This window comes from Leptosomus discolor, chromosome 8 (genome assembly GCF_034619465.1).
Source record: "Leptosomus discolor isolate bLepDis1 chromosome 8, bLepDis1.hap2, whole genome shotgun sequence".
NCBI classification, from domain to species: Eukaryota; Metazoa; Chordata; class Aves; order Leptosomiformes; family Leptosomidae; genus Leptosomus; species Leptosomus discolor.
This window is the reverse complement of record NC_141398.1, coordinates 37315982-37604339: the sequence shown is the minus strand read 5'-3', so window position 1 is coordinate 37604339 and position 288358 is coordinate 37315982. Positions and strand designations below refer to the sequence as shown.

Below are 288358 nucleotides of genomic sequence, written 5' to 3'. Positions count from 1 at the left end.
GCAGTGATAAGGCCTGGTGTTTATAGTTCGTACCAAGGAATGGTGTGCAGAGAGGCCCTTGCTTATAATTGTTCTTGTAGCGACCAAGGTCACTGCTAAACCTTGTACTCCATGTGGGGGTGCTGTCAGTGAAAAGGGTCACAAGCACGTAAAAGGTTGCACCTGCAGGGAGGAGCGAACTGGACAGGTGACCCAAACCTGACCAACAGAGTATTCCATCCCATATACGTCATATTCAGTATAAAGCTGAGAGATCACGAGGGTCTCTCTCTCCTCTTCGATGGCCGACATCTGAGGAGGACTCTCTGTTCTTCTGTCATTGATCCTGATCCGTGTATCCCTGAATCCAGTGCCTGAGTCCAGCTCTCGCATCCCGTCCCTGTCTGCTGCCGAGTCCAGCCTGGAACTCCCCCAGTGTCAGCCCTGCAGTGTCAGTGGTGACGTATCGTCATCAGGGTGGGGGGAATTGGGTTCGGTATTGGTTTTGTATCTCTTTGTATATATTTTTACATATTGTATATATTTCATTATTTCCTTATTATTATATTTTTTTATTGTTATTGTTTCATTAAAGCTGTTTTAGTTTTCTTTTCCAAACCATAAAGTCTCTTTCCCTTATTCTCTGTCCTTTTCCCTTTTGGGAAAGCGTCTGTCATTCGCTAGTGGCCGGCCTAGCCTCAACTCGTGACACACTTTATTATCATCAAAAAGAAAGGCAAAAAGAAGTACAATACACATGGCTGCAAAATAGGCTATCACAAAATACTGCCCCAGGACTATACCACACCAATCTAAGTCAGTCAACAGCAAAAAGAAAGTATGCCTTGGATGTTGATCTATCCTTTTCTAATTAATATAGAGGTGACCTCATTCTTGTTTCCACACGCTTATGAAATTATTCTAATTTCAGAATCAAGCAATGATCTCATAAGAGCCAAGAAATGATTGCTTAGGCTTGATATATCCAGGTCAATACACTTTAAAGCTACATGCTGTGTTACTACATTATTCATTTTTAAAAATATGTAACATTCCCTTCATTGATTTGTTACTATGTCAGCAATGTAATTGTGTGATAAGATTATCCAATACAGACATGTAGCTTTCTGATGGTCTTTTCTATTTTTTTAATAAGTTTTTCTTATTCTCTCTTCCCAACTTGATTTTGATGCACAAGCTTTGAAACCTTTGGACCAAGTTTCACCAAATACTCCCTTGCACCATTGGCTGTAGTGCAGCCTTGCCAGTTCATATCAGTAGCTCTGTCAATCCTCCCCTTCCCAGTGGGAAACTGAAAGCTAGTGAATTTTAGTACTTTTTAAAACCAGTTCGAGAGAGAATTTTGCCATTAAAAGTTATAAATTCTGCTCCTTTATAATGAAGATAGGCCTGCACAGTTTAAATCAGTATACAGTGAACTGGTCAGATAAGGTCTAAGTTATAGCAGCAGATTTGTCCTCCACTCTGAAAGAAGAGAAGGTTACACACTGACCCCTGAACTGGTACCACTGGTACACCACTGTTCTTCCTTGCCTTCCAGCTGAGAAACTAGAAGCCCATTATAGTCTTCAATCAAGTCTCCCAAGAGGCATGCAAAGCAGATGTACTATTGCTTCTATTTTACAACGGGATAACTGAGGAAAAATGTTTTTCCCAAAGTCCAAGAGGCCATAAGAGAGCTGGAAAAAAAAAAAACAATTGCCAGTCTTCAAACACAGAAACTATCTTCTGATACTGCTCAAGGAAAGGTAGGAAAACAGTGTGGAAAAGGCTCTCTTTGCTAGAAACAGGGACCTTTCTGTGGATTAAGAATTAGGAAAGAACATCAGCCCTTAGAAGCAATGTCCAGCTTGGAACTGTGTTTGTTTCAGTGAAGAACAGGCCAGGAATATCTTGTCCCCACTACTGATAATAAATCTGCATCATGGATTGCAAATGTTTGTTGACTTTTGCCCTAATAGTCGGGACTCCAATTTTCTCATTTCAGTTTGAATCAGCTATTATATGGCCAAGAAGGCAGAATCACATAGCTCTTACTTGCAGTAGGAAAAAAACAAAACCAAAAAACCCACAGAAATCCTTGCACAATGGAGGATTTTGGAATGCTATTTCCCATTGTCCCATTCAGCCTATTGCAGAGACAGCAGTATCAGAAAGATTTAGAGAGCTGAAGGAACAGGGAGAAGTAGGTGCTGCTTTTAAAGGCTTTTTCAAACACAGCGTTGTAATTGGAATCAACAGTATAGTCCAGAAATTCTGTCTCACTGATAAAAAACATGTGTGGAAATATCCTTCTCCAGGAGGTCCAGATGTCCAAGGCAGTCAAGGATTTGCTAGAAATTGCCCCCATCTGCCTCTGTATCTCAATTTGCCTAATCTATTAGGCAGCAGCCATTCTCCAGCATAGGTCTAGCACTCAGAGGAGACCTGCAGCAATTTTTAATAAAGACTCTTAATTAGCTGATGTGGACTCTGGAAGGAGCTTGTTTCTTTCTACATCTCCGTCCTTTTTTTTCCTCTATCACTAGGCTTATACAACAACTTCCTCAGGGGTCCTTAGGGGAAACAGTTTATTTTCCATACATTGGACCGCAACAAACTTAGTGTCGTTCATACTGATGAATTATGAGACAGAGTTAATCAATGGAGAGGACTATGATCTCACTGAGCTGTCCTTTTACAGATCTGGCCAGAGAGGTTTAAAACACTAGTACTCCCTGATTACTGACACCATCCCTATACTGACAATTGCCATCCACTCAGTCAAACAGCATGGATAAGCCAGCAGCTTATTGCAGTTATCCCAGACAGCTTTGTCAGCATGGTTTTTAACAGTGGGATTCAAATAAGAGCTTCAGGTAACATTTGCCACTCACTCCAATATCCCATCACTCTCCCTTTTCTACTTGGAGCCTTATTTATGCATGTTGGTGGTGGCATAACCCATGGATGGGACTTTTTCAGCTTGAAAATGAGATACTGTCATACGTGTCAGAGAAGATCAAATGAAGCTTTCCAATGTACTGCCCCAGAGGTATCAACTTAGAGTGGCTCTCCTTTTCCCACAGGATTGAAATAATCTGCCCAGAAAACACAAGCCTGGCAGTCAGCTCCAACTGTTTTAGCAGAAGACTGGGGGAGATCCTGGTATTATTTAATGACTGTAGCTTCTGGCAAGGGTTTAATATGCACGTTTAAGCACTGTATTTAGCTCCATTTGTCTGCATGCTAGATTGGATCTGTGGGGCACTGGAGTACAGCACAAAATGTGCTTACGTTTCGTCTGAGAAATTCTCACTCCCTCTGGGTCCAGCCTTAACTAAGAATCATAATTTTTCACCTGAGGCAGGTTCTCCTTTGCAAAGCTAACAGTTTTATAGTTGTAAATAAAGAAATACAAATAATCAGTAGTGCAAGTAACACAACAGCAACAGGCCCTTTAACAATCCAAACGTCATCTGAAGGCTGCTGTTTTCTCCACTTGTAGTTCCACAGGGCTATAATTTACTTCAGAAATTTGGTTACAACAGATGAGAGTGGAGGTTTCTTGAACCAAGCCAACTGAATAATTTTCAAATAGTAATCCTAGATATTATTCCACAGACCACATATGGCAAAGAGAACACTAACATGAGAGACAAAAAATCCAGTAACAAAAGATTTGCCTATATGAAGCAATTTCTCTCTACACTTAATGACTTTAGCTGTGATATAAGCTACAACTTGGAGTTCAATAGAGTGTAGTGTCATGAAGGAAATCTGTAATGCAGCTATTCCTGTGGTATGATTATCCAGTTTTTCACTGTGAGTCTTGTAACAAAAAGAAACACTACTACCTTCTTGCCCCCAAGAGAATTTTACATCACACCTACAACCTGGTTTAGAAATGCAAAGTAGTATGTTTCCTGCATAAACAGTGTATCACAAGTCTAGCAGCAAGAATAAACCTGATTCAGATGGTAACTGGAGTTGTCAGGAAACCTACCATTCCTCCACAAAAGGGCAGAAGATGACTAAAGTTGCCTCTCCCTCCTATGCCTGCTTCCCTTACACACACACACAAACATAGAAAAAGTGCTTATGAGAGCTGCTTCAGACAGCTATAATAAAACAGGAAAACCCACTAGTCCTTTCAGCACCACAGAGGCTGGTAAACAACTACTGATTGAGGAGTGTCATGGACAGTGTTCTGTGTACCAGGAACAACAATGCTGCGCCTATTTCTATATTGGTTAGTCAGTATGCTGTGTCATATATGTTGAATAATTCAAAATTCTTGAATTCACATGTTGCTCACATGTTAAATAAGGTAGACACATAGAATTCATTTTGATCTGTAGCAGAGCAGTGTTCATAGTCACCGCAAAATGGAGAATACATCAGTAGAAGATCTGGACTAAGAAGGTTTCTAAGAGCACAAGGAAAGACATCAGCAGCACCAGTTCCAGCTTCAGCCTGTATTCAAGAAATGGGCTTGCTATGTGCAGCCAGGTGAGGCACCCCTGCAATGCGTTCATTAGCATCTGCCTGGACAGGATGCCACAGCAAGCTGAGAGAGGGGCCTTGAGCCTCTTGCCTCTCTGAAGGCAACCAGAGAAAATCAAACACTGGTTTGGAGACCTCCAAACAAGAAAAAAACCCAAAACAACCAACAGCAACAATAAAAATTAAAAGAACAAATAAAGCTTCAACTAAGTTCCACACTCAGCTTTGTCTTCTTGGATATTAATGCTAATGAGGAACACTAGAATAAAGAAATGAGCTGGTTCACATGGAACATTTATTACAATAGATGCATCAATAAATACAGGGAAATAAATCTGTTGGAAAGAACTCTGGAGAAGTGTGTGGGTATTGATTAAAAAAGGAAGAAAAATGCTGATCTTTATGTCATTTATGTATGTGTTTCTTTAACAGCCTTCACACCTGAAAATGACACAAAAATGCATACTGAAAAAAATGTGCATCTGTACTAGCCACTTACAGGTATACTTAAAAATATTGTTAAGGCTCACCTCTTTATCTTCAGATTTTTAAACCAGCCTTAACTAAAAAGCATGCATTTTTAGAGAAAATTAATTTTATTTAGATAGTTAGTTCAAATGTGAAAGGGAACATTCACTCCTTTCTGCATGAACTGAAGACATCTGGATTATTTTATCCTCCTGTCATTGTCTGGCTGTGATATTGTTGAATACATGAGTGTGGGGAGTGCCAGAAATTAATTCAAATCTAGAACTCGCATTATACTAATAAAGCAAAAAAAAAAAAAAAAAAAGATAAAAAGGAACAAATCATTATTCCCTTCCCTTTCCCCACCACCTACTTTAACAAGCGAAATGTCAGGCTTCTTGTTCCTAATTCTATAGAGAGGTTTTAGCCTTTCTGGTTAGAAGAATTCCACTATAGCTTCGAGGTGTGGTTGTGCTCTGAGGTTGTCTGAAAAAAAAACGTGTTTTGAAAGGGTTACCTTGTGAACCACACTACAAAAGGCAGCAGTAAAAGCTGCAACTCTGTTCAAAAGGAGACTAACACTTAGAAGGGAGTAAAAAATAAATAAACCATTACAGAGTAGAAACACAAGCTTATAGAGGCCTTGAAATAAAACTGACTCCTCTCCGTCCCAGAATGCCAGTATGCTATTATAATTAAATTACACCTTTACTTTATTGTTCCTGTCTTAGTTTATTTCATTCAAAATATACACTTTATTGATTGATTAGCATCAGTCACAATACTCTCTGCTTCTCTTTGCAGTTTATACCTTCCGTGCGCTGATCCTCCAGCTTGATCAAAGTTTTTCTTCCATCAAAACAACAATGTTTATCCCTCAGCTAATCCAAAGCCAACTTTTAAAAGTTTAGCCCACAAGACTGATCCACAGCCATAAAATTATTTACATTGTTTGAACTGTAAAAAAAAATCCTAGGCAAACTAGGGTTTTTTTTTTTCTTTTCTGACACAGAAAGGTAACCAGATTTAACATATTCCTTGCTTGCAATTTTCATCTGATAGTTGCCAGGCAATTTTCCTGGCAATGAAGCTTTAAGAAAGTAAAACACAAATCTGCTCAAGGTCAGGTTTATGGTTAACCTTGTCCAGTCTAGTCACAATTGCAGTGACTTCACAGGGCTAGTGAAGCAGGAGGTAGCCAGAGTTACTGTTGAGGCAATCCCAAAATACAGACATTCTGACTTTATATCAGACAGCAGATTCGTATGGGCAAGACTCTTCTCAAGAAAGTATCAGTTTCCAGGGTTTGTGAAAATGTATGACAATTTGTGGATTGCTCTCCAGTTTTCCCCCTTTTCCATGGAAAAGAATACACAGTTGGGAATAGACTTTGAACAACAGCAGCATTTCTATGTAGGTATCCACGTGTCAGGGCAAATCAGGAATGTTTAAATATTAGGCACCGATAAATACCCCATATTCAGTACTTCATTTTGATTTAATAAAGAAATCACCAAACTGACATGATTTAGAAGTTTGCACATCAGAGATACAAGTTTAGGTGACCAAAGAAACCAGCCTGCCATGTGTAGAGTCAGTCCCTGCCCTCACTAGTCCCTGACTTTCCCCCTACGTGACGGGAATTGCCAGCTTCTTTCACCAACAGGCATCCACATAATTTCAATGAAAGTCAGCATAGTGAATGGCTTTAGAACCCCCCAAAATCCTGCTTCAGTGTTTTCCAGGTCCAACACAAACTGCCTATTTGACATCTTCCATTGTTCTTCCCACAATCTTTAATATAATCCCATCAGGTTCCTGCCATTGTTCCCTACCCACAATGGCTGTTGTTAGGTGCCCATTAAATTGTCTTATTTCCCTTAAAACTCAGTCTGACCCAGAAAGGAGCAAAGATAAGATTGTTCTCTTTCTCAGCAATTCTTTTTTTTGACCTGCAATATGTGAACTGAGAAAAAGAGTAAGGTGAAAGCTGAGACTTACAACTCAGATTTTCCAAGGTATTTGGGCACGTGAATTTTATGTCTATTAAAATGTGACTCTCAGAGATGCTCTCTCACTTTGTAATAGCCTCATTCCTGGTTTACTAAACATAAGGTTGGTTTAGGTACTTTTGTAAGTTACACACATACTAATCAGCAGTAAAGAGCCAAATAATAGAATTTCAAGTGACTCAGCCAAGGCTAGGCAGAGACTGTGTGTAATTCATTGCAAGTTAGAAACATCAGGAACTTAGGAAAAAAATCGAATGCAAGGAAATAACAGTATTCTAAAGACCAAAAGCTAGGTCACAACAATCGGAGAGGAAATACTGAAAAATCAGTCAGTAAAGAAAAATCTTTGGCTGAATTATTAAAATTCCAGAATTTGTAAGCACAGCAGAAATTATTTTCCTGGTGTATTCTGGGCAGGGAAAAATTAAAAGTCAGAGAATGAAAAAAGAGCAAGTGGAGACTATGATATGACCCTGTTGGGAACAAAAGGAGCCCCAGCATCCTTGAGTGATCAAAAGCTTTTCTTCACTGACAATCTTTTCAATCAAAAAGCAAAACAACATCTTTTAAGTTCTTGATCACTTTCAGACATTTGTCTTATTCGAAAACCAGACAAGAAGAGAACCCAGAGAAAGATTTTTGCTGATCAACAGAAAAAAAGTGTAAGTGCACATATGCCAGTGGCACTATGCTCCTAACAGTCTCGGCTTTGGATTTGCAGAGTATATGGGAAAGTGTTCTGTCCCAGAAAGTCCATGAAAGGCCAAGGATTCTCATATATAGTCTTTTATATTTTATCCTTACAATTCTAATATTTTTATCTTATCATTGTGAGGATCTCCAGAGCTGCAAGCATCTATTGCTAGGAATGAACAATCATATTCTGTTTATATAAAGGTAACTTGAAAGTTACCTCAATGATGGTCAAGCAGTTTTGAATTTCAGAAGATGCAGTTACTGCATGTCTGGTGGGGTTTTGATTTGCTTATTCAAACTTTTTGCTTGTTTATTGAAACATTTCTCTGTGACCTAAAACTAACATCCCAAAATTCTGCAAAAATTGCAATTATACACATATTTCTGATTCATGCATAGCCAAGAATTGCTAGAAATTTCACTAAAAATTTATTTTTCTCCCATCACACCCCACCTATTTTTTTCAATCAACTGTATGGAGAACATCCAACAGACAAAGCAATGGCCTGGAAATGCATAGTCACAAAAGATACATCGCTAGTTGTTTTTACAGCTTAGTTCTGCTCCCAGTTTTTAAAAGACACCAGTGTTTCCTTAACGGTTTGCTCTGGGCATTAACATAGAGTACAGGGACTCACAGGCATCTCACCCTGCATCTCTGTTGCTCATAAAGTACCAGTTTTTCATAGCGACTCATTCGTTACAAACCCTCCACAAACAAAGGTCACAGGTAAAAAAAGCAGGTTAACAGACACCAGTAACTGGTTATCATGGGGTATTTTGTTAGGTAGAGACATACTCTGTACATGCAAACAGATGTATTTCAGCAAAAGCTAGCATTATACACATAGACCCCAGTTCAAGAAGTCAGTGAGTAGTTAAAGCAAAATTGGCAGGATCTGCGTGTTGAAACCATGAATTTTTGTGCTACTCTGAAACAGTGTCCTCACAGTGTGAACGAGCTTACCTGATCTTTGTATTTGGATGCTGCTTTTGTTAATGGTGACTTATGTCAATTCTTCACATTTGGATCAAATACGGCTTCTTTCAAAGCAGGTCTGTGATTCTGGTCTTCATTTTAGCTAGAGCTGCAGTGAACCTTAGAGCTATGTGCCCTTCAGTTTTAACATCTAATCAAAAGCTGAAAAGGTATGACTGGCTGCAGGACTTGAATCCAGTCCACATGATTTCAATGTGTTCTGACTGAAGATTCTGGTTTTTGGTCTATTTTCCTCCTCCTTGTGCCAAAGTTTTGACACATTGACAAATATCAGGGACCCACTGAGGCTCCACATATGGATGTAAACCAGGGACAGATGGGAGAAGGAGTTCCAGTACAAATTGCTGAGCAAGAACTAATGCTTAATAAAATATAATGCATTTATCTATAATGATATTTAAAAAAAAAAATTCCTCTCGAATGAATATACATCACAAGATGCATTTTATAATTTTCTCTTCATTTACAGTTTTGTTTCTTTACATTGTTTAGCTAAATAAAAACTTAACATTGTTGGGTTTATTTTTTAAAAAAGACAGCCTTATTGTTGACCTAAGTCACTGATATATGCACCCATGAGATATAACGTCATAGTAGCTGAGTAAGATATATGAAGGGTGTGTGTATATCCAAACCATTTATATGAGCATATGGGTGCATGTGCACTTTGCATACAGAACAAAAAACCATCAAGATCTATGCCTTTCAGATTGGCCATTTACTTAAGGAGCTTGATTATAATGGAACAACTCCAAGGGATAAAGAGAGAGCAGGAAAAAAAGCCAACTGTGCTTTTCAGACTTTTTTCTACTTGTTTCCCTCTTTGGGCAGAGAACTGAGTTGAACATCTGAAATCACATTTCCTATCTTTCAGCTTCTAGAGTTTCTATCAAAGGAGGCAGATACTTCGTATTGTCCAAAAGAAGATTAATATCTACTCATATGGAAAAATTACTCTTGTGCTATTTCGCTCCATGTATAGAATTATCTAATTCACTATTTCCATGTTTGAGCAGTCCCTTTAATGTCATATCCAAGCAAATCAAAAAAGGACTGTAACAATCACTTTTTACTCCTTCCCAGCCTATAAGAGCCATAGCTTAATTCACTTGTAGCTTTTGTTTGCATGACATACTGTGTAGTGAGAAGAGAAAACTGAAATAAAGAGAGTGGATTTGGGTGAGAGAGCAGAGGGAGAAGTGGCTCATGGAAATTCAAAAACTCAAGTGCTATGACAGCTGCTCCTGGTTGCAAACACAGGATCGCCGTGAGGTTATTTAGTGCATCTGCACTGAATTTCCTGGGTTACTGTAACATATTACAAGGATGTGCTTTGATGTGTCCCACATAAATGTCCTCATCACCACACCCGCATCCTTTCCCTCCACTCCCCACCTACTCCTGGCCCTAGGACCCCACGGCCCACAGCAATGTCATGCTGCATGCCTTCCTGCTCACATGAGCAGCAGTTGTCAGAGAAATGAATCCAAAAGAAACAGACAATAGAAACAGAAACAGCTGTAACAATTTTACGTGGCATGGTTCTGATTTCTGGGTATATCCTCCACATACGTGCTTTCTTTTTCTCTTTTCTTCTACCTAACCCAAGTGTTAAGATTTTCTATGGCACTGTGGAAAAACAGCCATTTGAAAGGGGACAATGCAGCAGGGCAGTTCTGCTCACAGATTTTGTCATTTGGAAACTGGTGTTTCTTCAATTTTTTTTTGGTTTTTTTTTTAAGAAGTGACAAAAAAGGAAATAGATGGGTAGAGAGAAGAAGAAGAATCAATGAGCAAAATAAAAGGACACTACAGGGTTCTACAGGCAGGTGCAGGTTTTTGCAGCACAAGGTCTGACAGTGTTTTAAAACCCACTGTCTCCACATCCTCCATTCTGCCCCACTTACACACTTCAACAGAAGGGCAGGTTGTAGTTGTTGGCACCTGGACTTCATTTTTTTGTGTGAGAAGCATCTAAACAGACTTTACTGAGAGACTGTGCATCAGTGCTATGTCATTTACAGCAACACAAGGAGCCTCAAAATCACCCTACTTAGTTTTAGACAACGAACGATGGCACCTCAGCTAGGAGACATCCTCTGTAACCACTCTCAGATGGGCTCTTGAGATAACACTCTCCACTCAGTATGGAAACAGCCCAGAACATCTGGGCTTTTAACACAATGTCTTTGCTGAATTTAGGGAACAGAAAGAAATGGGGGAGATCCAGCTAGGGAATTTAATACATTTATTTAGTAAACACAAGACTCCTTAAGAAGGAAGTAAGTAGTAGGTTTGAAAGATACCAATGAAATACTTAGCAAATCTTGCAATTAACCTGATGCTTTTCAGCCTAGGAAGGCATCACCCTGTCATAGCAGATTACTGGATCTGTATCACAGGCAGGATAGGCTATTGGTGGCATGGATTTCAGTTCACAGCAGTCACTTCAGAAAGTAACCAGAATACCCGATCTTTTCTCTGATTGCACTGTAGACATATCATAAAACTTTATAACTGTCTTGAGTATTTATCTGATGTCGGACCGCATAGGAAAATCACAGGATTTACACAAGTTCAACCCCCTCCTTTATTCTACCCAGAAATCCATTTTAAGTATAAGAATGTAAAACAAGATAAAAAGATAAACCTAAAACATCACTACTATATTTTCAGGGTTCTAAGCAAAAGGGAAAAAATGTGATTGAAGGTGTCTAGCTGATTTGCTTAAAGGTTTTAGCTGATGGGAAAAAAAATAATATAGTGAGCAGACGGTATCATGACATGTACCTATTTTTTCTAAATGTTAAAATGTTCTCCAAAGAAATAGAGGATCTAAATTCAATACCTCACTCCTAAACCCACAATCTCCAACAGACCACCCTAAATACTGTGTCACGAGGCATTCTGAGAGTGCTCTTTAAAATAGCCATTAAAATACTAACCAGCAAGGGAATCACACCTTCCAGCTGAATGCCTACATTATATTGTCCTCTAATTTTTAACGTGGTAATACAGCCATATCTTTCAGCTTTACTATAAAGGCACTCTTACAGGTGAGTCTTTCTTCAAAGTCACATTCTCAACCAGTAGCAGAAAGGACCCGAACCCAGACTTTCACAATACAACTTGCTTTCTTAATCCCTGGACTTCAGAGGAGAAGAAATGAAAATGCCATCTCTTCTTTGATTAGGAAGCCTTTTACTGTTTTTAAAAATGCTTAGAAGCAAAATGAAAATCTGGACGTTTAGTAGTAATTTATATATATACACAAAAGTTTAGTTGAAAGGAATGAGATTAACACAGGAAGAATGAGCTAAAACTGAAAGATGGTAATATGCCCAAGGATCAACTAGTTCACTGTAGTGATTTCTCAGTGACTTTAAAAATCTGTGGAACACCAAACTGCACACAATGCAGTCTGAGCTTGAATAAGTGCTCCAAAAAGATGATCTAAACTTCTGTGGTCTGGAGGTGTCACAGACACAGCTTTTCTTTCAGGTCACATTACACCTTTTCCATTTCTTTTTCAGTTAGAAACTAGAGTGCTCAAGGGAACAAAAGATGAAGAACCAACTCTTTTCAACTCTTTCTGTTAGGGTCAATTTAAGCTTTAGACAAATATGGGTAATCTCACTTTACCCAGAATTCCAGCAGTATAATTGAGAACTGTGTCCTAGGCTGAAAAAAATAAGAGAAATAAGTAAGAGGCCAGATTCTGCCCATAGATAATTAACTAAGTCACATATGTTTGAATGAAAACAGAATTTGTATCAATATTTCCAAAACCTGCATTTCACATCAAGCATTTTTTTAAACCACAAGTGTCCCTGTTGTATTTCTTACTTCCAAGGTTTTTTCAGCTGTGTTGATGAAGCCAAATATGGTGTCTCTCAATAAATCAGCTGTTTTGCAGCCTCTTACAATTGCATTACATTACTTCACCTTTCCTTAAAAATAATACTAATGTGGGCTATTTTCTGTTCAAACCATTTGCATGTAACTAATGAGTTCAATATGTCTGCACTTTGCTGCTATACCCAAGGAGTTTAACAACACAATGTTCAGGGAGCACGAACATCTGAGATGCTAAAACTAACATCCCTTCTCAGGTACCTTGTGGCCAACGAGCTACCAGTTACAGATCCTGTGGTGTTTACAGAAAGAGTGAGGAATAATGCTGGCATTTCAGCCAAATACTTCCCTTCTCAGTACAACATGTCCCAGTGGCCAGGGTGTGTGAAAGCTTTGGCCAGGTGCTGAACCATGCTATGCTGACCTCTGTCTGTTGTGATCTGATGTAGTAAGTGATTTTATTGGATTATTCATCTATTAAGCAATAAAACAACATTTGCTAGAACTGAAGCAATTTAGGATAGGTAGTAGGAATTGCCTAAAATTAAGCTGGAATACAAACTCCTGGCTTAAATCCTTTTTTAATGTAACAATCAGGCACAACCTGCTCACTCATAAAGGTCAAAACAGAGAACTGATTACAATGTCCCTGGAGTTCCCTTGAATTGTGCTGTCATACTCAAGGCTGACCATGGCACACTCTGCATTGCCACCAGGAGCTCACGTCTGCCAGGTGCCAAAACAGAACAGACAATGCAGTTTCATGTCACTTGTGCTCTGATTTAAAACAACCTCAGAACTCCACAATACACTCACGTAATACAAGGACAGTGAGAAGATCTAGGCTGAAGGTTAGCTGTGAAACATAGGCAATGCATAAGCAATAAAGATGTGAAGACATGTCCTAAGAGGACAACCTAAGCTTGGACTGTGTTATCCTACATGTCTAGGCAAAACGAAGCACTTTCACAAGGTGGCTACAGCCTTCATTTATTTTTTTCACAATAGTTTCATGAGTTTGGCAGCATGAGACAGGGGACAAACGGTTAGAACAGGAATTGTCACAGATCCTACACTTACTAAGACCGAAGTGCTTTTTGGTCTGCACTCTTCACATAATAGTGCAGCTTCGTTGGCAGAATCTTTGTGGGGAAGCATCTCTGCAGCCAGTTGTAAATTCTAACATCCTGCGCTGGGGGCATCACTGAATGGTAACCCTCAGGGAGTCAGTACCTCAAACTTCTATTACTCAGAGTTTATTCCCAGCACACATTGATAAACACTGCCATATCACCTAGGCTGTCATTTGAAAGATATAAAACACATCTCTGGAGCAGGTGGCACTAGGTGCTCAAGAGGCTAACCTGGGGATCAGGGAAGCATTGCAGCTCTGGCAAGCCATCACCAATATGATTGTTTTACTTAGCATCTACTAAAATGGTGTGGCTTTTCTCTATACAGCACACAGGTCAGAGCCAAATAGTAAGAATAAATTCCCAGGTACATAAAATGAGTAGATGTCAGCCCAATAATGAACGCGTCCATGTTTTTTTCTTGCATGCCAACTTTGGAAGGTGCATGGTGGTACAGTCTGTGCTCACTCTCTGGGCCTGGTTTGATTTCTTCTAAAATTGACTGACTGGCTAAGAGCTAGTCATCCAGTTCAAGCTAGTTATCTAAGATACATCTGTATCAGAGGGAGGGAGGAAGCAAGAGAAATCTCCACAGAACTCAACCCACCAGGAGAGATGTCTGAGACAAGTAGGATGCATTATCCCCTGGGTGTGCCTTGTGAACACTACAGAAGATAATTAAAACTTCTTCAGATGAGATATCCAGTTCCAAAGTTGAAAAAATGAATATGTAGACAGCAAAATGAGTCTGTGACCACAAAATAGAAAAGCTTAAATTTGTGCAAGAATTACTCTGACTTGCTTGGCTAGCTCTAGCATTGAAGATGTGGCCTTTGTCAAGAGTTAGCAAACATATACACAGTTTTCCGGAGCTGTCATGCTTTGCCCATTTTGAAGCCTATAGTAGCACTCTGACTCCGCTACCACAGTAGCTAGTTCATGCTTGTCACATCCCCAGTGTGCAATCAACACCACTTCACTTTGTAGGCGTATGTTCAGGGATGCAGAGAGAAGTTTTTAGTGACTATGCATTTTTCCACAGCTTTCTTAAGCTTTATGGTCAAAACACAAGCAAGTATTTTTAACAAAACTGTTGTAGCCCCAATTGTGGGCAATTGAGTGGATTTTTGAGCACATGCAATTTCTTAGAGTGCTAATCAAAGATAAATACCTCACAGTAAAATATGTATGTTTAGGTAAAATGACATTCTGTAAATGGGTTCCTGAGGCCATCAAATAACAGAGCTTGGAAAAAGAACCTGATTGATCACGCATGTTTGGACAAAGATACTCTTTTCCCATAAGAATCTAATAAAATGTGAAAGGCAGCTTTGTGTGTATTCCTGCAAAAGTAACAGTGCCAGGAGGAAAGGAAGATGCTCATTCCTCTCAGGGAGGACCCCTGATCTTTAGACTGCTTTTGACCTTCAATGAAACCTGAGCAGATGAGATCACAGTTGCTACTCTACTGCAGATGGGAATCAGCTCAGCCTTGGACGACTGTGTCTTACAAGGGTGTCAAGTAGTGACAGTTTGGAAGCACAGTTCAAAGTACTTGAAAAAGATCTTAAAGGTCTCATTGAAATGCCCTGAGGAATAATCATTAGAGAGGGAGGATTTTAGGAAAGCCCAGAGATTGCTGTGAGAAAATCTCCTTTTCAGCTACATGGGACTTGTCACGTCTCAGCTCAGCTGCACTCCTACAACTTTCAGTGCCAAAGGTAATAAATAAATAATACACGTTCTGCCTAAAATGGTAGAGAAACCTAGTATTCAACAACTACATTTCCTTCAAAAACTGAGGAATAACCACACGGCAAGAAGTCTGTGAGCCTATTTCAAGTCATGCTCCTGTTCTTCAGGATTGCTTCGTGATCTTCTCCCTCTGACATTGAGAATGTCCTCTCTCCCTCATGGTCATTGAGAACTCCTGAAGTACTTTTACTACCTCCCCCAAGATTATCTACGGCTGTGCCCTAGCTCCTGACAGCATTCCCTCCATTACACATCACATTAGCCCCAATGTGTTTACCTTCAGGACAAGGTGTAAGGTTCATCTATTCATTCAGGTTTATGCCAGTGGAATGAATGCAAGGCCTTGACTATGGGTTTACTTATACAAGGAAAGTAGGGTGTGAATTTACAAGCTACAGTGTGAATTTACACCATGCTGGCTGCTCCCTGCATGTGTACTTTTACATGAAGTTGAGGAAGCCACTTCATACAAAGGAAGTCTTAGTGAGTGCTCTCAGTGTCCATAGGGGGTTTTAGCGCAGAACAGCTAATGCAATGTCATTCCACATCTTAGTTTACTGCTGGTAATTTGCCTATATAGACAAGCCTTTGCTTTGTGAATTTGCCTGATTTCCAGAAAACAATGGCCAACAGTTAAAACAGTCAAGTTTCTGTAGAACCTCAACAGGAATAAATGTTACCCAAAAAAAAAGTATTTCTTCCCTTAATCAAAAATTGTATTTTTGTTGTTATATGTGTACCTAGGTAGTCACTGTTAGAAATGAAGTTAATTTGCCATCTGAATCAGTTTTACTTAAGAATCAATTGTTCTGGTTTGCACACTTTAGGCGGTATAAAATCATCTGGAATTTCTCCTCACTTGTACAGCAGTATTTCTCTGCTTAAGGAAAGTGCACCTTGTAAGAATTAGCAAGCAAGCTGACACACAAGATCTCAAATTAATAGTCAGTCCTCTGTGAGCTCAGAACAATTAGCTTGTTGGCATATCTTAAAGCATGCAGGTGCCTGTATACCTCTATGGTCAGATGCCCACCTGATGTGACTTAACAGAGTTGCATCTGCTTCAACAGTCTGACAATTTAGGCAAGAGTACAGCCTTATTTATTTCCCAGAGGGCACAGTAAGGTAAGACACGCATGGTTTTCATGAAAACATTTTCTTGTTAGAGCCCTAGTTAAAAAGTCTGTTCTTTAAAACCTACTGCATCAGAAAGAAATCATCTCCCACTCCCAGTTGATTCATTCTAAAGTCTTAGTAGGTCAATATCCACTTCAGGGTCTTCCAAGTGCATGTTGTCTCATCTATGTTTGTCTTCGAAATTATAAACTCCTCAGGGTATGCTCTGTGCTTATCTGTGTCTTGTTCAGTGCTGATCACATCATCAGAGACTAGCAAGTATTTCCTGCTATTAACAATAATAAATAATATGTGGCAAGATGCTCTAACACTTGCTTTTTGCCTGCAAAGCATGGCACAAGAGAAGATGGCTTGGAATGACCTGGCAAGAAGCAGACTTTTGAGGATATTGAAAGGTCAGGTCCCCAGAGAAATGACACATCAACACCCAATCAACACGCTATGGGTAAGCAATTCTCATGTAAAGCTATTCAGTTTGGAAGAGTGATACTCTTTCCTTTCCCTGGACTTTTCTGTATGCTGGGCTTTCCCCTCTCTTCTCTGCATGTAGCAAGCCAGCTGGGGTAACTAGAGTGCAATGAAGTAAAATAAACAGATCTGCAAAGTGCTGAGTCCAGTCATTTTCCCCAGGAGAATCTGCACAGATCTGAGACCTTACTGGGGCTTGTAACTAACACCTGACTGAAGCATGTTTATAAACACAGTTAGGGAGGGAGAGAGAGAGATATGTTTCAGCCTTGGACTGAATGTTTCTGAATTGGCTTGACTTTATGGGATATTTCGGCAGTGGCCATGGTTGAGTATAACCCTGAAATGAAAAGGAGCTTGGGGCTTCTTTCCACCTCTGCCTCCCACCCTGATCTAGCTCCTAGTACAAAGCATGTGTTTCCATTTAATACCAGATAAGAGTAAATGATGACTGGATTCTAATTCAAATTGTTATTCTTCTGTGGAATTCTTAACATTCATTTTCAGTTAGGTGTAGCTTTCTTCTACCTCAGATAAACAAAATCCCTTCTTCACTTCTTGTGATCACATTGCACCCTCAGATTCTTGAGAATCATCTCTAATCATCTCCTAAATTTAGGCTGTACCCTATTTCTAATTCCCTCTCCTTGTTTATAGACAAAATCCTTCAAGTACTTCCAGAATTAAAAAGAAAAATCTCCCACTGGCATTAGCAATGAGTTTAACAATAAAAACTGAGAACATCATGGACTTAATCCTTCACCGATTTCCACTATTTTCATATGAGAATGGCTCCATGAGCACATCTACTGCATTCTCTCTGTCTTCCAGGGAGAGTTTATGTTTGTATTTTCCTCTTCGTTTTTGACTGACCTCAGCTCAGCTATGTAAACTCAGGTTACATCAGGATCTGCTTCTAGATTAGGTTTAGGACAGAATTTGAATTTTGCTTCAGGTCTCACCAAGATGAAGTTGGAGTTTAAACTTCAGAGCACCTGTATTTTACCACTATTCCTATAATATTTAAAATCACAGAAACCTGATATGATTAACAGATTGATTTCCACCATCTTCAATATCTTGCAAAACATGTCTGCTCCCTGTATATCATGCTTATAAGCAGTTCCAGCTATGAAATTCAGTTTGAGCTCCCTTGATATTCCGTACAATCTAGTCAAGTGTTCTGTAGTAAGATGACGTGTGCATTGTCTGTTCAAGCACAGCACATACCAATTACACAGCAAACACTGGCATCAATATTGCTGTGGGAGCAGTTAACTCCTGTAACTCCTAAAATCCTGGCTTTAAACCTGCAGTACACAGGGCTCACAGTTCTTTCTCTACATTACCAGGAAAAACAAAAACTTCAAAAGAAGCAGGATGCACTACTCAAGCAACAGCTGGGCCTATCTGGTTTTTGTTGACAGTTTGTCCCAAGTATACTGTGTAGTTTTGGTAGCATCCTGTTTGCTCCATAATGCATTGTTTTATTTCCTTTCCTGAAACTCCTTTGGCGAATGAGTTTTTGTGTCAAACATCCTAATTTATTCACCTGTTTTCCACAATTTTACTACAGTTTGGTGTTATTACTAAAGACAAAGTGTTTTCTAAAGAAAATATGCCAAAGGACAGTAAAAGCACACAAGTTCTCTGCCCTTCTTCTCAGTAATTTTTAATCGTAGTACATATGGCACAACTAAATGAGTCATAATGTCAAATGAATCAAAATTCTTATCTTCCTACAATAGAGACAGAGAGTGCAAAACACTATCTGCATATACAGCACTAACAAAAACTAAACCAATACGAAAATAAAAAGTCCTAATAATTTGATCAAACGACAATTTTGCTTAGCATTTCTCCAAGTCATTAAGATTTCCAGGCATTTGGTCAACTGACTGACAATATAATCCGAATGACGGTAAGCAGACTGCCTATTTTATAAATATCTCTTTGGGCAATCAGTCAAACTACAGAGTAATGCATTTTGTTTCAAAAAACTAAGATGAAATTCTTGTGGCATTTATCTGCCCATTAGCCACAGCACAGGTTTGAGATAGTTAGGGAACCATTTTCCTGGAGCCTGGTTAAAGGCTACAGATCTGCTTGCTATAATTAGTGAGAGCTTCAATCCGGGAAGCTTGGTATTGTAAATTTGGCAAAAGCACATTAGGAAAGTCCACTCTATCATAGCCACACACTATTAATCAACTCCTGCTGTCTCTTCTCTTTAGATGTGTGTTTCTTTCACCAGCAATACTGGGGCCAACACATACTAGAAGACCAGCTCTTTAGGAGTCTAGTAGCGCGTATTTAAAGGAGAATTTGCCATGATGAGCAAATCCACATGAAGCTCTCACACTTCCCGAGTCCTTAGAGGTCTCTTTGGGACTGCTTTTGACACTGGATTACATGAGAGGCAGACATGGGCATGATTCATTTGAAAAGTACAAAGCTAGGGATCCACAGCTGCATGGGTCTTCTCACCATACCACCCACTCAAACATCCATGAGAAGACTGAATCTGGTATGTGCATTGCTACCTTAGGTAATGGTCTACAGACCCAGAAGGCACCTGGAATCATTCCTCAGACCTGCAGGGGAGAGTGTCTTCCTTATTCCCCACCATACAGCTTCTCAGTATTCAGTCCAGTTTTCCAGTCTTCACTGCCAACATATTTAAACTTGTAATTCGAGTCATCAAAATCACTGCTGGAGTCAAAGTTAAACAGTCCATACACAGGTTGTGTGTCTGTGTTTGTGTGCGTGTGTGTGTGTGAATTTTGTCAGGCCTTAGTGACATGCTACCAGCAAGAAGACCGTATCCTTGATGCTTTGCATAAGGGGGTGGAGGGGTGGTTTTTGTGATTTGGTTTTGCTCCTTAGCATTCCTAGGAACAGAAAAGTTTTGTGAATGAATCCACTGCACTCTTCTTTTGCTATGTTCCATAAACACAACCAAAACCACAAATTACCTTAGTGCTGCTCCTTATAAAACTGACCATTCCTGGGAAAGATGAGAAATAGTAGGAAAATTATTCTTGTTCAAAAACTGTTTCCTAAATGTGTTGATCTTTTGACCTGTTCATGTGTTTCTGTTACAACATCCTCCAACAGTCATCACTTCGCCTGATTGTCTAGAACCTAAGCAGCACAGTGCATCCTCTGACTCTCTTAAGGGGAAGGTGACAATCCTAAGTGACAATTCTGTGCTTCACAGATGAAGACTTCATAACTTCTTTGCAAGTGACTCACAATTCTCCTTTTCTTTTTTTGGCAGAGTGACTCAAGCCTATTATGAGACCTACGGACTTAGGAATACAATGAGCACCTTCATGAGGAAATTTGGCTGTGTGGACTGAAATCTGCTTTCACCGATGTAACTTGTTAGAACCTTCAAAAGGACTCTCCTGTTTATGAAACCTACAGCGTTTTAAAAAAAGTAAATGAGAAACACTAGACAAAATTACCATTTTCTTATCCAGAGTTCATAGTCTGCCTTTAAGCCTACAGAAAGTGGCACAAAAAAGTAACTAAAAACCCATGACAGACTATTGAGTGTGGCTTAAGCCCTAGTTCTGCAGACTTATGTGATTAATTTTACACATACCAACTTTCTCATTGAAGTTTCTTCACCTAAGTTAAATCAAAGCAGCTATTTGTGGTCTTAAGTTTAAGCACTTGACTATTTACAGGACCAAATATGAGCCTACTACTGCCACTTTACCTTTCCAGTTTCTCCCTTCCTCACTCCAGGTCTCTGTTGTCAACCTCTGTGGAATTTGGAGCAACCTTCTCTGATGCTGGAGCAGAGCCTTTATTTGTTTATTGGATGGTAGATAATAGACAACAACAGTAGTGGAAATGCCATCAAGTAACCGCACTTGTATTTTTAATTAAATTAAATTAATTTTTTTTACTAAGCAGGGTGCAGAAAATAGAGTCAATACTTGATAGACCTTTTGGGTCAAATCCAATGGATACCCTCTAGATTTATGAAAAGGCAATGAAAATAAAGTTGCATTTGTCCATCTCCCTACCTCACAATTTTTTTTTTTCTGCCTTTTTTTTTTTTTTTTTACTACTGGTTACTTCACCAGTAGGAAAATACAGGAAAGGCAGAGGAAGAGGTGGGCGTGTAGCTCTCTGCTTCACATACCAGTAAGCAAAATCAACCAGGCAGGCAGGAAATAGTCAGCTGCATTTCACAGCCAGAGCTCCCACTCATCAGCCTGAGTCACTGCAGAGCTCCCTTGAGTGCTGTGCGTCTGCCCCACAACTCAGCCAAGATGTAAGACTTCATCTGCTCAGCCCTGCCACTGGCACGGGAGAAGAGAAAGGAGCAGAGAAACAGCCCTTATGTTGGCCCTTCACCAGCCATTGCACACTACAGTCATGAAGCAGACCCGAACGTGCCCTGTCTGGGTACAACTTCGTCGCTTAAAAACTAAAACACTTGCCACAGTAAACAATGGTATTGTCTCCTTGACATCCATACACAGTTCAAGATCATTAAAACTACTCCAGTCTCCTCATCTGTTCCCTTCTAGGAACATAAACAAATGAGGTTTACATTAGATTATGTCTGAGGAGCTCAGTTGCCAAAAGTTTGGAGACTACAAGTGCCCAGTAAAGCTCAAGTATATTATGATACTACATAGAGAAGGAAAGCTTTCTCAAGGTCTCTACTGCCTCTTTCCACTGACCTCACACTTACCTTAAATATAATGTGAGCTGATGGAACTCTGCACCTCCCACAAGGCACTCAATGTGGGAAAGGATGACACCCACAGACAGTCAGCACGTAAACCACACATGAGTTTACAGATCAAAATCAATGCTTTATGCCCCAAAGCAACTCTGTAAGCCCGGGCAGGCTTTGGAAAATGAGAATAATATATTGCCTGTGACTAGCTCCACTAAAAAAGAAAGCAGCTGCATTTGTACAACTGGCTCTAAGACTTTCAGGTTTTGAGGCAGACACCATTTTCTAACATCTGGAAGGGAAATGTGAATTCCACGCTTGCTGTATATAGGGTCCCAATCAGATCTAAGATTTAACAGCAATACTTGATTTGGGTCCAATTTATTTCGGGGTTGGGGTTTGTTATTTTGAAAAGGACACAACTGAGTATCAGAGAACAGCACTACAAGATGAATAGAAATTTATATATAGATTCGCATTGAAAGGAAAGAAGTTTTCCTATGAGACCTTGTGGGGGAAATAAAGCTACTTAGCGTGTATTTACAAAAGGAAAAATGGGACAGAAGAGTGGTATCTTTTGGCTAATTGCAGCATACATCTGGGAAATTGAAAAGAACTAAAAGATGTTCTGCGTCTTAAAAAAAAATAAAGCAATGTGTTTCCCAGTTTACTAGCCTATAAAACAAAAGGCGCAATAATGAACTTAGACATTACACTACTCCATGATGGTCTGCAATGGGTTGCAAGTGCTGGGTGGAACTTTAAAGCGTTAGAGAATGTAAAACATCAGGGAGAAGGGAAAAAGAGAGAGAGGAGTTACAAAAGGCTTCCCTGCACACCCACACTTCTCTCACCTAGACTAAGAGCTGCTTTCAGCTGATCCAGCCACCATCTTTCTTCCATCTCAGTTGTCACTGATGTGAGGCTTTTTGTCCACTGTCAGATGGCACATGCCATGTGTCAGACAATACTTTTTTTTTTCAGACTCAATTAAAACAAACTTGAGTCCACCCAAGAGGCATCCTGCCCCAGCTGCACTTCTGCTCTGATGTACACTCTGTTCCAACCCTACTGGAGATAATAAAAGAACTGAGGGTGTAAAGACACCCCCTTTTTTAATTAAAATAATTTGTACCATGTAAAGTACTCAGGACAGAAGCAGGAGGCTGAAATCAGCCTCATAGAGCAAGGGCCAATATTTGCATTTCTATTGCTTAACATTGTTTGGTTTGGGAATTACAGCAGTTTTCTGATTAAGTACCTGCAGGCATGCACCAGTTTGACCTTTTGCATGCTAAATTGCATGCACTAAATTACATTTTCCTCTCTCTCTTACTGAGATAAACAAGGCCAGTTACATGAGTCAGGCTGCCCTTTTCCTCCTGCCATTCCATACGCAAAGTCTATCCTAGCCAGTTAATCTTCTAATTTAAGAGCAGACTTCTGTATTTTTGTAAGTGATTAGAAGGATTTTGTTTCCGTTAAGCAGCTGTGGGTCAATAATTCATATTCTGAAATAGGTGGAAGTAGTGTCATAATAACATTAAGTTTCCTAATAACAGGTTTGTATGAGCACTTCAGAGGTAAGTGAATGAGCAATGTTCATTATTAACACTATAAATTTGATGAAACAGTATCATCAGCTACAATGGCTACTTAGCATACTTCTTCAGAGAACATAAGAGGATAAAAAAAGGGAGGGGGGGAGAAAAGACGACGTTCAGCAGGTGATCAGTTGTCTTTTTGTATAGATCATAGATTAGAAACTCTTACATCAACTCCAGCTATTCACAGTATTCAAATACTACTAACTAATTTGAGAAATATTTAAATTGCATCATTACTCAGACATTCTCATTATATTCTCAACTGAAATGATGCAAATCAGGGGCAACTTTCTTGCAATCAGACAAAGTTATTCTGAGCCCAACCACACAGACTCAGTAGTACTTATTCCCCAAAAAATCACGAGGAAACATAATAAATTTACAGACTACATTGTTGAATTTACACAGATGAGGATTACAGGGAAAGTAATCAAGTCAGGCTGTGAAAGAAAACAAAAACTTGTCCTTTTTTTTTTCAGTGGGAACTAGGAAAGATTTGTATCATTCTGAGATGTGTTATACTTTATTCCACGGTGAAATAAGAAAATTTGGTTGCTACACTAAGAGAAAGGGACTTGATGTTTTGTATCTTAGACTACATTACCTCAGAGAGGAAATACTCCTTGCTTGTCTGTGCAAAGGCAATTTCAGATCCTGGCTTCTTGGAATGAGTAGAATAGGAAGCAGTCACAATTTCCTGATGGAGCACATCACATCTACCCCACAAAGTTTACTGTTGCTGCTGTTGTGCAATGAAAGCTTATGTTCTGTTGCTGCACTGTGGCTTATAGAAAACGCCAGGTCCCCATTCGGTCCAGCCACAGCCAATTCAAATAGTACAGTCTTGGGAGCTCTAGTAGTGACTGGCTAAGCTTCAGTTAATTGCAGTGATGTACCACCAGTTCCCAAAGCCTTGTAGTCAGAACAAAGCTTTAGAGGAAAAACCATTCTAACAGAGACTCCGGGTTGCTCAAATTGATCAGCTCAGGACCTTTCAAAACTTTTAACAGAATGGATTCTTCTGGGAAAATGGTTTGCAAACACCATTCACTACCGCTCTGACAAACTCTTCCCACAAACTCATCTCTCCTCTCTTTTATAATAGCACATCAAACGGCAATATATTTGCAGTTTACAGCAGCTGCTTTCGCAGAGAAGTGTTGACTGGAAAGCATTTATGTGTTGTTGATGTTTTGATGAAGATTTTTTTTTTAATTTTGAGTTAAATATTTTGTCTTTTTTTCAAAGGATTGAGGCAGCCTAATTTTACTCTACACTTCATCCACCTCTTCCACACAGGTTCTTTCATGGAGAAACAGAAGAAGAACCAGCATGATGTGACTAAATATTTCTCCTTCAGCCGCAAATCACAGTTTGAAAATTTCAGCTCTGTTTACCTGATATAAACAAAAGCAGATGGCAAATCATATATTTACCATGACTGCATTAGGATTTATAGGACATAACTATTTGCTTATACCAGTCACTGCTAAATTTTACTGGCTCTTTTTATTAGTATGTATCTGTGGGGTAAAAAGACTCCTGAACTGCTCAAAAGAAACCAATTATCATGCAAGAGGATGTTTTTAACTGAAAGAGTAATTCCAATTTGTTACATGGATGCTCTGCATTTATTCAAGAACATAATATATGATCAGTTCCTTGTTGAATCAAGATGTACAGGCATAAATCTTCATGATCCCTTAAGTACCACCTATAAAGAGATACTGTTTTTCTCTGTAGAGTTTTGCAAAGACATTCCAAGTGTACCTGCTGGAAGAAAAGAAACTATTTTTCTTAATTTGGCAAATCTGAGAACAAAACCAAATGAAAGTGTCATATTCTTACCATATACTCCACAAAGGTCAGCTGCCTTGAATATGAGTTGCACTTGCTCATCCTAGAAAATGGTTTGGCCAAGAGTTTACTGCTTTGTTATTGCCAAGCCAGGTGTTGTAGAGACTGTGGAATCAGAGGTGAATGATTCTTCTCTCTGTTTAACAAAAGTTATTCTCAAAAGGAAAAAAAGTGATGATTTGATTTGTCTTTAGTTGTCCCACTACAGTACATGTTCATAAACATTCCTTTTTATTAACCAACATACAATAAAAGCCATGCTTCATTTATTGTATGTAAACATACAGAGAATTTGTATCAGCCATATGCAAAAATGACCATAGATACCATGATGCACAAAGAGCAACAAAAACTAAACCCAGAGACTGTGCACTGTGTTAAAAAACAGGCAGAGCAAATTTCTAAGGAATATCAGTACTGGAAATAGAAGTCACATTTCTCAAGGTCATATCACATGAGCTCAAGTTCAAAGATTCCATGAAACAGCCCCTGCTAGGTCACAGAAGCATTAGGTGAAGGCAACAGAAAGGAAAGGGCCTAGCTGAGCCTTAATGTAAAAAAATTTTAAAAGGCAAATAATTCAGTCAAACTGATTGTAATCAGCATAGCTGTGAGAAAGAGATAAGATTCAGTTGGGAAATTCTTCTAGATACCCATCATAAGTTGCTTAGTCCGTATTTAGGGTTTTTGGTATAGTTTCACATCATTCCCCTTCTCTATTATACCAAGAGACAATTAAATCTGTGTCTTGTAACTTATCATTTACAATTTTGTGTGATCTTTACTAGGTCCATATACTAGAATCATACTGAGCAGAGCTCCTTGACTTGTTTTCACACATATCTGTAGGTAAGTATATGTGTGCACAAAGTAAAGCAATACAGTTGTATAATCCATATTATTGTATCTATTGTGTACACACATATAGTGAATTAAACTTGAATTGTGTTGTCAAATGTTTCGCAATACCCTAACTTCATTTTGTAAACATTGAAGCAGTGCTTCCTTCTATAAAGCAAGGTATCAGAAACTATAGAGGTAATTAAATAAACAGTAGTATGAAAATATTTTCTTTTATATTCTGGTTGCATTACTCCTGTAATATGTTACAGCTATGCGGTACATATTTTTCTGTCTGTAGGGTATATCTAAACCACTTCTAGATCTCAAAGAGAATCCTGTCAGAGGCCTGGGCACATGGTTGTCCCAGGAACCATACAGGAGTAGCCTTTGAGGGAGTAACAGAAACACATAGATCTTAACATTGAGGCAGGATGCACACCTTTTTTCATTCCAGACCTCTCCTCCCACTGTTCTTCACATATGCTTGCACTTCTGACCTGAGCCTCCAGCAGCATGTGGGGAATTTGTACTGTATGCCACAATGCGACTGTGTTCCTCAACAAAGCTATTGCCTGGTATATGCCTTTTTTCTTTTATTTTCCTTTTTTTTTTTTTTTTTTTTTTTTTTTTTTTTCTGTTGGGGATGGAGCATCCTTTTGAAATTGAAATAAACTGTTACAGGTCTTGGGTTCTGTTTCACTTGGCATTGTTAATTAGCCACAGGTGGGGCAAGTATACCTTTCATACCTTGCAGGCCCCAGGTTGAAAGTCAAAAGAGCTTTAGCCTCTTGAGTAATATCTTGATTACTTGATCACTCTAGCAGCTAAGAAATTTGTTTCCACAGTTGGCTCCTGATAGCTGTACACAAGGAGATTGAAATGGAATAAACAGAGGATGATAGCTTGGGCATTTGAAACTGAATGACAAATCTCTCATTGACTCCAAAGAGCCAGCAATTTTAGTTTAGGCTTCCAGGACAGCACAGAAGGTGTAAGCAGTTCCTCCAACACCGATCAGTTTTTCCCTTTTCACTTTTCTCAGTTTACTTCTACTAAATTACTTAGCATTGGATAGAGCAGAGAAGTATTTCCTTCTGTGACACCAAGATTTATATATTAAAATATTACACTAAAAGGATTGTGGTGGTTTGGCCCTGGCCAGATGCCAGGTACCCACCAAAGCCACTCTATCACTCTCACCCCCTCAGCTGGACAGGGGAGAGAAAATATAACAACAGGCACGTGGGTCAGATAAAGACAATTTAATGAAGCAAATAGCTGCGCACAGAACCAAAGCAAAGCAAAAGATCTTATTCTCTACTTCCCATCAGCAGGCAATGTCCAGCCACTTTCTGGGGAGTAGGGCTCCAGTACGCGTAGTGGTTGCTCTGGACAACAAATGCAAAATGAATGTGTCCCCCTTCTTCCTGTTTTCCCCATCTTACATTGCTGAGCAGATGTCATGTGGTATGGAATATCCCTTTGGTCAGTCTGGGTCAGCTGTCCTGGCTATATCGCCTCCCAAGTTTTTACCCACGCCCAGCCTACTGGGGAAATGTTGGGGAAGCAGCCTTGGTGCTGTGTGAGCCCTGCTCAGCAGTAGTCAAAACACTGGTGTGTTACATAGCTACCACTGCACAGCACAGTGAGGGGTGCATCTCAGGCAGACTCATTACAAGAATCCACAAAATAATTCCAGTATTTCCAAGCACTGGCATATGCAATTCTGTCCTGGAAGTTACACCTGAAAAGGTAAAACCTTTGTCTCACAGGAAGTATATACCTATAGGGAATATGTACTTTTCTGAGAAGGGTAACTTTGTTCTTAAGCAAACAAGATGAGCAGGACTGGATCAAGGGATTAGCAGCATAAGCAAAATTAACTTCTACTGTCCCCATGATAAGGAACCAGACATTCTTAATAGAGGAAGGAAGGCATATAGGGCTATCCACCTGTAGTTAGATCTCCAAGATGAGTGCCCACTTTTTGTCTGTGCCTAAAGATGGCATGAGATGTAAGTAAAGCAAAGACCTAGAAGATGATACATCCAGATCTCTTTCTACCTTTTTACTTTCTTACTCCTAATGATCTCTTATTTTTCCTTATCCTCAACTTCCCCACCAGAAAAATGGGGATAATTCTGGCTACTTCCTAGGAATATTAAAAGCGTGACCCCCAAACAAGGTCATAAATTTTATATGCTAAGCACTACACCAGCATACAGTAGATGTGATTCTAAGATTAAATATTTTGCAGTTTTAATTAGCAATATAAAGGGTGACAGGGAAAAGCTCAGTTTCTCTGCAGATAGTGAACTGTAGCAGAAACTTATTAAGTAACCTGCATACAACCATAAAGTAGTTTGTGTAAGGGTCAGGAATTTAACTTAGATCTACAGCAAATCAGTTCAGTTCTTTCACCATGGAGCATGCTACTGTGGAGAAATAACTTTTATCTCTGTCGCAGACTTTTGGCATAAGACTGGACAAGCAGCAGAACTCCCATTTATTCTGAAAAAGGACAGAGCACATAATACTCTCTTTCAAAAGCTGTAAGCTGCCAAGTGAAGAGCAAAAATGCAGAATTAGCATATGAATTAATACTATCACTGTGCTAAAAAAAAAATTAATCCCATGCCATTTAAAGCTTTTTTTCACAGGCACATTTTTGTTTCTTATGTACGGATCTTGGCAATTAGAGACTGAGTTAGAAGTTCCAAACCAGTGAAAGTTATATGAGGTGAGGGCAGGAGTTAGCAAGCCGAAGGACAAGCTAACACTGCCAAGTGTGGCCTTTGACAGGAGGGTCAGAAGTCACAGGGCAAATCCAGAAACAGACTGGCTCTTTAAGCCTTCTCGCTGGACTACAGGAGTAAGCTCTACCTGCTTTATTAATTTCTGTCTGGAAAAGAAAAAAAATCTTCAGCTTTGCTTAAGCTGTAATGACTGCTTCATCTCCTGCCATAGACAGACATTAGGCCATGATAAGAAAGCTCTCATTTATGCTCCAAGGCTGGCCATGTCAAAAGAGAATTAACAGAAGACAAATAGATGCTATGTTTGGCCAGTTACAAAACTGCGACTTTCACTCATTCATACACATTCTTAAATTAGTCAGCTGTCCTTAAAAGCCAGCATCCTTCACTTTCTATAAATACTTTAGTGAAAGCTCGGGAAGACAGTAACTTGAAACTGAAATACCTGATTATGTGCAAATACTTCTGTAGTACATTTTCAAGTATACAATTAAGCCTTAATAACCTGAATTAAGTTTGATTTTGAGAGTCAAACACACAGTTCCAGAACAGCATTATTGCTAGTGAAATATTTGCATCACCCACAAGGGAACAGAGATAGCTTCACCTGACTCCCAAAGCTAGCCAGAGCAGTGGAAATTACAAATATTTTTCATGGAAATGACTGCAAATTAACTCAGAACAAGAATATTCACTCATGTAACTGATGACTAATTCTGAAATAATGAATGCATTTAAGAGTAACAGAGTTTTTAATTGCAAATTTATGAAGGGAAAAACAAGCAACATGCTGAATAAATTGTTCTTTCTGAATGATTCATCCAGTTTTAATAACTATCTGTCTCTACAAATATTGTCATAAGGCATAATCAGCTGGTATAACACCAGAAAGAAATGAGCTACAGAAAAATGAAGGACTATTATTGCAGTTTCAGTACCAAAAGACAGAATTCATAACTCTCTGGAAACCCTCCCTTAGCTGCAGATGCCCCTGCAAGAGCAGAGTTAAAACTGCGTTTTGTTGCCATGCGTCATGGCTGAGACACACAGAGCTCAATTATCTTTTGACCCTAAAGGCAGCTCTGAGTCGCTTATTCTCCCCTCCTGTCCTTTTTCCCTGTTCTCTTTTAGAAACCCAGAACCAGAGGCATGGGGGAAAGGCTCTGACTCAAATTGCTGCGCTGCCTGAACACCGCTGCTATATATGGGCTGGGGGAAAAGACGACAGGCCTGTCTCAAAACGGCCCCCAAGCATCACGTCTGAGAGCTACTCTCGGGTGTCCTCAGCCTAAATATTTTATGGAGTGGGGGTCAGAGGTCACCAACTGTCAAAACATAGCGCAAATCACACCGCGTGCCAACGAGGAAACTAAGCAGATGGCAAAGGCGGAGTTCAGGGGCTGCACTTCTTGCTGCACATGGCAAATGTTAAAGCCACCCTTAAAATGTAACAGACTTTTCCCTCTAAATCTTTCTGACTTTCACAAGTTGAGCTCAAAGTTAGGGGGGCGTGAGTTTTCAATGATCAGTGCAGATGTGGAATCAGACTATTCTAAATGTCTTTTTTTTTTTAAATGGAGGGAAACAACCTCCAAACTTTGAAGGACCAAATTTAACTAGCAGCAAACTCCAAAGCACCAGGTGGTTTCATAAACCCAAAGGTTCATAAATCTTTTCTTTAAAGTTTCCAGTTACAAAAAGGAGCGTGTTTTCTTTTCCATTTTTCAATTTTTCTCCCTCCACCCACTTTCTTTCCTGCCTTTGGGCAGATGACCTGCCAACCCCCGACAGCCTTTTAAGCTCGCCTTGCTGGCTCCTGATGACACTGCCAGAGACAGGCTGCCCGCTCACAGGGCAGTGGGCTGCAGGCATGACTTCATCTGCTGGGAGGATTTGCTGGGAAAGGGTCTGCACAGGGCAGCCGTGGTTTCTATTTTTAAACACTGCCTGTCGCATAGCTCAAAAGAGTGCGAAGAGTTCAAGCGTTCAGTGAATCTGTTCTCCCCACTGCTTAGGCCTTTACAATAGTAATAGTAATAATAATCAAGGCAGAATAGCCATCAGTCTCCTCAGTCTACAGCCTATGGGCCACATACAGTCCACCGGGGCAATTCACCTGTCCTGTGGGTTAACCTGGGAGACTGCCAGGCTCAGGCAGGGGGACCAGGGTTGGATACATCACTGGTGACATTTGTTTGACACAGGCCAAAGTGTCTTCAGGAACGATGGCAACTTCTGCTATAGCTAGTGCAAATCACCTGCCCTGCAGCTTTGCTTCTGCTGCACGTGATTGCCACTGAGAAGGGCAGCTGTCAGGTGTAGCTTGAGCTCTTCTTGCTGCTCGTAGCTGTTCTGTTTGCAAGAGCACATAAGGGTTTACCTGTGTGTGTATACATGGAGCACTTCAGCAGTACACTTCCAGGAAGCACCAAACCTTCTGTAGTTTCTGTGATGCAAGAAGAGCAGCACAACCACATACAATCCTCTTCTAAAATTAAAAGAAGTCATCCAAAAAAGCTGGATACTGCTCACTTCGATGCTACTCTCTAATCAAGACAAATGCATACACATGGTCCTCTAATCTTCTGAAGCTGTCAGAAAATAAAGCAGCAAGGATGGAAGAAATTATCATAGACTTGTTTCTCCTTTCTTTATTTCCTAATTACACCTCTAAAAACCATCTCACTTTCACACACACCTCAAATCATACAGTCACAAAATCATGCAGGTTGGAAGGGCCTCAGAGGTCACCTAGTCAAACCCCTGACAGCAGTCTGCTCCCTCTGCTCCACAAGTTCTTCTGCAGAAAGGCACCATAGAGAAAGGGTTGCTGAAACAGCTGTGGATCCACTAACTCACTTGCTTTACCTAAGTCAGACAGATGGGAATCTTCAGCCCATTACGTGCTTTAGAAACAGCACCTGACACTGGGACTTGCACCTGGCTTGGTAGAGACTAATCACACACAACTGTTCAACTATGTCACAGGTCTGGGTGAGGGTAGGCTATTAAATCCCCAGCCACTTGATGGGTGAGGGTGTTGTCCAGTGAGATGTTACATCTCCTTAAACATGACTTAGTTAATAATAACATTTCTATGAAGCCCTCAGATAAATATCATCCATTTTTACTGATAAAGCTAATGAGGCAAAACTGTTGTGGAACATGATCAAGGCCACATAGGAAGCCTAGATCAGTGTCAGAGCTGGGATTACACAGCACAGGCTTGGCCTAAGTGCTCTAGTTTCTTCTGTGGTTCAGATTATTCAACTGCCTACCTCTGTGCCCTGGGTCACACTGGCTGATGAAGTATGGCACTGGCCCAGATAGACAAAGCTGAGTGAAGCAGTGGTTTAGATACCAGAAAGAGTCACCCAAGCATTTGTTGCCAGTTCTTCAGCTGGGCAATGCTCTTTCCTCTGGAATAAGTGTTCCTCACTTTTTGTTGGAGCTTTCTTCTGCCCACTGTCATTTCTTTATCCACCTCACATATACAAATGTATACACACTTTGCCAGAAAATCAAATAAAATGATCACTTTGTTTTTAAAGGGAAATAAGAAGAGCTTTCATGTTTCTCATGTTTTACACTGTTGTAACTGCATTTGATATAGTCCCATGAACAGACCCTCCAACAGTAACAACTAAATCTTTTAAATTTTTTTTGTAGGCTATTTAAGAGCTATTTGGACCTGTAACCACAGTTATCCAGACAGCTCCCACTACATACATGTGGTATTATTTACTCAACCTCCTGATTCATTAAATGTATTTCTAGCTTCGAAGAGGTTTATTATTCCTCTGTGGCATCTTCATATTGATTATAATTTCAAAATTCTTTGCTGGAGATCAATGAGTATCCACTAAATTAGGTGACAGTTGATGGGTATAAAATTGAAACACTGCAACTATTTTCTGTCTACAGCTACCAAAGTAATAAAGAGATTCCATCTCTCCTCACTTACTCTCTAGAGCTAGATCTGATTTTGTGTTGAACTGCAGGAAAAGAAACAGGAAAGCAAACAATTGGTAGACAACAGGCCTAAAGCTAACTAGTTAGAAATGGCAAACGCAGCATATAAAATTTTCCAGCATAGTGGTCAGCATGACAAACACCTCTAGCCCAGGTTGCCCTTAAGACCATCTGAAACATATTCTTGGGTTCCAACAGCAGCAAGCCAGTTCCCAAGCTAGAGAGTCCTCTGGGCAGAACATCACGCCAATATTTTGTATCAACTATTTCTTTTAGCTATATGAAAATATCTAGTTCTTACCTTTTCTGTCTTAAATAGGCTTATCTAGTCATACATATATATGAGAAGAGCCCCTTCTCATTCCATCATATGCTGTGATAAAACATCTGAGCAGGACCTCAGACCTGACAGAATGCATGCTGGACCTTGGTGGGACTAGGATGTGGCACTTATTTTTTCCAGAGTCACCCAGCAACCTAGAGAGCTGACACCCTCAGGGAATGATGCATGCCTCTTCTTTTTTATGAAGCCTGTTCCAAAAAAATCAGAGAGGCTTGTAGCAAACAGCTTCAAGGGAATGTGACATGTAATTCTTATCCTGACAAGAAAATATACATATTATTAATAATAAAGATTTACTTGACCAATAGCATTTTTCAGAGTTATTAGCAGTGAGATAGAGAACTATTCTCAGTTTTGCTAGATCCCTATATTGATTTGCCAAGATTAATACAAGAGCATAAGGTAACATATACTTCCAATAGTTAAAACTCTGAATTAAAACCACACATTAAAATGAATTAAGAAGGCTTTGCCAGAGAAGCAAGTATATTTCAGGTTCTCAAACAGTGGATCGCAGTGACAGGGAAATGATTTCCCTATTACTTGCCATGTTCATGCAGGCAACACTCATTAGCACCAAGTTTATAAATGTGGCAAAAAATACTTGCCTCCATATAATTCTCTCTATCATTTCTTTGCCAAATTCTATCGGTGTTGTTCAAAACAGTGGGTTTCACTACCATTTCAAAGTAAGGGTCTGAAAGTTGGTTCTTTCCTAAATCTACAGACATATGCTTTAGAAGGGGAGAGGTACCAAGCTGCACCTCACAGATTCCACTAATTCAGTATCATATCAAGACTCTCCTAGCAAAGACCACAGCATTTTTCTAACACTGGCCGTAGGATCATGTATCCTAAGTGTGTCATGACCTGCTGAAAAACCTGGTCCAAGATCACTTGACAATGTGCTAAGATTAGCTGGTCTTCCATTATCACAAAATGCAGTATAAACAACAAGAGTCCAAGTGCTGGGGATAAGAGCAGCTAGATGACTCATTTCATTGCATAGAATGTTCATTGTTTGCATAGAACCTTACTCTGTCAAAAGCATTACAAATCAACATGGAGTGGCCCACAATTTTTCCTGTACCTTTAACTGAGCTTGACAGCCGTTATGTGGAGTAAGCCTCTGAATTGAGTTTGCATGCACACGTGCTTGTATGGGATGTTTCTAGGTATGCATATGGCTAGATGTTTCTGTGCAACAAATTTCTGGGCTGATCTAGACCACGTGTCCAGAAGCAAATGAGGTATGTGTGTGTGTTGCATGCAAGTACGTGCGTTGTTACACAGGTGGCAGACTAATGGATTGTGGGAGGGTAAACAATCTTTGACTTGGAGCAGAAAGTAGTATGCTTCTCATGTGATGTCACAGTACAGGAAGAACAGAAGGCATATAGAGTTGAGAAAGGAAAACCAAAGCCAGTACAAATGCAATAGGGCTGTATGATCTGTGTATGATTCTGCAGAACTTAAAATAGAGACGTAGAATGGAGTGTATGTTTTGCGTGCAGAGCTTATGCACTATACCTTTGGATACAGGAAAGTCACGCGTCATTAAGGTTACAGAAATAGTCCCATTTCCAAGCTATTAGAAGATACAACGTTAAAACTCTTCCTGCAGAAATAGCAACATATGCACTATTGATTTTATCCCAAACCTCTAGAACTAGTTCCACAATCACTTAATTTATCACAAAACAGAAACATTGGGGCCATCTCCCTACAGAAAACACAACAAACAGAAAGACTAGCAGTATATTTGTCTGAAGGGATGTATACAACTATGGACTCTTTTCTTCCACTGTCATTTTAAGGCATGTATGTGTAATGCAGTCCTGGGCAATGTGAGAGCAGTTGTATCTCCTTTTTAGAAGCTCTCAGGTTTTTAATGTCTCTTTCTTGTCTTGTAACAGTGGAGCAAAAAGGTAGGCTAGCAGGCCTTTCTGACCTGACGTTCTTAGGAAAAAACCTTCAGACTAATCATATGTCTCCACAAAATCTTCAGTGGAGAGCACTGAACACTATCATGGGCCTGTCAGATAAGTTAGCTGTATCTCTTGCTGATTGTTCTTTTTCCTATTCTTTTTTAAAAACCTGTAGATTTCATTTGAGAAGGCAAAAGGCAATTTGAAATTCTCTTCAGATGTCAAAGTTTTTTTATTGTCTTTTTTCCCCCTGCCAGATTCATGTTCTGAATAGAAGAATATAGAGGCAAAATTAAGACAGAAAGATTTTTATTTTTTTTAAAAAAAACACCCACCTTTAAAAGATAAGAGGGATCTAAATCAAAAACCCTTATGGAGTGAAGAGTGGCTGGAGGGAACGTTCAAGAATAGTCAGTTACTGGTGACATGTTTACAGGCTTTGAAGGATTTTCACATCTAGCTCAGTGAGAATGGTTAACAGCAGCTCTACCTTACACTAAGGTTTTATGGGATTAATGAAGTCTTTATTAAACCAAACACCTGTCAGTGTAGCTAAAAAACCTTCACACTTGTCCATACATGGCAGAGAGTAAAACTGGAGCACAGCAGAAATGACTGGCCACTTTGCCTTTCCATTCTTGTGATCATCATTATTTCTAGCAAGGAATCAGAAGTATTTCCACTGACACTGTTTAAAATGAAAGTTGTTTGTTTGTTTGTTTTTTACAACCATAGATTTCTGGCATGCATCCAGCCACATAGGAAATAAGATTTTGTGGAAGATAAACTGACTACCACAGGAAGGACTTCAGAGATTAGCTTACCTGACTTACCTAAAGATGGTTTCTCTCCAGAACAAGTCTGGCGTAAACTGAAAAAAACTTCTGCTACCGGTCATCCTACTTCAATCATTTAGCATCCCCATCTCACAGCCACCTGCAAATAATGGGTCCAGCTACAGGATCTGTCTACACATGAACTCAAAAGCCATAATGGTAAAATCTGCTGCAATGTGATACCACACTGTTTCTCTCACAAAATTTTGCAAGCAACGTGCAATACCTTTTTGCTCCACTGTTACAAGACAAGAAAGAGACATTAAAAACCTGAGAGCTTCTGTTCTACAATCATCTTTAATTGTAGCATGACTCTCTTTCTTCCACACACATATGAAATACTTTTCTATTATTAAAGAAATATTACAGATTAGAAGTCTTTAACATTATGATTGCATCCCTCAGAACAAATGTGAATGTAAAAATGTTTTACTTTTGATACAGATGTCTCCTCCACTTTTTAAAGATTGATTTAAAGATTCATAAGGTTAAAGAGATTGACAGGATACATGCTCAGAAAAGCAGAATTTTTGTAGAAAATTTGTGGAAGGTTGTTGGGTTTTTTTTAAAGGAAAGAATGTCATAATCTGAGTAAAACTTGAGTCCTTTAATAAGAATTACTTTTAATCTATAATGTTAAAAAAATTTAACTACCTCTATTTAGCATATTCATGTTTATGAAGGATACAAAAAGTAGTTAATTTTATTCATTATGAACAACTGATCTTTTCTGGTGTCTACAAGGTATTCATATGTTTCACAGGTATAAAGCCAAACACTCTTGAAATATGTTCCACAGGGAATATTAGCCCCAAGCTTTGAAACCAGAGCTAAAACAGAAAAGCTACAAGGAGGAAGTGATACAAAAATTGTACTGTCCTTCACTTCCTCCTATGGGTTTGTTGTCTTATTTTCGTTTTTGTTTTCCCGAGGACCATTGTAACAATATTGAAGCCTTCATCCGTTGGGAAGAGCTGTGTTTGAAGTAAATTACATAGATCACAAAGATAAAGACATCAGGGATGGTTATGTGTCAGCTGCCAAGTAGTGTAGTGTCTCCCATGTCTTCAAGTTTAATGAACAGACTGCACTGAATGGTGCTAATGAAAGGTCTGGAGAAAACCAAGCAACCATTCCTTTACCTCTTCCTGTCTGCACAGAGCCTATGGTTAAAGGAACAAGTCACACAGTATTTCTGATGTTACTGCTGTTGCTCAGTCACAAAGCTATACCACGTCATCCATTTATAATGACTAGGCACTTCCGATAAGTGACAATGTCATGACATGTCCGTAATGACTTTGGCCTCAGCTTTGTAAATCCCACATGATCAGGTTACAGATTGAGGACTTAGGAAATGAGTAAGAAAGCTCTAAAGGAGAAAAGCTGTGATTACATGCAAATTTATTCATTAGAGAAGAGATTGAACAGAAATGCACATTCAGTATTTTTTTTATGAATTTTTAAACCTACAAATGTGCTGCAGGTGTGCAATTTCATGTATTTGACCTTTTAAGCAGCGGTTAGCAATGTTTGCTACCAAAAACTTTTCTTGACTATAGTTTTTTTCTATTTCTTTTTAAAAATGTTTACTTCAAACTCTTCAGCTGTTTTAATTTTTATTAACAATCACTTGTTTCTTCTTTGCTTAATAACTGGTTGTCCAATACAGCTACCCTTTGTAAGTATTTAAGGTATAAGAGAATCCTACCAGATACCCTGGTATAGCTGACAGTCTCTACACAGAAGATACCATGGGCCGTGCCTGCTGTATATATCTGTATGCATTTCCATGCATTTTTCACCTTGTAACATACATTTCTTTTTAATGGCACAGAATATATAGTCACAGAATAATTTCTGTCACATTTTTCCCCAAAGCAAATATTTAGCTTTAGGAAGGAGGTGAATGCATTTTACTAAAGCAATTCCACATGTCATCCAGAAATCTATGTCAATATTAATTTCTAGCCTGGATTTAATAAATATGACATGTTCAATTAAAATATCTACAAAATGTGGTAAATTGGAAAAATAGGTCTAATGAGATACTAAACAAGATTTGAGGTTCCAAATTTCCTATTGGTCAGGAGGTGCCCAAAATACATACATTTCATCCCTTCAGTACTTTTATTTATGTATTAGGTTCAGGGACAGCAACAAAAAAATTAAGGGAAGAAAATGCGTTAGGTTTTGGAATTGGTAAGAGAAACCCTTGACGCTGAATGCGTCCTTAAAGACAATTAAATAAAGGCCACATTGTTTCAGTATCACCTCTGTCCTACTATGAAATGGAGAGTTTTGAGCAGCAATATGCATTCCTCCTCTGATAAGTGCATAACTAAAAGTGAGATCCTCCCTAGGAAGCAAGAATGTCAGCAATGATCTCTGCCTGCTATTTAGCTTTCAGGTCTCCGTTCAGTCCTTATGTACATATCAGAAATTATATGACCAAAGAGTATTTCACATCAGGAGGAAAAAATGCACTTTTTCTAATGCACAGGACAAAATCTCCATTTGCCATTTTAGGATACTATCTGTTAGTAAAATCAAACACTGCATGCTAAAACAGAAACATATTTACCACAACCTTTGTTGTAATCTCTGTGCACACTTCAGTACTCTTTTCAGTGTATTTGTAATTTAAAAAAAAAAAAAATCCTTTTACTTTTCCAGACTCTAGTTCCACAAAGCACTTAAGGAAATATTTTTCCAGTGATGCATTTATCCATAGAATTAAAAATACGTAAATATTTAAACAAGGTTTCTATTTCTCCTTTTCCCCACTTGTTATCAGGAAAATTGCGGTCTTCTGATGGCAATTCTACTGTTTATTACCTTTTATTAAAAGTGTATTACACAAATACAATAATTAACACAATACCAATAATTACCCAGTCCACTACTAAGTTCCATTGTGGCATGTCTACTGTAAGTAAACTCTTGAAATTGATTCTACTTTATCCTGAAGAATGATCAGCTGAAATCAGGGTTTTATTGAGAATAACTTACTGATTATAGCAGGACATGGTCAGGGGAAATAATTCAGATATACTAGCAAATGTATGGGAAAATCAGCAAAAAACCATACAAAACATTTAAATCACTAGGTCTTCAGCCTTTGGAGTCATGATGTTCAATATGCCTCAGAATCAAGCATAACTTTTTCCTGTAATTAAGACAGAGCATTTTTAGAGTAGTGTCTTGGTTTGAAAAGACAGGTGTCTGTGGAGGAAGGCAGGAGCCTCCCTTGAAATGGAAAGTGCAACCCCCTTCCCTCCAAATTATTATAATTTTGAAATTAACGGGCCTTCAGGCAAAGATATGGGGAATAGGAATAACAGTTCTTTACTAACATATATATATAACACAAGGCAGGGAAAAACAAACAACCCACTGGTTTACACTGACAGAGTCAGAAATACAACCTGACACCCTGTTAGGGTGGCAGTAGCAGTCCGATAAGATGCTGGCTGCAGTCCTCCTGAAGTGATGGATGTAGTTCTGTTGAAGCAGCGATCAGGTAAAAGAGTCTGGTCTTCCTCCGAAGGTCCAGTGGTAGGTAGGTAGCTCTTGTCCTCTGGAACTCCAGTGGGGGGAAAAGCTCCTCTGGGAATCCAGTGGAAGAAAGGCTGCTAGGGTGTTCAAAATCTCCGTTTTTATTTGGCATGGACTGCTTGGCTCCTTCCCCCCCCTCCCCGGGCGGAGCATCTCACAATGGGATGGGGAGTCGTGAGGCAGTTCCTTGATGGGCCATTAACAGGAGATAGCCCAGGAGCGAGTCATCGATGGGTCAGGCGATAAGGCATTGTTGTGCCCAGTAACAGGAGATAGTCCAGAGAGGGGAGGCAGGGAGCACCACCCCACCTGGTCTCAACAGCTCCTGAAGATGGTAATAGAATATATTTTTTTTTTCTTTTGGCACATTTTACACTGTAACCCAGGACAAGTAGTAACTGTGTCTTATAGGTCAAAGTGTACAAATACTTCCATGCTTGTAATAAGTCTCCATTCAGACTGGACTGTAACTTACAGCTTTCCAAATCAGGCTGACTATGGCCTGGTGTGTAGTTTCACCATCCCACCAGTAGAATAAGACTCAAACTGGATAGACAGAAGAAGCTGTCACAACTGCTCAGATCCTCAATGCTCCCAGGAATCTATTCTAAACATTTTTTTGGAGGGTAGAGATTCCCCTTACTGGTCTTTACTTTTAAAATCACTAGTTTTCAAGCTCTGAAAAAGGAAAACTGGATTTAAGGTATAGGATGAATAATATTGCAGCTGCATGACATGAAATGCTGAACCACCACAGGCTAACTCTATCACTTCACATTTATACAAAAAGTTTTGAAGGATATCTTTGTCCTAGCAGATGTCAGGTCATTATCATCTGGTCTCCACCAGTCAGATAAATCTGGTATCAAGTATCAAGCCAGGCTAAGTACCATAACGTAGTCTCTCGATAATTCAGCTGAAGTGCGATCATGCAGTTATGTGTGATCCAGATCAAATTTATACTGCCAGATTATTTGATAATACACAGATACAGCATTAGTGAACACAGAGCCACAGGCTTCAAGCAACTTCAGGACAAATACATACCAGCTAGATTTTACTCCATTCTTTGAAAATTACCTGTGTTTTTTTGCTGTTGTTAGCTGGAATTCTACTTGAGATTAACACTTAATATTTCATGGTGCACTTGGGCATATGTCATTTTAGTGGAAATGTTGGCAAATGATTTTTGAAACACATTCTGCCATTTAATTTTTATGTCTGCTTCTGAAATTCTATGAAACCACACCGGTAGTTAAAATTAACTTAAAAGTTAACTGAAAATCTCCCAGAGATTTCCATCTTTTTTTTTTCTCCATATGGAATTATTTTCCCTTATGTTCTTATCTATTTTTTTACCAGCCTTCATGCAGAGATCAGACTAAGAAAGTACTCAATCCCTATTTTGCTGGTTTTGCTGAGACAAACATTTGGAGAGAATGCTTTTTAAATTCTCCCATTCCCTGTATGAAGAAGATGGAGAGGAAGAGCCCTTTTTTACAGAATCCTAGAAAATAACTTGAACTGTGCACAAAAGTTTCATGGACACTATAGGGAGTAATCAGAAAAGACAAAATATTTGTCATTTGAAATTATCTAGATTGAAAAAATATTCTGTTTATGTTTCTTCTCAAAAAGTATTTGCCACATATTTGAGAAGCTAAAGTGGTTTGAGGATTTGGTTTTGATCCAAATTAAATAGTTTTGTACCTTTCCAAAGACAAACATTAAATGAAGTTGACTGGATAACTTTGTAAACTATCCTATAAAAGGAAATCAAGAGCAACTACATTTTCGGTATTATGACTCCAACTTACATATGCAAAACAAAAACACATAAAATCTTTTGTTTCATTGTGTATCGGAAGAGTCAGACAATCACATCATGTATAGGAATATTTTTCTGCACATTCAGTTCTGCATGCTCAATCATCTGCATACATAACTTGGGGATCATTTTTTAAAAGCATAGCCAAAAATCTGGCATTTCAAACTTCTGCATTAACCAATCTGTTATTAAATACAGATACTTCCAGGTAAATAAAAGATGAAGTGATATTACCCAGTCTTCGATTCACTCACTTAAAATAAGTATTCTGCAAAGAAGTATTCTATTAGAAAGGATTTTTCATTCCTCTGTGGTAGCTATCAATCAGACACACACTTTCCCTATCTCAAAAACTTTAAAATAAAATGGAATAGGAATATTTAATCTTCCAGTACTGATCAATAGTTTTTAATCAAAATATGACAGCCTAACTCATGGTCTGCAACTTGATATGAGGTGGAAAGATAAGATTATTGAGGAACAAGCAATAAATGTTGTTATCTGTAATATCGGTATGTCCCATGCAATGTTTATGAAGCATGAGTAATGAGCTAAAAGCTATATAATAAAGTCTGCATATAGTAAGCCCTTCTTTTGGCATGTTGTTTACACTGGGTGGTAACAATTGACTAATTTTACTTCCAGAAAAGCTCTTGAAGATAAAATGAATGCAGCAATTTTAAAAAAAAATATTAATTCTGTTAAATTCCTAAGGCAAAAGGGAAAGACAAAAGGAGATGAAAACATACTGCTAATCACAGCTATGCTTTGTAGTTCCTCAAGTTGATCCAAGAGCTTTCCCCTCAGTACTGATGACTCTCTAGCTATTTACAGTGCTGTCTAAAGGTACTGTCAGAGTTAGCAGGCTACTAGGGGCTGGGATCAGCTTCCTTCTCCAAGGTTCAGGGAACAGTCAGAGAGGATGTGATGATGCCAAGTTCCATATCACTTCTTTGGAGGATATAAACCCAGGCCACTTTCAAATGGCAGAGGGGAGCATTTCCAGTTACTTTCAAGTTTTTTTCAACTTTTACATAGAACCCAATTCCTAATTTATAAAAGAAAATTAATATTTGGACCTATTTATTTCTAGTTATCATAACTTTTCCTCTCCTTTCTCTTCTTTCACCTTTGTTTGCTTTTTGGTACTAGTAAGAAACAATGGTCTTCAGTTACAGTGCAGGCTGGGAATCAGAATTTTTGGGGGTGTTTGCCAAAGGCTTCCTGTGCAGCCACAAATGAACATCTGAACCTCTACATCATTCTCAAACCTGATAGAAAAACTTTATATTTATCTGCTTTACAGAGAGTTTCTTCTCTCCTTCTGCCTATGATTCTTAATTGTTGACAATTTTAATCCATTCATGTTTGTAAAGTATTGGAGGATTTCAGGATGAAAGATGCAAGAGAAAAGCAAAGTATATAATTTTGTGGTAGAATGCTTCAATTAAATTATCACGCAATGGATTAAAATAAACCATTCTTTTTCTATGATCTGTGTTTAAGGTGCTTGTCTACCCTTATACAGCAAGAGACAGATTCTTCTCAAAGGTAAGTCATATGAGGATCCTGACTTTAGCTGATGCTGTCAGGCCTGAGAGGAGCTTCCCTCTCCAATAATGGTAAAGGGAGCCTAAGGAGTTTACCTGCTGCCTTTGTGAATATCTTCCTTTGTTATCTATTCTCGAATATTAATTAACTGTGTGTCTTATCTTGGCATCAGTACCTACCCTTCAGAATGCCAAGAAAAGCAGACTAGTAAATGAAAGAGCAAATGGTGGGATGAGAAGTGCTCATTCCTTTTATTCACAGGGCTCTTCTAATGTTATAAAATACCAGGATTTTTAAAGATTACCTGTAATCTTGTTGGGGAAGATTTTCAAATGGAGCCGAATTAAATCAAGATCATAAGCCGTGGTTTACAAGGCTGTGGTTTATAAGACAGCTGTTTTTTTCTACAACCCACTCTCAAGTTTTGGCTGTGGCCCTGTTGCAATTTTACTGCCTTCATCAGATATTGCTACTTTTCCCTGTTGCAGTCAACAACTGCTTCATTTACTCAGCAGGGCCTCAATTTCCAAACAAGATCCAGCCTTTATGCAGCACAAACTGTTCTACCAATCATCCTAGAACTTAGCAGATGTAGACCACTTGCTATCAGTTCTGATTTATTGCTGAAGCAGCTCTTTTTATTGCTTCCCAAGGGATGCCTTCCACAGTTTACCCCTAAACAGTCTACCTTTCTTCTCGCTTGTTTATCATTTCTTCAAGAATCATGTCCATAGTTATGAAATAACGAAGGATTCAGGGTTACATACATACCTGTTCCACAATTACGGAACAAGTTGTCTAAAGGCAAGAAAAATCATTAATACTGTATATTGTTTTCATTATAATAATCTATTTTGTAAAGTCTTTTACAAATAGACGAGAGATTATGCATTTGCTAACATATTCATACAGATGAGACTCACACAACAAGAAAACAGGGCTAACCTGCTGAGGCTAGTTTGTAGATTACCACAGACACGTCAGAGAGGGAAACAAATCCCACTGATTACGACAGCATATGTTTTGCATATGGTGGAAATGCACATCTTTTATGCAGAGAGTTTTCAAGTATAGAAAACAACCTCACGGTTTTGTAGAGGTTTGGTTTTTTTCTAAATAATGCTGACTTATTCATGAAACATTTGTGATTAAACAGTAAACATATAACTTCTTCCTCTTTGATTGTTGCACATCATTACTCTTCTAACATAAAAGCTGCCCCCATTTCATAGAATCATAAAACCACAGAACAGTTTGGGTTGGAAGGGACCTTAAAGACCACCTAGTACCAACCCCCCTGCCATGGGCAGGGACACCTCCCACTAGACCAGGTTGCTCCAAGCCCCATCCAGCCTGGCCTTGAACACTGCCAGGGAGGGGGCAGCCACAGTTTCTCTGGGCAACCTGTGCCAGTGTCTCACCACCCTCCCACTGAAGAATTTATTCCCAATATTTAATCTAAATTTGCCCTCCTTCAGTTTGAAAACATTACCCCCTGTCCTATCACTACACTCCCTGATCAAGAGTCCCTCCCCACCTTTCCTGTGTCCTCCTTTAAGTACTGGAAGGCCGCTAGAAGGTCTCCCCTGGGCCTTCTCTTCTCCAGGCTGAACAGCCCCAGCTCTCGCATGATGTTTGTGCTGTGTAATATTTTTTTTAACTGCATGGAGCTATATACCCAGAATGTAATATCTATAATTTTAGTGATAGTGACCTGCCTTTCCAGAAGCCTCCACTTCCTTTCTCTGGATAAATTTCAGTGCTATTTCTCTCACTGAGGACATTGTAAAATACTGTTTACTTCCCACAAATAGCCAGAATTTTAACATAAGCAAGCTTGAATGGCTGAAGAAACAAGGAAGGATGTGAAGACAGTTGTGGAGAGGGGGAACAGCAGGCTAGAAACATTGAGAATACCTGTCTCAGAATTGACAGCTGGAGCTTTCTAGGATCGATGGCATTTGCACTTCATTCAGGGCAAGAGTTTGGCACTCTCTTCATCCAACCATACTTAGAACCCCACAGCTGAACTTGTTAATGAAATTCCCTCTCACAGTTAAAAATAAAATTAAAAAAAATCAAAAAATACTGAATATGAATGTGGAAGAAAGGCAATTTGATGTTTGTAATTATGGAGGTAAACTCCACGACCTGCTGAATGTATGCAAAATGGACCCTGGATGGTGTATATAAATGTGTCATGTGCAGAGGATGAGAGCAAGTATTGAGACTTCTTTCTGATAAAGCAAGTCATCATACAGGATCCCTACCATGAGCAACAAGGGAGCTTCACTGAAAGGTAAGACTTTCGCCATTCACTTGCTCTTAACTTTTATATTTCTTTCAATTTAGATTGAATTTGGAAATGAAATGTAACAGCTCTAGAAGCTGAGGTCTTCCAGCCACCTACTCTTCCAGTAATGGTGAAACTTGCCTCCATCTCAAATGTTTAGCGTCCAAAGCTTGGAATTAGAAGGCAGCTTGATCCTTTTTTTAATAGTCATTTGTCTCTTAAGACTACTTTGCATTGTATAGTGCTACAGAAAATTGGTTAGAGGAATGTGACACCTGCACATGAAAGACTGGATCCAGACTGCTTTGGTACACCACTCAGAAGGCAACAACTAAAAGTCATTATCCTCAAGTATAGAGATGGTGCATTAATTTTGAAGTGAGTGTTTTCATAACCAGCTTTCTAAGTCAACAGGTCTCAGGTTTTCTTATTCATAGAATTATTCCCCAGAGTACTTTCCTAACTGCAGCATGCGGCGTGTACCTTGTTCATGGTGGAGGAGTAAGGCTTACTTCAATATTGTGTAAATGCACTTTTCTTGAATTTAGAGCTAGGAAGAAACTTATCACATGACAGTATTAGAGACAGCTCTGCTGATTTCTGGAGTACACTTTAATTTAGCATTTAAAATAGGTCTAGGGAACCAAAACAGGTAGCAGGCCAATTTCCAGAACTGAAGCTCCCCGAGAACAGAAAAGTGTTCTCTGAATAAGTAAGTTCATTTACCAAATATTTGCTTTTAATTTTTTCTGTTGTTTTTCTGTGCAAATTTTATTTCACTGAATAGAAAACTTGACTCTATTAAGTTAATATTAAAAGTTTTAAACAGATGAGGTTTTGTGTTTTAAACAATGAGAAGTCCTCTATATCCATTTCAGAAGCTCAGGAGAAAAAACAAAAGTTCTCTCTGATTTCTTAGCAGTAGGCAATTTAGGGTTAAACTCTGAACTGCAAAGCAGCACAGCTGCCTGAAATCTTCTGAAGGAACTCCCACGACAATCAAAACCTTAAGCAAGTGACCTAACCACCCTCCCACAAAATTAATTTAAACTCCAAATGTTTGCAAAGAAAAGGACCTGTGGGAGGAGGAGGAGAAAAAAAAAAAAAAAAAAAGACCAATCTATTTTCCAAACTTATATATCTGTGCAAATATAATTATGTATCTGTATTTACACTGTGAAGAAGTTTGGTTGTTTTTCTTCCGTTTATCGCTGTGTAATAAAGTCAGGAATACAGTGTACACTGCAACACGGGTTACCTTGTCTCCTCGAACTGTGTAGCAGGATCTGTTACACAGTCAGGATGACAGAGGTGAAAAAAGATAACAGAATTACAGTGCTCCCCCCTCCATAGATTTTCAGCAGCCAGTACAGAGTTTTGGCTGTGTGATGGCAGAGCCAAAATCACTCAGCATCTGGCTCTGACAGCTGCTTCTAAATGCACATACAAATCAACGTGATTTCATTTTGGTCTGTTTTAAACCTGAACAGGTTTGTTACTGGTGGCCCTTCTGGTGTCCAACATGCTCCTGACAAAGGAAGGAGTAACGTCCTTGCCGATCTGCCCCAATGGATCTGTAAATTGCCAAGTTTCTCTTGCAGAACTTTTTGACCGCGCAGTTAAACTTTCACACTACATCCACTTCCTCTCTTCAGAAATATTCAATGAATTCGTAAGTACTCTGCCTTTTCTTCAGAGCGAGAAAATACAAAAAATGCAACTTAACGCTCTTTAAACACAAACACACGTTATCATGTGAAGTCCTTCAATAAGTAAACAAGTATGGCTGCCACACAGTGATAGTCCCAATGGAGACCAAATCTGTGTATAGTGCTGACCACTGCTAAGATCCCCAACATTTCTATTAAAAGATACCATTTTCCCATCATTCTTTATCTGTGGGACAAGTTTGTGTTTGCTGGGTGCCAGTTTCTCTCTAAAGACTCACCATAAACTTCTGACCTTTACAGCATAAAAGCAGTGGAACAACAATTAGTTAATACAGCGGTTGAACTGAAGCTCTCCTTACTTGTTTCAATAATGCCTGTCCTTGCTGATCTGCAGGATGAACGCTATGCTCAGGGCCGGGGTTTTATTACAAAAGCTGTCAATGGCTGCCACACTTCCTCCTTAACCACTCCTGAAGATAAGGAGCAAGCTCAGCAGATTCATGTAAGTCCCATTTCTAATGTCATTCAGTATGGGAGGGGGGAAGAGGGAGGGTTAGGGAATAGAGAGGCAGCAGACAGAGAGGGGGAAATCAGCTCGATTGGAATAAAAAAGCCAGGAGGAGGAAAGCACGAAAAACACAAGAAAAGTTGAATTAACATTTGCTGATACTAAGTTATAGACTATACAGAATATATAAGTATCAGCAACTTTCAACTCCCTTTTGTTTTCCTGTATGTTACATTCAGTCATTGCAGTTTATTTCCAATTACAGTACAACCTCACGCAGCAATGCCAGTTACGAGGTTTGTATAGTACTGAGAACACTACAACCTTTGAACATTATCTTAAAACACCTTATAGACAATTATTACATTAACAAACATAAAAATACATTGGCTGTGTAGGCAGAGGTAAATAGTTTCCCAGTAACTGAAAACACCGACATTACTAAACAAATGTTAAATAGATATTCTTGCTGTTACCAGGAGGCAAAAGTGGTTACATCATCATCCAAGTACAAAGCCTCTAGTGCGAAATATTGCAAAATACGTGTAAAGAGAAACATGCTACATATGTCGATTTAGTAATTATAAACTTAAGGGAAGATGAAGATAGTCTTGTTCAGCCTGTGTTCACAGATATCATTTGAATTTGAACCCTGGAGAAAAAAACACAAGCATAGGTGTATGAATGGGGGTGTGCCAGGGAGAAATCTTTATCAGTTTCATGGTGGTGATATCCCTGCAATCCCAGTATTGCTATCTTCTCAGCATGTCCACTCAGAAATTCTACTTGGAACAATAGAATTCACAGCCCTGGGTACATAACAAGTCTGATTGTGTTCAGATCTAGGGCATCTAGCAAAGAAGAAATGGTTGAATACTACCATAACCATAAGCCTTATGAATTTTTATTGCTCACAAGAAAGGACAAATTTTAAAACCAGAGAGCTGGAAGCACCATTGTTCAAAGGCAATAAAAGCTGTTTACCATAATGTGCACCTTCCATTCACTACTAAACTTTAAAAAATAAATCATGGGATTTCAAAATGTTCATCAAAAAATCAGATAAGGAGTTCTGCTTTTTTCACAGAGATGAAACACAGTAGTGCTTGCTAGTTTTTAAGTGGAGAGGGCTTAATGGTCTTTTCCATTACAATACTGTGCTTGTGCTACTATGGTAAAATATGATGACAACAACGACAAACTTCAAAAATGGAATTGCACAGAGATACCTAAGACAGGGCTATAGGGCACATTTGGTGGTAGGTCCTGGAGTAAGTTCCCAAATCACTACATCCAAGGACATTGCTCTACGTGCCTCCTAATGCTGCCAGCACTTAACCTTCGTATTTTAACTGCCTTTTCTTACTGTGGGTGAGCAGCATGAAGACCTACTGAATTTAGTACTGGGAGTGCTGCGCTCCTGGAATGATCCCCTGATCCATCTGGCCTCTGAAGTACAAAGAATCAAGGAAGCTCCAGAAACTATCCTCTGGAAGGCTGTAGAGATTGAAGAACAAAACAAGCGGCTTCTAGAAGGAATGGAGAAAATAGTTGGGCGGGTAAGTATTAGGTCCTTAACACCCTTCCAGCCTGCTGCTGTAAAGAAAACACACAGTGGTAGGCCCTCCCTACCTGGAACAGGAAAGGGAACAGCAGATATGAAGGAAAAAAAGGGAGCCAAGATAGCTGAACCTGAGAACTTTTCAGCTTTCTTTTATTCTGATGTCTTGCAATTTCTAAAGAGACAACGTGATGCGACTGGCATAGCATAATCCAGCATACTCCCAGTCCTGCTTCAAGGGAAGGTGTAATCATCAGGACTGGTAATCGTCACTCTACCTTTGAGTATTTTGAATTTGCAATCCTGATTTTTGACGGATGCATTTGTGGTTTTTCACACGCACGTATTTATATGTGTGTTTTAGCATGTTTGTACACATCTGTATACATATAGGTATTGTGTATAGTTTTCAGAAACAGATAACATGTTTAAAACTGTTCTAGAAGTCTGTGTGGTTGCCAAGATGTAGCATACAGCAAAGTAATCATGGTATCTTTCATTTCTTTTTTCGGATCATAGTGGTTCCTCAGAACTCTGGCTCTGACTTGGTTCTCCCTATACTTGTAAGGTTAGACAAGGCTGTTGTCTGACAAAACATATACTTGAATAGCCCTTGTTATCAGTAATTGATTGAAAGCTTTCCTGAATAAAATCAGCTCTAGCTTGTTTATTTTTAAAGGGGCCTCTGTTAGTCCCTGAACATATCATTCTGTCAGTGAGCTACATGTTAACCAGAGGTTCTGACTACACTGGCTTTTGCTTAGGCTCTGAACAGTTGAACAGTGTTAAGAATGCCACCATCACTGTATCCACTACTTTTCACTGGATCTTTCCACATGGTCTCTCTCTCTTTCAGTTAGGTGTCTCTTTACTCAGAAACTTTAACCCATCCAGGCCACAAACACATTTATCAGTGTAATCAAATACATCTCTAGCCCATATCCACATGTAAAAAGGGTGCAGGCGAGGATCCAAGATAACAGTAGAAATCAAGTGCTGCTACAGTTACCCTGTCACCACCTTCTCATTCACCTTATTTACAGAAGGAGGTTGAAGACAGGACTGGCAAACTCATTAGGTCAAACGAAGTTTTGAGTGATAGCAGGCCTATCTTTTTTTTTGCCTGTTGCTTAAACTGATAGAGGCTCCACAGATGGTCTCCTATGTGCTTTTACAAGCACAACTGTTGGGAAATAAGGAAGATGCACAAGCACCAATAGGCACAGACTTCCTGTGATAAAAGAAAATTAATGATTGCCTCTTTCAAACAAGACCAATCTTCACCCCAGATACTAACTCACTACATGAGTTCCTACACGCAGCTTTCTAACGTTAGAGGTCACTGTATCACTCAGCATTTTTTTTTAATGGAATCTGAGGTACAGTACATCTGAAGATGTACTATTGAGAGTTTTGTATGGTAAGATTTTCTTAAAGCTGCCTGTATCAGAGAGATCACCTAAGAGATGGGCCAAGACAAAGCTGGAGAGACGCACAAAGAACTTCTAGGAACAAGTGCTAAAAAGATTTCAAGGTGGAAGAAACCAAAAAGAGATGTCACTGATGAGTCCATGCATGAAGGAAGGTTTGATTTCTCTGCAAAGTTGGATTCCACTGGACATTGGTTAACACACTAGTTCTCTTAAAACACTACTGACACAGTTAAGCTTTTTACATATTTTAGGGAAATAAACTGAAAAATCTGACAAATTCATTCAAAAGCTGAATGAAGATACAGAACTTTATACAGAATAGTGGGAACCATAACAGAAAATGCTTGACAAGCCATACACTAGCAACTAGCATTCCTCAAGGCCAGTATTTAAAATGCTCTGTTCTATATCCATTCAGATTCACTATCATTTACTACAGTTATCATTTTGTGTGTTTAGGTTCATCCTGGTGAGATCGGAAATGAAGTTTACTCTCAGTGGGAAGGCCTTCCATCCCTACAGCTTGCTGATGAGGACTCCAGACTCTTTGCTTTTTACAATCTGCTGCATTGCCTCCGCCGAGATTCTCACAAAATTGACAACTATCTCAAGCTTCTGAAGTGCCGCCTGATCCACGATAGCAATTGTTAAGTAGTCATGGGCCTAATCACTCACTGAAATCATTCATCATGGTGTGCTTGTTGCTTTGCCACTTTGCATTGCAAACTTCATGAAAAATCACACTGTACAGTATCAGGGTCATCAGTAACTTTCAGGCATGTTTGTGTGAATTCTGGCTGCAACTACTAGCACCATTTACATTGGTGTTTTAAAATGTTACAAACTACTTGTATGACAAGAATACATTTTTCTGTCTAATCTCACTTAGTAGCATTTCAGTGATAACCAGATCATGCAGATACAAATAAAAATGTTATTAAATCGAAACACACATAACATTGCTGTCTGTGAATGAAAAATAGCTGGTATGGTTTATACCTTTAGCAGTAGTTTCTCTTTTTGGACCTCAGTCTCCAGTTACTGATGACAGGATATCTTACATCCACTGCTCTTTAAATCCTCTCCAAAAAAAGGGGGGGGGGGGGGGGGGGGGGGGAAGGACATCAAAAAGCAGGTTAATCACCTATTACACTGAATTACCCTAAACTAAAAGTATTGTCTGAAATCCGGTTTACTTGGATTGATGCTTTTACTCCACACAAAAACTGTCAGAGTAGGGGAGAGAAAGGTAAGCAATCCACCCTGGCTAACATAGCCATTGATTCCCCATGCAGTCCATGGAGAGGGAAGACATATCCAGAAATTTAAGGACGGAGATCCAGGTATATCTACATCTCTATTGACTATTTGGAGAAGAGGCATTTCCAGAGGAAGGTTCATTACGTTTGAGGTGACTATCAGAGGTCAAAGGAACCAATAGGTTTCAGTAAGTCCCAGTAGGAAATGCTGGGAATCCGTATCATATCCACCTACCTGTCACATTCCTCACAAGTGATGCAGTGGTTGCAGTTGCTCAGAAAACTTTGAAGCTGTGAAATGGCACTGGCTGAGCTAAGATGTCTGCTGTCCTAAACCCAAAATGCCTCCATTCACTTTGGGTTTAGTCACCCTCAAAGTTTTTAGGGGCCTCATTTCAACATCAGAAAATCAGAGAGACTGAAACAATTGACTACTTTTGAAAAAATCTGGCTGACACTTATACAGCAAGTAAGAAGCCAGATAGCAGTTGGAGCCATTGACCATACTTATATACCATCTTTATAAGCCATAAACAAGGTCAGCCTTGGCTGCTTCACACAGCTTCAGCAAAGAGGAAGTTACATTCAAATCGGCTCCTCATAGGTTTGGCTTCCCACTAGACAACTTGCTGCATTGCTCCAGAGTTGAGCCAGCTTGGAGGAAGAGTGAACCACCAGAGAATATGGGTTTGAGGGCTTAAGCCTCTCATTACCATAACAGAATAAGCACAGCCATAATATGTATTTACAGAAGAGATTAGATAATACCAACTGCTAGAAGGGTCTCATTTTAGCAATCTCTGAAAGGATGTAATGATACTTGCATTTCTAAATATGTGTGTATATATATATATATATGTATATATAAAATTGCCTTTTAATCTCTTCACATTTTCAATTATTGATTGCCTTAGGCTTTATCTGGATAAGTATATATTAAGCCCATTTTTAATATATATAAAATCACCTCTACAGCAAACAAATTCCTTGTTGGACAGTCATAACTGACATCTTTCATAAGCTCTGAAATGCACAAAACTTGGGTCATATGCCACAGAGGTTTAACAACACACAGCTGCACAACAACACAGTCAGGGAGTAAGATCGGTAAAATTTGCCAGGCAAAATGCAAGTGCCTAGACTAGACTTTAATCTGATCATAATAATCTATTTTCTGTCATAATGCCAAGGGGAAAAAAAAGCATTTTAAAGGGGGAAAAAAAAAATACCCCTTGTAATTATCACAAGTGCTTAGAATTACAGTGTGTGAGTTTTTATTCAAAAGAAAACATGGATAATGGGACAACTCTGTATTGAGCTGGAAAAATTATTATGTCTCGCTGAGTAAACTCCTACCTCAGAATCTTTTTAGAATTCAAAAGCAACTTGATTAATAGAGCAGACATTCATAATTTTACACTTACATGACTAGATCTAAAACAATGACTTTCATTAACTGCTTAAAAATTACAGTGCTAAAACAATTGTTTAAAACTTGCATGCACTGGCTTTATTATAGCCTGTTTTAGTACAATGATGAGGTTTTAATTTCATAAAGGAAGAGAAAAGTGAATGACAAAAAAAGGTTCTAAAAGATTGTAAAGGAAAAGATTCCAAGTTATCTTTTCCTCCATTTTACCAGTTGAAGGAAAGAAAGCAACTAGAAATAGATGAATAATGCATATCAACTTACGGCTACGCAGCTGGTGCTGTTGTTGTGAGGGGTTTGGCTTTTAGGACAATGAGACATTTTTTGACCGTAATCTGATAGGGAGGGATGGAATTTACCTGTCTGGAAGAGGCAAGGGTATCTTCGGCAACAGGGTGGCCAACTTGGCGACGCAGGCTTTAGACTAAAGGACTCAGGGCGAGGTGGGGTCCAAAGTGCCAATGCTCATATAAATGCATCCAACTGGGGAATTAGCCAGGGTAACCAGAGCAGCAGCAAATGTTCCTTAGCTGCCTCCCAAGATGAGTACCAGAAGGTCAACCACCTCAATAGTGTGTATTGCCGTGGTGGATCTTCCTGCACCCCTCCAGGGAAACCTGCATGCTCAATTACCTCTCTGAAATGCCTGTACACCAATGCAAGCAGCATGGGGAATAAACAGGACGAACTAGAGATCTGTGTGTTGTTGCAGGGCCATGATCTCACTGCAGTCAACAAGACATGGTGGGATACGTCGCATGATTGGAATGCTGTCGTGGGCAGCTATGTACTCTGTAGGAAAGAAAGGCCAACTAGGCAAGGTGGGGGAGTTGCTCTTTATGTGAGAGAGCACCTGGAGTGTATTGAGCTTTGCCAGGGGGGGCGGGGGGGGGGGGGGGGGGGGGGGGAGGGGGGGAATGAGTAATGCATGAAGAGCTTATGGGCTTATGGGTAAGACTTAAGGGGCAGGCTAATATGGGTGACACTGTTGCAGGCATTTACTACAGGCCACCTGATCAGCAGGAGGAAGTTGATGAAGCTTTCTACAGACAGGTGAAAGCAGCCTCACAGTTACAAGCCCTGGTTCTCATGGGGGACTTCCACTACCCTGATATTTGCTGGAAAAGACACACAGCCAAGCAGCCAGTCCAAGAGGTTTCTGCAGAACATTGATGATAACTTTTTGATATAGGTGGTGAAAGAACCAGCAAGGAGAGGTGCGCTGAGAGACCTCATACTAACAAACAAGGAAGGACTGGTTGGTGATGTGAAGGTTTGGGTCAGCCTTGGCTGTAGTGACCATGACATGGTAGAGTTCAGGATCCTGCATGGAAAAAGCAGGACGATCAGTAGGATTGTAACCCTGGACTTCCGGAGAACTAAGTTTGACCTCTTCAAAGACCTACTTGGAGGGACCCCATGGGGAAGGGCTCTAGAAGGTAGGAAGGTCCAACGGAGCTGATTATTATTCAAGCACCACCTCCTCCAAACTCAAGATTCATGCATACCTATGAGGAAGAAATCAAGCAAAGGAGGCAGAAGGCCTGCTTGGATGAACAAGGAGCTTCTGGGAAAAACTCAAAGGAAGGAAAAAAGTTTACAGAATGTGGAAAAAGGGACTGACCACTTGGGAGGAATATAGGAATGCTGTCAGAGTATGCAGGGATGCAATGAGGAAGGCTAAGGCACACTTAGAATTAAATCTGGATAGGGATGTCAAAGACAAAAACTGATTCTTCAAATACATCATTAGCAAAAGGAAGATTAGGGAAAATGTGGACCTGCTGCTGAATGAGGTGGGTGCCCTGGTGATGAAGGATACAGAGTGGGTGGAGTTACTGAATACTACCTTTGCTTCAGTCTTCACTGATAAGGCCATCCCTCAGGAATCCCAGACCCTGGAGGTAAGGGAGGAAGTCTGAAGAAAGGAAGATTTTCCCTTAGTTGAGGAGGATCAGGTTAGGGATCTTTCAGACAAACCAGACACCCACAAATTCATGGGCCACAATGGGACGCACCCCTAAGTGCTGTGGGAGCCGGCAGATGCTATTGCTAGGCCGTTCTCCATTGTCTTTGAAAGGTTATGGCAAACAGGTGAGGTGCCTGAGGACTGGAGGAAAGCCAGTGTCACTCCAATCTTCAAAAAGGGCAACAAGGAGGATCCAGGAAACTACAGGCCAGTGCAACCTGCTCTAGGCAAACCTGCTTCCACAGGGGGGTTGGACTAGATGATCTCCAGAGGTCCCTCCCAACCCCTACCATTATGTGATTCTGTGTGACTCTAAACAAATTAAAAGCTGTCTGTTTTGCAACTGTTTAGCTAAAAGGGTATTTAAAAGTGATCTGGTCAATATTCTGGGTCATCACAGCTGTCACAGAGACAGAATGACATTGAACTCCATGAGCACATTCAAAGTACACCTTCATACTCAAATGCCCTGACACAAACAATGCCTTCAGACTCTGAATGTTCAAACTACAATGTAGGTCAATCAGCAGTTCTTTTTTTTTCAGTTGTTAATAGGAACAATACATTCTTATCTCACTAATATTTTGTTAATTACTGCATGTTCATAAGACCTTAGAAACTGTTGACTTCTGTCCAATAAAAATAGCTACATAGCCAATCTTGTATTTTATACAAAACTGAATTTAGAAATAAGCATGTTCTTTCTAAATGAAAGAAACTGATAACAGTAAGAGGTTTTTTTCCGAGTATATTAACTTCTAGCTACTTCAGGTTTCCAGCATTCGAAATGGCTAGTTTTCTAATTATTTATTCAATATCCAAACTGGCCATATCTAAATCTCCGATGGTTTCTTTCCTTCTGTTCATTTAAGATTGCTTAATGATAGGAATGGAAAGGAAATGTCCACATGGCTGAAATGTAGGCTCAGTTCTGTTCCCTTTGAAAATGATATTCAAGCTTCCATAGATGGCACTAAATTTAAGATAAGACATTGTGACACCATATCTAAATGGTATGAAGTTCAAACCAACTCATCACTGAGAGCTTTTGTCACTGGACACAACTGAGCAACAGAGATACGTAAAAAAAAAAAAAAATCTAACTTGCTATTCATAATTTATGTCTAGACTCCAGGACTACATTCTTGGAGCAAACAGAAATAATTTTGAGGATGATTTTAAAGCTAATAAGGGAAGATTTTACTGACAGTATACGTAATTTAGAATCAGCTGCTTAACTAGCAACATGATAATCACTCTACCACCCTTTTTTTTTCTCTTTTTTTTCCCTTTTTTTTTTCTTTTGAGATCCTACAAAAAATCCTCCAATGATTTAACTTCTAGCAGGAAAAAAAAAGAGACTGTAACTTGGCAACTCGTCTGTACAATGCAGTTTACCTTCACAATATTATTTCAAAGGCAATCCACAATTCTAATAACAAGTGTAAAAACTACATATATCTTGTATAATTTCTGAACAATAGATATTCTCTGAGGGCTATATTTTAAACTGAGTCAGCTTATTTTAAATGAAATGTATATAAACAACAAATTATGTCAGAGGTGTAAACTCAGTAATCATACTTGTGTATATACCCATACACTAGAAATCAAATACTACAATCATGCATGGGAATAACATCATAGGCATACACATTCCCACTGAAATTACTGGGTTTACTGATCTGTAAAGCTATTTACATGTATGACTATATCTATCTCAAGCTCTTAATGACTTGTGCCTGGAATTTACTTTGGTAAATCTTGAAGACTGATGAAGCTGAGCCTCAATGTTGAGTTCAATTGAAATTTAAGATTGACTACCCATAAGTTTATCTTAAGTGTTAAAAAGAGGTTTAAAACTAGTTGTAAAACATAATGATACCTTTTTGAAGTTACTTATGCTTGTATCCATCTTTAGGAATGAAGCTAAATTCAAATAAATATCAATCTTGGAAAACAGTACAAATGTCAGCCATGATTTTCCAACTTTTTTCCCCCCAACAATGACTATTAGGAAACATTTCAACAATGCCTACTATCATTGGGATTTTAAGGCTATATCTAGATATACCTCCTCCATAAATGAACATAAAAAATATGCATTTTCTCAGAGTGACTTTTCACTTCCATTCATGTATTCAACTACGAGGAGGAAATGAAAACAGATGAGTAATGGTGCCTAAAGTCCTCTGAACTATATCTTTTTTTTCCATACAGGTGGAACCAGTACAAACTGTCCTTATCTTTTGTGAAAAAAAGGTTCAGAGACTTCTCCCATTTTCTTTGATTTTCTTTTTTTTTTAAGGTCCCATGAACAGAACACAAAGAATATACTATGCCATTTAAAGGAAAATACAGAGCCCACCCTTCAATCTAAAATTTTATTGCACATTGAGGGGAAAAATAAATGCTGTCACTTACTTTGTCACTAATTCTTTTTCATACCACCATGCTTATGCTCTTTTAATCATCCAAGAAGCGCTAGAATCTCATGCTAACATTCTGGGTTTTTTGGGAAGAATAGCTTGTCATGGCATACTGCCTTCTAATTCACGCATCCAAAAGAGAATTGCATGATACAATTTTCTGTTCCTTTCCTCATGGAGGAGTTCTGAAGTTCTTTCTTTGAGTAACATTTTACATCAGTATTGGCCAGTCCACATCATCTTATTTTTCTTCCTCAGTACACAGTGCAAGTGGTAATAAACTAAATGAAAGGAGGTTATAGAAAGACTTTTAGGGTCACAGAAACACTTGGTCACTGGCTCAAGAAGTACCTATATATAGATAGATGAACCTTCATTTCCTATCTACTGTTGACACAGAGCCTCACTATAAGTCCTAAGGACGTGTCTTGGACAGAGCCCTTTACCGGGAATTCCTGTATTTCATAACCATTTAAAAAACGATGGCATAGACACTTGTCAAAATTTGTCAAAGAACACCTTTACAACAAACACTTCTTTACATTTTATCCAATCTGCTACTAGAAAGTGCTTTGCCAAGCATAAAAATGAATAGTATTTAGCAGCAATATTTAATAGTAGTAGTCCCTCAAAATCTCGCTTTTCCTGTCAAACATCACCACACTAATTATGGGAACACTTTCCCCTTTCTAATAAATAATAGGGTTCATTGCACTGAAGAGTTCAGATCACTTTTTAATTCATACGAGTGACAGTGTGAGTCATCAAAAATGCTAAGAGCACCCACTCTAGCATACCAAAGAAGCTATAAAACTCATATCATTGGTACCATATACCACATGTTGCAAAGGAGTTTGCAGAATACGAAATACATAATATGCATGTGCACTCAATGAATAGGAATTAGTCTGTGCACTAAATTACTAACTCTAAAAATATTCCCATTCACTTATGGAGTTTTTTTCACCATCAAACTAGCTACCTCCCTCCAGCTTTCAGTGTCAAATAAGTCAGAAGTTAATAAAGAACATTATATTTTTTACAGTATTATAAGAATTACTAGACCCACACTCATCAACCAAGTCACTGTTACTGTACACTAACACAGAACATAGAAAGGGCCCCTTCCCAGCTAGGTCCTGCTCTGTTTACTTATAATTCAAACAATTAGGAATCAGAAGTATGCAAAGTGTGGTATATAACATAGTTTGTCTCTCTGTCGTTCTTTTCACTCTGTTGCTAAGGTAGAAATAATTCCTGAAATATGTATAGATATTATTGTGCTTACCTTTACTGACTTCATGTTTAAAAGCACTGTGCATGGCTTGCAGGATTAGGCCAATAATCATACATGACAATAGCCCCTTTCTCTAGCCAGATGATCGAAATAACAATAATCTTCCCCAGGAGCTATTCTTGGAAGATTTCCAGCCTGATTTCACGGACAAAAATAGTTCGTATAGCTCAAAAACGTTTCCAAGCCTTTTGATGTTTATCCAAGCCTAACTAAAGCCTTAGGACCTTTTGGATGTTCCAACATCCTGGACCTACAGCACATGTACTATAACTTAATACGACAAAAGCTACTTGAATTAATTTGATTTGCATGATATCTTCATGAGACCCATGCAATAGAGACCATGGGTCCTCATGTCAAAGCTAATTCAATAAGCAGCTCAGCAATTCTTTAAAGTGGCTTTTGTGCTATTCGCAAGGAATCTGTTCTTCTGTGGCCCTGTTGCATCAAAGTGAGAAAATAAAAAAGATTCTGTTTTTTATCATCTTGTATTACAAAATACTTCATCACATTAGAAAATTCGCTCATGTTTTCTCAAGGGCCATGTGAAGGAAGAAAGTGCAATGCACAGCCTGAGTTTATTGAGAGATTAGCTTTTGATGGATGGCACCATGAAAAATGTAATGCAAAAGCATCAGAAATAGTTTGCAAGAAGTTTCGAATACCCATTTATTTTTATTTTCACTTGAGATTCCATCTAAGTGAAAGTAAGATTTAGATTAATATAAGACATAAAGAGACATACAAAAACAAATCTTGAAGCTTTTAACACAGTGGTAGATAGCAGCATTGTTCTGCAAAAGCTGTTTTCTCTCCCCTAGACAACCCTCCTTGTGCATGTCATAAGACACACAAAAAAAAGATTCACTACTGCTCTGAGAGGGAAAAGGTACACGTGTAATTTTTTATATCGTTCACATCAAAGCATGACACACCTGGTATAGCCTCTTTATCAAAGGGATTATGAATTCTGTCTTGGCCTAAATTAAGGGTAATTTTACATATCTATTGTCATGGCATAAATATGACTGGGACTAAACAGCAGAGTGAAGCTGTAGAATGATAGTGCTACAGTCTTGAACACAGACAACACATTTTAGAGAGAGATGGTCAAGAAACACCACATGCTCTCCTTCAAAGAAATCATAGAATCATAGAATGGTTTGGGTTGGAAGGGACGTTTAAAGACCATCTAGTTCCAACCCCCCTGCCATGGGCAGGGAATAGACCAATAGACCACTAGACCTTCCACTAGATTGGGGTGCTCAAAGCTCCATCCAGCCTGGCCTTGAACACTACCAGTGAGGGGGCATCCACAGCTTCTCCAGGCAACCTGTTCCAGTGTCTCACCACCCTCACAGTAAAGATTTTTTTCCTAATATCTAGTCTAAATCTACCCTCTTTCAGTTTAAAACTGTTGCCCCATGTCACTACAGGCCCCCCTTTTATATACTGGAAGGCCTCTATAAGATCTCCCTGGACCCTTCTTTTCTCCAGGCTGAACAACCCCAACTGTCTCAGCCTGTCCTCACAGGGGAGGTGCTCCAGCCCCCTGATCATCTTCTTGGCCTCTGAACCCGCTCAAGCAGGTCCATGTCTTTCTTACGCTGGGGACCCCAGAGCTGAACACAGGTGAGGTTTTACCAGAGTGGAGAGGGAGAATCACCTCCCTCAACCTGCTGACCACACTGCTTTTGATACAGACCAGGATATAGACAGTTAAGAGAGACTGTCCCAAACCTTATCCCTGGTGTAGCCAGCACCTACAAAGCAGAAATATACAAGGATTACATCAAAGGAAACCAGATTTTCTTTTTTTTTTTTTTTTTTTGTATACATAAACTCATTCCCTTTAGAAATTAACAAATACCTCCCTATTCACAATTAGTTATCAGTGGTTGTAAGTTATCAAGATCTTTCCAGCAAGTCCCCCTCAGATGGGTTATTTCTTTCAAGAGAAACCCAATTTCAATCACGTATTAAACATACCCTTTCCACTCCACTGGACATTCTTAGAGCTTCCCTTTTTATCATCATCAAACCTATGGACTTTGAAATCCTGATGAAATTGAACCCAAACTCTGAATGACTTGTTTAAGCAGCCATTACAAGGTAGGGTGCTGAAAAAATGGAAACAATGAAAGATTAACCCTGTTCTCTACACCTCCACGGCCAGAAGAAGAGGCAGCTCTGAAGCTCTGTGCCAGCACCAGCCATTGTGCACCAAAGAGCACAATGCTCAGCACGGCCCGTCAGGGCATATGTCGCCTAATCTGTGCAGAGCTCATCATCCCTCCAACACACTGCAGCCACCCCTGACACCCTTACTTTCAGGACCATGGTTGTGTAGGCCTGGGCAAGCCAGTGACAGGGAGGGGGATCAGGGCAAAACACCCTCTTTGAAGGGAGGTTAGCCATGAACCCTGGCAGCCATGACAGCAATGGGGAGAGGCAGTGAGGCCGGGTAAGACCACGGTGGCCCATGGCCTTCTGGGGGTTGCTGCTGCCCCCTTGGCCTCCAGCCCAGGCTGGGGGGTTTCGGGGAGCTGTGGAGGGGAAGGACTTTTCATGACAGTACAGAGAGACAGGCACACATGTATATTACTGTAAATAAGGGGCAGGGAACAACCACAGTGTCACTCCACTTTCTAATTCAGAAAATTCAGCGGGTAGCAGGTTTTTTGTGGGTTTTGGTGTGGTGGTTTTTTTTTTTATGTAACTGACAAAATCTGGCAACAATGCATGCTATAAAAAGTGACATTTTGACTCTAAGGGAGGAATTATTTGCAATTTGTTTTGAACAGAATCTTAGTTCATGTCAGATGTGAACCTCCAGACAATCATTAGTTTAAACTGCCTGCTATGTGTTTAAAAATTTCAGTCAATTTAGAACTGATCTGAATTGCAAATGAGATGGTAATAAGCCATTAGGGAACAACATATCTCTCTTTCACACTTGCAATCCTCTGCTATAAGAAGCCTCAACTGCACTGAAATATGAAAACACCATTTTAGTCATGTGCATTGACAATGAACACGGAAATGTAGGAGGTCCAGACTTGGAAAGTGGCACTCGGAGGAGAAGACTGGGAGCTGCCATGGGAGCAAAGAAATGGGTGTAGCCCCTGCTTTAAACAAGAGGCAGCAGTCAGTTTTCCACAGAATAAATAGTCTGACTTGCTGATGGCACAGTAAAACATAGGCCTAGCATCTGACTAGCACTTTTGATTTCTCAGGCACTGAGGCATTTCTCATCCTCTGTGAAACCATTTTTGTGAACGAGTGTAGGCTTTGCGTCATTGAAGGTTTTCTGCACAAAGCTACCTGTATTTCCTCAAAATTATCTGTCTAACAACCTTCTGCATTCAAATGAATGAAAAGATACAATTATTTTTGACCTTTCAGCTCAAGACAGGATGCTGCAATACACAGATCCATTGGCTAAGAAGACTGCTGCACAACCAAACCAGAATAAATATCTTTTAGATGACAGCATTAAGAGTCATAGTTCCTATCCCAAGTATCTTTTCCCACTGAAGAACACTGTAAATCACCTACTGATGTTTTATGGGTGTTTCATAGGTGGAAAGACTTTCTTGTACAGCCTTATAGCCATTCTATAGCCATTCCTGGGTAGCTGTCACTGTTTTTCTACACTGCCTCACAAAATTATATAACCTTATAAAACTCATCAATTTCATGGTTTCTTGAGTCTGCAGCTGAGGCTGGTTCTATGTCTCACATACCAGCTGATAAGCAACCTGATCTCTACATTCAAGCAGGTTCCCGTGCAGCTATGATGAAGGGAGAAATGCAGACTTCTGACCTGCATCTGTAAAAGCTGAATGCTGGTACCTTAGTACCAAGCAGTGCAGCAGATGTTCCCACGCCATCAGATAGTCTTGCAACTCTAGAGCTGAACAGTTTCCTAAGGATTCCAAGACTCCTTCCCCACTGAAGCTATTTATCTGAATATATCTCCTGGAGATTTTGTTTCTAGAGAAACTCTTTGCTGAGGCAGGGACTAGCCTAGAGACACCTACAGCAGACACCAGAGACTCTGCAGTCTCACCTCATGGGAGGTCCAGCATGAGGAGGATCTCACAGGACGGCCCCAAATGCTGCTGTGTTAGCACACATGCTGGACTGGATTTCTGCAGAACATGCCTTCGTTCTCAATGGCTCTTAGGAGAGCATTAAAGCGGATAGTCCATTAATTCTTTCATGGCATATCCACTCAATCCACTCTGCTTTTCAGAGATAGTACCTTAAAATTGCTGACTGCAGGTGAATTTGGATATTATTCCACATCTCAGCTTTCCTAGAAGGTTCATGTCAGCTTTTGTCCAGCTGGCAATATGCTAGAAAGGGGACTGCTTGCACAACACCTTTATTGAACTGCCATGCAGCAGAAAGGAAATGGGCAAGGTCAAACAGGTCAAAGTCAGACTGCTGAGACAGAGACTTTATAAGGAGGGGGCAGTTAACCAAGGAAAATGCAACTCAGGTAAAACTATGGAAGCAGATGAGTAGTACATGAGCTTGATTAACCAGCTTCCCACTCAGGACTGAAAAAAAGACTCTCAATCTGAGCCTCTCTGCCTCAAAGTGTATCGGCTAGCACGCACCTAAACCAACCTTAATGTGGGATAATTCTATTGACATAGCCTTCTAAATCTTGGTGTATATACATGTATAAATATACACATGTACAACTTATTCCACTTTGACACTTGAAAGAAATTCTATAGCATGAATATTGAAAACAAAGGGATAAAATATTTTCAACATTCAAAATTTCATGTAAAAAGGCTGTAGCAAAAGCAAAGAATTCCAAACTCTTGATTTCCTGGGAACATAGCAGACTATTCATATCCCTCAAAGCCACACGAAGTAAATTAATCTTTTCCAATTACCGTTGCAAAGTGTATTTGGGGTAACAATTCCCTACTTTCATACATATACGTGTGGAGCATCCACTCATTCTAGTGAGATAAGAGACATTTCCAATTTGAAAAGGTCTGACATTCAACATTTATTATTATAGGAAAGATTAAGAACAGTCCTACTGAACTCTAATATTTAAAGACTCCTTTCAGAAGTAATATTATGACACAGGACAATTAACATATTCCCAGAAGTATATCTTTCAAGCAAAAAATTTCCTGTGATAAATACAGAATTAAAGATGGTAATATGTGTTAATTCAGATGGAAATGGAGTAGTTAAATACTTCCAAATTGAAACTCTTGCTACTTATAATTTCCGCAGCAATTGCAAAGTAGTAAGAAAAGGAATATTCAAGCTTTTCTGTCATTACACTGTGTTTAAGCAAGACAGTGCAGAGAATAAGATAAGTCAGAATCTAGCGAAATATTTAAGAAGGAAAAAAAATATAGAAAGCCTTTGCTCTCTGCTCCTTTTTTAGTGACTTTAGGCACTTCTGTACTCTTGTGCCCTTAGATGAGGTATTCAATATTCATTCCATCTATTACTCTGGCAAAGTGTGTACATGCCAAAGTGCACCCTCTAAACATATTTTCCACACACATATTGTTTAATCATAAATAGGTTCTCGCATCTATAAGTTACCCCCTGCACATACATAATCTGGCAGTTTAAATATATATATATTATATAGGGAAACTTGAGATTTACAGTTCTGCTCCATTTACATTTGAAAATTGTCTTCCATGTAGAGGGTTCTTACCCTTATTTGACATATGGCACAGGCCAAAGATCTGCAGTTGTATCTACTGAAAGGAAACCAACACAAACAGTGAAAGGGAAAGATACAAGTGACTTGGGAGATGTGACTTCTTGGACTTTTAAGCATGTGTGTGTGTGACAGTTGTATACTTTTTGTGTCAGATATTTGGCTATCTAAATATTACTTTTCACATGACGTAGTCCTGAGAGTATGTAGAATAAATTATCATATATCAGTTATGAAAAGATAGTCATGTGAATGGAATCTGCAAGACAAACAATCATCTCTCAGCTGCAACTGAATATAAAACAAACACAGAGTAATATTTTGGTTTGGTTAAAGAAGAATGCTATAGGAATCAAAGGCTCAGACCTACATACCTTCCTTGTGTGGTTACTCCTACTGACTTCAGCAGGATGGCTAATGTAATATGGTATAAACAATCAATACTGTATTTTAATCCCCAAAGAATACCGACATCAGTACATGATATTCATGTATACAAAAAATACAGAAAGGAATATTATTGGTGGTAACACCGACCTGACTTACTTGAAAACAAAAATGAGGAAAGTTTTGTTCTTTGCATCCCCAATTGCTTGTATCAGCTAACTGGGTCACAGGTTTCAGCATAGAGACCAGATCAACATTTGCTAAGTAAAAATTGGCATAATACAGAGTAGATGATTCATGAGAGGAAAGCCATATTCACTTTGTCAGTGCAGAACTGAGTAAAGTGGGGAGCAGAATTCTCCCCTCAGAATAATTTTTCTCTCTCTCAATGCACTCTACAGATAACCCAAAGATTGTCTGGCTCCACTGGAGGTTCACAGCGAAGTCACAAAGAAATCTGATGTATATGCTTCACTAATGGATACATTACCTATACAAGGTTCTGCACTGAGACTGTCCTCCATCTTGATACTCAGACTAGACACTAACGTGGGCTTACCCACATTCACCTTGTGTAACTCCTTTGGGCTACTGGCAGCGATATTAACTTGACATAGAAGCCCATTCTATAAAATTGCCAGAAAGTAGAGAACTATAGTGCAACAATATCTATTATCTCAAGTAAAAGCAAGCCAAGACAAGTTTAGGTGATATGAAAATCAAGCGTTGAAAAACACAATCCTTGAGGGTAGGTCCCTGCAGAGATCTTTCATATTGAAATAAATTTCAATCAAGGTTCAATTTGTAAAAATTCAGTTCCTGACTCTAAATCTGTCTGTATCGTTGTTAATACATATTAAAGAGGTTTCCTAACCAGTAGTTTAAAGGATAAACACACCTCTTCCAGAAATGTCTTTGTGTGAAAATAGTGATACTCACTCATTGCATTAGGCAGGTTTCATGGCCTTTTCCAAATAGCGGATATGTATAGAAAAGCACCGTGCACTGAAATTCATCCATATTCTTCCAGAGAGCAGCAAATTCTTACCACAGTACCTTCAGAGGCAGGACAGAGAATACCACCTCATATGAGGTTCCACCTCATATAGTGTTGCTGATTTTGGAGTACCCAACTGAAGTCCACCCAGGTTGCTTTGAGGTGTCCTGTGGCTGAATCCATGCTATGCCTGCTGTGGTAGACAGAACCTGCTCCCATAAAGTTGGAGCTGAATGTGCTATTGCATACAAGAGGCAATGTATAAACACAGAATTGCACAAAGCCCTATATGGTTTCCACAAAAGAACAATGAAAAAAAATCAAGGCAGCTCCTTCCCACAACAACCAGCTGGATGCAGGGAGGGGGAAATCCTTATGAAGAGTGCTTCCTCCATGCATATCTACAGAATTTAATCCAGCCCTTCATTTCCCATCTTCCCTGGGTTTTATTCAGTCAAAGAATGAGACATGACAGAATACATGTGGGTATGAGTTAACACGTGCCTTGGGGTTAGTAACAGAGGGAGGTGAAGGTAACAACCCCAAATGTGAAGGTGAAGACAATGATGCAAAATGCAGTTCATTTCATGCAGATACACGCACACAGAAAGTCCTGAACAACCCTCCCCCCACCCCCCTCCAGCAAAAAGATAAAGTCCTTTCCCTGATGAATCCGTATAAAATGTTCTATCCTCATTGATACAAACTAGAATATAAAGTAAAAATCCGACAAAACTAATCACAAAAGAACTGCTTTTAAAGCTGAGCAGATTGTGCTATGGTTGATGTACAGAAAGGAATTACCATGTTCCTGGATCACAGTGTTATCAAATGACTGCTCGGAGACAGAATGTAGTGTGAAGCCATAATGTCATGTCATTGTGGTCACTGCTGTACTCTCTGCTTCACCCACTTTGCTGCACCGCTGTGTGGGTGGGACTTGCTTTCAGCTGACATTTATTTTCATTCTATTTCATTAACGCACAATGTTAAACTGCCTTATTCTTGCCAATGAGTCCAAGCCTCCAAACTCTCAGTTGTATACACATAGTTTTTCCCTCAATGCTATGACATGATTTAAGAAAGATGGGATTGGACACGCAAATAAGGGTTCATGTGAGTAAGACCAGGCCTCATGCCTTAAAAATATATATAAGAAAGTATAAATAGATATTTTCTTAAATAAATATATATTTTGTTATAAAAATATATAAGAAGGTATGTATCTGTTTCACAGTGAAGCACCAAATCATACTGGGAGTAATTGAATTGTTCCTCTACTGGGTTTTAACACTCTGCCAGGCAACAGAGAGACCAGTGCTAACATGTTAGTATTTACAGTAAAGTCTTTTAAATTAAAATGAAATAAATAGAATCACTATTAATGTTCTGCAGAGCTGCTTTGCAGATTTTCTTTCTACTTCATAGTGGCTTGGTAAAATTTGTCCATTTCATTCTCAAAGAACTTTTGTATAGGAAAAAGAGGACTTGTTATTCAGAGACTGACACCTCTCTTCCACTCCTTTAACCTTCCCCTCTAAAAACACAACCTGCAAGAAAGAAATGTAAATCTCTCATGGTCTAAGAGAAGAGTTTTACTTTGTTTCTAGTTTTGAAAGGTGGTGGGAGCTGAGAGTGCTAGGGGTAGTTTTTTGTTTGCTTGTGGGTTTGTTCTGGTTTTTTTTTTAATAATTTTGCAAAATAAGAACTTTTGCAAATGGCAAAAATCCATTTCACCAAAGCTTAAGAGGTCTACAGCATTGCTGAGTGCTTAGAAACTGGCCATTGTGTATCAAGGTTATGTCTGACAAATAGAATATATCTAGGAAATGGGGAAATATTACTTGAAATATCAAGGACTGTTTCCAAGACAATAGCTCTGAGGACAAGACATCCATTAGAGAGGCAATCCATCTGCCCAAGTATCTACGTGCCTTATATGATTCTAGAAAATACTATTCCCAGACATTAAGGCTTGCCTCTCATTAGGACAGGGTAAGGATTCACCCACAGAGCAGTAGTACAAAAGGTGACACAGTGTCACAATTCAAGGAGGTAGATGGAGTGATTACAAAGCAGTTAGTTGGCTCGCTGCCTGGAGCAGCTGGCGAGGACTGGTGTGAGAAGTACCAAGACGGATGGACTTCAGCAAGGTGGTGGGCAAGCAGAAAGCCAACAATAGACTGGATCCTTCCTGTTGGAAAAAAGTGAGAAAGATCAGCAGTTCAGAGGTAGTTACGGAGCCTGCACTACCAGAAGAAAACAAGACTGTGGGAACAGATGTGTGTTCTAAGGGTTAACCTCAAACATAGCCATGCACTTTGCTGGCTTATAAGCCTAACATACTCAATCAGGTGATTTATACAATGTAGAATACAGAAGCATAAATGTCTGTCTTCTGGCACTAAGTCTGTTAACATTAGAATTAGATATACCATCTACACCCAGTACTCGTTTTACTCATCATCATGTATTTAATCCTTTATCAGATTTTTGTTTAAATGAGCTTCACTGAACACAAAAGAACTGAATAATTTGCTAGACAATAAATGTGTCCTTGTAGCCTTATTATTTCCTTAAACAGAGAAAAGAATACGGTTAGATTAGCTCAAATGACAATTCACTGTCTTATATTAGGTTCAGTAGGTTATGGAGGGAAACATTCATGCACTCTCAAATGAAAGGGTTCAAAAAAAATGACAGAAGGTATAGTTAATTAGTTGACTGGATTATTCCATCCTTGCATAAAGGCATGAGCTCTGCTTTAGAGAAGATGCAGGCACTGACAGAAGTTAATGCCTTAGAGATTCTTCTTTAAACATTTTAGACTCTTGTCAAAATTATAATTGCATTCATATGAGATTTCCTGTATTTGGTATAACAGGGGGTGGATCTTTTTTCACCTGGTAGGAGCTTTTCATCTTGAAAAGGGAACCAAATAAACAGAATGAAACACAAGTGGGTGACAGGCATGTGGCGCAATTGTGTAGGTGCTGTGCAAAACACCTTGCAAAAACATTACTTGCCTCAAAGGCACTTAGAGTATAAGAGTAGGACAGAAAAAGACAGACAGATGGAGGAACAAAGAAGCAGTGACACAGTTGGTCAGCGTGATAGGCAGCATTCTCAGCACATCCCTAGTCTGACAGCTGTCAAAATTTTAATAAACTTCACAGCAAAAGAGAGTTTTGAAGAGGCAGCTAAGGAAAACCTCTTACCAAAAAAAAGTGAAGTGAGACAAGCTAAAAATTTAAAATCTGTGAAACAATTGGCTTTTTTGCTCTGAAACCCTTTACTTCAAAGGTAATAAAAATAAAGAAAATTATTTGGTTTTCTGATGTCCGGATTCCTAAATCCATACCCCAGCATGACACACTTTCTTCTCATTTGTTGATGGTCTGTATTGTCTTAATGCAATTGAAGAAACCCTTATTTTCACTTCAAATTCCCTCACCTCTTTGAAAATTGGCATGCTGTCCCTGTAAGAAGAAAGCTCCTTTTGCTCTGAACACATGTTTACCATCTCCAGGCACACCAGACATTTGCAGTGTGTCAGCTGTTAAGGAAACATGCATATGTTAACATGATCGACAGCTGCACTGTGAAAATGCCTGTGGGGATGGGGAAATATTCTAGACCCCAACCCATCAGCTCTACACATTGTGAAGTGATTAAAAGAACGAGCCTAAGAGTTACCAGGAAACCTAGAGTTATTTAGGGAAGAAAAAAGACAGGAACCAATTTTCTATGACATTCAGAAGGAATGAGATTATAGTATTTCGGGACTCTTGTACAAGTGTTCCTAACAGCACTCTTTTTTTTCAAAATTAATCTAAGCAGCAAAAATTAAACCTGGGCTTTGAAACAGTGACACATAATGTTGTCTGAAAACCTATCAGTAATCCTTCTAGCTATATACAGAACCATATACAGCTTTTCTAAAGCTTATGAACACTTTGTAAGCTATTGCTTCATTTATTAAGCCAGAACTAAACACAACAGACTTTCCAAAACAAGGCTCAATCACTTGGCTTTCCACTTTATATCCAGAAGTCATTAGGACAACATTTGCAGTCAAATCATAGTCACTTAAAATGCACTTTTAAATAGTATGTTATTGTTTGCAAAGACCAAATATAACGAGACTCATGCAAAAACAAAGTTTGGTTTACAAATGAAGAAATACCGAAATCAGCATTGCTGTTTCTTTCCCTTCAGTGTCCACACCCTCCCAACGATTCTGCATGTAAAACTGGATGAAGAACAAACACCTTGGGAAGTCTACTATTGATCTAAATCAGTAATAGGATGCCCTATAGAATAATAGCAATGCTGGGGGATGAAGGCAGGAAATAAATTAAGAGAAGCAGAATTAATCATAATGGAAGCTACCTTTGTCTTCCTAGGAATTAGCATCTTAGATTTATGTTTGCTTCCTCTCACTGGTCTGCCTCATTTCTATTGTTTTGTTTCTGCTACTGTCCAGGTGCACCCATTGCAAAAGGGTGTAATTTGCACCTGCTTTTAAACAACATCATATTAGTGACAGCTCTATTATTTCAAGTAATCCAGGTTGAAGTTCTGCAAATGTGTCTAAAAAGAAAGCTTTATATAGCCTTCGCTAAGCATGGCTACATTTGGTATTAAAGAGCGTCACTCCCCTTTGCATACCCAGGCTGCACCAGAATAGGATTCATGGCTGCTACTCCAAGGATCTACAGGAGGAAAATTGGCTCACTGCATTTGATGATGCTTCTCACCTACAAAAGAGTGGTAGTTCAGCATGTTGCAAGTCGCTGTGCAACAAGCACAGACAAATTCTGGCACCTTGTCAGCAATTCCTGACCCTGTGCTATGCAGTATTACGCTGGCAAGGTATCTACTGAAGTACATAGGTGGCAGAGCCATTTTCCACAAGCGTTGCAGGTGAGAACTAGACATTGTCCCCATAAGCTGGAGACAGTTGAATATACTGTATTAATAATAGGGGAGACCTTATCACCATCTTCCAGTATTTAAAGGGTGGCTACGAAGAAGATGGAGACTCCCTTTTTACAAGTTACTCCTGGGGACATTCCAGTTGGACACAAGAGGAAAATTTTTCACAATGAGAACAATCAGCCATTGCAATAATCTCCCCAGGGAAGTGGTAGATTACCTAATGTTGGACACTTTTAAGATTCAGCTGAGCAAGATGCTGGGCCATCTTGTCTAGACTGTGCTTTTGCCAGGCAAGTTTGGACCAGATGATTCTTGAGGTCCCTTCCAACCTGGTATTCTGTGATTCTATGAATACAGGTAACACCCATCTCCAAAACCTCTCCTGACATTTAAGGGACCCCGACTTGAAGGCTCATTTCAGCAATAGATTTTATTATTTTCCTGCATGGTTGCACTCCTCTGTATATAAGAAATCAATTGTCTAATGTGTAGTTTACCAAGTTGTCATTCTCTTCCACCTGGGCTCAAAGCCAGTCTTGCACACCGAGTTTCAACAACTACAACGAAAACATTTTCAGATCAGAACACTGCAGAGACTTTACCTGCTGATGAATTCAAAAGGTTCCAGTCACTGCAATATTACCCTGCCAGCCCCTAAGATAACATCCACGGGTGATCATACTGAAATACACACATGCTGTAAGAACTGGGCAAACATTTAATACTTAATGTTTGGATAAATGACCACTAGATTTGTTTATTAAAAAGTATACCAATTAAACAAGGGCTTATCATTCTGGTTTTGCTCTCTACCGGTAAGACATTCCTTTATCAATGGAACACACCAAAACCCAAAGAATTTTCTGGGCTGCAGTCCAGAATTTTTTGATGACAAATCCTTTCTTTCCTCTCTATTCCTGAGACACTGTCCTGCAGATACCCATTTGTTAAAGGTAAAAACATCATCCATTTGTTATTACCAAATCTGCAGAAACCACTTCCCATTCAAGAATTAACCATTAGACTTGAAATAGTCAACTACATAAGAAAAGAATGTCAGACTATCATAAAAGGACAGTTTCCCACAAGAAAAATTAGAAATCACTATGAAAATACTTATCATAGACAACTACTGATGTAAATCATAAACAAAGAAATCTAAGAGAATGCATCCTGCTTCTCACTTATATGAGAGTAGAACTGCACTTTTCCTTGTATTTAGTATTACGATTATTCATGCTGTCAACTTTGCATACAGAGCAGTTATTAAAAGGAAGATATATCCTATGCCCCAAAGAATTTTCAGTCTAAACTGGACACTGGCAACACAGCTCAAATATGTATTTGAGCAGGCAAATTTGGGCCTTGAGAGGAGAAGGAATTCTTTACACACGAGCTGAAGTATTGGCTCACTCTAAAGAACTACCTGGTCCATCTTCATATGTCTAAAAATGGCAAGTGGGGGATGTTCAGGAAAAGACCATTAGAGATAGACAGCTCTCTTATTCTCAAGTCTTCTGTAGGCAGGATGTGATAGACCTTCTGGAATGGATATTGGATGCAACCATCACTGTGAACCTGTCTACACAAACATGGATGTTCTTAAAAATTCTTGAACTTTTGTTTTCCAAAACTGCCAGCTGCAATGAGTTCCACAACTTGTTGTATGACAATGATTTCTTTTTTGCTTGCTTTAGATCCTTCCTTGGCTGGAAGGATCAGAAGAAAGTCTGCTAAAAAGATGTTTAATTTCTGTTCATAAGAGTTAAAGATGGCAAAGAAGAGAGGAACTGTCTACCTGATAGCCCCATCAAGAATGGGGAATGAGGTGCAAAACCAATAAAAATGATTCAAGAGGGCAGTCAGAAAGGAATTTGTCTCAATGTTACAAATAGCGCAAATTCTCCTATAGGATTCTACCAGTACCAGTAAAATCTTCACTAAAAACACCAACTTATCTTCCCTGAGATATGTGTAAGAGCATATTCTCACATTTTATTACTGACATGGAGCTTCAAGAAATAAGCATAATTATTTGATAAAACAGAAAAAAAAATCACCTCATTTCTCTTAAATCTAGTAACACCGGAGAAGCTCAGATTTATCTACAGAAGTTAAGGTGACTGTAGACTTTTGAAAGAATTGCTTAGATGCCTTTCTTTCAACAGGCACTTTCTCTACAACATTAGCAGTTTTGTCATGAAGTCAACCTGCCTCACAAACTTCTATAAGCGGAATCTTCACCTTTTCTTCCAAAGAAAAAGAACTTTGAAGAGTCATCCTTTAATCAAGTCAAAATACTCAATTGAAGCAAAACTCTGCTCAAAACAGATGGGGGTTTGGGGTGAATGGGTGTTGTTGCTGAGCAAACAGCAATGTTCTGTCAGTCTAATCATTGCTGCTTGTTCTATGTATGGAGATGGGTAAAGGGAAATGAAATTACCCAGGTCTGGAGAGAATACTGAGTATAAAATTTTATGCTGAAAGCAGAGGGATAAGTTCAGAACAGAAAATTTAATACCTTTTTATAAATCAAGGCCAATTAAGTTCAACTACAAAAGATTAACCTCAATCTTTGAGAAAAAAAGTGCACAATTTTATGGCATCTTCTAGAAGCACCATTTTTTCCCCCTCATCCTTCCTCCCTCCCAGTTTTCTTCAATGAACTCTCCATAAAAGGGGAATATGAATGATAGGGTGCACGTGGAATTTGACGTTAAAACCAAGTAATGAACCCTGACATCTTCAGCACTTTAGAATTACTCCTTATATTTTTAAACTCATGTTTTAGTTATTTTCATTGTTACAATGCAGTAGTTTTTAATCAGATTCACATCATTAAATGTTCTCTTTCTGACACAAGCTACGTATCTATCACAGCCTAATTTAAGCCACATAGCATGAGTTATATCAAGTTAATCAGGAATAACTGATCAAGTTTCCACTTACCTAGGACTCAGTTTTCAGAATTACCCCTGCTGTTTATATTGGATAAGTAGAAAAACACATTCTTCTGAATGTTCATTTAGACTCTTCTTCAGGACCACAAGCATTTTCCATAGTTCTCTCCTTCACATTTCCTTCTGGATCCCTCACTTTGTCCCAGTGAAAGTTAACGTCTGCAAGTGGGTTTTCACCCTTTCTCCCTTGCAGTGCATTATGCTCTGGATTTTATAGCCTCACTGACACCCAAAAGGACGCAGTTCTTCTACCTCCACATCTCACATAGAAACTAAATTCTTTTGTGGTCAATGAAGTGTTGATGCTGTCTTAGCTGTGCTGACTAGCACTTGTGGCCATGCAATGCCTCACTAAATGCGGCAGAGCTCTCTCTAGGAGCCAGATTTGTTCCAGCCTAAGCTTCTAAACAAACTTCTAGGAAATGAAGAGATGAAGATGCATACACATGCATGCACATCCACATGCATATGAGCGTTTTCAGTTAAATTAACTGCAGTAATTTGTGTTACTTCTAAGGGGAATGTTTCAGTTCTGAATTTCAGGAAATCTTATTTCTATTTGTACCTTTAAAACCTCTTTTACTGAGTGTCAATGATTGAGAACATTCTTTTCAACTTATGAACTTTTACTATGTAATGTCTAAATGACTAACTGGCCCTGGTGATTTTGAAAAAACTGCTTACATAATTCTGCCTAATTAATATGTATGCCCTGACATACAACCTCCAGAGTGTATGGGGAATGGGTAGTGGTTCATTTGAATATAGGATTGAATGATCATTAAGCTACTCATGAAGTACTGGAAAGAGCAATCAGAGGATGTGAATTATTACCTGTACCAGTTTGGGGTTGAGAAAAAAAAAGAGACCTCCCACAAACTCAGTTTAGAAGGATAAAAGGGAAAAAAAATCCCTTTGTTTAGCACTGTATCTGAGATAAAAATAAATAGACTTACTGCTGCAAATACAGCGCCTCTACAGACATGCAGGAAACATAAGTGATCCTCAAAAGCAAGTAGTGGGAGTTTTTAATGACTTCTTTTTTTTTTAACAATTCTGGTTTTACTTTTCTGATACTCTCAAGCCTCACTGAAACCTTACTTATCGTAAAAGGGAGGTCTGTGGAAGTTGGACATGTGCTTAGGCCATGTTTGTAGGTGATAACTGTTTCTCCATTTGGAGCCACTGCTCTCACTGTGCCAGCTTTTATCAACTCACTTACAGGGTGTTCTGCGAGGGGAAGGGGTGGAGGGAGGTAGGTGCGTCAGTAAGGACAACAAAAGGTGGCCTTTATAAAGCAGCAAGTATGCTAAGAACCTCTGAGGAGAATCGGGCATTAAAACGAGAGAAAGAAAATACCCTCCAGCCCTTCAAATACAGTAATGAAAACAAACCATTTTCCTTCACTCAAATATTTAAAATATTAAAAGTTTGAAAGTTCCCCAAATGGAATCCAATTATTCTCACAACCAGAGGCTAATTTCCCCAACTCTCTAAGCCACTGATGCTCAGCAACCGTCTGAGTGGTTTTGCACTCTAAAATCTAGGGCAGCTGACAGTCAACAGATCTACTTTGCTGAGAGGATTTGCTGTTAATTTTGTCCAGCTTCTGTTTTCCAGTGCCAGTTAATGTTTTCCAAATAAAGTCATCCATGAATTTATGTGAAGACTTGAACTTAAAGCACTTAGGTACTGATGAATCCATTTTTTGTGCTTTGATGCAGTCCTAACTCAACCAAAAGGTGGGGATTTTTTGATACCCTACAGTAATCATTTATATTGTGTTCAATTAATGCAAGGATTCAAGCACCTTAAAATGTTGAGGTGTTATCTCTGAATGTCTTCAGCTTAAATGATCAAAAACTGACAGAAGCAGTGTTATTTGTTAGAAAATGTATATAGAAAGCTGACTAGTGCACAGCAATGCACATTGAAATTCTCTGTTCATCACTGTCTCAGTGATAATTTAGGGCCAAAAATCAATATACATTATTTAGAAAGCCAGACAGAGGGTGGGGAGGGCAAGGGAGGAGAGGAAGGATGAAAGAGAGGAAGGAAAGTAACTTAATCCCTGATCTATCAAAGGTTCTGGTGCATGTGTAACTTTAGCAACCTGAATAGCTCACTGAAGTAACACAGGCAGTTCAGTGTTTGCTGGCCAAAGCTGGACTCATCAGGCAATCTTCACACTCATACTATTAATGTGTTGGCCACAAGTACCTTGTGCAAGGGTGTTTTTGTCACAAAAGACACACTTTTCTGTCAAAATAAGCCTGAGATCAAATTAGTACCATGAGCAGCAATCAGCAGGTGGGTATAAGTGTGATGTCAGACAACTAGGGATGGTTCAAAATGCTATCCTTCTGTCAAAAGACAGACGAGGCAATGTCTCTGTAATGTCCTAGCTGTCCTTTGTCCTATTAGAAACATACATCAATTGTTGCTGGAAACAGTCCCATTTAAGATAAGCCATTGTAAAACCAGTAACTTCACTATCTCATCCATACCACTTACTGATATGCCCTATTTACTCAAAGCTTGAAAACCTACTGATAATATTTAAACTGTCTCTCTCAAACCATATGTCAATACAGCTCAGCAGTTCTGATGATCAGGGATCTGCTTGCCATGGTATAATCTGTCTGTATATAGTCTCAATTACACAAAACTGAAGCATTCAAATTTCTCCACTGTGACTACTGAGATAATGTCCATTATGGCAAGATCTAGGTCACTGCTGTTAAAGCTGAGTCATGTTGCCAGTCATATTTGCCAGTCACAAAAACACTGATGCTCTTCAGACAAAAGCAGCTATGATTTCTCCTCTAAAGAAGTTTTGAGGAGTTTAGAAATAAAAGTATGATATAAACATGTTGCACTCTTCCATGAAGCATCTATCAAGCCATGCATATAGTTTGCTGCGAAAGTCATTCAGTCCTTTGTCTGGAGGAAACTAGCATATTGACAGGAGCAACACAATAATTTCAGAATAGATTCTCAGAGTAAATAATAAGGCATGTCAATTAAACTCCTGAATATATGTTAGACTTTAAATAAAAATGACTTAGACTCATTGGTTTGGAAGATTTCTTCATTCTTTTTATGTCGGGCACCTGTTCATTTATAGCAAATGATTTTGCTACTCTGTCATTAAATATGTTCAACCTTTTTTTTTCTTTTTAAAAATTTGCTTATTCTAATAGCCTTAGCTTGACATCTCACTGAACTATATTTCTGCTACAGTTTAGAAAGTAGACAGGACTCACTCAGCCAGTCAATAATTAATTCAAAGTGGTGACCAGGATACAGTTCTACATAGAACATAAAATTTGCACCGTGCTAGGCAGAAAGCAGTCACAGCCCAGATTTCCAGAATGAGATCTAATGTTCTGCATTTTTCCAAAGGAAAATAAATGTTTTATTTTATCCCTCATTAAAAGGGCATTCATAATATTATCCCCAGCTCTAAGGAGTCCCAAGTCACACTGCGGTTATTTATCTTGGGTTTTCTTATTTATACTAAGAGAAGAGCATACCCTCTTTCTATGAAAAGAACATACTGCTAAGATTACAAACACAGACAGAAACAGCATACTTGTCATGGATAATACAACTAAATATCATCCTGAAATAGAACAACTATCCCATGGTGCATACATTAAAATACATCAAAATTACAGTATCTTCTGAGTCCAGGAAGTTTAGGTAAAACAGCTTGCAATTAAAAAATTCTAAAAGTTTAGATGGAAGAGAGGTTTGACCTGACTTCTCAAGAAAAAGCTGAAAGAAGGACACTGCTCTGAATTAGTGCCGTTTAATGTTATGTTAGATATTTTCTTATGTTTTCAGGGGCCCAGTTTTCAAAGTGATCTTTTAAGAGTACCAAAGTAAGTTGTATCTAGTTTTAAGAGAAGCAAGTGTAAGTAGGTTCATAGTTACAGCCAACTAGATAACTTGATACTTCAGATACTTCAACTTCTAAATGACCTAATTATTTAACACATGTATCAAACACACCAAAACCAGGTAGGAAACAGAAATCCATGCTTTTCTCCTCTTACAACCCCTGTCACTGCACAGTCCCACACACAACGCATGACAGATTGCATGAATGGTGAAAAGGCTATTCAGGGTCCCACAGGTAAGATTATTTTTGTGAAGATAAGCTGAAGAAACGTTCTGATCTTCAGCAAACCTACTCAGTAATTTATGAAGATTTTTTTTTTCCTTATAGCTCCCTACAGATGGTTAATGCGTTACTGAATACCTGCACAATCTTCTCCCAACTAAGTGAACAGTGTAAGGAGGGTTCCCTCAGTAACCTCTTTATCCACAATAAACCCCACTCTCAAAAATTTAAAAAAAAAAAAGTTTTCTTGCAAGGTTTAAGAAATTCAAAACTCATTCAGCACTGACTGCCAGTCACGCATGCTCTTGCAACAGGATACTGGCCAAAGTGAGAAACTGGCCATTTGTTCAAACATCACATGATTTTTGTTCCTTATTTAGTATCATGAAAATCTAAGGATTTATTTTTATCATAATTTCCACATATATGATACCTTTGCCAAAGCCCGCTCGAGTACGTGTTCTGAGTAGTCCTTATATTTGACCTTGAGGGAAAATAAAATTGAGCAGACCAGGCATTGCAAAACAGTCAAGATCAGTCAGTCAAATGAAGCTCTGGCATAACCTTGCTGGAGGGAGTTCCGCAAGGAAGTGGTTGTGCAGGGGAAGCAGGGATGGAGGTGACACATATAAGAAAGAACATATAAAAGACTGCTAAGGCAGTTTGTTCAGGGATCCCTGCAGCAGCAGTTCCAAGAACTGACAAATAACAGTGTCAAATGTAAATGTGCAAGTATTTGTTTTGAGCTGGAGAAGTGAACCTGAACAATTAATGTGCTGTACGTGTACATAAATTTACCTGACAAACCCATTATGCACTCTTAATCCCTTTTTAATCTTCAGCATGACAGAGGTTTTCAGGATAGCACTCCACAAAACAATTGGAAATGAACAGGAATGCTTCAGTTAGGCAAGGAAAAACCCTTGATACTCTAAAAACTTGTTCTGCTAAACAAGGCACACTTCCTACAGCAAAAATTCACAGCAGATACAAGCTACAGAGAAATTTGCTGGAATCACTTCTATTTCACTTAACCTTCAAGCCTCTCTTACATATTCAGTGACCTGACACAGAGAAGAGCTGGATCCCCAGTCAATATTAGTAGCAGAGTTTCAGTGAAGTTCATGGTTATGTGGCACCCCGTGCTACCTGAGGTACTGACATTGTGAGGCCACAGAAATTCAGGCAAATGACTGCTTTCCAGGCAATTTTATCTGAATCATCCTTCTGAACTCTGGCTACAGGACTTTTCTTTAACTTAAACTTGAAGTTCTGCAACATTAAAGAACAGAATGCATCAACTTAATTGGAAACAGTTTTGCCTCAACACATCCTGCATTTGTTCAAGGACTCAGAGAGAGGAAAAGCCCATACTTTGAAGCCTGTGACATCTTAAGATAAATTTCAGCACTACTTTTCTAACAGAATATAATTGAAAACATATTTCAGTGCAGACTCTAATCTAACTCTGGGTAGAGATGTGTTTAACCCACAAGTCTGGATCTCAACATTTCCAAGTCTTGACGAAATCCTGATTCTGATCTAAACTGTCACCTCTGTCTATAACAAGCAAAACCAGTCTTAATACTACTGAGTTCATCACTTATTCAAAATCATTGCTTTTACCATCATTTAGATGTTCCTTTTCATCATACTGATGTCAAAAGTACCCATTTCTCCCAATCCTTCTCAAACATTAGGGTCAAATACCTGTTTATTGTAGAAGGCAGTCCCTCCGCCCAAAGCTTCAACGTCTAAACAGACAAAACTGGCAGACAGTAAGATAAAGGACGCATTGTTATCCCTATTTTCAGCTGGGAAACTGCCTTAAAATGACTAAGAGTCAGAATCCCAGGAAGGTCAAGGATCAGATTCTCAAATGCTCAATAACGAACATCAGAGACAAACTTTCATAGGAAAAAGTGAAGGAAAAAAAAAAAAAGGCAGAAAAAAAGGTAAAAAAAAAAAAAAAAAAGGAAATAAGAAGAAAGAAGGCTCCAAGCCCTGTAGTTCCTACTTTTATTGTAGATTTTCAAAAGATCTTTTTGCCCATCTTGAAGATCTGGCCACTTAGGCACCCATTTGAGTGCCTAAACGGGAAGTTATCTCCCTAGGAAATCTCTCTCCTAGTGTGGGTGCTACTGCTGTTTCGAAGTGCGGCAGTACAAGAGTCACCCAAGGTCACAGAGGAAGTCTCTTGCAGAGCCAGAAATTTGAACTAACGTCTCCTGTGCCCTAACCACCAGTCTATCCTTCCTTTCACTAACATCACAGTGTATTTCTTTGTTACGTTTCTTTCTAGTTAGATGTAACATAATGGGCCTTTTGCTTTATTCATCCACAATGGAAACATGACATTATGAGATTGGCACTTGTCATTCACAGGGAATGCTCTTTTGCCGGTTGCCCCCAAAACATAAACACACTTAGCAGACTGTCATCTGCGGATGACACTAGCATCTCTGTATTTTAGAATCTTTTTACAGCAGCCTCATAAGAATAAATTGTCCTTTATTAATATTTTTCAGGATATGAGAGGCTGACATCTTGCAGATCCCAGTTACAAAGAATTATTCCTTTTTCCCACATAACCTCCTGGGGTGGGGGGAGGGTCTTTTTGGTCAAGATCAAGATAACAGCAGGTTTTTCATATCATATCCCTTAACAGCTGCTGCTACCATGTTCACGTGGCCTAAATACTAGAGTAATAGGTCAGTAGCCACTGGCTACCATCTTGTGTGTGAGGAGCCTTAAGTGTCCCTGCAAGACATGTAGAGTAGAACAGCATCAAGTGGAAAACCCAAGCACAGCACTATGTTTTCTTTTGCCACCTTTTCCACTTATTTAGAAGGACATGTGTGATTACTCAGTATTTGAAGCTCTGGAGACTGCAGGGGGATGTCACTGTACAAACCAAGAGAATTATAGATATTCACTGTATCTGCGCAGACAAACAAAAAAATGCATATGAGAAATGTCCAATGTACAGAACTCCATTCATCTTATAGTTACTATTTTTTCATTTGTCTCATTTGGGCTTTTACCCTGCCTTCTTCTACCTGACCTTTTTTGATCAATAGTCCTTTGTTGTGCTGCGAGGCCTTGGCAGCAGAGGACAGAATGACTACAGCTAATCCTTATCTAATGTTTACCTTTAAACGCTTTGAGTCTTGCCATAGGTTTGAGACATTTTCTGTTTAAGTTTTATAACTCTAAATGATGAGCATTGCTTGAGAACATGGTCTCCTCATGATGGTTCCATCTGCTCCTGCAGTCAGACTCATATCTAGCCCACAAAGTTACTTGCACTTTTCTGCTTCACTACCTCAGAAATTAGAGGATTACCTCAGTTCTTCTGATACATCTTTTGGCAAGTCAATGAAAGTCAGGTCGCCAACTGTTTCCATGTGGAAAGCGGGCCTCTCCCTGTCTTTTAAAGTGTGGAAGACCTTTTTTTTTGTGGGGAGGGGACTCAAAAAGTTGCTTTGTCAGATTCTGCAGTTGCGTGTAATTTTAAAAACCATCACCAACTGTTTTTTGTCACTATGCTGTCTTCTCACAGCAGTACATTGACAAAACTTTGTGGCTGATTTTCAAATGGCAAATCAATATGAAACTTTCTATTCTTCCTGCCCTTCAGAAAGCCTGTTACCCTATATATTAAGATCTATTGTTGTTTCAGACATTAGTGTAATACTACATCCCAGCAGCTCCTAGAACAAAACCATTGGAGGCATGGAACGCCCCCTCCCCAGCAACTTTATCTCAATAAGTACTTCATTTAAGCAAACAATCTAAAGCATGACTCATACCTCCGTGAGAGACAAGTATTTGAAAACTTGAGGGCTGTTATAACTGACCACAGCAAGGGCAAAGGCATAAGACATAAGCCTAATGCTACAATTGCAAATGCAAAACAAATATCCCATAGAGGGAAAGCCAGACCTGTCAGTCTGCCTGATCCTCTGCAGGAGGTTGTGCTGCTGCAGCCTGGGGCCAGGCATGGAGGCTCTGGCCCTTGGAGTTAGGCATACATGCACTTTAGATGGTTGCTGATAGTGCAAAATCCTTGGGCTAAGCATTTCTGCTACCGACTCAGTCTTTCCCTTTACGAACAGGAACTTACTGTTTTTTCTGAAGTAAGTTTTCAACAAATTTGAAGGTGCTCTTGGTGTACTTCAGAGCTGTAAAGTTCATCTGAAAAAAGGTATTTTGTGTTGCTTTGGTTTTGGGTTTGTTAGGTTTTGTTTGTTTGTTTTGTTTTGTTTTGTTTTAGTTAGCACACATACAGTTAAAAAGCCCTCATGCAAAGTTAGAGCTAGTCATTAAAATTTCCTCTAAACTTACTGTGAAATTGATTTGGATCTTAAAAAAAAATAAAATTGTACTCATTCTTGACCTTTTCCCCCTCCCTAACAGCAACTGCTGAAAAAGTACGTTACCAACTGTTGAAATGCTACATAAATGCTCTAAAAACACCAAGAATTTATATCCAAGTAGATATAACCAAGTGAAACTCACTTTCAGCTTCACAATGTGCAATAACATATTAGTGACTGACTGATCTATTGCTTATAAAAATAAAAAAATACAAGAAAAAGCCTTTTCACAGTTCAACAAAAGTTATAATATTCGAGAAATGAATAAGAAGTCATGTAATGGCTTTGCAGCTTTTGAACTTTCACATGTTTCAGATTTTTCTAATGCTTCTGAGGATTAAAGAGATTCACATCTCAATGGCTGGGGCACATCACATTTTTTCTGGATCAGGTTTAATGCTTTCCACACTGTAGAAATTTCACTTTGTATGAACACATCCTCAGTTTAAGGAATTTTTCATACTTAGGTGTGTGTTTTCCAGTATGTTTCTTTTTATGTTAACCCTGTCAAAGGGCACAGTCTCTGGACCATAAGAATGAGCAACTCCTTCAATTTTGCACATCAATACACTGGGCCTTTTTGGCATGCTTTTCTTTCCAGACCCCAAAAATAAATTAAAAGGGGATAGGGGGGGAAGTCAAGAGACAATATAACATAAGATATCCCTATTTTTTTACTTCTGTGTTTTATCTCAACCTGGACCCCAGAATAAAAAGGAGAACTATTTATTTCAGTAATGTGCAAAGTTCATAGTTTCAAAGCTACAACTACACCCTTTTCATCTCTTTAAAAGACATTTCAAAGCAGGGTTGTGGGACCCAAAGAAAGAGAAGAATCTCTGATGTCCATCCAGCTCACAGAGAAAAAACTCTGCATTTTCTACCCTTTGACATAGGATTAAGGATTGACAAAAAAACATTTAATCCTTTCTAAAAAACTGTGTATGTGCATGCTTGAATATGATCTGTATTCTAGTGGCTATCAGGAAGGCATGGGTAGCATCTAGAATCTAGAAATAATCACAGACCTCAGAAATGCCAGCACATATGTTAAGGCCTTATGACTCAATGATAAGGGGAACTAAATGTTTAAAAACATTTGTGTACAATAGGCGTGACAACCCAAAAACTGCTTGGGGCCTGTGCAGAACTGAATCGAGTGGATGAACACAGGGTTTTTTTTTCTGGTTGTAGACCCATGGAGTAAAATAATTTCAGACAAAGCAAGCAAAGGGAGTGTGAGAGCAAAGAGGAAGGTGACATTGGAAAGATGGAGCTTCTTTTGAACATCACTTCCTAAAATACATTTCGCTTCTATCACCAGTTTCTCATTCACATGGGAATTACTTGCCAGCTTCTGAATTCTAACTATGCAACTTTGGCCTGAAAAGCAATATAAGTGTATAACATGAATATACACTTTCCACCAAAAGAACTTTTATGTACAAACCCATAACTTTTACAAATAAGAATAGAATTTTATTTGAAAAAAACTTACCCTTTCACTTTGTGGAATAACCAAGAAACTGGTTTTGTGGGACTTCTAATAGGGATATTTATTACTGAATTTGCCTTTATGACTACGCGCAGTTCTTTTCATTTATCTTAAGCAATTGTAACCACCAAAATATTAATAATTTTTAAAAAGCCATGTTAGGGAATTTCTTTTCTTCAATAATACATCAGCTCTTCATGAATTAATGTCAGATGATGCTATTTTCTCCTAAATTTTTTCAGATCTGCCTGTATGTCAAAGTCTACTGGTGTAATATCTTGAAATACAAATATTTTTCAGGAGAAATTGTATGTTCAGTGTTCTGATTGCTTATGTCTGCTTTTCAGCCTACAATACAAAGTTTGGGGTATAAAAAATGTTTTGGTAATACAAAACATTAAAATAAAGCCCAGTGAATACGTGCAGAGTTCCTCTTGCAGACATCATAACTGTACATGGCAGCACTGAGCTGACTATCAAGGGTAAAAAAAAAACCCATACAACTACATTTACTGAAAGAATTTTTATCCCTGAGAAAACAGTGCTCTTTGTCTTTACTTTGTTCTCCTCCTGATGTGATTTGCAGTGTTGCGAGCAAGCAATTGCAGCAAGCCTAGAGTTTTAACTGCATTTATTGGTGTCCAACATTATGCAGCACTGGAGTACGGCCAAAACTTCACTGCCTTGCATTTCTTCTAACTTTCTCTGCAACAGAAATGACCGACCCATCTAGAATCCTTCAGCTACAGAACACTTCTGTTGCAAAATCCTGGCCGCCTTCCAATTTTTTTGCATGCTCCAAACTCCTATTAAAGTCAAGAATAATATGAGGCAGTCAGGACTACCCAAAGCTATGAAGAAGCCAAGGTTTAGGGGAGAGAGCTGGTTTAAATAAAGAGTAATACTCCTCCTTACAATCACCACTGAGCTGAAAACAGTGTCAGTTGGGCTGAGCAAAGAAGGCAACCAACTGTTGGCAGCGCTTGGAACTCTGGACAATCCCTTTGGAGAGTTGTGCAAGCAGGCACTGTGCCCCAGTCAGCCCAGCTTTCACTTGGTCTCATAGCTCTGACTTCAGATGATCGACTGTTTGAAAACACACAACCAAGTTGATCTGTACAGCACTAGTTCCCTGTCCTGCTTCTTCAGAACGTATCATACCTGGTTTGTGAAATTAAAGATCATCTGCCCGCTTGGGCTCCTTGTCCTGCCATTCATTTCCTTCTTCTAAAAGAAAGGAGATTACTCTCAGAAAACAAGGCAAAACATTTCATAGGGCAGAGCTTAATCTTCATGTCTCATGTTCAACTAAACTCATATCAAATGTGAACTGACACTACAAATACAGGTACTGGAGGAGACTATTTTTCACGTTTGCAAGCATCTCTTCACAACCACAAAAATGTTGGGAATGGTGACTATAATGCCAAGAAGTCAAAGTCGAATGCAAAAGACAAGTGTGCTACACCCTGGCTGTTAACACAAAACACTTGATGGAAACAAAATCAACTGGCTGTTGACAGAGCAAACAGGGCACTGAAGTGCACTGGAATTTCTGCTCCTTTATAAAAAGGATGTATCCATACAACTCATGAAGGGACATAATCTTACCAACCATTTGAAGGGGAAAAAAAAAAAAAAGAATGGAACTTGTGGTCTCATCTGTAAGTTATAAACAACTGTAGGTTTGAGTTTCAAAGGAGTAATATGAAGAGCTATCAGAGATGACTTCACTAGCAATTTTAGCTGAGCTAAAATCATGGGTATGTGTGCCTGCGCAAATACAGGGGAATTGCAGGTAAGAGCTATAATAATTGCTGTCATTAGAGGCCAGGAATAAGCGTTTTAAACTAAGATTCATCAGCCATTTGTTTCAACCATGACCAAACCAAGTATGCAGCACCATGCACCACCTCCTCCATTCTGCATGCTTTCTGAATGACACAAATATTGCACAAAATCTATCACCAATGTCCTCTACTAACTGCCATTATTTCAAATACCTCCAATCTTGAAATACCAAAAAAATTCTGACCTCAGAAAAGCCTTATTACCATATCTGTATATAACAAAGGAAAACCCAGACACAGCTGTAGTATATCTACCTCCAAATGAATAACTTCATTGAACACTGGTGGGAGTACTGTTTATACAACACTAAAGTGTCAAAAAATGACAAAAGGAATCCACCATTAACTTCAATGATGATAACAGCAGAAGTTGCTAGAGTGCTAGAAAGCATTTCTTTTTAAAGATCTTTGTTCTGCCTCCTTCTACATTTCTGTGAGCCCCCAACACACAAGCCATCCCATTAGCTGAGTTTCTGCAGCCTGTTAGAGACTGGATTCTCCTTGGCATATTTATTTTTTCACTTGTTCCATTTCATCAGAACTAAAGACATTTTATAATGCAAGCAGAAGTATAGGAAAAAACATAACTATGGAGACTATCCACAAGTCAACCTTATCTGCTTGGCAGTGAAGTGGTATTTCCCTACATTTTCTCAGACTCAAGAGCAAATTAAAAAAGTAAGCTTTCAAAGCATTTTCAGCGGAACAGAGGGGGTAAAAAGAAAGTAGAAATAGGAACACCAGACTTTGAAGCAAGAGCACAAAAAAAAGACATGTTCAGGGGAAAATACCAGAGATGAAAGCTTGGCCCCACTGAATTCCAGGATAAAACAGCCATTGGTTTCAACAGGGTCACGATCTCTGTCAAGATCTGAGTCTGGATTCACTTTTGAAGTAGGTGTGGCCTAAAAGCAGGAAGGAAGAATTAACGATAATATAAAATATATCTCTCCCTCTGAAACAGCCCATCATGCATTTAATTTTACATTGCTATTGACTACAAAAAGGGCACGTGTGGTTATGAAACCTATCTATCTGGGTACACCCTACTTTTCACCACATTATCCTTTTTGTTATCTTCCTGTCACCCCGTATCATGATTTTTTTTGTTGCTGGTGGTGAAGGGGATGACAGCATTAATGCAATGGTTATGCTGCATGCCAGAATTGCATGAATTTTATGATAAGCCACTTTTCATCATACACAAACCAGCATTGTCCATCCAGAGGCACAGGTTTTGGCAGTATCTTGGGAACACTGTGATTACATACTATAAGCTTCCATGTTATATTCATCTAAGCTATGCTTGCATCTTGTATACACATTCACACACACTACATGCAGACAGCATTTCTGAGTGTATAGTCACACACATCCATGGATGCAGGAAACACATGAATGTGGGAGCCACAATAATGCTGCTCCGGGCCGACGGTAGTAAGTTACAGAATTTATTTCCATGTTAATGGATCACAGAAAAGAACTCTTGTAAGAATTATTTTAATTTGTAAAACATTTGTATTCCCTACTGTATTGCAATAAAAGGAATGTGCCAACTGCTAGTCTTTTAAGAAATATAATACAATTCCTTGTACTTTTGGTTTGAAATCAGAACTGAAACACATTTGCTGCAGAAGAACTGATCTTCATGGCCCTGGCAGGAGGTGAAGGCTGGGAGTCAGCTCACTCCTTGCAGCTGTAAACCCTTCACGAGACTCTAGATGCGTTGCTCTATATCCTGTATCCTCTGATCATTTTCAGAAAAACAGAAAGTTGCAATGACATCACAAAATGTGCAAAAAATCCATGACCAGCCAAGACTCCTAGGTCAGGAAGACACCAAGCAGCACAGCCATCTCACAGCTGGAAATGCAGGCAGGATTCTGGGTCTTTTGCTGGAAAAAAAAATAAAAATTATTGCCTGCACATGCTACCAGTAAATCAGCACTCGCTTAGCCACCCTAGAGCATGAAACTCAGCATAATAGATTTTTCATAGCTCACAGGAGATGTCATGGTACAAGCATGTTGAACAATACAACACAATCTTTTGTAGGTAAGCAACTTCAAGGTAGGAGGTGGAAGTTGTTGCAACAATAGAAACCTCGGAGGAGATCATCACAAAATTATTACCATGTTTTTTCAAAGGAATGTGCACAACTGACTATTTTCAACACACACATATTTCTAACTTGTTTGGCATCTTGTTTCATATGCTTTATATACACAAACAGAGCTCAGATTTTGGTTTTGTTACAGTAACCCCGTATTTCTGCTACTTGTAATTACCCAAAGCATTAAGACCAGATTATTCACACAGGCATTTATTTGGAATAATTCTCATTAAAGAACCTTTCAGAAAAGTAGCCTAACATTGAATACAATTTCTGGTGCACTGCCTTTTTTATATTTAATATGTCACTTGATGGTTTGTTAAACTGTCTGATTTGTTGTTTGTTATAAATGTTCACTGCGTTGAAATCCCAAACAAACATTAAGGATACAACTCTTTTCCATAGAGTATAAGCTTCATAATTTTTGTTGCTTTTCTTTGGACTCTGTCTTTCTTAGCAGGAATACAGCAAAAGAAGATGACACTCAAATATTTTTTCTAGAAAATAGGTTTCTGCTGAAATTAATATAATATTGCACGCTCCTTTTGATTTGCTGAAGTCCAAGTTAGTGAATATCCCAGGAGAACTGGATGAAGCTACAACTGGCTACAACCAATGAGGGCCAGAACCTCAACAGACAATTGCACACAAAGGCTGGCTGATGTCTAGCATCCTGAAAGCAAAGTTGGCTTCTCCTCCCATAAGGAACTGACTTCCATGACAGTATTTCCCTTCTGTTAGCAAAGAGGCTGCCCATCTGGGTATGAGCCACCAAGGAGGCACTGGGATGGGCTGAACCCGGCAATGCTCCAGCCCTCTTCTCTGATTACTTGAACTGGTTCATCATGGGAAAGCAACCAGGGAGAAACACAGAAAACACAACATAGAGATAAGTTTGGAAGACCAATGTGGAAACCACAGCCCAGGTGGGAAGACACAGCCATTCACAGCATCCTGCAGGAAAGCAGCTCAAGAGATCTTTGATCAAGAGAATATTGCTGAGAGAAGTGGGATCAAAACTATAGTTTCATTTTCTGGATTCACCTCTACGGACAGCCAAGGAGAACACAATTACTGGGCATCAAGTAGTGCCTCTCTTCACTTTCACTTCCCTAAAAAACTGTCACTCCATCGGGCTGTCAAGAAGGAGCAGAGGGGGAAGTGGTATGAGTTTCAGTAATGAACCAAGGTCAGGAAAGAAGACATAGGAAATTTAAATCTATAGGAACTGAATGCTTTGCCTTCACCACAAAACGTGTTCAAATGCATGTCTCCATTTCCAGTTGCTTCCTCTTCTTGAGAAACTCCAGGGGCCAAGGCAGGGGAGCTCTGCATCCAGGGAGGTTGCTGGTCATCCAGGCAGACATGCAGGCTACTCACTCCACTGTAAAAGGTATTTCATTCATCCAAGTACTTCACACGAAACCATTTCAGACACAAATGAGCTCGCTCTTTTCAGCACCAAGTCACATGCTTTATTTTGCAATTCCAAAGATTTTTGGGTCTCTCTCTCCCATCCCCAACTGCCCTTTACTTTGAAAAGCCCCAGTTCTTCAAGTGTGACATCATGATCTGTTGCCATGAAAAATTAATTTAAAATTATAAGCACTAAATTGTAACTTCTTTGCATGGTAACAGATCACACAGAGGGGAACTACAGTTTAAACAAAGATCTTCTATAATTAGTGATAATAACAAAGGAAATATTCATAATCACATCAAAGGATTCCTCACTGAGTATTCTTTTTATTTGCTTCCTAAGGGAGAGCAGAGTTCTCTGAAAAGAAAACACTATTTTAGGCAGATGTAGATAAATAAAAAAGGGCCATCTAGAGAATTCAACTTCAAACCAAAGCCTGGAAAATACTCCAAAATCCAGAAGAGGTTCTCTAATCAATCTGATTACAGCCAGGCATCAGTTCTCTGCTAGGTATGCAGTGCTGATACATCTGTAGTATGTAGACACCTTTTCAGATGAACACGACACACAACACTGCAGCATACCCTGGGCATCTCTCTCTGCATACAGGAGACATAGTCCGGGGATTTATTTCGTCCACCAGCACAAACATAGGAGTAATTTTGTTTAGTAGAGATAGCTAAAAATAGCCAAGAATAATGTTATGCAATAAAACTTGGTGTATGTTTCCCCTTTCCAGATGAGGGAATCTGACATAGCTTCAGAAAGAGGCGTCAGTCCGACCAGAGCGCAAAATATATTAATTTCATTCCCTTCCAAAGAAACAGCATTTAAATCTCCCATACATTAAAGATGCATGCCCACTGTTATATCATTTCAACGGCTTAACTAGTAAATGGTGATCAAAAATTCACAACATTTCTGCCCTCCCCTGAAAAAAAAAAAAAAAAAAAAGGTCAATAAATGGAAAAAAACTTCTGCTTCTTTTTTATGCATTTGAGAGAGAGGGAGAAAAAAAAATGAGGGAGATAAATCTGCATAATACTGAACTGAATCTCTTTAATTCCAGTCAGCTTTTATCATTCAATCACTGAGTCTGTATGTGGAAAAATTCATGCTAATTCCCCCTAGCAACAGACGCAGCCTATCAGGGGGAGCCCTGCACCAGGCAGCTGCCAGCCAGCAAGAATAACTCTAAGTAGGTCAGGCCTGCATTTCTAAAAATGCCACGGTCTAGTAACCCCACTGTCCGTCTGTCTGCCCTGCCCCATAATAACCTCGATTGCTTGGTGACACAATGACATACTACCCTGATAGAGCGCAATCAAATCACGCTGCATTATTCTGCTGCGAGCACCACTGCTGGATGAAGGACCCGTTGAGGGGCAGCATTAATCAGACAGCCATTCATGTCCACTAGCACTTCACTCTGGAGATGGGGCCTGCATTAACGACCAGCTGTTTGAACTAACACAAACAAAATAATGTCTTCCACCCTGTTGGCTGCAGAGAATACACTATTCTAATCAGGCAGGTTATGCTCATTGACTGAACCCAAGATGTAAATTAAACATCCCCAGACAATGCCAGCTTTTGCAACCTTCTATTAACTAAAGTAAGTATATTTAAATTATACTACACACAATTCAAAGAGCTATTGGTTTAATACACAGAGTCATCTCCTCCACAAATTTGTGTTCACAGTCCAAAAAAAACCCCACCACCAAACCCACCCCAGTGTTTGCATAATGCAATCTACCTACCCTGGTTAAATTAAAGAGTAACATAAACAGAGCTGAACTGCAACCATCTTCCGCTGGGAGCAGGGAACCACGCCAGGCTTCTAGCAATTGGGCAGCGTGAACACCGACAGACACACACACTGAATATTGTGGAAGGGTATTGATAAAAGCCCTGTAAACATCTTCCATCCACAACACAGAGAAAGGCCAGTCGGAGCAGATTAAGCACCCCCTGCAATCTCCCTGCTTAAATGCTGCCAAGTTGCCTGCACAGACCTAAAAATAATCGCAGAGGTCAGCAAGCTCCAGGCGGGGGCTGGGCATGTGCCTTTAAGAGCACAGAGCCGCATACATCCCTCTTCCTGCACACATCCCTCTTCCCTGGGGACTTCTGTGTGGCTGCAAGATGCTGCACGAAGCCCTTTCTGCCCCTCCTCACGCTTAACCAGAGAAGCCTTAATATAAACCACACCAGACCCCAGCGAGTCTTCTCTGGGGTGGTATTTCAGGATCAAATCTGTAACGCCAGAACAGACTTTCAGCATGCTTGCTTTGTGTTTAATTACACCCTTCCTTTTAAACACCTCCATGCGTTTGCCAGTCTCTCCTTTCAGAGCCTGCCCCGGTGACACGCAGCTGCCTGTATAGACTGGAGCTGCGAAAGCCATTTTCTAGGACAGACGGTTCATCTGGGTTTTTTTCAGAAGGATTCACGCTTTCCCTCGGTGAATGCGTCCCCTCTGACAAACTGGTAATTCAGTCCTCACTGCTGCAGAATTCAGCAAGCCTTGTACATGTAATCCATCCACATTTGATTTAGAAACAGCAGATTCATTAATCCATTTTGCTCTCTCTTGTTTGAACCAGGCTTGATAACCAGGTTATGACTGACTGTCTTCGCTTTGTGCCACACATCGCATAGCTATTTTTGGAGACAGTCACTGACGTAACCGTAGACTCCTAATTACAAGCTGCTGACATTTTGCTTGCCTCTGCAGCTTTGAAGCTGTGCGTTAAGAGTCTCTCTTCCTCCTCCTGGCTTGCTTTAAACTGCCTGAGTTAGAAGCACATCACAGTTTCAGAAAGGTATAGGAGTGGCATAAACTCCTTTGCAGAGCCTGCTGTATTGCCCAGGTTATTTTTCTTTAAGCAAACAGAAAACTACAGTTTGGGAGTAATAAGACTCCTTTGCCCCCAGCACAAGAATGTTATCCAACAGCTGGCTAAATATAATCCAACACACAGAGCTGCCTTTGTAGGCTGGGTAACAAATAGTGGAAGGGCCAGACAGGCATCTTGCAGGGTAGCTCACCATGACCATTGGGAAATCCCCTCGTACACGTTTTAGGATGACATTATGGTCTATGGATTTGTTTAAAGTGGAAAAAAAAAAAAAAGGAAGAAAAAAGCCCCCTCTTTCTCAGTAGGCAGCTGCTAGAAGCCATGCCAAGCCCCGCTAGCGGAGTGCAGCACTTGTTTCCCCTATTTCTGCATTGTTCAGACATGGCCAAACCGAGCTCCCTACCAAAGTAAATATGCCTGTACTGTGACAAGTCTACCTGCTCTAAAAACATGGTCGGCAATAAAAAAATACACCCAGGTACATTTCAGAGAAATCTGTAAGCAAATGCGAGCATTGCCTTTCTTGATAGAGGAATACTTTTTAATTAGAGGCTGATTTTGAAATGCTAGTAAAAAAATTTAAAAAGTAAATATAACGCTGAATGTAAATGCTCAGTTGAGCATTTAGCCATCTGATGACTGTGGTAGCCAGCTGGTCTAGAAGTCATCTGAGATGCATTTATTTTGATTAGATTGATCATGTTTCTATTTACAGTATAGAATTTTTCACCATACTGAATACAGCTGTGTTTATAAAGATTTTAAGATGGAGAAAATGAAACCCCAGCACAGTGCAGAAGATTCAGTGCTCCAAGGTGTTAAGCGGAAAGGATCTGCTTTCACATTTCTTAAAAGAATTCTGCCAACATCTGTTTTTGCAAAGTGCCACCTCAGTCAGAAAATGGGTGTAGAGCTATATGTGAAAATAAAAGCTGCAATCAAATCCGACCCAGCAAAGTGACAAACTTCCTCTGTAAATTGGTCAGAAATGCCTGTCTTTCATGTCTATACATGCTCACACACACACAAAAGCACATACATACATATAAACACACAGAGTGTGTGGCGGCTGTTTTCCCTGGGGATATTGCTGCAGCCACCCAGCTCATCAGTCCCCTCCCTGACAGCATTAGGAGTGTTTGAGCTACAACTTACAGTCCCTCCGTCCATACATTGCCTTGCTAATCAAGCCATCCTCTCTGCAATGAGAATGCACAGAATCAGACAAATGGCACGTAGCATTTCTTCTTCCTTTGCATTTGCATTCACTCGCTCTCTCCTTCTCCCATGGCTTTGCCTTAACAGGCAGACACAACCAATACCTTATTTATCCATCTCCAGCACAACGCTGAGGTGAAACCCGACTGCAGCACTGTGGCTTCCCCATGTTAATCCTCTGGAGCAGCAGAGCTGGATTCTTGCTGCTGATACCCTTGTCAAGCACTGGATTACTTTACACAGTATTTCTTTAAGCTTTCACCCACCCCATCCTAGATTAACACCCCTCCTTTCTCCTCCCCCCCCCCAAGAAACCCCCCAAATCATCACATATCGCAACCATTTGCTTCCAGAAACAACAGAAAAAATGCGGCTCCATCGCTCTTCTTCCTTAGCAATGTGCAGACGAGTGAGTTTGAAGTCATCCAAGCCAGGGCGAAGCACAGGCAGTGAGACTGCAGCAGCCCCAGCAGCAGCAGAAACAGCAGCAGCCACCCAGGTAAATCAGGGAAAAGCAGGCTGTGTCAAGAGCGGTGCAGCATCGTAGCTGTAAGGAAAGACAACCTCGCTCCTTCCAAACGGTGCAGCTTTTTGCCTGAAGGAACGGAGAAAAGGGAAGACCCAGAATTAAAAATAAAAGCCAAAACAGTTAAGAAGAAACAATAACTATAATAAATTACAGTAACTTTATTTTTCTGGGCTTTTGGGGTTTTCAGGGGGGGTGTCTTTTTTCCTCTCCCTCCCCAAAGTCTCCTGTGTTGCTGGATGCTACTGTCCAAGAGTGCAGAGTCACAAAGGCTCACTCTCCAAAGCGCAGTGAGACCAGCATCACATGAGAAACCACATGACGCACCCAAATTGGATGCTGATGTGGTCCAGTATGTACTCGGGGGGGGGGTGTGTGTGTGTGTGTGAAAATCTCAACCGAAACATGCCCCTCTCTAGTGGTTAGAAAGAATTTCCCTTAAAAAAAAAAAAAAAAAAAAAAAAAAAAAAAAAAAAAGACAAGAAAAGGCTGAAAATTAAATATCTCCCTATCTATCCATCTTCAACACCAATGTTCCACGAGGCAGGAGAATGCTGTTCCACAGACACTAGCTGGATGGCAGCAATATTACTTCCAGAGTACGTTATTCAAAGCTTATTCCACTTAAGTGAATTCCTGAAAAGCATACTCCATGTCTTCATAACATGAACAGGCTCACAAAACCAACTCCATTATTGTTCCCTGCAATCTGTATCCAAACTTGTGTTCTGAATAATGTCTTTGAGACTAATAAGCTGTTTGCCAAGACCACTCCTTTTCCCACTCAGCCCCACAGTCATGAGTGACTACAGCAAGAAACAGGCACATTCACCATTTTCATAACTGGTAATTTTAGTAAATGCACTGTCCCACAAAATAATCAGGAAAAAATGCGCAGAATGGTTTTTTCCTCATGTATGGACACAGCAGGGCTCCCTCTGGTCTGCTGATGGCGGCAATGTTTTCCTGACATGGCTGACTCAGAAGGTTTCAGTCCAAGTCAAGAAGAAAACACTCTTGCCTGCCAATTCCTGCAGAAGTGTTGTGCCACACTGTTTAATGTAGAAACATCTGGACACCCCTGGCAGTCCCCAAATAAGAGCATGCAGCTCCACCGCTGTCAGGGCACCAAGCAGTTAACATCTTTGGCTGTTTCACTATCTTGCCTACAAAGCACGGAACCAAGGGACCGGTTCGCTTGAGAAACAAAAGCAGAATAGCTGACCTTGACGATCGATGGAATTGCTGCTGCATGAAGTTATCATCCAACAAGCAGTTAGAGGTTTGTAGCTTGTTTTACTCCTAACATTTGTTCAAGTGACAGAGCAGGTGGCACAGAGTCCTTCATCCCCCTTGTTTGCAAAAGCTGGGCACCGCCTCGCAACGCTGTGCTCCCTGGCTCTTTACACTGAAACCATACAGTGTCAGGGAAAAATGTAAGAAGATAGCTGCCGTGAATCTGCACAGCTGTTTTTGCACAGCATCCCATTGCAAGCTCCAAAGTAATATGATGGAAATCAAGGACAGAATTCCCCAGAAGAGAGAGAGATGCCTAGCACTCATACAGTAAAGCGCAATCGGAGCAAAACCCGAGTGCTCCTTTGTGCCGATTTCAACCTTCCCAACTGTTCACGCAATAGCAGATCGCAAAAATTTGCACAAGGCAGTTGTAGCTTGTTCTCATTGGCTCCTATTAGAAAGGGGTTTTGCAATGGGCTGCACCTGGGAGCTGCCTAAATTCAACGTAAAATCCCGTTGTAGCATTCATCCTCAGTGTGTGGTTACTGTTCAGGAGAGCCGCAGGACTGCATGTACAGAAATCACAAGATTACCACAGTTATCCAAGGGTATTTTCACCTGTGAGGTTAATAATTTCAGCATTGGCAACTCTTTGCTGGAAAACGATATTGTTACACCCAAACTCAGACTGTAGCTAATGTATTTTCAGACACGGTGTCAGCTAATATGGAGAACAAAGGCTTTTTCTAAGTCCAAAAGAGACTGAGGTAGGGACTTAGTGCAGCAAAATCAGTATCTTCAGGGCTTTGGATTACAAAGATAAGAGGCGTTATCCTGGTGACCAATCTCATTGTACTTAACCTATAACAATTACAATAGCATGGTTCAGAATGGCTTCTCGTCTGTTCTCATAAGTTTCTAAGACAGAGCTGCAGGAGTTCTTGATTCTCCGAGCTGATGATCTTTCCCACTTGATACCAGTAGCTCATTCATCTGTTCTGACTTAGAATCACAGACATGTTGGTTGGAAGGGTCCGCTGGAGGGTCACTTAGTGAACCCCCTGGCTATCATCAACATTACATGACGTCAGCTGCAACTTCATCCTGAAAACCCTCAGAGATGGAGATTCCATATCCTCTCTGGGTAACCTCTTCCAGTGCTGCAGCTCCCTCCCTGGGAAAATAAATGTGCAGGAAAAAAAAAATTTCATTCTCTGTTTCTTATATACACAGCCTTCACTGCACAGCTAGTGGGAAATATTGAATTGCATACATTTTCCTAGATCTGACGCTAAAACCGAAGGGAGTTGAAGGAGTCAAGGAATGAAGAGACTTTTATTTTCATATTAATTTAACCAAGTTCAGCTCAAATCAGCAGCACCTCCAAATTGCCACCATCTGATGATCATTTTGATATCTAAATGCTTCCAGTTCAACTATTAACCAAACCACTAAAACCCCAGATATGATTCCAGTGTTCTGCTATGTGTAACCCATGAGAAAAACCAAAGACTCGATGCATGTGAAACCTGAATTATTCTCAGATGTCAAAATCAGGGCTGAACTAACATGTTACCTGGAGGATGCTGGTTGCAATATGCAGTATAGGACACATTTTTCAAACAGACCTGAAATAAATTTATCTATAAATATATCCACAGGCTTGTGAAAAACCTCCTATGTAGGTGCGCGACGTATGTACCACTAAGTATGACTCAGATATACCCAGTCACTTTAGATGCAAATGAAGGGGGATGAAGCGGAAGATATAAGAATTACAAAAGGAAAGACCAGTCATAATTTCTTCAGAAATGTAAAAGACTTAGATGAAGAAAAGCTCCTTGTGAGAGACAGCCCTATGCACACAGAGCTTAAAAATCTAATTCTTACACTGAGACCCCTTCAGATAACCTCCCCACTAAATTCTTTGCTAACAGCACAGGTAACTCTCTTCCTTCTCCAAATCTTTAACACAGACACTTTGCTCTGTTAGATACTGTTAACTATCAAAGGAATTAATTGGCATCTAAAATTACCTGTCTAAAATGACTTCCTCAGTCAAACTCCACAACACATTTTCTTCCCCTCCATGCAGTGAATGAAGAAGTATGAAGTTGTCCAAACAGAACAGCTGAGGGTACCAGTAGGAAATTCTGGTTGACATCATTACTGCCTGAGTGCACATGAAAGCTCTTAGATTGGAAGATGCGGAAAGAACTGGGCTTATTTTGGATGCTGCCTTGACAGGTCATAAGTAGAAATTTTCCCAGTACCAATTTGGTGCCAGCATTTGAAGATTTGTTCTCAAACATTTGATCATAAATCCTGCTCTGTATTAGTGTAATTTCGTGCTACCTTAGGGACATGCAACCTACCTTCAATTTGATGTAACTGTCCACAGGGGACAGGCTTTGGAGAAAATGATTCAGCAGCAGAGTAGGCTCTAGATCAACATGGAGAATTAGAGCAATATACAGAAAGCCCAAAAAAAGCATAATTCATGACTGCTTAAAGGCTGTTGAATTTTGTGGAGTGGTTTTCAGGTGCTTTTCAACCAGATTCAGTAAACTTCTTCGTATGGCTAATTATCTGCTTGGTATAGTATTCCACTACAACATGGATCCCCGTGAGTCTAAGATTTGTCGAACTTCCCTGAAAAAGAAACTTTGGATCTCAGCTCTGAGATAGTTGCACTGTCAGAGAGAACAAGACCCAAACTCCTTTCAACACAGGATGAGAGTCAGGACTCAAAAGAGGAAAGCTAGCCAACTGCCTTTAGGGCACCAGCTTTTGCTTTTGGGAAAAGAGCAGCAGAATCCCCTCCCTTGACCTGCTGGCCACGCTGCTCTTAATGCAGCTCGCGATGCGATTGGCTTTCTGGACTGTGAGCGCACATTACTGGGTCATGTTCAGTTTTTCACCCACCAGCACCCCCCAGTCCTTCTCCTCAGGGCTGCTCTCAATCCACTCATCACCCAGTCCGTATCTGTGCTTGGGATTGCCCCAACCTGAGTGCAGGACCTTGCACTTGGCCTTTTTGAACTTCGGGAGGTTTGCATGGGTCCACCTCTCCAGCCTGTCAAGGTCCCTCTGAGTGGCATCCCTTCCCTCCAGCGTGTCAGCTGTACCACACAGTTTAGTGTTGCGAGCATCTACATGAGAGTGCACTTCATATCACTTACAAAGACATATCACTGACAAAACAGCGCCAGTGCCAATACCAACCCCTGAGGAACGCCACTTATCACTGTCCTCCACTTGGACATCGAGCAGTTGACTGTGACCCTTTGAGTGTGACCATCCAGCTGATTCCTGATCCACTGAGTGGTCTATTTGTCAAATCCATGTCTTTCCAGTTTAGAGACAAGGATGTCATGTGGGACAGTGTCAAATGCTTTGCACAAGTCCAGGTGTCATCAGTTGCTCTTCCCTTATCCACCAACGCTGCAATTGTATTGTAGAAGGCCACCAAATTTCTCAGGCACAATTTGCCCTTAGTGACACCATGTTGGCTGTCATCAATCACCTCCTTATTTTCCATGTGCCCTAGCATAGTTTCCAGAATCCGAAATAAGCCAAATTATTTCCACATTTTCCAATCTAAAATTCTGCAAGTAATGGCCTATTTGAATGCTTGATGATTCTCAGGAAGTATCAGGCTTGGGGGTATGGTTTGTTTTTCAATGACCTTTCCCTTCATAATCTGCAGATAGAGAAAGCATTATCATTAGGCTTGAGGTTTCAACCCAAAAGCCAGGCAAAACCTGATGTTTCACTGAACTTGAAACCTCAAAGTGAACCTCAAGCGTGCAAACCTTATGGACTGAAACCAAAACAAACATATGTCAGTGAACAAAAACCACAGAGCCACACATGGGTCTAAGTATTAAGCCAGGCTGGCTACTGGCCAAGGCACGAAGTGCCCTATACTTCGCACAAAATACCAGTAGATATTTAGTGACCGCAGGGTATGTCTAGACACACACTGCCATAGTTTAGAGACACTCAGGTCAACTTTATCCGAGAGTTCAAGTCCCAGAAGCAGTTTCTCTACAGTGTACAGAGCTCTTCAGTAGGGCAAAATATCCTGTAAGGAGTTTTGTGTGACCACAGCTAAACTCCTTTGGTACTTGGTAGGCTTCTTCAAAGCTATCTCCTGATATTGTTACACTGTGTGGCACCTGGAATGAAGATCTGTCTCATATAAAAGGTATGCTTCGGTTGTCCATGCAGTAAAAATAGCCACAACTTTACCTTTTGGTAATTTTCGGTAGAAAATGCCTGAATCTGTCTAGACCACCTTAGTGAATGCATGCAAAAAAAATATAGGTAAACACTGCTTCTGCATTTTCAGCACAGAGACCTTCATCACAAGAAACTGGTGAAGCACAGTTTGGCACTTTTCTCTTTCAGTCATCTGGAACCAGATCAGCTGATTTGAATTCACTGGTTATTCAATACTACTCTTTGAAAAATTTCCCACATTAATTCTAGGTGCTACGGATGCGTGATGGATGGTTTATTGCAATCAGCCTCCCAAAGTTTCAGCTATTCCAGATGACAGCACTTATCACATACGTTAGTATTTGCCAGCTCTTTAATCATTAATACTTGAGATTCAGTTTCCAGTGTGAGTACAAACACCATGTTTAAAATTTGAGTGATGTTTTCTGAATATTGACCCATGTTTGACCATTGTATGCTAGAAAATGCCTATGCGCTTTAAAGGACTGAATCTACATATCTTAAGCCCTGTGCTGTTGGATGCCTGCAAACTGTGTGAGAAAGAAGACTTTAGCAGTGGTCCTGGAATATGGGAATTCAACAGAGCAGAATGTGATATCCATGTAAATACAACCAAATGATAATCAACACTGAAAAAATACATAATTTTCTCTGCATTTGTGGAAGCTTCCTAAGGTTAATATTCCCATTATTATTCTGATTTACTGAGAACTGTTTCCTCCAGTCAAGTTAGCCCGGGGGCCAAACTCTTCTCACAGTTCAAAAGCAACTGACATGATGTAGATGCCAGTGTAAAAAGGGTCAGGCCATAAGTTAATGTAACGTACCGTAAAGTACTGTAAAAAGAAAATAAAATTCGTACAGAGGATTTGGATGTGTACGTTACAACACACTTGAACACACAACTTGCAGGAAAATACGAATGCTTCATTCGCCCACTCTTCATTCAACTTCCACGCCTCTCATTGTTGCCTTCTAATTTCCTGAAGATGTAAAAGAACACTCTTTTCATACAATTATGGAATTTTTAATTGTTACAAACCACATCGCTTAACTTACATCACCAAAAACATGACCACTGAGCTGCGCCATGAATCTTCCATTAGCTTTGCATTCATTTTGCATCATGACTTTGATTTTGACTCCAAAACTCAAATGTTGCTTTGTTCAGTAAACCTGCACTTCAAGAAGAGAAGCTAGTCTGACCACACAAATTCCCCATGTAAATACTCTTAATTTCCTTAAAAAGTCCTACAGCCATTAGTATTGGGTTAATGAACATAGAACAGTAGGAGAAGTGATGCAAATGCCAGAAAACAAGGAAGTTGTGTGATCTATTAGTTCTTCATAGAAACCAGTCTACAAATCCTAATGTGTTTTACCAGCCTGTGAGAAAGCTGTTTCATGAAGAGGTTATGTGGAGATCAGAGCTGCACATGCAATATCTAGAAGTCCATGAAGGGTCCTGAACTGCTCAGTCAATTAATATAATTTTAAATATCAAATTAAATAACCAAAGGTTTGGGGTTGTGGGTTTTTTTTAGATTACAAATTATATGATACACAAGGAAAAACATACAGAAACACATTACAACAAACTCCTTAGTGAAACTGCTGACAAAGCAGTTAATATTTGGTCTTGGGCAAAGGACTGGCTTCCTTTTGTTGGCTGCCCAGTTTTAGATGGGTATGTTACATGAAACCCAAGTTCAAAGTCAAAGAACTATGTTTTTTCACCTGTGAGTGGTTTCAACCTAGACTTCAGCATTACTGTCAGGAAGTCAGTTTTTCCATGCTTGTTACTGTAAACAAAGATTGTATGGCACGTCTCCAAAAGCAATAGAAGGTCAGGGACCAAACTGCAAGAGCCACAGACTGCTTTCAGAAACCAAAGGCACAATACTGACATGAGAATAACCACACATTTAAACCCTGTTGTTGTTCTCATCACTCAGTTGTTTGGGCAGCATAACAAACATGTGCAAATACAACCCCACATACTTTTAAATACATATATCTATATAAATATATAGATAAATATAGATGTATACTTACATATACTTACACTTACTTTTATATATATATATATATATATATATATGAAGTGCACATATCTGGAAACGGTGTGTGAATAGGTAAGGGAGATGAGCCAGTAACATCACTTATTATTAACATGGCCTCCCACTCACTTTTTAACAGTTGCTTTTATCTCTGTAAAACATCAGTCTCACCTCTGCTTGGTTTTATTTTACCTCACTTCATAAACTTACAGTAAAATAACATTAGACATTTCTAAGAAGAATTCTTCCCAAACAATAAAATTTCTATTGATAATTTGCTCGGAAAGCATTAACACTTCCAAGAGCTGTAGCCAGAATTTGTAATTTTCTAAGCATATACTTGTCCATTATGGTGCTACTTTTTGCTGCTCCTCAGATAGGAACCCGAATTTGCCAAAAGTGTAACTTTTTTTTTTTTTTTAAACATCTAAAACTCTTTTGGAAAGCTGAATATTAATTATTTTAGTGAACAGAATTCACTTCCTCCTGCCCTTGTGTGAAGCTTGTAACATTACCTAACTATATCCAAATTCTATATGTGCATTTTCCTCTCCAGGCCTGCAAGCTGAGGTTCTGCAGATGATTTACAACCACAACTTAAGTTAGTAGAAATTGCGTCATGGTAGTCGGACACAGTGCATCCCAAGCTTGAAAACACTAAACTGGTGGAGACTCTGCACTACTGCATCTACACTTCAGCTTTGTGCCTGTAAATGGGGCATAATATCAGCCCTTCATCGAATGGGGATGTGACAAAGGTTAATCAGATTGTGGATCAGTAAGATAACGCACACACTGGCTGATGACAAAACACCTCTCTTTGGAGCAGAGATCTCAGAGCATAATAAACAGAAATAGTAAAAACAAAGGGATGGGTGTGCATTGATCAGCTATATCCATCCTGCTCTGGGAAAGAAATAGGAACTTCTAGGAAAAGAAAGCCTGTATGATCAGGCACGCAGAGAGTGAATGGTCATGTACAAACGTAAACATTACTGTGGGACCTTTTTACTGCTAGTGTTTCCTCATGTTTAAATATTTGTGCCCAAAACCTTACAGAAGTTCTTCTAACTTACCTATGTGTGTAATACCATACATGGTGTACTTTAGGTCATTATTTGTGCCACAGGAAGTAACAGGGTGAATATTTCTGTTGAACTATAAACTTTAATCTTTCAATTACTTTAACAAATGCTTCCAAATGGCAGTCCCTCTCATCTGCCACTGTACTAACCAAGCAGTATTCATCACAAAACTACAGCCTCTGGAGGGGGATAAAAAAGAAAAAAAAAAAAAAAAGATTAAAAGCAAAGTAACAGCAGAGCTTAGGAAGGAAGGTTAGAAGACTGAGTATTATCAAGAACAAAGAACAAACTGAAGAAGAAAAGCAGCATCTCAAATTTATTCAAAAGCCTTCAAATTAGATCTGTTTAAGTTCATGTACTAAGCACTTGCTAACATTCTAACATCTTCAGTATGACAGAAGCAGACACTTAACTCATCTTTGCTGGTAAACTTCATTTTCTGAATCAGGACGACAGCACCCAGAGTACAGATGTTATACTGTCTGAGCAACATAAAAGCCTCAGACACGTTATTAATTTATGAACTGCAGATATGTTTAATTGTAAACAAATTGTGAAAAACTTTAAGGAACTCTAAAAATAATTGCAGCCAAGAGGATGAATGTTTCCTGGTCTTACATCCAACATCAAGAAGTCATTTGAAAATGTCTTCTGCACCCAATTGCTATTTAAAAGTTGATTCAGTTCCTCTGGCTCTGACACCCATAAAGCGATTTAGCTTTGGAATATTCGGGTTTGCTCATCATTAGCATCCCATCCTGTGTTTTTAAGCATTTAAAAACATCTCAATTACAGTAGAGAAATGCGATATATGAAAACATAAGCCACCACTCTGTAAACCAGACTAGAAAAACTTGCTATTCCTCAGATTCTGACCCAACAAGCAGGCTGTGCACCACTGATATTGTTAAGTGCTTACAATGTTAAATATTATAAGTCATTATTAAAAGACACTTTGACCAAGCTAACCTCTACTGTAAGTTTAACAATAAATGAAGCCCACCCATGCTATCAGTGCATGCACCTTGTTTATTGCTAATGAAGGCCAACCTTCCAGATATAGCGCAGCGGAATTCCTTCTGTAAACCCAAACTCTCTTTACCTCTGTGTATGACAAAATAACCTTCACCTGTAAGCTTACAGTTGCAATAATGAGGCCTGTGAGCACTTCTAATGAACAGTCTCTTGATAAGCCTGAACAAGTCTTGTAGAATGTAGTATCTGTGCAAACAGCAGTGCAGGTAAGAAAGCTTGCAACAGCCACAGGCAACTTGTGACAGCCCGGCTGCACCGAGCAGTGGTGGCTTCTGCTCTGCAGTGGTCACTCCCAACAACATACATCCCAAAACCTAATCCTACTCCTAACTTTGATTGAAAGCAAACATAAAAAGTAAACTCCTGTAAGAATGAAATGAGAACAATATAAATCACCTGTAGTGTGTCTTTTCTTTTATACATATACATATACATACACATACACATATACATATACGTCCTTTCTTTATGCTAGTGGCAACAATTACCTAATTGCCGCAAGTCCTAAATTACATTTTCTACCCTCAAACTACAGAGGACAATCTCCATGAAAGCAGGGTTGGGTTTTTTTTCCTAAACTATGACTTCTCAATCTAGCTATCTTCACCACATTACCTAAATAAAAAAGACACCTTACCTATGGATGGACTTTCCACAAAGCATACTCAAGTTACCTACTGCTTTTGCCCTCCTTAAACCAACAAAAAGCTTTCTCAGACACAAATGGATTTGAATTTCACATATGCTATCAAAACATCTGGATACGTGTAATGCAAGAGCCTTTTTGCTTGTATTGAAACCAACTGCCAAGCTGCTCTTGCACTGTGTCCAAATTTATTTTCTTTTAAGACAGAAATATCACCCCTTTCTTGCATTTGCCTGCAAGATGAAAATATTTTCCGAATGTGAAATTCTTGTCTGAGGTACCAGTCTGACAGGAGAAGGACTCTTCTCAAAATGAGTACAAATGATACATTCTTTTCTTTCCTAGAACTACTTTTTTTTAAAAGCACTTTTATTTAAAACAAATGAACAACAAACAAAACCAACCAACCAAACAAACAAAACAAAACAAAAAAACCAAAAAAACCCACCACAATTTTTTTAAACAAATGGAGGGAATAAGACATGCCTGCATTCTCTGTGCCTGCAACAGGCCATCCTGCAGATCAGCTCTCAGCTGGACCATAGCATCCTAACAACAGGAACTGGTGTTAGGATAACCAATTTAAAATGAGCACTTCAGTTACAGAGTCTGGGCATAAGCTGCAACCACTGACTGTCAAATATATACATATATGCATATGCATGCAGGTAACTGTGCTGCTTCAGTGTCCTTTGATTGACCAGGGACACCTCTTCAGTCTCAAAGAGCTCCACCTTCTTGTCACAGCTTCCCACGCTAGCAAACTGAAAGCAAAGGTTATGCTCATAAAACGAGTAGCAATACCACATACCCCCCTCTCCAGCACAAGCTGGAGCTTCCCCAACTGATAGAAAGGAGTGACTTGCATCCCCAGAAACATTTGCTAATGCTCTTGCACTGTCATGTGCTGTGCCGGTTTTGGCTGGGGCACAGTTAATTTTCTTCACAGTAGCTGGAGTGGGGCTGTGCTTTGGATTTGTGCTGGAAACGGCATTGATAACTCAAGGATGTTTCGTTATTGCTGAGCAGAGCTCACACAGAGCCAAGGACTTTTCTGCTCCTCACTCCAACCCACCAGCGAGTGGCAGGGGGTGCACAAGGAGTCCAGATGTGACACAGCCGGGACAAATGACTCCAGCTGACCAAAGGGATGTCTCAGACCATACAACATTATGGTCAGCAATAAAAGTTCAGGGAAGAAGAAGGAAGGGGGGGACATTTGGACCGATGGCATTTGCCTTCCCAAGTCACCACTACACGATAGATCCCTTCTTTCCTGGAGATGGCTGGACACCTGCCTGCCAATGGGAAGAGGGGAATGAATTCCTTGTCTCACTTTGCTTGTGTGTGCAGCTTTTGGTTTACCCAATTACACTGTCTTTATCTCAACCCATGAGTTTTCTCAGTTTTACTCTTCGGATTCTCTCCCCCATCCCAGTGGTGGGAAGTAAGCAAGCAGCTGGGTGGGGCTGAGTCAAGCCACAACACATGCCAATAATCAAACTAACTGCAAAAACATGACAACTAGTCTTTTCATTCCTTCAAACCTAACAAGATTCACAATTAAATAGCATTTTTTATTCCCCTGGATTACAGTTACATATTGAAAGGAAAACCAGCTGCAAAACAGAAAAGTGCCATCTGCGTCACCCCTACTAAAATGCAGTACAGCGATACCTTACCTCAAGGTCAGTGGCACTGATAAGTACAGCTCAGATAATAAAAAAATGCAGATAACAGGGACTCTGGAAAGCACAGTACTGTGACTCGGATAAACACAGATTGTTGAGTATATTTCCTATTGGCCCACATACTGATCATTTTAGTAAAGAGTTACTTAGGCACTGCTCTTTTAAGATGGACAGCCTGGTGCAAGAACACTGGAGGCAGAAGTCTGAGGCTTTTACTTCCCACCCTGTAGAAGACTGTAATTCTCAACAAAACACTTCTAGCATGCATTTCAAGAGGAACAAAGTTACAAATCCCAAAGAAAACTTTCTTTTCTAAAAGACATCTAAAATAGAAAACTAAACCATCATAACATCTCTTTAAAAAAAGGTAAACCAAGAAACAATCTAATGCATTTTTATAAATCAACAAAGCAATGTGCCCTTGTGGCCAAGAAGGCTAATGGTGTCCCGGGGTGCATTAACAGTGTGGCCAGCAGGTCGAGGGAGGTTCTCCTCCCTCTCTACTCTGCCCTGGTGAGGCCACATCTGGAGTCCTGCGTCCAGTTTTGGGCCCCCAGTTCAAGAGGGACAGGGAACTACTGGAGAAAGTCCAGTGGAGGGCTACTAAGATGATGAGGGGACTGGAGCATCTCTCTTATGAGGAAAGGCTGAAAGACCTGGGGCTCTTTAGCCTGGAGAAGACTGAGAGGGGACCTTATCAACACATCAATATCTAAAGGGCAGGTATCAAGAGGATGGCGCCAGGCTCTTTTCATTGGTGCCCAGTGACAGAACAAGGGGCAACAGGCACAAACTGGAGCACATAAGTTCCGCCTCAACACAAGGAAAAACTTCTTTACATTAAGGGTGACAGAGCACTGGAACAGGCTGCCTAGGGAGGTTGTGGAGTCTCCTTCCCTGGAGACATTCGAAACCTGCCTGGATGCAGTCCTGTGTGACCTGTTCTGGATGAACTTGCTTTAGCAGGGGGGTTGGTCTAGATGATCTCCAGAGGTCCCTTCCAACCCCCACCATTCTGTGATTCTGTAAATCTTTTCCTTCTAATCTGTACTCATAGACAATTTTATTCACTGATCACCAAGTTGTTACATTGGAGAATTACAGTCGTCGGAGTCTTCATTCACACACATTTCACAGGTTTTGTTTCCTTTTAGATAAAGTTTTTCTTCTGAATTTGCTGAGTTTTTAATCACACTTGAGGAATAGTCATTGTTTCAGTGTTTCAACTTTTATTGATTAAGCCCACGCATACACTCAAAATAACTGCAGTTTAGCGCCGTCCACTTTTAAGGATGTAGGAAGCAGCACCTGTAAAACATAGGTATAACTCAAGGAATACAAGTTTGCACAGGTCCAAAAGAAAGAGCAAGATAACAAGAAGTAATTATATTAAAGACAACTGTACCAGGAAAACGTAAAGGACAAGCATTCTCTGCTTGGAAAACAGAGCCAGAAGGACACATTAGGCAGAGATAAAAATACCACATTGCATGCACGAGACTGTGAAAACCTTGCATGTCGGTTTGCACATCTATGGCGCACATTATTTCTCAGAAATGGGTATATCTTGATGAATAAACATGCAAATGTGAAAGTGGGTAAGTATAAGCCCTTCCACTAACACATTAACCTCTTTTTTTTTTTTTTTCCCTGTTTTAAGGTTTGGCCAAAGTTCAAAGACATGGAAACAAGCCAGGCTGTTTGGTGCACAGGGGGCCCGATGGGAGTAGAGCCCACTCTGCTTTCTTCACTTACCTAAATGGGCTGAATTTGATCCCGTCTACAGTATCTGCAGAAAATACATATATCTACAACCTACATAGATCCTAAATTGGCATCTCTGACATCAACTCGTACCCAGTTGTACATTTATATTATTTGGTAAGCATACCAAACACTTCTCTACATTCATTTCTGGATATAGAGTACATCCATTTAAAGGGCTCTTTTTCAAGATCAAAAATCAATTGAAACTGTGCATGGAAAAGGAGAGGAAAAAAAATGCTTGAATTAATCCTACCTAAGAAAAGATTTTAGAGAGGGACACATGGATTCCTGTTGAATGAGTGGTAGTACAGCATTTGGCTCTAATTTAAATCTATATTATATTTAATAAAACCACAGTATGTTCTCTTGTCCTATTAAATCTTCATTCTACCTTACCAGGTCTGAATAATTCGTATAAAATGGATTGCTACAGTTCTTAGTAAGAGCTCTAATTGCATTCCTGGTATAACTTAAAGTGATAACCTTATCTTAATTAGTAGCATGGTACAGAAACGCTTCTGAAAGTCACAGCCCAACTCCAGCACAATAAAAAGAATTCTGCTCAACTATTCAATTAAAATGATGATAAAAAAGAAACAAAACCAAATTTGAACATGACACCGTCCAAAAACAAAGTGAACCTGAAACATTCACGTCAATAGTGTGCTCCAGACACCCTGTCAACAGGGTCTCTGATGACAGAACCAGAAGTAACCCCAAATCTGCAAGTACAACTGCTTGCCGAGCTCCTCAGCCAGTCAGATGCTGTCCAGCTGATATGACTCCTGGAAGTGTACAGCTCACAACACGGCACAGGAATGATGCTGCTTTGTCAGAGTCAGAAAAATTAATACTAGTACAATTTGGTAGCAATTGACTAAAAGCCCTTTATGCAAATCCTGCTTTGCCTTGGTTCAGGGGAATTTTTTTCATTTGTTGGCTTTCTTGCTATGTTTAAGCATATTCATATTATTCTGTGAAAAAGTGACACAGCTTTCTAGCTTAATAAACAAACACTAATTGGTTTATTTAGACAGTAACTGGTCCGTCAGTAACTTAACACACCTGCTCACAGAAAGCCGTGCTGGAACTGTCAGTCTGCAATGGCATCCAAATGCTTCAAACTTTTGTGATATATTTTTACCATTGTGTTACAGTTCTGCTCAGAATGAATTTTATGGGTCCCATTTTACTCTGTCAAAGCCAATAAAACCAAACCAAAAATCGCAGAAAACAACCCCCACCCCCCAGCAGTAATTTCCTTGGACTTCATTGCTGTCGATCACGCACCACAGAACAACTATAGTGAGCTACCAAGCAGTGAAGGCCAGGATTAGGGTGCCAAGAAATTACTTTTTGTAACTGTGTCTTTTCCAAATTAACTACTATTCCTAATTTTTCAGCACCAAGGAAGCATCCTGCTTTTTAGCCAGGTTTACTGGTTGTCTTGCAGGACCCATAGTGCACAGACTCCTCTGAAAGCATCGCTGTGCACCTGCCTGTATGCACACAGCGTTACGGGGCTCTCCATGCTATGCTGGAGCTCCTCTGTGCCAGTAACGAATACAGAAGCCATAAGGTGGTGTTTCAGAATCGCTATAGCAATTCTACTTAAAAATGGGCACATGTAACTTGGTACACGCATCCATACGGACACAGGCATCCCTGCATACATTGCTGTGTGCTTCCCTGAAAGTTCACGTTCACATATATGTAAAATGATTAAACCCTCCCAGAAATTATGAGATCTCTCTCAGAGCTGTAGCATCTTCCTTCTGGTAGCAATGCACTTTTGTAAGGTGAACACACGTTCGTTGACCATTCATTACACACTTTAAAGGGAATGCCCACAGAGCAAGAATCTACATTGCTTTTTGTACAGTATAGCTGACAGACGCCTATGGAAGATTTTTTACATCTTACTAAGTAGTCAGCCTTTTGAAAGGAGACTTTGATTCACACCTCAACATTTTCTTTAACTTTTACTAATGGTATGGAGTGGAAAGAGAGGGTCTGAATGAAACTCATCAGTTATCCAAGAGTGCCTGCCTAATGTTTCTGCTTATGGCAATGCACAAGCAGAAAAATCAGCCTTGCCTCTGGTGTGATCCCAGTCAGTCTGTTAGCTAGTCCTTATAAATCCATCCATCACCTCTATGAAAGTCACTGCCTTCCTTTTACCAAAGACAATGTATGTTATTGGGATTATACCACTGCGTGCAGAGTCATTAGAAGAAAGATAGACCACAATTTATGACCGAGTCTGCAGACAGCAGGGCATTATTTTAACCATAAAATCACAACCTGCAAGGAGAGTGGCCAAACCAGAGGAGTCATCGAAGACTTATAATTAGCATCAATCAATGTGACACTACTGTTGACATCTTTATTACTTTAAATACACCAAATACTTCTGCATTCAGATAGAATGATTGGCAGACAGACAGCAATTTTAAATTATTTATTCAAAAGGTACCAAAAAAATAAGCACACCAGCATAATCACATGGAAATGCAGTGCACTGACTGGAACTGTTTTCAGCCAAGATACTGGACTTGGGATGGTCAAGCTTGCATATGGGAGACACCAAATCTGCCCTGAAAAGATACACACCTGCACGCCTCAGCCATGCTCAGGCTACTGACTCTCCTAACGCGAGCGAACAAACATCCCACAGACAAACTTTGCTTTACGGTATTTTTGCATCAGAAAAATAAACGGCTCAGTAACTCTTCACAGCATCACTCTACTTTTCCCGACACAGGAATTTAGATCAAAGAATTTTGACTGTCAATATTATCTAATTGCATCCATGTTCAATTTCATACTGCACAGACACTAAAATACTGTTACTATTGCTGCTCATACAAACATTTCTGTACTAATGAACAAGAAGCTGCTTCACCTCTCGGGTCACACGCTCTTGTACCTCATGGAAAATGTTTTTGAGGAGCAGCTCCTTTTTCCATAAGGCATCAGCTTTGACACTCATGAAAGGAGAATTCTTGAATAAGAACCTGGAATCAAATAAATGCATGCCAGTTCTTTTCAGAAAACATGTTTTGGATGGAATCAAATGATGGTGCTCCCAACATTTGGTTTTAAGAATACCTGCTTATTTTCCTTTCATATTTGGGATAATAATACTTTTTAAAAAACCCGATAACAACCACGTATTTATTTAGATCCTATTTAGTTGTAATTAATAGCTTATTGGAATACACAAGTTGACTTTGAAAGGACATGCATTGTTTCCTGTCCCCCTTAACTGGAAATAAGCATTGCTTTTGCTTTTTTTAAAAAAAAAAAACAACACAAAGGCTACCCTATATGTAACACAAGAGGCTTTATGCTGTGCTTATCCTGGTGGGTGCCTTCTCCTGGAGAGGTCAGCTGCCTGCTGATCACCTCACCTGTGCAATGAGTGTGAGGATTAGCAAACCTGTGCGAGTGCACTGGAAAATGGCAACACCCCTTCAAGAGCAAGCCAAGGAGCCCGGAGGGCTGGGCAGCACAGCAGCCTTGAGCTGCCTAGCCTTCCCAGCAGGCAAAGACTCAGAAAGCATTTCCAGTCAGTGATTTCACTCATCCTTCTCAGCTCCGTAGCAAGGAACTGTACTCTCCCATACAACGAGAAAGCCTTACAGAGCATTAACTAATGAGAAAAATGCAGTAATTTGTCTATTGAAAATCCAATTAGTTTAAGCCAATATTTATCAGATCACTCTCCTTAAAACATTTTGCTTCAATTTTAAGTGAGTTTTACACTAATTTGGATTGGACTGTACTTCTCTAATAAAACTGTCAAGCCTTTCAGACGCTCTAATTCATTTCCAAACACAGTGGAGCCCTGTAAAACAAGCAGGAAGAGGCTGCTAAATGTACATGGGGTTCCAGTGCATTAAAACAAATGAATGTATCAAGTGACGAAACATAATGAAGGCTTTTACGGGGGGAGGAATTCAGACTGAGGCCTGAGAGGACACATTGCAAACCGGGCATCCAGCCATCTGCCTACCAGGATCTCCTCTGCATCCTGCTGGAAAAGCAGCTTCTGCATCAGAGGGCTGCCCACTGGGAACACACGTATCCTAATCTGAGCAGAGGATCATGAAAGATCCTAGAATTATTTTCTTAATTTTTTAGTAGTTTTTTTTTTTTTTTTCCCAGGCTGACCTTATAATTTGTGAAGAACAGCGCAAAGAAGCAGATAGCCACAGAAAGTTTACTAGCTCTGAGTCAGCGGCGGGCCTGGTCGTATCAAAGCCCTGGCGATGTGTCTGTAAGAAAGCAGCTGGCAGCAAACAGGAGTCGTGCGCGGGGGAAATGACAGCCATCAGGGTGCAGCCGCTTCCTGCTCCCAGCTTTCAGCCTCTGCCAAAACAAAAACAATACTTAAATCTGAGCAAACATCCTCAGTGACAAAGGGGAAGGGTACGACTCATAACAGTATTGTTCACAAATATCCAGCTCGCTCAGCATCCTAGTCTGAAAGAGGCTGATGTTGTATTTTCCACAGACAGATAAATTTACATAATAAATAATACAAGCACTGGGTGTTGCACACTCACCAGTATACACCATGCTGTGGACCACCATGTACACGGGTTGTCCAAACTAATTTCTGTGTGCGTTAGACTTGGTTTGGACAATCATCTATGCACTAAAACTTTTCAAATGCTTTTCCCTACATTTGAGAGAGCGGCCCAAATAGCCAGGTGAGAGGCAGTGGGACTGAGAGAAAAGGGAACTTGAGCAGGGACGGGTGGATGGTATGGTGGAACAGAAAATACCGAAAGGAAAGGTGAATATGCAGAGAGCAGCTGAAGATGGGAGAAAGAAGAGACAGCCAGAGCGGTCCTAGAAAACAGAATAAGGAACATCAGGGATCCCATAAAACCTTCGTGAATTTCTCATTCATTTTCTACTTATTTATGTACTATAAGTGTCCATTAGTACTTCTGCGGATTTAACTTTGTCATTGCCACCAAGCATATCTGCTGCCTTCCCTCTAAGCTTCTGTGTGACCCTCCACAGTCAGCCCAGGGACACTCTTTCCCTTGCAAGTACAGTTTCCAGCAAAACCTCAACGAAATTCTGCACCTTGTTCACTCTTCCTCTTTACCTGAGGACACTGGATTGACTTTATCCACAAATCCTATATTTTTGAACTCCACACAGGAGGCTTTAGGATGCTTGTAAGTAAAAGGTGCTGCAGAAGCGTAAGGCATTTATGCGATGTGCTTTCTAGTCAACCCTGTCTGAGTGCTGACCTGACAAATGAGGAAAACATATGGAAAAAAATTATTTCTTGCATGACACCATCTTTCTTCCACTCTCTTGGCTCCCTTCCACCCTCCATGCCCCTCCACATCACACTGCACATCATACTGCCAGAGCAGTGTGACAATGTATGCAGCTACAGCACCAGCCTTTTGCAATTGTCTGAGCCAAAGGTATTAATCATCAACTGGGATTTGAAAATCATAACCAGGAGACAGCAGTCGCGACAGCTCTGCGGCATAATGACAAAATATGCAGAGCAATGTGGAAGAAAAGAACGCGCTCCCTGTCTTTTAGTCTCTGTGCAATTGAGAGGCATGTTAATAAGCATGTTCATTTCAATGGCTTTTATTGTAATAATAATTTTCTTGCTCTGCTGGATTTTTTTATTATATTCCTTAGAGTAATAATATTAATCAAGGCACTGCTACATGGCACTGTCAAAGAAAAAGCACATCCTGAGTGAGCCTACCTAGAATAGAACCACTAGTGACTGCTTCAAGATTTAACGTGGGCCAGGAGATTAAGCCACACATGCATGTGTACACACACACACACATTTATTTTTATATACACGGTCAAACAGCACAGTCAGGCTGAAGGAAAGTAACTACTTCTTTCTCACTTTTTTATTATTCAACAATCAGTTGAATAATAGGATTCTCCATAAGATAAGCTTCCTTTGAACAATACGTGGGCTACAAAGAGTATATTTAACTGAAAATGTACGTGCAGGGTTTTTAGTCACTTTGTATGACTGCAACAAGGGCAAATTTTCAGCAGGGCTTCTGCTGAGCCTGTGTGTGCGCACAGAGCACGTGCATGAGCTTTTACTTCAAATGCAGGTACAAGACCTTGCTGAAATGTATCACAATTTCAGTCTCTGCATCTGCACACAGAAGCACTCTTTGGCCAGCAACAGTTCCACAGATTTGCTCTGCCTGCGTCTGCACACCTCAACACTTATGCACACACTTGAAATTTTCAAAGTTCGGATGAAATACACACATAAGAGGAGTCAGACTTTGAAAATACGGGCCACAGCTCATAGTACACAAGCCCAAAAGGCTGATGTTATCCTAAGTCCACCAGCCAGTGCCCTGGGTGGCTGCTGAGTGCTCATCCCTGCCGCTGCCTGCGCCTGCGCAGGAGCAAGGGCCGGAGGAGTGACCTGGGAGAGTTCAGCGCCGGGAACTGCTCTGGCAGCCTCGCCCTGTCCTTGCTTTACCCCTTGGGCTTGCCAGCGATGATGACAGCTTTGCTAGCTTTGAACTGTCTGATGGAGCACGAGGGCTGATTTCAGCTGGCTCCTGCGCAAGGCAGAGCGCGCCGTGCCTGCACCACAAAAATCTATGGGAGCTTAGCTATTGACTTCAAGGGCTGCAGGACCAAGTCCCTTGGAGCGACTCCTTGTATAACCAACTCAAGAAACAGTTTGTGGTTTCCTTTAAGGGCCATTAGAGAGCTTTACATAGTTTTATGTCTAGAACTTAAAATACTGGTATCTAAGACAAACCCAAAGCTTAATCACAGAATACATTTGATATTTGTCCATGGTTAAAACTTGCTAATTTAAACTTACCCAACAAACAGGACAAATATTATGCAGCACAATAACACTCAGCTGAAGACAGCATATATGCCTCCAAGCAGAGCAAAACATACATCTTTTAAAGGAACAGCCTTATGAGAGATGCAAATACCTTAATTCCATGTCGTTTTCCAAAGAGTTGTTTCACCTTGAGCTCTTTCATGGGTTATTTCATACTTATAGGGGTCACAGTATTGCTTACTGATTAAAGGCAGGGAGTTAACTTTTTTTTTCTTAATTTCTATTTCATTTCAACTCTGCTTATTCCAGTCCAGTGCACTTGGCATTAAGAGCTGTGACAATAATTTCTTGTGTGAACTGCAGTTCTTTTCTCTGTATCATACACTTACAGCAACCTTGAAAAAAGAAAACGTAGCTTACTGACTGAATGTCACTCGTTCCAAGGTCATTGCTGCTGGATAAAACTAAAAAACCCAAACCCTAGGCGTCTTCATTTTAGCATCTGGAAAACATGTGCATTAGGAAGTTGTGACATATTCCAGAAACAATAAACAAACACTGCCAAGTTCTTTACTGACCTACAGTAAAAGCCAGCAAAGACAAAAAAAAAGCCCTGCTTCATATCCCAACTATCCCAAACGTAATGCAGGCTTTGAGTATTTAATGGTAAGCAAAACCATATCTCTACATCTTTACCTTTGCACAGTAACAAACTCCAGTAACTATCACCTACAAAATATCTCCTATTTGTCATATATATTTCTAAAATACCTATTACATATACAACAGCTCAAAGCTTAAAACTGAATCTGCCCTTGATGCATACAAAACTGAGGGCTAAATGGGCTCCATAGCAATAGGATATTTTGCAAAACTCTGCCTGTCACTCTGGCCCTCTCTACTTGGAAAGATGCCTATGTGGGGAAAAAGGGCCTTAGCCCTGCCTAGAGATATTTTGCAAGGGAATGATAAGCCTTAGGATTTGTTTTTCTCCTTTTAAAATGCTATTTTAAACTACAATTATTTTTTTTTCTTATTCTACGAGCAGTTTGTTTGGACTGTTTGGGGTTTTTTGTCCTGCCTGAAACAGTAAAATTGCAGTTTCTTGAAACTCTTCTTCAGTAACAGCAAGAGACAACCAGAAAAGCACCGTTGCAAGCTTTTGCTATCTCACTGGTGCTATGTTGTTGTGGCTGAGCTTTTTAAAGTGTTATTTTGTTTTTCTATTGTTGCGTTTAAGATAGAATGTCCGATTGGTGCAGGAAGAACTTGTGTTATGTGCTGCTGAATCCATTCAGACAACAGCAGCTAGGTAGACCTGGAGCATCCAGTTTAAGTACTCGTAGTGATCATGGTAGTGGTGTTGCTGACATAGTTACAGTTCCTAGCTGCTGGCTGCTCCTTTTCTATGTATTTAATGCCATAGAAACTATTTAGTGATCTTTTCTTACATGCACATTGCCATGATATTTAAACGCCGCATAAAAAGAGAGAGTACAAGAAACATGGTACATGGCCATGAGTCAGGAGCAGAACTTCACCTCTGGCAAGCGAAAGGCAGCTGTCCTAACCTCCTCTTGCAAGGACTGTGATAGCACATCAGCCTGGGGACTGCCACCTTCTCTTTAGGAAGTTTCTCACAAATATTAGGGAAAGAAAGTAATATCGGAGACTCTCCGTGGAGACCATGTTGGGATACAAACATCACCCCACACTGCAAAAGGCAGGTCGGCCAGCTGCTGTGGTGGCCTATCCACGGAGGACTTCAAAGTCATACTTCAGCTTTGCTTCCAACATCACACCCAGAACAGAAGGAAGTATAAATACGAGTAAAGCTTTGATTTTTCTGTTTTCTTGAGCACTTTATATATCTAATGTCAACAAAGACATGACAGTTAGCCAGCAGACGCATGCACCTATATCTTTAGACACACTGTATCTCTTCCATGTTGGATTTAAAGCAGAATAAAACATTGTCCCAGTGGAAATAAATATTGGAATAAATCAAACCAGGTATGTATGCTGACTATATTTAACCAAGGCGTGCAGGCTTACCATTTCAGCCACTCCCTGTCAGCTGAGGGCACCCCTGCAACAGCCCGACCCTACAGCATGCCAAACAAACTTTGGCATGGGCCCAGCCTCACAGGCCTGCATTTCTTGGCTGATTAAAATTCAATGTGCACTTGTGTTAAGAGGATAGACAGGACCTAAGAAGCAGGGTTAAATGGCTGCAGCGTTCAGATACACAACTGAAGACTCGGTTTACCCAGTCCCAAGCAGAAGTACAACACTGGCAGCAACGTGCTGGCAATGCCTGCTGCCAGCAGCTGCCTGCAGGCACCCCACAAGAACCAGCCAAGCCCCACAGCTCCTCTTGTGGAAAACAGACAAGAGGTAATTAGGCAAGTTAACCACAGGGTTTCAAAATGCAAGCCCCCACCTCATTACACTCATGGAACGCAGGTATAGTCTTGTCTCAATATGTCATTTATATGTTGCGATAATTGGCTTGTGACATTTCCATTCCTTTCAAAAGCAGCTGGTCACAGACTGTGTTAGGTGGTCCCATGACATGTGTTAAGTGGCCTCATGGCTTTGGCAGTAAGTGGCTGCAGGTGAAAATTTTTGTACAATCCACTTCAGAAAAAGAAGTCCCATTTTGCACCCAGAAACCTTAACCCAAACAATCCAGGAAAACAAATGTCCTCTTTTCATCACCAACTATAGCTCCCAGACAAGAAAACAAAAAAATTCTCAAAAGAGTGATGTCATGAGAAAGCAATTAAAAAAAAAAAAAATCAACCCAAATTCAAGAGCTGTGGTCTAGATCTGGCAAAAGTTGTCTTCCACTTTTCTGCCCCAGCTCTAAAAATTTACTTCATGAATATTTGTATTTGTTGAAAGTGTCTTGCCTCAGTCAGCAGATATTTTTTCCAGTTATTTGCAGGCAGTTTTTACAGCACAACTTATACCATTGACCTTGGCCTGAAAAAAAATATAGATCGTACCCATCCAAGTAGGCTACAAACTGTGCTAACCAACTTTACAGCTTTTAAATCCTATTAGGTTCCCTTATACAGTTTAAAGCCCCTCTAAGGAATTTATCCCCATGAATACACTTGTGCAATGCACAGAAGATATAAGGATTTGTCTCAAGAAGCATTTGGTTCTTCAGTCACCTTGTTAAGTTCCCTACATGTCACTTTAGCAATGTGACATCCAAAGAAAAGTAAAATCAAAATCGTGGTGTTTTAACAGTAATAAATTTAGGAATTATACTAACCAATATATTGTTTTCTCAGGCCTATTAATTGATAACATGTGAACGTCACAATAATCTGATGATGTGTTCACAGGGATTCCTTAGATGTATTGAATACTCCATTGGTAGGAAGATTACATAAATGGATATAAGATTTCAACTGAATTTAATATGGTGGGCTCTGCTTTCACATCACGTACCTACAAAAAAACCCTATTCAAGGATGATAGTTCCACAAGCACATGCAGTAAATGTGATTTTAAAAAAACCTGTTGGGGGCTCTTTCTAAAGACAGCTAAATTGCCCAGATTTTACTGGGGATGGGAGGAGAGAAGGAAACTTCAATGAAAGAAGTCTCACTAAGGATAGCAGAGCTGAGCTTAATCAACTATCTTCATTTTATGTTCCTTTTTCAAGAGCTAGTAAGTCCAAAATGAATATAAATATAACCCAGTCCACCCCTGAATTCAGCAGTTCCTATATGCATGTATGTACCTTACTAAGTACAAGTCCTGGTTTAATTATGCTCAATTGGATCTTATTTAGTTTTAATGTTTGACAAGTCACCCTTTTCTGATGGGAGTACTTTTATAGCAGATGATCCTTTTTCTATTTGCTAAACATTCTGGATCATTAAGTAAATGTAAATTACACAACCATAAGTAGCAGAAAGGAACAAAGAGTCAGTAACAGGATAAACATACACTGGAGCAGAAATTAAATCTAGCCAGTTCTACACTTCAAATGTAAATAGGCAGTGAAGTGATTATTCAAATAGCTGTAAGTATAAGCTTTCTGTTAGTGATATCATGCTACAGTTATCATAGATACTGTTACTGGAATTATATTGCATACAATGGAATTCATATGCATAGGCATATTTATCATTTATTGATGAAACTCCCAAAGAAGGCAAATAGAAAACAAGAGGGCCTTGTAACACATCAACAACTCGTGAAGAGAAAATGGTGTGTTAAGTTCGCATATCAATTAAACTATACAACTAACAAACTTGCTAGCAGAAAGCATAGCTTGAAAAGAGTAACCTGAGCACCTTGCATTGCTCTGAGTTTTACAGCCCGCATTACTGGGGAAAAGAACTGAGGCGGTTCTCCAGGGTTACCTGGGATGGATACTTACTACAGACAAGTCCTGTGACAATACACACTCCAGTATTGCTAATCAACTTGAAAAAGTTAACTCAGGAAAAGGTAACGTGGAGCAAGGTCATCACAAACCTTTTCCCAAGAGAAGCCACAGGCTGAGGGGGAAAAGTGTCCTGGCCTGCCCGCATGAACTTCCAAGTACCTGGGACTTCATGCAGAGTTCACCTTCTGGTAGAGTTTGCCACAAGTTTATTACACTTCTTTTGCAACAATAGGTTTAACACTACTTAGGACATTTAAGTCTATTTACAAACACAAAGAATTGTATTTAAATGCTTTATTTTTTTTTATTTTGACATAAAATAAGTGGGTTTCTACTGTCTGCCTTTGAAAAAGAGTATGTGGTTTGCAGACCACACTGGTGGAGGTATATTGCTGTACCAGGCAACATGTTGACAGAACATTACTTTATGCAAGGAATAATAGAATTTGACATTGAAACAAAAAATTTGGGCTGCCAAACAAATCACTAGCACAATGGCAAGAGTCAGGGCAACAGGTTACTGTATCCCAGTTCCAAGGAGGAGGAACTCTGTACTGAAGACAACTAATTTATCACACAAACGCATCGTAAGAGATAATGACAAGACAGTTTGCTAAAGACATCGAAACTGCAAGTAAACATGACTTCTTCCTTAACGTAAAACGCAACTTACAAATTGCCAGAAAAGCCTACTGACAGTTTCCAGATCACTTTGGTTGATAAGTGAACTTCAGGCAAAAACTGTGGGATTTAGTTTAACGCAGGAATTACTTCCTTAAATTCCCTTATATAGACATATCAGCCTTTTCAGAATTATCTTCCTTAGCTTAAAACATGTGTAAAACATGAAAAATTTCTTTCTAATCTGTAGCTTTGATCAACAATGAAGCAGTGGGGCTGCTGCTGAGGTGGTACGCCTTTAAATTGTTGGTGCTGATGTAAAAGTATGTGCTTGCCGGTCTGATGTTTTTAATAATTGTCAGCAGAGTGTCATTGGACTTATATACATCTTAATGAGAAATTACTAAAACAGGAACTCTGCTTCTGCTTCTTAATCTCTTGTACTCACATCAAAGCCAGATCCTATATAAACAGGAAACTGGAATCGGTCAGATAATGTATCATCCATAGGACTGCAGATTTAAAGGAGACTGGACAGACAAACAGAACTACAGCCACTTTTGCCTTTTCACTTGTAAAACAGTCATTCACCAGTAGACCATTATCCTTTGTGAAGCCAAGAACTAGAAAAATCCCCAGGACAGCCTGATAAAATTAAATAGATGTATCTAAACCCAAGCCTCAGCCATACTAAACTATACCCAAGGTTTCAGCCTTGTTGAAAGATTAAAAGTGAAACTGTCAAAGGAACCTGAAGTCCAATTTCTAAAGCTACTCAATTCCATTGACTTTACTTTTCATACCTGTCATCCAACACCATGCATTTGCTTTTGAAAATTTAAGCTCTGGCCTTCTAGGTGTCCAGTAGGGGCATTGCAAAACTGAATGTCTGCAAACAACTAGTGAGTGTGACTAGGAAAGGAATCTTGTAAGCACTTGTCTCTCACTTTTTTTTTAATTTGTTAATATGAACAGTTGCAAATTGTTTGAAAAAATACTGTGCAAGACAGAGCACAATGCCCTCAAGTTTCTATACTATGTGTTATTTGGCCTATTGCACTGCCAACAGAGAGCAATGCATACCTGCCACTGGTAACTAAAGTTAACTTCCAGAGCACCAAAAGAATTCGGTTGAAGGTGCGAATAAGGATATCAGGGGTTTATTACTGTAATGAATATGGCAAATAATGGAAAGGAGAATACATTCTGCAAACCCCCTGCTGGGGACCATCAGGGGCAGAGACACAAGAGACGAAATGCATGTTGGAACTCCAGTCCTTAGGTCTTCCCTCCAGGTCACTGGGTTTTGGCTTCTAAGGATACCAACATCCAATTCAAAGTGGGGAGGAAATAAACCCCCAAAACCTAAACCATAACACTTCCCTTGTATAAGACAAAGTTTATGGTATAAATAAATAACAATACATAGGGCTCTGCAGTTACCAGCATGTGACTTTCAAAAGATTACAGGTATTGTGCTGTTGTGACTGAGATTAAGAGGGCACCTAATCAGGTGGTAATATCCTTCACCAACTGACAAAGAGATGTTAGAGTGAAAAACCCAAAACAAAGGACCTTTGGGGCACACAAAATTTTTCCCCAATTATCAGACAGTAAACTCTACGGATATGGTGCGCTGGTTGTCAAGAAGTGAGATATTGCTTTACATCACAGTGGGATTTTCAGTTGCTCTGCAACTGTTTCTCCCCGTTTCAGCTCATTAATCTGCAGTTTAACAATAATGAGAGTGAGGCAAGGTCTTTAATTTTAACTGGAAGTTGAGAAGAAATACATTGGTTAGATATGTAACTTACAGTTCCTAAGAGTCTACATAGGAGCACAACATTCAGTTTAAGATTACTTTAAAGTTAAGATTGTTTTTCTACTCTTCATTTACTGCAGCATATTTTAACCTATTTATAAATCTAGTATTTCACAAGCAACTTCACAAATTGCCCAAGTTTTATCTGCTTAATGAATCAATGAATTTTATATAGAGAATTTTAAATACAGGCTTCATTCAGCTGTGCACCTTGACACACGCTTAAGCATGGATTAAAATCCATCCTTATTCAAGCAGTGCTCAAATTTCACAAAAAAACAAACATGCCTTTCCTGATTGTAATATAAACATTGACTACAATAAGTAAAAACTAGTGGTGCCAAGAGTCGTTGAAATATTTTTTTTGCTAGTTTTAGAAGGCCTAATGACCCAGGAGTTTTAAGCCCCCTTTCCTTTATAGCAAAGGTGGAATGGATACAAATCAAAGAGCCGTGATACCCAGCATAAACCCTGCACACACAGCTCTAGTCAGCACAAGATCAGCTAGTAAAGGATGTTCCTTCCAACCAATAAACCATATTCCAGCGATGAAATTTAGTAGGAAGCCACGTTATCTTCCCTAACTCTACTCCAAATTAAATAAGAGCTACTACTTTATTTACATATGTTCTGGTTTGGCTGGGACAGAATCACAGGCCATGCTACGCAGGCTGTTAGCAGTCTCGAGTCAGCCAGGGCAGCTGATCTGAGTTAGCTACAGGTGTAGCTCATCCCATAATGTCATGGTCATTATAAAGGGGGAAGGTTTGCTTGAATTTCTGGCTGTGCTCATTACTTGAATTCCTCTTGTTTCTCTTCCTTTTTCCTTCTCCTCCTGAGGACTGTGATGGCCAGGCGTTCTAGGCTGAGTATAACTTTGTATACTTTATTTGTTTTGCTGTTCCATTCAATTTGTCTTTGTTTCAACATTCAGATCTCTCCTTTTCCCAATTCCTCTTCTGAACTGGGGAGGAGTCATCAGCTGATAGAATAACTGCCATAATTTAGCCCCAGGTATGAGCTAAATGAAGACAATATGTTTATACTGTTTGGTCAGACACAGAGTCCTGCTTACAAACAGCTCCAGCTGTAGGTTGCAGCACACATCACAGGTTGCAGAGAAAACCGAGGAAGGCAAGGGTTCCTCAGACCATCTCCATCCACCTACAACTGTCTTTATCAGAACACTGATTTAGCTTTTTCTGTCTTTTTGCACTAAAACACATTGGTCTAGCCTTAATTCCAGTGTCCCTAGACTTCCATGGGTTGCATTGCTCAAAGGTTTTAGGATGAGTCTCAATAATGGAAGATAAAATAGTCTCAAGGCATGTTCAGGTCTATGACAGAGGAGTGTGGCAAGCAACTCTATTTTGTGTCTTTCCTTAAGCACATACAAAATGTTCCCTCAGTATTTTACTTGAATGTTTGTTTCAATAACACTATTTGAAAATCTGTGTAAAAAAAAAAAAAAAAAAAAAAGTAGAAATTTATTCCTTAATCCCACCATACAATATTAAAAATAAAGAAATACACCAAGCTTGGTTATAGAGGACACAATGGGAGGGAACGAAATATTTGATGCAAAACTTATCTGAAGACTTAAAAATATTATATAGGTTTACTGTATTATTTTTCTCTTGCTGTGATATTTACACACATACGTATCTGGCATTTTCTTAAGACTACTGACCAGTCACTTAAAAATACCTGGTACATGGGTTCAGCATCTCCTCTAGGGCCAGGACAGTATCTCAGATATATGGGTAAACATATGGTTTATCATTAACTCATATATCCTTTGGTTTTGCTCCCATAAGATTTTAAGCACATTGTTCAATGGAAGACCCCTATGTGCTTCTGCTTCATGATTTCTGTGATACCTTCCAGTCATAGAATCATAGAACAGTTTCAGTAGGAAGAGACCTTCAAGATCATCGAGTCCAACCTTTGTCCTAGCTCTATCAACACCACTAAACCATGTCCCTAAGTACAATATCTACCCGTCTCTTAAACACCTCCAGGGATGGTGACTCCACCACCTCCCTGGCCAGGCTGTTCCAATGCCTGACAACCCTTTCAGTAAAGAAATTCTTCTTAATATCCAGCCTGAACCTCCCCTGGTGCACCTTAAGGCCATTTCCCCTTGTTCTATTGCTTGTTACTAGGGAGAACAGACCGACCCCTGCCTCACTACAAGTTCCTTTCAGGTAGTTGTAGAGAGAGATAAGGTCTCCCCTCAGCCTTCTCTTCTTCAGGCTAAACAGCCCCAGGTCTCTCAGCCATTCCTCATATGAGACATGCTCCAAATCCTTTACTAGCTTGGCAGCCCACTTCTGTACCCTCTCCAGAACCTCAACGTCCTTCTTATAGAGAGAGGCCCAAAACTGGACGCAGTGTTTGAGGTGTGGCCTCACCAAAGCAAAGTACAGGGGAATGATCACCTCCCTGCTCCTGCTGACACTATTCCTGATACAGGCCAGGATGTCATTGGCCTTCTTGGCCACCTGAGCACACTGCTGGCTCATGTTCAGCTGGCTGTCCACCAACACTCCCAGGTCCCTCTCTTTACTTACTCATGGCTTGTTACACTTGTATCTCATTTCTTTTCTCTCCAAATATTAAGTAATTAACTCAGCATGACAGAAGAGCTAAAAGAAACTTAACTGACCAAAATCTCTTAATCACCCAGTCATCTGTGTGTCAAAGAGCTCTTCTTCAGCCCCAGAAATCAGCACTTTTCTAGTGTTGTGTATCACTTATGAATCCCTTTCTACTCCAGCAATCTGGAAGGGGAGATGTCTATTAAAAACATGGTCTTCTAGGACCAGCATAGGATGTGATTTTCACTGTTAACAAAAGTCATGTCAATATTGCCCTATGAGCAGCAAGTATATTCAAATAATGCCCTTTGAGGGGAAAAAAGGAAACATTTTTTCTTCAGTTGCTCTTGCTCTTGTTTCATTGTTCATTACTGCTAAGCAATAACAATGCATTTGCACTGGTATTGATCAAAATATCCTAATTCTCAAATCTTAACACACAAGAAGGAAATGCACTGGCAGTGGAAGCAAGGACAGGTATCCTGGGAAGAGTACAGGGACACTTCCTGGTTGTGTAGGGATGGGGCCAGGAAGGCCAAGGTGCAGCTGGAGCTGAACTTGGCAAGTGATGTAAAGAATAGTAAGAAAGGCTTCCACAGGTATGTCAGCCAGAAACAGAAGGTTAAAGAAAGCATACCACCACACCCGCCCCATCCCCGAAGAGCAAGCCTGGCAAGCTGGTAGCAACAGATGAGAAGGCTGAGGTACTCAACAACTTTTTTGCCTCAGTCTTCACTGGCAGCCTCTCTTCCCACACCTCTTGAGTGGATGGGCTGCAATATGAGGACTGGGGGAGAAAAGTCCCTCCCACTGTAAGAGAAGGTCAGGTTTGTGACCACTTGAGGAACCTGAACATACATAAGTCCATGGGACCTGACAAGATGCATCCCAGAGTCCTGAGGGTAATGGCTGATGTAGTTGCCAAGCCACTCTCCATGATACTGGAAAAGACAGGGCAGTCAGGTCAAGTCCCTCGTGACTGGAGAAAGGGAAAGATTGCACCCATTTTTATAAAAGGTAGAGAGGACCACCCTGGGAACTACTGACCTGTCAGCCTCACCTCTGTGCCTGGGAAGATCATGGAGCAGGTCCTCCTAGAAGCTGTGCTGAGGCACATGGAGTACAGGGAGGTGATTCGAGACAACCAGCATGGCTTCACTAAGGGCAAGTCCTGCCTGCCCAACCTAGTGGCCTTCTATGATGGAGTGACTACATCAGTGGGCAAGGGAAGAACTATGGATGTCATCAATCTGGACTTCTGCAAGGCCTTTGACACGGTCCCCCACAACATCATTCTCTCTAAATTGGAGAGAGATGGATTTGATGGGTGGGCTGTTCAGTGGGTGAGGAATTGGTTGGCTGATCACATCCCGAGTGTAGTGGTCAACAGCTCAAAGTCCAGATAGAGATTGGTGACGAGTGGCGTCCCTCAGGGGTCCGTACTGGGACCAGTGCTGTTCAGCATCTTCAACGACACAGATGTTGGAATTGAGTGCACCCTCAGCAAGTTTGCAGATGACACTAAGCTTGAGTGGTGCAGTTGACATGCCTGAGGGAAGGGAGGCCATCCAGAGGGACCTGGACAAGCTTGAGAAGTGCATCCATGTGAATCTCCTGAGGTTCAACAAGGCCAAGTGCAAGGTCCTGCACAAGGGTTGGGGCAGTCCCCAGTATCAATACAGGCTGAGTGATGAAGGGATTGAGAGCAGCCCTGCCGAGAGGGACTTGTGGGTGCTGGTGTATGAAAAGCTGGACATGAGCCAGCAATGTGCGCTTGCAGCCCAGAAGGCCGACCGTATCCTGGGCTGCATCAAATTTAGCATGGCTGGCAGGTCAAGGGAGGGGTTTGTCCCACTCTGCTCCGCTCTCGAGACCCCACCTGCAGTGCCGTGTTCAAGCGCTGGGCTGCCCAGCACAAGCAAGACACGGACCTATTGAGGCAAGTCAAGAGGAAGCCACGAAGATGCTCAGGGGGTGGAGCACCTCCCCTATGAGGACAGGCAGAAAGAATTGGGGTTGTTCAGCCTGGAGAAGAGAAGGCTCCAGGGAGAGCTTCTAGTGGACTTCCAGTACTTAAAGGGGGGCTACTCGAAAGGGGGGGGGGGGCAATCTTTTTAGTAGGGTCTGTTGCAATAGGACAAGGAGTAATGGTTTTAAACTAAAGGAGGGTAGATTTAGCTAGATAGAAGGAAAAAATTTTTGACAATGAGGGTGGTGAAACACTGGAACAGGCTGCCCATAGAGGTGGTAGAAGCCCCATCTCTGGAAACATTCTAGATCAGATTGGACAGGGCTCTGAGCAACCTGACCTAGCTAAAGATGTATGTCCCTGCTTCCTGCATGGGGGGTGGACTAGACGACCTTTAAAGATGCCTTCCAACCCAAATGATTCTATGATTCTGTGATATTTTGATTTGTAAAGGGCTATCAGCATGACATATGCTATACTAGGTAGGATTCCTTCTTTTCAGTTTGTAAAATATTATAAATCGACAACAGTGATGAAACTCCTCTCAGGGCTTAAGGTATTTTACTGTCAAGATCCAGTTCTCAGAAGCATAATCATCCCTCGGTAAGAACCAGTGTCATCTCCTGCTTCATTTCTCTTCTGTTTGTATTCCCACATAATTATAGAGGCCTTTAAGTGTCATTCAAAGGAACAGGGAGGTGGACAGAAATATCCTCTGTAAGAAATTAATTCCAGGTCGAAGTAGCAGTATTGGTAGCAATGTAGAATTGCTACAAAATACTGAAGAATACATTATTACCATGTCAATTTTGGTAAGAATACAAAATCTGTGTGTAGTACGTATGGTAGTATGCTCTTCCACAATAAATATGATGTGTGTGCCAGGTATATATAATTAATGAAAACAGACTGTGAGTAGTGCAGTTACCAAGACACAACAAGCGCAGAACAATTTTCCAGGAAAATTTTGTAAGAGTATCTTTTGCAAGCAAGCAAATTCATTTTTTGATTTAAGCCTCAGTCAGTACAGTTACAGCAGTAATTCACCCATTTAAGTCTCAGTTTTATGACTTTCCACTTACCAACACAGCTCGAAAAGACCAGACTAAGTTCTGTTGGTTGGGGAACAAAATTATCCATTAGACTATGAATCACAAAGACAGGTTGATGTGCCAATGGCAGGCAGAGTATCCAAGGATGGAGTTAAAGGTTTTCCCTTATTTGTACACATCTCAGTGTGGAATAGTGCCACAGGCTTTGTTTCGACTAAGATTTAAAAGTGAGCTGTTAACGTGTCTTAGATAACATATATGCAGAAAGTGTTTTATGGTTGTACATGTATACTTCGATGCATCTTAAGGTGACCAAAATGTAGCACTGTGGGAAATGAATCTTAATCAAAGTAAGATGATGACACTAGGTAATGAAAACCAGAATTTTAAAATGCGTTTCAACTGGATAGCTGAAGGTTTTTTCTTGTGTCCACCTTCAAGTCGCTGGCTAGAAAAAGCCATGGAGGAGAAAATTAAATTAAGTACTATTTAAGCAAACGATCAGCTAGAATCCCCAATTTTATTTACATCAAAATTAAAGCAATAAGACATCGCCCCATGCCATGTTAACTTAAGGTACAGTGCTCTCATTATCACTAAAGTAATCCTATCCAGAAAGAATAATAGGAAACCCCCCGCTTCAATCCTATAATTGAGGTTAAACTATACAAAGTCAAGAAAACCAACAGAACTCTCTCCACAGTTTGATAATACTTCCTACTTGATTTTTAAAAGAGTTAAGAACGAAGTAACTTCCTTGGCCCAGAAGAGTCAACTATGCTCTTTGAAAGCCAAAGGAATAATTTAAAAACACTAAACCATCACATATTAACCATAATTCACTTTCCTGTATTAAAAACACAAGAACAAGCTTATTTGGATAACAATGACCTGTGCTCTATAAATTTCCTGTCCAATAAGGGTATAAGGATGGGTACTACTTGCATGACTTAAGGTACTACTTAAGCAGTAATGAGCAAAACAATGTGGCATATGCATAAGAACGTAGTACAGAGTTGAATCTGGGTATGATACAAAACTAAGCTAAAATGATTTGACAAATAAAGGCTTTATGTTCATTACTGTTGTTTTCCATAGAGAATTAGTTATCCAACCAATCAAAAAGAATTCTTTTCTGTTACACACGCATACACATTCATACGAGTATGTATGAGTTTCAAAACTCTGGCATTAAAAAAAAGAAAAATGTTACCAGGAGCCAGACCAATACATACTTAAAACTTGTGGCTGAATTTTCACATCCTATTGATGCAGCTGTGTTATTTATTTATAGCCTGCAAGTCTATTAAATAAGCTATCAGTAATATAAACCCTTGGAGTGAGACGTTCATTTACAGTGACTCAGGCAGTAGTGTGACAATTAAAAAGTGGAGGGCTTCCATCAAGAAAAGAGCCTTTTTGGTGGCAAAGACATGCTAACATGTTCCTTCAGTGCTGGTACAGAAAATAAGCAAGCACAAATAATTCTTCATGTCTGGAAGTGAAAAGGCATGCAATGCCATTCTCTGGGTGAGAAGGCATATTTATTATTTCATATGGAATTTATTCTGGTTGATGGATGTAGACCAAGGGGAGGAAAATCAACAGTCTTGTATGTATTCACTTTGAGCAATGTGGATTTTGCTCTGAGCAAGGACAGAAAAGTGAGAAAACCTGGATGTTTAGAAATATTTTGAATAACAGTAACAGGTTATTACAACATTTACTCACTGAAGTTAACCAATTAACTAGAAGATGTTATCAATCAGAATCAGAATGGGAAAACATATAGCAAGGCAAATTCCCTTCTGTAAATAACCACTACTCATTCATCTTTTTTTCATTCGTTTTATAACATGACCTGCAGTCAATACGAGTTTTACTAGCAGGATGTATTAAGGAAAAGCAAAATGCATTCTGTTTCCTAGCCATTGTCCACTGCTCTACCTTTTCCCTACGAAGAATGAGATAAAAAAAACACGTAAGGTTTACAAGATTCCCCTTGCAAATTCAGAACAGTAAAAATCTGCCTTTCTTATTGGCTCACATGTAGTGTAAGTTTTTTGCTAAGGCTCTGATCAACAAATATGATGTTTCTTCAAGGGGAACACCAATGCAACTTGTCTCCCTGAGACCTACTGCTGTGTTCCTTGGAGAACATGGGTAGAAAAATGTCAAGGGGGAAACCTTGCCTAAACCTAGGCCATGCAGTAAAACTCCCCAGGGGCAAATCATGCTTATTAAGTCACTCCTCATGTTCAGTAAAGGTTAGCAAGCATTTCAACGAATTTTCTCTTGGGTCAAATAGAGCTGAAAAGGGAGTGGATGTGATACCACCTGACAGGCCTTGATTTTTAGCTGGAAGCTACGGTACTATTTTGGACTATCAGGTTCTGGATCTTGGTTTACAATAATGAAACAACATCTCCATGTTTATTTTACCAAACAAACTAAGAACAGCCATTTTATTTCTGAAGTACAAACGAAGTTTTTTTGTTCAATGTTTCATCACTACACACGAATCTAGAGCAGGCTGGCAATAACAACTGGTTAATCACGATGGCTGCAACTGTGGGGTACTGCAGAAAATTGCTTCTGCTCAAGCTTTTAAAGAATCAAAACCTCTGCTTATTTTCTTTCAGCCTTATGAAAGTGCATTCCTGTGAGAGGCTCATTGTGTTCCTCTCAAAGAAAATAAATCCACCGTATTTACTGAGAGACGCATTCCGCAGATGATCTAGCATCTCATTAAGATGATTTTACCCCATATTGTTCTGGCAGGCTCTTACAAACAACATTTTCAATACTCTGCTCTTCAGACATCATCACAATCCTAAACTAGGTCACCTGCAGTGACGACTGTATGGTACATCAACAAATAGATCAGATCCAACTTCTCCCTTTCTGAAGCACCTGATATTTAGAGGCATTTTCCCTGCAAAGGTAAGTTTAAGAACAAATGTTTTAGATGGCCCTTTACCAGTAGTTCCTCAAATCAAGCTCAGGATGATAAAGTGACAGTGACTGCCAGTTGAGGGCTGTTCGACTGATTTTGCAACACCCAACATCTCATTTCTAGCAGTAGCAGACTGAGGCATGGATTTGCACCTGAGGGGGCTGAGGGGCCAAGGCTGGAATGGCTCTGGCACGTGAGCCATCTCAGCACCCTGGGACAGAGAAGATCCAGGTCAGGGCTGAGTTCATTCCTGTCAGGGCAGCAGCCAGCAAGACCTATTTTTAGCACGTATTAGCTGACATTTGGTACAACCGTAACAAAGACAAGGGAGTTTGTGAATATTTTGCCAACAGGCCAAGAGCCACGTCATCCTGATAACTCATATTACAACTACAGTTTACCTCATGTTAGTTACTGCACATTAGCTGAGATGTAAGAAAAAATACATTCATTGTCCGGTGAAGACAAGGCAGCTGAAAATTAATGATAAGATGCACTCGCTATGACATTGGTCATATTTAATTAATTTTATGAATAAAGAGAGGAAGCAGTCTAACATTTCAAGGGACATCAAGCTAATGTTACTGTTGAACAACTGATCAATCCATAAAAATCCAACCTCTTTACAGCTGCCGTCTTGGAAAAAAATACAGGGTTTTATATTGCTTTTGTATTTTGCTTTCTAAAACACACCCCAAAAAAATTACTTTAAATGGACAGCTGCTATCCCCAAAGGTATTTATTTTGGCTATCTCATTCTGGCTACTCAATCAAATCTTCAGGGACAGGGAGAGGGACAGGAAGAAAAAGATAAAGGAAAAAACAACTAGAAACAAAGTAAGTAATAAAATATTGAACCTCCAGTCCAGGACTGCACAAGAAAATTGCCAAATATGAAATTAAATCAGTGTCAGACACTGCTGGAATCATCAACACAACTTAAATTCTAAGTTCAAGTTCTGATACATGGTCCCTGAATGAAAAAATAACTGATTCTAATTCCCTGGTTTGCACCTGTTGTAAATTGTTGCAAAACACAAACCATTTTCTTTACACCTATAATTTCTGCTGAGTTCAGTAGTTCAAAAAGTCTCATTATTACAGCAGATAAGACAGAATTATGACTCTGGGCTTGACATAGTGGAGTGCCTCATTACACGCTGTCACAGACATCACAGGATGCATCAGAGATTTCTTCGTCAAGGAGAAATAATGAGCTGTCCTGGGTCCACAGTGTCTTTTATAGCCCCCCAGATGTTTGCATTTATTTATTTATTTATTTATTTGTTGCACTTAACATGCCCCCAAACCTGTATCAACTAAGTAACGAAAAAGAAACCTTTATCAGCATAACCCTGATAATGATCAAAATACCAAGATTGCTGACAGGACACAGTAAGGGAAATAATCTGTTTATTCAGCATTCTGTTTTGAGAATATGGGATGCGCTCGGATTCCTTCCACAATTCCCTCCTCATTAACATCCTGTCCAGTTTCCCTCAGGCCATGATGTAGTCTCTGATAATAGTTTTGGCATATGCTTCCTAAGGAAAGGCCCATCCACCCTTCTGTTGAGCGGATGTCGATTGTGTTAACGCTGAAGACGCATATGCACCGCCTCCTGCTGGGTCTGGGCCTCAGCGTTCACATGACCTGTCACTATCGCTTAATACCAACCCCCAAAAATCATACACAGATACTACAGATGTCCTCTATAAATGGGCAATGCATAGATCTGTGTCTCTGCATATAGACACACACCCACCAGGCATGCACTTGAAACACACAGCAGCAATGCACTATATATTATGGTGAAAAGAAATCACTATCATCTCCTGACAACTTAAAGGAAGGGCAAAAAAAACCCCAGGGAAAAGGCAAGCTCTTTCAGTGTCATCTTCACAGAGCCTCACATACAGTGGGTCTGTGTTACGCTTGCTTAAGGCTTCTTCTGTTGGTTTTTGTTGTTGGTTTTTTTTCCCCAAGAGATATGCAGAAGTAGCATGGGTGCCATTTTAAAGCAAAACCATAAAAAAGTCTTCGGCAGTGGTAAGACAAAGTAAGTTCCCAAATGCATGAGATGCATTGGCTGGAGTGCTGATCCTCAATAAACAGGATAACAAGAGAAAAACAGTCAAACATTCCTCTTTGGCTACTTCTACATCAGCAAATTAAACAGTACCAAGAAGCAATCCCAGACAGTAGACTTTAACTGTCTCTGCAGTTCAGTTATTAGACAAAACCTTGGCACAGGCTTGCCAGCACTCTCCCCAGCACCGCAGGGGAGAAACACAGCCCAGGGATAAATCCCATAAGACAGTTTGGATGTAGCCACCTTCTTTTGGGGAGTGAGTTGTACGATATGGTCACAGGCTGTCCATATCCTCGGTGCCAGAGGATACTCCTGGGCACGTTTAACTTCTTAGTACAGACACAGCCTTTCTGTCCACTGTCAAAGCAGCCTTCTGGTTTAATACAGGTACCAGATCTCTCTCAAACACGGAACAACATCACAATACCATTATTTCTAACTAGAATTTCACAACTTTCCCTACCAGGTGAAACAAATTACGTCTTAGCTCCACCATGCAGCTCTGTGAGGAACATCCAACTGGACAATATGTAGAAGAGCAATGCATTCCAATATCCATATCCAATGCATTCCTTACCCAACATTCTCAAAAGACGAAGTATTAACAGCAAAATTGACCCTGGAAACAACACATTGAGCAATACAAAGATGTTAAATGCATGATATCAAGCCTATGTCCTTCTCATTTAAAAATAATTATGGATAGATAAGCATAAGCACATACACGCCAACTTAAACACTCACAACATTGTAGAAACTTCTAAGTTGTTGTTCATGCCCATACAGGGACAGGTAATGGACTTCTGCAGGGCCTAAAATCCCACTTGGGGAAAGGAAGACTAATTTTTGAGGTCCTAAAGCAGCATCCAGAGGATAGAGTTCCTAGTTGCTTTCATGCTGGGATTGGGATTTCTGGAACCTGTTCACCCTCGGTGCACATTGTCCCTGACAACACCCAGAGGAGGAGAAGCTGGTGTTCTACCGCACGACGATGTCTCCCATGCACTCTGAATCAGAAGACATAGCAAGCCAGACACAGAAATTACAGAAAGTCAACAAAGAACAGCTAGATTTTATTTTCTAGAGGTAAACAAAACGACTGAAAAATGGGCAGTGAAGCATGTTTCAGCATTTCACAGTTTTCCAAGTAGAAAAATCCCAGTACAAGTTCTTAGAGAAATCCAAGTACTCTGTGCTCGTGTGCCTTCGAATCCGTAACTTTGAATTCTCGTCTCCCACAAATACACGGATATCTGCTCGCACAGGTCAAAAAAGGAGGACATTTGACTGTCTCCTTCCTAAATTCTTCCTAAAGAGTTGCATATCTTCACGTTCTCTCATTAAAGCAATTCGATAAGGCAAGAGATACTAGTAAAGACGTCAACATTGATATTGCCTCCCGATCTACAATCCTAACCTGTGTTTACAATGACTTATGTAGTATCAATACTAAACAGAGCCAAAGTACAAATTCTCTCTCTGGTCCCCTTTCTGCACTCACTCATCCTTCTCTTCCCATCTCGCTTTTCACATGGTGGGTGAATTTGCATCACAAAACTTACGTTGACAGAGACAGGGCAACGACTAGAATCTGGCACTAAGCCTTCTTAGAAAAACCAGCAGGATGGGCATTTCTTCCCAATACTATCCATCTCAAGACTGCAGGATGCTGAGGGCTGCTGATTTTGTTGTTTTTTCTTTTTCCTAAAGCCACATTTCATATAATGCCATTTTCAGCAACACCGTCGTGAACTGCTGACCTTTCTTTAAATGGTCATAGATTATCCCCAAAAGTGAAGCCCTCCAATTCCCTCCAATCTATAATTTAGAAAGAAAATAAGAGAACACAGATAGGAAGGCAACTATGGGGAGATACAGAAGCAAAAATGAGAAAACTAGAAGTAGAGAGTCAATGTATAAACTCTAGACCAAAGCAAAAATCCTTTTTTCAAAATACATCACTCGCAAAACTACACATATTTTCAAGGACAATATTCAACTGCTCTTTGCAATACTGGACTGTAAGAAATTACAATTGGGAAATATATTTTAGATAGAATAAATACATGCTGAGAAGTCAACAAGGTAAAATATTACAGCAAGTTAGCTGCAAAGCATGCTAAAGATCTGGCGTCCTTGCCCCTTCATGCGTGTTGCAACATCTCTAAGGTGGTACAGAAAACCCAATGCAAAAAGCCAGGCATGAGAAACGTCACTCACCAACATCTGTTCTGGTTACGTTTCCCATCACCAAGCAGATAGGAAACGTTCTCAGGCTCACAAAGAGGCAAACAGAAGCCAGAGCTAAAAGTAGACTTTTTTTTTCCTCCCCTCCCCCCCATACTGTTACTCTGAAAGAACAGAAGCCATCTGGGGATCAGGTTATTATTCAGCGACTTATTGCCTTCAGGTGGCTCCAAATTAAAAAGAAAGATTGTCAGAAGATGTACCCTTCTACTCCACCACTTCTTCATATGGCATGCTACAATGTTATTACATCCACGCCCATCAGCATGCTCTAGACAAAGGTATGACAGCATTTCACTCTCCAACCTTTTTTTCTCCCCCTTTAGGAACTCACAGGTCAACAGCTGAGTTAAAAAAAAAAAAAAAAAATCACTCTGGGCTTCACCCTACAGTCGTCTCTTATTTTTTAAGGAATGATCCAAAGGAGTTTCAGGAGCTGCTGTACCTGGAATGCAGCAATTGTGACATGGATACCTCCCCAAGAGCTTTGTCATCTTCCATGTCACCTGTCTCTGCTGTAACCACTGCAGTACCATGCCTGTCTTCTCTTGTCCCCAGGGTCATCAAATGCATTTTTACTTCCATGGGTCTTAACGCCCCACTAATCTTAAAGGAATTTGCAAAGGAAGCAGCCACAAAAATGAAAAACCTTCCCAGATTCATACCCACTTTATGACATGAAAAAAATAATGTAGAAAACTCTTGGTGTAATATTTCAAACTCATGAACTCATGGGCTTACTTATGTCTTCATAACCTTGCTGGCTGATTTGCAGCTACCATGATTTGCAAAAGTAGCAAAATAAATGTAAAAACAACCAGGCAAAATACATCTAGAACACTGACTTCAGGACATCTCAGAGTAAGCATTCCTCTATTCGCTCACACAAACACAGAGAGATTCATCACCAGTAACTGGCAGGACTGAAAACTAGAAGCACAGCTGAAGTTTCAGGAAATTTTTCCCCATGTGTATATTTGAGTTATTTGATGTTTTCTTAATACAAATACCATTAAAATTGTTTTCTATCATCTAGTTTTTCTAGCTGTGCCTTAGTGGAAACACTTCAGACTTTTTTTCTCTTCTACTGTAACAACAAAACTATTTTCTTTGTGCAAAAAGAAAGAAAAGTAGTAAAGATTATATCAGATGTTGTTCATTACACAATATAATCAGAACTATGCTACAGGAAAGTGAAGCTGAAGGTTAAATTTGGGAATGCAGCAGGAGAACATCTCAGCTGTGAATATTGAGGCAGTTTCCCCTTGAATTACTATTTTTCTGTTATTTTTGGGGCTGATCATGAACTTCCCAGAATTTGCTGCTAAACACAAACTCGGAAAGACTTCAGAAATACTAAAACACTATTTTTTGACTGCATGAAAAACAACTTAAATACCAAAAAATCATGTCAATATTATTTCCAAGATGGACTGCTTGTTCTTATCCATTCAAATCAACTTTGAAACATTTTCCTCCAGGCTCACAACGTTGAAGCATCCTTAAAAATCACTCATTGCAATTGAAGAAGGTCCACGCTCTCCCGCAGAGGTATCCTTACACTAATAAGGGCTCTGAATTGATTCAGGAGGCACTATCCAAGTCAACACACACTTTACAGTAACACAGGCTTAGTTCATGGTAGTATTACACGAAACTAGACCAGGGCTCAGGAATGCACATATGCACTCAGGTTTCCCCACATGTGTGAATGCACTCAGATACCTTTATTCTAAAATCCTCTTAGAGGACTTCAACAATGCATTTAAAAGGCTTGTTGAGATTTTCTGGTTTTCAATACACTTCAATCTCCCTGGTGATTATAATCGGCCCCAAAACCCACAGCAATGCCTGTAGCATTACTAAATCCCTCTCACCAACTGCAAGCTTTTTATCCTAACATGAAGTAAAAAGCACAGGTACCCAGATTTTGTGCCTGGGTTGGAAATTTTCAAGACAATTTCCAAACATACTTGCTAACAAGATATTAATACCTATCTATATATCTGCATGTTCCTATTGTGACTAGTTTATAGCAATATGCTTCAATATTCTATTTTAAACTCACAAAAGTACATTCTTACTGCTATACTCCTTATCTATCTTTGAACAGCATTTATAAACTGTCATTGTCATTAAAATTAAATTATACTGCAACACGTCTGCCTAAGTTTTTAGGGACACAGGGACAACCATTTCTTTGTGCACATACTTTTATAGCACACACTCCTCAAAGACTGAAAAAGAAAAGGCTGTATGATTCAAGTTCATTTGTCATTATTTACTAATTAATAAAATGCTCCCTCTGGATGCAAATACAACTTTATCAAGTCATTTTCCACTTTAAATAAGAAGCACTGCTACAGTATAAACTGGGCACTTCTACACAAAGATGAAGACAAGCTGCATTTTGTGCCACAATATGAAATGCAATTATTAATCATAGTCATCATGTTCAGTTCAGCCACCATGAGCAGTCTTGGATCCTTGGTGCACAACAGCATCACAAATCTCTCGTTGAAATTGTTCTACACCTTTAAATTAATGGACTGTAGAACAGACATTGGGTGCAGGAGGTGACCATACTGATGAGCAGAAGGAGCGGTCATCCTGTTGCACTTCTGAACTCATGAGGTCCTGCAGTACCACTAGAGGTGGTAGAGATACTACTATAGTCTGTTCCCAAAGCATCCGTTTGCTACAGTACGGAGCCTGAGAGAACCACAGCTATTGCAGAGTCATCGTTGGACGTGGCCTTTCAAGGCCATCTTGCCCACCCCACTGCTCCCGTATCCAGCAATTCAATGATCTTGAGCTGGCCCTTTGATAGCCCTAGGTCCTCCCCCTCAAAAAATCTTCCATCAAGGACATGTTGCCTACCCTACCTTCCTCCCTGCTGCCGCACAGCCTCTGTGCCAGGTGATTAGATGAGCTGCTTGTATTTCCTGAGCCTCACAAGGTGAGGGGGAATCGTCAAGGAATGGTTGGCTTTTGGGCCTCTCAAAGGAAAGAGGCAAGGGGTAGGGGGAGCAAAGACCCCACTGATCACTCGGTTGTTTCCTCTGGCTGACAATATGCAATTGTCAATATGTCCCAAAAATCCATCTTCTGCAGGACAAGTCAATCACCAAAAAAGCTAAAATCTATATGCAACACTTGCGTCACAAGCAAGGCTGAGATATCTAGCTAATATCAGAGGCACAATTACCCATGGAGAGGAAGCAGCCAGAGAGAGGATGATAAGTAACAACAATTTGCTTATATAACAACAGGGGGCAAAGAGCCATACATCCTGAGCAAAATAACATCTCACTGCTTCCAAGAAATTGAACTATAATCTCAGCTGACAAAATATGAACTTTAAAGTATTATTTTAGCCTGAGGAATAATCTTACTGCCAGCACTGCTTCTGCACTGCATCTTCCTAGCTTTCCCGTTGGTCTGGTCGCCGTTCAGAGATGCTCAGGCAGACCGTTCGAGCAGGGACAGGACTGGAAAGACTCCTATGGCAAAACCTGTGTGAAGCACAGGCCTCTGTTCATCGCTTCCTGTGGAAGTAACAGAATTAATTATTGAGGTGCTTATGGCCTTTGAACTGCAAGGGTTATGATCTAAACAAGAATACACCCTGTCACTGAAGTTCACTGAAGTGCAGATGCTGAAACTATAAGGCTAATTCCCTTCCTTAAAGGGAATCAAAACACCCTGATGGCACCTGGTGAACATTAAAGCCGGCTTTGGTTTCAAAGTCAGAAGCCCTTGGGAAAAACAGAGGTCACATTTGTCAGGCCACTCTTTGCTTTCCAAATGTTGCTTTCCTCCTTTCTTTATGTTTTGATTAACACTACCAAGCCTGACAAATATTTTTCTTCTTTTTTTTTCTTTTCTTCTCCCTCTATCCCCACCCCCCTTCAGGTCTCCTGCCATCTGTGTCTTAGCCTGTTCCACCCTCACTGTGTGAAAACCTGATTAGGAGACAGAGTATGATAAAGTAGCAAAACAGAGCTAGTAAAGCCAAGCATGCTATGACCCCTCCATGATCATCGCATGGTTATTCTCCTGTGCTTCAGCCTGTGAGGCAGCATCCGTGCAATGTTACCCAAGCGCATGGAAAGCAGTTCCTACACCTTAAAGCAAAGCCACCACTACCCATGTGGGTCCTGAGTGTGAAACAAGCAGGGACCAGCTTCTATAGGAAAGGCAAAAAACCTGTAACACTGAAGCAGCTGGTCTGGGAGTTTGTTTTCAAGAGAGGCTGTTGGCAGAACAGAATAACCAAGGGGTGGGGTGGGGGAAAAGGAGACTTCTCCCTACGGGAAGTTTCTTCTCAACTGTTTGGTGGCGGCGAGTTCACATCCTAAAGCAGAAGGACTCAGATCCCTTTTGCAGAAGTCGCACCAACAAAAAGTTATGTAATGTAGCTGAAGATGGTCTTATTATCTACATAGACTAATGCTCACAGCAATAGCCAATTATACACTAAGCTGTTACTTTTCATCACCAAACAAAACCGTGTTTCAAAGCTGGAAATATCTTGTGGGAGTCAGAATTGCTCTACTATATCTAAGAACTGTGCACACCACCTCCTTTCCTGGGTCTGGGCACTTATGTCTGTTATTATCTGTAGGTGAAAAGGAGCAGCGTGAACACTGTTGGCATGGCAATATAAGGGGAATTTGTTCCCAGCTAGGCCCTTACCCTATAATTTTTACATGTCTGTGAATGCACTGAATCAGGAAGGCTTCGATATTTTAACGGATGAAAAAGGTTGTGTTTTTTTTTAAAAAGGATTTCTATAATGGTTAACTCTTGCTTAAAATCTTGCTCTCTTTTGCTTACACATAAAGATAAAAATAAGTGGATAAGGCACTTAACGTAAAAGCTAAATTCTCTGAGTTTCTTCATAGACTGGTTCATATGCAATGTTTAGACTGCAACTGGAAGGATGGTACACGTGTCCTGGCACCAAGGCACTAAGGGGGTAAAGCGCTACAAGCAGATTGAAAGATACCCTGAACTCCATTTCTGGAGATAATAAACTTTTGAAACCCCATCCCACCCCCAAATGGTGGAGACATCACTGTTCCAACTGCCTGAGAGCATACCCAAGACTGGAGGCACCTACCACCTCAGCACTCCTTGGATCTCCTCCTCTGCCCACTGGCATACGTCTCAAGAATAACTTGTTCCAAGATACTACATTCATTTAGCAAATTAAAGGCTATGTACACAGATATACTGTTTGAAGTGCCAGAAGCTGACACCAAATTCCTCTCTCATGTATACTCATACAACACAGAGCTACTCTACTGAATTCCCAGGGGCAAATTAAGCCAGCGATGCGCTTCCACAGTTACCTAGGCATAGAGGGATCGAGTTTGCCTCACACTCCATAACAGAGGTGGTCCAAGTAGATAGGACTTGGAAAAAGCCAATAGCTACAGAAATGCACAGAGCATTTTCAGTTCATACAGTTAATTTATTTACAGTGAGGTGCTAGTATACTACAAACTCTGAGACACCAAAATAAAGAGAGTTGGGTAGGGTGAGCATGCATCTATTCTGGGTTCATCTTTCAAGGAAAGAAAATAAGGTGCAGTACTGGTGCTTAAAAAGACCCCAGCACTAAATGGACATGAAAGCAGTAGCTTTGCAAGACCTTTTCCCCACAGCACAGCATGTGTTTGTGCTTCAAGGACTCTCCAGTCCTTGGGTCCTGACCGATCTAGCGAGCTTCCCTTTTGGCTGGATATAGCCTTGGCCTTCCCTCTGCAATGCTTGCAACTGGTTGACAATTTTAAGAGCATGGCACTAGGCAGGGGTTTTTGTACAGAGATCTGCAATTTTTTGCAAAATGATTCTCCTCATTTGTCTTTCCTCCCTCCTCTACCCTAGAGCATCTGTGAGAGGAAAGGATGGGTATCTGTGGTCTGAGTGTTAGAGCTCTATGTTTTGCATCAAAGACTATCATTTATTTTGGGGGGTAGACCTGCTGTACACAGAACACACAACTGGCACTGGTGGCTGGCCCACAGCAATGTGACAGTCACCTGATGTCACCATGAGCTCACACACCTGCTCCAACGGCAGGAGGAGCTGAGGATTTTCCCTGATTGATGTGAGTGATTGATTCATGGGGCTGTGTGGGTGAAGGATGTGGGCTGGCCCCAGCAGAGCCACCAACCTGAACTTCCCCCTGACGTGGGACAAAGAGAAGACAGACCGAGACTCATAACTGCCCACCCACACAAGACAAACCGGCAGATATAAGAACACATGACCTTAGAAACCAGGACACGAGCAAGGAGAGGCAAATGTCTCTCTCTTTTTCTTACCTTTCTCACCAGCACCGCAACTAAGTCATGCATGAAAATACGAGCATAAAAGCAGAGGGCTGGCTTGACCTCTAGTGGAGCTCTGTTGATTCAAATCCAGTTACACTCACAAATTACGTTAGCCTATTGCCTTCACCCAGTTTGCTACCACGCTCTTATTACCACCCTCCTAGAAATGTCCTAGAGACTTCTAACTCTCCATTTGTCTATTTAGGTCCAAAAAGAAAAAAAAAAGGGGGGGGTGTGCAGTGGAGGAGACCACTTCTGTGTGTATGAAGAGTATAAGTTTGGCTTAAGAAAGTATCTGGGAAGTACAGAAGGACTAACTTATGAAGTCTACAAAAACAACGACTTTACCACATATGCTCACCTATCTCCTGAGAGGAAATTCACTGCTCAGAAACCTGATATTCTGCATGCTCTAATTAAGGGAAAAGGAAATAGCTTTCACAGTTTCTTGTGCAAGGGCCAATGAACATAAGTCAAACACTCACCTAAAACCATGAAAACACTTCGAAAAGAAGTAAAACAAATATTCTGCTAATTTCCCAGATGTATATCTGGTAACGTTTCTGATAGAAAGGGCAGTGGGTAGGAAAGAGGAAAAGAATTTACTGATGTAGGAGGGAGACGTAGTTTATAATCCATCCTCGACCCATTTCATGCATTTCTGATGGAGGGATTCACTCTGAGCTGCTTTAGCAGGACTACCAGGGTGGCACAAAATAGACAGTGCCACATCTCAAAAAGCTGCTTTCTGAGAAGCATTATGGGTCTCTGGTCACACTTATTTCTGTAGCACCTATTAAATGCTCAGATAAATTTAGCAAGAGTCAAGGGATACACAGTCCAGTACGTCTTCATCCACCTCTTGAAGCTTCAGGAAGAAAGTATGTCTCCCGAAGGTGTTTAGGAAGATTTCTTTCACACTGAAAACACTTTCTGTACCAAAGAAGGGGAAAAAAAATGCGAGCCAAAAATAATGTTCACATACACATTTCCACTTCCACTCAGCATCACAGATATCTGCCTGAGTCTGTCCCCTTTGAGCTCAGCAACAGCACTGAAAGAGGGCAGGTGAGCCCAGCAACCAGTTCTGAGATTAGAGATTGCAATCAAGGGTTGTTCACTAAAGAATCCAGCTACCAGTTTTTCCAAATCTAGAGACTTCCAAGAGAATGCTTGAGTTTTTCAATGTAAATGCACTTTATTTTATTTGAGCCAGCGAAACTGAAAAGGAGACACTTGATGGGAAAGGCATTACTACTCTAGAGCTAAGACCTGAACACGGCCACTCCTGATGCAGAGAGATGGCCATGCATTCGAATGCACCTGACGCATTAGAGTCAGCTACAGTAATCGAGATGCAGTGGTAAGAATGAGCAATGGAACTCTTCTTATCTTTTTTCTTCTACCAAAGTCAGTTAAGCGTAAGACACACTGTTCTTCAGATGTGGATGCTATACAAGATCTAGCCTCTTCCATCTTGTTCTGCAAAATACAAGACAACTTCAAAACCAGAAAGTAAATGCTGGTTTTCTTTCTAAGCGGGTTTTATTTGTTGATCATTTACTGGGAAAGTGCTAAACAATTCTGCTAAAATATATTGATCTGAAAAGGCTTTACTGCTATGGGCTAAGTTGAGTACCAGGACAAAGCAAAGAACTCTAAAACTTTACAGGTTGCCTCCGAGCAATACCTTCAGAGAAATTATAATATTTTTATACCTTTATGCCTCTTACACTGTTCACAGAAAAATAGTAATTATGTCTGATGTAAAAATTATGGTGAGAATAAATCAATAATCGTATTATTAACAGTAATAAAACTCAGTTTTCATATAGCACTTTTTTATCCCTAGAACTCAAGGCATCTTTCCTTATTGTCCCCACTTCACAACTAGAAGACCTCAGGAACTTCGAGATGCCATTTCTTTCTAAAGGCCACACAACGTGCCATTGACAGACCCTGGGACACGGCTCAGGCTCTGCTGTCCTACCAGATGGTGGGACTACGTATCTTGGTTTTTCCCTTCTAATTTCCACCTATGCCTCCATGTATTTTGGTCTGCCTCATTCAGCATTTAGCATAGCACTGCTTCAAACCAGGAATACAACTGGGTTTTCTCTGGAACTGCCCTGCTTCCTGCAAGACTGAGCAACTACATGTTCAAAAACACAACGTCAATTTGCACCAGAAAGGTCAGTGTCCTCCTGCCCGCCCCCCCCCCCCCCCAAGTACCATTAGAGTGCATATTTGGGAAAACAAGATAAAAAATTACTTGAAAACATGAGATACTGGCCTGTCTTTTCCCAGCAGGGTAAAAACGGTACCTACTATTGCAGTTTCTCCTCTTGGTCAGTGCATTAACACTGCTTCGAGTATTAAGAGCCACCGGTAATGCACAGCTACAAAAGTAGCATTTTCTAAATCATTTGTATTTGTTGCGTATCCATTCTCCCTCTTAGAAAGCCGCACCTTTACCTCTCACCCTCCCCTGATCTAAATGAAGCCTTAGCACCTAACTACAGATAGCAAACAGGTCAAAAAAAAATTATCCAAACTACATGGAGTTAAACATTTCAGGAAGAAAAAAAGCCCACAGTGATCACTCAGTAGCAGACGATATCAGCAGAAACGTCTTAGCCTTTTATTTCCCCCCACCTCCATTTCATCCTGAATATCTGGCACTGCCAGAACTCCCTTTAACAGAGCTGAGATTTCCCTGCCAGTCACAGCTGTCAAAAATGCAAGCCAACCAGTCCAACACAACTGGATGGATTATGAGAAGGTTGTAACTGACTCAAGCACCTATAGCTACCAGCTACACAACTATTCACCCCAGAGGTACCTCTGCAAATGGAAGTTGTGTCTCCCTCTACCAGGCTGGCCATGTGCAATGTAGCTGAAGCAAGTAAGCAAGAAGTACCCCTTACCCTCACAGGAAAGGTCTGTAATTTGCAGCATGAGGTCCATGACTGTGTCTTTATGTTACATTACATACTATAGCATCTTTTTCTTATCCTTACAAAGTCTCCCATGCCAGACAGTAACTCCCAAATTTTGAGGCCCCAATAGCTTGGCACTATCCAGTGTAGGATGATCAAGTGGATGCAACAACCACTCCCCACCAGCATGCCTACCTATACACAACCTCTTCCTAAGCCGGGTGTTTTCCCTCACACATAAAAATGTCATCAAGGTGGAGAGGAGCGAGCACTTTGGTCTTTTATCTTGGGCTAATAGCAGAAGGGTTTTCTGTAGTTAGGAATTCAAGGCAAAAGGTCTGGTAAGCAGGAGATCTTTTAAAGCCCCTCTGCCTACAGAGTTTGCTGAACTTCCGTTTTTGAAGTGAAATATAAAGGCAGTTTCCTCATCTATTCCTCTACTAAAAAAAGATTGACCAACTCCCGCATAACTGCAATACCTAGTAGTTTGAAAGTACTCCTCTGAAGTTTCATTGTGCATTTTCTGACAACTAACACAAGAAATCAGTTGTGAGCCTTTTCAGACCCAGAAATAAGTATCGGTTATTCAGACATGAATCTGTGGCTACTGGTGGCAGGACAATAAGCACCATGTAACTTTGTCTTGCTAAGCAAAAGCCAAACTGAATGGACGAAATAATTATCTTAAATCGAGCATAGTCAGATTCCAGCTCATATTCCTTCCTGTTCATGTCTCCACACACTCTCAACACAGAAGAAATCTCATCTCTTAAGTAAACAAACACATAAAGGCACCAACTAAATCAGAAACTCCATGGAGCTGACAGACTATGATCTCATGTCTTGTTTTGTTTTGGTTTGGGTTTTTTTTGTTTTTCTGGAAGCAGTTCTTTTGCAAACTGAGTTTAATTCACCTGAAAAATTAAAGCAACGAGTATCTTGAACTCACAGGAGTAATGTTGCTCAGTCATGCCTACAGTACTCTTTTTGCCTGGTTTTAATTTGACGTAAAGCAATCTATTAATTTGATTTAAAGCAAACAGAAACCTGGTAAGAGTGGATGAAACAGTGCTAGATGGGATACTACTCAAAATCAGCAAATGTAAATGAATTTTGAAGAAAATACTCTTCTGGCTTTGGCTGAATGCAATGTATGAAGAGTTAAAAGTTACAGCCATAAACTATCCCTTTTTTTCTTATTTTTTTCTTTTTTTTTCAAAGTCAAAACCTTGTAACTAACCCTTAGGCAAATCATCAACCTCCACATTGCTGTGTTCTGTCCTTGAGACATTTATGGCAAAAATAAGCCTTGTGAGGCCTCATGATACAGAAACACTCAGGTGCAAGTGTGTCTATGGAGATTTGTCCATTTTCTTTCAACATTTCAACTCTGTGGCTGCTTACCTAGACTGCCCTCTCCTTGCCACATTAATCTCTGTTTATTCTTCTGTTGGGCAGCAAGAGAGGGAAGAACACTCACACACTCATGTTTACAGTCCTCTGGACCCCTCCTATTGCTGTGCTTTGACTTGACAAATTTCAGAAACGTCAGCGCTGAGAAGAAATCTGCAGCTTCCCGGCCACACTGCTCTGGAAGGAAATGAGCTGTGCTCTGCAGGGAAAAGGAAATCGCTTTGGAAGTCTAGACCGAACCCTTCCTTTTCCATCCCTCCTCCTGTTTCCCCCTTGAATATATTTAAGACAAAACAAAAGGAAGGTGGAGACTGAAAAGGAATCATCAGGCAGAGTTTCCATCTCTGCGTGTAATAAAAACATGATTGGATGCGGATTTAAACACCAGTGAAACATCAGCTAGAGAGGAAAGGGAGGAGGCACACAGGACTACAGAAGTACCTAAGAGACAAGGTGTTGGCAGCGTCTGATGTAGCAAAATGAGAATCAGGAATGCAGTGAAAGGCCACGCCGCAGGCAGCCACTCTGCTTCTCCTGTCAGGTGGGATTTGTCTTCAAAACGCAGTAAGGCAGCTGTGGGTCTAGTTGCCTTGAACTGCGTCAATGAAAGGGAAAATCCTGCAAGGTATTTAGTAAACTTGCTAAGTTTTGGGATTACCCCCAAACTGAAGACACAGTAAGAAAAGCAGCTGTGAAATAGGATTGGAACAGCGGAGAAGGTTGGAACAATCAAATGAACTCAGGTGAATTTTAAAAGAAGCCCATACAGACTGTATGAACTAAGATGGAGGAGAGACAGATTGACCAACATGGCCTGAATTTGGCAGGGAAGCCCAGCAATAAAAATAATGGAACAAAAAAATTAGAGGGGGGATATATATGTGTGTGTGTATATATATATATATATATATATATATATATATATAAAAGAAAATCAAGAAATCCCCAGATAGCTTGGTACTACTTGATTCAACTGGGGACCAGATAATCAGGCTATAAATTTTAAAACATTAAAGATGATGTCAGAGGAATCTTTAAATCAAACTGTCAGGAAGAGGACCAGGGGAAGCACTCCTAAGAGGGAGAAAGTAAGAAAATACACGTGCATGTGGGCATCTAAACTAAGCTGCAGTATGGACAAGCACCGAGTCTCACTAACTTGCTTTATTTCCTGCATAAATGAAAGGATGTATTTGGTGTGAGTTTGGTTTTGATAAAGAGCAACGAAAGGGGAAAGAGTGTGAAACCAATCCACCTTGGGGATTTTGCACGTTCTGCATACTCTTAATTCATGCTGCAGAAAGAGAATCACTGCAGCTTATATGACCTTTTCCCCCCACCCATACAGGAAAAGGAAAGCAGAGTTACATCATGACAGCGGCAGGGCTGTAAGATCACAACTTTCCGTTAGTCAGGGGCAAGGCTCAGGTAGTGTCCTTGGTCTGTCTTCTCACCGAGATGCAAAAACCAATACACACAGCAGCTCTCAGCATCTTCTGCCCCACTCCCGAAGGAAAAAATAAAAAGGGAACACTTTGAACCACCCTTTTGCCCCTGCTGGCACGTGTCTCCATACAGAGCAGGGGAGAGAAATGGAAGGAGCAATCGGACGAGGGATCAGTCAAGAGCTCCCAGGGAGGAGTACTGCAAACGCCGGCTAAAGTCACTCAAAAACCGGCTCATATCCTGAGCTTATACTTAACGACAGCGTGTGCCAGACCTTAATGTTAGGTTTATTAGTTGTCTTACTTTCCAGTCAAAAAAAAAAAAAAAAAAGGAAAAAAGGAGAAGGGGGTTTGGTTTTGTTTTGTTTCTGACCAAGTGCAAGAAAGAAGTTTTATACCTTAAGGGAAATTCTCAGGAGCGGCAAAAAGTGCGAGGATCGTATGTCTGAATCTTCCTGTTAATTCCCTAAATCCCACAGCATGTGGGGTTTGGATAATGTTTTCGGCTATGTAACTTTTTAAAAAAAATAATTTGTATTTATTTTAAAAAAGAAAAAAGAAATAAAGGAAAAAAAGAGAAGTGGTTTAGAGCTCCTCCCTTCCTAAATCACAGTTGGACCCAGAAAGACCAGTTTTTGTTTTTAAACAAAGTTAGCAAATTGTCCTTAAGCTGGTCAATTCCAGTAATCAGCATCAGAGTAATGACAGTCACTCAGTTGGTTTCCCCTTTGCCAGACCAAAACTAACCATTCGGCTAAATTCTTCCCAAAAGTGTTTATTTCGGAGGCTTAAGTGAGTACAGTTAGGCTGCAGACATATCCTTCTTACAGCTGGAAAACGTACACCTCTATACATACCATGGTTTCAACATCCCTCTATATATTCAGAGATATCACTAGACATACTATAGGTCCTAGGGAATATATCTTCAAAATAACCAAAAGCATCTCCTCCCTTTCTTGTTAGGCACAGCAGCAAAAGAATGAATTTTATCAGATGCCTGTCAATTACAGACTTTATGCTGTTTACAGCATGCTTGTAACGTGCTACAGGAAAAATACCCATGTCTCTAACAATCATGGAAACTTCTGCTGATTATAGGCACTAATTAATCAATATAAAAGCACCTTTCGTATTTATTTGAGCCAGATACAAAATTTCATCCACCTAAAAAGCATAAAATCATCAAAATCGCAATGAACTTTCCAGATGTTAGGTCAAACTATCAAACAAACAAACTAGTTAACCAACTTGGAAATGCCAAGCAGTGGCCACAATGATACCCAGTGTACTTACAGCACAGAGAGCCTGAAGTGCAGCGGTACTATGAAGCTTGTTCTGTGCAGTCCTTCCAACGTGTCCTGTCACCAGGACACAGACGATATTGCTGAGAGCGAGAACTATACAGCAATATTTGCCTTGACAGCTGGTAAAGAGTGATCCCTCTGCATCATCTAGCAGAATAAAGCATTACCTATAAGAAATTTGAACAATAATAATTTAGGACCACTAAAAATATGTATTTCACACCACTATAGCCGCTCATGTCCCATCCCAGTCCTTCCAGTCTTGGAGAACAGCAGAACCACACTTAACACCTCAGTTTCATCCCAATGAGCATAAGCCAGTGTTCTTCCTAGAGACCGGAAAGGACACTGGTGCCAAGGTTGGGGGCAGAGAATAACATGGAGTTCACAGATATAAAATAACTTTTTCATAACTTGTGAAAAAATTAATCTGAGTGAGTCTACTGAAACAAGAACATTAACCAAAAGGAGCAGATGAAAACAATTTTTTCTGCCCGTGGTCACTCAGCATGAGGTAGTGGAAGAAAATGACAGTGAGTCATCTCAACATGGGATGGAGCAAAATCTGAAGGAGTACTGGATACAAAACCCAAGAGATAAAGGCCAGTGTGAGCTACTGATGAATCCTGATGAAGTCACAACCAAAAGGAATTGATCTTTAATCACCTTGACTCAGAAATATAACCCATTTCTCGAATTACATTGTTTTACGTTAGCTTAAAAAATGCAATGAGAGACTAAACATTTTCAACTGTTACCATTCCTATTCTAAAAACAGAGAACATGCCATGCAATTTTAGTACAAATGAGTCAATATTGTAGCTGTTGTTGCATCTATATAACTGCATTTGTGTAAGCATGTATGTATGTGTACACACATAGTATAAGCTGATTCATTTTATTTGCACACAAACAACATAAGGTTTGTTTCAGACCTAAGAAAGGGTTGTGCTTCCAAAAGATATTTTTCTCCATTAGTTCACCTAATAACAGAAATTTTCTCTCTGATCCTTATAGTGTTACACACAATACTTACATTCTAGTAGTACTTACAAACATACAATACACACTTTTTCTCTTTTTTTTGTTTGACCTGCATCAATGGACTGAAAATAATTACACTCTACCAACTAATAAAAATAAAGTACCCACACTTAAAAAAAAAAAAAAAAAGGTGTTCTTGCTTATACACACGGGTTCCTAAACTGTACTTTTAAAAATAAATACATGTTTCCCTAAAAACAAAAAGGCATTATTTATGTTTTGTACATAAGCAAAAGATACAAGCTTCACACCGTAAGTCTTTACAGCCCCATAATTCACACTCCAGTGTCACAAACCAGCAATAAAATATTTTAGAGATAGCCATAAAACTGTGATCCAAGTTCAATCTTTTAAAAAGCTCTGCTTCTACTCAGCTGTCAGGGTCTGAGTGGGATTATTTATATTTGATCAGTAGCAAAGTTCACATGCAGTCCAAACTTTTCCAAAGTTCACCTGTTTTCTGATACAACCTCCCAGCTAAGGCTCACCCCTGTGTCTGGGAGGTGCTGGACATTTTTTTGTGAAGGCTTTTATCTAAAGAGGCTTGCATCATTGAGCCCAAAGTGCTTCATCTGAAATATGTGGAAATTTGGGGCAAGGCAAAGAATGGCAGGGCTCTCACTGAACTTTTATGTGGATTTCTGGTGGGCTGTGACGGATGTGGATTTTGAGGGCTGGTCTTGTAGCAGAGTTTGCCCCAACTCTCTGGATTGACAGACGGACTGCTCGGTGGATCAGGAATTGGCTGGACGGTCACACTCAAACAGTCACAGTCAACTGCTCAGTGTCTGAGACCAGTGACAAGAGGTGTTCCTCAAGGGTCAGTATTGGGACCAGTGCTGTTTAACATCTTTGTTAGCGACATGGACACTGGGATCTAGTGCCCCTCAGCAAGTTTGCCAATGACACCAAGCTGTGTGGTGTGGTTGACAAGCTGGAGGGAAGGGATGCCATCCAGAGAGGCCTTGACAGGCTGGAGAGGTGGGCCCATGGGAACCTCATGAAGTTCAAGAAGGCCAAGTGTAAGGTCCTGCCACTGGGTCGGGGCAATCCCAAGAACAAACACAGGCTGGGAGATGAGTGGATCAAGAGCTGCCCTGTGGAGAAGGACTTGGGGGTGCTGGTGGACGAAAATCTGAATATGAGCCAGCAATGTGCGCTTGCAGCCCAGAAAGCCAATCGCATCCTGGGCTGCATCAAGAGCAGTGTGGCCAGTAAGTTGAGGGAGGGGATTCTCCTTCTCTGCTCTGCTCTGGTGAGACCCCACCTGCAGTGCTGTGTCCAGCTCTGGGGCCCCCAGTACAGGAAAGACATGGACCTGCTGGAGTGGGTCCAGAGGAGACCACAAAGATGTTCAAGGGGCTGGAGCAGCTCCCCTGTGAGGACAGGCTGAGAGAGGTGGGGTTGTTCAGCCTGGAGAAAAGAAGGGTCCGGGGAGACCTTATAGTGGCCTTCCAGTACTTAAAGGGGGCTATAGGAAAGGTGGGGAGGGACTCTTGATCATGGAGTGTAGTGATAGGATATGCAGTAACAGTTTCAAACTGAAAGAGGGGAGATTTAGATTAGATACTAGGAAGAAATTCTTCACCCTGAGGGTGGTGAGGCACTGGCACAGGTTGCCCAGAGAAGCTGTGGCTGCCCCCTCCCTGGCAGTGTTCAAGGCCAGGCTGGATGGGGCTTGGAGCAATCTGGTCTAGTGGAAGGTGTCCCTGCCCATGGCAGGGGGTTGGAACGAGATGGTCTTTAAGGTCCCTTTCAACCCAAACCATTCTATGGTTCTATGGTTCCATTGCTTCCAGAACCTGTACCTCTGCGCTTCAAGCATTACACCAACTAACCCCAAAATTTCCCCAACGTATCCAAAACATGGTAGCTTGTGAAGCCTCAGAGCCTTACCCTTCAACAGATTCAGTGAATCTGAGAGTCAAAACTGGAGACACACCCCTGGGATCTGACTCCCGCCTTACAATTTGGGCTGCCAGAGGCCACTATGCCCAGGCCCAGAGGTCCTCAGGGCAGTCAGTGCTAGTCCCATGGGGATGGCTGACATACCATTGCCTTGACAGCAGGTGTTGTCCTTGCAGGCTGTGACTGAATACCAGCTACTTCTAGGTGGTCTCTGTACAGGAATGTGTTTGTTTTGGCTATCTGGTTTTAAGTTTTGGGTCCAAATAATAAACCAAAACCAAAATACCACTCCAGCCCAATTCAGACCAAAACCAAAATTTGAAATCACACAAGCGGTGTCACACACACCAGAAAACTTATTTCAACTTGTTCTCTAAGAGATCAAAGTAAGTAAGAGGAAGAATGAAACAGTCCATGTTCATAGCATGCTTCACCAATCAATCACTTACATCAAATTGCGTCTAAAAATTATTTGGGGCTTGGGTCTACACTCACTGCAGTCAGCTGGAGCTTTGCACTATATCAGTGGGAATATAAGATCAGACATTGTAGAAGATGAAACAGTGAGCTATGACAATTCAATATACTGTTACAGAAAATTCCAAGTTTAGATCTCATAGTAAGGTGTTTAGATCCAGTCCACAAGCAACACAGTGGTTACGCTTATAACTAATTCACAATCAGCGAGAGAATAGCTGTGATTCTGCTGTTAACCCACTGGACTGGAGCAAAGACATTTTCCTAATAATTACTGTAATGGTTTATCAGTAGGGTATCACAATAAGTAAGTGAATGTTAGATTCAAGATTCCTGGAAACCTCTGAGAACCGGAACATGTCAGGCTCCGATTTGGGAACACGCTTACCTGTTTAACCTCAAGCACAAGACCTCACATCTTTATTACACAAAGCTTTAATCAGGCATTTAACTTTGAACATGTATCAAAGTGCTTTGCTGAATCAGGAAGGATCTGGACCTTTTTTAAAGAGCAGCATTGTTAATTGACTGCAAAGATGTTATATCCTTCAGCTAGGCTCCTAATGAGCCACGCCTGCTGGTGAGCAGCTCTGGTAGCACACAGCAGCCAGCTGGTCTTCTGCAGCAGGGCATGCAGACCACAGCATTGCTTATGGGGTAACCCCCCTACACAGTATAGGTCGCTGCTTGCTCCAAACATACTGGTTCCCATGTGTACCTGGCCGCTAATCACAATAAATTTAAAAAAACTTCTCCATTTTAAGAATCATCTATAAACTAATAGTGATTTACTTAAATGGTATATTCTTCCACCATAAAACTTACAAGGCAATAGAATGTCTTTTACAGATGGTCAAACACTGAAACAAAGCTGAGAGATTTGATAACTGTAGAGGGGTTACTGGTGAGGATATTCTACTGCAGTGAGCATTCACATAATAAAAGGAGATAAAAAATTCAGACATCATGATTGTTTCCTTCATGCCGTTTCATCCTTCAGAGCTGCATGGAATTGCAGCCATCACGTGCCTCGGTCTTTCTGCAGAAACTGATACCAAGGACATGAAATTTGGGCCCAAACTGAATACAGAAAAGTTTTGAAAAGTGTAGATCTGTTTGAGGCCAAGTAAGTAAATAATTGATCAAAGCCACATCCTGAGTGGAAAAGGAATGCTATGATTTCCAAAACAGTCACTTTAGTATCTTCAGCAGCATAACTTTGGAAGAGATCATACTCGGCAATGGCGGAGGCATGTGCAAATCATTTGACCTCAAAGAAGTTAAATCCACTACAGCAGCTCTGAATTCTTCCTAAGTGTTCAGTTACCCATTTTGTGCATGTAAATATTACTGTGCAGCATTACAGATACTATTCTGGGAAGCTCAACCATCTGCTTAAGAAAAGACTGCTTCGTGGTGTCAATAAAGACTTTGGTGGTGTTTTTCACGGGAATGTTTGCTATTTCCAGGCTATGATTGCACAAAATTCTGCTTTTGTCATAGACTACCCTATTACAGTGCTGTAAAGTGAAAGAATCTCAAAATAATACAGCTCCCTCATGTTACTCCAGCTTAAAATCAAGCTTCTTACACCCCGCTCCTTGAATAAAAAGAAAAATCAGAGGAATTTAACCAAGCCTCCATATGCCTCCATATGATTTTATTTTAACTGTAGCAAAATCAATTTAACATCATTATTCCTACTCCTTCTTCCCACAACTCTTCATACAGCTTTCTCAGGTCAGATTTTTGCTGCGTGTACTTGCTGTGCTCTCTCTCCATGCACTGCACTCTGCTTTTGTACAGTATCAACAACACGGGCCCCAACTTTCAGCTGGAAGTTTTACATAGCATTGTCATAGAAATGAAAGAAAATATTTTAGCAGTTTAAGCTGGTTATTGTTTCTTCTGCTCCAGCTAACTTTCCTGCTTATTTTGGATGGGTAATTGGTCTGTAGTCTCTGGTTACAAATTCTTGCACAACTTAGATAAAATGCAAAGGATAGTTTTAAAAAAAAAAAAAAAAGTTTGGGCATATACTGAGTGAAAACACTTTTCCAAACTGTTCTGAAAACCATGGGTCAAATTCTGGAGTTGCTATTACTAATAATTTTTAACAGACCTCTGATGCACTAGGTTAGCTTCAACTCTTTCAGCTGTAGATTAGTCAGACTTCAATACAAACTACAATTTTGACACACATTGTGTTACCTTAATTGTGACATCTTGAATAAGGCCATTGCTGCTTAGAATAATCTCTTTTGTGTTTGAAAAATACTTGCAGAAATTCACAACTAATGGGACACATCAGAAGACTGTTGTATTTGACGTGATTTTCTTTTGTCCTTTTTGAGGATGAAGTTACTTTGGGTACATAGGCAGAATCTCTTAAGTAACATGTGACAGAGTGGCACATGTTCTCTTAGTGTCATTTTATTCAAAACTGTAAATCAAGTTCTTGTTCTTCTTTATGATTTCCAGTAGTATTTTATGCTACAGAAGAACAGTGTAGCTTCCTGGTTCTCAATCATCTCCAGTGTCCTGTAAATGACATCTGAAGGATGGAAAGAGTGTTAGCTCTTCTATCGCTACAATATTTGGGTTCCTACTCACACATTCAAACAAATTTTGAGACTGAATTTAAACTAAGCCTGAGTATTTGTGGTTTTCTTAGTCCACAACCAACTTCCCAGACTTTCAGTTTGCGAAAGTCACCGGAACATTAATAATTCTTCTCCCTTGAACCACAGATACTCCTTTCCTATTTATTCATCTTCCTGTAAACACATTTTTTGCTTCAGCACAAAGCAGTTGCATCCTACACATCTAATCAGCATGACCACAGTACTTTAAACCCACCTTTAATCAAAACTATAGTGTCCAAACTATTCCTAAATGCAGCTACCACAAGTATGTACGCACAGAAGCTTCTTTGCCTTTTTAAGTTGCAGTGGGGAAGCCTGCATTTTTCACACATCCCTTTCTACTTAGCTACGAAAAATTTATCTCTATAAATTTAACCTTCAAGCATACCTAATGCCTAAGACGTAGAAACAATGGACACAGATGAGGCGTGATGCAAGTAGCTTAATTCTGGCATGACAGTGCTTACATCATGTCCTCATTTAAACATGATCTCCAGATTTAACATGTTCCCCTTCTTCCTCTGCCCAGGAGGATCCAAATCTGGAGTTACCGTGTCCGATTCCAGCACATTTAAAAGCATCTTCTTTTTTTTTGTGTTTACTTGTTTTAGGCTACAGATAAAATTCTTCCCACCTTGGTGCTTTCCCTGTCCTTCTGTACACACTGACCTCCTTTCTTACCGGTTGTTTTTCCCTCACTGCGACTCCAGGGGGCTTTGTGCACAGGGCTGCAGACATACATGGATTTAAACACAGAAGTACTTGGGGGTGGAGGGAGTGTCACAAAGACATGATTGTAAAGATACCAGTATTTCAAGCAAGACTTTTTTTGTTCCCATTTTTCCCCCTACAGTGGACCCTGTAAAACAAGTGTCCCCTTTCTCCCTCACCCAGTCTGTTCCCGCGCTGCTCTCACTCTTGACATTACTGCAAGTCTCATGACTCAAAGACACAGATCCCAAAGAGAAATGTTCCAGTGAGAATGTCATGACCAGCTGACCACAAATGCTATGATTATTCATCGTTAGGCTGAATTATTCCTGCCCACCATGGATCTCATCATTATGTAAAGTCATGAGCTAAGAATATGGGGAAAGACTGGCAAAAGGCCTATTTAAGAAGTATGCCAAATCTCACCGATTCATTTCATGAAGAAAGCATATTTATCGTGGTAATCTTTATATATTCCAAGTACTTTAATGCTAAAAGGAGTCGAGGTGTTTATTTCTGAACTTCAGTGCACACATTTCCCTGACTTTTCAAAGGAAGGGACTAAATATTATAATAACAACAACAACATGAAAAAAGAGATTCAGCTCTGTTTTTTTCATAGCTTCATTCACCACTGCGGTCATTTCTCTTGGCAGCAACATTTTAAAAGCTACAAGAAAAGACCAGAAACAAGGTTGACTTTCAGATTTGTTTTATCTTTTTTAACTTGAACGTTGTCAGCTTCATGTTTAGAGGGAATATTTAATCTTTGTCAGTCCATTTCTTTTTTCTAGGACCTATACAGGGAAGAAAGTTTATAATTCAGAAAAAAATATACACTAACAAAAATACATGAAGAAAAAGCTCCCTCAAGGGAAGACTTCTTTTCAATTAGAGAGGAGACTAATCAAAGGGAAAATTACAGCAACATGAAGACCCAATTAGCAATTACACCCATACATGACAATAAGCCACGTGCGGCTTGAATATGCTGGAGCTGGACCCACACAGTATTGCCGCTCAGTGACTTCATGGTGATGATCTCACCCTGCTGCCTGGGATCATGGGGGGAGGGCGGGTAATTGTGGTCGGCTTTGGCACACACGCACAACTGGGGATTTTGTAGGACTGCCATCACCCTAGTATCACCACTACTGACACAGCTGACGTCAAGCAGAGGAGACACAAAGGGGTACATCAAGGATGTCAGAGGATGCTGAGATAAAGGAGTTACACACACCTGGTTTCTCAGAGAAGTACAGGATTTGAAATGAAGCCACCAGAGATCCCAGTTGTGAGCACAACCACAAGCACCTTGGCACCTGACTTCACACTGAACAAGTGCACAGCCTCCTGAAAATGCCAGCTTGCCTTGCCAAGGAACAGCACAAGCTCCTGTTTCTGCCTCCACGACCTGTGGCCTTGACACATACCCCACAGGAAGAGGCACGGAGCAGGGTTGTTGTGGGGAAACACGGAGCAGGGAAGTAGCAGCAGCCACAGTGCAGCTCCCCAGCCAGTGCAGGGCTTCACCTTGCACTGGCGCCCAATTTCCCCTCGGTGAGTTGTTAAACAACCGCCTGATTACAGCCAGCCCTTGTCGGGGAGTAAATCTAAGTGTGTTATTGCACGTTCAGGGGAGGCAGGTCCCAGATTCAGAAGTATTCTTACGTAATAAAAGGTATCTTAAATTTATAGCACCTTGAGATTAAGTGCATATAGTTTCAGGTAAATACCAACTCCCAAAGAAATGGCTAAATGCTTAAAATATTTTGCCACTATGGCACGCTGCCCACAGGACCCATAGGTTGCTTCGAAAGCAAAAGGAGGAGAAATAAACGTGTAGCAAAGATTTTGCTAATATGTCCATCTCACCTACCAGCTAGTTTGGTTAGATTCAGCAACCTCAAGAAAGAGATAGCGTCATGCAGAGAGAGGGATAAGTACCCTTAACAGCTGCACTGGTTTGGTGAATTATCTATGGTTTGTACTGTGCTCAGATTTGTAGTCCTTTAGCCATGCTAACCTTTTGTTAGTTAAACTCAGCAATGTCCACAACAAAGAAACTGGTCCTCTTTACAGCGGCTGTAAAGGTGATTTGCCTCCTTCATCTGAAGGCAGTACTGGGGGGCGATGGACTGTGCCAGCTGCGGTGCATCCTCAGCACACACAGAGGGCTCTGGGAAGGGGCGGGGGGGGGTGGGGGGGGTGGGGGGGAAAGTCGTAGCCACACTCCCTAACCTGGGCACTGCAGAAATGAACAATTGTGCATGCTGTGAAGGCAGGCTGCCTACACAGCATAGCTGAAAACTAATGTTTTAGGATAGCAAAAGGCAACTCTGTTCTGAGGTTGTCTAAAGGCCACCCACAGGTCTAATAAATAAGAGACTTAGGGAGAGATGGAAGAAGTTGCTTATGCCAGAGGAAAGGAAAATGTGTTTTGAAGAAAAAAAACCCACCTCTTTTCCTCCCATCCCATTTTCCTTTTGCCCTGCTGTTTTGCTGCAAAGAAAAAGCCTCACATTTGGTAAGCCTGCTGTAAGATTCCTAGCAGGAAGGGAAGGACAAGTATAGGGGAATTCCATTTACCCCAAAGGTTGAATTTTGTTTTATTTCATTTCTCTTTAGCTTGGTTTTTTTTTTTTTTCCCCCCTAAGGCTCTGAACTTTTTTTTTTTTTTTAAATGTTTCAGGAAAATCTACAGAAATCGTGTCTCCAGGCTTAATCCCTATGCCAAAGCTCTCCATCTCTGTGTTTCAAGCCCTGCTCTGTTGGTACACGCCTCCGTCACCCAGAGCTCCTCCATCCCACCCTACTGAGAGCCAGGCTGAGGGAATAAGAAATGACCCAAGCACCTCCCACTAATACTGCAACGATTACTCATTTCCACTGTTATTCTTAGATCAAAAAAAGCAAAATTATCAAACTACAGCAAAACTACATATTTGGGAGCGGGGCAAAATGGCTGATTTCTCACACTTCATTGGCCATTTTCGCTCCCTGTGAGATTTGTTTCCTCCTTCCTTCTCTTGCAAGCCACCATCCTTCTTCTCAGCACCTCCCTCTTCGGAGAGCTTACAAAAGACCTGAAGACAGCACAGGGCAGATGCCAGTGCTTGACCACTAGCCGTCCACATGATCTGTAGGCATTGCTAGCCAGTCTCCGTGTGTGCACAAGGTTTGGTGCCGGTTTCCACAGCGATGCAACCACATAGTAAAGGCACACCTTTCACAGGGTTTTTTTTCGCAGAGGTACACAAAACAATAGAGCTAAGCTTAGGACATATAGCTAAGCTTAAGGTGCCTAAGGAGTTACCACCACCACGTAAAGGCAGAGCATTTCTACTGAAGTTTTCCCATGACTGCCTCTTTTTTTTTTCCTGCAGCAATCTATCCTTTCTAAGCAGGCATTGAAGAGCACCAGTTTCAACAGCTTGTACATATATGTGGGTGTATATAGTTGTACATATATGCAGACAAGAGAGACCATGCCATCTATACACGGTCAAACAGTATTTCCAGTGACCCCTCTTCACCCTCTTACATCTGAGAGATTGTCTTAGGGGCTTTCCTCAGAACCACAAAGCCGGAGCTTTAATTCCTGACCTATTTCCAAAGCTCAGTGAAAGCCAGCACAGATGTATGTTCACCACAGAAACATCCTGTGATTTTGTAAAGCAATTCAACAAAAAAAAAAAATCTGAACTTCAAGGCTAAGCACTCCGAAAGCTCTTAGATCAAGAGTCACTAGGAAAAAAAATAGTTATTGTTTGTTTTAATGTTTTCCTTTTTAAAAGAAAGTTATTTTCACTAGATGAAAGCACTTAATGGTTTGAATGAAAATCTAAGGGTTTCAAACCTCCAGCATGGGTGTAGCATCTGATAGCTAATCGTTGTCTAAGCTCCTGGAAGGGCAGAAAACCCATGTTGCGCAGGACATCCCTCAGCTCCACCACCTTCCTGCCTCACTCCTGCTGAGAGCTAACCATGCTCCTCAAATGGTCAAGAAGGCTTGAGACAGCCCATGAAGACAAGCACAGCTTTCTGAATTTAGGGCATGCAGTATTTTGTGCAAATGCCTGCGATACTGTCCGCTGCACAGCAAGCTGCCATTCTCTGAGTGCCTTTTATGGGCTGGCCATTGCAGACTCCCTTAGGATCAGACAAAGAATTGACAAAACATTCTCCTGAGTCATAAAAAAATGTACTTGTCTTGCCAATATTGGTCTGTAAAGACCCTTTGCCAGAGCTGAATATCTTACTCAATGCTGCAACTAACAAACATACTTTTCAGGGCTTTTTAGCACCCTCATATAACTGTCTTCCACATATGCCAGACATCAAAGACTAACGTTGCCTGACAAGCCATAATTGACACAACGAGAACCAAGTATCTCATATCATCATATAATCTTTTTTTTTAAGCAGTGTGGCAACCTTTCCAGCTATCTACACTTCCTTTAAACATTTCACTTTAAACGCAATGAAATGAACTTTAAAATTGGCAGTTTAGTATAATGAAGCATTTGCAAGAACTCTAACGTCTTTTTCTCACTTTGCTCCTAATTGGCACCCATAATTTGCACTTAATTCATATTATCAATGTACCACTACTATAAAAGGGAGAAAATGGTATCATTTGATTGTAAAAGAAAATATTAAAAATACTGCTCAAAACCTAGTAGATAAAATAAGAACACAGAAAATACAACAATCAGTAAACTTTCACACCTGCGGTGAGAAAGTGGACATGAATGTATGGAAAGTTTCCAAAACCTTTCCTCTCTTCCTTTCACATACTGCATGGAAGAGCATGCCAAACCCCAAAGAAACATTCCCACTTGGGGGGGGGGGGGAAGCAAACCACATGCTTTCCATAAATAGCGCACTCCTCCCTTAAATAAACCTCCTGTACTCAGTCTGTGACTATGTTTCAGTCTAAATATTTTGCTAATCTTATGCTATATTCTCAGGAAAGCAAAAAGCAACACTGAAAAACATCTGCCCCCAAACAAGTTATATGTGGGTGTGCTTAAAAGGCAGCTTTTCATCAGTTTAGAAAAAGGGGTGCCCTGGCTAGGAATGCAGCCCAATTCATCCTAGGTCATCTGGAATGGCTCAGCTCAAAGGTCCCACTATTTATCCACAGCTGAGACTGCCTGGCTGCCCTGCCTTTATAATGAAGCTGGCTTACCCCTGCACAAGGGAAAGAAAGAGAATAGCATCAAAAGAAACAGTCTTACTGGCGTTTTTAAATGAGAAATCATCTGAGCAAGCCACTATCTGAGGAAAGAGGAGGAGGTTTCTTTGGACAGATTATATTATTTAATTAATTAAGGAACATACCAGAAGTAATTTGAGTGCAAAGACACAACTCAACTGAAGCGACAGCCTGGTCCAGAGCCCCTCACCAGACTGCGTTTGGTCACATCTGGGAGGACACGGGCATCGTGAAAGGCCGCGTTCAGTTGCTATGAAAAAAGCGGATCTCTTCTCCCACTGAAACTTGCATTGCCTCATGACACCCCCAGCCACACAGAAGAGCAAAGACCAAAGGATGATGATAAGAAATCAGCCCCCACCCAGCCCTCCTCTAACTCTGCCCCCAAAAGTGAGTGTATTGGCACTTTGCATGTATGGGCAGGCTACACTGAAGCCTAAGCATCCTATATAATATACACACACACAGAGACCCCCCCTTCCTCCACCCCCAATCGACAAAACATCAGCCTTGCTTTTAAAACCTGGGCAACAAGGAGATTAAAGTAGGGCAATGGGAAGATGATGAGGGCAACTACACTGAGTCTTACCATTCGGTACATGAATTCTGGGTTACAAAAAGCAGACTGTGGGCACTGCAGTGTAAAAAGGCAGAAGCAGAGATAATCAGATAGGTCACCAAAAAATGAAAAACCAAAAACCAAACCAAACACATTATCTCTGAATGTCTAAATTAAAATAAGGGAAATTGTCATCTTCTGATCTGTCTGTATCACAGTCACAGCTATCAACAACAAAATCTTGCTTAAAAATTGTGTCATTTAAAATAAGTCTCTCGGCTCCTTATTTGCATTGGAGGAGGGTTCAGCCATACAGTATGCACAAATCCTACTTGCAGGATTTTCCTCCCCAGAAAGTTAATGCCAAAAAAAATAAAAGCTAAGAGTCATAGTTGAGGTTATTATAACAGAAATGTAGCTTGGAAGAAAAAATAAAAAAAGGCAGGAGGGGCTAAAAAAAAAAACCCAACACCCCACCACAAAACACAAGTAAAGCCCCTGCAAATACTGCTGACAAATTATCATTTACAAGTTGGCCATCCCAGTGTAAGTTTTGGTAGGAAATTGCCATTAAGCTGAGTAGTGACTCGCTGATGCCAGTTGTGCCTTTGGACACATATAAAGGTAGAAAAAGGCTTTTATCATAGATCTATCTACTGTCACGCTCAACCACTGCACTAACTATATTGATCTAAGAACAATAGGAAGAACTGTTCAAAATGTTGAGGTAACATAAAAGTGTGGAGTTCGGAACAAAAACGGCACCTCAGCCTGACCTCTCCCTGGGCTATCTCAGATTTCTGAAATCCAGCAGCCTGTCTGGGCTCCCACCAAATCTGTCTTTCTGGGTTACACAACAACAACGATGTTCACTTTGCTCTAGTAATTTTTCAAGTAAGGTCACAAATGATGTCACTCCCCTGTAATTTCTTCACCAATATCCCCAAAAAAGGAGGGAAGGATATTTAAAGCATCACCTAACAAAATAGCTATTTGGAGATCAGGAATGCATTGACTTCGTTAGAGCTGACTGTGATCTGAGCTCATTGTTTGCATTTCCAGCCAGAGGTCTGCACTGATACCTGCCGTGGCCACACAAATCTTGCCCAAAGGAAAAGACATTCCTGGGTTCCTCATTCAAAGGCTCCGACTGCCCCCTGTGAAATGACCTGAGTCTTCCTTTGAAAAAAAAATTTAAAAAATCAATGTTTCAGTGTGCTCTTGATGCATGCTGCTAAGGCAGACCCAACAACAGAGCCAGAAGGGCACTCTGCAAGTCAAATTCTTTGTACACTTTAATTACAGTTTACACAAAATGAAAGGCAGGTTAATAAGCTCAGTTCATAAAAAATTAATAAGAAATGTCATTTTTGTACAGAAGATCAGGGGACTTAGCCTTCAGAGGGCTGATCAGAAAAACACATTACATGCAAAATACACCTATACTCCTCAGCTGGGAAAGAGGAGGGAGCAAAAGGGGCAGGGGATGGAGAAAGGAACAAGGGAATTTATTTAATAAAAACTATTTAAAGAGGAATGTTTCTCATTAAGCTGGTCCCTCTATATCAGAGCAGTAGATTCAAAAGCTTTTCTCCCATGTGACGTTTTGCAAGACCATTGAGCGCACGCAACTCTGCAGATGCAGGAAGCAGAAGAAAACTATTTTGAGCAGCAAAGCTGCGAAGGCAGACAATAGTTGCCACCTCCAGATAGTGAGAAAGCGCGCTTTCCTGAGGGACCCATGGCCACCCATATTTCATGTGGTTAAGTGAGAACATGCTGCTCTGCTCTGGCCAATACAAGACCCACTACCGCAGCTGCTGTCTCAAAGCGCTGGGTGGCCCCTCACTTCAGCCTCTCTGAATGCTTTTAAATGGAAAACATGAGCACAGAGATCTGCATGGTGTTTTTAGTGCGGTGGCCTGAAAAGGAGGGGGAGGTGGGGTTGTCCCCTGAGAAACCCTGAGTCACAGCCCTGTGCCAGCAAATCCCATGCAGAGCACCCTACATCGAGGTGCAGAGATGAGCTGTGCATCAAGGAAACACCACTCCAAACCTCCTGGTAACTCCACCAAAATTAGCCAAGCGTAACACAAGCTTTAGCTAGACCTTTCTTACATCGGGTTTTGGCTATCTCATACACGACACTGATGTTTTCAGTAAACAGACAGCATGAGAAAGGCGCTGTGCACCAGGGCTTTCTCCATGCCCTCTTTCTCACCCCATCTTCATAGCTCCATGTTCAGGGTTACACCTCCCAGCTCCCTGCCTGTCTCTTGGAGGTGGCTGTGGCTCTAATTCCTCATACCAAATTTATTTCTGAATGTGCAGTGGGGAGACACATGATTTGGTCTATGATTAAAAAGGGATTTATTTTTTTTTTCCCCAAACAAGGTGAAGGGGAAATTATAAAGTTGCATCCAGAATAATATAATTTCCAAGTTAGATGCCTTCAGTTTAAAAAAAAAAAACCCTACAAGGTTCTAATTTATTAATGAATAGCTGCTGTCTTTGTAATTTTGCTGTACTTATTCCATTACTGTCTGACACTTCCTATTGTCACTGCTTGAATTTTTAAACGTTTCCGCATGACTAGTGCTAATCTCCACATTTCATGGAGGGCTGGTAATAAAAGGAGAGAGACGCATGGGTGTGTAAGAACAATTATAGCTAAACATGTGCTCTAAAGCCCACTCTTAACATCTCTCAATTTCTAGCATTTTTCCCTTCCTCCTAACTCCCAGCTTCTAAAAGAAAAACAAAAATGGAAAGAAAGATAATATTTTCCCCTCTTTATTTTGGTCTTGAGCTGGATTTATTCCTGATCAAGAAAGAGAGAGCTCCTTCTCAAAGCAAAAGGACTCCCAGCACAGACTGCAAAGACACAGGACTCTTGCGTGAAACAAACATTGGCAAGAAAACAGCAAACTTAGTATCTTGATTTTCTTTCAGAAAATCTTGTAGAACTAGTACAACAAGCTATTGTGAACAGCTGCTTTGAGGCTATAACCTCACAATAAACAAGCTCTGATTTACACAGAGGACTACATAGGCCTAGACAGTCTTTTATTTCTTTACTCCCAAGGATTTCAACACCTCTTTTACCCTAATTCTCTATAACACAAACTTTCAGCAGATAAGTGCAAAGACCTTGTGCATTTGAAAGCACTGTTAAAGGATCTTTTTTAATTCATATTTTCTTAAAATCCTACTATCCACACCTTAAAAGAACAGCCAAAGGACTCCGCTGTAGCGTTTTACATTTTGCCTACTGACTGTACACACAAGCTGCACTCATCCTACTCCCCAGCAGAAATACCCGCCACACTTCTTCCACGCAGAACCAACTTCCTCACAGCCTTTGCCGGCAGTGAGTGGGAATATCCGTCCCATGCAGCACTCAAGTGTGACTGACTTCTAGCCACAGCAAACAATCAAGCTGGACTTCTGTGTAGCTCAAAGCTACGCTGCTGGAAGCACAAACGGCCCTGAAAACATGAGGAGAAGGCAAAGACTTGGTGTGAATAGCTCAGCCACTGTTTTCAAAAGTGGGCTACAACACTGTGATCACTGAAAGCAGCGAGCTGCAAGAGCCTCTCAGGTCAGCACTGACACTAAATAGCACATGTTCAGCCCAGGATATTTATTTACGATGTTTTACATTTTGTTGAGATTCTGCCTGTTGTTTTAAAGCATGATCCAACTCTTCACCTGGGCTCCAATGCTTGCCCAGAAGTGTCTGCATACCTTCATGCCCCTCCTTTGGGCAGGGGGCTCTATCCCACCACTTCTTTCTGTCCCTTGTTTTGCTTCTTTCCTCCCTCCAGGTTGCACAGGATTCCTTCCTCTTCCCGACTACTGCAGCTCTCAGTCCTGCCTCCATGCTGATCTTCCCTTCCCTCCTAACACCCCTGGGGAGGGATCCCTGCCTCCTCATCCCTCTTCATGCCCTCTGTCACCTTCCTGTCCTCCCCAGTAGCAGCACTACTCCCAACCACCATGACTGATCTCCCTTTCCTCTCCCTGGGAAAAACACTAACTCTCCACTTCCCCCACAGCCTGCTGTATCAGGTCTGTTCCCTATCCCCAGCTGAGGTCTTAGGTGTGCATTACTGGCCTATGTAATTACACACACACACACACGCTACCTTAAAAAATAGCTTAAATGCATAAATATGAGCAGGAAGGGGGGCATAAGAGTCTTCACTTCTTTTCCCAAAATGCTGTGATGCTTACACTTCCACTGTAAAGATCACCATGGTAATGAAGATAAATGACCCTGACTGCTGCTTAAAAATGTTCATTTTGTGCAAGCAATAGGTGTTTTTTACCACCTCATTCCAACAGCAGTTTCTCCGTGCCCTATGTGCACTGTGGACATCTACCTAAATATAGGGCTTGTTTGCATCATGCCATCAGCACCTTGTGGCTCTACTGGTGGAAAGGACATAGGACAAAGATTTCCTCATGCCCCAGCTACCACTGACCTCTGTACCTCTGGCACTGTGATTTACAGCAGCTCAATAGCCTCAGTAACAGCAGTGTCTGCCTCAGTGCTTGACAGAAAGCTGTTGCTCCCATGCTACCAGTTCCTTAGATGTGATGCCCCAGTACCCCCAGTTGTCATCATGAAAAAAGCATTCTTTCTGTTAGAAACCACGTTTCTAGCTGAACTTGTCACTTCTTCCACTGCCTGCCAAAAATGCAGTGGAATCATCACAGTTCATTGCACTGGGCACCAGCAAGCAGAGTAGGTATGTAGCCAGCTCAGTCAGACTCATAGCTGGGTAACCACGTTATACACGATGTCTGAGGTCAGTCATTCGTAGCTAACAGTGATCAAACAAAGTTGAAACTTTTATCCCACCAGCCATGGCCACTCACCAGACATTCCTTAATACCCAACAGCATTCACTTGGGAAGCCCTTGATCCCTTTAAGGATTTGCAAGTAGCTCTTGCACTTGGTATGTTGGGTGAAGAAATATCCCACTTTATTGTGGTCCACCATGTTCAGGGAAATGGGGCTCAGCTTATTTTGTATTTCTCTCTGTCTTAGCAAATAAAGAGGACCAGCATTATAGCAGCTCTGCTTTAAACATAATGAAAAGAGGCAGTAGCAAACATCACTCCTAATCAAAGGAACACCAAGAGACCTCACTGATGTCTGAAAGTGCTGACAGACTTGCATGGCACACCTGCTTCAAAGAAACTGGCTAACACAGCGGGCTAAAAGATATGGCTTAGTTGTTTGCATAATTAAAAGCAATCCTGAGGTGAAAACAGATCATAAGAAATAAAGAGGATAGGTTTTCTATGGTTTCCGCAAGTCCCCCCACCCCAAATCCAAACTCATAGTCCATCCACTTGGCATCTTGCCCCTACTTCCAAAAAGAGTTAAGTGGCATTTCTAAACGTTATTCCTACAACTAAAAGTGCCCCACATAAGCCTGAGCTGTCCGATTTTAATGCAGCTGGCACATACACTGGCAATTTAACAGCAGCCCTAAAGCCATGTCTAGCTTGCATATGCACACCTATTTACACGAATTGCTACAAAAAGAAATTCAAACCATCACGAGAGTTGATTGTTCTCGTGATTTCCCTTCAACATTAATGAAAAGCCTGCGAGCAAACAACGTTCTTCTCACCTTGAAATGACAAGGAAAGTGAATATGCAGGCCGAGCTTTGAGGGATATACACAGCTTTTAAGGTTCAATCTGGACCTCCTAAAGCAAAGTTTTCTAAACTCACAGGCCCTCAGATCTCATTTGCTTAGGTCTTTCAAATACAGGACAAAGTCTAGAATGTACTGCTCCTCACACTACAAAGAAAGAAATACACCCAGTCCTCCAGGCAATGCTTTAAAAATTTATTCATTTGTGCCTTTATATTTAAAAAATGACATTTGTCAAAAACTTACAACGATTTCATTTAAGACCTTTTAATTCGCTTTAGGTAACTAGATCACACTACCAATGATATTTTTACTCTTCCCTAGGAATCCCTAGGTAAACTGTCAGAAAGGACAGAAAAGCCTGAAAGTCATGAGGCACCACTGCCTACTTGCCCAGGGATAAAACCTTGCTCAGGTCCAGCTAGCAATGTGAATCAATTTTCTGAATGCAGGGGCTGATCAGAAAATTGCTTGCACTGGCACAAGGTCATAGTATAATACAAACCATTAACTGCTTACTTTCTAGACCCCTATCATCTTCTTTTATTCCTCTTCTCAAGGAAATAGAGTTTTACTAGAGAAGATACCTAATTGCCTACTGCAGCCTCAGATCAAGCAGGTATTTGCATGCCTTAATTTATGTCTGCAAAGTTACTTCTGGCACAAAATAAGAGCTAGGCCAAGGCCAGCTTAACCCATTTTTGACAGCCAAGTATATACCAACCAACCTCACTGTCTATTTTGCAGTTGAAATCTAGTGTTGATTCCTGCTTTTAAAAAATAAAACAGAATGGTGCACTCATGACAGAACTATGTCTTCACCAGGTTAAACAGACTTTGAAACATATCTACTCATGGAATTCATGCCACATATTAGTATGCCAGGTACACGATGCTATCTGCCATGATAAGAGCAATGCAGAATGCAGAGGAGTGTGTGAGTTCACACGCCAGCGGGTACCCTGGGGAATTGCCCAGATGCGCGCTTCTGGTGCACAGGAACTACCTCACACTATTTCACATTAACCGTAGGTCAAAAGCAGGTACTGAGGCAGTAACCAACACTACGAATTTACAATGAACTCACCCCACAGTAATTCATTCGTATACCCACAGCCACAGTTATGGGTACTGGAGCTGGGCTGGCTCCTTACCTTCTGTTATTTTACCATTCACGTCCTTCCGCCTGTTCGTATTTGTCCTGTGGGGTGAAAATATATTGCACGGCTGTACGGAAACTTTGTCATATTTGCCTTCTTATATTTTGACGATGCAACAATATAGAATAACCCCATATAACAAATATCACCATTGCACTAACCGCACAGAGGTCTGCCGGCACCCTTACCCTCATGCAAGGCTCCAATGAGCGACAGTAAAGCACAGCGCCCTTGCTTGATAAGGTTGCTCCCTAAAGTTTAAGACAACAACAAATAAACCTGTAATATTGACACCTGGGACAGCTCTACAAACTCTGTGAATTGAAATTTATATACATCTCAGCAAGTCTGAGGATCTGTAATCCTTAATCTGTGTTTTAAACCTGTAACACTTCCCTGAACTCAAAGAGTAAATTAATATCTATTCTACATTTCTTCATTTGATTCAACTTTTTGAAAGATCAGAGATCACAAGATTGCTTATTAGTTCACATAGAAGCAACAGAACCATTCTTCTTACCCCAAATGACAGAGGTAGTGCAGCCTACAGCATACTTTATTAGAACTTTTAAATCTCATTTTTGCCCTTCCTTTATTACTTCATGCACCTTTTTCATAATCCCTGTTTACTTTCTACTTTCTCTCCATTTTCTACTCCCTCTTTTTCCCTCCCATGTTATTTTTGTCCTTTTTTTCAGAAACTTGTGCTCTCTCCCACACCTGTATTAGTGTTTCTCTTACTGAGCAGGGCTGAGCAGTGAAGATGGAGTTACGACACGATTTAGAGTTAACATTGTCCAAATGGGTTTCAGATTAAAGCAAAACAATTTTTCTGTCGCTAATAGCAACACTGTATAGAACACACACACAATTAGGGGATTTTATTGGAAGAAAAAAGAAGTTTGTTTCCTTTGTGTAGAAGCCATCCATATACTAGACTATGCTTTGAAGTGAATACTGAGATGTTAAACATAATACAATTTCAAAGACATTTCATTAAAAACTAGCTATTCTTAATCATGTATGTCACTTTTTTTTAGCTGTGTAATAGCTATCATTTTTCCTCCTTCCTTCATTTACTAGAAAAGGTAAGGTGTTACATCACCCAATGCCAGTTTGCACTTGTATGCAATTTAAGATGCAAGTTTATATTTCAATTTCCTGATCTGCTGCCAGCCATATTTCTTCCTTGGGCTGTTAAAGCAAGATGCTGGATCTCCAGGGCATTTCATGTGAAATACCATTATTTATAAAAATGCTTAATGTTTTTGACAAATCAAGGGGCTTGAGCAAGCACAGATTCAAAACCGCAAAACTAGAAGTCTGTCAAAGGGTGGCCTGCTGCATGCACAGCAAACTAAACTGATTACTAACTGTGCCTGGATTCCCAGTATCCTCTGCATCAGAAATATACACAAATGTAAAAATGTTGACTTCATCTGAAAATTTAGATACCAAATATTTTAATTAGGTGCAGATACGGAGTAAGATGGTCGTTGGCAGAGAAGCTTTTTAGAGTTTGTTTGGAAGTTTCATACCCAGTAATTTGGGGGAAATGCCTGGTAAAATAATGATTTAAAAAAAAAGACTGCACTCTTGCAGATGTCAAATGCACTTCCTGGTGACACAGAGAACCATCTGGTCAACGTGTTGTCACGATGTGCTGTGATATTAGATAGCTTAGCTTGGTGCATCAGAAGGATGCAGATCTGAGGTAGATCTAAATGTGCCCTGTATACACATACTTTTGATGTCTGACTAACTATGTAATGCTTTGGGTTGAACGCTTAAGGATTAATTTCACAAAGAATGAAGCCAAGGCAAAATTATCTCAGTCCAACTATTTCTGAAGCAACAAATCTAGATTTGGAATTCATCTTCAGATTATTTTTTCCCACCCAAAAAAAGAATAAAAACTCCTTAACAAAACTTTGCTCAAATGAATCTGTCTACTTCCACTGAAATTCCTCCCTCTCTCTCTTACACACACAAAGCTCATATAATCCCCTCTTCTCAAAACACAAGTTCAACATTAGCTATCAGTGTATTGCTCCTAGATGTAAGAAATAAGGTTTTTTACAGTAAGAACAATCATTCACTGGCACAGCCTCCTCAGGGACATGGTAGAGTCCCCAGTGCTACAGGTTTTCAAGACACAAACGGTCAGGGTACTAGATAATCTCATCTAGGCTCCCTTTCCCACAAAAGGTTGGACCAGATGATCTTTCAAGGTCCCTTCCAACCTAGGCTATTCTGTGGTTCTACGATTCTGTATGAGGGCAGTGTCAACAGAAGTTCTTCATCGCAAACCAGATCTAAATCAGAAAAATTGAAGTAAAAACATCAGTAAATAAGGTTTGCTTCAGAAGGACAGCTGTTGCACTTACCTAAATAGCACGCTATTCCATACGTACACATTCAGAGGACCGCCTTTTAGTACTTTGAAATTGCTATTAGTGGGATTCATTCTTAAATATTTATACCATTTATTTTTGAGGCTATTTTAACCTCAGTTAAGACTTGCGACGCCAACCTTCCTTCACTGATCTAGGATTTTAAGCTTGGATTTCAGAAATAACAGCTACATGTAATACCTAAAGTAGCCAGTAATTTTGCAGAGATATAAGTTTTTCTCCAAAACATTTACTACAGAACAAAAGGCCGAAGAGGATTAAACATTTGAAGAATAACATGGTTTTAAGCTGCAAGAAGTAAATCACCTAGCACATGTATACCTGAAGTGAAAATTCTACTATACAAGATAGTCATTGCTGATTACTGCTGCCATGCTATTTCCAAATGTTACTCTCCCAAAGGTAAGCAAGAAAAATAGTTCAAGATGGTGGCAGGCAGTGATTTGAAGCTAAATTTGTAGTTTCACCTCCTTTTTCTCTAGTCACCTTGTTTTCACCTAAAGTCAAGTTTTCCCAGAAAAAAATTGGTTCTTGCCTAGAAAAAAATATTGTAAAAAGCTTTAAAAAGGGTATGGCAGTCCATGACCATGGGCCAAATCAGAAGGAGAAAGAACAGAAAGCATCTCACAATCCCAACTAATGTCAATGCGCTTCTGAACAGATGCCAGGGTTATGACATACGTCAGAAAACAAACATAAAGTTGTTTTGATACTGAAAAAAATAGTTTGCATCAAACCTGCTGAAAACAATGTTACTGCTTGTGCACATCATTGTCACATCATTGTGTCATATGAGAAGCATAAGAAGTTTAAATGAAGAGCTCTGCTTCTTGCAGACAAGACAATGATTTTCTTAGCAAGAGTTTATTCCAGGGAAGACGCTGGGATGTTGACTTCAGTTCTGCAATTCCTACTCTGCCCCTTTCACTCTGTCCCACCTGAGGAGAGAGAAACGTGTGGAGACAAGAAGATAAAAATTTTAGTTTTGAACAACTCGGTGAGGGTGGGGACAAAACTACCAAAGAAAAATATGAAATAAAGTAGAAACAGAACACAGAATTTAAAGATTATTACTACAAATAAGTAGAAGGAAATATTGAGAAGTCAGCAGCTAAAACCAAAGGACATACTAATTAACGTCAGAGTTATGGTTACCAAGGCAACCACAGCTCCCCTAACTTTTGTTCTTTTAACATATTTATTTTTGCACTGAAAATTCTTTTCTTTTTAGTAGCTCGAAAACTTAAGCATCTCTCTAGGTACAGACAGAGCACCTTGGAGCACAGAAGGCTTCTTTGGGATTCCCATCTGTTCAGTGCGGAGTTGTCAGACTCACCATGCACACTTTCACCTTCTCATGGGTTTACAATCTTAAAATGTTTTAAAAGCTAGAACTTCGTTATCTTTCTAACATTCATCTCATAATTCTAGCCATTTGAAAGTCCCTGGAAACTTGCTCTCTCAAGCATCATCCTACTTCAGGATCCAAACATCTGACAGAAGGGCATATACTTCCATCCGGACGGTCACCCTTGAAATCAATGAGCAATGCAAAGCCTTCCCCCTGCAGAGGTTAAGCAAGCCACACGCGTTTGTTCAGACCAAGCCTGGGAACAGAAACCGGGTCTTTTGCATGACTGCACGACGCATTACTGAAAGGTTATTGTGCTGATCTTTGGTCTTGGTCACAAAACATTACTGATAATCTTAATTTTGATTAATATTTTTTGTTTGGGTATTGCTTTTAGGTTTGGCCTGCTGCTTATTTAAGTAATTCTCAGGTATTCATGCTCTTCTACTCACCAGCGCCTATTTGTACTGTTTGGTGAGGAAGAGTTATTGCACTAAATCTCAGAGGAGATACAATCTTTAGAGTTGTCTTAGGCTGAAAAATGAATTGAACAGACAAGCAGAGCAACTGTTATGCTCCTTGGATGATTTACAAAATAACCTGAAGAAATGCAGAAAAGTATGTCACAGCTAGGATCAACAAAACATGTCGGGGAGACTGAGATGGGGGGTGGATGAGAAGGGGGAGCGTGTGCACAGCGGTCTCTTTCTCTAGCATTTCACAAAAGCAGCTTGGGAAAGGCCCAGTTTGGGGAGCTGAAGCTGGCTCATACTGATGAGGAACGCTCGAGTGGAATGAAGTTATGCTAATCACAAGGCTGAGAAATATCTACTGCCCAGCTGGAAGCAGAAATCAGAGCACTGCTGTTACTGATTTGAGTGCAAAGGGAAAAAATCTGGGTACGATTCCACAAAGTTCTTGAGGATTCCACTTCATGCAACCACACAAAGAACTAGTATTTGTTAAAATGGGTATTCTTAAATTTTGCCAGTTAAATTAATTGCCCCATTAGTATCTTAGAGCTCTACTGATACTTACAGAAATGTTTCAGACTTTTTCCAAAGGCCATTTCAAGGAAATATTAAGATTTTTTCTACTGTCCTTTTGCAGAGTCATACTATAGCCAGGATTACAATCTGAATATCATCATAGCTTCACATTCAGACAAACCTGAACCTAAGATTTTGTACACAAGAACATATTAATTGAAAAGACTTCTTTCAAAAAGAGAAGAGAAAAAATATTGACAGCTTTCCTACAGCGTTAGAAACACACTTGCACCAATACTTTCAAAGAACTGCGTAATGGCTAACAATGCAACTGTCAGCTACAATCATAAACATACGACCTCAATCATAAAAGTATGACCTCAAAGTACATGCTACATATGTAGTTTCCTTAAATTAGCTGACATTAAGGGCAGATTCCAGGGCTAAGGAAACTCATCTAGCTTTAAAGAGTTGCAACGCTGTACCAGAAGCTGTTTTGATTCTTACCACCAGGATGCTATTTAAGTTCTAATCTCATCAACTAGGAAAGATTTTTAGGACAACCTTGATTTTATAAAATTGGATTATCTTCCAGCCTGTGGACATTTTCCTATTGCATTCTAGGTTAATCCACGTGTACCACTCACTTCTGTCAGAATGACAAAAGACAATTGATTTTTTTTCATGATGTATTCTTATCAACGCCCTCCTCTGCTCTTAGCCAATCTTTGATGGATAGGGTGTTAGAGGAAAGGTCCATTAATTGATTTGTAAATAATTACAGCTAAGTCTTCACTTTTTACTAGCTATCAATAAGGGCCTATCCTTTTTCACTAGTGAATGCTTTCAAATCAGCTGCAGTGTCCAACTTTCAGCTACAAGATTCATTAAAATCATTAGGTACTTTTAGAGTAGCAGCCACTGGTGATGGCAGAGGTAAGAGTGTGTCAGCACTTCTCCTATACCACTTATGAGGATGGATTAGAAAGAAGCAAAATAAATAAACAAATAACATGCCTGGAAAAAAACAAACAAACAACAAAAAACAAAGGCAAATCAATCATTTCCTGAAGTGGGATTTAATGTTAAGACCTGGCGGAATTTCATCAGTACATGTGCTCCTACACAGGCAAAGCCTACAGGTTCGTTACCAGTGTGCACACACATACACAGGTACCCATGTTCCCAGCAGTTTTTGAACCTTGTTGACTAAATTCAGACATGTTTGACAGAGGACTACTAGTCTCAAATCTAGTAAGTTCCTACAGATTGTGTGAAAATATACAGCTGGGTACCTGCAAGGGAGACCTATTTAGTGCTCTGATGGAGCAGAAGGCTGCAGACTGAGCTCCACAGAATTAGGCCCGTATTGGGGAAACAAGAGATAGCCAAGGAGGCTAGAAAGCAGACACACACACACACCCTGTTTTGTAGGTCCCCAAGTGAGGGGAAAAAGTAGCAGTCAGAACGCATGTGTCAATCAGCATCTTGAAGAAGGGATAGAATGCATGCTCAGTAAGTTTGCAGATGACATCAAGTCAGGTGGGAGTGTTGATCTGCTGGAGGGTAGGGAGGTTCTACAGAGGGACTTGGACAGGATGGATCAGTGGGCCGAGACCAACTGTATGAGCTTCAACAAGGCCAAGTGCTGAGTCCTGCACTTGAACCACAACAATCCCATGCAGCGCTACAGGCTTGGAGAAGAGTGGCTGGAAAGCTGCCCAGCAGAAAAGGATCTGGTTGTGCGAACATGAGGCAGCAGTGTGCCCGGGTGGCATCCTGGCTTGTATTGGGAACAGTGTGGCTAGCAGGAGTAAGGAGGTGACCGTGTCCCCGTACTTGGCATTGGTGAGGCCGCACCTCAAGTGCTGTGTTCAGTTCTGGGCACCTCAGTACAAGAAAGACATTGAGGTGCTGGAGAGTGCAGAGAAGGCCAACAAAGCCGGTGAAAGGCCTAGAGAAGAAGTTTTATGGAGAGCGGCTGAGGGAAATAGGGCTATTTAGTCTTAAGAAGAGGAGGCTGAGGGGAGACTTTATTGCTCTCTACAGCTACCTGAGAGGACACTGTAGAGAGGTAGGTGCTGGTCTCTTCTCATGGGTAATTAATGATAGAATGAGAGGGAACGGACTCAAGCTCCACCAGGGTAGTTTTAGGCTTGACAGCCTAAAAGGCTTGTCAGGCATTGGAACAGGCTGCCCAGGGAGGTGGTGGAGTCACCATCACTTAATGTGTTTAAAGGTCATTTAATGTGGTGCTTGGGGATATGGTTTAGGGGTGTGCTTGGTAGAGTAGGGCTGATGGTTGGACTTGATGATCTCAAAGGTCTTTTCCAACCTGAATGATTCTATGATTCTATGATCTGTTCTCAGAAATCCAGGTTTCACTGGTTTTAAGGTTAAAGTTCCCATCTTCTCCTTAGCATCTCATGCAGAACAGAAAACCCTGCACACAAACTTGAGTTTTCAGAGGAAAGTGCAAACTCAAGTCTGAAAAGTAGCTACAATACTCAGGCAACCCTTTCATAGGCTGTTAATATGTTGAAGCTGTAATAAAAACATATGGAAATTGTCACACATTCCAAGTACAAATACCATTAAACCAGGCAACTGCATCATATTTTGAGACTGCATTCTAAGTGGCCAGCACAAGGCAAGGCAAGTTATACTTAACTCCTTGTACATAATGCCAACAAACAAGGTAGAGAGTTGTATTGGAGGTCTGCCTGTTCAGCATTATAAAACCATTAACCAGAAAGCCTTCTTTATTTTTGCTGCTTTCCAGTGACAGCCACCTGCTTCACATTAAGAAGCACATAAGCTTTCCACCCAGTTTAACAGAAGAGAAAGGTACTCCTACAACAACTACGCAACAGTGTATTGTGTTATTTTTGTTATTAATGTCTGCTCCATTTAGCAATCCATGCTTTATACCTGACAAATATATGAACGAGCCTTTCAATTCCCCCTGCCCTCATTACTGACGTTCCAGAAAGAGCTTAAGCTGTAATGCACGCAGCTAAAAAGGTGTCTGTCAGAACACCTGCAGGTCCCTGCACAAACCGCAGAAATAGCAAAGGCTTGTGGGTTACAGTCTCTCTCTCTCCAGTGACCTTTCCCATTAAATGCCCAGCCAGTGTACATTAAGCACCCACATGTTGAGCCATTTCAGCTACATCCCTGCTTGCTCACAGAGTAAAGGTATGAATCACAGTTGCAGTACATTAGCCCTATGCCTTTTAAATTGGATTTTGTTAAGGAAAGAGGCAAAAATTGCCCTTGTACTCATAGCAGAAAGAGTTTGAAAGTTCAAAGATTCCCAGTCTTGTGGATCCAGGTGAGGCCATCATTTGAGATCACAAAATTATGGCTTTATGTGGGGGAGACACTTCTCCAAATTTCCGCCAAAATGGCCGGTTCTCCTCATCCAGCCCATCCTTGCTCAGCTGCAGTGGTAGCTATGTACACCACTCTGCTACCAAGGGAAAAATCCAAGACAAGCAAGCAGGAGGCAGCCAGGCGGTTACAGCCTGGCCATGTTGCATGGTCCTTGCACCATTGTCCCAACAGGAGTCACTGGGTTGCCTCAGCAAGATTTGGGAAATGGGCTCATGTATTAAGTAGCTTTATTCCATCTGAAACAGAAATAATCTGTTGATCAGTCGCATCTGACATCACCCATGCACATGGGGAAGGTTTTCTGAGAAATACTTTGTCAGGGACAGCAGTATCACCTCCTGCCCATAAAGCAAATGAACCTCATATTTAATGAATGTTTTGTCATAGGCTCGATCACAGCATGATTCTTGGGTATTGTTAAGGACTTAATGGTAGACCCAAATGTAACTTAGATAAACATGTTGAAAGGAAAGAAAAGCCAGCAGTGTGTTTCAATTAAAACCTCTCTAACCTAAGAATCTGTCTTTAAGCCACTCAGAGAAGTCTTTAAAATCTGATAATCACTTAATAATATTTACACTGCTCAACATGAACCTCAGGTATAGCTTTTGTAAACTGTGGCACCATTCCTGTTCCAGATGGCATGAAAAATAATTTTTAAACAACAAAGTTCAGCAGGTTCATGGCAGCTGTTCAATTCCAGCACTTTGGCCACCCACTTCAGCATAACTGAGAGCTTTCAATCAGCTCATACCTCTCACGGGGCCTTCGAACAGCATCAGAGCATGTGTTCAATATGCTCTCAGAAAGTAGCCAGCCAAATGATAAGCGTTAGTCATCCAGGCAACCCTGTAGCACACTCACACTGCATTTTTCTTTTTCTTCTTTTTTTTTTTTTTTTTTTTTAATACATGAACCTAGGTGAGAACAAGCAGTAAGACATTTCTGAGTTTAAAAACCATCATTGTTAAAAAATACAGTTCCTACAAAACAATTCCAGTTTGCCATAGCTCAAATTCAGAATGTAATCTTCCCATCAGGAGCGTACTGCAAATGCAAACATAAACTCTTAGGGTCAGAAAGGCTCTTTTTACTGTTGTACCTAAACGTATGCTAAGTGTTATAAGAAATAGAGTATGTCAAAAATGGCCTTCTCTGTACCTGAGAGATTTCCATTGCTATTTCTGTTTCTTCCTCTCCTGTCTTCTCTCCTTCCTGGTGCTTACTTTGGCTCTACTCTTCTTGTGTCCCTTCAAAACCTCCTTGTCCTGGATTGGCCTTTGGGGCAAAGAGGAAAAAGGAAGAGATATCACTTCACAGTCTCTTTAAAGGTCACGCAGTCTGAACTGGACAAAGACAAATTCAGAGTCACTTTAAGCTCCTCTGATTATGGGCATATCCACATAAAGTATTCTGGAAACTGCACAACCATGTTAAGGTGGCATTAAGCCCGACAAAATATACCCTGCCTGTCAACGTAGCCGATAAGCCCAGGACTGATGCCCCATGAGGCACAGGCGTACAGTTTCCAGGAGACTAAGGATAAGCAAAACAGTATGGAGACATGCCCTAAGTCCTAAACATGTCTGGAGTCTGCAAAGGGTGTCAGGGCATCAACACATTCAACTGATCCAGAACAGCAGCCCTTGGTGTATATCATCATTTCAGTTGCTAAAAAAAGAGGTAACTTGTCTTCTGAGGAGCCTAGTCCTAGCTTGGTAAGCTTTTTACAAGTCAGGTCTGACTTGAGCTTGTTTGCTGGCCATTGATATATCAGGTGTGGCACACTGTGCTCGTGGTCCATGGGTGCGTTTCCTTGTTTTGCCTAACACCAGCATGCTAAGCCTGAAGGGATGACTAGCAAGAATAAGATGCTTATGGTGGAGGAGGCCACCCCTAGGCAAGCATACAACTGAGAAAAGTGTTTCTTAAAATACATTCAGCAGCCCATGCCTCCTGGAGCAACAAATGAAGCAAATCTGACCCAGAGGTTTCTGTCACATCTCTGTAACCAACACTGCTCCAAGGCATCCTCCTCCTCCAACAAATCCTGTGGTTTCCACAGCAGATACAAATTGTCAAAATGAAAATGGCACAGTTTTGCATTATGCTACCATGTATACATAATTTCTATTGAGCTATTGTATAAACATTGGTTAAAAACGAATTTGGGACTTCGAATGAGTTTATGTCCTGCTCATAATTGCCAGGAAGTATCAGCGTGCTGAGGGGAAAGAGGATTCCTTTAGTTTTGACACACAGCAGGTTTTTAAGTAAAGCAGACAACTGAAGCCATCACTGTTTGGTACTGGGACATGATTATAATTGATAACAAGAACTAAGAGTCAAGGCAAGACTTTTCTTTCAAACGACACAAATGAAAATTAAGGCATTCTCCGCTTACAATGGCAATATGCTCTGACGACTGTTCTGGCTGTTACCGCTGCTCTGAAGAGGATTTGGGTTGGAAAATGTAGAAATAAACCAGAACACAATTTTCTAGAAAAGTTTTTGCTGGAGACCATATTTACTTTTTTAAACTGAAGAACTCATCCACGAGACAAGATCTCTGATATTTGCAAGGAGATTTTCAGTACAGCAAGTGTCTGACAGCTGTTTTGGTCATGTCCAGGGACCTTAAAAAAACACAGGCAATAAGTTCTGCCAGCAAGAGTAATTTCAGTAGCACTCTGCAATAAAACAGCTTTGAGCAGGCTGGAGGGCAATGCAAGGAGGCACCAAGCCACAGAGGACTGCAGAAGCAACTCTTCCAGCTTGTGGAAACAGCCCAAAGGTCTCCATGACATTTGCTGTTCCTGCGGTATGCTTACAAGGAGAGGAGACATCATTGAGGCTTTCCCACACCACGTCAGTAGCTGACTGCAGGTTTGGACAACAGGGGCAATTCGAAGAATTCGAAGAACCCGAAAGCTTCTCTGGCATATACTCATAGTCTGACAAGCTGTATTTAACAGCCTTGGGATCCACAGAGTGATTAATAAGATACAAACAAAAAAAAACGAAAGGGAAGGAAGGGCAGAAGAAATGATTATGCAAACAAACGTAGCCCTGGAAAGGCTTCCTAACGGGACAGTGAGGGCAACAGAATACATAACTGTCAGGCACTCTAGGATTCTCATCCTATTCCTGCTTGATAGGCATAACATTAAGTTCCTTTTCTCGGGTGTAAACTGTTTTAACCCTTTCCCCTGGAAAGTTAAATTCCTTTCTATTCATAATGTAATTAGACCACAAAATGCAAAAGTATCTAGGGATATAGAAAACAAAAAGCTGCCTAGATTTTTAAAAAAAAAAAAAAAAAGTCCATCTAGTAAAGGGTCAATGAAAAAGAATCTGGTTGTTGCTTAGTTTATCATATAGTAAGATCAAAACCAACAATCCTGGTGTTATCTAGATAGTAGTAGGAGTTAAATCCACATCTGTCGGACAGTAAAGACAGGATTTTTAAGCACAATTGCCACTCTAATTGTAGGCCTGGCCTTATGCAAGAAAATTAGCCCTGATCAGCAGATTTTCAGTATGACATCTAAAATTACATAAAACACAGTTTTGTTGTCATAGTGGGTTTTTCCCCCTTTTTGCCCAAACTGAGACAGGCTGAATTCAATCTTTTGTGCAGCCCTAATTATGACGAAGAGGTAGGATTTTCTTTTGAAGGGAGGGAGAAAGAAAGAGTTAGAGGGAGGAAAATTACAAAGTAACCCCCTCCCTGGTTCTCTAGCAGCCTTTTGCTCTCTCCTCCTCACCCCTCTGGGAGATGCCAGCCACAACGGCAGTCCTTGTTGAGAGCTTGCAAAGTTAACAAATGCAGCCCACAGTCACGGTGCTAAGTGGTAGTAGAAGGAACAGGTTGGACTAAGCTCTGGTTGACCAGTACATCCCACAGCAGCACTCCCCAGGTGCACACTCACACGCCGTGCTTTATAGCACTTCTTAGTCCTCTGCAAACAGTAAGCATAAGAAGACAGAGCAGGAGAGCTATGCCTTGGGTGCAATGTAAGGCATGCAGCTGAAGGCAGACAGCTTGCAACCACAGAAGTAGTTCAGGTATCCAGTAAATCAATATTTGCATGTTACACACCTCTTATTTGCCGATCCAACATTTGTTCCCGCAGAACACGATCAGAGAGGCTGCTCCCCCTGCAGCGCAGCTCCTAACCCAGAGCATGCTGCCTTCAATAAGCAGGCAGAGAGCCACGACTTTTTTTAACTAACGAACAATACCTTTAAATTAATAAAAGAACTAGTAGAAGGGGGCACACTTTCCTCTAACATTTCTCCTCCTCAGCAAAATACCAGGGATCGCTCTCCCCAGTGCGCAGCAGGTGCTTTGCACAACTCCTCTATCCTATTTCTGGGCAAACCAGACCCAGAAGTACCATCTTAGTACGTGGATCAGCACAGAGGTTCACTTCCCCTACAGTACAGCAAGGAAAGGGAAACTAAGAGGAAACCAAGGACATTTTCTGATAGCACACCAACAAGCAGTTGGGTTCTGCTCCACCTCAGCGTAGCAGAAGCAGTCATCATTTTGGCACAGCAGCAACTCAGCTGCTGTGAGGATATTGGAGATGGGCTGCATTCATGGGTGCCAAGAGAAATGGTTGCTGTCATAGCGCAGCCGCTCTCACTTGTCTTTGAAAAGTCATAGACACCACCAGAGATGTCTCACACGTGGAAAAAAGCAAGCATTGCACCCACCCCCAGAAAAGGCCAAAAGGACAGTACAGGGAGTTGCCAGCTGGTCAGCCTCACCTCACTTTGTGGTAAGCGCACAAAGGGGGTCCTCTTGGAGCACATCTCTGAGAAAATGGAGAAGCTGGCTGGGAACAGTCAACACAGACTGACAAAGGGTAAATCGAGTCTGACCATCCTGACTGCTCTCTGTGATGACATGACTGGATCTGAGGCAAAGGGAGAGCAGCGGACATCATTTTAGTACGGCTTTCAACACTGTCTCTCACAATATGTTTGCATTCAAGTTGGGACATTATGGTTTGAATGGGTGGACACCCTGATCAGTAAACCACTGGGTGGATGATTGGGCCGAGAGAGAGCCCTTGCAGCAATACAGGCTGGGGACAAACTGGCTAGGGAATAGCTGTGTGGAAAAGGCCCTGGGGATCCTGCTGGTCAGTGAGCTGAGCATGAGCCAGCAGTGTACTCTGGCAGCAGAAACAACCACAGCTTCCTGGGCTGGATGAGCAGGAGCACAGCAAGGAGCTCAAAGTTAGTTATACACATACTGTGCTCACTTTTGGGCCACCCCCAATGCAAGACAGATATTGATCACCAGCAGAAAGTCAGCAGAGGGCCACCAAGACAATCAGGGGCTGGAGCACTTGCCCTGTGAAGAGAGGCTGAGGAACCAAGGCTTGTTTAGCCTGGAGAGGAGACAGCTTGAAGGCTGTAACTGCAGCTGCCCAATGCGTACAAGGTGGTTATAAGCCAGGCTCTTCATAGTGATGCACAGAAGGAGGATAAGAGACAGTGAGCGTAAGTTGAAAGGAGAGGTTTTCAGACCAGCTATATGGAGAAACTGTTTCCCCATGAGGATAGACGAGCAGCGTAACATGTGCCCAGAGATATGGTGCCATCTCCATCTTTGCAGGTTTTCAAGACACAACTGGATAAAGCCCTGAGCAAATGGGCCTGATCCTGTAGCTGTCCCTGCCTTGAGCAGAGAGCTGGAGTAGCGATCCCCTGATTTATCATGCCATTCTCCTTTGCCTTAAATTTCCAAGGCAGCAGCATGCTACCAAGCCCAGACTTTGTCATTGCACTGGTTATCCCTTTTCATAGAGAGAATTCAGCATCTACTTGATTCCCTTTTGTCAGGGCAGCCCTTCAAAAGCATCAGAGTTACAAACAGTCAGGCGTAAATGGTACCTTAAGGTGTACAAATACTTTGTGACATTCACACCTCTGCCTGGATTAGCAGTTAAATAACCGAGCAAACAGTGGCACTTTGCTAACACTAGCGTGACTCCAGCTATGCACATGACAGAGATCAGGCACAGCAGCCTTCCTTACAGCCCACAGCTCCTGGAAAGCCCGTGTGCCCAGGTTACCAGTATCACCACAACCCATGCTGATGCATCTGTATTGCTACAAGAACCCACACTTGCTAAATGAAATGTATCTACAAGTTCTGCAACGATACCTTTTGTTGCAATGAACCTATCTGTTGTAACTTCACACTGGAGGAGCTGTGCCAGACCCGTGCAGTTAAGCTTTCTGTGCAGTTTTCCTCACCTGCATTTGTCTGAAGTGAAAGATAGGTATGTTCCACTCAGAGCACGATATCCACTCACTGCTTACATTCAACATCCATTTCCTTTCCCTGCCGTTCCCAGATACAATTTTAAAATGCATCTTTCACTTGCAAACCTTATTAACTCAGACTTTTCAAGGATGAAATCAATGTTTCTGCTGTACAAATAACTTAAAGAGCAGACCATTCAAAACTTGCAGCCTCAATGCAGACAAAGGAAAGAACTAAATTGGTCATGCATGTCTGCTATATTTACCCTTTACATATTCTCTATTTGATAATAAAGAACAGGTAAAAGGGATGGCTGGCCTCCCCCAACCGCAGAAGTGCAGCTTTTAATCATAGAAACAGGGCACCAGAGCTCCTTCATTGTATGGTTACACAAAGTGAAGCTATGGATGCTATTACATTACCCTAAAAAACAACATAGAAATATGCCATTGCCTCCACATTCCCAACTATATATTTGTAATTTTTGTACAAAATTTAAAAAAAAAAAAAAAAATCACGTGCTCAAAATGTGCACAAGATAAAACAAATAGTGACACCGAGTAATCCCTCTGGAATCCAGCCCATTAGGAAAGCTCCTGTCAGGATTATCAGATTAGATCCGACAGAAAAATCTTCTAGAGAATACATACATGGATGACCAACTTCTAGAAGCTTTTGTCAGCCCTGCAGACAATTCCTCCTATAGGCCCAACATACCAGCCTTCTTTCCCTTCCTTATCTCGCCCAGCAAATGGATGCTATTAAATACACAAATTGCTTTCAGCAGGCTACACAAACAGAACTACACACAGTGAATTAATACTGCAGTAATTTCTTTGATCTTCCAATGAAAACCAAATTTAAAAGTCATACTATTTGAGCCTAGAAGCTTAGAGTTAAAAAGCTTAGGAACTCATCCGGGACTTTGAATCCAAGAACAGTTCGCCTGATGTCATTAAAAGAGCTGAATTAGACTTGTAATTATTCCCTTATGGGTTCTGCTGTCTATCTGAGAAAGAAGGGTATTCATTTCTGTCTTCAAAATTGATTTATTTTGGTGAAAAAACAGAAGGGTTAGAGACAGCAGGAACTTAGTTTTACTGTGCATCTGATAGAATACAAGAAAATAAGCATCAACAGAACATCCCTGGCAGTCAACAGGAGCACCTTCTGTTTACACTGCACGGCAGTTTCCTTGAGATCCTCAGGATAAATCCTATCTCTACAGTTCCGGATGGCTATCCTCTGCTTAGTGCAGTAACACCTCATTAACATGCAAATGATTGACAGTTATCGGGCTTAAGTACATCTGCATATTTATAAACTACCATTCCAAACTACATCCCCATTTAAGGAAACTGTTTAATGACACTGAACCTAAAGCCTTTCTCATATCCATGGAAAAATATGTTGCAGCCAGATTCACTCACTTTGTATTTAGATTGTACTTTTAACAATACTGTTTACACAGGCAGGTCAAAAAACACCTCTATCAACATTTTCATTAGTTTCTTTATTTGTTCTTTTGTGGCAATCAACCTTTTCTCTTTTTCTTTAACCCGATTTCCATTGAAAAGGCAAAAAGAACACAAAGAATGAATGATGGTTTGGAAAGCAAGACAAGGGAAGCTCACAGCAATGAAAAACAAACATCCATTAAACCCTATTTAAGCAGAAATCCGTAAAACAGTCAGGCAAAATCTCACAGCAAAGGCTTGAGAAGCACCAGACAAACAATGCAGAGGATTAAAAGTTGCCCCAAAATCTACAGAATTAATTTCTTTGCTCACAACAGTAATTCTGCACACCTCAAGATGACTTCTATTTTCTTCAATGTCACATCCTAGAAAGCTCACACCAGATCTAGTATAGGCACTGCTACTTCTAGTAGTACATTCTACCCAAAGCATCTGGAATTTTTAGCATGGAATATCACAGACTTGGCCATAAATTTGGATTTCTCTAAAATTTTCATGCAAATTATATTTAGCAATAAAGATTTTTTTAAAAAATCAGAAACTTTTTTTTAATGGACACAAAGATGACAAAAGTAAAAGGATAAAAACAGTTATTAATTAATAACTTAATGTTTCGTTGAACTTTTTTTTTTTCTATGGCTTGAAGGCCAATATAAAAGTACATTAATGTAGAAAAGAATCAAGTTAAGGGATAGTTAAGAGAATTGCACTCCATCATCCTAGCTAAGCAGTCATTTCTGATTCCCACTCTTTTCTCCTTTAGCAGGTCAGAGCAGAAGTTGCATATGCTTCCTCAACAACTATTTAAGATGCATTACCTTTTTATTTGGAGTGGGTGGGAAAGAAATAAGTTACCAATTTATGTAAGTTATCAGTGATTTTCTTTGAATCTATGGGACTTTGTCCAACTAAAAAGTGATTTATATGTCATAGGTAAAATATAAAACATATTAGCTCAAAGCGTGCATTGTTCCTGTTGGGCTTAGCCAGTAACCTCCAGCACAGTACAATTCAGGATTATTTATCTTGCCCTGCTGCGCTAGTGCCAATATTTAACTATGGGCTGCTTATTTCTATCAGTCTGGGTAGCAACCAACCACAAACCTACACCTACACTTACACTCTAAAGTACCATAGACCCACACAGACAGTTTGTGCATGTGAACTTGAAAACTTGAATCAAGTATTTCATTATAGACAAAAGACAAACATGAACTGTACTTGCATGTTCAAAGAAAATACAGGGCTGAAAACCAAACACCTTTTCTGTTGAGACCTAATCCAGAAGATCCCTGCTAAATAGATTACATAAAAAGCATTCTTGCATCTCCTGCTTGCTGGCCCCCTGTCTACAGAAACAATTTTAAGGATATCGGTGGTGAGAAGAAACTGAAATATCTGAAAAGTTAGCACAATATCACAAAGTGTTACATAAATACCACAGTAAAATACAGACGCAAAACCATTGCCAGTTTCATTTTGGTAATGTTTGGCTGTACATATCATTATATTAGAGTCAAGCAATGTTCTCGTCTCTCTCATTGGAATTTTATAAGACACATCAAAGCAATGAGCAGTAAAGTCCCGGAACAGGGAAGATACATCATAACAACTACTAGTGCACAAGAAAAGAAATTAACTTACTAGGACAAAAATACAAACATTTGAGAAACTGAGGCTAAGGACTCATGGTGGTGTTTTTTTTAGGTTAAGAAAACATGCACTAAACCCAAAAATGTCAGGTATGAACAAAATTCCAGACAGCACTTATTAAAAACTAAATATTTTTCATTTACAGGAGCTAAATTTGCCTGCATATTTCCCATTCTAAGTGTAGGAAATACTACAGTAAAAATAACTGTTAGAGCCATGCAGACACCCACATTTTCAACTACACGTGACGCTGAAGCTAAATTACATTATAGTTCCATATATAATTCACATTACATACTGTGATAATTCTCAAGATAAAAGAAAAAAGTGAAGATAAGCCCATTTTACGTGAAGATGTCTGTATTGGTTTTGTATATTTAATACAAGCCTTGAGCTTTCCGCACACTTCAGATTCATGTTTCCTAGCCTCCAACTAAACTAAAAGTAGGAATGCACACAGCTAGGACTACATTCCTTTGTTCCCATTACCTAAAATTTGGCCCCATTATAGCACATAAACATTGAAGGTAGTATTTTCAAAATTCCTAAAACATTTTAGCTTTTAGGACCCTCCTTCAGAACCAAGTTCAGAAACATTTGTCTCACTGGAAGTCAGTGAAGCAGCCACCAATGACCAAACTGCTTATATTGAATAAATATATCAAAAAGACAGTAACAGAAAGTATGGGGGGTGGGGGGTGTTTATTGTTTGGTTTATGACAAATTACTCTGTATTTTTTGGTAATAAACAGTACTTTTGCATGTTTTGAATTGTGCTGTGTGCCACTTCGGCACCATTTGCAGGCATTATTGTACTCATGATGATACAGTTGATCAAATACAGACCCTATTTGAGGTAATATACTAATACAAACTCATCATCAGGATGATGTAATGAACATAGTATAACAAAATGTGATCAGCAAAATGGTATGGTGGATACAGCATCACATCACTGAGATCATCAGTGTCTTCTCCTGTATTTTCGCGTGTGCTTACAAATGAACTGTCTCTGCTCCATTATTTTCTTTTAATTTACCAAAGAGATTGCAAAAAGAAAACCCTCCCATCTACCAGAAGGGCCAGAAGGAGGATCCAGGGAACTACAGGCCTGTCAGTCTGACCTTGGTGCCAAGGAAGGTTATGGAGCAGATCATCTTCAGCGCCATCATGCGGCACGTACCAGACAACCAGGTGATCAGGCCGAGTCAGCACGGGTTTATGAAAGGAAGGTCCTCCTTGACTAACCTGATCTCCTCCTATGACAAGTCAACCCACTTAGTGGATGAGGGAAAGGCTGTGCATGGTGTCTACCTGGACTTCAGTAAAGCCTCTGACACCGTTTCCCACAGCATTCTCCTGAAGAAACTGGCTGCTCATGGCTTGGACGGGTGTACTCTTTGCTGGGTAAAAAACTGGCTGGATGGCCAAGACCAAAGAGTGGTGGGGAATGGAGTTCAATCCAGTTGGCAGCTGGTCACAAGTGGTGTTCCCCAGCGCTCAGTACTGGGGCCAGTTCTGTTTAGTATCTTTTATCAATGATTTGGACAAGGGCATTGAGTGCAGCCTCAGCAACTTTGCAGATGACACTGACTTGGCCGGGTGTGTTGATCCGCTCGAGGGCAGGAAGGCTCTGCAGAGGGATCTGGACAGGATGGATCAACAGGCCGAGGCCAACTGTATGAGGTTTAACAAGGCCAAGTGCCAGGTCCTGCACTCAGGTCACAACAACCCCACACAGTGCTAGAGGCTGGGGATTAGTGGCTGGAAAGCTGCCCGGCAGAAAAGGACCTGGGGATGGTGGTCAACATCTGGCTGAACATGAGCCAGCAGCGTGCCCAGGTGGCCAAGAAGGCCAACAGCATCCTGGCCTGTATCAGCAATAGCGTGGCCAGCAGCACTAGGGAAGTTATCGTGACCCTGTACTCGGCACTGGTAAGGCTGCACCTTGAATGCTGTGTGCAGTTTTCAGCCCCTCACTACAAGAAAGACATTGAGGTGCTGGAGCATGTCGAGAGAAGGACAACAAAGCTGGTGAACGGTCTGGAGAACAGGTCTTATGAGGAGCAGCTGAGGGAACTGAGGTAGTTTAGGCTGGAGAAGAGCAGACTGAGGGGAGACCTTAGAGCTCTCTGCAACTACCTGAGAGGAGGTGGTGGTGAGGTGGGGGTCAGTCTCTTCTCCCAAATAACAAGTGATAGGACAAGAGGAAATGGTCTGAAGTTGTGCCAGAGGAGGTTTAGATTGGACATGAGAAAGCATTTCTTCACCGACAGATTGCCACGCATTGGAACAGGGGAAGCGGTTAAGTCACCATCCCTGCAGGTATTTAAAGGATGAGTAGACGTGGCACTTAAGAACATGCCTCAGTGGAGTTAACGTTAATGGTTGGACTTGATGATCTTTCCCATCCTAAACAATTCTATGGTTCTTGTAGATGGGATGTGTTCTCACCTCTCAGTCATGTAATGATATGTGCCCAGTATGGGGGAAAAGGAAGGAGGCTAATGAGTGGGTTTTTTTGAAGTACACTACGGTTAAAACAACTTTTTATCAAGTGTGTCAGGTGGGGATATGCTTGGGAGCAGTTCCTTCTAATAGAGGCTGAGCTATATCTGCTCCTTTCAAGCTTCATCACTGCTTAAGGTTGATATCAAGGCTTTGAAAGACAGAAAGCTCAAGAAAGAGAAATATCTTCTCCAAAGAAATACACCTTCATATCTTCTTTTTATCTTAAGTGTTAGCCAAAGTTTAGGGTCTTTGAAAAGTGCTCAGAAAAACTCTGAAATCCCTGTTGACAAGGCTACCTTTGAAGACCACAGAGTAAACAATCTCATTTTAAAAATGAGCTCTCTCCCTGCTTCAGAATAATTTCTAATTTGTTTCTGTTACTAAACACAATAAAAAGCAAAAGTGTAATTATATAAGGCACACATAGGAATCTGAAATACAGAAGGCAGGTCAGACCCAAGGCATATATGTAAATCCTTCTACCAGAATGGAGAGGTCAGGACCCAGTGCAACAAACCAGGTTTCACAGCACAGCCTCGCTCCTTCTACCCAATCCTGCCATACCTGTTGTTTGTGGCCAGCATACTCTTACCATGACAGCACAGCTGCTTATTACCCACTACATGCAGACTATTTTGAGCATGCTAACAACCTGCCATTTTGAAGAAATCAAAAGATTTAATACACTTTCTCAGCCTTGTACAAAACCAATACTTTTATCTAAACAGCATCCCCAATTACCGAGTGGGCCAGATATTTTTAGTTACAGAGACCCAGTTTCCAGTAAAATTAAATTGGGCTGAAATTTTCCTTTCCTATAAACATAAACTTTAGTTTTCAGAAACAAATGGATTGAAGAATACACACTGTAAAATCCCGGCGTCCTTTCCTTTGGGAAGATTTGGAACACACTCGTTTCGGATCAGGAACTGGCAACATGTAAATGAAAGGTCTGTCGGTTGTGAACATGCCTGCTTTTTCTTTTTCTTTTTAAGCTCAGAATTTTCCCAGATCTCACTATGTGGCAGAAAATAAAAATCTGCACACACACACCTTGTAAAAGTAACTTAATTTCAATATAAAAGTTCTCTATGTTTATTCTGACACGGCTTCCCTTGCAATTGCTGTTGGGTTATACAGGATCCCTCTGCTCCTCAATTGGTGAAGTACCACAGAGAATTGCAGGAAAAAACTAATTATTTTGCCCTCATATCAGGTCTGGAACAGCATACAGTTAGTGCAATTTGCTCATACACTGCATAAAAAGAAAACAGAACATCAAAAGGCTTGTCAGTTTAAAGAGTGCTTTCTGTTTGAGGGGAGAGAGAGGTGAGAAGGGATGTTTATGTAAATGAGGCAGAGAAACTACAGAGAAAAAAAGATGCAAGCATATAATTAAAATCTGCATCATAACGGCTACATGCAACATACCAACAGAGATTACAGGACCAATATTGATTCTAGCATCAAACTTTTCAGCGTTACGTTTTACAATTTAAAAGCATTCTTTTAAAATACGCTTTTCATGTGTAATCTCTGTTATAGCACAATGGGCCCAAGATGATTTTTCAAAGATGGGCTTGTATCAAATAAAAGTAGAAACTTTCTTTAAACTCTGATCCCAGCTGTTTGATGTGATCCAAGCAGCTGAACGTCTGAAGCCACATAGTTTCACACAAAACCAGAAGTCCTTCTGCATGCTATAGAAGAGCTACATGACTGGGTGTTAAAGGCTGAGATTCACATCTGGGTTTGACCTTAGTAAATTTAGTAGTTTTAAGGTCACATGTCTGAAGATACTTACTTCTGCATTCTAAGGCACTATGAAAACAAGGGAAATAGGCCCCTATTATGGGGAAGCTAATTACTCCCCAAGCATTTTTACATGTGGGTTTGTTTTTTTTTACCAATAAAACCAGGAGTTTCGACTTGAAACTTTGAAAAGAAAGATGTTTCTTCATAAAAAGCCATATTTTTATTAAATTAAAACCAGATTCCAACACTTGTCATTCTCCCAGACTGCAAGATGATTATGAGGCCTAAGACAAGAAGCATAAGCAGGACTCAGCAATAATTTATTTTATTTTTTAAAGGCTCTGGCTAGCTCATGTGTCAGACAGGCATGTGTATTATGCACAGCCAGCAGGGGACAAAGATCAGAAATTTAAAGAAGCTGTTTGTGATTTTGGATGGGATGTGGCATACAGATGAAAGAGCAAAACATTTTTCCCCTTGGTTTAATGCTAGCACTAGATTCCTAAATTAAGCCCAGCAGGAAACAAACATCCACCACAGATTTCAAAAGATATCTCACATCTTTGTATTAAAACATGTTATTTCAAGAGTCCCAAATGCTGCCTGTCTGATTTTTATTAAGTCCAGAGCCAACATAGGAAGTGTTACTTGATTTATTTTAAAAGGACGCAGAAAATATTAGTGGACAATAGGATGTAAATTGCAGGAACCTGAAAGAAAATTGAGGAGTAGGAGATAATGGGCCTGATGCTATTATCTATAAGAATACTAAGGCCATAGGCTTCAAAAAAATACTTTGATGACCTTGAGAGCTCGCTTAGACTAAAGAACATCAAGTTAGTGCATTTTCCTGGGGGACGGAAGGAGGACAGTCTTGATTTTTCTTTTCCAGATGGACTGGGGAGATGTTTCTGACATGTACTTCTGATTTCCTTCTACATCAGAGAGCTACAATGTCGTATTCCCATAGAGAGCAAAATTAGACATCACCCCGCACGTTCCTCACACTTTTCATGTGTGATTCTTGGTGAAAAGAACAAGAATTCTAGATCCAAATATAAATGCAGTTAAAATGTTCAACCCTGAAAATTCTTTTCTTCTAACACTCCATCTTTTGTGATATAAAATGTGAAAGTACCAGGATAGGATTTTGACTAGCTCAATCACAATACACTGAGCTTTTATTTTGGAAGTTGCAGATATATTATTTTTTTCTTCTTTCCCACTGACTTTGATGATGTTTTGGGAGCAGGCAGTTCCCATGAGATGAAAGACATAACTGCAAAGGACACTTACTTAGAAGATAAAAAAAAAAACCCTCTTGGAGTTTGAGATGCTGTTATGTATTTCATAACATTTTTAATGCTTCTGCTTCCAGTCCTGCCCACCCTCCTGGAATTGGCCAAGATAACAAACGGTTATTGGGTGAAGACATGAGGCAGGGAAGGTGAATTAAAAAAAAAAAAGGCAAAAGTTTTGTTTTCTTTGGGAAGTAAGCTAAAGGTGGAGTGCAGTACTTTTGACAACAAGCAGAATTCTGCGCATGTGAATAAGCTTTCTCACACTCTTGGGTCAGCTGAGCAAAAGGAGAAAGATGACCTTTGGTTTCTGTTCCTGACACTACTTCTGCATGCAATGCAAGCCAAGTTGATTTATGTTTCCATTCATGTAGGCCTAAAATAAGCTCACAGAAGCTTACATACCTCCAAACTTTTGGCTCCAACTTTTGAAATCTACCTTTGGCAGTGAGATTGATGAAGTATTGGATTCACTATGAGCTCAGATTAAAAATTTTGCCCTAAGGAAATGCTGACAGAGACAGAAGCAAATATCAGTTAACATCCAAAACTCATCCCTTGTAGAAGGCTAATGAAACTACACTTAGACTCCCTGGATGTACCAACCTTCAGGTGTAATAATTTGGCCCAACCCTGCGAAAGATGAGTTCATCATTCACAAGTTTTCTATTTGGTATAGGATAGAAAGGATTACATGCTGCAAAGTAAAAAATATAAAAGGTGTGTTTACTGTTCTTTGCCAGCTTTGGAATCTAGGAAAGAAAATCTTTCATTACATTTCCCAGCTTGCCAATGTACTTAAGGTTCATATTTCTCCACAATCCTAGAATGCAAATTTATCCTTTTATATTGGGATCCTGTGTTTTCTTCCAATCACTCAGCTATTCTGCGGGGTTTTGCCTCAAAATTTGCCCTCATATTCTGAAGTACCATCGTTTTGTAAAATTGTTCTAGAAGCGCCAAATACCAAATTGCTTTTCAAACGTGATTTAGTTCTGTTTTTAAACACGGATGTGCCATAACTGCTATTTATCATACTTAGTAGTGGTATCGTATCACTGTGGGCTGTGGCTGTCTCTTGGACATGTTAGTGCTCAGTGGTCTTGCACTTCAAATTGTGAAGCCAAAGAAGGGAAGAGCATGGGGACAGAAGCCACAGAAGTAGAAAACAATCTGCTTTTGTCAAGCCTTATACAACAGTGATTCCTGATTCATGAATTTCATACAAATACACAACATTCTTAAAGCACATCTACACCCGAGTACTTGGTCATTCTAGACTGGTTTAAATATTTGTGCAGCTTATATTAATACTTGTCTAAATAGAAAGGATACCTTAAACCAGAAATAAATAGAATATATTTACAAACTTGATTGGGAATGCCAATAAACTTATAAGGGGTAGCAGTCTCAAGAAAAAGCTATAAAACTCAGTCTGTTATGCATGGCCCAAAGATATTATGGCATGGTAAGACTTCAGTACTTCTGAAAAACTAGACCCTAAGAGACTTTTTCCCAATTACAGAGTTCTCCCTGAGTGCCCTGATACTGGTAATGATCTCTCAATGAACAGCTTTATGGAAGCACCCAACAGATGTCAGCGACCACTCAAATCACATTTTGGACTCGTTGCCATTGTAATGACTAAACACATTTTGTTAAACATGTACATTCAAACTCTGGAATAAGATTTTTACTGGAAATAAACAGAAAGCTCAGCTGACACACTTCTGCTAAATTAGAACAACTGCTTAGCACCTTGATGGCTTTTTAATACAAAATTCATCTTTAGGGACTGATAAATGGACTGAAGACTGTTCACTTGAAGAGAAAAAGATGAAGCCCTCAGTTTTAAACTATGAATCATCACTCTGCAAAAGCAGCTTCAAAAACAGTTAAAAGGATTTTTAAAAGGCAAATGTAAATTACAACTGCTTTCATGGAAATGCTGGCTTATCTTTTACGCTGAAAGATAAATAGCTTTATTGTCACTGGAAGCAGTGAAATGCAAGAATTTTGGTATAATTACCTCAATGTAGGCAGTATATTAAATTGATCAAATTATGTGAATTGATTTTTAAAGACTGAGCTTAGAGAAGTAGGGAGGGGATGGCTGGGAAAAAAACATCAGCTCCATCCGCAGATTATATGTTATGGTGGCTTATGTTCTAGCACTATAAAAAACTGCAGGTGACTTCGGTTATTAGAGGAGCTATCAGTCAGCCTGAATTATTGACATATTTTTGTGTAGCATAGCTTCAAATATCTCCCTTGGTTTTCTTTTCCACCCTCAAAATGCAAACATTCAAAGCCATGATCCAAAGGAAGGTCACAAGGTTGAACACAGGAACAAGCTATTCCAGTACCTGCAATTCCATCACAACCAAAATCTTATCTTGCAGCCAGCACACAGAGGAAAGTTTAACTCTCCTCTTCCATTAGCTTCTCTTAAGATCATTTCATATCAGGAGATAAGATCCAAACTAAAACACTATATCCAGAGACTGTTCCACAGTGATTGGAGAGGGTGTTACACCCTTCATTTGATGCTTACGCACCAAAGACCAAAACTGGGCAGGAAACTCTGAAAATAGAATTAAAGAAGAGATTAGGATTCCCAAATACTATCACAGCATTGTAAGGGGAGACCCAGAGACTTAAAACCAGGGAATTTAGAAAGCCTAACACACATCATCTTTGTTCCAAAACACACATCGTAACTAATACTGAAGGTCAATGGTAGAAATTAAAAAAATGAAATAAAAAAAAAACCCTCCTTTATCTGTATCATCCTTTCTAATCATAAACTAACATAGGACGAGACCACACTCTTTCCACAGGATCCCATTCCCTTTCAATACTCTGAATGGATAGTGACAATTGAACAAGTGATCATTAATTATTTGGCCTTACTCTTACTATTCAGTGCAAAGTGTACTATTCAGAGCCTGATTAGAACAATGAATAATTCATTTACTTGTGGGTTTTCCTACAGTTCTCATCACAACAACATCTGAATGCATTGCAAACATTAAGTCATTCATTTTCACATGTGATGAAGTGAAAGATATCATTGCACACACATTAAAGGAGGGGTGGCATGACTCAGGGATGTTAAAGCATCTGTTAATTCCAAGTGCACAAATGGAGGCTGCAGGGCCAAGCTTCCTCAAAATACTTACATTTCTCAAACCACTGGAGTCAGCTTCAGTAGCACACGTGGATCATACCCACAGGTCTCAGAGCAGGCCCCTGGAAAATGAAGAGTACAGTCACGATCCCCCGATGACTTGAAAACATTTTGCATTTAAACTATACTGCACATAAGAGGTGATGAGACAAAAATGTTTAGAGTGGAAGGAAAGAAATTCTCAGAACAAGCAGTTACATTATAGAGGTGTAGAAGAAGGTAAACAGCAAAAACTCAGCTACAACAGCAGAGACACCAAAGCACAAGAAGGATTTGCGCCATGCTGCTTTCAGAGAATGCCACATTACAGAGAACATCCATCCTTTATTGGATGCAGGGGGAAACACAGTGACAAAGGATAAGGAAAAAGCTGAGGTACCTTACGCCTTTTTCGCCTCTGTCTTTAACAGTAAGATCAGTTGTTCTCCAGATACCCAGTGCCCTGAGCTGGAAAACAGGGAGCAATACAAAGCCCCCATAAACCAAGTGAAAATGGTTAGTGACCTGCTGCACCACTTACACATACACGAGTCTATGGGGCCAGATGAGATCCACTCAAGTGTACTGAGGTAGCTGGTGGAAGTGCTCACCAAGACACCTTCCATCATTTATCAGCAGTCCTGGCTACCACGGAGGTCCTAGTTGACTAGAAGTTAGCAAATGGGACATCCATCTACCAGAAGGGCCAGAAGGAGGATCCAGGGAACTACAGGCCTGTCAGTCTGACCTTGGTGCCAAGGAAGGTTATGGAGCAGATCATCTTCAGCGCCATCATGCGGCACGTACCAGACAACCAGGTGATCAGGCCGAGTCAGCACGGGTTTATGAAAGGAAGGTCCTCCTTGACTAACCTGATCTCCTCCTATGACAAGTCAACCCACTTAGTGGATGAGGGAAAGGCTGTGCATGGTGTCTACCTGGACTTCAGTAAAGCCTCTGACACCGTTTCCCACAGCATTCTCCTGAAGAAACTGGCTGCTCATGGCTTGGACGGGTGTACTCTTTGCTGGGTAAAAAACTGGCTGGATGGCCAAGACCAAAGAGTGGTGGGGAATGGAGTTCAATCCAGTTGGCAGCTGGTCACAAGTGGTGTTCCCCAGCGCTCAGTACTGGGGCCAGTTCTGTTTAGTATCTTTTATCAATGATTTGGACAAGGGCATTGAGTGCAGCCTCAGCAACTTTGCAGATGACACTGACTTGGCCGGGTGTGTTGATCCGCTCGAGGGCAGGAAGGCTCTGCAGAGGGATCTGGACAGGATGGATCAACAGGCCGAGGCCAACTGTATGAGGTTTAACAAGGCCAAGTGCCAGGTCCTGCACTCAGGTCACAACAACCCCACACAGTGCTAGAGGCTGGGGATTAGTGGCTGGAAAGCTGCCCGGCAGAAAAGGACCTGGGGATGGTGGTCAACATCTGGCTGAACATGAGCCAGCAGCGTGCCCAGGTGGCCAAGAAGGCCAACAGCATCCTGGCCTGTATCAGCAATAGCGTGGCCAGCAGCACTAGGGAAGTTATCGTGGCCCTGTACTCGGCACTGGTGAGGCTGCACCTTGAATGCTGTGTGCAGTTTTCAGCCCCTCACTACAAGAAAGACATTGAGGTGCTGGAGCATGTCGAGAGAAGGACAACAAAGCTGGTGAACGGTCTGGAGAACAGGTCTTATGAGGAGCAGCTGAGGGAACTGAGGCAGTTTAGGCTGGAGAAGAGCAGACTGAGGGGAGACCTTAGAGCTCTCTGCAACTACCTGAGAGGAGGTGGTGGTGAGGTGGGGGTCAGTCTCTTCTCCCAAATAACAAGTGATAGGACAAGAGCAAATGGTCTGAAGTTGTGCCAGAGGAAGTTTAGATTGGACATGAGAAAGCATTTCTTCAGCAAAAGGTTGCCACACATTGGAACAGGCTGCCCAGGGAAGCGGTTAAGTCACCATCCCTCAAGGTACTTAAAAGATGCAACACTTCGGAACATGCGTTAGTAGTGTTAATGTTAATGGTTGGACTCAATAATCTTAAGGGTCTTTTCCAACCTATATGATCCTGTGACTTGCTGTCTCCACCCCTAATACACCACTAAGATTCCTTGGTTTATGTCTCTCATCTTCCTTGGCTAGGTGAGCTGGTGCAATGAAAGAAGAAATAATACCACGATCTCATTTCGCACCTTAATCCAAGTGGGAGAGATCCCAGAAGCTCAGAAGGGGCAGAACAGAAAGCGACTGAAGGGGAGCATGGTCCAGGGACCCTCCTCACCGCGAAGTTGTAAGTGTGCCAAGAGAGCACACTGAGAGATTAAATAAGGCTTGGGACTGCGTGCGTTTAAGACCACTTTTAGTCTTTCCATTAGATGTAATTCACACAAATACATCTGACCTCATTTCAAAATAATTAAAAACCTCTACATGCTGTTTGTACATATTTACACAGTTTCTATTATCACAACTTTTCGCACAGTTTGATCCTTTCCCCAGTGTCTAAACCTGACAAAATTGTACATGCACATCATCTGGCATCTTACTTAGCCTTCCAATAAACAGCTATCCTTACACAAGGATATCCTTACCCTTCTTGACTACAACTGAAAACAGTTCCAAACTGTGTTAAACTTTCCTAAGGGACAGGCATGGAGACAGAGCTGCTGTGGTGGAAAAAAATCTTTTCAGGATTACTGTACTACAGAAATAAGGGTGTTTCTTCTTCCATTCAAATATCCACAGTATTTCCATGAGAAATACAGCTGGATGTAGCCTTACCATGTGCAGGGCAGCACTTAGGTTGTGTTCAGCAGCTGTAACTGAACAGACTGCTTACTATAGTTCAACACTGATCTATTTTTCGGAAGTGACCCACAGTCTGTTCCCAGTTCTGCAAAAGGTCCCTTACAGAATGTGAACATGTTATTGGAAGATGTCTTCCTCCATGCCTTCAAAAATCTGATTCAGTTGCTGCAGCCCAATTCATATTATATAGCAAGGACAAGCGGGTCCATCCTATACTCAGACTTCCAGTGTCTTTCATTCCTTGACACCAGTTTTTCTTCATGTCTTTCCAGGCAGTCTGGGAAAGCCCCCCCTGAATTCAGCAACCACTTTGCATTAGCTGCAAACCCAGATGCTCCTCTGGTCTTTGCAGGACTCCCCATGCTCTTCGTTCAGGAAACCGGGGTTCACACTAACAGCTGTGGTACAGCGAAGCCCAGTTGTCTTTTCTCATTCCCAAGGTTCTACCACACCAGAAACAGGTTACTTTGGTTTTGTGGTTCTCTGGGGAAGACTACTGAAACCCCCTGCAGTATTTGTTATATAGCTGACTGTACCAGTGGATGTATGTACAAAATAAGCCTGAACCAAGGTCTGGCAGGAGGCGTTTTCCCCTGAGGGTAGGCAGAATGCTTGGAAGAAGAGGTTACAAAGAATTGAGAAGAGAGGCACGTAAGCCACTCTCCTGGCCTTCATTTGTTATCATTTGCTTGACTCCAATGCTTCAATTTTTATCAGTCACAAGCTTTAAGGTGGTTGGGTTTACAATGCTAACCCCTGTTGATCTTACAGGCCAATGATCAAAATAGACTGATGACAAACCTGCTATAGAAGAGACCATGTGGAAGAGGAACACCAATATGGTCCTTTCTGCTCAGGACTTTAGCTCACGTCCGAGTCATAATAATTCGTATCACTCATAGTAGCTGTGTCTTCATATATAGTGTTCTACCCAGTTTCTTCTCATTACATACCACACTAAACTAAAAGTTGCTTTAGCTTCAGTAGATCAAAAAAGAAGAATATTTGCTTGGGGAAATAAACATCTCAAAAATTCAGCTCAGCCTGATTTTAATATAACACATAAGCCTGACCCCTCTACAAGCTTTAGGCTTGTTAGGAGACTGGGGATATTTCAAACACTATTTGCTTTTTACAGTTGACTGTTTCAGAAGCAGAGTAAAACTGACATGCGTTATCTGTGAACAAACACAGGAAGAAACCCAGGTCTGAGCTCCTCCCACCCAGAAGAACAATTTGGAACCTAAAGCAGCAAACATGAGTTGAGGGTTTGATGATAAGACCAAGATCCCAAAGACTAAAGCCTGTACTTAAGCTTGAGAGAGAAAAGTGAAGCAGTTCTAGACTCAGTGTAAGCTGATAATACAAGGGTCACCAGTAGGTAGTTTTAACTGGAACAAACAATGCCAGACAAAAAGTACATTAGAAAATAGTAGTTCCACTGTAACTGTCTCTGAAACACCAACCACTTTACCCCATTCAGACAGAAAATCTGCAGCACAGGCATTTGATAGCTATAAGTCATGTAAAAATAGTTTGCATTTGTGCTGAAATCTGCACTTGCTGTTACTATATGACAGCTTGCATCACAACACTTGTAAAAAAAAAGATTGCGTTAAAAAAATATCTGGTATGCTGGGATAATTCATAATTTTGTAAATACTGAGGATAGTTCATTGTTCTACTATGCATTGGTATTCAGCATTAAAAAAATTATTTTCTAACATAGTCTTACCCTGACAATAGCATTCAGCCCTTTTAAAACATATTTTAGATGAATATTTTTTTCCTTTCAATATGAGTTTCATATGCCTGTGTTGTTTAGGCCATGGTTTATGTTATATCATCATATAACACAAATCAGCTTGTGTTTAGTAGGATAACTAGAGAGTACAGGAATAAAAAAGGATCTTTCCTCTGTATCTACTTCAATTAAAAATCTATGTTTGAAAAATAATTAGAATATTTATTTTCTACTTTTTCATTTAAACTGATCCATAAGAAAAGAATTTCTATACTGGCCTATTAATTGAAAATATGTTATAGGCAGTTAAGTAAGTAATACCTCATTATTTCTAATAAACTACTTGGAAAACTATTACATCATATGATATAAATACATATCTTAAGTGTTACTAAGTTTGAATACAATAATTCTGACTGTGTTTTAACATGGAGCGCAGGTCCCATGCCTATCAGAGATTGAGAGTGCTCTGGAAACTTTACTCTTCCCCTTCCCCTCTTCAGCTGCTAGAAGATCACTCTAATGACTCCCTCAGGCTGGGTTCAAGGAGCAACATCAAAACCTTCCTTTGTAGCCTGTTTCCCTCAGGCCAAACTGCAGAGCTTTCACACGAAGGGGGAAAGGGAATAAACCCCAGACTTTTTGAAATATGTCTGCTTTGCACAGTAAATAAAATGAATTGTCATTGTCCTACAATAGAGAAAACCTCCCTGTCCCATCACAAGTTGATGACAAGACTGTGGCCCTACTGAGTAAGTCCTTGGAAGAAGAACCTTTTCATTACCTTGAATGGGTAGTAACGCTGCTAGTCCATGAATATTCAAGCCACAGCAGAGCAAAACAGGAATGAGATTGGTCTGAAAACCTTGCATTTTTTTATTAAATACGTTTATGCATTTTCATAATCCTCTGTCTCCTGACGCTTCGAAATAAAATGCAACCTTATGTCAACTTTTTTTTTCCCTAAAACTGGAAGTGTGCAAAAGAAATTTTGCTTTTTGTAACAAGGATTTCTTCTCCAGGAGCAAAGATCATGAATATCACCCCCATCTCTAGAGACTCCAGTCCCAGACTGAAACTGTATTAAGCTTCTGCAAAATAGTCACTTAAGATTTTAAACTAAATTTTTAAAAAAGCCAGCCAGTGACTGATTAGAAAGAAGGGAAATGTGCCAAGTACTCTTCAAAACACCTTGAAACAAACTGCACTACTGTCTATATTTGGAAACTACAAAAAAGTTGCAAAACTAAAACCATATATATGCAAAATATACGCTCAGCCTTCATTATTTTCAAAGGAAACAAGTACAGATAAACTACAAGGATAACATATGGTTTGGATATGAATGTGGTTTACATCTGTTACTGGTTAATTAGTTCAAATTTTACCCACAGTGGAGTTTTGAAGATGCAGGGACACAAGTTAAATAAACGAGATGTATTTTAGGATGCTGAACAGACCTAAAAACTCCCAAATCCAACCGGTAGCTCTCGCAGCCTTGCAAGAAGCACCTTACTCAGGTGGAGCACTTCTCAGTGGATTGGGCATGAACAACACTGTGGAGGCAGCTGGGTCCTTACTCCAGTTTCATCAGTTTGCTCTTATCTCAAATCAGTCACCTACACTCAGAGCCTCAGTTCCATCACCAGGAAAACATGCTCGATGGCACAGACTTAAGTAACACATATAACCAAAGCCAGGAGACAAGACTAACTCTGTATTTCTTGACCTAGCCTTTATTCACTCCCAGTAGTCACGATGAGCTCCACGTACACACATTTCAAAATCAACAAACAGAATTTTCCCAAAGTATTCTCCCCATTTCTCGGTTTAATGTAAAATTGTGGGATTTGGGTTTGTTTTGTTTTGTTTTTTTTCCAAAAAAATGCATCCATCTATTTTATCACCATTATGAAGGCTAACCAGTAAAACTGTGTTAAAGCAAGTGTTGTGTGTCATAACTTTGGCTACTTTTTATTTTATCTAAGAACTTAAAGCTAACATTAATGTTTATTCAGCAAAGGATATGCTTGCTACCTAGTCACAGGATTGGCCTGTTAAGGATCATTACAAGGCCATAACTTTGCATTTCCAGAACTTAATTTTCCATTTTTGTCATATGTAAAATGATAGCTATAAAATAGCAGTTAAACAGAATCAAAATGATGCATCATCATGATCACCTGTGACGAAGGCCTCTCCTTAAATCTCATTCATACATGCCTCAATTTCAAAAAGAAACAGGGAAGTTGATTACAAAATATACTGCACAGTAACAATCAACTTTTTTTTTTTCTTTAAATGAACTTGCGGTTCTTCAGAGAGGCTAATTTTGACGCATGCTGTTTAAGCCTAAGAAAATCTTCTATCAGCTGTCAGTTTGTATTCATTGTTGCTGAAAAAACAGATGGGAAAAAACACAAGTTCCAAATACTTGCCACAGCACTCTGGAGAGCTGATTATAGGACACTACATTTTATCGATCTCCTTTTACAACAGCACCATATCTACATTTCAGAATTTTATCGGAGTAATTGTAGAGGTCTTCAGAAAAAAAAAAAAAAAAACACCAAACCAAAACCCAACAACAAAAACTAAGTCAGTCAATAATGATTGATTCTATTCCCAGTTTTTCCATGGACTCAATATGTGCTTTTTGGAAAGGTATTTTAGCTCCATTTCTTATGTTATTTCCTTTCAGTTTATTTCTTTTTTTTTTTTTCTTTTTTTTTTTTTAAATATGCGCTAGTTTAGGTTAGTGATTCATATTGACATTAACACTCTCCCCTTTTAAGGAGGAAGCTATTTTCCTCCCACATCTTTCCCTCATGAAGTTCCCCAGCTGACTTAGGAAACCCTGTTAAAGTAGGAGGTCATTTAAATAAGACATATATCAACAGAAAAAAAATCATCTTCTTTCATGCACAGGTGTCATTTCTATTTATTTTGAGTACAAAATGGAATGATCACAAGTTCAGAATATTTATACTGCAACCCCATCCTCATGGTCTATTGACAATCGGTATTTCTTTGTTAAATAGAGCAAAAACCCTTACAGACCCATCAGATCTTGACAGTTTTACAGGATCCCTAGCAAGATTTTCCAGCAATAGGACACTACTGGGCCTTGTGTTCCTCAATGCAAGTTGATGTGAACCCATCTTTGTGCTATTACTTCAGTGGCAATCTCTGCGCCTCATGAGGTCAGATAATTCTGAGCACTCTGATCTCCAAGAGATCTCCAAGCACACCTGGATCACTTATAAAAGGGAAAGATTTGAGGGCAGATGAAAACAGCCACTTACCTACCTTAGCCATAAAGATGCCATGTTGCATCTCCGCCAAGGAGAAGCACTACGTCCTGCTAACTTCCAATGTAACACTCAGTAAGTGAGCGCCCTCCTACCAGAATTTATTTTGCTGTGTTCATAGATTGTGACAGCTCAACAGTGTTAGCAATGGGGAGTCGCAGGCACAGCAGACAAATAAATTGAGGGAGAAAACCCCAAACTTACGTGTCTCCCAGGACTGAACAGGTAAGATGAGGCACTGAGTCGCAGATGTACTTGCCGCACTGTAATACACTGTTAGATATGCAGCCTGACAAGCAAGAGGAGGGGAGGAACACAAAGTTCCTAGCCGCTGCAGCCAGACAGTTGTACCTATAAACCTCTTAATGCTTCTTGGTATCGCTGCAGTCAAAAGCAAGCAAGATACTTGTCCCACAGTGTTTGATCTGAACAGAGATAATCCATTATTTGCACAATTGAGTTATTTCCTCCCCTTCTCCTTGCTTGCTCCCTCCCTCTAGCAAATCAAATTGTATCAACCCTACAATACACATCCTATCTGACTAAAAGGACACATTATCTGTATGGATGCAATGTTTATTCAAAGTCTTAGCAGTAAACCTCAAGGAAAAATTGTAAGGAGAGTACTGGCAATTAAGCATCATTTGCTTCAAAAAAACCCAACTCCAGCACCTTTCTTTGAAGGTAACTTTGTTCATAACAAAAGACTTGGAACAGTCCAGATATCAGAAAGGTCCTCCTTGCTCTTCTTTGAGACTTTGGTAGAGCAGGGCTACAAGAGAACCACACTAACAAGCAAGTTCTGCTCTCCTTCCACTCACAAATACTTTACAGGCTCAGGATAAAGACAAAGCACTAACAGAATGTCTTTCATCCCGCACACAAAGTGAAAAGACACAGCAAGTATTCAAAGAGCATATCGCAAGTATACTAACAATGAAATTAATAAAATAATAATTCTGATCGCTAGTACTGGAAATTCTACCCTCATCAAAAAAATCTGTTTCTGCCAAAATCTTTCTGAATCTGAATATTTGCTGATGTACCATTAATACGCTTCCATACAGTATGCATAGGAAATTAATCGTATCTGGTCTGCATAGAAGTCTTTAAAATACGCACATATTTATCAGTCTTGTCCTACATGCATAAATCTACCTTTACAGTTTCTGGAAAACACTGATAAACACTGCTTAGGAGACAAGAAATGTACAAAGAAAATGAATGAATTTACATGGGGATTTACTGTGTCTGCAGGTCATACAAATGAACCCAATCTTTTCCCACAATTAAATCTACAGTGTTATCAAGAAAATCAGTATATTTTAAGACTGTCAACCCAACATATAAATTTCCTTTTATGTTTGAAATGCCTTTATCAGATAAGATAGCTTTTGTTTAAACTGCTATTTTCAGCCTTTGCTTTGGGGGTTTTGAATATACACAGTGAAATAACTTGATATTTTCTACCCTTTTTTAAAATGTGTTTCTTCTGTCTGTTTGTATTTTGTAATTTCCTGTCAAATAACCTCACCATAACTAACTTTCCTTGCTCTGGCCTACTCTTTTTTTTTTTTTTTTTTTTTTTTTTTAAAAAAAAAGCCATTCCCACTTCCTGAGGATGGTAATAAACACTGATTACATTTGGCTGTTATCTGCCTTTTCTTCTCCTCCTCCCCCTCCTCTCACTCCCTTTGTCAAAGCCAGGACTCAAATTTCAACTCTTCATGGATGGAGAAAGGCACATAATGTGGAGAGGAAGCAAATCAGATTGCAGGAATCCAGATTCATTAGAGTTTATTGGGTCAATCAGCAGCTGGTCCAGAGCCAGACAATTAGGTTGTGCGGCCCCTGAAGTCTGGATGCATTGCACTCCTCCCAGAGCCAAGCAAACTCCATAGCAGCCACTGTAACACCAGCACATGTCAGCACCATGCTGTGCTGTCCGCTGTGGGGGTGGAAAAGGACAAGAGAGCACATGCCAAAACCAGAAAAAGTAACATGGCAGAGAGAGAGAATCATAAGGTGAGGAGAGACTGGGCAACAGCTTTACCAGTATACAAGAATGAGAAATGCCTTTTCTTCAGAAGTCCACAAGTGTCCAAATACATCACATAACTTTTTGCAAGAGAAGCTAAAAGTCAAACCTACGGTGATATCACAGAATTCAAATCTGTAATGTAAGTGTAGAAAAAAAAAAACAGTGAGACCACGTCCTGGTTTGGGCTAAACCAGAACTAATTCTGTTTTAGTGCTTTAACTTTTCAGTTAAGTCCCCTCTAACTAACGGCACTTTCTGAAACAGCAGCATGTTTTTCCAGACAGTGACTGCTTCTAGCAGTGATAAGGCCTGATGTTTATAGTTCGTACCTATGAATGGTGTGCAGAGAGGCCCTTGCTTATAATTGTTCTTATAGAGACCAAGGTCACTGCTAAAACTTGTGCTCCATGTTGGGGTGTCGAGAGTGAAAAGGGTCACAACACGAAAAAGGTTGCACCTGCAGGGAGGAGCAAACCGGACAGGTGACCCAAACCTGACCAACAGAGTATTCCATCCCATATACGTCATATTCAGTATTATATGAGAGATCACAAGGGTCAATCTCTCTTCTTCGATGGTCGACATCTGAGGAGGACTCTGTCTGTTCCTCTGTTGTCGATCCCGATCTGTGCATCCCTGAATCCAGTGCCTGAGTCCAGCTCCTGCATCCCATCCCTGTCTGCTGCTGTGTCCAGCCTGGGACTGCCCCAGTGCCAGCCCTGCAGCGTCATTAGGGTGGGGGAGTTGGGTTCGGTATTGGTTTTGTACCTATTTGTATATATTTGTACATATTGTATATATTTCATTATTTCCTTATTCTTATTATCTTTTCTTTTATTGTTATTGTTTCACTAAAGCTGTTTTAGTTTTCTTTTCCAAACCATAAAGTCTCTCTCCCTTGTTCTCTCTCCTTTTCCCTTTTAGGAGGGGAGAGGGGTTAATAGAGAGCGTCTGTCATTCGCTAGTGGCCAGCCCAGCCTCAAACCATGACAGACCACCACTAGGAAACGTCACATATTTTCCTCATACAGGACTCAAGTACAAACATATCCGAGTCATCAGAATAGCAGGTACTGAGAGTAAAGGGAAATCTGCAGAATTATTCCTACTCTGAAAGCCATGTGTAGAATATCCTCCAAAACACACAGTGTTAGAAGGAAACAAAAGTCATAAAAGTTTAGGGAAAATATACCTGCTTTAAAAATAAAAAGCATGGTGACTGCTGAAGATGACTAACAGGTTCTCAGTAGGTCTTAAATATTCAATGAAATATTCATATAGTCACTTACCTGATTTTTTCCCCCAATCAACCTTGCCTAGCATGCCACAACTTCTGCTGTAACAGACCCAACCATTTGAAACCTCCTTGGAGACTCACTTCTGCCATGCTACAATTCAACTGAGTTCTATTGACTTGTCTATGAAGTGCATAGACTTTGCTGCTTCTCCTGCACCCGAATACCTGCGGACTTCTGTCCAACTGAGTTCCCTCTAGGGACACAGCTGCTAAATATTTCTTACATTTACCACTGGAAACAGTTTGTGCAATACTGGTTAGAATAGTATTTACCAACAGAATAAACACACAGAAGTATTCAGCACTTGCACTCTGTAACAAAGCACGATGTATCACAGCAGAAACATTGGCTCAGTGCCTAACTCCACTTGAAGAAAGACTAGATAATTTTACCTTATTTCTAAAAAAGGGAACCTCTGTATTTCCCAGAAAAGTGAGTCTACGAGCTTTAAATAAGTTCCCCAACAAAAGCTGCAGATTATTTCAAATCACCAGCTGTCAGCCAATAGCCTGGATAATGGAAATCCAGAGTATCCTGGCTTCCTGCACACTTTCTTGAAAGCTTTGGAATGCTGGTTTCTCTCATTTGCCTACACTCACTATGATTTCCCTTCTCTTTGCTTCAAGAATTTTTTTTTTTTTTTCTTCATCTGTAGGAGATGACAAGAGGGATTAACATTATCAGAAACTTTACATATGATCTCTTCTTTTATGGGCACCATTTGTCACAGAGATCCATTAGACTTGTGTTTCCCAAACTTACTTCAGTCAAGGAATGAACATTTAAGATGGATGAACACTCAGAGCATAACTGCTTTAAACAAAACCACCCCCGTTTGTAAATAAGAAGTGATTAGAGAAATTTGCTACAGAAATCAGTCACATTAATCAACTGGTTACAGCAGATTGGTGTGCAGCCACTAGAGCTGTCTAAACAATTTTGTTAACCTTTAACAAAAATGTGAAGGAATATGCTGCAAAATGGTTCAGCTTTAAATGGATAGGACATGCTCCTTTTAGGAGAAGAGTTAAGTTCCAAGGTTATTATTTTATTCAGATTTTGCCAGAAAAAAAATGGCCCAAAAAGAGCAATTTATAGTTACAGCACTCCTTTCCACAAGTTCATTCCAGGCTGTGAACAACCTCGGCCCACGGCAGGAGACAGAGTATTTATTCAAAGTCAGATAGCAGCTGGGGCCTTATCGAGGAATGCTGATGTTATGCTAATGTACAAAGCAAAATAAGTCATCAGAAAGCCTCTAAGGATTGCCTCCAGCAGTGCTTTCCCTCCCATGTTACCACCATTTTTTTGCAGCCACAATCACAGTGGAATTTTTATTTTGCTTTCTCATTTTTGAGTTTGAAGAAGCATTTGATTCACATTTCCAGGTTTTCTTCATGACCAGAAATAGAAAGCCAACCTAAAATGTGAGGAGCAAGAGAAGAGAAACCCAACACACAACCTTTATCAATCGTTTTCTTCCAAGAGCTACCGTTTACAGAGGAACACCAAAGCAGACACTGATAATATCACGCTCATGACAATCATAATACATTGCATAATATCTGGAAGCTCTGAAGTCAACACTTTCAAAAGAAAACCTTGCAAGAACGATCTTAGGCAATCTTTAAGTTAATTTTGCCCACACTACCCACAAATTCATCCTTTCCGTACCAAATAAAGACCTATTGTTTTGGATGCAGGATGCTACACACAAGCACTAGAGCTTCTAAAGCAGGATGCGCATGTGATCAGGTACAGGGAATTTAGACAAATTCAAGGAATTGTCTTTTAATTTTCTTTATATACATCTACTTTAATACTTATCAACCCTGGTTTACACAGCTAGAGCAAAATTACGTTTAGAGCCAACTCTTACTGAAGTCTGATTGAGATTTTAGTTACAAGCTAGAAGGTATGTGATAAACTCCACTCTATTACAATAGCACCTCTTAGTTACACTCAGCAGGGACATTTATTTAAGCAACAAAAGAATTTTTGGTGTCAATCCCTCTCGCTGGGTAAGCTACACTTGATCTGTACAGCCAATGAATAATAAATCAATGCAAATTACACCGCTTTATCACTAACAACCATTTTCTGGTCAGCTACACCACAGACTACAGTCTTTCCCACAGGAGATGAATAACCCCCAGTGACTTAAAACAGGAATTATTTATAGCCTGCAGGGGAACAATTGGGCTCTAATATATAATTTGCACCACCGTTTATATTTGCAGTGACTTTGGCCCTTGAAATCTTTGGCTACAAAGAAGGCACAAGCTGCTTCCATCATTAGTGCATAACTCTGCAAATTATTTTAATTGATATTTGAATATTTAGCTGTTAGGCAGCTCCCCATGCCCCACAAGAAGTGCCTTACACTTGACCAACTGGGTCACTCATAGCCTGTTCCTTAACCAGCTGTAGCTTTCCTGGGTAACAATTTTTGATAGAGATTGCAACTCTTCAGGTATGAACTAACAAAGATAAAATAAAGCTCCACGTTGGGACTGTACACATCTTGAGAGAGGAAGGTTTATTACTCATTCTCTCTATTAGTACAGTATAAAGCCATTCCTCTTTCGAAAGATGGATGAGTTTAGCCCTTCAGAGGTGCGAGGCAGCTGCACAGACCTGAAGAAAGGGGCCTCGAGGGCACAGCATGGCTGGTCAGGGCCCCACCTTTTACTGAGAAGATGGATGTTCTTCGCATAGCATCATTTTCATAAGGGTCTATCTAGAACTTATTATCAAGTGCTAGAGGAAAATATCGTATCGATGCAGACCAAAGCTAAGCTCACCTATTCGAAAGACTTATAAAAGCACAGAATAATACAAGATGCTACCGTAACATCATGCAAATCATCCACGGTTCGCTTACCCACAACAGTTAAACCCTGACATGCAAACTTCAATCGGAAGTAGAACTCTCTCCTCATGCAAACATTAACAGGCAGCTTTGATGACACGACAGGTCATTAATGGTAGCAGCTCTCCAATGAACACAGGGACCAACCGTCTGACCACAAACCCACACTGTGCAGTGCTCTGGACGCTGTTCAGCAAACAAGTCTCGCACAGGTAATATCATACGAAGCCTTTTGAACATCTGAGGCACACTAAGGGCAACAAACACTAAGCAACGCCCCACGGTTAAAGTGCACACAGAAAACATGTGGGATGGAGGGTGCAAAGGAAGAAGAATGACTGTGAGCTGTCTCTGAGACCAGTAGCACCCACTCAGCACTCCCTCTGCAGGAAAACCCCAGCCTCTGCCAGGCTGGGCAGCGAGGCCAGCTCCCCAACAGCACCGGTGGCATAGCCAGGTCCATACTGGCATACATACCTGCCCACCGCCCCTCTCGCACCACTCCAAATTAAGCCGGCCTCAGCTGCTGTGGGGCCTGAGGTTATCAGGGCACAGATCTCTGCAAACAAAAAAACATGAACTGTGGGGGTCGGGTCAGGCTTATCCCTCTTTGTGACCAAGAAGCTCCTTTTAGGACTGGCTTGACTTGCCCCGAAGGCTTCCCAGAGCGCTGTATAACAAAGATGATTGAAACACAGACTATGTCAACAGACACTTCCTTTGAGAGAGGTAAACAGGAGGACAGCACCTCACTCATCAAAAACAACCAGACATACCTACAGGGCACACAGAGCCAGCCAAGATCCTTTGGGGTTTTCTCTTTCCTTTTAAAAAGAAAACATTTAATAACTTTTTTTTTCCCCAAATTTAATATTAAAAGAAGAAAATGCTGGCAACACCTGCGGCGATGTTATGTCAGCTGCTTAGGTCAGGTCAAATACAGTGCAATGGGAAGCGGGGCTCCGCATGAATATGACCCCATCAACTTGGTGCCATTCTGCTCCTCCATCCCAAACACGGACTGTGAAACGATGCTCAAGGGAAAGAGCACGTCCTGACCCACAGCTTTCTGCCCAGCCTGCCCAAGAGAAAAGCACCCTTGTAGAAGGGAAAAGGTAGTTATGTGCCAGACTGCACTTCTTTTGATAGCTCCCATACAATCAAGTCCTCCTGTCCCAGAAAGGAAGTGAATTGGGCATTCTTCCTTGGTCTGGATGCAGCAGTGGAAACAGCAAAGTGTAGGATAGCAAATAAATATTTGGAAGAAAGACCTTTTCAGCCATACAGCTCATAAAGGCAAGCAGAAGACAGTAACCTGGCACAGCACTCGAGTAGCCATCAGGATAGCCAAAGTAAATGAACACAGGGACTAAAAAGGTAAAAACTGGGACTCAGCTCAGAAAACTATTCATTTTCCAAGTTTCTATTGCTCTAGCTGCAAGATATGCAAAACCATTCTCTAATGCCTTTATTAAAATGCGTATTTCTTAATCTTACCATCCTCATTATCCTAGTTCCCAGTTTTTCACAGTGTCAGACTAATGGAAGCCATGCACCAGGACAAAGGCAACAGCAAGGCTGTTTTGGGCCTTCTCATGCACCTTTCCCTCTCCCAGTCGAGCAGAAAGCAGGATGTGACTAGAACATCTTACAATACAAGACAGATATTAGCATCTCCACCATCCAGTGTTAACCACATTTTCTCTTCAGCTATTTAGTAATTTTCCTGGTAAAAAGTGCCATAGGTGATGCCTTAACAAAATGTATGGAAGACAGGGTCCGTGCTGCTACAGCCAACTACACGAGAGCCCTTGTTTGTACTAACCAGCTTCCCTAGGCCTCTCCTCCCACCTTAACATGACTGAGATTTACAGCAGTTATAACAAACCAATGCTAACTGCAAATTTTAATTAGAGCATTTGCCTCTGGTGTAATGCAGTAATAAAGAGAAAATGGGTGTCATTGCCTTCTTCTAAGGATCTTTATGTGCAGGCAGGTACAGACAGACCTGAGCTTGCTCTGCCTGTGCTCCAAGCTAGCTCCCAGTTGAAAGCTCTGTATTGCTTTGTATTGTAGGCACAGTATGCTGTGCACAAGCACATAGACCCTGCCACTCAACACACCCAGGCTTGCCTAAATGACTAGAAATTAGAATTGTGCCCCTGTAGCAAAGAGATTTAAAAAAAACCAAAACAAAACAAAAAAACTTTACAACCAACACTTGTTCACACTTGTCCTAAGACAAACAAGTTTGCCAGTATTGCTCTTGTCTTCTCAAAGGGGTATGTTTTTAAGAGTTTTTCTGGCTTGCTGTTTGTTGTATTTAGGTCATTTGCAAGTATTAAACTATCATTTGCACAGAGACGATATCAAGTGTAACAGGAGAGTAAAATTCAGAGAGGATAAACCACAGTAGGTAGTGGATTATAATAAAGAACCAGTGAAGCCTGACTGACCCTTACCAGTGAGCCAGCTCTTGGTAACACCTAAATTAGGGTACACCATTTTCATTTTACTCTGGCTATTTTAAAAAAGAACCACAGCAAAATAACACAACATGAACAAGGACATTTAAAAAAAAGGGTGTAAAACAAACAAAATTGTCTATTTTTTTTATTAGGAGGTTTACTAAGTGCCTCAACCAGTCAACAATTAAGCCTCTAAGTCAACATAATAAAACTGATGTCATTTTTTTGAAGACACTAGAAATTTTAGCATTAAGCACCCTATATTTCTGTTGCCTGCCGATGATCTTTTTTTAACCCTTGCTCAGATGCCGTTATTGAAAAGGAAAGCAAGAAAAGGCTAGGAATGGCAGGGTGCTCAAGAGCAGACTATGCACAGGAGAACTGACTCCTCTCTAGCACCCCATAACCACATGAAGGCACCCATCTTCAGACAGGGTAACAGACTATTCTCCTTTCTGTTGTTTCACCAGCTGAGCAGGAGCCAGGTGATTTCCAGCTCTAGCCTGGGGGTAAGTAGCCTTCTCTGCCCTCCCACAGCTTTCCTACCCTTGCCAGAAGGGCTGCTCTTCACAGCAGGGGAGCTACCTAGCAGGAACCACTGACTCCAACCTCCAGCAGAACCCAGTAAAGTCTTTCCTCACCATCATCGCCCACCTCCCACCTTTGCAGCAGCAGGTTCATGGAAGTGTCTTGGACAGCAGACTAGCCCCAGAGGCAGCCCCAGCTGACAGATGCCCCCAACCCTCAGTGTGGCTATCTGGGTAAGCTGCACAACTTTGCTTCCAGGTTTGATTTCTGGAGCCCGCCTGCCCTGCAGAACACTAGAGAGCCACCTTTGCTCTCCCTTCACTTTCCTGTTTTACAGCTCAAATTTTGCAAAGAGCAGCCCATAACACATGGCATCAACTCACCATTCTGTGCCACCGTTACTGGTACTGAGGAAAAGCACTAGAGCCAAATAGATAAATATTAGGGAGGAAGAACATGTATTACTCCAGTAAATTCATCAGTTAATATTAATTACTTCAGGAAACCCCCAGGGGAAAAAAAAAAAAAAAAGAAAAAAAGAAAAAATCTCCTTCATTTATGGCAAAACCAAGAGAATATAAACCCCAAATACCTTTCCCTCTTTTTCCCTTGACAGCAAGATGGGGAGAGAGCAGGTCAAGCAACAACATCACAACTTTGCATGCTGTCAGGCTGCTGTTCAAAAAACAAGACACAATACAAATGTAACCTGATTTCAAGTGGATCTGGGGAAGACTTAATACTAGAGTTTGTATGCCAGCTTTGTAGTTATTGAGATCTCAGACTAGCCCTTGTTTCTGAGTACTGGCCTAGATTAGCAAGTCACCTGAAAGTTTACAGTAGGAAAACCATATGGGTATATTCCTGTAGCTACATGTGTACAACAATTATGGCATAGGTAAGCAATAACACATGCCCAAGGCATCATACTTGGTGAGGCACGAGGCTTACGTGCATATCTACCATTACGACTTCAGACTTCAAAGCACCTTATTCCCAGACAAAATTGGTAGCCTACTTCCTTGTAAATCACACATAAGGATCTGTCGCTATAAAACACATATAGGTGCTGATATAACACAAGATTTAAAGTGTGGGTACCAGCACCATGAAAGGGGGAAGAAGGATCTTGTTTAAAATATTTTCCTATATTGTTTTAAAGTGAGTGCACTTTAAAGGAGCAGGCAAAAGTAAGCATCACTTAAATTCTAAAACTGCCAGAGTTTCATGCCAATGCCCGAAGTCTGGTTCCTTGGCAGGCATCACTTCAACCTGAGAAATGGAGTCCTTTCTAATACATCATCCACTCTATTGCTTTCAGACCTCTAATCAATCAAGAAATCCTATTACAATCATGTGATCAGTGGTTGTGGGCTGACATCCATGCATGGCAATTTATGACAAAATTCAGTAATAAGTGTTTTCCTTTTACACGACTTTTTCAAAATAGGACCACATTTTACAAAAGTACATTTTTCTGAAGATTGGTTTCTAAATGAATAGCACCAACTTCAAAGCAAATGTTTCTGTGAGGACTTATAACATTCAAGTTCTTACATGATCTCCAAGGCTGCAGTGTGACCTAGGAGGCAGCCATAATGAGACACAGACAGTGAACAAAGCACTGATTTAATTATGTTGTTTGAGATATGATGACCTCATCCACTGGTGTTTATACTAATGTAGTGCTTGAAACACTTTATCGACATATGGAAGAGCTTACAGTCTCAAAGACAGAAACGAGATGAAGGGTGTTCTTTTCCTGTAGTGTCTTGTAGGTTTTGAAGCTTTGCTCATTTCCATCAGATCATAAATATGCACTGAATGCTGGAGAGCAGGTTGCTGAGTGAGTACTCTAAGCTTGCTGGACAAAACATGTACTGCACAGTTACCTTCAATTACAGAAGAGGATTTGCAATGTGGCAAGTCTATATTCCTACATATAACTGACGGCAGGACAATGCAAACACTGGTGGGGTGGAAGGAAGCTATAGCTGTTTACAACCTCTCCACCAAATTCTTTCAGTTTTTGAGATACCTCGTGCCACAGCATGAGCTTTGACCCACCATTATCTGTTGCTACAGAAAGTAGAGTGGGGGACAGAGTTTGTACAACCTGCTAGTTCCTCCCCTAAAGACTTCCATCAAGGCAACCGTGCTATAATCGTCTTCCCCCAGAAAACAGTCAAGGTTCAGAGTTTCGTTTAATATACATGTGTATCTTATTTTGAACTCCTGATTAAGATTCCCTGAAAAATATGCAGTAAAATAAAGAGTTATGGTGTTAACACCATGAAAAACTCCATGAGGAAATGAGTAGTTCTGTATTCAGTGCACCATCTGCCAACCACACATTAAATAAGGGCATACAAGAAACGGTGAGAAACAAAACATCAACAACCTACCCACTCATTAAGCATCAGCCATGCTGCGTGCTGAACGATATGCAGGCCTCGTAGGGGAAAAAAAAAAAAAAAAAATAGTACGCAATCCTCTCATTAAAGGCAATCAAAATGAATATTTACTGAGAGGATGAACAAGTAGCTTTAATTGTAGAATTTTCTAGCCTCCGATTGCTTGGTTTTGCAATCTTGAAGTTCAGCCATCTAAGGCCTAACTTAACGGATTATTTATCTTATTTTACTTCTATACAGAAAACCCGTAAGACATATGCAGTTGACACACTTTTACCCTTCTTAGGTATGCACACATGTACAAGATCATTGCTTTCACTGATACTTATCACAGCAATCAGACAAAAAGCCAAGTTAAAGAAGAGATACTCCGCCTCCACTTTGTTTTAAGGTTAATTCTGGAATAGAAACAGGGCTTCAGTACATCCTTTCTCTTATAGCGAGTTCTCTCAGCAACACTTTTTAAAACCTCTATGAAAAAAACCAAAGCCAGGAACCTTGCTAGCAAGGATAAAGTACAAAAGAGTATAAATTAAATACATTATTAGGGGACAAAATGTATATAGACACACATATGTATTTGGAAACCTTTAAAATGCTATACAGAAGTTATCCAATGAGAAAGCATTTGCCTGGCAGAGCTGCAAAATAGCTGAGAGACACTAACAGTAATGTGTTTTCATTTTCTTTTCAAACTCTGGTACAAATTCAGCTAATATCACTTTGTATGATCTCATGCTGGGACAGGTGCCAAAAGTTTCACTTGAAATCTTTGCAGTTATCAGATCTGGAAAGCTTTTCAATCACATAAGTTTGAGAAGATTTTTTTTAAAAAAAAAAAAAAAAAGCCTAGAGATAAAAGGCCAGGGGCTTGAAACATTTATCACTTCATCATACTCTCCCATTTGATGCTATGTCAGCATCTTTACAGATACAATGGAATGCTGGCTCTACCTATATTTTGAGAGGTTTTGAAAGGAAAAAAAATATATTAATGAATGTATAGGGTTAGAAACGGGCACCGAGCAACAAGGCCAGTCAATCCATATGGAGGACAAGCTCCATGTCCAGGAACGGAAATGCTCCCAGGCATAAAGAGAGGTTTCAAATACTTGCTTCCAGCAGTGGAAAGCTGCAAACATACAGCCACACTGCTTTGGCGTTGGCCTCGCAAGCACCAGCCCTGCCATACGGTGGGATGGCAAGCGGGTAGCACCTAGAGGGTAAGTGCAATGCTCCCTGAAAGGTCAGGATCGCTACAGCTGGACAAGCTCTATGCTCCACAGTGTCATGGCACTAGGGATCCCAGGTCTGCCCATACTACAGGTCAGTCATCAGCACCTCCCTCTTACTTCTACCAGATGCCTAGGAAACCATGACAAGTCCAAAAAGTCCTAGGACTGACCCAGGCCAAGGTTGAAAGAGGAAGAAGACGGGACATCCAGGAAAATGTAATGCCCTGCTAGAAGCAAACATTATCAACTCATTTAAGCAACTGCTAAAATGGGAGACTTCCAGCTCCATAAGAGACATCATGTAGAGACTGCATGAGGACAGATTAGGGCAACAAGTACCTCTCTGGCATATATTTGGCACCTCTGGTCTCCTCCTGATAAAACCAATATACCGCAAACACTTCACAAGCACAGTTTTAGCCAAAGGAAAAACAGGCAGAAGATAATACTGAATACAACAAGCACAGAGCGCTCTATACCTTGCCAAGCTGATTGCTCTTTTGAGAGACTGTGCCAATTTATAAGCTTAGGGCAGCTTCAGACCTGCTCTGGTTTCAAGCAGGAGTCACATCTCACCAAGTGACAGCCCACCTACCTGCTACAGGACAAATGCTACTTTCACAAAGCCTGAATCTTTAAAACATTCACAAACATTTTAATCTTACCCTCAGCAGTGAATATGCAGTCCATCATAAGACTTCCTTATGACAACCTTCAAAACAAAGTTTTAAAACATTATTTTTTGTAAGCAAGCCAGTATATGAAAGACAGGAAAAAACAAAGGACATTTTTAGAAAGTGCCACAAGACACTCAGGTGTGGGTTCGTAGGCTTGTGGTTACTCAGTTGTGTGACCATAGGCAGCCCCCTCTTCAAAAAATAGAAAATACAGAAAGAACGACCAAAATGTTTCTATTGCTTTCCCACACTTACATTAAAGCATTATTTGTGCATGCAAGCAAATCTAGTGTGCTTTTTCATTTCCTTGCTGTGGAAAGTTGATTTTTCCTCCCTCCAATAAGACCTGCCATTCACATTATACTGGTGAACAAAAATGAGAAAACTGGAAATTGAATCTTACCACTGTGTCTTTCCTGATGGAGAACCCTGCCCTCCCATTACTTTTCAAAACTCCCCCTCAAAACACTTGTTTTCTCATTACTGCCTGCACATTTCTCACCTCTTTGTTCTTTCCTTTTATTCAGAAAAGTCTTATTTCTGTTTCCCTGACTTTGTCTTCACCTTTTCTCTCTCACTGACTGCAGGGGAGACTATTTCATACTTGCTCTCAAGTACAGCCCACCAAGAAACATCTCTGAAGGAAAAAAAAAAAAGTGTTTGGTGTACACAGTTCAACAGAAATATTCCCACCCACTTCGCTCTCTACTGCATCCTTTCATCTCACTTTTTTTTCTGGAGAAGCCACACAAGTCACTACTCCCATTTGTTTCCCTCCTTCACCCTCTGAGCTCCATATGCTTTGACACAGCACTGACACCCACTTTGTTCTGCTGCCTACCCTTCTCCCCCTTCAAGTGCCGGGACACTCCTGTACCTCGCTGCAGGCTGCTTCACCTCACCGCGTATCTCCTCTTCCTTTCCAGCAGACACTCGTACCTGCTGCAGATTTTGGCTTCAGGCAAAGCCTCAGATTTCTTCCCCAACACCTTTAACACAATAATGTCATTGTCCTTTCTTCCTACTTCACCCGAGGCATTTCCCTCAGGCTGCAGGGTTGTAGGCAGCATAGCAACATCTCGGTTCTGGCCCTCTGAAGCTGACAGAGTCCCATCCAAATCCACCTCTCTATCTTGGTATTGCCTCTGCTGTGCATAAGGAGAAAACTCAGAAAGTCATTCCAAGCTGCCCTGGATGGTGCACCCTCCATTTTCCGCCCTGCACATGGCTTAAATAGATCAAATTAATCTAAGCTACAGGAAGGTCTAAATTACAGAAAGATACTGCTGCTACTCTGCCAGTGTTAGAGCCCATTTTTACTAGTTCTTAACCATTTCTTGGTGTGTCACAGCTTGGTGCAAGAGCTGTCTGGTTAGCAACACCTGCAATCGAAAGCTCATCCTGTTAGGCACTGCTCAGCATTGGTAACTACACAGGACCACATACACGCTCCTGATGGGCCTGTATAGATACAGAAGTGAGAATCCCCTGCCAAAAGCCAGGGCTCCAGCACCTTGTGCTTTTCCAACAGGAATTGGATCTATTTCCTTTGAAATGATCATACTAAGAAGCATAGAACTTATTCACTAGTCAGTACTTGAAGGTGGTATACGCTAGGTACCTCCAACATTGGAAGAAATAAAAAAATGTCAAGACTTCATTTCCACAAAAAGATCATGTGTCCTTTTCTAATGATGGCTCCATGTATCTACAGCCAGAGCCAAAGCAAGACAACCTGAAGTGAACTCCCATCTATCCCCCTGCTGGGTTTCGCCCCCAGTTTCTCTCTTCCCCTCCAAGGGCAGGGAAGGAAGTAGCAAGGGAGGGAGGGACATACACAAGCTGTGTTTGTGGCCACTGGAACTAAATCACACATCACCTCCACTCTACTGGGCTTCACAAGCAGCCCAGATGTGGTATGGACATATCTGGTGCTGAAGCTGACCTGTCTGTTTCACCAGCAAATACATGCAGGGGTCTAATAAAGCTCCACCTTGAGCTCTTCTTCAGTGGCAGCCTTACTCATATCTGCTTCGGGAAAGGCTAAATTAATTTCATTAGTTCAGATTTCTTTGATGTTGGGGAAAAAGCTTCCAAAGATAAAAAGTTCTACATCAGAGCAGGGAGTGTGGGGTGGGATTTATAGAAAAGTCATCTCACTTTTTATGTAAACACTCTTATTACTGATCAGGAACAGAAAACTCCGAAGGCTGTAATTGAGAGGTGTATCTGTAGTATCTGAAATTTCTTCCATTCTTACATACAGCCACCTGAATTGTATCTTCCTGTTTCAACTAAAGACCTTCTGAAGTAAGGACTGAGTTAATTACGAATTAGCTCATAATTCACTCACCTGTCTTTCCTGGAGCAGGAAGGAGGGGAGTTCAGAATCCTCCATGTAAATCCTTCAATCCCATTCACAGTCTTACTTCAGAAGTGTAAATCCTCACGCTGCTCTGTGACTCAAGCCTGAAATAAAGAAAAGAATAACAGGATGGGAGCAGTTAGTAACTTTATGTAACACATTGATTAAAAATAAAACTATAATAATAGATGCTTTAAAAAAATTAGTTCATACAATATTATGTCTTGCAGACACTCAAGTCAAAGACATTGCTCTAATTCAAGCTCAAATGACTAAGGTGACAGAAAACAGAATGCTTTTATACAACTATATTTCAAGATTTTTCCTGTTCAGTTACAATAAATCCCAGTTAGGCACCACAAGCTCTTCAGTTACTGGAAGAAGTCCAAAATTTGCTTCCTTACTAAAAACTTTCTTGAGCAGAAACACAACCTAGAATGCGCTCTTAAAACACAGCCTTGAGTAATAAAATTTATTGAACTTTCATGCTACAAAAAGAAAGCCAAGTTGTGTCAATGGAAGACAAATCCACCCTCAGGAGTGTATTTTCTTGTTCTCTGCAGTCTTGAGCTGTCAGTGGCTTTTATTCATTCATTTTACCAAATCAGGGCCAAATGCAGGACAATGGTGCTGGGCAGCAGCAGTAAGTGATGTCTCCGCAACACCGCAGAACCCTACAGGCAGTCTTCCAGCACACCCCTCACATCGTGCCTTCTGCCCCTACCTGAGGCACACACAATAACCCCCACTACGTAGTCTACATCAGGGTGGCAATTGCAGTTTTAACAGCCAAAAGGTAAGACCAAGACTTAAGCCTTACCAAGTAATTTATTACTCTTGTAATAAAAGATCCAACACAGTAGCTAAGATTAAGTACAGAAAACTCCACATTTGCACATCATTCATGCAGCTATCTTGTCATGAAAATATGTTCTCATGCCATTTATTTCTTATTCCCACATTTATAGTGGATTTTTATATAGTACTATTATAAATACCAGTTTTCTCAGTTATACTGTGTGCATTTGTATATGCATGCGCCTGTGTGTAGCATCCACTTCTATAACCTTGGAAGAAAATCAACATCAACAGGCATTCCAGTCTGAAATCACAATGTTTCAAAGCACATTTCTGTAACACTGAACTATGCAGCATGAACTAAAGACACTGAGGCCTGGTACATTTGTGGCATCCACAGACTCAACCCAGTGAACAGCATTAGAGATTCTTCCAACACTCAGAAAGTCAAATAAAAGATCACTTCTGCAAAACATTTTGAAAATCCTGAGGAGGATAAAAGAAAGGACATTTTATCAGCAACAAACTTTTGTTGTATCTAAGATGTTAAGTGCACCTTTGCTTTTTTTAGCAGTATGAATAAAACACATTCATCGACCCCAAAGTTGGGAAAAGTTCAAGTCTTAGCCACCCAGATAGAATGAACCTCGTCCATATTAAAAGCTTAAGAGTTAAAATACAGGAAATTACAAGCCTTCATGTAAAAAAAGGGGAGGGCGGGGATTAACACTCAGTTTTAGATTAAAGTTTCACAACCAAAGCAGCCAATAGCCACCAGCTCCTATGGGGAGATTCTGTAGCACACACTAAAAAACAAAAGCAGAGACACAGGGTTTTGACCACTGTGGTGTACAAGAAAGATCCCACGCTGCACATGCATCCACAACGCTGTGAGGATTACAGCTGAGGTCACTGGCTTGCCAACCCAGCAGTTTGCTGTTTATGCAAATAGCCAGTTCAGGAACTTGCAATCAGGTTTTGCATAATCTTGATGTACACACACAGTGTAATGTTCTCTGCACGTGCTGGAAATGTGTCCAGAATAACTGTGCAGGGCTTGAGGAGCTTTGCCTTCACAGGCTTCTGGTGGTTCAGTTTATACCTGAACAGATACAGCTTCTGTGAACACAAATCTCTTCCTATTACAAACTTATCTGATTGCTGATAAAATAGTGCCTTCAATTACCTTGCTGAGGAACATACTGTACATTAAACTAGTAACGGAGAAACGATCATTGAACTTCATCATTGGGAAGTCCTACCTTCCAAACGTACAGCCTCATGCTTTCTAACTTCAGCAACTAAAACTGCAGAAAAGGAAAGACACCCATGGAAGCCTCTGGGGGTTGGAAATCACATGAGTTTGAACATCTCTGGCAGCCACAGAAAAGATGAAACCTCAATTTGATTAATGAACAAGGACAAGAAGAAGGGCTTCTCCAAATACGTCTGTAGCAAAAGGAAGACTAGGGAAAATGGGGGCCTGCTGCTGAATGAGATTGGTGCCCTAGTGACAGAGGATATGAAGAAGGTGGAGTTACTAAATATCTTCTTTACTTCAGTCTTTCTTGAATTGGCCCTAAATTCTAACAGCAAACTACAGGCCATGGTATTTTCCTCATTTTTGTGCAAGCAAACCTGCACACACAAATCAACCATATTACATTTCCTTATACAGTTTTACAAGACAGGGAGAACATAGGAGTTCATGAAATTACATTAGGTAACTGCAATGTATCTTCCAGTTATCCAAGAAATTTGGGTCTGAAAGTCTACCTGGTTTCAGGTATCTAGTTCTGAATGATCTGATTTAAGGTTTATCACAATCTCTGCAAATAGGAAAAATTCTGTTATTTTTAACCCATTCAAAACAATACCATCGTTATTTAAGATTCAAGATAGTCAGATAGAATATTTCACTTTATTTTTTATGCAACTATGCGCTTATATTTCATGAAGAAGCTAACTGAATAATTAAACCAAGATACGTGCCTGAGATACTGAAGAGTAAATCCCCTTCTCTGCATAAGCTCTACTATCTAGGTAACCAACAGTAAACATCTTTCAATACTTTTATCTGTAAGGGAAAAAAAAAAAAAAAAAAAAAAAAAAAAAGAGAATAGTCACAGAAGCTCAATACTTCTTTTCAAAAGCCTGCCAAAGTCATCTGAAACACATTTGTCAAACATACCTAGCATTCAGGAGAACACGAGGGAAGAGAGGACAAGAGAAACAGATCAAATAAAATACAACAGAACAAATGAGACCACTTAGACGCATACATCTTCCTCCACAGGATCTTCCTACAAAGTGTTCATCCAAGACCACGCGTACACACACTGGTGTGCACCTGCGAAGGGGTGGGATCCAGCCCTGCCAAAACAGGTCTGGCTACCATCACACTGCTGGCCAGGCAGGATGGTGAAACTCCCCTTTTTCCCCTGCTTTTAATGCAAGCAAATCAAAGAAAGTAAAGATCCTGCCCACCCGGGGCCGCAGCTGAAGGTAGTGAGCAGCTGACAGGCAGCACGGCCCCAACTGACTTCACACATGAGGAAGACAGGAGTGCCTGCATGGCGGGGATCCTCCATCCTAACCCCTCTCCCATGGCATCACATTTGGCACGGTGCTGCCTTTGCACCCTGGGCATGCAGAGCTGCAAGGTGCTCGTGCATGAAGGGTCGGTTGGGGCCAGCCTAGAGATCTGCACATGCCAAGATGCATGAAATCAGTCCAAATGCCCAAAAGAAGCAACTTCAGATGCAGAAAGTCAGTAAATGCCAATTGCTTTATAAGACAGCACTCCTGCAGAAACACCCATGTGCATGCACACACACACACCAAAGTGGGGGTGGGGGTTGCAGAGCACTATCTATACTCAAAAACCACTGCGAAATAAGCTAAGTTAAAGATCAACTGGTTGTGAAGTTTTCCTGGAAATGCAACTATACTTCTAGAAATCAGTCTCTATGTTCTTCTCACCTCCCAAAAGTGTTATGTCTGTCCCCACAACTGGAAGGTTTCCTGAAAGATTACTTTCACAACCACCGCTACCAGTAACAATCTTTTGAATGTTACTTAACTAGTAAAATCATAACACTCTGTCAATACAATGCTGATATGACCTAGAGTTCAGCTGTATTGCTTCCAAGGATATTACCAAAGATGTGGCAAATCAAGCCTTAGGACCTTAGCAAAGGAACTCATATTTACTTATACCTATTTCAAGGCTATCGAATACAGCCACAGCTTGTCGGGGGGTGGGGGGCAGGGAGGGAGGTTTCGGGTCTTGCTTTCTTAATAAAGACTATGCATAATGTGAGCCAAGAGCACATCAGGAGAGAAGATGGTCTGAATCTCCCCTCTCACCTTGCTCTCAAGAAACACAACAGGGGAGGAGGCAAACCACACAAACCTAGGTCACATCAATCCAAAGCTCTGTGAGTCTCCCCCACTGCCCTATTTCATGCTGTGACCCCTATCACCCCCCACTGGAGTGGAAGAGGGTGAACAGCAGCAGCAGGAATCCCTTCATTCCCTATCACAGAGAAAAAGTAGCATCAAGATTACCTTGCCATGCCATCTCCCATAGAAACAAAAAGAAGATGCGTGCTATTTATGCCCTCAGCTCAGATCTCAACATTAAATTAGGGTTCAGGACACCTAAAGGCTCCCAAGGAGCAGGACTAGATAGGGGCTGCTCCAGGGAACATGCCAAGAAAACAGGGCTGCAAGAAACTCCTCCTCTGGGCCATGGCTGTGGGACCTGGTCAAAATTCAGGTTAGAGAAAGGGTCAGAGTTGAGAGGAACAGAAAGCATAAGGACCCACACAGAGTGGAAACTCACCTCTGTCTCAGCAAGCAAGTTAGGGCTGCAGGACTTCTCTCCCCCTGAACCCATCTCCTGCACACAGGTGAGATGAAAGCTGGTTGCAAATACCTTCAGGCAGACATCCTAAACTTCATCACACCTGAGCAGCCTCAGGTTTTTAGCACAGCATCCCAAAACATTACCCTCTCCTGCCCCCCACCCCTGCTTTCAAAGGGGAAAAAAAATATATATATCTATTCCAACAGCAATCATAACTTTCTGAAGTGTGTTCCCACACATGTGCTGTACTCTAACCCAGCCCAAAGCACACGGGCCACAGCTAAAGGAGCTGAGGCAGGTACCCAAGGGCCCTGCTTGCAAACACCTGTATGGGAAAGCCAGCCCTGAGCCCACCCCACCCTGGGGCTCTCCCCCCACCCCAGCCAGGGGCCTCTACACCTCCTGGCCCACACTGCTGCAGTCCCACTTAGTCAACTCCACAGCTGCAGGAGGAGTTTTGCTTCTCCTGGGAAGCTTAAGGTTGAAAGAAAGGTATCCATGCCCAGCAGGTTGAAGAAAGGATTTCTTAGCAGTACACTATTTAAGTTGGACTGTTATTGAAGATATATCTAAGTGCATAACTTGGGTTACCTGCCACCTAATTGCTGGTCGCAGCCCTGAATTGCCAATCTGACCTCTTAAGATACAAAAACTTTGTGTTAATTAGCTTTGCATTGGAATCAACTCAAAATGGGAAAAGGTGAGCTATTTTCTTTTTGGTCATTTTCTCCTTGGTATGAAAATCTCATTTCTTTTTTTTTTTTTAATATAGAACCACAACAACATGAAAACACACACATTCCCTGAAAAGTAACTGTAAAGCTAGTCATTAACTGTAAAGCAAGCCTGCCATCTGAAGTTCTGTTTAAATTACAAAAAGACTGAAAAATACTTTAAATATATCTTCACATGAAAGTTCACCAAGTGCAGGTCACTAAGTCCATCAGAAGAGAAATCTGAGAGTAGAACTTGGAAGTTCGTTCCTTTCAAATTAAAAACTAGCATCTGTGCCTGGGGAAGAACTAGCATCTGCGCACAGCCTCCACAACTCGCCAGCTAAACTTCTGTTGTGGTTTTTGTTCTGTTCTTAAATATTTTTAAAGATACTCTAGGTATAATCTGCATAATGACTATCAATGAACAAGGCACATGATAAAGGAAATATTATTGTATCTTTGCTGATGGTAGCACAACACATTCAAGAATGTTCACGCTCTTAAATCCTTCCACTGATCACCAAGTGGAAGGATTTGGCCTTAAAACTGACACTGCTTTGATCTTACCTTATTCTATTAAGTTGTAGCTGAACCATGACTTTGACTGCAGGCTAGTAGAACATCTTGCTCCAAAGAGAAGGAGCCTCATTTATAATCTACATAATTTAATATCTTTTACATTATTTTTTAACACAAGGAAAAACAAAGCAAAAAAATAATTATTAAAATAATCTATTGTACTTTTACAGTTTTCACTCTTTACAAAAATATTAATTACATGTACCAAGAAATATAATGACCATATGAACAAAACTATGGCACATCAACTTCCAGGTTTCCAGACACTATCGGTGGTTTCAAGCAGACAAATTTCAAAAAGGAAATAGCTGCCTATACCTCCACTGCTTCCTTTTAGCTATGTATTTTCTTTATGGGTATAATTAACTCAATTCTGGCAACAGAATTCTTCAGTTGTTTGGTGGATTTTTTTTTTTACACATAGCCCTCAAAGAAAGAATTAGCAGCTAACTCAGAAATAAGCTCAAATTATGAGCTTAATCACACTTATTTGGGGAAGAAGAATAAATCTGGCTTATCTTCAGCTACCATTCTTTTAAAACACAAAGTATAAAAATCGCTAAAACATCTTGAGCTCAGGAAGACACCATCAGCTTCAGAAGAGCAAATGGGTTTTGGACATAAGCTTTCACCATAGCCAACGTATTATATGGAGTAGAAGTCAACAACATGCAAGTAGGAATATGTTCCACATTTTGACACTTTTAAGGAAGTTGCCCTGCATTACTCAAAACTTCTTATCCAATGTTTATTTAGTAGATCGTTTATGTATAATATTTGATACAAAGTATTCAGTAAAACCTGAGGATACTAAGACTCCAGCCTTGTGCACCGCGGACTTAAAAACAAAGTAAATTTCATTTTCTTCCCATTGAAAACCATGACAATTTAAATAAATTCTCTACAATGCCACTTGCACTACTTAAAATACCAAATTCTACTTAACCTATGCCATCCTGAATCTCACCTTCTGCTATAAGTTACGTAGCTACAATAGAAGTTGATGGAGATAAAAGCTCACAGTCTTTAGCTGCCAAGAGCCTTGTAACTTCTTATAACCAGCCACTATATTAGTACAAAAATGGAGACTGTTTGGATGTTTATTACTTCTCAGCAGAGAAAAAGTTAAAATAAAATACCAAATATTAAATACCAAGCATTTGTGTCTCAGAATCCAGCACTACATAGATGAAAGGGGCAGTTTACACTCCTCTGACCCATAGCAAAAGAAATTAAGATTTGCATTTAGATCATGGTTGGAAATTTTCTCTGGTATTGTTATAACAATATATTTCTATTTAACTCCTTTCCCAACTCTGACTGGTATTTTCTGACAAGAATCTCATTCATCCAAAAAAAAAAAAAAAATCCTCATCAGCTGAACAAAATTATTTCATGAAAACATAACAGATACAAGTAGCTGGTGAGGAAACACAGACCCTAATGCTCTGGTTCCCACCAGCTTCCCAGGCAAGCAGAGGAGAGACCCAAACTCCCTGACCTGCAAAGCCTGCACCAGCTCTTGGGTCTGCAGCAGGCTGGTGCATGGTCTAGCAAGAACATGACCAACGGGATTTAGAGACAGACACCCCTAGTTTGCAAGACACAATGGGCTACAGACATGAATCATGTGCCAAACAGCTTGTTTCAGCAAAGGTGGCATGGGCAGCAGCAGGATAGCAGGCATCTGTTTGTGGTACGCAGAAGCCGCAGATGCCCACAAACGGAGAGCTGGAGAAGTAGGGCGTTTGCAGCTCTGCACGGCATGGGTTAGAGGTGAGTATCAAATGTGATTTGATTTTTAGTGGGCAATGACTTGGCTCCAGCACTGCTAACAGCCATGTCAACCCTACCCTGCCTCTGAGATGTGGTAAAATCCCACTTTTGGGACCCGAGTTGGTATTTCTACCTTACACCACATAAAAGCGCCAATTTACCCTGAGACGGCTCAGCAAGCTCTGAAGCAAGAATCTGCTGGGGAGGTAGGTCCTAGATTCTTCATAAACCTTTCCTTGCAAACCCTGCCACACCACTAGATATCTGTATCCGTGGTTTGGGAGTGCTTCCCAGTCCATGGAGGCACCCCATGCCATGGTCCCAACACTGCATGGGGGCCAGACCAGAGCACACCAGCGTTGCCAAAAGGCCAAGGGAGCAGTTAAGCAGCCCGCTGCAGCGCATGCAGACCTGCCACCACTCCAGAGCACCAGAAGAAATGAAGATCCACAGGAAATGGCCTCCTCAGAGGTCAGTGAAGGCAGAGCTTAGCATACAGTACAGCAGGAAAAGCTATTCCAACCATCAAGGCAGAAGAACATCTAGTTCTGAGGTTTTTGCTTATGGGTCCATTGTTTAGGGGGCAAAGGGAGGTGAGAGATACAAGGAAGGGGAAAGAAAGGATTTTTTAATGCGCCCAGTATTAGCTCCTCCAGAATTCACATTTAAAAAAAAAAAAAAAAGCACCATGATACTTTGCCAAGATGACCAGTATTTCTGAAGGAGTTGTTTTTGAAACTGTTTTAAAGAAATGAGCTTAAAAGCATGTGTATATCCAGAATCAATGCTGGCTCTTGATATTAAAACCTTATCTTCCTTCCCCCCTTTCCTGACCCGCCATTAAATACAATTAACTCCCATTTTCTTTCTAACACGTTATGCTTTCTTGGCAGAGACCAGGCTGCAAAGCCTGTCAGAAAGCAGAGAAGGAGGAAGGAAGGATGAAACACAGCAGGAGAGCTGTGCACAAAGCTGATCATTTGAACACAATTTAACTTACAGTTAACTCACAGCAGGACTTTAGTAATGTCCTTTATCACCTATGAAGCCATTTCCTCATTACTCATTATCATTGCACATAACAAGACAAGGAAAGATGTTTCTGCACAAAATGGAAACCCATTAACATAGAATCAGAAATCAGCAAAAGTTGAATGAGTTTTAGAAAAGAAACTGATTCTTGCTTCTGTTCACTAGAGAAAAGAAATAATGCTACATCCCACTGAAGGTGATGTGTAGCAATAACCTGAACATCCTGTGCAAAACTTCCATGGGATTCGACAGAGCTCCTCTCAGAGGGAAACCAAAGAATCCCATCCAGTCAACACCCTACAGTTCTCACTCTTGTGTCACACACAGCACACATTTATACTCTCCATTTGCCCTGTTACATTTAAATATGGGGAAGTCACAGAATCACAGAATGGTGGGGGTTGGAAGGGACCTCTGGAGATCATCTAGTCCAACCCCCTGCTAAAGCACGTTCACCTACAGCAGGTTGCACAGGATCATGTCCAGGCAGGTTTTGGATATCTCCAGGGAAGGAGACTCCACAACCTCCCTGGGCAGCCTGTTCCAGTGCTCTGTCACCCTTAATAAAGAAATTTTTCCTCATGTTCAGGCGGAACTTACTGTGCTCCAGTTTGTGACCATTGCCCCTTGTCCTGTCACTGGGCACCACTGAGAAGAGCCTGGCCCCATCCTCTTGACACCCACCCTTTAGACATTTATAGGTGTTGATGAGGTCTTCTCTTCTCCAGGCTAAAGAGCCCCAGGTCTCAGCCTTTCCTCATAAGAGAGATGCTCCAGTTCCCTCATCATCTTAGTAGCCCTCCGCTGGACTCTCTTCAGGAGCTCACTGTCATCTACAAAGAATAAGAGAAATCAGTGCAATACACATTTCAACTTTGCTCCTTCCTGGAATCCACTGCTAATGTAGTTCAGCCACAAAGCTTACCAGAAACTTTTATCTTATTGCCCTTTTTTCAAGCCACGGACAGCAGAACAAGTCTTAGCCAGAGTTGTAGGTATCTTCCCTAGCATTCCTTTCTACTAATGCATGATGGAAAAATTGGTTTCACCATTGCAGACAAGAAATCTGCCTCATGTCACAGGTCAACATGCCATTCCCTCTATCTGATCTTGGACTCTGCTTGTACATGGCAAAGGAAAAGCAAGCTGATAACATTTGTGGTGTTTTATGACTGAAGCAGAGTTTGCGTGCACCTGCGAGAGAGCAATAGGCAGATTGCAAACCCTTACCCGTCTCTGCCAACTGAAGGTATTTTCTTTTTCAATGAACGGAAGTCTGAAAAGAACTACCTCTATGGAGAGTGATAGAATCTCATCAAGCCAGAGGTATGTGGGAAAGATAATATGCAAGAAATCAGAGGGGTTTTATTTCTACAATATAACATTTTGATCTTCAGTGACAAAACCAAACTTCTGAATATTGGTGTCAAAACAAAGAGAATTTACCTAAACGTAAGTAACAACACCACTGCAAAACCTGGCCATTGAGCTTCACCTCGTCTTCTAATCCCCTGTTCAGTTCTTTCAACTGTTTCCTCTCATTTGACCTGTTTAACCTCACTGTTTAAGCTTTCTACTCCCAGATCACTTCTGCTGGTCTCTCAGCTCACAGACAGGCTCCCATTAGAGCTATTCTCAGCCTGGAGGAATGTTAATTGTTGTAGAAATTACCCTGTAAAAATGAATTTCATTAAAAAATAGCTGAGCAACAGAAACTCAACCACTAGACCAACACATTCAGCTCCTTCTCCATCACTGAAAAAATATGAAAGACAATTCCAAACGGAAGTTTTGTTTTCAGGTAGGAAAAAAGGAAAAATGTAATACAACTGAAACAAAAAGTTGAACACGGCAAAAAAACTTCTGTGGAGATGAAACGGCATGGTGCAAGTACACAAGGAAACCACAAACAGAAACCTTGGCACAGATTAAACTGCAAAAGACAGATATGAGTGTTTTTAAAAAATATAGCCCATCTTAACACAAGAGGTTTATTTTTCCTTATTGTGTGTTTAGGCATTTGCCCCAGCTCTGTCTTACATGTACACACTATGGAAAGACCCATTAGCAAAAAAACCCAAGCCAAACAAACGTCCAAAACTTATGTCCATACATTACTCAGTAATTAAATTGTGTCTCTGTGTAAAAAAAAAAAAAGTACATTTTTATACTATAGTTCTGGTAACTTCATTCAACGGACCTTCATGAACTTCAGTTAAACACGCATGTAAGAGGCCAAGAACACTATTCTAGTCGTACACTCACTGCACAAGTTGTGAGGACAGGTGCTACCGGGAACAAGTCACCAAGCAGTTGGAGACAAGGCAGTGATGCCAAGAGCACTGGTGGAGTCAGCAAACAAGGCAGAGAGGCTCACCAAGGTTTCCACAGGAAAAAACAAGAAGCACTAAAGTGGTTTCTTTTGGGAGACCCACTAGTTAAAGGCAGATCTTTTTTAAGCTCAGTGGAAAAGACACACTCATATGGCACCAGTACATTACAGAAGCCATCACACCAACCTGCCACAGCTGCCATGTTGTGGCCCCTTCACTGGGCTGAATCCTCAGCTTCTGCTTCCACCTCCTCCCACCACAAAATCCTTTCACTAAATGCTAGATGAGTTTGTGGCCTCACCATGGTCCAACCAGAAGTAATTTGCTCTCCAGCTTCTCTCCAGCTACCAGCAGTATACCAGATATTTAGATTGCCTTTGAGAAAAAGAAGGGGCTACTACCCTAGATGGCAAATCTGCTGCTGCAACCCACTAGTTGGAACAGATCAGGAGGGCCAGATCTGCAGCTCTGACCTGAGTGCAAGGATCTTATGAAGACACCTGGGACATGAGCATCAGTGAAAAAGCAGAGGGTGAAAAGAACATGCCACTAGCACGGCCTTTCTTATAACCTTATGATGAATGATCATAAGAAATTAATGTCTTGTCAGCGGAGGCAGCATTTCCCAATTTCTTTCTCTCAGAGAAGGCTTTATTTTAATATTCTCTTTTAACTGCCTAATGGAAACCAGTACTCCTGCTATACCTCAACAGTTTAAATTTAACTTGGTTACAACAGCAATTCCCTGCACAGGACTCACTGCCCATCCTGTTCAGGAGGTCACATGTTGGTATTTTGGTAGCTTTTGACAGAGTTGAACTTTTTCCCTTTCATTCTCTTCCTTTGAAGTCTTAAAAGAAATGCATCTATCATTTTTTTACAATAAATATAAAAGGTCTACAGGTACTAGGTTGACTCCCCAGCTACAGGTTTTCTAGTAAACTTGATGCTCTGCGGGCAGGAGAATATTTCCTGCCCAAACCCATGCACGGCTATCAGTGCTAACTCCATAGACCAATTCCCTCCTCATTGACAATTCACTCTACTTTGCCTCGTGGATCAGGAATTGTGCAAACTTCCCAACACCCGACCCACACAAAAAAAAAAAAAAAAAATTTACCCTGTTACCGTTTCACAGGGTGAGAGAATGCACCTGCATGTGTGTGCATGCAAGGGAAGTTTAAAGCCCCCACTCCCACTCCAAAGTCTTTTATTAGTGCTGTAAAGTCAGAGTATCAGCCAGGCTGTTTCATTCACCACATCACTTGCAATCAGTTGTACCCAGTAACAAGCTGTCATAACGTCTCCTTTCAGAAGGATATTGGTTCATCTTGTCACTACCCCTTCCGAGACTGTCCAGCCTAACCTTGAAGAGGGAAGAAAAATTAATGGCATCTCTGTTAGGGCTTGCCTTCAAACAGAAGGCAAAGAGTGGAAAAGGCTGGAAACTAATGTGCTCAGATGTGAAAACATTAAGTGAGATATTTCAAACCTCTTCCCAGGTAAGTTTATAAGAGATGATTTCAGACTTGAAAGCACTGTCTTGATTAAGCTACCTCCACTGGGAAAAAAAAAAAAAAAAAAAGGTACTTCAATCAAATCAAGTGACTGTGGAAACCTCTCTTAAATACCACTGCCTGCAATCTCACTGAGTCCCAGGCACAGTTCCCAAACACTTCAATAAAACCTTTGTCTGGGATAGGGAGTGCCAGATTTGGCCCACTTTAATACATTAAGTCTGTGGTAGGTGAAAAACTGAAACACAGAGTGGTTGTGAAAATACCCTCATAGCCAAGGAGATAAGAGAAAATGGCACTCGTCCTTCCCTGCAGTGGGAGCATACAGGGGGCGGATGGGAAAGTTAAAGAGGAGGAGGGAACAGGAGTTTTAGGTTAAAAAGTATTTAATATCCTCCCAGCGTGGGCTGGAAAGGATTGTGGTATGCTTGTGAGAGAATTTGGCTGGAGTGGAAGGCTGAGAATGCGTTCAAGGATGCATGTATGTGTGCATGTGTGTGAGGGTGTTAAGGGCCAGGCCTATGCAAGTTCACAAAGTTTAGTCAATTCTCCTGCCAACTCTTTCAGGCTTGAGGCAAATACAGATAACCTCGGCTTAACCCAACTCCAAGCAAACCTTCCCTTCTCACCCCCACCCTCAATTAGCAAGCTTCAATCCAAAGTGCCTAAAAATAAACTATGAAATCACTTCAGTTGCAGCTGTAGTAAAGCACTTTTCCATAAACTTCTCCATATTACTGAAATGCTCAAAATCTCATCCGTTAAAGACCTGATTTGTTAAAAAACAAATAATTGGCAGGGGTGGGGTGGGGGGGATGTGATGTGGCTTAACTTCCAGCAGTCTTTACTCTTGCATTACAGGTTTTCTACCCTCACAGGAAGCGAGGTACCCCTGCCTGCATTACTGTTACCTGCTGCTGCTTTTAAGATAAGCAATGCTAAAATAGCTATTGGATTAATTTTCAAATAAGACAGGTTTCTTGCACAGCAAAACCAAGGGCCAACACACTTATTTCAGAATTTCAGGATCTCTTTTCTCTCCTTTTCCCCCAGCTGTGAACATCCATTCTCATGGCAGTCTCTGACATCAAGACCACCCAGATTCATCTTCGTCTCTCAACCATCTGCCTCTACTGTGCTGAGATAAATATCTAGACAGAGCCTTTATTATTATTTTATCCATAACTTATCTAAACCTTCACCTGCAAAACACTGACTCATTCCATCTTTAAGCACTTGAAGAATGTAAAGCAAGAGAAATTAACTTGTGGGCATGGAAGCTAAACAGGCAACAGCAAAAACTTGCAAGTCAAACAATAAAATTCAGAGCAACAACAGAAGGTTTTAAACCAGATGAAGATTCAAGTCCTAAAAACAGAAGCCAGAGGAAGCTTGGCTGATCTATTGTTTTTACCATATTGCTAGCTTATCATCAGATGACAGCTAGCAATATTTACCTTTATTAATGCCTCATCAACCCCAAATTAATAGCTTTGAATACTGAATAATCACCAACTTGAAAATGTTAGTATGCCTCCTTGGCCTGCAGCAATAGGAGGAAAAAAAAAAAAAAAAAAACACCACAACACAAATTTTAGGCAAGCATCTCCTAAGAAAAGAAGATATTGGCAAATGGACAATTCTTCCACCTCAGGTCTTAGTAGGGAAGAAAGCTGATGTAAGCTACAATGTTGCAAAACACTCCAAGTCTTAGTAAAAAGCTGCTTGATCACTGAAAGTCATCACTTAAAATTTATCAAATGAACTTTAATGCTATGGCATGCTCCCTTTTCCCTCGTGACTGCTGCATGAGCCCCCAGTGACAAACTGGGACATCTCTCTGGGTATAATTGCACAGTCGGGGTCACAAAAGATTCTGTTGACTGTTAAGAAATAGGAAGCAAAACCCACTGGCTTTCTGACAGTTACTGTTCTATGTATGGAAGAGCCTTCTGCCTGGGCGCATCCGCAGACCACATCTTAGTGCTCACTGCCTTGCTTAGTGGAAGACGCGAATGGTGGCAACAGACAAATCTCATCTGTTGCCAAGGAAGTCAACAGTGCTGTCCCACTACAAGACAGTGTCAGACATCTGAAAAGACAGAGGAACCTCTTAAAAATATGTACTAAAAAAACAAAAGCAACCCTTCAGATTACAAGAAAACCTTCACCCATCAGTTTGACACTTCACATGTCAGTGTAAGATTACCATATCAGAATGAGTGTGCTACATTAGCACACTGGAAGTGGACACTTGAACAGTTCTCTTCTAGACAGATGTCATTAAAATTTAGCACTAGAAATAATTACCGTGTTTTGAATGTTCTAACAGTCAAAATGTTTAAACTTTCATCACAAATTATAACGCAGTATCAAAAGACTGGTGTAAGTACCTTGACTGCATGAAATAGGATTATTTCCAAAACTATTTTTGCTGAATTTTCATCAAATACGAAATTTAGTCCCACAGTCCCTGCTCTCAATTTGAGTAAGAAGAAAGCACTGTCACTACCAGAGGGCAGCTGCTGCAACCTGGGATCATCCCCCTGCCCCAGCTTCAGAGGAAAGCAAAACAAAACAGATTCAGTAGGGGTGAGTCAGGAATTCTCCGGCTTTGTCCTCAGAAACAGAAATGTAATTTACTTTTATGTTATTCAGATTATCATGAGGGGCTCATCAGTTAAAAATCCACTGTAAATCCATGGAACACAAGGCTCTTATGGTAATAAGGTACTACAGTGAAGTCTGCAGTTTACCCACTGCTATCCACACGTAATTTACCTTACAGTAAAACTGAAGTGCTTTGGATCAATGCTGGTTTTGCAAGCAGATAACTAATACACATTCATTATGAATTCATGGTACTTTGGGGAGGTGGGGAGAGGACGAGAAAGGAGAGGCAAGGCACAGTCTTCACTGTCATGCTTTCTCAAGCAACGCATTTCACCTCTGCTACTCAGGCTTCTGCATAAAATGGATTATGGTTGAAATTGTTTGGAATAACAACATCTCCATATGTAAATGACAAATGGTCTTTTCTTTCAACAGAAAAGGGACACACTTCTATCATAATTTTCTCAAGGAAGCAAAGTCCTCAGTTGCATTGGGCAAAGCAAGGATAAGTATTTAGCATATTCCTGCTTGAGAGACAGAATCTGTCAACATATACATACAATAGGATTTACTGCAACCCTGAATCCAAAGCAAACACTCAGAAAAAGGTAAATACAGGTTTTCTTTAATTACCACCCCCTAGTAATTTCATACTTGGACATTGTCTCTTTTCTATATGCACTGTCCTTGTATCTGAGCTTTTGTATTTTGGGAGGAGAAAATAAAAAGTTATTCAGAATGATCCTCTGCAATTATTCATTATCATTCCAGGAATAAAGAAATATTTTCGACCAATTAGAAAACCTCAGTGAAATCAACTTATTTTATTAATTCTTCAATCAGTTTAAGTAAATAAGTAGGCTTCATGTGAGGTTAGCTCCAGGGTTTATTCAAGTCACATCTGCTATTAATGTTTTAACCAAGCCCATTATGCAGTGATTTTCATGGCCTTCCTCAGGAAAAAAAGGCAACCTCAAAACATTTGGGAAAGGCAGACTGTGTGTTTTCACAATCCTAGGAAAAACTTGGGGTTGTCCCACAGTGCAATTAAAAAAAATAAAATAAGCCAACACTCCCTTTAGGAGTGATGCAGGATTCCCAGCCTCCCAGACCTCGCCTGTGCAGAGCAAGTGAGTCCAGATGGCACCCAGATTTTCTGCTCATTCACAGGCCCTAACTAAGCCCAAAGCCGGAAAAAATACAGCAGGCCTGCCACATACAGATTTCAGCCCTGGGCTACATGTTGCTGTAGCTGCTTCTCTTATAGGCAAGGTGATCAAAGACCTGTTACCACACAAAAAAACCCAGCACATCTATCACTGAAAGAATTCCCCTACAGAAGAAATGAGTGGGGAGAAAGTAGGGAGAAAACAGGGAAAGCAAATACACTGTAATTATAAAATTTTACTGTGAAAAGTAATACTTTTACAAACCGCTTCAATCAGTGGAAAGACAGGTTTACAGGAATTTAAAATCTTTCACCTGAAGTGCTAAGAGCCCAAACAAAAGAGCACTGTTCTGCCAGGGCAGGAAAAAGCCATAAAGCAGAACCAGTTGAATTTCTTAATCGAAGCTGCCTGACCATGTAAAGGTAAGCCAGCAGAAAAAATGATTAAGTATATTACTTGAAAATATTTCCTCTTAATAAGTCAAGAGAATTTTCAGCAAAGAATTTTAATATTGAATATATATATTTAAGGCTATATCAGCATAAGCATCCCGTCCAAAACAAGAGCCTGCTTGAGTGGAAATGTTCCTTCAGAGGCAGCATCTTTACCATGTGTTTGTTCAGGACTTATCATAATTGCAACACAGTGAAAAGCCTTCTGTAACACACAATTTTTATTCCATTTCCTCCTTGACATGAACTTTATGAGAAAAATGACTGTTCTGATCTTCATTTTCTCTATTGGTTCCAGCTTCTTTGCAGCCCACCAAAAGCACTGCAAAAAAGTCTTTTGTTACACCATTTTAAAAGCCAAATTCTCATAGAGGAAATAGAAATGGTAGTGTGGAAAATCCACAATACACAGTAGCTTCCTTCCCAGTCTGCAAATGGTGTAAACAAACAGGAAACTGAGATTAAAACAGGATGGGCAGAAAAATACTTTGGACTCTTTTTAACAGAAAAATGAGCTCCTTTGTAAGCAGTGCTTTTCACAAAATGCCTTTGCTTTCTATGAAAATTTTCAGGTTTTCTTTTAGACATTAAAAAAACCCAGTATTTTAACCAGAACCCAAAATGTTTGCATTTAGAAGCTCATGCTTTTGTCCTTCTACCAAGTAGCAGCCCATTCTTTTTCACAGCCTAGGCCCCACTCTAGTATGTGAGACTTTCATACACTCCATTTCCCTTACCAGGGGGAGGAAACACAATGCATCACCGAAGGTGTAGTCTGATCAGAATCCTAATCTACAGAGAAAGTGTGAGCTACACTCCCATGGCACTCAGCTGCAGCAAATTGCAAATCTGAGTTTGTAAACATACTGCAGAATTTAGACAACAATGTAACACGACACTACAAAGGATGACAAGTTAGAGACAATGGAATGCTAAATTCCCCAAGGAAACTTCCTGCTGGTCAACCAAAACACACCCTGACACACAAGGTGCCCTTCACCTTCTCCTCTTTCAATCATTTCTTTCTTGTGATCCCAGGGTGTCACCTTTGGCTTTGTCCTCTGCCCACCTCCACACACCCAGCACTGGCTCAAAATCCTCTCTGCTTTAGCATCTTTAGCGCCTTGCCTTCCTTTCTATTCATAAAACCAAAACGCTCATCCAGGCCCTCATTACTGTTTTTGAGATGCAAGATAATCTCCTTCCTTCTGGCCATGACAAAAGCAATCTTGCCCCCTGAAATCCGTTCAAAATGCAAATGCAAAAATCATCTTTCTGGATTACTGCCTCAAGCATATTCCCCCTATTTCATCCTGCCAGTCCTCCCTACTGGCTCCCCCTTTTTCTACTACATTAAGCACAAATTGCTTGTCTTCATTTTAAGAGTTGTTCTGAGACGGTGACAACTGATCCAAATGTCCTACACATCTACTTAAAAAACAGGTAATGAAGCCTAATAACTATGTACAAAATCTCTTACGTAAGGAGTAGATAGCACTTGGTGCTGCACACTTTAATAACAAATTCAGTGGAGTACACCAGCTCACAGCAAAACCTGTGGCACATGGCTGAAGCACTCTATATCATCTTTTTGCAGGTTGAGCCCAGTGCAGGCTTTTAAAACAGCTGCCCTTCTGAATCAGTTTACAACAGACTACTGGGCTTTCAACAAAACCCTTCTGGTATGCGGGAAGTGCTGTGGGATGTTCTTGGTAAGAAAAGAGCATTCAAAAGCAGAGAGTATTCACAGTGAACCTCAGAAAAATGGATGTTTGGTGTTTTAAGTCCTTTCTCCCCTCAGAGAGAGACTCCCCGAGAAAAACTTCCATCTCCTGTGATGCACTGCCCCTGCTTATCAAGCTTGTATAAAGTCAAAGAGGTCATTCAGGCTCCAGGAGAAACAGTAGCACTTCACTACATGACAGCATATGGCTTTCATTCCACAATAAGCAAAGTCCACTCACTGCCTGTAGGTATTAAAGCATTTTTTGCACCATCCCCTAGACCCTCTGCACGTAATGCCCAGAAAAAGGGGAATAAGAGTGCAAATGGACAACCTGTAATCCCAGTTTATCTCCAAACTAGGGAACCAAGAACAATTTGATTTTCAGGATCTGCACACCCACCACACCTGCAGTCATCCCTCTGGCCGGTCAAGCCCCAAGCACACATCAGCTCCCTCAACCTTTGACCTACCTGACCTGGTTTTCATGGAAAGGAAACGCAGAGTTCCAAAGACTGAAAGAGAGTTGGAGCACATTCTAAGACGGCTTCCACAGATCATTTTCAGAGGTGCCATAGTCTCTTTGGAAAAGTCCAACAAGTATATAAGTTAACCTCCACCTTTATTAAATGGGCTCAAGAAATGCCCAAGCAAATAACGGTCCTCTAATACGTACTGGAATGAAAGCTGAAAGATAAATAACAAAGGAAAAAGAAATCCCTGGGCAAGCGTGCAAGCATGTGTACACTGCACACCGAAGAAAGGCTTGCACCATTTTAGAAGACAGTATCACACATCTCACCAGTAAACTAAGTTTCACGTAAGCAGAAACTTGGGAGTTTTCCAGGGCAATGCAGTAATTTGCTAAGGATGACTGGCAAATTACTGTTAGTGAAGGTTTTTATAAACAGGTTAGACAAACATCTGTCAGGAGTGACACAGGGATGATTCCAGCTCAGGCATAGTGAAGGACATGTCAGCCTATTTTCTGTGATCACTGAATCAGAGAATCACAGAATGTGATCCAATGCTGCGCTCCAAATTTTTGCCAATGTGCACCAAAAACTAGGGAAGTCTTAACCTCCCAAATATCAAAACAAGATGCCAGAAAGGGTTGACCTCACTGGATCAGCATAGCATTCATGTGTTTGCCCAGCCTAGAAGCACTCTGCAAAGCATAGTAGGGACTTTGCAGGGGTGACTGTCACCTCCTCCTCCTACAGAGGAGGTGTCCTCCTCTACAGCTCTCTGAGGTCTATGGTACTTGCCTCGTAGTTTTCTGCCCTACTAGGATCCAAGATGCTCACCAGGTCAGGCAGGCTGCTTGCTGCGTCTGAAATGCACAATGAACCTCTTTGGACTCACCCTGTGCATCTCCTGCCCACTTGGAATAGTGGTGTATGAAACAAGTTGCTATCCTCCTACCTGCTGCCCCTTCCTGCCAAACTACGTCATGAGATCCAAGTGGTACTCCTATATTATCCTTCTGCCCAAGTTCTGTATATATTACACTCCCCGGCTCAGTATAAACCAAAGATGACATTCTGTTTTTTTCCAAATGTTTGATCAGAGTACATGAAAATTAAAAAAGGAATAAAAGTTTTGAACCTCCAGACAATTTCTTCTTCCATCAAGGCTATTGCAGATGCACTTGCACTCAAATTACCATTTTCCAATCTACTGCAACCCTGTTCCTAATTTTTTTGTGTCACACATTACCCAGAAGCTTTCAGGATTATTTTGCCCACCAGTGCTTCTGGGAAAGTGTCAACCTTCAGCATCTAGTTCTTGTCCATATTCCACTTACCATCAGAGTTAAAGAAACCAAAATCCACCTGGACTGGAATCTGGCAGGAAAAGTGAAGGGAACAAGAGTAGCTACTACAAAAGTACCAGCAATACAAGGAAAATCAGGGAAAATGTGGGCCCTTTGCAGGAATGGGCCAGGGGATCTGGTGACAAAGGACATGGATAAGACTGAAGTACATTTCTGTTAAGATTTGCCTTCAGAAATCCCAGGTCCCTGAGACCAATTAGAAAGTTTGGTGAAAGGAAGACTTACTGTTGATGGAGAAGGACTGGGTTAGGACCAGATTTAAACACAGGTATATACTCAAATCCTTGAGGCCCAATGGGATGTACCCAAAAGTGCAGAAGGAGGTGGCCAGTGCAATTTTGAGACTCCTCTCAATAATCTGTGAAAGGTCATGGCAACTGGGAGAGCTTCCCAAGGACCAGAAGAAAGCAAATGTCACTTCAAGAAGGAGGATCTGGGCAACTACAGGTCAGTCAGCCCCAACTTTGATCCCTGGGAAGGTGATGGAGCAAGTAATCCTGGAAAACATTTCCGAGGGATCTCAGCAGGCTGGAGAATAGGGTGACAGGAGTCTCATGAAGTTCAAAGGGAAAGGCCTAGTCCTGCCCCTGGGCAGGAATAATCCCAGGCACCTCTGTCATATGAGAGACCAAGAGAGCCAGGACTTCAGCCTGCAGGAAAGATGACTCAGGGGGATCTTATCAGCAACATCACACCAGGGAAGGCAACGTGTGAAGAGTAAGAAAGGCTGGTAGGAAGACTGACACAAATTTCAAGACAATTCTAAATAACCTTTGGGGATCTCCTACTAGAAGTGAAAAGAAAAAAAAAAAAAAAAGGCAGAAAGCTGTAGGGGATGAGGGGATTTCCCATCAAAAATTAAAGCTGTCAGTGTACAATTAGTGACACTAATATATAATTGCAATGAAATGTAATATATCAAATTTTACTAGTTTAGTTTTTTCTAATCAAACCTAATACATGATTTATGAAGACAGCAATTACATTAATATAGCTTAACTGTGTTTCATATCACCATATATCAGCCTTGCTCTAAAGAATCCAGTTCCCTTATCTCAACATTTCTACAAAACTAACTTCATGGAAGAGCATCGATTGGTAGGAGATGGATTGGAATGATGAAGGAGGGATGCTGTTTCATACCAGCATGAAGAATTTCACAGTTTAACATAAGGTTAAAAATTGCATGCAACGTAAAGACAGAAAGGAAAGGAGTCAGTCCACAAAGAACACCACCAAACTAGCATCTTTTTCCTGACTTGTCTGCCACATGACTGCAGAATATATAGGAATCTGGGAGTGAAGCACAGTGTGTTAGTCTCAGGCACTGGAGCTATACACATGGTAGAGATATATAATTCATTGACAATACATAAGAGAACTTTTTCGTAGATAAACATCTCCTGCTGATTAGAACAAATGCTTTGATAAATCCAGGTGTTTACTCTAGCAGCAGGGAGTGACAATCATAATGTTCCCACCTCATTCTCAAGCGTAACAAATTTTTTAAAACTCCCATGCTCCACTACAAAAGATGTTTGTGAGCATTTTCTTTCTAAATACAACTCACTGAAATAAATAAATGCATTTATGGTTGTACTCTCCTGGGAACCAACAATGCACGTGGTAAAATCAAGGGTCATCCTTTACAGTCTTTGTTGACGATCAAAGTCAAATATTACATCTAATTGTGGAAAACTTCACAGAAAGTATCATAGCAGAGGAACCTCTTAGAAAAGGTATTGCAGTCCTTGATGTTTGCATTTACTTTCCTTGCAAGATATTTGAAAACAATAACGATTAATCACCCATTGTGCATTGATGCAAAACGTGTTAGAGGCACCACTACTATCCTAGTAAATAAGTTAATGTCTGCTGAAAAAACACACCAGAGAAAACAAACATGTGGTATTAGAAGTTTTATTTTGTTATTGTCTAAGACCTTGATCCTTCAGCACTTTCAGAAGTCAAATAGCAGAAAATCCAAAAATCATTTGTAAACAGTAGCTATTACGGGTGTAAAAGCTGACAGCACTCCTGCTCACATAAACTCAGTAGTCTCTGACTTGGAAAAAATAAAATACATACAAAATAATGCTGCCGCTTATTTCACATCTCATGGATCTGGCTAAAAGAGGCATCTGTTTAGGAATTAAGATCCCTCCCCTCCTTTTTGATCCCCCACCATTGTTCAAAAAAGGTGCTACAAAGAGTAGCTCCCCAGAACCTGTAGGTGCAAACCAAATGCCAAAATACCATTTGGCAGGATCAAAATATGGAAAGAGAAGAACCTGATCACAGATTTCACTGAATGGCCTCATTTGCATGAAAGTCCCTGGAGTGGATAAAAGGCCTTCATTAAAGTCAGAGATGAAATCATAAAGCACGTGATCAGAGACATTTCTGGATTAATTAATTTATTAGGGTTTGGGGGTTGGTGGTTTTTTGTTGTTGTTTTGGGGTTTTTTTGTTTGTTTGGGGTTTTTTTAAGGTAGCTGAGATTATTTTTTTTCAACCCCACATATCTATGCAGGTTTCTTTTCCAAGCTTCAAGCCAAGGAAACAAGCCAAGAAAAATGGAAATTCCTTAAGATTCTGTACTTGTTGGGTGGTAGCTAAATATTTAGATGTTGCTCTCCTCCTTCCTAGCCATGACTACTTTTTTCCATCATTTCACTGGATTTAATCTTTTTCCTACAGAGTGATTTATGAAAAACAGCTAGCCAGCAGCAGAAGCAGCAACAGCATGAGCTCCAGGTGTTAAAAAAATCACTACATAATTAATTTTCTCTTCGATATACTAACACATCCCAAAAAATATTATGCTTGAAGATTCAAAGATCTATCACAGCCCAGAGTAGTTTTATTCCATGTGTAACATTTTCCTTTGTCTTGGATGAGAATGTATTTCCCAGGAAACACAGATAGAAGGATTCAAGATTGGATTGTTCTGCAGCAACTAAAAATATATCTAGCAGTGCTTCAAGATTGACACAGTCTGTTGATGTTCTTTTAAGGTAGGATCTAGTAAAACAGATGGCACTGGATTTCAAATTCCTTTGTCAACTCAGTTCACCAATGAGCTGCATGTTGATTTTTCCATTGTTTCCGACGATCTCCAAGAAGTTACAAAAATTCAAAACAAAATTCAACTTTAGAGGATATTTCAGACTCCTTGGTACTACTGACGGTTTGAATGTGTTCATATGCCAGAGCATATAACTCTGCAAGCTGACTCACAATGACTATAACAGCATTTGAAGCTGAGATGGTTTTTCTTAGCAAAACCTTCTCATGTTGCAACCTGAAGTTTATAAGTGGAATGGGTTTATTTTTCTACATGGTGATAAACACTTCTCCAAAACAGGTATTCCGGTATTACATATCCAGAATTTACCATCCGCAAAACAGCATTTCTTCCAGAAATATGGAAGCACTTTAAACAAGATCAGCTGCCAAAAGTTGACTGGTGCAGGGAATTTTCATCTCACTTTGAATATGATTCCAGAAAAGAAACGAACTAAGTGCAATTCAAGCAAACAAGACAGGGTACCTGAGTATAGGTTGGCACTGCAGTAAACAACAACCTGGAAACAGCCATGCCAAGAGATCCCTGGAACCTCAGAATGGATACTTAAAGCTGGTCTCAAAAGCAGGAAGAGATTCATGGAAAGCTTTTGTGAAGTTGCAACACATTAAATGCCAGGGAAAAGCAGCAGGTTACCTCTTGAAAAACTGAATTCAAATTCAAAGTCTTCATATTTGCTTTCCTCTCTGCTTTCTTCAAACGAAGGAATTCCCAAAATATGGTACACGAGCTATTTCAAATGTATATGCAGAGCAAGAACCTCATTTTACTTTTGCTCTCCAGAAGAAAGCCAGGAGCTGCAGGTCTGGGGGTTGCACGCAACCAGCCCCAGGCCTGTATAGGAATAAGGTCTGCACTCCCATCCTTGCAAAAAGCAGGATAAATGTGCCTGCCTGTGCCACCCATAATCCACACCCCAAGTGTGCCTGGAAACTTCTGTTCTAATCTCAAAAAAATCCATATATACAATTCTGAGTGTGCCTTCCACCCCAATATTGCCACAATGTTTTGGTAGATTTTTTTTCCCGTCTTTCCAGTAAAAAATTTTGAAATCTACCAGCATCATCAATATGTGATATTATCAGTGAAAAACAGCAGCTTTCCACCCCTGCTCTTTTTTCAGAGCAAAGTCAAAAGAGCACCTCTAGTTTAAACAAAATGCATGAGGCAATGATGATTGACAGAACAGAAGTCCAGTTTTCAAAATGTGATGCTGAATGCATTTACATAAGCACTGGGGAGCTATATAATTATGTCTGCTTTACGGATAAAAAGAGAGAGGGGGAAGACAAACACCATCTTCCTTTAATCTAGCTTTATTTCGGAAAGCCTGCAGATATTTCATTTGCAGCTTTCTCTTGAAGAATGATCAAGTTGGAGAGATGCTACTGGAAGCAGCTCTGAAAGAATGAAGAACATCAACAAACAGCGTATCTTCCTTTTTAATCCTAATATTTTCAAATTGAAGGAATTAAGATGCCATTATTCCCCCTCTGAATCTAAACAATGATGCTTTGAAGCAAGAAAGAAATAAGATAGCTCGTTTAACATCCTATGCGTTCTGCCTGTAAGAGATTGCTTTCTGTGTTCTTGAAGGGAAAAAATCTCTGAAGGACAGGAGCTGGCAAACTGAGGTAAGAGTATCCAATGATATATTAAAAATTAAGATTCAATGTATGCAATCCATGTTCACACTGCACCTTCAAGACATCAATGTACAATACTTCACGGTAACCACAGAGTTTAATTCATGTCCTAGTCTTTCCTGCGCCTCACCTGCCATCATGGACGATCCATCCATCTCCTGACCCCCACTGAGGAAGCACTGCCAATGCCACACATAAGGGGTGGCGAAGGCACAGAAAGACCCTTGCCAAGAGGCAAATTGAAGAGCCTTCATTAAATTTTACATGATATCCCAAACCACTGGCAATATTCCTTCCTCTTTAAATGAAAGATATTATTAGGACTTCTTTTAATTTTATCATTAGCTAAGGAACATCTCAAAACTAAATGAAAACTGGCAAGCACAGCAAGCATTACCCTCCTCCACCCCAGTAACACGTACAATTGTTTAAGAACAGCACTATATTACACTGCTTTCCTCCCCCCACCCCTCCTTTTTCACCATAAAAGAAGTTTGGAGCCTGGGGAGAATAAAGGGATAGCTTTGACCTGAAAATAAAACAAAAAACCCTGCCATAAAAAAAAATTCACATAAATCCCTCCCAGGCTGATGTACAGGTTGCATATGGTCTAGTGTAGAGGCAGCCACATGCTGAAAATCAGAGCAGGCAATTTTTCACTGAATAAAGTATTTTAAAATGTAATAATAATAATAGGAAGTGGGGGGAAAGGAGGTGGGAAACCAAACTATGCTTAAGCACTGCAATGTGTATTTTTAGCTCATAAGTGGGTACTTGTATGCCATATGTAGCTTTTTACCACAAAACTGTATCCTAAATATAGGCTCATGCTTCTGTTCACAGTATAATTGTGGAAATCCATGCTTCAGTCTGAAGCCACAAAGGAAGCAACAGCCACTCTGAGGTTAGATATCCTCCCCCAAAACCCCATCCAGCTTTCTTGGAAACTTGTATTAAGCTAAAACTTAAAGGGTTTTAAGGATCCTTCATTCAGTGCCCAGATTCACTTCAATCACAGCTCATTTGCTTCCCTTGCCAACACCTCCTAAATTCTCTCTCAGGTCTTTTCTCCCAAGGTATCCCTGTGAAGCTTGTCTCAGGTGTGTTTTTCAGGGGAGGGAGGTAAAGGGGACACGGCAGTTTAAACAGCACATGGAACTGTTAACAGCACCATAATACAAAGGACCTCTCAGAGAAAAATCGTAAGTCACTTTTAACACAAGGATGGGGCAAGAATGGATCACTAGGACTGGAATGAGGTGGAGAAGTCTGGCAAACTCAGCCCTTCAGGCAGGGAAGGGCTGGATTTGGAGCAGAGATGCAGCCAGTGGCAACATCCTGCCTTTTTTTAAGCAGGCTTGAAATCACAGGGTACAGAGAGGAAGCAAATAAAAGAACTGGCTTGAAGGTTAGACCACCAACATCAATGAAAGAAAAGATGCCTACTTGTCTACAGTTTCCCTTCAGTTGCCTCCATTTTTATATCAAAAGTGTCAACAGCCCTTATTTAACTGCTTGCTTGCAAAGCAATATTCACCTCTGCAGCCGCCCAGAGCTACTGTAGCACTGGAGGAAAGCCTTGTGAAAGGCTACGAAAGGGCGGGGGGAGAGAGGAGGAGGAGGAAATGACACAGAGGAGCATGGAAGCTCCAGATGTGAAACATTACTGACCATTGCGCCTCTCACCCAGGCCATCTGCAAAAGCCCGTCTGCCCAGCTTTGCAGCCAGCATAACCTTGAAGCCCTCAGTAGCTGCTCAAAGCGCAACTGCATAGGATTAATTATCCTGATAGTGAGTGATAGTCTTGCCTGCTCAGTCTGAAATAGCTTTCACCAGATCAAACAGCAGGAAGAGGAGAAGGAGGAAGAAAAAGCAGCAGAAGGAACAGCAGAGCAGTGCCTTCCCGCCTGGACAGAACAAGAAGCAATATTGATTTAGGTTGCTAGCCTTGTCCAAGGCACTGCCTGCAAAAATCTGTGCATGAAATTCTTACGGCTGTTTGGATCAGTGTTGGTTGCAGCTCACCCATCATTACAGCCTGTCAGAGACATGGATCTAGCCCGGAACTCAGAAATACCCCCTAAGAGCCCATTGCATTTTGTAATGACTTTTTCACCTCCTTTTGAATCAGAAAATTTATGGTCACTGGCCATTTGAAATTCAGAAGTATATGGGCAGAGGAGATCTAGCACTAAGAATGTTTCTAAGGCATCAGTCAAGCAGCTTGCTTCAAATATTGCTAATCCTAGAAAGAATCCATATCATTACAGCATTCAAAATATTCCTAAGCAGTCACATGAGTTGAGATAGCAATGATTTTTAGTCCCCTGGAAATACAGCTCCTACAACTATTCAAGGGGCTACCACATCAATTTAAGAGCCACTTCTGGTCAATTGAGGGAGATGGATTACAGAAAGGAAGTTTTCATTAAAAAGAAATGGAAGAAAAATATTGCAATAACCATTTTCCAATATGTTTCTATTTACACAAGCGAATTCATTCTACTTAAAGGCTTTGTTTGGAAAGAGTGTTTCCCAACTTTCAGAAAAAAACAATGTTATTGCTAGATGACAGTGAGAGCCTTAGAATGTGAGAAAGTCCAACTAATCACAAACTTCAAGAGGTTTTCTTTTTTTTGTGCCCTTCCCTGTCCTTTATTAAGAGCAGACTATCGCTTCTTAGAATTTCTATTTCCATTAAGAGTATTGGAAATATTGACTGATTTGACATGTATGTCATGGAATATTGGCATGTTAACAAAATAACCTTGAAATGCATTGATAATGTCACAATACACGAACACTGGGTAGAAAAACACTGTAGCACTCGTACATTGACCTAGATTTAAGAGGAGCAGGTGGACAGAAACTTGATCATTTCCACAAAGCCAACTTTTATGCCCCCCTCCCCAATTCCACTCCTCTGCATCTATCCATCCTCCCAAATACATTCTCCTGTTCCCTAAACTTACAATCGTAGCATATGAGGCGTAAAAGCTACCTTAAATATCCCACCTATTTCATTAGATTTTAATTCAGAGAGAAGTCACCTGCTCACATTCAAGTGTTAAAAGAAAAAAAGCAAACAGGGAGGGCACAGGTGCACGTATTTATGTACAGGGAAATAAAATATTGCCTGATTCAAGAAAAGGCTTAGATGTCCTCCATCACCTAAGAAGTGCAATAATGCCCTAAAAATGTGCTGCTATGAAATGGGATTTATACAAACAAATAAGGAAAGCCAATCTGTTCATGTACTGGGTAGAGTGACATCAGTATGACATCAGCAGCAGCCAATCACAGTGCTCCATATGTATCTGGTGTTCTTGCACTATTTCATATTTATGGATAAACACCAGGAGGGTGTTAACCCTAACCTGTGTTTTTCTTCCCCATCATATTCTAAATACAGCAGCTGCTTCCATTCAGCATCAGACCTGACCAAAAAAAAAAAAAACCTACCAAAATAAAATAAAAAAAATAGAAGCCTCTCATCTCAGCATGTTCTCTGACAAATTCAGAAACAATATGTGGAAAGGGGGGGAGAGCAGCTGGAGCTATGTGTCACTGCTTCCTGACAACCTGGAGGTGGCCCAGAGCTTCAGTTCGGCTCTTCTTTGGCTGGAAGATGCAGAAACAAGAGAAAAAAGCACGTAGGGTCAAACATTGGGTCAAGGCTTTTGTTGCCACTGAAAGACCAAATGCAATTGTTATTTCCATCTAAGGCATTTCAAACTGTCTGAACAAGTGAAGTACTGTTCCTCTTCCTCCAACATCACTGTCTCCTCTGACGTCTTCTTTTTAGGGGAAGAGATTTTTTTAAGGCAAGAGGTGAAGCCTATAGCTTACTGGAGTGACGCACAATCCCAGGCAGATGTGGTGTGAACAAGTTCAGGCAGACCTCGAAAAGGCTGCAGCTCCCCACACCAGAGCCCTGGCTTCCACAGCTGGCCCTGGGGGCAGAGCAAAGGGCAAGTGACCTGCATATCTGTAATAGTCAGAGCCCACATGCGCCAGAGCTGGGTGTCGCTGAAGGTTGGACCTTTGGCAGCTTGCTGCAGTAGAAAAGCCAACAGCACAGCAGCAGTGATATGGAGGTTCTTTCTCACTGATAAGTAGTAGTATTCTTTCCAAAAGAAAAATTTGTGAAGCTTCTCATGGCACCAAACAAAACCAAAATCAAACTGCTACCATCCTTTCCCATAAACATGCTTCAGCCCATGAACTGACTGCCCTAAGGCATGTGTGTGCACGAAGGCACATGCACAGACATGTGCACACACACTTTCCAGGTGTACACAAACCTCATAACAGACTCCCTTTTCCACTTTCAAACCTTGACTGCAAGAGCAGGATTGCAGCAGCCTCGGCTGGAAGCAAACAGGAAGCCGAGCTCAGCACACTGACTTTGAGGTGAACTTCTCAGGCTCATGTCCCATTCTCACCAACAGACTTAGCAAATTTTCGAAAGAAAATGGCCAAAGCTAACTTCAAATATATCTCCTCCAGGTACTTTGAAACATACCATTTCTCTGCTCCTGTAAAATCCTGATTTTGTTATGCAACACGTTACAACTAACATGGCTCAAAGGAGCAGAGGGTACAACATAAATGTAAAGCTAATGAGCTGACTTAAAAGGCAGAACATATAATGCAAAAACACTGGTTTTGTTGACCAATACTGTATCCCAGTGCTGCTTAATCAAACCCAGCTCATTTTACTTGTACTGTATTCCTCAGAGTTAAAGCCTGGTGAGCTGGCTTTGCTGTTGTTCAGCTACGTCTGTTCCCCAGCTATAATACATATATTCATCACATGTAAATAGCACCACATTATAACCAAATACAACTGAACAGTATCGTGTTATAATCTATATCTATATATAGATTAGTGCCAAAGAAGTATTTGCCTTCTTTCCTCCAAGACATCCTCTGCTAGTCCAGGAGCCCATCAAGATAGCTTTAGTGCTGCAGGAAGGGAAATTCTAGCCTCTTGCCAGGCTTTCTCTACATATCCTTGTGGGAACTAGTCACAGAGTAAAGGTACAGAAACTGTAGGTAACTGTGTCTGCAACTCAGAGGATCACTCAGCACCATACACAGAGTATTACAGAATAAATAGGAATACTTTTGTAAAAGAAGCTGGGGGGCGGGGCGGGGGGGGGAATGCATGTCAGGTGGTAGGCCTACAGTTACAGTCTAAACCCCATGAGGGAGATTTTAGGTATCTGACACAGCATGGAAATTTGCTGAAGAAGGGAATTTATTTCCAAAAGCACACTGAAATACAGTATAAGCCTGCTTTCTGTCATGGGTTCTACTTCCAAAGGATACAGCTGCTTTCTCAGAAGTCACCAGCTCATCTCCAGAGGTACACATTAGCAACAACGTCCACTTGTACAGGGAGGGTCTAAACCTGAACAATCAAAATTATTTATGAGATCAATTAGAGAATGTCATCTAGAGATACTATCTTCACCACGCTCACAGCTCTACTCTATTCTTCTTTTCAGAATCTAAAAGTCCAAAACCAAACCATGAAAACCTGTTGTGCTTGTCAGTGGCCACTACTGGCCAATAATTATTCAGCTTTTGTGTTTTTACACAACAGAAAAAAAGTATTTTCAGTGATCAGAATGTGTTCAATATGCACTTACAGCTAAAATCAGTTTAAAACTCAATAGTCATTACAGCCATTCGACAAGATAACCTCCAATAAAGAGGGCATGGTCTTCCTGATTTTGAGGGAGGGGGACTTTGCTTCTCCTTTTTTGAGAGACTGGGAGTGAGCTCTACAGTTCTCAGAACCTGCAGAAACCTGTAAAACACGGAAACAGTGATGCAGCTCACGCATTCAAACTTCTCTGTAAAACCTTCCAGTTTCCACATTTCATATTATTTACTCCAACAGAAAATCAGTAGTTAGTATTTGTTGGACCAGAGCTTTACAGAAGGGCTGTTCAGTCTTTGGATGACCAGAAAACTTTTGTAATATGCTAAATATAGACACTATAGGCCAGTGACCTGGGCAGAATAATTAGAGGACTGAAACCTCAGGAAGGGTCTGAATTTAAGTAAGGAAATATGTAACAGCTGTACTTCAACTGCACAATAACAAACTTTTTCAATGACAAAGACCCTTTTTGTGCATTTTGCCATTTCCTGAACAAGCTTTCAGAAGAGACAGGAAGCCTAGCCGTAAGACTGGGCAGTTCCTCTGACACTGAAAAGAATGAAGAATTGTGGTCATTATTATTTTAAGTTATACTACCAGAGCAGAATCTCAGTTCTTTTCTTTTTAACAATTTGAACCAGCTTCTATAAACTTTTATTGAAAATGCCTCTGATTTAAATCACATGGTAAAATAAGATTCTGCTGGCAAGTCTGCTTTCTCTTCCTCTCACATGCACACATAGCCCAAAGACACCAACACAGCAAGAGTAGAGTGATTGTAGCTTCAAATGCTTTCTGCATTGGAGGAGAAAGAAGGGCAAGACTGCACGAGAGAAGAAGTTCTGGGTTATATCATAACCACCCACTCTAAACCAGAAAGCAATATGAAAGGTAGGAAAGCTACTCCCATCCTTACAAAAATATGTCTGGGGTCATTTAAAAGCAATAAAACTTCTCATCCTTTTACCCCATCATTTTCTAATATTAGCTAAGCCAATTTGAGGGTATGTGTTACAGTATCAGCATTCAGACAGGAAAAAAAATAAGCAATTTATCCAGCTCTTTATTCGTAACTGCTCCCTGAAGGACAGCCACTGCAAAAGCGCTAGCAAGCCCCTCTGGAGGCAGGCCAGCAGCAGCCAGAACCTTTCCACCACAGTGAAAGTTCAGTAGCACACATGAGCTCTGGCACAGTTCTGCCAGAAGCTGACGACGCAAGCATGTTCCCTGCGTGGCTTCTCACCAGGCTGGCCACATGGCAGCCAGATAGGGCACCCAAAAATCAGCAGACACTCCAGAGGAGGAAGGAAGCCTCTGATCGTTACCTCTGGGCTCAGATCCTTAGCAGCAGATGCACCCAACCTCCCTGTCGCTCCCTGGGTGACTCACCAGTCAGCTCATCGGCCCTGCCTTCAGCCTGGCGGCGCGGCGGTGGAACAAGTGACTTGGTGGCTTGCCCTGCTAGTTTGCTATGACCAGCATTCACACAGCTGGCTTCTGACAGCATAAGCACTAGCTTTTCATCCTATAAGCCCCTTTCCACCAAAAAAAAAAAAAAAGTTAAAAAGCCAAGTAACAAACCATTGACAGATACACCTCTAACAGTTCATTCTCATAAGCCAAAGTAATCTTCAACAGACTCAAAATACAAAATTGCTGTTATATGTTACTATATTTGTTACTAGAATTCAGTCCTATAAGAGAAAACACTGGTTACTTTGCTGGTCAGTGTATCCCCCTGTTCCCACTCAAATCAATGTTTTCTTATTGTAATCAACAGTTACCTATGCTGGGTGTCAAATACCTGACCCTCTGACTTCCATGACTGAACATTATTTAGCCCATCTTTAAATGCAAATTACTCTGACAGATCAAAACACCTGCTTTGGTCATTAAATACTTTTTCTTTTTTAAATCTCTTCCATTCCCAAACATCTTTTCTGTTTCCATTTTTCACTTCACATGTGTCATCAGCATTGGTGAGATATGCAAGGTGAGCCACACAGATACAGGCTTACTCAAGAACAGCTATGCTGGTCACCCCCAAACACTGCAGCAGCCTGTATCCTGCCATCTACTTTAAGAAGTAGGAAAGGGTTATTTTCCCATTAAGGCTTCCCTGCAAGGACAACAAGAAAAGGTGTCAATTAATACCAAGTGCTCTGGCAGCAGGCTTTGTGGATAGATACTTGCCCACGGGCAATTAGACAGGCGAAATCTGCCCCATATCAGGTAGTTAACTGGGTGACCTAAATTACCTCATTAAGAACAGGATCCTGCTTGTCTCAGCGTCATCTGCCCAGAAATGAGGCATCTCCCAGGCGATGACAGACAAGCAAGGCAGTCTGTCTGGTGCAGGTCACCAGCTGAAAACACCTCTTCAGGGACAGCAGACAGAGCCCTCAGGCTTGCAGCTCACCAAGGATACCCTGTCCTGCTTGGTCTGACTGGAATAGGTTTGAAGCATTCAGCATCCTGCGCCCAAGAGCCTGGTTTATTCAATCTCCTGATTTCCATACAATGTTCTTTTATTTTTCTTAAGGCATATGATGATCTACATTCATTTGGCTTAAAATATAACATTTTAAGGCATTTATTTTGCAGCAGTAGAGCTGTGCAATAAATGGCCTACTGAAATCCATTCGAAGAGATATCGTGAAAGGGTTATCAAGGAAGTGTTTTGTTTTCTTATCTTAATTATTTTTACTAGTCCATTCAACCTTCTGTTCCAAAATATCTAAAGTATAAGTCCATACTTAAGACTAACATATAAAATAAGTAAATTAAGTAGTTTTTTGATTGCAATAGTGCTGCCTCTCTAATCATTAGACTAATGGTTTTCATTGCAGTCCTTTGGCTTAAAAAGTTATTTTAAATGGGGGGAAAGGTTTGCTCCAGGCTTGGTCCTTTTATGCCAAGTTTCAGTCGGCAGTGAATTCTAATGGAGTTATAAACCCTTAAAAGCAAAAAATTTTAATGGAAATGCTAACAAAGCAACAGCTATAGCTAGCAGCACAGGTGACACTCCTCTAATATATTGATTCTGCCTTGTTAACCTGTTCCTAGGAGCTTAATATTTTGTGCATTTAGAAGCCTGACAAAAGGGATTTCTGTAATTGTATTCAGCCAGATTGGAAGTCAAAGACTGTTCATATGTGCAGCTGTTCCCAGTTTGTCAAGAACCTGAAGTACCCAATCACTAGGATGCCCCAGGTTTGGGATTTTTATTGTTAGGGTGTTGTTCTGGGTTTGGGGTTTTTTTAGCAGTTTTTGACTGGTTTGGTAAAGTACAGGGAACAGGAGAATCTAACCAAGGCACATGTGCAAGGTGGGAGAGAAAGAAGAATGACTATACAGGTTAAAGAAAGTAAGAAACAGCAGGAGAGAAGAAACAGGGAGAAGAAAATGGATTATAAGAGAAAGGAACTGTAGCTCTGAGAAGGTGGTGGAAAAGAAAACCCACATTACTGAAAGAAATGGAAAAGTGCACAGCAGAACAAGAGCACAGGAGAAAGCAGAGCAGACAAGCCCAAAGAACTGGAAAAGAGAAGGAAGAGAAAGCATTTTTACAAATAACACGAACTCATTGCTTAGACAAAAAGGAGAGGAAAGGCAGCATAAAGAGCAGAGTCAGACTCGTAACAGCCTACTGCTGGTGTTTGTTTTGCTGGCTTGGTTTTTTACTGTTATCCTTATTCATACATTCATTTGTGCTCTGTTTCTCTGGCAAAAGTCCAGAAAATCTGTCAATGCCAGGAAAGAGGTGACCAAAATATTTCACACTTTCAACTGAAGTAAGCCAGCTGCTTGTTTTGGGGTACATCCTGAAATTAATAAAGGACTTTTTAAATCTGCCTGTCTCAATTGCAAGAAAACACTGCCTGTATTTCAGATTCCATGTCAATAAATGCCACCACCGTCCAAAACGACCATTTAAATTATGCTAGGGTGCTTTGAGAGCAAGATGGAGAGATTCACAAGTAATCAAATTACTCTGCATGAGTCATTTTCTGAACATATGCTCACAAAAAATACAGCATATGAAACTGAAGCTCCAGATGATTACAGGTAAGCATAATATTTTAAGCAGCATAAGAGGTTTTTTTGTTTGTTTTTAAGCAGTGTAGAGTTGTTTTGTTTTGTTTTTAATAAACAGCATACGAACAAAAGAACAACACATACATTGGAATTAGGGAAAAAAGAGTGTAAGTGATCTGAAGGAATTCAGACTGATCTAAGGACACGGCTGCAAAGGCCAGCACAAAGCAAGCTCTACCTGCAGAATGATGAGGCTCTGAAAGCTTCAAGAAGCCAAAACTGGATCCTGAGGTTCTCCTGGATGCTCCACATTCACAGCTATTTTTATATATCACCAGGAACTATGGAAGCCCCATACTTCAAGCAGAAGTCTATTCTCTTTCCAGAAGTTAAGCTAATGAGACAGTATTTTAATAAAAAGAAAAAAGCCCCTTCCCTCCCTTCCTCCCCAGCTACTGCATTCTCTTTAAGGATGTGTTATTCTGAAGTTAATAGCTCTGACAACCTGCCAGGCCAAACAGTCATAAGCAGCGGTAATTCTTGAGCGGCTCTGAAGCTCAGTCTTAAATACCACCGGAGTCCTGCATGCTGAGCTCTTTCTCCCTGTTGGGCTTACTCCATTCTCTCTCCACCATTACCCTTCTGCTTCGAAGCAAAGTGTTGCAGGGTAGAGGGTCAGGTAGTACGTATGTAAAGCCTGAACTAAGTTTTCAGGCATTACTGTTGAATGGCTATGCAATTTCCTCTTAAAAACCAAAACATTGGTGAATTTTGACCACACTGGGCATAAATAATAGATGACAGGAAAATTACCTCGTTTAATCTCTGGAAAAATAAATGGCATGCAGGTTTCTGCTGGTGTGCTACTGTAACATTTGGCACAATCTCACTGGAAGGATTGTGTCATGCTGACAGATTAATGAGCTCTAAGAGAAATGGACAGATAAACACAGAATAAGCAAGCAATCTGCATTGACAGAGTTACTGCAAGTAAAGGCTGCATGTCTCGCCTGTATTTGTCTGTGCTCAGCAGACTCAACAGTTGAGAAAACGTAAATGAACAAAGCCAAAATAGAACTTTACAGGCAGAGAGGATAATTTTATAAAAACTATGCTTCAGCCCACCAATTAAACAGGTTTCACAGAGAGAGAGAATGACACCCATTCCCAAAACACAAGGAGAAAAACAAAACCAACCTAATGAATGTTGTAAGGGCAAGATAAATCCTCTTTTCCCCTTCTTTCCATTAAACAATACCTTTTTGACTTAACAGCACTTTACATCACTTTAGATTAGTGATTCAACCTATCAAATTATTATAACACACATTCTCTCTTCTATAAGAAAATAAAAAAGAAAATAGTTTAAGCTTATGTAAGTTTAACCAGTTAATAATTTTCTAACACTTTGCCTATGCAAATAAAAAACATCGGAGTAAGTATTAAATGCTGGTTCTATTAGGATGCTTTGTGTTTACAACCCATTTCTGAATTGTGTTATCTGACCAAAAATAACCTATTCTAAAACCAAATAAGGAACTCTCAAGTTTACAAAACTTTCTAAACTAGTTAACAAAACCAGGAAAGCAGTCTGAAGTTCCTCTGTCTACACTGGAAAACTGGAACAAACTATCAACCTCAAAACTTTCTGTTAAGAAATAAAAAAAAATATTTTTTTTAAAAAAAGGAAAATGCCGAAGTATTTCAGTAAGAATGAGAAAGAAGATTTAAATTCCTGTCTCTTCCTAACCGTTCAAATACAACAAATCCCAAAACCATAAATCTCACAGTCAGTTCAAAAAATGTGAAAAAGCATGGATTGCTTCTTACTTCAGCCAAATCTGTTTGCTCCTCCCTAAATCAGCATTTTCTATGATTCTTTGCAAAAAGCATTAAAAATGGCATGCAAAACCCCGACACTCTACTTGTAAAATATTAGCATTTCCATGACTGTCAAAACATGCAGTGCAGCTGTGGTTTGTTTGTGCTCTTCTTTCAGGACAACTAACAAGTTTCAAAGCATTGTACTCCTGTGAGGAGATGCTGAAGGTACTCAGAGCTCAACCCGGGCAGTACCAACACAGAAGGCTGCCCGGGTTATTCCCTCGCCACAGCTCATCCTCACTCCCAACGGCTGCCCACCTAGTAGCAGGCTGGGTTAGCCTGAATAGAAGTCTGCTCTGAATATAAAAACATTGGTGTGGGTTTCCTGTGTTGAGCTGTGAGCTACTGTGATAAAAGAGAAGTTTCAGACAGGGGTTCTCCAGCTGCAGAGGAAGCCTCTCCAGAGGAGGGGAAGCACTAATAACATCAAGAGTTAACCATTTCGGCCACCTGACTAACTCTGCTGACACAAGGCACACAGCAAATGCAGAGCTGACTGTAATGATAACAGCATGCAGAAGGCAACATGGAGGCAACAGGAATTATGCCAGACATGATCCTAACTAATTATTTATCCAACAAGATAAATGCAGGAAAGCAACAGTTAGAGATGACCACCTCCACACCATCAACATCTCCCTGTGCTTTTGGGGACATTCAGATCCAGAAGTTCAGAGCTCCCCCACATCTTGCAACCCTCAATTCTTGACCTCCTCAAGCAACAGAAGTACCTGACACCGGAGATAGCACCTGTCACCTTTGCATTTGGTGGTATTAACTGCAAAAGAAATGAGACAAGTTCAAAGACTGAATTCAAGCAAGAAATGCATTCGGACAATGAAGCAGTTCTGTCGGTTTACATAAAGTAGATTTTCACCTCTGCAGAGGTGCAGACAGGCTTCTCTAAAATACTGCACGCAGGCAAAATAACAACACCACCACCACACCCGCAAGAGGCCTACAACAGGAGCCTCAACAGTTACTGTGACTAGATGTTGGTTATTTCTTGTATTATGCAGTCAGAAATTTCTATTTCAGATTTCTTTCTGTTTATAGTCTATGCTCTAAAAGATCATTAACATCAACAAGCTATTCTCAGCTTAGGTAGCAGCAGCAACTTCTTTTTTGCTAACAGAAAATCCCAATAATTGAGAAATGAAAAATTCAGGCAAGAATGTCTCAGCAGTTCTTGGATGCTCAGGAACTCTTCTAACACATTCTTCCACAACACTATCACTGTGATAAGAGAGTGTGATTTTTAAATAAATATATAGAACAGTCAACATAAGTATAAACATAAGACACAGCTGATAATCACAGTGAAGTTACTTGCTTTTACTAAGAAAGCCTTATGTTTGGGGGCAGGGTGTACAGCAGGTGATAATGCAACAATAGGTAAAGCATGGTAAAGACAAAGACAAAACCACAATGAAACCTTTGAGTTTGAAGACCTTTGAGTTGTATTTAACATTAAATATTTCAGTATTGCAACAGATTATCCTGTATTTTTCATCATATTTTCACAGCAATGGCAGATCATCCTTTGAAGGCAATGGGGGAAGGAGGGAGAAGAAGGGGATTGCTTGTGACATTTTGGTTTATTCTGTGAAGGCTTTTTAAGTTCCAAGGCTTCTTAGATGAGAAGGATGCAGGAAATTCATAGTGCATAAAGCAATGATTGCCTGCTATCACAGTGATGCTACCTGCAGCTACTAAAATACTGAGACAGTCCAAGTTAAACAAATTCATCCTTATCACTTTGTTCCTACTCTAACAGCTATATCATAGGACAAAACATGTGTCGAGGGACAGCACTGCCACATACTCAGGATTTTATTGGAAGTCTCATGGTATTTTGGGGGGTTTTCTTCTGTACTTAAACATCTAGCTCGGCAATCACATGAAGTAATTACATGAGAAACTCAGCTTTCCTGAGCCTCTTATCTGTGGAGAAGAGTTCTTACAATAAATACCTCAAATCGTTCAAAGTTTTACTGGAGGTATTTAAAAAGTGATGCTCCTAACATGCACACACAAAAAATGCACCAAACTTCTCAGACACGATCCTGAAACCAATGGTGCAGCCGCCACTCTGACAAAAATCAACACCCTGCTAAAAACATATAGCCTCAGATCCTGCCCACAGCAAGAGGATAAGCTTTTTGTGAAGAGCTGGTTATCCCTGTGTGCAGGAGAAAATACAATGAAGTGGAAGAGAGCTCATAGAGTTTGTCACCACGCATCCACATGCCACATTCCTACATTAAGATGTATTAAAATAAGATATAATAAAGTAAGATACCCACTTGGTAATACTCCCTAACCTTGTATATTGTTACTGCCATCTGTTTCTGGGTTTGAGGGCGTTTTTTCTTTTTATTTTTGCCAGTTTTCAATGTCAGTCAGTGTGCCAACTTTCAAAGACTAGTCAATTGCAGTGGTATTTTGAGTAAGATTCACAAGAAAATATTATACTTTACTCCCCCAAAATCAAGTCACATTATATGAACTGCAGTCTCGTTCTACTACTGATACCATAATTTTGACAAAAAAAGGCTTTCCAGTTTTTCTGGCCCTATTTACGCACTTATGTAACTAAACTATTTAAGACCCATGATTCTGTTAGACAGGTACATAGCTTCCAACTCAGGTTTCTGTTATTCAGACACATATAGCTTCTATTTTTAAATCCATTATTTTATTCATTGGTGTATGTGTTTAAATGAGGACTAAAACCAAGACTTTCTGAGCAGCAGGTCCTGGTTGCCTTTCCTTGCTTCTTTGAGTGGGAGGACAGCAGATGACCTTTTCTTCTCACTTCTCTTGCCTAACTCCCTACTTATTTCACAACTCATCCAATACAGTGGCCAGTAGTGTTAGAAATTCATTCCAATAATCTTCCCAAATCCTTCAGATCTAGGTCGTTTGAACCTGCTGATTTATACAGCAGCTCTGATTTTTCAAATGGCACTCATAAAATCCTTTCTATAAGCAGCCAGCTTTGTAAGACTGCCAGTCCCTCCTTCGCCTAGGCCTTGCACTCTCTTGTTGGGAGCATTTTGAACTCACTCTTTATTGGCACATGACTCCCAGAGCCATCGAACAGTACAGAATATGTGAAATAAAAACATGCACAGACACACAAGGTCCCTTTTCTTACTTAGAAAAGCTTAATTAGAGAAAAGATATTGACTGGCTCAAGCATGTTATTTTTCTCATTTACAAGCAGTCAGCTTTAGAATAGTTTGAGAAGTACTACTCTCCAGTCCTACTGTGTGCACTTCAGAAAAGAATAAAAAAGACTACGGAAAAGATTTTACATTTTGATTACTCACATATCTGCAGTATGAAGAGCTTATTGTATAATAACGCACTTCCTTTAAAATGAAGGAGTGTTGGTTTTTTTGTTAGATGAATCACCACGTTCTCCATACGTGTGCGGAGAACAGGCGGGTCTGGACAGCATGCCCTGTGACAGACTAACAAACAGCTCGAAAGGGAAGTTTTCAATTATCCCACTCCAAGTACATCATTGCTACTGGAAGGGTATTGCAATCTGCAGATTAACCATGAATTAAATTTATATAAAACAATAATACCCTGCATATTACATCCTAAATTAAAACAGATGTAATTAAAGCCTTTGAAAGTAATTTTGGCTAGTGCTTCTTTTATATGTACAACTAAAGCAGACACTTTCTCAGGCATCTGTGGCAAATTTGACTAATTATTCTGCTCTGTGTTTTAACTACTGCATATGCTTTCCTGTTGCAGTTAAGAGTATCCACTACACAGCCAAACACCCAATGCTATGAGAAAGGGTGCAGTTTTTTTAAGCCTAGTGGTGTTTGCCATTATCACATAATGATTTGAAAGTTCTACAGCTTGCAGATGCTTCTCCTATATACTGCTACAGAAAGTCTGTACACACACCACACTTCCCATGACCCGCACCTGACCGTGGCTGCAGCATCGCACAGCACACCCAGAGGAACCTTACAGATGTAAGGGAATCTACACAGCATCATGTTCAAGCCAATGTTATGCTTAAATACCACTGCACTCCTCCTGCTATGGCACCTATATTGAAGCCAACTTCAATAAACATTTTCTTTCTCAAAACGACTGATTTGTTTGGGGTTAGATTCCTTGCATCCCCATCACAAATGCAAATGCACAAAAAGCAATCCTGCCAAAACCCCAGTTTGTATAGCATAGCCCTGTACCAGCCTCCCCAGAGAATCCCAGCCTCCTAATTTATAGGTTGAATTTCAGAGACTTGATAACAGTTATTCTGTAAGTTCAAGAATCCATGTCTGACAAGGTTTGGAGATCACCCCTTCTAGTCCAAGTTTTAAATTTCCAGTCCACTTGTAAAGCTGAACAGGGGGAATTTCAACCGCAAAAAAATGTAAACTGCTACAATCCACTCCTTGCATTGCTTGGCTTAACTGCTGTGTTACTTCCCCAGGCAGCCAGATGCAAACTGTTAGTGGAACTGCAGTTTTAAATAATTGCATTTGGTGAGACCTTCCTGCAAAAACAGCCTTGTTCTTGGCTTTGTAGACCACACCACACAATGAAGTCACTTCTGAACGTATGTATCACATATTGTAAGTATGTGCATACGTACGCATTGTCTATGGTTAACACCAAGAGATCAGTGAGCAAGTTCCCCTTGAATTAAACCAACAATGTCTAACTGCTTCAGTCAGTCTAAATTTCAAGAAAAAGAGAACAACTGCAAGCAGGAGAAGGCAATCTCAGCTGTCTTAAAACTTAATGTAAATTATATGGGAGGATTTGCAGATTAAAAAGTGAAAAGTATTTAAAATAGTAATTTGAGTATTGAAAGTTTGAGATACTTTAAATAAGAATAAAATACACATTTTTTGCATAGCTACAGGTCAGAGCCTCCTCTCACTTGTACAAGCAAAAATTTGAACTCATTGCAGAGAAATCAGCAGAATCGTTTGCTACACCTCTATAGATTTGAAAAAGTAGAAGTTGTCCAAAACTTCTTTTCTAAGAGGAAAATAGGCCTTTGCATGTTAACTGTGCAAATAAGACAACCTATATACATCAAATGTTTATGTCCATTCTACCATCATTTACATGGGAAATATTCCCTTCATTTCAACAAAACTCAAAAGAACTGTATGTGATAATGTGAATTGCTTTATTATTACCTTAATGCAGAACATATCCAACGGACCTAATCCAGCCTAGATTTTGTCCTATGAAAGTGTTCAAACTCAGGTTGGACAGGGCTTTGAGCAACCTGATCTAGTGAAAGACGTTGGCTATCCACGGAAGGGAGGTTGGACTAGATGATCTTTAAAGGTCTCTTCCAACCCAAACCATTCTGTGATTCTATGAATAAATGGAAGAATGCATCTTTGTACTCAGAGTACATATCATGGTGTTCCTTATGAACAATCTCTAGAAAAAAAGACAAGAATACTTTATGCCATTCTGGAGGGATTTTTCAGCAAGAACTGACAAAACAGGGAAAGCAAAGGGTTAACTACAATGTGAAAGCTATTGAAATCAAGTCTGAAATTATCAGACATTTCCCTAATAAAGAAGTCACACACATATTCTGCCCACACTAAGCTTTACTATGAATGCTCGCATCTTTGCTGCAGAGATTCAGACCCATCTACGCTCAGACTATTAAATGAATTGAGTTCCCAGCCCCATGCCACGAGACCAGCCCTGCAGGAAGGACCTGCCCCCACAAGTCCAGGAACTGATTTCAGATACAGAACCTGGAATTTGGCCTTTTTACTTTATAGTGGTAAAATATGACAGTGTTTATCTGTACTGAAATTTGCCAATATAAAGCAATCAAGCCAGGCAGCAGTCCCCTCTGAACAAACAAAAGCATGTGTGCTATGTTTTGTACTCCGTTTCCAAAGCTTTGGCCAAATCCTGGACTGTTCAAAGCATCAAAACCCTCATTTTTGTTTATTTTCAGACTGTTCCACAGAAAGTACAGCATTTGAAACAAAAACTCTCCACTTTGCCTGCCATTTGGGGATTTTTAATAGATCTTGGGGTAGTAACCACTCGACTTTTCTTTACGACAAAGGCTCTATTTTGAAAAATACAAGACTCAAAAACTGCAACACAGTCCCCAAAGAAAATAAGAAGGAATTTTTAAACCAGTGTGCATTCGGGAAGCTCTGAGCAGTCAGCACTCTCCATGTCTGATGCATATTCCAATTTTTATTGTATTCATTCCCTAGAAGAAACACCTACCATCACTGCATTCCTTTTTCCACCAGCTTATCAGTGCACGCCCTTGACCCCAGTACAAAAAACCAGCATTTACCAACGCTCTACAGGTGAAAGACTATTCTTCTGTATACATTATACATCTTAGGAACTCGGCATTTCTTTCACGCTGAAAACGTATTCAAGCCTTCCCGCATCTGTGTGCTAAGTGGTTTGCTCCAGCCAGGGGGCCGACAAACGCTGATATTTGAAGAAACCTAATCTCTTAATGATTGGGATCAGACGAAGGATATGGCCATGAAAGAGGCAGCTTGAAACAGGCCTAATCTGCAGCATATCTGAACCTACAGATGGCAGAGACACAGCACTGCCACCTACATAGCTTCGACTGACTGTAATCTGCCTACCCAAGGGTGGTCCGACCAGAGCAACTGAATTGCACATGGAAATCTCTCAGGCCAATCCTTCTGTCCTGGGAAAGTACAGCAAGGCTGGCTAGGCTGGGTGCCAGCGGGAGCCGAGCAGGCATCATCTCCATCAGATGACAGCAATGTGAACCTGCTGACGAGACAATATTCCTGCTCAGTCTTGCTTTGATCAAAACTCCCACTTCTTGGTTTCCAGACTGCCAGTTTCCCTGGGTCTGCCATCTCACTGGTGCCTCTGTGCCTGAAGATTTCCTGACCGGGCAGCCCTGTGGGGCCTTTCCCAGTTTATGGTCACAGACTGTTACTTTTTACAGAGACACTGAATGTTTTCTGATTCACTCCCCCTATCAGCCAAATACAACACTTACCAGCGCTCGGGCACGCAGCAGAGGCTCAGCTTTTCCCCTCAGCGCACTCTGGGCAGTGATACATAAGGGTACATCCCTTTCCCGCTCCTCCAACAGAGCCCCAGTCGCCTGCCCTGCAGCAATAAGCCATCATCTTAATTTCCTTGCAAAATACAAGTATTTCCACCTCAGCTTAACCTCTCCCTGCAAGAGAGTCTACACGCTAATTGTGACCCCCTCAAAAAGAAATGATGTAAAAACTTTGAGTAGTAAGCATCTTGAAACAAGTTTAAACTTTCAAGTTGAATTTTCAGTTGACACATAAACTGAACCACTGAGTCACCACATGTACCCAATGTCCAAAAACAATGGTATGCAATCTACAATGCAGCCCTCCTACACTGATCCTCACAAGGAGAAAAGAGACCACCCCGACTGTATACAGAGCGGCCGTGTAACCAGAATTACAATTTCTGAGAGGGCTGAGAAGAGACACCATCACACAGCTGACCCGAGGAGCGTCCAGCCTGAGAGAAGACCGTCTTCCCTGGGACAGAGCACATCTGCAAAGCAGGATGTTTTCCAAGCGAAGAACTGATGTGTTTTTCTGGTGGAGGGAACAGGAGCCAGGGGGATTATAGTTACTTTCGAGGGCTCTGGGAAGGTGGGGGAGGGAAGTCAAGCACCCAGGGCACAGTCGCACCATTATCCGGGCACCAAAAAAAAAAAAAAAAGTGCTATTCTGATCCCTCCTTCAGCAGAACAGCAGCAGCATTCAGCAAGCCGTGAATTTATTGCATGGGAGTTGCTTCAGCTCTCTTAAGAGAGATTTTTTCTGCCTATACTGGGTTATGGGTCTGGTGTGTCTTTTATTAACTTATAGAGCATGTATATAAGAGGAGGCACAGGGCGGCTGTGGAAGTGACAAAGCAAGGGTAATTAATGGATTGGCATTTCAGGAGTTAAACTGAATTTTTCAAAAGTACTCATCACCGTAGACTATGTAATAATAAAATAACTGCAACAAAAAAATAGTTAAGACTATCACTCACCATTAAACTTGATTCAATAGGTTAAAGGACCAACAGTCAGTTTTTAAACACCCCAGGACAGAAAGACTTTTGCTACTGAAGTTTCTAATACCAGAGCCCATTCTGGATGGCAGAATGATTATACCTATAGCTAAAGTAAAGATTACAAAGGAAAGACCAGTGCAGAAACCACTGAACATAAAATCAACATGACAAAATTAGTTCCATGCTCCTATTAGAATTCCTACAGCTGACAAAAGAGCCAACGCCCTGCAAAAACACACTCAACCAAGTGTAGCGTTTACGCAAGTTGGGCCAAAAGTCTCAAAACAACAAATTTCTGGGTAGTCCAATAATTGAGTCTTCATTTAGATAGCTGTGATGGAAATAGATGCTTATGTTTCAACATTTTGACATTTAAAAATTTCACTGAAAGCATAAGCCCAAAGACAGCATGGAAAAGAGCAAACTAAACCAGTGGCTTCAATAACAGAATGAAATGACAAGGAAAGCATCACAGAAACAAAAGTCTGTCATTTTCAAGGAAGTTTTGATTAACTTCATTTCACCTAAAACTTCTTGCACATTGATGGCAAGTACCCATGCCATTTACAGTGGTAGTCACTGCCTGCTGCCAACACCAAAGCGTACACTGCCCATTCCCACTAGGATGAGCAAGGCTAGCTTTAAGGATAAGGTTGTACTTTAACTTCTGAATCTGAAGTTTACTGTACCTATTCCAATCAGTTCCATTTTAGTAATTCACCATGTATCAGGAGGCCTGAAAGAATTCAGAATCCAGGGTCTTTCCTGGAAAACAAGCCCCAAAATTTTAATTGACAGATGTCCTTGACATGGTTATGAAGTTTGTGACTCACTCAGGGACAGGTCAGAAGGATCCCACACTTGACAAGATTCCCACCAAGAGAACCACAAGCTGGACTGAAATTTCGTGGCTGATTTAAAGAAAGGAGTCCCTCCTGTTCTGAAGACAGAAACTGGTGACACAGAACAATTTTCTTTAAAGTTCTGGTATTAGACTCCGCTTTTGATGACAGATCCATGCAACATTAAGATAGTTGTTTCACTTTATTGTGCAGCAGATTGGTTCCGATTAATTTTTAGAGGTGAAAGTGGTTCTGATGGGACTTCTGTACTTATAGACCAAATCTTAAATCCTGAGATCCTTAAATCTTAAGAAAACCATACAAATAGTACTATTCACCAACAAGAAATAAGTATTCTTCAGCAGTATGAAAAGCTGGGCTTATGCCACGGGCACCTTACTTCTACCCAGCAACTGGCAGTACTGCTGGAGCAGCATCTGAACAACACTCAGGAGCTCCTTTGAGGGATGATCTTGCAGGTGACCAAAGTAACTTTATGACAGGCAACAAAGCAAGCTTCTACAGTCCTTTAAAAGATCAGAGTTGTGATGTTACATAGGAGGTTCAGAGTTAGAGAATTCACTATGTTAAAGAGCAGGAGAGCACGATGGAAACCCCTGCCGGATCTGCTGGCAGTTCTGCTCTCACCCTCTGTCTGCTGCCGCCCTGTAGTTTTCAGACATTTGTCTTTATTGCTGGGACGACATATCCTTTTCACAATAGAAACAAAGATGACTCATGAATGCACATGAATTGATATTACCCACAGAAGAGAGGAGATCTAAAGAAATCGATTCTAGAAATGAAAAGTTTCTTATAATGTTTTATAGAAACACTCACACCAATTGTCCTTGGCAAAACTCACAGTCTTTAGGGCAAAGTGTGCCTATGTGCAAGCCAACAGGCAAGCACATGACTTTTTTTCTTGAAACACATCTTATGAGTCAAGAAGTAAAACCTCACAATTTGCTGTTTAGCAACATCACCACCACCATCAGTAGTCTTTACATAAGTTCATAAAAAATGGTAACAGCATTAATATAAAGGAAAACACGTGACAATTTATTTCTACCCTTTCCATGCCAGGTATAATCCCATCCCCTAAGGCAACTGGGTTCTGGTTTAAACTACTGTAGCCTACAGCTTGAGTAGAGCTGGTCAAAAAGTTTAGTTGAAATTTGTGTTTTGTTAACAGTTTTCTTGGGAGAAGAGGTTTTGAAAACTTCAACATTTTCAACCTGAACTGTGGGACAGGAGTGCCCCAGAGGGCTCCCCTTGCACATCCCAGCACAGCGCTTGCCAGCTGTGCCACTCTGCTCCTGAATTATGAGCCCTGTCTCATCATGGCAAACAGTGAAAAACAGATCTGCTTTTTCACTAAGGACCACTACTTCATTCAGCTGATTACGGATCAGGCCAAAATAACAGCATGTGATATTTATGAAGAAGTGTAACCCACGTGCATGATGGAGAGAAAGTTAAAATTTAAGACCTAAAATCGATAGCCCTCTGAGTGCCCCCCCTCACAGATTCCAGTAGGATTCAAGAAGCACTTCTGATGATTTTCACCACCATTTCTCTAACAGCCACTATTCAGTCTCAGAGTTTTAAAGTAATAGCTGAAGTGTATTTTTCTACTATCTTCTTCTCATCATAAATGAAATGCCCAAGCCATATTCACTTAATACCACAGAGAAACAAGAAACAAAGAAGAAAAGGGAAAAAAGGTCACTGTCAGGCCAAGATCAAGTCTGGAAAATTTCTACTTGAGACATAAGCATTTCAGGAAGTTATAAGCAACTGGAATAATAAAGGAATTATAATTGAAACACTGCAAGATTTTTAACTGTAGCTCTTGCTATGCTACCCAAGTATTATTTAATGTATTTCAACAGCATTCAGAAATTCCTCTTGGCTGAGACACAAATGGTCTGTGCTTTCAACATCATTCCCAAGCTCCTTGAAAAGGCAGAAGAAAGGCATAGACGGTGTTGGTCACAGCCACAGCTGATCATAGAATCATGGAATCATTTTGGTTGGAAAAGACCTTTAAGATCATCAGATCCAACCATTATCCTAACACTACCAAGCCCACCACTAAACCATGTCCCTGAGGGACATCAGCACAGCTCTCTTGCTTTCAGTGGCATCAGTGAGTCACAAGAAAAGCAGGAAAAGGGAGCAAAACCAAAATCCCCCAACTTCTAACAGCTCAACTAGTTTACTTCTGTGTTGCTTCCTCCCCAACACAGAAGTGCCATGTGAGTCAGCCTCTCACCAGAGCAGCTAATTGAGATGTGGCCTGTTCCAATGCCTCCTGCCATACAGAAGCAAAGAGAAATATTTCTCTAATTCAAGGGAATTTGCTGTTCAAATCACAAGTTCAACATCTTTGTTCCCACCCCCTCCCAACTCCTTGCCCTGCTCCTCACAGAAGGGCCATGAATCAAACAAAGTCTAATCAAAGTTTTCCCTGTCTGTCTCCAGAATGGATTTATAATTGTGAACCAAGTATATGCACCTTGTTTTTTTCCCTTCTCTGCTCTAAAGGAATACAGGATCTAGAAAGGCATTTTGTAACTGCTGAATTCCTGTTGAAATAATCCTAGAATGATTATTTTTCCAAACAGTGCTCTGTTAAAAAAATGCAGACATCCTATGAAAATTCCACATGCCAAACCAGGCAATTAAATGTCTACGTCTCCTGAAAGAAAAAAAAAAAAAAGTCCAATGTTTCAAGTTCACTCCACTTGACTCCACTTAGCAAGTATTGGCAAAGGGCAGGAATGCCTAAATACAGCGAGTTTCTAATACAATGCTCTAGAGGTACTGCCACCAGCATCTTCATTTAAGTTCTTTCCACACACTGTGATACTGTGTTTCAGTCAGAAATTAGGTCATAAACTTCTCTATTGGAAAGCGTTTATAGCTGTTTGGACTGGATTATTCTGTTCAAGAGGTTATAATAATAAAGGAAGCTTGCAAGCATACTTTTTCCAAACTCTTGGTACGTCGTTCCCAGTTTGAGGAATTGGCTCATTACTTATCCTGGTTTGGCTCCTCTGTTCCCAATTTCTGGTTTGCTTTGACCTCTTTCTGGACAAATAGAAAACTTACTGTTTCACCTAATTAACACAAGAGAGAATATAGAAAACGCTCTCATTTATTCCAGTTCCAGAATCATTTTTACAAAAAACATTTTCAGAGTTTCAAGAAACATTCAGATGCTAAGAGTCCTGCCAAAGTTTACAATCTAGTTGTATCCTGCTACAGAAAAAAACCCCACTGCTCTGTTTTTTCAATTTTATACAAGTCTCTGGCAAGAAACAATCCACCTCCATATACTCACATGCATCCAGATGATCTGTGGATAAACCTTATTCTCTTTAGTCTAACCAAATCGGCCAACTCTCTTTCTCCCCTTCCAAACACTCACAACACATTCTTCTCAGCCACTCCTTCCTGCACAGGCAACCAAAGCAGTGGATTTGCTCTTCTCCCCACCACTACCCCTTTTTGAACGCTTAAAACAGGGAGCAAACAGTTCAACCACAGTTCTAGTATTGCAAAGCTTTTTCATTTGAGGTTCCTCCTCTTGGTTCTCCATTAAACAGCTGGTCATTTTGAACCACAGGCAAGTTCAGTGTCCATCAGCCTCCCAGAAGGGATTCAGGAGAAAGCCTTTGTCCATTTTCTGGGGACTTGAGGAACAAGGCGCCTGACAGTTTCCTCTAAGTGAGAAAACTGGCTTGGCAGTCTTTAATGTGCATTTTGATGAGCCACCAGAACAAACGCAATGGAGTCATCTTCAACTTAAACAGCCTTGCTGCACCCAACTTGCCTTATATCTCATAAGGATTCAGCTGAAGGCCTTGCACATCGAGGCAATCCTCTGTAAGACCTCCCTTATCACTTTCTGCCCCAAACATAGGCACAGAAGGGAAAATGAGGGCAGACGGGATGGAAATAAGTGTACAATGTTAAGTTGGTTCTATAATCAGGAATAGATATTAAGTCCAAGATCTCCACTGTGTTTTGAAGGGGGAAAAAAAAATAAAAAGGGAAAGCAAAAATAAACCCAACCTTTACCCAGCTGTGTAAATTCTCTCTCCCAAATATTTCTTGCCAACAAGGAGAATCAGTATAATTAAATTATTCTCCTTCAACTGGCTCTAAGATTTTAGTTAAGAGTTGGTTTTCATTCTGCTTATTTCTACAGAGTTTTAAAAGCCTTTACTCTTATAAGTGTAGTACTCTGTATTCTGTACCCAGCACATTCACAGTATCAAATTTTACCTTTTCAGAGAGGCTCACCTTGAGCAAAGCCGTAGACTTTTCCAGTTTGGCAATCCTACCACAATAGTTAACATCATATATACTGAAGAGTGTATTTCTGTGACTCCATCTAAGCAAGTCAAGTAGATTTATGCAGTATTTGCGGTTCTTTCTATAGCCTTGAGGCATTAGCTGGAATATGCGCAGTCAGGTCCTCAGCACAATGATTTTGCTGCAAAGGCACTATTGGGTAATTCCTTTTTTCTTTTTAACCTATCTAAAGTCTCTGAGAACCCGAAAGCAATGTTTTAAATGTACAAAAGAAAAGCAAGGAAAAAAATATAGTTGAATTCTGATTAATGGTACTATATTTCGACGTATTGCTGGGAAGCTCAACCCATTCAATGTGTGTCCCCAGAATATTTTGAACTTGTGATGGTTTCTTCCACACAATCTTGACTTCTGTCAGGAAAAAAACCAGCCAGGATGACTGCCTGACAGCTCAAGAGACAGTGCATCTTCTCTATTGTTTTCTGGAACTCAAGGAGGTACAGAACATAAAGGCCACGCAACTCCAAATTATTATTAAAAAGCATGGGAAATGAGCTCAAAGAGCAAAGCAAGACAGAAGCCCTGCAGTTTCATTTCACTACAAGGAGATTTTAGTCTAGCTACTTAAAAAGATGCCTTCTTTAGAGCTTAGCACCCGTCATCCTTTCCCACCACCCCACTGGAGCAGAAAGGGCACAGTTCAACTCCTAACTCTCCTGGCATGTCATCCTAGTCCCCAGGTTAAATGAAGTTAGCAGGCAGGAGGTTCAAAACTAACTTTGAGGAGTGCTCCTTCCCTCTCCCTGGCATTCAGCTGGGGAATTCTGAACAGTGTGAAGCTGCAGGGCCTAGAAATTCGCCTGGGTTCAGTAACATAACCTGACAAATTCACAGAAAGCAAAAAGTATACCCAAGACTACTCAACATAGAAACCACCACTGACTCAGAGGTCCTTCATCTGCGGATCATGAGAGGCTGATCTGGTATGCAATCACATGCTGGTCTTGCCCCACTCTCCTCTATTGGCATCAGCTACCTCTCCTTCCCTGGGACAGGAGGCTGCTATGCTTTCCCTAAAGGTCTAGGCTTAACCTGGTCCCCTGATCTGTCACACACTGACATTTTGATGTGTTTGCTGTGTTTATGGTCTTACAGCCTGCAAGCTGCAGAATAAAGTCAAGTCCAGGGTCATCCATTCGTATATTTTGTGCCCCTGCCTTAAGACACTGCTTTAACAGTGTGCCTATACTAGATAGACATCTGGCTCCAACCTGAACATAATGCAGTCTTCACCATATTTATTTTCACACTACTCTTACAAAGGCAACTAGAAGCCCAGAGCTACTAAAGCCCATGTGTGTACTAAGACACCACTTACATATAAGCCCAAGTTTTTTACTTTAGGTGAAATGTACATTTGGCAGTAATCACCTTCACTTCTGAGCACTGGCTGCCCACCAGCACTACATTACAGCACAACAAGGTGATCTTCACGCGCACAGAAAGCTCAATGTAGTCCCGGGCATATTAGAGTTGTGCGAAAAAAGTGCTCTGGACACACTATCTTCTCTACCAGAAATGCAGGCACATAGGTATGTAAGTACTTATCTCCCTCTGATACGGAGACTAAAGAATTTGTCCACGGTTTCCCAGGAAGCTTGTGACAGAGCAAGAATTGAATCAAGACCAAACATCACTTGCCTTTGTGTAGGCTTTAACAATCTTGGCAACTTGACAACTATATCCTGAATTGGCATGGCCTCAAAGAACAAGTTAAGTTATTTAAACCACTCAAGAAATGCTGAAATTGTCCTTATATTCAGGCTTACAGTTGCAATTGCTAATGTGAAATAAAACTAAAAAGTAAGTTAAGGAAATGCTTTTATATAGTGGCAAGAGTAAACACTATAGTAGCAGCAGCTTGTTTGTTCCCACCATTCCAATCAATTACGTAGGATACTTATGTGTTACTAATAATCTTACAGTTTATCAACATCAGATAACTGTCGTACACAAGATGACTGAGGAAGAGAGTTTGCTGCTTTGTGCAAAGAAACACACACATGCTGGCACGCATTCTCTTTTTATTGTATTTCCATTACATTCATATCTTTGATAAAAGTGTATTTACTGAGAAGAACGAACCTCATGAAGTTTCTCTTTAACAGACCAAGACACATGGAGACGCAGTAGAAACCTGCATCAGACTAGTCATGACCACTACAGATCCAAGCACAAAATTTGAGTGAATGAAATTGGATCACAGGGGGCAGAAGAACAGATTTCACTGGAAAGCCAGCATCTGCCCATGGGGTACAGCTGGAATTCACAACAAATACACAAAAATAGTGTTTTCTTTTCCTCTTCACAGAGGTATTTTTACCAAAGTATTAGCAGAATAACTGGTAAAAAGTTTACTAACGGGCAAACCTCAAAAAACTTTTAGCAGGCCAAGTGTGGTTTAGAGAATTAAATCTGTCTGGCATAGATGCTCCAGTCTGGTATAACTTAAAGTAGACGGAACCAATTCCTGCAGAAGCAGGTGGATTGATGGAAGAATTAGAAATGACAGATCATATTTTGTAATAATCTTTCAATCATTACAACCCAATTTAACATGCAACATCATCTGTTGTCTGAGTTGCCAAATCTAGGAGAAACCCCAAAAACCTGTTTACAAAAAGACATATGTAAACATTCATATAGACAAGAGATTTACATTTTATACTCAGTGAATTTTGATGCTGCAGCCTTAAGGTCTGCTACTATTGAAGCTTAACCAAAACAATACGAGGAAAGTTAATGAACAACCATACAAATGGTATACATCTGATTTCTTACCTGAAGTGGGCTCATCAGTCATTACTGCTGTCCCAGGATAACACTTCAGCAACCACATAACAAAAAGATCTGGTGAAATCCTAAATGTTTAAAAAGAATTATAAGCACGCTACACAACACAAAAGTCACTAAATACACAGCAAGTAGAGCATTAATACTTCAGAGTTCAGTCTTATGCTGCACTTGCAAGGATTTCTTTTTATTCAGATTACTTTTTTTTAATCTAATTTTTTATTTAGACTTTTTCTCCATGCATTCAAACAAAGTTGTGGTACATTCATCTGAGGCAGAACTAGAAGCACAAGAAAAACAATTACTAACAAGACCAATTACAGGTGGAAAGTAAAGATGATATGTAAAAATAGAAGTATCAGAAGAGAAGCAGTCATCCCTAGTTGGTTTAATGATTTGGGAGGTATGCTGTATCCACATATTCACTTGTAGATATTAATTCACACTGTATACAGAGAAGTTTTTCAGTTCTCATGGGAAAAGAAATAGCATTTCCAAATTATGGTTATATTTTACAGAAAGAATGACTTATGCTAAATGTGAAATGTGTGATTTCTTAACATTTTTCCTTTATTTTCCATTTCAGTTGGAAAGCTCTGTATTTCTTAAGCATCCAGGTATAAAGAATACTTTAAAATTCTGGACACAGCAATCTTCAGAGCTGTATTTTGACTTTATAGGCACAACACAAGTGCATTAAAAGGCTCTGCAACTTACATTAGTTATACTGTACCTCTGCAAAGCCTTCTCTTTCTAAATCAAACACTGAATTGGAGAAACCATGCACTGCTAACGTTGCATGCATCTGCCTGATTAACAGAGAGTAACTATGCAGTAAACTAGCTTGCAAATTAACTTCTCAGATTTCATGTCCTGAAATTAACTCCCATGTCTCCAAGTGAATCACCATAAACTTCACGGGCAAAACATGCTTTCTAGGACACAGGAAAAGTACTTCATAACAAACAGTATGCCAACAGGTCTGAAGGATGCCACTTTTTATTGTGAATTACACCTTTTCTCTCTCATACACATTATAAAATTATTTTAAGCAAATCTAAGGTGCAAGATGCAATCTCTCAGTACATCCCACCCAATTTCTAGCAATCTATAACACATGGAAGAACATTCTGATTTCTGCTGCTTCAATACAGTTACCTCTCATGGGCAGCTCAGCTGTCTACTCCACTAAATACAGCTAGCAGAGCATCACTCAGGATATGGCTACAACTGTGTTTCACTATACTTCACTAATTGTGAGACAAAGCTTACAAAATCCAGATGCAGATACCCGTCTCACCATCTACAGAATTTAAAATGGCTTCTCTAGAACTAGTATATGCATATAAATGCTTTCATAAAAATTAGAATTACTCTAATTTATGCAAGGAATAATAGATTTGCAACAATTTTTCTAATTAATGTTCTTTCACATCACAAATTTTACATAGCTGTCTTAAAAGTCTACAGAATCTCACCACCTACGACACAGTAGAGGCTTCAGTCCAGTTCTGTGTTAAGAAATAACAGGTGATATTTTTATTTCATTACTGACTCTTCTCATATTTGGTCTGCTTACAAATTAAATAAGAAAACCAACTCATCAGCTCTCAGATCAAACTAGCCTTTATAAAAAAAAAAAAAAAAAGTCAAATTGTGCTCCCTCCACTCTCCCGTTATAGCAGCAGCAACAACCCATCTTGGCTAACACATACCTTCCTTCATATGTGCACAACTGCTCAGCCTTCAGTGGGACAGCCCAGGCACAATGGAGAGGAAGGTCTCAGGGCAATGGGCTGTTTGCCAGGCATAGCTTAGAGTACACAACATGGTCACATACAGCCTCAGGACAAGATGTGAAACAGAAAGAACGCAACTTGCCTTTCCAATTGGAGAGTGACTTAGCAGCACTCTTCAGCTACAGAATATTAGAACATTTTAACTGTTAATGTAAATTATCTTGTCCAGAATGCATCTTATAAACTTGGTGTGCATTCAAGCTATTAGGTGGCTTTTCAGGGTGGTGCGGGCAGTTCCCTGCCCACATTTAAATCTTGTTAGTGTGAACTCATCAATGCAACAATGAAAGGCCTAACATACATAGAGAAGACCTGACAGTTGTAGCATTATCTGCAGTGGCTTTGGTCTAAAATTTTCACCTTGCAACATTAAGTTTCTGGAAATCCAGTGAGATTAAAATGAAACTAGGACGCTCAGGAAAACCATGCCAACTGTTTCCACAACATGTGCTCTTAAAACTCAAGTCTCTTCCAACAGAGTCTCTGCAATTTCTGCAAGGTGACCTCTTTACCTAAAATTATTGAAGAATGTAGGAAAACCAGACAACATTTCTAACGCACAGGCTGCTGACCTGAACATACAGCCACAAAAATCAAACCAATCAATGATAAAATGAAGCTGATAAAAGAGCATGCTTAATTTATCTGACTGCGATTAGTTCCTGCCTTTAGAAGATACTTGCCACTTGTGACTAATTAAAGCTGCATTAGGTATTAAACAAGAGACCATCAGGAACATTTGGCTCAAAGAATGCTGGAGCAAGGGTATAGAGAAGAACAAAAGTTCGTGTGGAATTCTACACAGACTGCAGCTCCTCAGCTGTCCCTTCGGACTGCTGGTGGTCCCTACAGTTTCAGAAGGTGGTCCACAGAATAATCATGAGGAGGAAAAATTGAGACCACATTCCTGAGCATGCAAGAAAACAACAGGAAAGAAATAAAAAGAGTGGGTCAATATTCAAACTTTAGTATGACTGTGGTGGTTTGGCCCTGGCCAAATGCCAGGTACCCACCAATGCCACTCTATCACTCTCACCCCCTCAGCTGGACAGGGGAGAGAAAATATAACAGGCACGTGGGTCAGATAAAGACAGTTTAATGAAGCAAAAAACCACGCGCGGAAGCAAAAGCAAAACAAAAGATCTTATTCTCTACTTCCCATCAGCAGATGATGTGCAGCCATTTTCTGGGAAGTAGGGCTCCGGTACACGTAGCGGTTGCTCTGGATGACAAATGCGAAACGAATGTCCCTCCCCTTCTTCCTGTTTTCCCCAGCTTATATTGCTGAACAGACATCATGTGGTATGGAATATCCCTTTGGTCAGTTTGGGTCAGCTGTCCTGGCTATATCCCCTACCAAGTTTTTACCCACCCCCAGCCTACTGGGGAAATGTCGGGGAAACAGCCTTGATGCTGCATGAGCCCTGCTCAGCAGTAGTCAAAACACTGGTGTGTTATCTAGCTACCACTGCACAGCAGGGTGAGGGCTGCATCTCAGGCAGACCCATTACAATATCCACCCCTTATTCCATACCACTTGTGTCATGCTCAGGTACCACATAGTTTAATGCACATCCTTCTTACAACTTACAACTGATGCTACATACTTAAACCATCTTTATCCCCAACATAGAGATTTAACATTCTCATTAACTACTATCCCTTGTCCTTTAGCAGACAGATAGTCTTTTTTGCCCAGGTCTACAACTCGTGTTCCATCTGTCAAGATGAGTGTTCAGGACAGGAGAAGAAGTATGTTCGATCATTGGGCACCAACACTGGCTTGGTTTTGGTCATCACTGCACTCTTCTGGTTCCTTGAAAAACTCTCTCTTCATCACTCCAGGTCACTCCTGCTACATTACTTTCCTGCAACATACAAATTACTTCTCGGCAAAGGTTAAGTCTCCTTGGGACACACATTGGGTTTCCCCATCCTTCTGCTATTACCCACCAAGTACATCCAGGGCCCTGAGCAAAGACAAACCCACGAATGGGTTTGCCTTTTCCCATGGGAGGAGCAACCCACATTGCTTTTCCCAGCCACTTTCTTGTATGCACTACAGGGACTTTATCTCCTCCCACAGTATGCAGAGGTTTTGTTTGGGCAGAACCAGGATGGTTAGCAGATCCTCCAGTATTAACTAGCCAAGTGGCTTCTGCTAAATTTATGTCCCAGTGCTTCCTGCCCCATGGCCCAATGCTTTCAATATCGTCTTTAACAGTCCATTATATCGTTCAATCTTTCCAGAAGCTTGTGGGTGATAGGGGATGTGATACACCCACTCAATGCCATGTTTCTTTGCCCAGGTGTTTATCAGGTTATTTCGGTAATGTGTCCCATTGTCTGATTCAATTCCTTCTGGAGTTCTGTGTCGCCACAAATTTTGCTTTTCGATGACTAAGATGGTGTTTCGGGCAGTGGCATGGTTTACAGGGTATGTTTCTAGCCAACCGGTAGTTGCTTCCACCATGGTGAGTATGATTCTCATCTGGCCACAAACGAAAACCATTGTACAATGATGTCCATAGATTTTTCTTTTCTCTGAAAAAAAAGTATTAGGTGGTCTTTTGATGAAATAAAGATTGAGGAATACTTTTACAAGTTTTATTTCTTTGCAAATATACACTAAAGACATAAACATGTCTCAAAGGGACAAAGTCTTTGAAGTAAGACTAAGGAACAGAAAAGCATACGACAGAACCCAAAACGCTTCCCAGTTCGTGGTGCTAAGTGTGTGCTCAAGCAGCACCTCAGATCTTTTTATTATTATTAGGGAGACTTGTTCACGCACCAGCCTTCATGCCTTGGCTTCAGTGCCAGGAGCAACTGGCAGGCAACCCAGATGGGCACTGTGGCATTTTCTAGCCTGAGGTTCAAGAGGGTCACCAACTTACCAACCAGGACTCGCTGACCACTTCCAAAGCCCAAACAAAGCAAAAGAGAAAGCTAATAGCAAGGTTTAACCTTTGAAATTGGATGACTTTTGCCTGTTTCACTTCTTAAATCAAGCAGGGCAGTCGCATTACTCAGTTTTAATTACTTATATCCATTTTCTTGGGAAGGAAAGCAAGTATTGCTCTGACTATTCAGATAACAGTGCTGCCTGAGGCTGGCAGTCCTAAAGTGCTGGGGAAAGCGTCACCATCGCTATGATCAAACTTCTTCCATCTTCTCCTCACACCTCCATTAGAGACAGGAGAGCCCTCAAGGACCACATTATTGCCTTGAGTAGTGACTCGGCCCTTCACACCATATGCTCAAGTGGAAAGGGGCCGTACCCCAGCCATCAACAGAGATATATTGAGCGAGGAAGCCCCCTGCCAGCAGCCCCTCTGCTCTCCCCCACTCCTGGGCTGAGGCGCAGCTTGGAAACGAGACGAGGCCCATGTATGTATGCAGCTGAAGACAGTCCCCTTGGAAATCCTCCCTTTCCACCACGAATCATTAAAAGCAGTTTGAACTAGTTGTAAAAAAAAATGTGCATGCTCTTCTGGAGCAATGAGATGCACCATCTCAGCATGGCTCGCTGTCAGGGTCAGTCCCAGCATAACTACCTATATGATGTCCTTTCTTGCTTTGCACTGAGTAAAGTTTTGGGGCAGAAGAATGCGTGAAACACATCAGAAAACATGGTTTCCTTCATAAATACCATCATTGCCCCCTAAAAGAACTAGATTAGGAACTATTTTTCAAGAAAAAGATCATTTGTAGGCCAGGGACTAACGTACTACCATGAACTAGGACAATCCCATCCTTTGTTACTATTCCAAAAGTATGATAACAGCGGGAAGGGGGGGTCAGGGTGGAATAATCATTTGTTAACAATTATAATACTAAAGATTTATTGGTTTTCCCTATGGATTCTCATAGTTATTATGGTGAAATTAAGCATTTTTCCACCAAGTGAACTCTTGTTAATCCTTTTATTTAGGTTCAGAGCTACAGTACGTGACCCTGCAAGAACATTCATCTACAGTCACAGCTGGAGCTGCAGACTCACTGGCTTGAAGGAATTAATTTCTTTGCAAGGCAGAAGCAACTGAGAGGCCAAAGGCTTATCTACAAGCAAATCTGAACCAGACAAAACCAAAACATATAATCAGACACCTCATCAAAAAGCAGATGTGAAAAAACTCTGGCACCTTAGAAAAATACAATTTAGGGAAAAAATATCTAAGGTTCTGTCATACCACAAAGTAAGCTTTATTTCCTAAAAAAAAAAAAAAAAATGAATTTTAAAACCAGATTAAATTCAACTCTAATGGACTACCACCAAGAGAGCACTCAGACTTAACGGTGCTCAAGCCCAGCCACACAGCCTTTCCATTATCTCATACCTTTGACAGACACTTGCTCACTTGCAAGATTTATCTAAAGCTAGTTATAACAGTACCAAGTGAAAAGCCGGTTCTTGCTACATCTTGTCAACTTCCTAGTCCATTTTCTCCCATGTAAGTAAATAATAATAAAAATGTGAAGAATGCTGGAAAGTCAGATTGTCTGGGTGTCCTGGTTTGGGCTAAATCAGAACTAATTCTGTTTTAGTGCTTTTAACTTTTCAGTTAAGTCTCCTCTAACTAACGGCACTTTCTGAAACAGCAGCCTGTTTTTCCAGACAGTGACTGCTCCTAGCAGTGATAAGGCCTGGTGTTTATAGTTCGTACCAAGGAATGGTGTGCAGAGAGGCCCTTGCTTACACTTGTTCTTATGGCGACCAAGGTCACTGCTAAACCTTGTACTCCATGTGGGGGTGCCAGGAGTGAAAAGAGTCACACCTACAGGGAGGAGCGAACTGGACAGGTGACCCAAACCTGACCAACAGAGTATTCCATCCCATAGACGTCATATTCAGTATAAAGCTGAGAGATCACGAGGGTCTCACTCTCTTCGCCTCTTCCTCTCTTCCTCGCTTCTTCAATGGCCGACATCTGAGGAGGACTGATCCGTGCATCCCTGAATCCAGTGCCTGAATCCAGCTCCTGTATCCCATCCCTGTCTGCTGCCAAGTCCAGCCTGGGACTGCCCCAGTGCCAGCCCTGTAGCGTGGTGGTGACGTATTGTCATCAGGGTGGGAGGAGTTGGGTTCAGTATTGGTTTTGTATATATTTGTACATATTGTATATATTTCAATTTTTTTCCTTATTCTTATTCTTATCTTTTCTTTTACTGTTATTGTTCCATTAAAGCCGTTTTAGTTTTCTTTTCCAAACCGTAAAGTCTCTCTCCCTTGTTCTCTTTCCTTTTCCCTTTTGGGAGGGGAGAGGGGTTAGTAGAGAGTGTCTGTCATTCGTTAGTGTCCGGCCCAGCCTCAAACCGTGACACCGGGAACAATATAAAAGTTTGCCACAAACGAAAAAATAATACAAAGCACAACTGTGGCCTTCAGGTCAACAAGCGTAGAAGGACAGTGAAACAACTTACGAGCAGGCAGAACTTAAAGCATGAGTGACCACCTGCACTTGGAAGCTAAAATCTGGATCTTTTCTTCTGCTCATGGCTTGCACAGGCATACTCTTTGCTGGATAAAAACCTGGCTGGATGGCCAAGACCAAAGAGTGGTGGTGAACACAGAGTTCAATCCAGTTGGTAACTGGTCACAAATGGTGTTCCCTAGCGCTCAGTATTGGGGCCAATTCTGTTTAGTATCTTTATCAATGATTTGGACAAGGGCATCGAGTGCAGCCTCAGTAACACTGCAGATGACACTGACTTGGCCGGGTGTCTTGATCTGCTCAAGGGTAGGAAGGCTCTGAAGAGGGATCTGGACAGGATGGATCAACAAGCCAAGGCCAACTGTATGAGGTTTAACAAGGCCAAGTGCCAGGTCCTGCACTCAGGTCACAACAACCCCACACAGCGCTAGAGGCTGGGGATTAGTGGCTGGAAAGCCGCCCGGCAGAAAAGGACCTGGGGGTGGTGGTCAACATCTGGCTGAACATGAGCCAGCAGCGTGCCCAGGTGGCCAAGAAGGCCAACAGCATCCTGGCCTGTATCAGCAATAGTGCGACGAGCAGCACTAGGGAAGTTATCATGTCCCTGTACTCAGCACTGGTGAGGCTGCACCTCGAATGCTGTGCGCAGTTTTGGGCCCCTCACTACAAGAAGGACATTGAGGTGCTGGAGCATGTCGAGAGAAGGACAACAAAGCTGGTAAAGGGTCTGGAGAACAGGTCTTATGAAGAGCAACTGAGGGAACTGGGCTTATCCAGCCTGGAGAAGAGGAGGCTGAGGGGGAGACCTTATCGCTCTCTGCAGCTACCTGAGAGGAGGCTGTGGCGAGGTGGGGGTCAGTCTTTTCTCCCAAATAACAAGTGATAGGACAAGAGGAAACGGCCTCAAGTTGCACCAGGGGAGGTTTAGATTGGACATTAGGAAAAATTTCTTCACTGTAAGAGTTGTCAAGCATTGGAACAGGCTGCCCGGGGAAGTGGTGGAGTCACCATCCCTGGAGGTATTTAAAAGACGTGTAGATGTGGTGCTTAGGAACATGGTGTGCACAGTTACCGGTTGGACTTGATGATCTTCAAGGTCTTTTCCAACCTAAATGATTCTGTGATTCTGTATCACTTTTGATGGTTTTCAAGAAAATACTTCAAAAGCTATTTTAATAGTTTAATTTTCTCAACATTAAAAAAAAAATTCCTACGGTAGTATTCAGATTCAACACTTCTTACAAGCCTTAGATAAGTACACAGTAGACACATCACATCACTGTTTTACACAGAATGCGTTGAGACTTACAATAATTTGATCATGCATGCATACATTTATTGCCTTTTAAGTGATATGAAAGTTTGACCTATTAAACTGATCAGAAATATTTGTATATCCACAAACAGTCACAGCAATTTATTTTGAGCTTATTGCACTGAAACTTTTATTTATGTTTTCTAAAAGATGAGCATGCCTGACACTTTTGAGACCTCAATATCTTGAATTTTTCAAATCATTGCTTTCCTTATCACAGAACAAAGGGACATAAAAGCTTCATTTAATTAAAATAATTTAGAAGCAGGTTTTTTGCAAGGAGAATCTATGCACAGAAAAGACATAGTACTCTTGATTCTTGCCCATATTTTAATTTAAGTATTCAACTGAACTACATTTTCAAAAAAGATTTGCAGCACATTCGATATAAGAAAATATTTCAGCCACACTGGAACTCTTATAAACCTCTATCCAAAACAGCATGAGCAGCTCTTCACTAGAATTGTCAAATAAGTAGCAACTATCAAAAAAAAATTTTAAATGCCAAATAAATTTCAATTAATCTCATTTAGATCTAGTATTTTTTATTCATCTGAAGTGAAAACATATTTAATTAGATCACATCAATAACGGAGCATTCTCTCTTTGCCATTTCTCTGTCCATTTATTTTATCCTAGTAGTCCATTTAGCATAGCTGCCCTTAACACTGTGTTCCCAAAGAGACCCAACGCTGAAGAAGATTCAGGGCAGACTTCACTGATTAAAATTACTTTAATCACACTGGCATAGGGCATCCACTACAGAATCCATACACAGGAAAGAGCAAGCGCTGTTCAGTCTTTGGGGGTTTCCCTGCTGCTATTTTCTTGGACAAGGAGGACAAGATTTCAGTAGGAAAGGCCAAAAGGAGCACAGAGCCCCTCCACAGTGGTGCTAGAGAGGGGGCTGGAGCTGCCAAAGCTGCATAAAACCTCATCCCACTATACAGTTAGGTTACTTATAAATATTACTTGCTAAACAGCTTTTTCCTTAAAAGATATGTATCAGTATAAATTCACATTAAACTAACATTGCTATGCACATTGCAATCATCACCTGATAAAGAATGACGCGTAATGGTGTTTTGATGTTTTTCCTCATCTAGTTTTTCCTAATAGTACTAATTCCCCAAAAGGATCAAATTCCCTGAGCAGGACATCCCAGGTTACACCAATTAGTGGTCTTTGAAGATGAGCCATGCCAACAGCACTCACAAGTTAATAAGGATGTGAGCAATGAAACCAGAACTTTACCCAGAAACACTAAGGATCCCCAGCAGTACCCTGGCTGGCCTAGTTGTGTCACATTGCCAAAGCCAAGAAACTCAACCTCTGTTTCTTTCCAAAGTACCAAAATAACAAACAGTCTTCAAATTAAAAGCTGACTTAATTCACTTACAAAAGTCATCTTGAGCTATAATGGCACCACCTCCCCCTCCTCTTTAATTTTCTTCTTTTCATTATCATTATCCCAGGTGGCTTTCAGGAAGTCCCTGCAAACTAGTCACTATTATGAAGATGGCCTATTTTAATCACAGTCCCTTGACAAGAACAGCTAATTACCTAACTTTTCTGTCTCAGCTACCAGATGGCTTTAGTTCTATACTTAACTCGCTTTTAGTTTTCAGTAAGTAGTGGCATTTGCATATTAGATGATGTCTGGGATGACACAGAACAGAAGTAATACCAGTACCAACACCAGTACCTCAGATACAGGCAGGATAGAAATGCTATGCATCTACTCTGTTCTTCCACTAAATGAAGTCACTTTATTTGATGGCAGGCATCTTTCACATTTTCTCTTCTTATTGGACTCCTCAAAGGCATGCCAGCTGACAGGCCACCACCTTCTCGCTGCCTTCTCCTCTGAAGCTGCAGACCTCGTAGCGCTGTGAGGCAGAGCTGAAACCTGGGGGGAGGCAGGGGGGTGGTGTAGGTTTTTGTTGTTACTGTGTTGGGGTTCTTTCTTTAAACAACGCTAACATCCATTTCAAGGAAAGCAAGCAGGACTTCCCCTGTGTTGTTCCAGCCAAACCCTTTTATACTCAGAAAGCACCTAAGCACGGTGTCTCGTGGGACTACACAAGCGCTCCAGCTTGGGGACAGTGCGACAAGACTGCCATGGCTGAGGTGCAATTAGCAAGTTCAGCTTGTGTGTGCTTGCCGGGACACGTTCCAAAGCAGTCAGATTTCAGCTAGTTCCAGAACCATGAGTTTAGATGGGGTTTGAGATGATCCATTTCCACCTGGCATGGTGTACTACAGACATAAAACAGTGAAGGAATCTGGCCCGAGTGCATTGAGGCAGCATTTACCCTTGGTATACACGAGGAAAATACAGCTGCCTCTGACCAAGGACAGTAGAGATCACGCAAAAACAAGTCAAGGCCAAAGATCAGCCAAATGAAGGAGTTTTGTGCATAGACATAGGACATTATATTTCAGGCAGGCAAGAAACACTAGATATTAACCACAGCAAATATCCCTTACAAGTCACACTCATAAAAAATGCACACATTTTCCTCTTATATTTGTCTCATTATACTTAAAACTCCAGAGTTTATTACATATACATATTCTACGCATTCTATACTGCCAAAAATATTTTTTCCAAAGAAGAGCAGCAATGCAAACATTGAATTTTTTTCCTATGGGTTACAATTCCTGTGAATAACTAACCATGTCGCCATGTTCACTGGAAAATAATTGAAGAACTGAGACTTGAGAAAATTCCCGTGTCCATGACAACAAAGGGGTTATAACTTCATTTCTACTTTTTTTCTTCTTTTTTAAGCACTCTACTGTCTTGTCACAGAAACAAACAGAAAAGCACACAACAGATAAGGAAAAAAAACACTATATTCAAGTTCCTAAAAGGGTACCGCAAGAAATGGCAAATAAGATGCCAAAAAGTAATTTTTATTATTTTTTGTCTGTGTATCTTTAGACAATCATTCACTTCTAACTCCTTATCTAAAAGGTTTAGGATGTATTTCTAGAACAAAGAAAATACCTCCATAATCTGAAATCCAACTTTTAGTCAAATTAACACTAAGAATATATATACTTAATTAAATTATACTAGTAGCAAATTCAGAAGGGAGAATTGTTGCCTTTCTTTAAAAGACAGTGTTCTAATCCCTGATAAAATCAGTTACTTCAGTGAAGAACTAGAAACAACAACATTATCATATTACCATAGTTTAAACTATAGCAAGCAGCATCAGATAAGTGTCCCTTGGTACCATCACAGCAACATAAGGATAGCTAAGCATAAATAATAAACAGAGCAGTGACTCTCAGGCAGGGCAAAGGAAAGAAAGGCTGGCCGAACACTTCCCACTCCAGAGACAAAACTGATTTTTTGTTGGTGTAATGGCCATCACAGCTTTCATTTGCAAGGCTTCTCATCTCTGATGGTATTGTGGCAAGGATGCTCATTGAATTAATGGAACATCTTTAGACTGACAAACTTGGTAAAGTACTTAGGTTCAGGTTTGGTTTCTAAAACTGCTTGGATTCCTTAGTGGAAATTATATCAGGTTTCATTTTCTGCCACTATAGTCCAACTGAAGTCAGTCCTTGGAACAAGTACTCCACCATAAACCCGAAACAAAGGAAAAATCCTGCTTGTCCCCCTCCCTGCACCTTTAATATTTGCTTGAAGGTATTTGTGTAGGATTTAGACAAGCAAACTGTCCCAAGTGGAACTGTAATTTACATCCATAGAATTCATTACATTAATCTTCCAACAATCAAAGACTGTACTATCTATTTTCAGTCATCTACAGAGGTTTTGGAGCTGACTTAAGAGTCAGTGCTGAGCATAAGAGGTCTTGGGAAACTGACTTCAGCAGGACTTGTAACGACAATCTCTACTTGTATTTCACAGAGCCCTAGATCCTCCTGAAATGGAAAACAAGGATAACTATTGCCAAGAAAACTGTTTTCTTCATTTTTCCCATGTAGTGCTGTTTAATGTTCAGTTAACCAGCTTGGGTTCTGACCGGTTTGTAACACTGCAGTGTCTGCTGCCACTCCTCAGTTTCAGTGTCATTAAATCAGTGGGTGAGTGACTACAAGGTATGGTTTACAATGAAGTTTCCTGGGTCAGTCAGCTTCTGTCACATAGTCATTTGGCCAACCAACAGCAGCATGGGGGAGATCTCAGCTGACTGCCCTGTCCTGGCTGCCCAGGCAGCCTTGGGCAAGTCAGCTTTAGGCTATGTCCTGTTGCTGAGCTCAGCTGCTCATCATCTCCTCACCTAGAGCAGCCCCTAGCTACAGCCTGACACCAGGACAGGACAAGACCCCTGTTGTCTATTCCATACATCCTAGTTTCGACAGACCCAGATGGGGCTCAAAACCACCCCTAGCAGGCTCAGGGCACTGGGGTGCTCCACAGCGTGCCCCTGATGGCAAACTGAGACACTGCTTGGATGCCCTGTAACTTCTGTTCCCCACTTAAACGAAAAGCTCCTTCACCACAAAAGCGATGTAAAGTTCAACGTACTAACGAACATAAGGAACACAAAAAATAATGCCCATGTAGGCAAATATTGACAATGGGTAACAATTTCAAAGTGACTCAAGTACACTGCATCCTCCTGAGTCATTCCTCCATGGGATTTCTGCTCCATGGTAACTCTGAAAGAAAGTCTTGACTATCCCACAGCATCTCCTTATGCATATGTATGTTGCCTGTGTCCATTCTACAATCTGAATCACTTTCTTAACTGAAAGTCTCTAACAGAAAAGTGAGGAGGTGGGTGGGTGGGAATCTTAAAAAAAAAAAATTCACAGCTAGAAAGCACACAGATAAGACTTTTTTCTTGACCAAGAAGACCAGATATTTCAAACGTAATGGATAACACCACTAACAGCATATAAACTACTGTGTATTGATACTAAACAATTCCTTCCTTTCTTCATGAAAGGAGTCAATTGATCAAATGGGACAAGAAATAATTCCTTCCTTTTATTTTCATCCATTGTTAGCACGTATCAGTGCACAATTCTTTAAGTGCCAATAGTCAGACAAGATATATAAAGACCCATGTTCCTGCAGACTTCCATAATATTGTATTAGAATTCTGATTTACATACATATCTTAACATCATCTAATAAAACGACTAACATGGGTGATACACAACAAAATCACAAGCCCTCCAGACACAGACCAGCCTGGGCAAGCCACATGAGTAAGTTATCTTTAGTACTGGAAGGAACTGATGAGGTAATTCCTTCAATAACTTAACAAAAAAACATACAGCTTTAAATCTTAACTCATACTTTATCCCACATAGCAGCAGGAGGGTCTTACTAATTGGAATCTGCAGAACATATGGACTGGAGTACAGCCCATCATCCAGGATGTCAAATTATACACATGAAGTTGCTAAGCTTTAGCGCACTATTTACAATTTGCCTTATGAATGTACCACTGTATTTTACATTACTAAAGCTTTATTGATGGCAACTAACACAAACATCAAAGACACGTAGTGCAAAGAAACCCATGACCACACTGCCCCTCCACTGAAGCTAAGCAAGGATGGTGGCTCTATGATTTCTTTTTTATATAAAACAGATTCAGAATTTCTTTTTCCTGCCTTCCCATTTCCTGAATGCATCCTTGTGTAAGGAAGCCTGTGAGCCTTTGAAGCCTCCACCCAAAACAAACATCAATCTTTATAACTCTTGCAATCTTTTTGGCCACCCAGTAAGAATCTAACAGGATCCCTTGTTTGAAGGCCACCATAGAATAATACTAGCAGGGTAAAAGAAAAAGATGATGAGGTCCAAATATAATCATTACATAATATTTTTCTAATGGAATATAAAGCTGTTTTAATCTAAGCAACATGTTCAGTTCTTTATTAACGTTGAAGAATGGGTAATATTCTTCAATTCAGCAGCATGAAACAAGCAGAAAATCTTTTTCGGTGTTCAGACAAGAATTCTAAAAATGACACATCTCTCACACAAACAGGTGGTACCATCCTAATTTTGACACCTCTCCTAAAAGGCCATTCCCTGGAGACATACACCAACCTGCGACCAACACGGCTCTTCCTAAGAATGATCAAGCCAAAAAGCTTGATCATGTCAAAAGCTCAAAGCAGCAGGACCAAGCACCAAGGAGCAACTGCCTGAAGTTTCTGGAATCCCTGAAACATGTTTTGGGAAGCTCCTCTCACCTCGGCCATGGTTTCTGGTGAAGTCAAACAGTATAGCAAGTGCCATTGTACAGGTGACAATTCAGTGCCAAAAGGATGCTTCCATCCTGTAATAGAGTATGCCTCCCCACAACTTTAAACGTGTTCACTGTAAATCAGGCACGGATTTAGCAGTACAGCTAAAAAGATATTAGCAACACATGTGGGGCTCCTATTTGTCTCACACCATCATGATATACAACTTCACGGCCCCTTTTTATCTCCCCTCCATTCATATTTCTGTGAGTATTTTTATTTCTAGTTTGAAAGGAAGTTTTCATTGAAGGATCTTAAAGTGCAGTTCTAAAGAAAACCTGGACATAATTCCAGTTGAATTTCTTTTTACTACGAAGTTATGTAACTCTAGGAAATCCTTCAAACTAAAAAACTTATACTTTCATTATTTTTCTTATTAAAATTGACCCATAACTTTTAAGTATTTCAAACTCTCACATGTAGTTGCCTTATAGTCATTTATCAACATTTATATTTATCATCCCACAACTGTATTTCAAAACAATTTTTAAAGGAGCACTCAATTACAGTACTAGGCTCCGGGGAGACCTTCTAGTGGCCTTCCAGTACTTAAAGGGGGCTACAGGAAAGGTGGGGAGGGACTCTTGATCATGGAGTGTAGTGATAGGATATGCAGTAACAGTTTCAAACTGAAAGAGGGGAGATTTAGATTAGATACTAGGAAGAAATTCTTCACCCTGAGGGTGGTGAGCCACTGGCACAGGTTGCCCAGAGAAGCTGTGGCTGCTCCCTCCCTGGCAGTGTTCAAGGTCAGGCTGGATGGGGCTTGGAGCAACCTGGTCTAGTGGGAGGTGTCCCTGCCCATGACAGGGGGGCTGGAACTAGATGGTCTTTAAGGTCCCTTGCAACCCAAACTGTTCTGTGATTCTGTGATACAATGACATATCATAACAACAACTGCTTAATATTAATTACAATCACTAATTGCAAATGCAGAGATACTGAAACAATGCTCATGCTGAAGCATTCTCATAAAAGCAACAGGAAGAAATACTGATCAAGACCTATGGACGCATATCAATCTTATATTGACAGTTTTGTCTTTCCTCTACATTCATATGAAAGTTGCAGAGCATGTTTCTGCCATTACCCTCCAAAAAAAAAATGACAGCAGAAAAATAGATCAATACATGGAACTCTATGGTCCACCTATAGCACTTCTCCCCAGCTCACAAACTGCCAATATAATAATGGAAAGATGAGGAAAAAATTGCACTGTACAAGTGATCTAAATCTTTTCAGAAAATTAAAGGATACTTCCCACAAGAAAACACCCTAGATGAAGGCCTTTTAAAAACATTCTCCTTTTCTTATGCCTTCCGATCTGATAGCATCTCTTCACGATATAAAATCCTTTGATGTCCATTTACTTACCGCAGCACCTGTATCCTAGGGCTGGGGTTTTGTTTGTTTGTGTTTTTAGAAAAACATGCTACAGAGATACACCCTAATCCCATCCTCCAAAGGTCATAAGCAGAGCAGTACTGTTGAGAAAGCTCAGTTGCCTGTTCTGTTTTGCTCAAACCTTGCTACTAGATCTACCTACGCAAGCAGAGTCTTTCACATATTTAAAAGCAGCAAAGGTCTGCAGTGCCAGAAGGTATAGTGGCAGCACATAGCCCCAGAAAATTGCAGAATTGTCCTCTTAAGGTACAGAAAACGAAGGTTCTTGAACAGAGAAGGAGAAATAGGCTGTGGCACATACCATTTCCACAATGAAACAGTGTGATATGCACATATAATATAGGTCTCGTCAAAAGTGGTGATGTGAAATAGCTGTGCAGAAATGAATGCTATAGTCAACATGTTTTGCAAATCAGGGCAATGAATATTTGATCCATAGTGACCACCCTATGCTATTTCTTTAAAGTGCAAGCAGAACAATAATGGTATTTCACATAAGAAGGTTCTGGATATTAAATAAGCCAAAGGTAGGAAATTGCATGCAGGAAGCATACTGCAATACCCTGACTCAAGTAGCCAACAATATGAGGAACATCAACATCCAGACTCTTTGAATCCACTGACAGCAGGAAAGCATGCATCTGCAAAAAAATCCAGGACCACTCTCACATGCGAAGCTCAAAATACCATCTAGAGGAACAGTTTTCTGCAGGGTGCAAGTAGGTTTGCAACAGGGTACAAAGCAAACTAGTACAACATTTTATATCCTCGGCTACCATCACTCAGCACTACAGATCCCTTAGTAGAATGTATTCACATGTTTAACAATAATATTCAAAGAATTAATAGAAAAATAAACAAGGCCTGAATACATTTTAAGCATAAACATACTTGAACTATATTTCATGATGCTTAATCTTTTTGGAAAATGAATTAATATATTTTTGTAAACACAGGCCACTGTGACACACAGGATGTACCTCACTGTGTGAGCAGACACGGCACTAGGAAAACACTACTGTCATCTTTTTTCCCCTCCACTGTCTACCACTGCCACTCTCATGGAACCAGGCATTGCTCTCACTTTAAGGCAGTGCTGCTCACAGCTCCTCTGTTAGCATATGGAAAGTGGAAAACTTTCCTAAAGGAAACATCTTGAATACATGTTAACTGCTGAGAATTTAAGAAAGACACCCAACAGAATTACCAGTTTTATTAAAACCAGAAAATACAGAATGTGCACACAGCAAGGAAAGGGGCTAAACTTGTCCATTTCTCACTAAATGTTCCATTTTTTTTTTAATTCTGTACAAAGACCAGGGGATTCAGCCTGACCCACTTTGCTGCTGCCTCATCTTCCCTTCATCACACAAACAGTTCAAGTGAAAACAAACTGTCACTCACTGCATACTCTCTGTAGAGCAATAAATCAGCTGAACAATCACTTCAATCAGCACATCATCTCAACAAAGATATTTGATGGTCATCTTCCAAACTGAATCTTTTTTCTGCTACTGACTTGTATGGTGCTAGATACCAGCCGTATGGGGCAGGGAAAATTATCATATATATACCATGAATGAGGAAGTCCTTATGTGAGGTTTTGGCTATTCAAAGGCATTCCTTCCCTTACCAGTAACTGGAATGTAAAAGTAATCCTCCTCTCCTGAAAATTTTCTTTCATTGGGATATTTGTTTCAAATAATTAAATCAACCAACAAATCTAAAATAACTAAACTACCATTTTCAAATGCAATCTGGCCATAGTCAAACATTTGGTATTTTTATTTGCAGAAGATCAAAAGGACTTTCAGAGTAAAGCACTTTTTCAAAGGCCTTTGGTGCAAGCTCAATTTATTAAACTCTTCACTGACAACATTAATATATTTCTTTCCGTGAGATCCAGCTCTGCATTCCCCATAGAAAGTGCTTCAACCTCGTAAATAAGCAACCCACATAGGCTTGCTTCCAGCTGCTTGTAAGCAGATGAGACAGAAAATACTTCAAACCTGGAGGCTGGAACCAGCTGCTGTCTTTAAAAAGGGCATTTGTTTCATCCCAACATCCTTGTCAATATGATAAAAATAAATATTCTCACAATTTGAAAAAAATCTTCTCCTTTCCTGAGTCACAGAAAAAGAATTAACCTTTTCTTTGCAGGAAAGCATTCTCCAGTCTAGGAGACTGGATAATAACAAGAAAAATTCATAAGGCACCAACAAAATTAATATGGATTAAGTGTGCAGCTCAAAAAAAAAAAAAAAGGTGGTATGTTTTTGATATTTCCAAAAGCCTTGTTGAAATAGGAGTTGGCTGGAGCTTGTCTTCTGGGGTACTCAACATTGTGATATCAAAATAAAAAAAATAATAAACTGTCATACT

At 40.5% G+C, this 288358-nt stretch overlaps 1 protein-coding gene across 1 annotated transcript; it reads left to right on the top strand.

The window, feature by feature from the left end:
- The first annotated feature begins 45064 nt into the window (after positions 1-45064).
- PRL (prolactin) lies at positions 45065-50909 on the top strand. Its single transcript, XM_009951486.2, has 5 exons — positions 45065-45092; positions 46577-46758; positions 47151-47258; positions 48644-48823; positions 50718-50909. Exons 1-5 carry the CDS (start codon positions 45065-45067, stop codon positions 50907-50909), a joined length of 690 nt encoding a protein of 229 aa, XP_009949788.1.
- The last annotated feature ends 237449 nt before the right edge of the window (positions 50910-288358 follow it).

What these genes read in the sequence shown, in the direction of transcription:
- PRL (XM_009951486.2), top strand. Translation starts at nt 45,065, where the DNA reads ATGAGCAACAAGGGAGCTTCACTGAAAG. An exon ending in CAAGGGAGCTTCACTGAAAG is followed by an intron (nt 45,093 to 46,576) that starts GTAAGACTTTCG and finishes AAACCTGAACAG; the next exon opens with GTTTGTTACTGGTGGCCCTT. An exon ending in TGGAGAAAATAGTTGGGCGG is followed by an intron (nt 48,824 to 50,717) that starts GTAAGTATTAGG and finishes TTGTGTGTTTAG; the next exon opens with GTTCATCCTGGTGAGATCGG.